The sequence below is a fragment of the Eleutherodactylus coqui genome, chromosome 13 (genome assembly GCF_035609145.1).
Source record: "Eleutherodactylus coqui strain aEleCoq1 chromosome 13, aEleCoq1.hap1, whole genome shotgun sequence".
Taxonomy (NCBI): Eukaryota; Metazoa; Chordata; class Amphibia; order Anura; family Eleutherodactylidae; genus Eleutherodactylus; species Eleutherodactylus coqui.
Window position 1 is genome coordinate 33,968,589 of NC_089849.1, and position 288,358 is coordinate 34,256,946.

At 46.2% G+C, this 288,358-nt stretch overlaps 4 protein-coding genes across 4 annotated transcripts; 2 read left to right on the forward strand and 2 right to left on the reverse strand.

The window, feature by feature from the left end:
- The first annotated feature begins 797 nt into the window (after positions 1-797).
- On the forward strand, positions 798-61,258 carry JUP (junction plakoglobin). The gene is made up of 15 exons (XM_066586415.1): positions 798-926; positions 35,628-35,842; positions 37,303-37,553; positions 37,667-37,905; positions 38,011-38,212; positions 41,536-41,680; positions 45,379-45,482; positions 49,644-49,982; positions 50,214-50,369; positions 52,099-52,218; positions 55,812-55,962; positions 56,057-56,178; positions 56,314-56,353; positions 57,068-57,216; positions 58,721-61,258. Exons 2-14 carry the CDS (start codon positions 35,635-35,637, stop codon positions 57,199-57,201), a joined length of 2,211 nt encoding a protein of 736 aa, XP_066442512.1. The 5' UTR covers positions 798-926; positions 35,628-35,634; the 3' UTR covers positions 57,202-57,216; positions 58,721-61,258.
- Positions 61,259-75,505: 14,247 nt separating this feature from the next.
- Positions 75,506-102,272, reverse strand: RETREG3 (reticulophagy regulator family member 3). The gene is made up of 9 exons (XM_066587604.1): positions 101,771-102,272; positions 91,833-91,939; positions 91,164-91,194; positions 89,111-89,237; positions 87,907-87,991; positions 85,788-85,925; positions 82,648-82,718; positions 81,852-81,984; positions 75,506-78,732 (listed from the first exon to the last, which is right to left on the reverse strand). The coding sequence occupies exons 1-9, from the start codon at positions 102,004-102,006 to the stop codon at positions 78,293-78,295; spliced, it is 1,368 nt and encodes a 455-aa protein (XP_066443701.1). The 5' UTR covers positions 102,007-102,272; the 3' UTR covers positions 75,506-78,292.
- Positions 102,273-102,653: 381 nt separating this feature from the next.
- TUBG1 (tubulin gamma 1) lies at positions 102,654-126,187 on the forward strand. Its single transcript, XM_066588107.1, has 11 exons — positions 102,654-102,815; positions 104,201-104,313; positions 109,299-109,466; positions 109,587-109,655; positions 109,789-109,868; positions 110,978-111,104; positions 113,725-113,811; positions 116,741-116,890; positions 121,894-122,046; positions 123,288-123,449; positions 125,801-126,187. Exons 1-11 carry the CDS (start codon positions 102,767-102,769, stop codon positions 125,996-125,998), a joined length of 1,356 nt encoding a protein of 451 aa, XP_066444204.1. The 5' UTR covers positions 102,654-102,766; the 3' UTR covers positions 125,999-126,187.
- Positions 126,188-133,156: 6,969 nt separating this feature from the next.
- PLEKHH3 (pleckstrin homology, MyTH4 and FERM domain containing H3) lies at positions 133,157-214,278 on the reverse strand. The gene is made up of 13 exons (XM_066587322.1): positions 213,376-214,278; positions 175,858-175,913; positions 160,678-160,766; positions 158,824-159,018; positions 157,358-157,515; positions 156,024-156,147; positions 152,220-152,517; positions 149,932-150,139; positions 146,531-146,667; positions 144,193-144,313; positions 143,200-143,664; positions 141,596-141,787; positions 133,157-139,215 (listed from the first exon to the last, which is right to left on the reverse strand). Exons 1-13 carry the CDS (start codon positions 213,511-213,513, stop codon positions 139,108-139,110), a joined length of 2,289 nt encoding a protein of 762 aa, XP_066443419.1. The 5' UTR covers positions 213,514-214,278; the 3' UTR covers positions 133,157-139,107.
- Positions 214,279-288,358: the final 74,080 nt, after the last annotated feature.

The window sequence follows — 288,358 nt, forward strand, 5'->3', positions numbered from 1 at the left end:
CGGCGGTAATCCACGATCACCAGCAGGCACTTTGTTTTTAACCGCAGTACTGCTCCGGCGTAAATCCCTGGGCATATCCCGCGGCACCCGTGGGTATGAGCCCTTATAGAGGACATAGATGAAAAAAAAAAATTACAAAAATTAAGTAGAATACTACAAACACCTATATAAAAAAAAAAAAAAAAAAAAAGCTACATTTTGGCATAATTCACAGTCAAACCTCCAGATGTGCAAAATCCCTAAAAAGTGTCTGATCCTTAAGGGGTTAAGGAAGGTTTCCGGACTATCAGATGCCCCAACCCAATCCAGTATCGTCTCCCTACACAACCTGCCTGGTCATACACATAGGAGCTATTTGTGAAGATTTAGTCGTAAAGTGAGTGACTGCTAGGTGCCGTAAAGTCACCTTCCTGCTGAAGCAGCCCAGTCTAGACCTCCGACTTGTCTCCGTGTGAGTCTGCGTCTGGCCAGCCCGTTCCATAATGACTAACCCCTGACTCACCGCCTCATTACCTGGCCAGGTGAAACCATCACGTCACCTCAGGGAGGGCCCCTTATAAAATGCACCCAGGCGGTCCTAAGCTTATTATAGGTCCAACCTAATTTGAATGACACGCGTAATATCCAATCATATTCTACCTTCTGAACTTGTAGCCAATCATAAGTGGACAAAGAAGAAGAGCGTGCGGTTTGGCCAATCCAATTTGGAAGGCGAGGAAGGATTGACGAACGCGTCGTCCAATGAGGTAGGAGGGAGGTGCTGTGAGTGGGTGGGGTATGCAGAGGGGCGGCTCCCCATTGGTTGAGAGGGGGTGTCGCTGTCAGCAGGCTGTGTGCTCGGGTTAGTTGTCGGAGGGCTGAGGTCTGGGTGAGTCCGGAGTAGTCTAAGGATAGAGGCGGCTTCTTCCAGCGACTTTCACCGCAGGGTAAGAAGCGGGCTCGTCGTGCTTTCTGTGCGGCGGCTTCTTTCTTTGTCTGTTGGCTGCGGGGAGGGGAGGTGACGAGCTGTGTGCATTACCTGCAAGGTAGGGAGGGCAGAGGCAGTTCACCTTCCAGTATGTGATCTTTGAACTACAACTCCCAGCATGCTTTGCACGTCTTCAATAGTCTTGGCATGCTGGGAGTTGTAGTTTTTTTTCTCGGTTGCAGGTTGCTCTAATTCCTGGCATGGTGGGTGGGTGTACATGGGATATATGTTACATTCTACTTCTATACTCCTATATATGTTAGCACTGGGTGTGGTTATCCGTCCACATATCATGTAAGGTACGGATGCCGTATCTTTGTGCCAGGATTGGGGTGTAATATTACATTAATGGGCTTTACAATATATATTGTGTAAGTTTGCGATATGTTTAAAGGTTTGCAGCATGCCCAAAGCCAGAAATACCCCTTTCTGCTATAACCCGTAACCTTTCCTTATGTACTGTCGTTTATGTACAGATGCAGCAGAGCTGAGTTTGTCCTTGCACTATCTGTCACTGCCTTGTTCATGGGCTGCAGTCCTATATAAAACAAACTCCCTATGCTGTGCTAATAACCCTGCTAGCTCTGCTACATCTGTGTGCTCTTGCGAGTGCCTTAGCGAAGTATCGTCTTCACTGTGGACATCTAGCAGAGCTGAGTTGGTTGTTGGAACTGTGTCTGCGCTTTGACAATCCGTTGAGTTAAGGCTATGTCGTGGGTTACCCTGCAGTCCTATGTAAAGCTACTAATGCATCAGACAAACTCGGCTCTGCTGTCTTTGTAGCATGCCTGCCTTCTTTGTATGACCTCATTGTGGGCCGGCGTTGCTGCCTTTGTGATCGCTGCTTACCTGTACTCCCATTATTCCTGTATTCGGGCCCTTTCACACCGGCGTCTTTGCTTTCTGTCTGGCTGTCGCGTTCGTGGAACAGAAAAACGGAAAGAAGACGTTTGTTGAAGTGTATTGAAACGGAAGAGCTTCCGTTTCAGTTCCGCGGTGTTTTTTTTTGTTTTTTTTTTTAACACTGGAATAGAAGCAGTTTAAAAAAAAAAGTATCTATTTTTCTACATTGTAGACGATGGGAGACTTAAAAAATCTGTTTCCCTTAAATTTTTGTATCGGCATGCCCAAAGGGCAGGAGGTGTGAAAATGGGAGGGGAAGAGAAGTCAAGCCGTAGAAAAACCGTTTTTTTTTTTTTGGTCAGTTTTTTTTTTTTATAAATGCAGATACAAATTTTTTTTTTGTATTTCTTTTCCTGCGCTGTCGCTAGGCGATGAAGCCGGTACCCACATCAATCTGCAATGTCAATTGCGGATGGGCTGTGGGTCGGACGGCTTCCATTGACTTCAATGGAAGCTGTCCATGTGGAGTCCGCACGAAAATAGAACGTGCCGCTTTTTTTTTTTTTTTTAAATCCGCCAGCGGAAACTGCATGCCTGCTCACTCGAGTAGATGGCGAACGGTCTTTTTTTAAAAGTAGTTGTGGAATACCGCAGATCGTCTATGCGGGTGACTATTGTGGATTCCTCAATTGAAATCTGGTCGTATGCAGGCGGCCTCAGGAAAAAAAAAACAGAAGACTGCGCACGAAAGCGTGCGGGAGATATGCTGTCATGTGAAGTGCAAAGTGGCTGCCATACACAGCGAAACCCCGGCTCACACAAGTAAAAGGCTGAGTTACACGTGCGCTCGTGCGAGCCTGCCCTTGGGCTACCAACACGCTTGCTGATAGATTCGGTTGCCCACATGGACACTTGTCCAATATACGGACGGCCTGCCTATTCTAGTTGCCGTCAGATACGGAGAGAATCGTGCAGGCGAGAAGTATTTTTTCCAGTCCGTGAAAAAGCTTGGAAGTGCGTGCCGCCTCGTTGAATAATGCGTCCGTGTCCTTCTTTTAAACATACAACATGGATGGCAATTGGAGGCTTTCTGTTGTATGTTCTGTAGACACTCTGTTCTTGTTACATTGTATCAAGTGATGGATACAATGTATCTTTCTGTGTTGTGCCTATGGGATGGCTGGCAGCCAGCGCCCTCCTCCGCTGTCACAATATTGATTTCCAGGCTGTTATGTCAATATATGGGTGTATACTGCCCCCCTTCACGGTCAGGAACCCGACGCATCCCCTTTTTGTTCTCTGAACTTTGTACTTGATGTTCGGCCCCCGCCCGGATCCCCGCTGCCACTAATGGGAATGTTCTGTAAAGTAACCAGCTTTTATTTGCTGATGGAGCAGACAATGGATGCGTGTGGGGGAAATTCTGCTTTTGTCATCAGTCGGAGGATGATGTAGGTTACTGGATGGCTCCGGGCAGGGGTTTTGTTTGTGTGCTTCTACATATACCCATCGTGGACAAGTGCGGGCACCACGTATAAAGGCTGCGGGTGACCAGTTGGAGGAACATTGGTGTCCCGAGCTTTGGATTTGTTGTAAAGTGGCGATCGGCTGGTTGCTGTGCCAGGATTCTGACCGCAACGTGCTCTTTAAGGTGGTGGTATATGGCGCCCATTCAATCGAACAAGTATCCATGTACTACCGTGTTTCCCTGAAAATAAGACAGTGTCTTATATTTTTTGTTCAAAAAGGTTTAACTTTTTTACATGTATTGCTGCCTGGACACTATTTAAATTGACTTTTTGAATTAACTGTTAGCAGGGCTTAATTTTGGAGTAGGGCTTATATTTCAAGCATCCTCAAAAAGCCTGAAAAATCATTTTGCATCCTCAAAAATTCTGGAAAATCATGCTATGTCTTATTTTCAGGGAAACGGGGTATATAGCAGTGTGTAGTCCTCTAGGTCTAGAGTAGCTCTAAGGGTGGCTTGGCCCACGTTATACGAAGAGAATAGAACCCACTTATTTCGATGGGCTCATTAACACTTCCCTTGTTTTGCGCACGCACTTCATGTAAAAATGCTACATGCTCTACTTTTCTGCACGTTTGCACACCAAAGGTCCCCATAGACGCCTATGGGAAGGCACGATGCGCAATTCTGCTGGGAAAAGGACTCAATAGCTATTCAAATCGGAGCAAAGAATCCCTGCCTGGCGGGTGCAAAAAGTGCAGCAGAATACTCCGATCCACCCGCATAAGAGCCTCAGTCATAGTGCAAACACTTTGCTCTGAGTCACGTGCAGTTGTGCATCCGCCCGTGTGAAGCTGCCCTAAGGGTGTATTTACATGAGCAAGTGCAATATCGGTCAGGAAAATCAAGCTGATATCGCGTGTTTATCAATTTTGTGAAAAACCGCAACAATGTACTTTTACACGCGTGTCAGTCCCATACTTATAGTGAAATAAGCGCGTCGTGCTCACATGCAGATCACATGTGCGTTTTTATTTTTTAAATTCCTGTTACACACCCAAGAATTGACTTAAACCAAATCACCCGAAAAATAAGACGTGCTGCAATTTTTTCGAACTCGCACTCATGTAAATGAACCTGTTGGAAATCATAGGTTCTTTTGACATGCAACTTCTTCCAGTGACTTTCACCTTTGTAAATAGAGCCTTATTAGTGACTTTGGTTACTTGAGTCCCAAACAAGGGACCCCCCCCCCCCCCCCCACCAATCTGACCTCTATATGCACAACCCTTTATATCTCCACGACATTGTTACCATATTTGCACACATTTTTCAATGATCATCTTCTTGAAGGAGCTTCCCTTTAACTGATTCCTGGCTTTCCCTTAGTGCACATACACGGGACGACTGTCATTCAGAGAATGGAAGTGGAGCGTGCCGGAGATCTTCTGGCCGACCGCTTCCATTCACTGCAAACGGGCTGATCGTCACTTGGTTTTTGGACAACCTAAGCCAAGCAACACAGGCAGGTGGGCGTTTTCTCGACTATAGCCCGGAATTGCTGTTTCAGCCATGATTTGGGCCATAATTGCCCCGTGTGAAGGAACCTTTAACTCCCTGCTCCAAGGAAGCCAAGTACCTCCAGTTTAGGGCGCAGTAATAACTAATAGCAGTGAGTTCTTATGGGATTGCTTCACAGGGTGGTGCGCTGTCAGTCTGTACTCTGCTGACAGGTATATGATGAGAACACTCCTCTACTGAAGGAAGTGGGTCTGGCCATAACATGAGATTAGGTGATTGCTACTTGAGCAATTCTTTAATTGGGTTTTATCAAAGGTGAGCTTACACTTTGCAACATTTACCTTATTAAAGCGACCCTCCAGCTAGAGACCCCTCGAGTGTGTATGCAGCCAGGGGCCGAGGGCTTCACAGCACAAGCACAGGGTCTCTCAGTGACTTGCACTGACGTCAGCGGCCCAATGTGATGGCGGTTCTGCAGAAGGAGGCCGTACATACAGTGATAAAGTGGGGATTTGGAGCTCCAGTGTGCCACCCCCCACTACCTCCCACCTTATGTGACTTGAGATGGGCAATTGGCATGGAAGGCACCAAGGATTAAAGTGACCCTAGAGTTTTGGGACTGCAGAGAGATATATTACCTGCCGTTGTTCTTCTCTGCCACCCAGGGGCGTTACTATAAGGGATGCAGACTCACCCGGGCCCAGGAACCTTAGCGGGCCCGTAAGGCCTTTCTTCTCCATATGGGGAGCCCAGTAATATGAATAAAGCATTATATTTGGAAGCCCTCTTATAGACTTTGCATTGGGGCCCAGAAACTTTAAGTTACTCCTCTACTGCCACCTTTTTGATCTGCCAGTTGTGGACCATGTTTTGCGCCATCCAAGATGGCTATAGCAATTTTCTAAGTATCTAATGCACACTTTGTACTGCCGATTGGCTGCTGTATATTGTAGCCACTTCAATGCAGTGTTGCCCCCTGTCTGATGCTTATCAGTCACCATGTTGATGGTAAACATTTGTTTCATGTTCCCATCAATCCTATGATGCGTCAGCACAGTATTAGCTAGAGGCTACACCATTTCTGGTGCTGGAGGAAAAGTTTAATCATCGTTGCCATATAGACCATAAGTATACAGTCAGAAAAAATGAGCTGTGCTCTCCTCTATTATAACCGTGTGGCAGCTGTGTGAATCAGTAACTGTTATAGGAGTGTCTGTGCCCCTCTCTAGGCAGTTTCTTTGTTAGATCCATGTAATAGCATCACACAGGCTGAGACATTGACTAGAAACGTCACACACAAACCCAAGTAGACACGAGCTGGTCAGATTTGAGATCACATGACCTGAAGAGAAAGAGGCCAATAGTTTCAGATAGAGTAGAATAACTGACCGAGGTTCCCTGATTAAAAATGGAGAGCTTTTCCTTGTCAGGTTGTCTCTAGGCCAGCTTTATTGTAAAGGGGTGGGGTCATTCTGAGATGCCCCTTTAAGACATGTTTGATTAATATAGAACCGCTTGATCACTCATATTTTGAGGGACTTCGTGATTTTAGGAACCACATGTTTTAAATAGTATTGCCCCTGGTTTCTGTCTAATTGCGGAGCTCCTATAGGGGGGTCCTGCCTAATCCCCTGGATGTACAGATGCTCCTCTGGTATCATGGGGGTATTGTAGAAACTTATTGCAGAGCTGAAAACGCGTGTGGTTGCTTACAAATGGGAACCAAATGTGCAGCTTGGTTAATGAGGTCATTAGATTTACATTTTTTTTATTCTCTTTCCCTCATGATGTCTCAAATGTGGAACTAATTGTCACCACAAGGATGAGAACATAGAAACTAGTTTGGTTTTCCTGTCGCCGTGTCTGAATTTTTTGCCGGTGCCGGGGATGCAGGGGTTAACACTACTTGATTTTCCGTATCTCATCCATGTGAGAAACTTCAGGGTTACTCCCTATTTAGTCATGGGAAGGTTTCTCACTACAAAGAGTAATTGGACAAGGGCAGGGCCTGGGGCGAGGCTGAGACGCTACCAGGTTATACCAACGCTATAGGAAGCTGAAGGTAGCTGGGCGTTGCTGGCCTGAGGGAGACTCGTCCTGGGTGACAAGCTCGTAATCTCACATATTGCGCTACCTGCGAGCAGAAGCTGAGTAAACACTGACGAGAGTTTCTGTTGACATGTTGGTCGTACCTGCGGGAGTCTGCCAGGACTTACCTGTGAAAGCTAGCTGGCGCTTTCATGGCCGGGTGTGTGAAGTGTATATAGCCAGAGTAGTAAACCCTAAATACTGGTTTACCTGCACTTTTACGTGACTTTCCAGAATAAGCTGCTTTGTGTGTACATGAACACTACTATATTTGGTCGCTGACTTGTATCCTGCATTTATCACGTTTGCCCTTTGCAATCTCTAATTCTCAGTCTTCTTTGAGCTGGTGGGTGGAGACAAGCTGCTAGGAGTCTCCATGCACTACACACTGAGGAGATTCTGCCCCTTAGCCCTCTGTAGCACGCACTCAGAAGTAGCAGTTGAATGAACTGAAACAAGTCAAACTTTACTAAAAGTTCGGTTCGGTACAAACTCAGACATCATGCTGTTTGTCTCGGCTGAACTGGGAAAAGCGTACGAACTCCATGCAGATGTTGACCATGGTCAAATTTAAACCTAGGCCCCCAGCACTGCAAGGCAGCATTGATAACCACTGAGCCACTATGCATCCCATCGGGAACGGGAGCAGAGGAGAGGTGTGAGCGCAGCGTCAAGGTGGGACGTAAGCTCATACGGCAGTCTGCTGGGTACATGTGTGAGCTGCCCTGGGCCATGTCACGGGGGAGCCGGAGCTGAGGGGGATGTGCCCTGCAAGTTTCCTGTCAGTAACGCTGACCAACCCCTTGCCCTGGGAGCTTCCCCTCACTGACAGCAGCCAACACATGTCTCCAACCATACATCTGGTGGAGACATAATGCACCAGTACCTGCATCCTCTTCCTCCTCCCTCTTCCTTCTCCGAAAGAGGATGAGGAAGAAGCATGGTGCTAGCATTGTTGTGTTGCAGTGCTGGGGGTCCTAGGTCCAGATCTGACCCAGGACAACATCTGCACATAGGTTGTATGTTCTTCTCACTGTATGAGGGTAATTCCTAATTATAGATATTCTACATGAAGGGGTCTCACGAGTGTTTATATCCCGCGTGTGAGCATGTAGCAGTATGCATGGTGCTTGCCGACAATCCCAATACGCTATCTTAGCGTGTATGCACACATAATGCATGCTGTGATCTTTTTGTGTGCACACTTTGCACGCTGTGTGAGAGGGGCACAATTGAAAGTAATGTAAAGTGTGATGCATATTGCGCGCACGTAATACATGGGAGAGCGCCCTTTAGGACAGAGGATCTATCATATCTCATAGACCGCCTGCACTCAGGGGGTCAGATTCTGCATGCAGAATTTGACAGCAGCAGCCTCCGCGCCTGCCTGTTTTCACTTTCCCTAATCTGTACAGCTGATGGTCCGCACAGCTCGCCATCGGACATGCGCATTACAGGTTTTTTTCTTTTTAAACTCCTGCCTTTCCTGCGTCATCGCCTAGTGATGACGCAGAATCCGTGACCTCTTCGCAATGTCACTGGGAAGGGCCGTGGATCGGATGGCTGTCATTGACTTCAATGGAAGCTGGCCGCATGGAATCCGCACATAAATGGAGCATGCTGCAACTTTTAATTTTTTTCTCCGCGAGCGAAAACCGCAATTGGTTTTTCTTCATGTGCAGGAAGAATCGCATGAAGCGCTATTTGCTGCGGAATCCGGAGGCAGACGTCTGCTCGGGATTCCGCAATGCAAATCCGCAGTGTGCAGGTGGCCTTAGGCAGTATTATACGCCAGTTCGAAGGGTGTTGGTGAAGGTTCGGTTCAAACTAATTCAGGCGGAACTGAACTTTTTGACAAAATTTGGCAGACCGGCTTAGACGGTTCGATCTGCACTATAAGCCCATAGAGGTGACGGAGCGTATACAGCGGTGCTCCGTTCACATGAAGACTCTAGTGCAGTTCTTGCAATCGCTGAGGGTCTCAGCGGTCAGACCCCCAGCGTGCAAACCTTCCTTCCCTATAGAATTGGGGATAAAAGTTGGATGATGCCCCCTTATGTAATGGCGGGCATATTAGTTTATGGCGGCACACTACTATGGAGACCTGCGTGCTATAAAACCATATTGTCTTGCTGTTATTAGCCGTCCCGTCCGTATACTCCCAGCCTCCGGTTTTGGCAGCCGCGGCCTCCCCAGGCAGTCGCAGTACATTTGCGCTGGCTATTTTTGGCACGGCCGTCCTGCCAGTTGGAATCTTTTTGTTTTGCTTTTCAAACAAATGGAAATTCTTTTCCTGGCAGCTTCTGCTGCGACTGAAATCTGATTTCATTGTGTTCGGTGTGATGCACTTCCTCGCTTTTAACCCTTTACGCTATCTCCGATGATGCCATGTTCACATGCGAAGCACATGGGGCAAAGTTATCGCATTGGCATCTAACTTGACCTATCTGTAAACGGCTTTTTATGGTGCTTTCTTGGGAAACTAGATGGGCACATATCTCTTTCCGTTCCTTCCTCCCCCTCCCTCGGCTTATCCTGAGGTTTATGGTAGCCGGGTTAAAAGGCTAGAATGCTTTTGCTAGTCTTCTGTCAGCGGTCGGACAATGGCTGCAAGGAGCTGCCAGCGGATATTTCAGCCGTATCCTGGAGTATGAGAATTTCCTCTTCTTGTTGTACTGAGCCTAGAAGTCTCTACTGTAAGAGGGTTCAGCCATCTCCGTCCTGAGGTCATGGCGAGAGTGTTCTGTAAAGGACTTGGTTACTGCCCCGTGGAGGCATCTGGCCACCCTCAGCCTTCACAATTGGCAGTCCTATCCACATACGCCAGATTCTAGGATGCCGTTTGGAACCCCTTCACCAAGGCTTCACAAGTCCAGAGTACCAGGAACCAATGTAGGCATTTACTGCCGGTTGCCTAACTTGGCACGGTGAGTATGACAGTTCTGCCTGGCTTGTGACTTCAAGGTTATCCATGGAGAACAGTCTTGAAGAAGCCATATTAACCACTTCAGGATGAGAGATTTATTGTTTTTTTAAATTTTTTTTTTTTTTTCTTTTTAAGTTTCCATTTTTCAGGAGTCATTAATTTTCTTTGTTTTTTTTTCCATGGATAGTTTTTTTTTTTTTCTTTTTTTAATTTAAAATTTTTGACCTAACTGTTTAAAAAAAACCCAAAAAACGTTTTTTTATATATCCTTAGACGTACACAAACTTTTTAGTCCCCGCAGGGGACTTGAACTTTCAATCAATCAGTTCATCGCTTGTACTATATACTGCAATACTCCAGTATTGCAGTTTATAGCTGTTTATGATGTTGCCTTTCAAGCCTTGCCACCTTCTTGCTGACTGTGTAGACGCGCAGTCAGTTTTCACCTCTGCACCTAAACAGTTAAATGCCGCTATCGGAGCTAACTCTGATCATGGCAGTTACCGGTTGCTGCAAGAAATGGCTGATAACTGCCAGGTATGGAGGGAACTTTACTCCTAAGCTCACTCCATACATGCTCCAGGACTGCAAGAGATTTATGGTTTGGTAGTCCTGAAGTGGTTAAACTGGTGATATGCCTGATAGGTGCAGCTCCCACATTGGGGATCCCCACCTATCTTGCGATAGGGTCCTGAGGATGGAAACAGCAGAGCATCCTGTGCTACTGTCTGCGCAACTCCCATTGACTTCTATGGAAACTACAGAAACTGCCTAAGGACTCGTTCACACCAGCATTTTCCCTCCGTTCAGGCTTTTCTTGTCTGTTCCTTTTTTACAAATGCAAAATTTTGAGTGATTTACCGGCCCATGCAAGCTTAAGGTAACCTCTATGTATAGGTAACACAGGATGCGCTGCACAATAGGTATTCACAGCTCGCCTCCTCCACCTCCCTGCACATTTACCTCTGCATAGGTCAGAGCATACCTACAACACTCACATAGAAGTCAATGGGTCCCCTCCTGTGCAATGAGTTTATGACCCATGAGTCTGCCGAAAAGCAGATCTCTAAATGCTGTTGACTGCAGCTCAGGCAGATGGCCGCCCCCATGGTCATGTAATGTAGCTATCTAAGCTTTGGATGTGAGTGGAGCATGCTGGGAGTTGTGCTTTTGGGGAGCTATGGTGCAGGTGCCGCCCTACAGGATGACGTCCGGACGGGGATGATGTGTTTGTCTTGCAAATAATTTTGGAAACTAATCAAACTTAGAGGAGCGCAGGTATTTGCATAGAGCGGGCGGTGGCACATGTTGTCCCGATGCCTGCTTATGCCCACTTGTCACCCACTGCCACTGTGCAGCTCCTGCCGCTCCTTAACATGCTGTCCATAGCAGTGAAACGTCACGTTACCGCAGCGGTGAGCTTAAAATGCGCCGATGTTGCAAAAAGTGGTTCAAATGAGCGACAGCATAAAGTAGACAAAAGCTTCTGAAGACGCGCCAAAGTCCAGATAATTTAGGGATTCACGTAACGGAAATGACGCGGCGAAACTGGCTGCAGAACATCCACAGTATTCTATACCAACAGCGATGAGCGTTCAAGAAATCTCATCACGCAATGTTCAGAAAATCCGCAGTGCGTGTGGACCGGCGGCGCGGATGTTCTATCCACTGCTTCAAATGGGAGGGGGGTGAAAACGGTCAAAATCGCAGCAGAAATTCTGAAGCTTGTGCGCTTACAGTAATGGCGTGTCCGCATGGATGCGATCTGCTGCGGGTTGTCTGAAATCTGCGGATCTACACCAAATGTGGATTTGCTTCATCTGCATAAAATTCACAGCGAACGGACTCCACGTGAGCGTACCCTAATGATCGCTCCACGCGAGCGCAAGTGTCTACGTGCGCCTAAGACCGGGTTCACACCGGACGGATTGGCCGTGGAAATTTTGTGCAGAATTTCTGTGCGGCAGATCTGCTCGTGGCTCCCAATATCGGGATTAGCCAGCCACGTGGACAAGATTTAGCAAAAAGCTCGTACACACAGGGCGGCCAATCCGTCGCGGCATCCGTTTATTTTATTGTGCTCTTTGCAGCCGTAACGCATGTTTGTTTGCGCTCAAAGATGCAGAGATTGAAATGGCTAATTAGTTCCTGCGCAGCTGCGTAGTGTTTCACGTATCTCCGTGCATATTGCACATGCGTTTGTGCGCCCTCCATTGACTTCTGCGGCGGCCTTTGGTGCCCAGATAGTTTTTTGTTACTTGCTTGGGCACAATACAGAAATGTGAACGCGCCCATTGAAATCAAGGGGCTTAATTCTGTGGATTGCGCCCGCAAACCCCTCCGTGTGAAGCTGGCCTTGGTGTATGTCAGCCATGTTTTTGCGTCTGTAGTATGGATGTACGTTGGTCTTACGACGGTACTCCTGACCCGACCTTTTTTTCGCGAGGCAGTATTTTAGTAAGGAACCTGTAGAGAAGTATGAAAAGGAGATTTGCATCTCTTCTGCTTATTGGACTCTTGGTTTTGGCAAAATTTTGTCCTTGTGCTCAGGAGGAGATCCCCGGATTAATCGCTCCGTGGAAACTGCCCCTCGGATGGAAGCGCCATTCTTGGCCGTCGGGGCCGTTCCTCCATATTACTCCTACTTTTCGGATGCTCGGCTCTGTGTAGACTTGCTGCACCCTTCGCTCATTGTTTTGGTTGCTTGTGATGTGGAGGGGGAGGCAGACGCCCCACATCAACCTGTTTTCAGGCTGCATCTGCATTCCTCGCATTCTGACAGCGGGGGCCGGCCTGCCTTTACCCTCCAGTGTCAACAAGCCAAACTGCCCGTCCCACCGGCCCGGATCTTGTATCCTCCGCAGAGGTCTGAATATGGGCTGCTGGTGATATTGGAGGTGCTGGCATCGGCTGATGATGCCCCATGGACCTCCGATTGGCCCACAGCCCTATGGCGCTTAGATATTTATCTTTATTAGTGCCCATATTGTATGTCTGTTACTGACTTGTGTATCGCTGCTCATATAGTATACCCTAGGGTTCTAGCGGTATTGAGGACGGCGACAAAGTAGAAATGGCCATTATTTTACTGCCTTAATCAACCGGTGGACCGCGGAGGCCGGCAGTCCGGACGAGAAGAGCGGAAAAAGAGCCAAGAGCGAGTGGAGCGCCAAGCCTGATGCATCCGGGGAGCGCCAAGCCTGATGCATCCGGGGAGCGCCAAGCCTGATGCATCCGGGGAGCGCCAAGCCTGATGCGTCCGGGGAGCGCCAAGCCTGATGCGTCCGCGGAGCGCCAAGCCTGATGCGTCCGCGGAGCGCCAAGCCTGATGCGTCCGCGGAGCGCCAAGCCTGATGCGTCCGCGGAGCGCCAAGCCTGATGCGTCCGCGGAGCGCCAAGCCTGATGCGTCCGCGGAGCGCCAAGCCTGATGCGTCCGCGGAGCGCCAAGCCTGATGCGTCCGCGGAGCGCCAAGCCTGATGCGTCCGCGGAGCGCCAAGCCGGATGCGTCCGCGGAGCGCCAAGCCGGATGCGTCCGCGGAGCGCCAAGCCGGATGCGTCCGCGGAGCGCCAAGCCGGATGCGTCCGCGGAGCGCCAAGCCGGATGCGTCCGCGGAGCGCCAAGCCGGATGCGTCCGCGGAGCGCCAAGCCGGATGCGTCCGCGGAGCGCCAAGCCGGATGCGTCCGCGGAGCGCCAAGCCGGATGCGTCCGGGGAGCGCCAAGCCGGATGCGTCCGGGGAGCGCCAAGCCGGATGCGTCCGGGGAGCGCCAAGCCGGATGCGTCCGGGGAGCGCCAAGCCGGATGCGTCCGGGGAGCAGCCTTCCATTTAAAGAGTACCTGGACTTTCGCTTCCGCGCGCTCTTGCTCTGTCGGCTGTTTTCGACTCCTTCCGGCAGTTGACGACAGCCCCATATAGTGCAATAGAAGTACTTCATGGAGCCGTCTTCAGCTGCCAGGAGGATAAAAAAAAGGAAGGTGGTCCAAGTGATGTCATTTAAGATGAACGCACCCGTATTTCATGCAAGTGTGTTCCGTTTTTATGAATGGGAAATTCTGGTGTAAGAATTGCGCCGCAATAGGACAGACTTGGAAACTTTTTTTTTTTTACTTGAGCCATTAGTCCATGAAAAAAAAAATCGTACCGTCTGTTAATGGACACGTTGACTTTAATGGGTCCGGGTTTTGTCCATCGTTTATGTGCGTAACCCACAATGCAGCTCAGCTGGGATCGTGAAGCTGGCGGCGGATCTGGGTTAGTGGACACTTGCCAGGAGTAGATCACTCTGCCAATTTTAGACATCATTACCTTTAAAGCAACTTTCTAATATGCTTAGTGCTGCAGTTTCTTGGCATTTTCAAGATCTCAGCTGTCTGGCATTGAATAGAAAAGTTCTTGCCCGGGTGACATCGGTGCAGGCCTGTAGCAAGAGTTATGCAGCCCTGCTCCTGTCAATACGACGACTCGCTGCCAACGCTGATGGGTTTCCATTCCCTGGCAGCAAGCAGATGTGCTGAAAATGGTGCTAACAAGCTTGGACTTATTGTAGTGATCAAAGGGCTCTTCTGATTCGTCGAGGTCGGTCCCTTTTCTGGCTGTCACTCACCAAAGTGCTGATTTTGATATGGATGGTGCTTCGCCGTCGAGGACGGTCATATGGCATTTAGTCAGCGACGTAACTAAAGCTATTGGGCCCCGTTGTCAACTGTAATGGGGCCCTCATCTACTATGTGCCATTGACTTTGATGGAGTCCATCCAGCATTTTACATTATTTGATGGCGCTGCATGCTTCTGGCGCTGATGTGAATGGGACCCTAGTCCCATTTACTTGAATGGGGCCGAGCTGTAATACTAAATTCCGCCTGTGGACAAGAGTGGTGCTGTTCTTGGAGTGAAGCAGCTATGCATCTCCGCTTTCATACAACCCTGTAGCCCAATACTGTTACGTTTTCTTTCGTGCGGTTAGTATTTTTGAGCCCGGTCGCAGGTTTGTGTTGTGACTTGTGCACGTGGTTCATTAGCGATGATGCTGTTTTTAGTGCCCCCGTATGTGACCGCGCCGCAGGCTTGTACCGCACGCTCCTATTTTAATGCCATCAATGCGTCTGTGCCTGACAAATTGTCTCCTAAATTGCGCATATTGACCTCTAGCTGTAATTGCCGTCAATACTCGGACTGATATGAATATATGGATTTTTGGTTTCCGCCATCTCTTCTTCCTACTCGTATTTTTTAAGCTTCTCAAGCGTCAATTAATAGATTTTTGGGAGGCGGCAGCGTCTCCATGTAAATGATGGGAAACTGCGCATTCATCAGAATATCTGTAAACGCGTCTAACCGGAGAGGTCACATTTTCAGGCTTGTTACGTCTAGTGAATCTCAAGCTGGCGGCGAGTCAGAATATATATTATAATCCATCTAGAATGAACACTGTGCTGAGGAATCCATTATATGGCGCAAAAGCGGTAGGAAACTTGTGTTCGCACCTAAATCTGCCTAGATGTACCTCCAGTATAGTAAAAACTGTCACAACCAATTGTATTTGGGCAAAGCCGGTTTCCCAAAAAGTTATACGGCTTTAAAATAAAAAAAAAATTGAATGCTCTCCGTCCAGCGCTGCAGCCCCGGTGCCCACCGCATGGAAGCTGGAAGAAGCGGCGGGTGGTCCCGTTGCATTCATTGTGTGCGTGACCGGTCGGCTACTTGCAGCAGTGACTCTTCTATGACTACTGTAGCCCATGAGGGGCTGCATGGTCATGCATACAATGTTACGGCACGTGACTGCCCTCTACTGCTTCTGGCAGGCACAGGAACTGCAGCGCTGGACGAGGAGCCGCCAGGATAGGAGAGTTTTTAGTTTTTTTACTTCTATGGCCGTAGAACCTCTTTAGTCCCGGAAAACCCCTCTTTATCTTCCAGGAAATTTGGGTGATGAACAATATGGCCGTCCCATCAGGAGAAGCGCTTTTCCTATACCCTCTTCGGACATTAGAGGCCAAAGGTGTTGGTTCGCAGCTTTCCCGGACTCCTGAACGGCAAGCCGGGTAGAGGAGTGGAAAAGCCTTCTGCAGGCTCAGACATGGAATTGCCACATTATTTGAGACCCCTATCTAGGTTGGATCTCTTGGTCTTCAGAACCGCAGTCATTTGTTGTGGCGTCCATCCACAGGTTTTGGGGAAATCATGATTGATTCATGCTGCTTGTGCCGAATTCTGCCCTCCCATCGGCACGGTGCAATAGAAATCTGGGTTCATTTGAGCCCCGTACGGTGCAGAGTGTTAAGGCGGCAGAAATGCAGTCCTAAGCTCTCACTCACAACCTGAAGGTTGCAGGTTCAATCCGTGCATGGTTCAGGTAACTGGCTCAAGGTTGACTCAGCCTTCCATCCTTCTGAGGTCGGTAAAATGAGTACCCAGTTTGTTGGGGGGGGGGGGGTAATCCGTGAAAGTTACCTGAAAGCGCTACGGAATAAGTTGGCGCTATACAAATTACAAGATTTATTTACTTTATCTGACCAGGTAATTTTTTTTCCGCTGCTTGTTGATCCAAGTTTTGTGTTTTGCCCACTAGAGTCTCGTTCTGTTCCTCTTAGACGTAACGGCACTGGAACTGGTCATCTGTTATAACCCATCCGTGTTGAGGAATGACAAGCTGTGCATTCGGATACCTTTGGCGCACCAGCTTGACACTGCACCGCTTGTGCGTCAGAGCGATTCCTGACATCCTTCCTCTGACCCCTTTTTGTCAAGTTATTTCTGTGCACAGGATCCCCTTTCACTGGATGTTTTTCCTTGATCACACCATTCTTGGTATACTCTACACATAGCTGCATAAGAACCCCACATGGTTGGCAGTGACATCCCGACCCCGGCTAGTCTACCACCTATGACCCAACCTCGTTGGGTCCCTTTAGACTGTTTCAAAGCAGAAACCTGAGTGCAGATGTGAAACCACCCTAAATCTTCTAGGTGGCATATACAGCGCCCAGTACTAAAGCAACCATGCCTACCGCCGGTCAGGCTTTGGGACTGAGGCTTTCAATGGAAATGTCTCCTGGTAGGTTGCCACCCGGAATCGGGACTGATTAGAATAATGTATTTCAAGGGTGCAGTTGTCAGACCCCATAATGACTTTGACTTTTTGACATCCCCCGCCCCTCCCGTCACATCGCCATCTATAACCACCCCGCAAGCAATAATGTATAGTTTGCCCAACACAAATGGCTCATTAGCACCTCTGACCTACAGTAGGAAGCCATCCTCGCTGTCCTCTGCCGCCTCGGCCTCTTGAGAATGATTACATAATGCATTTCCTAGCTGTATATAAGTAGTTGTCAGATGCGTTGTGTGCTAATGGATTGGGGATGCTATAAAGGTCTAGCAGGGGCTCTCCATCTCTACCAGGACGCACAACACCAGCGCCCAATTAAATGGCCCTCCTATGCTGAAGTCCGTAGCTCTTCTGCAGATCCTGCAGACCATTAACCTGATTTATGTGCATTTCTTTGCTGCTGGGGGGGCTGTTCTAGTGGGTCTGATGCTTTTGTGCTGAGCTAGTGCATGCTTGCCCCGTCTGCTCTATACGTCCCTCCATGATATAGTCCAGACTCGCAGGGAGATGGTGCCAGCTTGCATCGGAATCTGAGCATATAGCACTGCTTAGGACATTGGTGTGGCACTGGTGCCCTCTGAGGGACGTCCCAACTCATGTTGGCCCCATTTCCTTTGTCTGTTGACTGTTTCCTCCACCCACCACAGGAAAAGGCCCATGTGGTTCAGGTTGGTATGCCAGGAATGCCGTTTCTCCTAGTCCAAACACTGCCTTTTTTTCCCCCCTCTCTCTGTCCTTGGTCGAGCGCACCAAATTGGTCATCAGTTTTGTACTTGCACGGAGTGCACTATCCTACCAAAAGTAATTGCACACCTGAGCAACAATCACAAGTAGTATTTATTTCCATATCGTAATACTTAGTGGGGCTTTTTTTTGGCCCTGATGACATCAGATACTCTCCGTGACGTACATTCTATTAACATCTGATACATTTCAGCTGGTATTACCCTCCATTCATCCTTCAAATATCTTTCATAGAAGATGCATCAGTCTGTCTACGATGGTGCAAGGAGCGTCGTCATTCTACAGTTGAGCATACAAATTGCGCTACTCCTTCTTCAAAATAGATGGAGGTATCTAGGTGTGGTGGAGGCGTGGAGAGCACCTTTTGCCTGAGTGTTGACTAACAGTGAAGAACAGCAGAGGTTCTGTTATGGTTTGGTGGTGACTTAGGCGGCATGGTCTCGGTCTGTTGGTTGTAGTGACAAGAACCATGAACTTAGAGGTATACCTTGACATTCTAGACAATGTGCTGCCGAGAATGTGGCAATACTCTGGGAATGGTCGGCCATACTTCTAACAGGACAACGTGCCTCGTCACAAATCCAACTGTTTAACGTTGATTTGAGGATATGGATGTTACATGATTAGACCGCCTGCACAGAGTCCGACCCGAACCTACTGAACATCTCTGGGACGAACTGGAACGTTGGTCAGGAAATATGAACAGCGTCCATCTTTGAGAGAACTCGCCAAACATTTGCCGGATGAATGGAGGGAAATACCAGCTGGATTTTATCAGACGTTAGTAGAAAGTATGTGATGTTGTTGGGGCCAAAGGAGGCTTCAGTAAGTAGTACAATGTGGAAATAGTATTCTTTTTGGTAGCCTAGTGTATTTGTATTTAAAGACACTAGTAATGACTGTTGTGTGCATGACAACTTGATTTAAAGGGACATTCCACATCTGAACTTTTCATGGCCTTTCCTCAGAATAGGTCATCAATAGTTGATCGGCTGGGTTTGCTTCTCTGGATTCTGGACAACTAGCTGATCGCTGAGCCAATGTGTTGCAGCAAATGCACACCCCCTTTCTTTGTATTGGCCAGACTTGGTATTGCAGATAAAACTCCCATTGATGTGAATGGGAACCTGGTCTGCAATACTATGCTCAGCCACTGCAGTAGGGACAGAGCTGTCTGCTTCCTGCAGAAATCTGTTCAGTGCACCAATCGGCAAGCAGCAGATTGGCAAGGGTCCAAGTGCGATGCCAAACTGGCATCATGTAGACACTCTGGGTGGAGGGGGCGTCGAGTTGAGCCACTCTTTCTCGCCAAGTGTTCATGACATGCATGCAAGATACCCTGTGGCTGTACTAAACTGGACTTGCTTGTGCCCCCTCCCCAACCTGTGGCTCTCCAGCTTCACCTCCCAGCATGCCCTGACAGCCTGCATGCTTGGAATCATTGTTTTGCCACCGGTCGGGACCCCTCCACTATATTGATGTATCTTTGTAATCCCCTCCACCCCCCCCCCCCCCCCCCACCTTCGGCTTCTTGTTTGCTTCCATCAAGTCACTACACAGGTTTCTCTGGACCAGAATACTCCGAACACCGTTTTAATTGTCCCCAGTAACACATTAGAGCATGGGACACTTCATTAACCTGTTCCCTCCCATGGGGCTCCACTAACAGATTGGAGCCATCATTCTAATTAAAATATCTTGCATCCACATGGGCACAATTTAGACTTTGCTCTTGATTTTCAGACTCAAACATCTGTAGCTTGGCATCTGTTTTAGCCGCACTCCACTGCCTTAATCTCTTGCAGCGGGGAAGGTGGTGATTGCACCGTAATTGCTGTTCAGTGAGATGGAAGAATGGCTCTTGTGACCTTATGAGACCCGAACGTACCCATGACTTTATAGGAAATCACAATAGCCCCCCTACGAATGGTGGATGGAGATGTTTGATGAAATTGTATCTGTAACAAAGCGGAAAGAGGGCGCTACATATGGGAATCGGTCCAGGCTGCTTATGTCTTTAGAGCTGCAGAGATTACTTGGATTGCGAACTAGCGTTCTACTAGATGCTACGGGTTTGTGTAGTTGCCAGATATTAAAAACTTGTTAAGGGAGAATATGGTGACAAAGCAACCTACCTTAAAGGGGTGGTCCAGCAGTTCAACAAAACGGGCGCTTTTTGTGCAGCCTGTGGAAACCCATCCTAGGGCAGGTTGAATGCCTCTACCCCCGAAGGAGGTGGGGAAGGCAAGGGAACCTAAAGCCACACATTGTTCCTTTTGAGGTTTACCTTTCAACCTACAGGACGAAACAATATGGGGTTGGGCTCCACCCCAAACACTGCTCCACCCTTTTTGGAGGGGGTTCAGAGATGCTTTCAACTCGTCTTAGGACATGTTCCCCAGATGGCAGCCATTTGATTGGATTCTTTGACAACCCCTTTAATACAAATCCATAAGGACTCGGTATGCCATAGTACAGGACACGTGTGAATGGATCCTTAAAGGGGTTGTCCAGAAACGGCACCACTCTTTTCCATGGACTTGAATGAGGATGAACTGCAATACTATTATAGGAGCATGGAGATTCATCTGTCATCTGCTCACTTTGGCACCTCCTTCATAAGCCATGATTGGAGCACATCCAGACTCATTGTGTTGGTGTTTCTAATCAACTGTTCATTATAACATGAGCAGTCAATGTTAGTTCTGAGTATAGTTGTAGTTTAACTTTACCAGGGTGGGTCATCCGAGTTCTAGATCGGGGAGCCAAAGGGCCAATCCCAAGTGGCACCAATAGGTGGTCAACTTCTACTCTCATGCAATTCGGTGCAGTTTCTCTTTAAGACAAATTGGCTAATCTTGATTTTATTCGCCGTTTCTCTGCCTTGAAATGATGAAAACTTATCAAGAAGAACTAGATTCCTAAAAGCCTGGAGGCAGCGAGCCGCCCCAATTCTGTAGAATTCACACCGAGCACCACAATGCCTTTTGTAGAGTCTGTTCTGGGCTTCATACAATGCCTTATCTAAAGGATACAGGGAATTTCTGTGCGTATTGAGTCATCCTGTTCTTGCTTCACTTTCCTTATTGTCTTAGGACAAAAAAACCCCAGGGCTTGCTTAGCTGCATATACAATGGTAGCCCTGCACGTTGACCCGTGCCTTCCCCAAAGCTTTTTATAGCCAGCTAATTGCTATGAAATCTCAATGCTGACTTTTAACAGTAACGGGAGCTCTTGGCGTGTAGCATCACATGGAAAGATAGTTCCAGTAGGCTAGTTTTATGAGTGCCTAAAGGGCTATAATTCTTCTACCTTTTGTAAAGTATTATCCCCTTGTAACTTTTCTATAAAGAATTTGATAGAACTTTGTAGAATCAAGGGGTGGGCTGGTCTAGTGATATCATCACTAGTACAGTGATGTCACTCAAAGTGACCTATTGAGCCAATCAGCTCGGTTAGAAGAAAAGAAGGTAATCTTCGCCTTACGACTAGGGAGGGTTGCCTTTTTTTCTTTTTACGGGTTGCCTAACTTTTCCGTCCACCTCCACCAGCGTTTTTCAATAGTTAATTACATTGCACTTTAACTAAATCAATTGAATGTTGCAGTTTAGGAGCATGCAAGGCTACAGACTTCTGGAGCCAAGCTAGATCTAGTCGTTTGCTGACGCTACGAAAAATAAAACAAAACGCTTGGTATCAGAGCCAGGTAGTCAACAATTAAAGGAATCTTCGAATTGTAGAGTCCTGGGTTTCTGATTATAGGTGAGTTGAGTGTTAATTAAGAGTCTGTAGCAATTGCCTACAGCATGATGAGTGAACCAATGTGCCAAAAATATGCCAGCCGGGAACATGTAAATATTTGCTTCTGCTCTATAGCTTTTGATGTTTTGATCTATCGGTGATGGAAACTTTTTTAAAATTATATATGCATACACTCAAATGATCAACATGCGCTTCATGATGATGTACGAGTTTGCATCAGTAGGAAGAACTGCTGTTACTCACAGAAGTCATGTCTGGCTTTTAAAGAGTTTCTCCCTTTTTGGAGGATCTAGTACATCCATACACTAAATATACCGTTCTGATTTTCAATGGGTAAGACTTCTTCACCTGAGGGGGCGCTGCAGGGAAAAATACTTGCTGCTGGATTCCACCATAGATTAGGTCTCAAAGTTGACAAAAGTGGACAACCCCTTTAAGGATTCTTGGATATTGACTTTGTGTCGTGAAGATGGAAAACTGAAGTACCTTGCTCTTGAGGTGAACTAGAATTTGTTTTCGTCGTCTGAACCACAATATCATATCTGTTGGCATGACACACAAGTAGAGGTTTTAAAATTCCTTTCCGGTCTACCTTGTCATCCTTCTGGGTATAAGAAGTTGGTTGAGTTTTTATCTACGCGTTGGAAAGGTAACACCATTGTTTGATTTGGACTTAGCCCTTGTTGACATTACTGGATGAGCGTTTCAGGATTTGGAAGTGACACAATGCAGGACTTTGTAAAATTTGTAAGCGCTGTGAAGGAGTACTTTTTCCTGTATGGGAGGCTAGAAGTCCTTAAAACTCACCTGTTACCTGCACACCTTCATATCCGACATCTTAGAAAGAAAAAAGGGCGGTGGGGTGGAGTGACTTCTATTGAGACTGTGGATTAAGGATTTTTTTTCCCATGTAGAGGAGAAATAAGGTGCTGCCTGCTATTTGCCAAATGGGGCGTGGTAATTAGACTGGAGGAAAATTAAAATGCGTGGACTCAAGGCGTAACTCTCATAATCTAAAAAATATTACAGCAAGTAAATTACCTAGTTCTTTATTAAATAGTTAAAAGCAGTCACTGTTGACGCGTTTCGGGGACGCAGCCCGTCGGCAGAGTGCAGAGGATGTACAGAGGATGTCCTGCCGAACTGAAAAGAAATTACTACTCCATACACCTTTTATTGCTCTTTACAGCAGTTTCTGAAGAGGGTGTCCCCGAAATGCGTTAATGCTGGCTATTTTAACTAATGGAGTAATTTACTCCTTGCAATATTCTTGATAAGCGTTGTGTCTTGAGTCCATGCGTTTTAATTCTCCTCTAGTAATTTCAGGCATTTTGTGTTGACCCATGTTGCAAATTTCTCACCAGCCAAGCCAGAAACCTACTGCACCCGGATGAGGGGCAAACACCCCGAAACAGCTGTCTGTGTATGAATTCTGGCTTGGTTTCCTATTCCCGATCGTTGTTTTTACAGACTTGTTACAAAGTCGTACATTGATTTAAAGGAATGCTGCCATCCAATAGGTGGCGCTGCAGAGGTATTGTTCCATCTTCCTCATTTGCATAGACCTCTTGTGTTCATGGCACTTGTTGAACGCGAACATTTTGTAGATCTAGAGTCCAACACTTTACGTTGCATGATCAGAAATGTCAAAGGGGGAGTTGAAGGAAGCTGAAACAAGACGGATACCATCTGAGAACGTCGTTTAAGAAAAGTGGTGACCCGAACGAGACACAGGATATCCTGAAGAGAAGCTCTAATCATAATTTGGGCACTGAGCTTGGCTAATATGTTGTATACGTTTGCCTAGAAACAAATGGTGATTTGGCTTTTAGATCATCCAAGAGTAGGACCTTCTAAGCGGCCCCAGTGGAAGATACTTCGATCTATCTATCTTGGGAATTAAAACTGAAGTGAATGACTGAGGGGGTTAGCCTTTCACTTTAAAAAGTCTGCTACCAAACAATATCATTTCCTGCCTCCCTCAGGAAGGATAATTCTCATTTCCATCTGTCTCTATGGAAACTTGTATCCTAGTTTTGGTTAACTCCAACAATCCCATAACGTACACTTGACCTACTTGCCAAATGAAGTAAAATACTGCCAAGTATAATGCTTTTCTTGTGTAATCATGGATGGGCAGACCATGAGGCCCTTGGAAAAATGGGATCTAGTCCCATTCCTTCAATGGTGTGGCAGGGAGAGCAGGACCATGGGAGTCCTGTTCTCTGATTCGATAAGCGTCTTAGCGGTGAGACCCAAACTGATTAGCAAGTTAACACCTATCCTGTGGCTAGGAGAACTTGCAATTGTGGTAAACCCCTTTTAAAAAACAAAACAAAAAATTAAAAAAATTATTTGTATAGCGCCAACTTATTCTGAAGCGCTTTAAAGTAATTTATTATCCCCCTTTCCCCAACCAAGCGGGTACTCATTTTACCGACCTCTGAGGGATGGAAGGCTGAGTCCACCTTGAGCCGGCTACCTGAACCATGCGGGGATTGAACTTGCAATCTTGCAATTCTGAGCGAGAGCTTAGAACTGCATTTCTGCCTTTAAGCTGGAAGCAGATGGTTCTAGTGATATCTATCTTCAGGTACAGTGATATATCTTCAGGTAAAACGTAAGCCACCCCCTTAAACATTAAAGGGCTGTCCGGCCTCGCCGTTGGTGGGTTTAGACGTCTAAACTCTAATGCATAAGAGGACCTTTACTTCGGGGTGTTAGAAGCTGGAAACTACACTAAAGTGCTCTCTCCCCTCTCACAGCATTTAGATACACAGCATCTGCAGCTTCAACCTCCCCCTCTCTGCCTGTTACTTTATAATTGCAATTTTTGGGGATGGTTTGGGAGGCTGCCGCCTTACTCTGATGGTTGTCTGACTGCTGGATGAATCCGAGTGATGGAAATCTAAATGACACAATCTATAGACCCACTGAATGCGCTTACTTATTGGATGGATTGGCCGAATTATCGGCGTGTCGCCCTTAATCAGTACTGCACTGCCTTGAAAAGAGAAGAACTCTAGACAGTCATGCCACGTCTCTGTCTCTGCCTTCGTAAAGTTTTGCTAATTGACAGACTTGATACTTCAACTTTTTGGAAGGGATTTGCAGGGTTTTTTCCCCCATGTTTTTTTTTTCTTTCCCTCAGACACGATCTTGGAGGTTGTTAAAGAACATGACCTGGATAATAGCGTCTCTTCTCCCACCATGCCCTGCAGATAGGCTCATTCTGTTCCCATTAAGTAGATAATTGTAACAAGCAGCAGTGAGTAGAGGCAGTCAGGGCCTGTTAATCAGAATTAGCTTGACATCTTTGGGGTTTTCAGAATTCCAGCTCATGCCTGGGCTGTCACACATCCACATATTTACCGGAGCTGTCAGCGGAGCTGGGGGACTTGATTCCTTTTCAGTGCTGGTAACTCATCAACTGCTCAAGTCGAGAAGACCAATTTGTCTCTTAGCAGAATGGGGGAAGGGCAGTTCAGACAAAAATGATGAAGAATCCGGGAGCTAGAGAGTCAAATCTATGATTTTAGTGGAAATGTGTGTTTACCGGATGGCTGATTTCTCCCCCCCCCCCCCCCCCCCAACCACTTTTATGCTTAATTAAAGAGAAGCTCTAGACTCATGACATGTCCCTTTTAGTAAATGCTTGCTTCCCCTTGAAATAAGATTTGGGCATCTGTTCTTATAACTGTGTTCTTCCTCCTAGAAATGCATGAATAAATTGACAACTGGGTGTTACATTTGTTGTCAAGGGTGTGTCCCTACAGTCAGGCCTGATTGGACAGTGTCACTATATAGGGATACGCCCCTGATTAGGAACACCCAGTTGTCAGTTAATTTGTTTTCAGGAGGAATAACTAGGAACAATGCCAAGTTTAAAAAAAAAAAAGATGCTCAGGAATTCTTCCTTCACGTGGAATACAATTTACCAAAATGGACATTTCAGCAGGTCCTCTTTAACCCCTTTGCCTCCACCATTTGTACATATACAGTCTAATTGCCAATGCATAGTGGTTAACGCGAGCCTAAATACGATGGGATGACAGCTTCTCAAAGATAGGTGCGAACAAAGGTCCCCAGATTTATCTTGGTGATGAGGCCTCGTTCTACACGCAGGAGTCTTAGAGCAAAACCAAATTTATGCAAATAATCCTAATGTGTCACATTAAGCTGAAAATAAAGCAAATAAAGACCTTTTAAACTTTTTTTACCTATTTTTCTCCTATATAAAATGTAAAATTAAAACCCCTCGCCCTCTTGATACCGTATATAATAGTAATCGTATAATGTCTCTCTTGCAAAAATCATTTTTAAGAATTAATTTTCAAAAATTAACTTTTAGAATGTATTTTGCAAATATGAAATGTTGATGTTACTATTCAAGCATTAAAGCCCTTGGTCATGAAGCGGTTAAAGGAGTTGTGCCAAGTTAGTTGTCCCCTATCCACGGGATAGGGAATAATTTTATGATCGGTGAGACTCACGGCAGGGACCCCCACCAGTCCTGAGAATGGGAGTCTTGTCTGTCTCCAAGTGAATAGAGTGAATGTCGCGCCAGCATGCTGCTACTCCATTCACTTCAGTGACTGTGCCAGAGTTTAGAGGTCAAGTACTTGGGGCACTCTCCGGCGCTGTCATTGAGGTCAGTGGAGCAGCGGTGTGCCTGCACAGCCTCTACTCCAGTCACTTGGGGACCAACCAGACCCCCCCCCCTTCCTTTTCAGGATTGGTGGGGGTCTCAGCAGTTGGACCCCCACCGATCATAAAATATCCTCCACACTGTGCATAAGGGATAACTTTTTGACTTGGCATAACCTTTTTTTAAGTCAAAACACTAGATATTTCCTTATCAGTAATGAATAGAAAAAAACAAGTAGAAGAACTGAACAAACAGACTGTACAGGGTTGGGCTACCAATGGAGTTCTGTCGCACATCGTGCACAAAAAACCTGAAGGAATAGCGCTGCATGCGCACTTTTTACCAGAAACAAAAGTCGGGCAGCTGAACGGAAACCACACAGATCCCATTATAGTCAATGGGTCCGTTCGGTGCTCTTCAGTTCCATCAGAAGACAACCTATTCGGCAGGGGATCTCCGAGTGCAGGTGTGAAAGCAGCCTTAACCATTGTTGGCTCCCATAATAAAATTTGGGTAAAATATTTCATTTTCAAACCCCAAACTCAATGTGTTGGTACACACATCGGGAAGCCGCGAACCAATTGGGGAGTTCCTTGCAGAAGAAAATACACTAGATGCATGAAACGCTGTGCAATTGTGCAGGAAAAAGATCACACATGGAACTCATTAAACTAATTAGCCATTCCAATCAGTGCATTTTTTTTTTCTCTTGCTGCAAATGCACATACCTTGTCCAGATACTTACCGCGATTGACTGTTTTTCACATGCGTTTTGCAGGATGGAAACGCTCCCTTGTAATGGCACCCTCAGGCCAGTGACTGATGAGCCAATGCTGGTTGCCTTTATGCATCCGTAATACAGATGGGTATCCTGACCTGATTGTGGGTCTTCTGACCCGAGCGTCACAGATTCCCATACTCTGAGCTCGGGTCAGGTGGAACACCGCTTCATATTGATGATTATCCATTCAGTCGCATTCAACCTTCGGTCACTCTATGGATCAATGTTCTCTGCGCATTTCTGTCTTTCACCGCTTCTTTCAGTTCAGGGATTGACATGTTGGTGGTGGCCTTGATTGTATCCAGCCATCTTGTTCTTTGTTGTCCTGATCTTTTCTTTCCACTGACTTCGATGGACCTTCATATTATGGACCCATAAATGAGGCCAAGTTGGGCTAGTCTGTCACCATCCGTAAAGTGCTATACCATCATGTTACCCGTAGCTTCTCTACAAGTGAGTTGCGTAGACTTGTTTATGGCCTTTAGATAATTCAGAATCAGTCGAGGTCTAGAATAGAATTGTATTGAGAATGTTTGTTTGGCTCCTGTCCTCGGAGCGGCACCACTGTCTGATTTGGGGCTTCAGTCCTCAAGTTTAATAGCTGAAAATTTATAGCCGAAGTCTCTTTGCACCTTCTTCTTTAGTCTCGTTCTTTTGTCTCTTTTAATGGCCAGGCTTCCGCTGTGTCTCTCACTTGGCTTCAGCAGAGATCAATGCAATTTAATGTGTCCCCTCCAGGGAGTAGCGCCTCGTCTTCTATGTGACAACTTTCAATCATAGCTATAATGAACAGAAAAATGTGACATTCCAGTCCGCGGCCCCCATATGGCCAAGCTATTCTGTAATTCGGGATGGAGTGGTCTAGAAGATATGTTATAGGCAGACATTGAGAAGGACGTTTAGTCTGCCCATTCAGATCAAGCCATATTATAACAACCCTCCAGTTTTGGGACAACATTCAGTCCCGGGACTAGAGGGAGAGGGGTCCCATTTTCAGCCAACCGAGATGGCAGGTTCAATCTTTCAGACTAGAGTTAGACTACCAGTGTACACTACCTGCCTCCTCATTGGTCAGCACTGATCACATGAGCAGCCCTGGCCAATCAGAACAGTGCATAAAGTAGTTAGAAAATTGGGGCAGCCATCTTGAACAACTGAAATGGCGTCTGGCGATCAACCGATGTTAAAATGTTCCCTCTCCAGTCCCGAGAGCAGACTTTTGTCCCAAAACTGGAGGCTTGCTGTAATGGTGGTATGGAGCTGTTGTAGGGTTGAGATTGGACACTAAGACAGACAGTCCAAACAAGTTTTTTGTTTCACTGAGGTCTTCCATACATTGTATGATTTTATTCCCATTTCTCGGTACGTAAGTCTTAGTCTTTGTTCACACTAGCGCTGGGACTTTCCATCTTTGTTCCGATTTTGGAGTAGAGAAGTGGAAGTGTTTCCATTTTTTTCCCCCATCGATCTCAATGGGTTTTCAAAAAGTGGAATGCTTTCCATATGATTTTGTTCTATTTGTTTAATGAAATGGCGCAGTTTGCAGTGCTTTTTTGTTCTGTTGGATGGAGGCAAACAGATTTTTTTTTTCCCCCTTAAACTCTTTGAAAACAATGGGAAATGAATAAGAATTTATTTCTTTAACTTCCATTTCTCTGTTCTAAAAACGGGACAGACGGAAATCCCCAACCTAGTGTGAATAGAGCTTTAAGGGGGGTTTCCAAGGCAAATCAACTACTGGTTAAATCTACGAGCGTGTAAGGACAAGGTAACTTTACTGATTACTTGCATTAACAAATGTGTATGGATCGCTGGATCTCCTGTCCGGTCTTGTAATGCAGCCTGTACTGAAAACCTGAACTTCGTTGGTATCCCGTTCACTGACCTCTTCCTCTGGCCTGAGTATATGGGCATGTCATTAATGATATCACCTACACAGGAGGGTGTGGCGAGATCCAGGTTCTCGGAAACCACCTCTGTGCAAAGGTAATCTGGTGGAGTGGACGGCCTTGCAAGTCAGTATACTGGGAGGATGTGTGGAAACTGATACGGACTGGAAGTCCCCACTGTAAACCATATGTCAGGCACCGAAGAACCCAAAGAGTGCCTCAAAACACTGAAAAGGGTATATGAATGGTTTTACTACATAACAGGCCATAGTGAGGCTCCTTTAAAAGAAAAACAAGATCATATTGGTGTTGGAAATCATCTTCTTTCACCAGCTTCCCCATACACAGGAATGTTTAGCTTGGCTGAATGTTCATGTGTTTAGGGAGGTAAGCTGCAACCAGACAGCTCTGGTGGTGGTGGTTTATCTCTTGGTGAACAAGAGGATTGGGCATTTAATTTCGGTGTCCCCGGTTGAGCTCAACACCCTCTTACACATTAGTCATGTATTGGTCCTTAAGTAGCAAGATGACGTTGATAGTGACTAGTGGTTTGAGCCATTCAACAGACCTCCCACCCCAAGTATGTGCTAGGCCCTTGTCAACTAACTAGACCTCTATATGGCCTTATACCACATGGAGTCCGTCTAAGTAGTGACTGAACAGTACCTCCAGAAGATGTGCCTATTGTAAGAAACTGATGTCCATTTGACTTCTCTTCAACTCGCAGGCCAGTCATCAGATAAACTTTTACCCAAGAATGGATGAGGTTTCCTCCAATCCCCATGCGTTTCACAAGCTTGGCCATAAGGAAAGTTTAAAGTGGCCATAAAATGTGTATGGGAATCTTTTGACTCTACCCTGATAGATGTCAGGGGAAGGGGGTCAGACATGTTTGATTTCAACGTGCCTGATAATTTTGCTTCTGCCTAAGATTATTCTCTACTAGAGGAGTCTTCAGCAGCTTAAAGGGGTTTTCAGGCAAATCCTATTAATGACCTATACTCCATAAGTCATCAATAGTTGATCGCAGGGTACCTACCACTTTAGATACATGGCGATCAACTAATTGCCCAGCCTGTTCTTGGTGCAGCAGTGTTGGGTGTTGTCATTGGGGTTGGCAGCAGAATCATCAGATGGCTTCCCTCCCATTGAAATTAATGGAAAGCTGAAGCCTCCTATTACATTTCTGGCCCTGGGGTTGGACGCAGAACTGTAGTAGGAGGCTTCACCTCTCGTTGACTTTCAATAGGAGCGAAACCCTCAATTGCCTCCGAATCTGATAACCATGTTTGGCCTCTCTGTACTGGCAGGCCCGACGATATCCTGATAGGTCTTCCATACAATTTTCCTGGAAAATCCCTTTGCCATCTAATGTGTATAGACCGCTAACCATTTAATGTGTATGATGGACTCTCGGCAAGATAAGAATTGAGAATGTGAATTTCATTTGCCAAATCCCTTTTTTTTTTCTCAGAGATAAGCCGCTACCAGAAATGCCCAGCAGCAGATTACTCCCCTCTTCCTATTCGGAGTAGAAACACGCACCCAACCAGAGCATGCATGTGTGTTGGGGTGGGGGGTGCAGGAAAGATGACTGTTGGCCAAAGGAGCTTTTGTCTGATGGCCACCCAATGTGTATGGCCAGGCTTATCCTCCTGTCCTGCTGACCTCTAGTCATCAGTTGGCCTCAGCCTTGACCCATTGGAATGAGGGGAGATGCAGTAAATACCTCCTGGGGCACATGTGTATAAAATGTCTTGGTGTTCCTAGTATATTTAATCCCCCTCCTTCATGTCCTTTAAGACCATCACAGTGATTTTTTTTTTCCTTTTCCGTCATCCTTGTTCTCCCCCTTATACTTTTTTAATATGAATTCTGCACCCCTTCTAGTAAGCTGTCAGGCATTTCACATCTGCCCTTGCCTTGAATCGCCTTGTAATTAACCCAGACATTACAGAATTACTAATTGTATAGATGGCAGATGTCACAGTGGTCTAAAAAATGGCTTCAGAAAGTTATTCATCCCTCCCCACCCTCCTCCAGGAACATTCTTGTCAACCCTGGGTGGCTTACAATGCGGTAACAATGTATACAATACATATGCAATGTGGACACCGGCCACTAAATAATTCATGTTGCCATTTGTTTCTAATTTGGGGGATTGGTTATACTTCCGTATGAAGAGAGACGGATCCCCTCTGACTGTCCGGGTCTCCTTCCTCCGATGGGAAGTGAATGTGTCACTTGGTGCATTATTTAGCAGCGTCGCAGAGCATGCCCGGCGGGGCCGGATGATGTGCTTGACAGGCAGACCCTAGTTTTGCCATGGCGGGCGGGGGGGGGGGGGGGGCATCGGACTCCAAGCCATAGTTTGGGGGCTGATTGAATATCCCTGGGCGCACTGTGCCAGTCTCTGAAGAGCATGCTGTACAGGGACGTGTCAGCAGCCATGTGTGAATTTGAAGCGGTTATCTATAAAGGAATGTGATTAATGCAAGATGTGTATGAACCTGTTGGCCCTCCAGTCCTGATAAGGCGGCATTCCTGGTTTGCATCATACTCACAGGGTGGGGGAGGGATTGCAACCCATTGCACCTACCTACCTTAGCTTGCTGGAGTGGTCTCTATGTATGTGCAATGAAATCCTGCTTTTCATGCATGAATACAATGCAAGTGCATTGTAGACTGACACATGAGGCAAAGCAGGGAGAAATAATAACCATACATAACTATAGATACGGTTTTCAGTGACATTGCTGCTATTAAAGGTAGTCCCCATAATCTTATGAAAAATCTGCAACCCTGTCCCCCACCAAGTGCTGGTTCTAATACTGTTGCGCCAACCAGGTAAGACTTATGAATATGAAGACTTTTTTGACTCGAGTGTTACGTTTCCAGATCCTATTTTTCGTTGCATTATTAATGATGGCGGTGTGAATGCTGGGACATTGTGTCCCTTGTTCCGCCAGCTGTAATAGTTCAGCGCATCCAGGTGGCTTTCACGATTTGCGGTACACAGATAAGTGGCCCTCCAACCCTGGCATCAAGTGTGCCCTTGTTTCCCAGAGCCCTGGCAGCAGGTCTGCATTTCTGCATCAAACAAAACCTTGCAGCGGCTCATTGACGGTACATTGTGTCGGCACACACTTCACATTGTGCGGCTGATCAGTGCATTGAGTGGCCCTTTTGTCCTCAGGTCCCGTGGGACGGCAGAGATAAGCCTGTGCCTGGAAAAAGCCCTGGAACTACAGCCCTATGCAGTTTTCTGTCCCTTCCCTGCCTGCCTTTTCTAGGTAAACCAGCTTGGCCGCTTCTCCCCCACCCTGTAACTCCAGAGGAAGCCCTGAGCGGGGACTCTGTGACAGGCTGACATTCCAGATCAGGGTGTGCCGCCCGCTGACGAGCAGCTGGCTTTGTCTCTGCTTGTTTATTGTCTTTCTTATTTTTCTTTTTTCCGCACCCCCATTTGGCACATTCATTTTCTAACAAGGCGTCTCTTCCGCCCCCCCTCCTCCGTTTTTTTTTTTTTGGATGAAGAATAGTTTACGCTGCTTTGCTGTAAGTTTATAGTGAGTGGGGACACTTTGTCTGAAGACCATCCTCGTAGGAGTGGGATTAGGAGTTGTACGCATCGCCTCGTAACCTTTGACTGGGGGGTTGGAAATTGCTTGGGTGGTCGTTTCTTTCCATGGTGTCTTGGTACTGTATCCATGTGAAGAACTGGTCAATAGACCTTGACTATTGCTCTTGATTTGTCAGTGCCATCCTTCACTGATTGCCAACATCTGTGCCACCTTCCTTCACCCAAGCATGTGCGGTCAAGTGGCCTTCAAGGTTTCAGCTCCGCAGATTCAGCAGTCTTGATCAGCAACCTCACATATTGGACTACAATCTCTGACCCAAAAGACTTGTCTGGTCAACTTGGATATCATGGGAAATTAGATGGTCTACTCCAGCGGTCCCCAAATGCAGTCCTCAGGGACCACCAACAGGTCATGTTTTCAGCATATCCTATGGTAGGAACACCTGTGGCAATGTCTGAGGTACTGACAATAATTACATCACCTGTGCAATACTGAGGAAATCCTGAAAACATGACCTGTTGGCGGTCCCTGAGGACTGGAGTTGGGGAACATTGGTCTACTCTAATCTCTGTGGTGGTCCTCTACCTTTTGTACAACTGTATTGTAACTATTTTTGAATATGCCAAATAGATGGTTTTATAGTACAGCTCTTGCAGAATTTGTCAAAGGGTAAAGCTGTTCACACACCTTTTAACATGTTTAGGGAGGTAAGCCGCAGGCAGAAAGCACTGGTGGTGGCGGTTTATCTCCCAGGGACAAAGATTGTGCGTCAAAATTCAATGCTGTATCGTTTGTCGATGGGAACGTTGAACCATGGTGCGAAGCAAGAAATCGCTCATTAGTTGCTTCATTTTGGATCACTGAAATGAAGCAACCAATTGACTGCGTTTACACTGAGCAAAAAGTCGCTTATCTATGAACTGCCTGTTCACGGTCGGTGGACGCAGGTAGCTGGTAGATATCTCTGGCCCGCTCTACCTCCATTCACTGACTATCCCTCCTTTTGTAAAAGCCAGGAGTGATGGTTTTCCTATGTAAAAGTACCCTAAATGTCGGAAGCATCAGTCATGTTGAATTTCAGTTTTGCCAATCTTTTTTTCATCAAGAGAGATAAGCCACCGCCAGAGGTGTCTGACAGCCTCTGGCAACATCTTGCCCCCAGCTCATTAACACATGCATTGTCAGGGGTTGGAAGAGATAGCTGTTTTAGTCTATAGCTATTGAAGATGTATGGCCATTTTTTATTTATAGAATAAGGTCTTTTGGCTTCTGTACAGATTGTCTTAAAGTTGGCCATGCGTGGCGAGATATCTCACCAAGACACATTGTCTTTGAGGAGTCGTCTAGTCTTCCTACACTGGGCTCTTTCCCTCCCTCATTGCTGACAGAACAGTCTTCTATGAGAAAAATGACTGAATAGTTGCTAGCAATTAAAACACCTTAAATAAAACTGATTTAACACTTTGTGCACAAACTGGAGGACATCTAGAAGGTCATCGGCACCCCTGGATGTCCTCCACTGTATGGCCGAATTTCTAAAGAACTTTTTAGAGATTTAAACTGTTCTGCATAACTTCACTTTCATGTTAACCATTGCCAGAAGATATTGGCAGCTGTAGCAAGCTTCAGGGGATCTGCTAACCATCTAATGTCTAGGACCCACCAAAACTGGCTGGATCTTACACAGAACGATCATCATTCAAAAAAGTTGTTGGATCGTGCAAATTTGAACTGTAGCCATCCAATTGTTGGCAGTGTTAACGATTAACGAAATTGTTCGCACGTTGTTGCATGTGAACAGCGATCGCTCAGTCATTGATTTACTAATCCAGACTGAACAATATGCGAATGATTTATCTGCATGTCTAAAGCCCCAATTACACTGAAAGATCGCTCAAACAACCGTTTGGGTGACACTTTTGAGCGATCATCTTTGCATAGTCTATAGTAGCGAAGTAGCTACTAAAGAGCTACGCAGGCGTAGCGGGACGCTATTGGCAAACAATACAGCTGTTTAGCATAAGCAAACAGCTGCATTGTTTTCCTCGCTTACAGCTCGCTGTGAACTACCAACGGGACAGGAGCTGAAAGAATCTTATCAGCACTGCCAACTGTGATAACAGCCTGCAGCACTGATAAGAGTTCATCGCTCAATTCTAGCAAACTAGAATTGAGCGAGGAGCGAATCGTGCACAAAAACTGCATGATGTCCGTGCATTTAGACGCAACGGTTATCGCTCAAAAGATGGCTTTGAGCGAGAATCGTTATCTAAATGGGCCTTAAACGGGCAGTGCGAGCGAACTGTCATCGTTCGCTCATGCGATCAAATTTATCACTCCGTGTCAAAGGAGCCAAGGTCTGACCTTGACAAACGGACTAAGCTGAAAATTTCATGTGCTAGTTAGTTTTTTGTCTTTTTTTTTGTTTGCTCTGGAGTCTTGTCTTCTGCAGTGAACGCTCTGCTAGAATTGATAGCCTTCTTCCACCCCGTGGAAAAGATAAAGGGTGCGATAATGGAATTTTTGGCTTCCTAATTCCTTTAGAGCCCTGAGACTATTCAATTTCTTCCCAATTTCAAAACCCCCTTTAAAAATGCATTTTGCCGAGCATCTGCTGTATCAAACTGAGAATAATCTTCTCCAGCATCTGTTCTTTCGAGACCACTCTTGAGCTGGCGCAACCCAACTGTGTATTTACCCATTAGTGGCATTGCTTAATGACTGGATTGCTATTAACACGACGATGGTGAACATAATCTAGCATGTCTGTGTAACTGTGTCTAACTTCATGTTGCAGTATGACTTCTCTTGCCTTCACGTATGTGAGGAGGAGACCCAAATGGGCGTATGTACCGCTTACCACATTGTGCCCCGAGAATTGCTGCCGCTAAATTCCCATTCCATTACTATATGCCAGCTGTCTCCTGCATAAAACATTTTCACCATGCACGCCAGCTGTAAATGTCTTGTGAGGTTTTTGTTTTTTCCTCTCTAGAACAGCTGAATGTGTCTCCAACGCCAGATTTCTCTGTGAAAGGGGGCAGCGCGTATTACTGTAGCCTAGAAATGCCTACATAGCCCACGTTGTAAATCTGCACGCATTTAAGGGCAATGTCTTACCTTGGCACTACTGTCTGCTTCGTACCTCTCCGTATGGATTTGACGCTGTCTCGTGATTGTTTAGCCACTGGTTACTTCTGCAAACAGATGGTTTCCCGTGGACTCGGTTCGCTCTGTGTGTTACGGGTAAATTAATTGAGCAGACGTAACTGACTCTCGCTGTTTTCTCCGCAGAAGTAGAATGGAGTTAATCGACGTAGCGGAGCGACCTATTAAGGTCACCGAGTGGCAGAAAACTTATACCTACGATTCCGGCATCAACTCCGGAGTGAACACCTCCGCACCATCGCTAAATGGAAGGACCATGCTGGTGGAGGATGATGACCTTGGCTACTCTAAACAGTACACCACCGTGAAGACCACTACGTACACTCAGCAGCCAGGACAAGGTGTGTTCTGTAGGAGGAAATGGCCCAAATGGGCATCCACAATTTCTCACTTTTCCCAAATGGGCATCCACAATTTCTCACCAGTCCTCCCATCTGAGAAAGCCAACTTCTAGATACTGGTACTGTTTACGGGTATTGGTATTGTATTTGCTTGTTGTTGGCATTAGAAGACCCTCTTGGGTTAATCTTAAGGAGCCAGTCTTATGCCAAGATACTGAAGTATCACCCTGGCACCCACTCCTCCCTACACCATATAGGGGAAGTCTACTTTTCATTTATTTGGCCCTCAAGTTGCAGCTTTTTGTCAAGCTGAAGGGTTGTTGATGGCCCTACAAGGCTATTGTTTGTCTTGTTGTTCATGTACTATGTCTCGTCCGTGTGAATTTCCAGGGGGAACTGTAACATTTCCTTTTATTGCAGCTGGCACTGGCAGCCTTAGCATGGCAGTGATTCTGACCTTGGGCAGAGGAATAAAAGGCTTCATTGTTACTCTGCACTTGTCTTCAGCATATTTAAGCAACCTCTTTAGAAGCTGTTTGGATCTTTACGGCAAACTTCCCATGATGCCAACCTTGACTGCAGCCCTAAACCAGTTTTTATAAGTCCAGTATCGTATTCGTCGTGGCTTTTTGAAACTGCATTTATGGCTTCCATTAAGAATGATAGATTTGGTCATGAAAGTTTAAGAATTACCTGGACGCAAGTTTTTAGACCCATTGTATCTACTGTATGGAAACTTGGCCAATCTGTAGTGCTCAGTCTAAGCAGTCCCGGCTTTGCAAGGAGAATTTTAATGGACGGTTTTGTTTTTTTTCAGTAATGTATTGTAAATTTGCCAAGTGCATCTTGTTAGCCATTCTCTTTGTTGCTGTTAATTAACTCTCTGCATCTCTAGTCTGTAACAGTTTTGGGTAATTAGCCAATTGCACTATAAACAGGCTGCCGGGATATGGTTAGGAACAGCTGCTCGAGAGGCCTCTGCCTGGGAAGGCTGTCCATATCTGGGTGGCAAGCCAAGGACTGTGCCGTTGGCTTTGAATTGCTTCTACAAGTCTGTCTTTGCTTGTTGATTGGCCATTAGGATCTATGACTAGGGGTGTCAACCAATGTCTGCAACCTTCTATGTCCTGCGATAAACAGTGCTGTAGACAAGGGTGAAGGACTGAGAAGGTATCAATCCCAAGGTTGGGGCTCTATTTTTTTAGCTTAACCTGTGTTCCTCCAATATTTTTTGCATTATCTATATTTTTTGGGGTCGTATAATCTGGATTGTCACAGGCATCATTACAGTTAGAGAATTTTTGACTTGGGAGGTTTCATGTTTTTTAATTGGTCTATCTCTTGCCATCTCAAGCTCTTGTGGTAACCCCTAACGTACCACCATGCAAGTGGATTCTCGATTTCCTGCTTTTATTCTTTAACTCCTTTTTGAATGTTCTTTCTTATTCTTCCTCACATAGATATGGAGTCCCAGCTTGCCATGACCCGAGCCCAACGTGTTCGTGCGGCAATGTATCCAGAAACTGTGGAAGACTCTGCTTACCTACTGACCACTCAAATCGATGGACAACAGACCAATGTGCAGAAACTTGCCGAGCCCTCACAGATGCTGAAATCTGCTATTGTCCATCTTATCAACTACCAAGATGATGCTGAACTGGCCACCCGTGCTATACCGGAGCTGACCAAACTCCTGAACGATGAGGATCCGGTAAGGTCACATCATGGATAGATGACAAATGTGGTTGGGTGAACTTTTGTGTTGATTCAGGGGCAAAAAGTTGCAGTTCAGGGTCATGAAGTGTCGTCGTTTTGTCACATCAGGTGGTGGTGAACAAGGCCTCTATGATCGTTAACCAACTCTCCAAAAAGGAAGCATCCCGAAGAGCACTGATGCAGTCCCCGCAGATCGTTGCAGCCGTTGTGCGTACCATGCAGAACACAAGTGATATGGAAACTGCCCGTTGTACCACCAGCATTTTGCACAACTTGTCACACCATCGAGAAGGGCTTCTGTCAATTTTCAAGTCCGGAGGAATTCCTGCTCTTGTTCGTATGCTTAGGTAACTCCTCACTAAGCTTATTGTTGGGGGTTGGGCCAAAAGTAGACCATAAAAAGTTTTCTGTAGGCCGGTATCACACTTAACTTTTTTTTTTGTGTGTTTTAGCTCTCCAGTGGAATCGGTGCTATTTTATGCAATCACGACTCTGCACAATCTTCTGCTGTATCAGGAAGGTGCCAAGATGGCCGTACGTTTGGCCGATGGACTGCAGAAAATGGTCCCGCTGCTTAACAAGAATAACCCCAAATTTTTGGCCATTACAACAGATTGCCTGCAGCTCTTGGCATATGGCAATCAGGAGAGCAAGGTGAGTTCACATCACAACGTGACAACCAAGACACTCGAGAGCTCATAGTTTAGTTTTCCATCTTCCTCTTTGAGATTTGACATGTAAGAACTGGTTTGCTCTGTTATCTTGAAGATCAACTAAGTTAATTGCACCTTATGTTCTTAAAGATGGGCAAGGACATAAACATCAGTAGGCTCGTTGTACAGTATGAACTTTTTTTTCTAAATGGAGAAACCTGTTTTAACGCTCTCATACACAAGATTTAGGGCCCTTTGGTGATTTTGGTTACAATGGGGGTCATGCGAACGAAGATTGATGATTAGCACTGTCACTGAACTCAAAGGAATGACAAACTGCCTCCATGTCAGTCTCAAAAAATCCAACCTGGTTGTTTTTTGCAACCATAATCTTGTGGCTGTTGGAAACCTGCAACTCGCATTGACTCCATTGAGTTTACTAGCCGTACAATGCTGCGATGCTGCACAAACCCATCGCGACTAAAATCGCCATGTAGCTTCAGATAGAACTCTGCTGAACTCGCCTACGTTAGTAAGGCAACGTCTTCTCCATCTGAGGACCCACTGGTCATCAGTTGATCATGGCAGGTGCACCAGCTGAAATCCTTGGCACTGAGTTGTTGTGGGAGGGGGGGGGGGGGGGGGGAGCTGCAGTTGGTCGTACGTTTCTCTTGCACGGCCACTGCAGGAGAAATGTGGTATTGCATCGCTTCCATTCAGTTCAAGTCCTCCAGAGTGGAAACTTTGGTCTAATAGAGGTTGGATCTACAAGAGTAAACTCCACTCATGTTCATAAGCACTAGTAGGGTGCAAAGGAAAAGGGGTTATCCTAATGGGACAACTCCTTTTAATAAATGGCTGAGGACCAACTTGCCCTAGAAAGGGAAAATGACATTGATGGTCTATCCTTAAGATAGGTCATCAGTATCAAATTAGTGGGCGTCTGATTGCCTCTCGTAATCAGCTGTGTGAAAGGTCCACGGCACTCGGGCAAGTGCTTCTGCCTCTTCATTGTAGATCGGGCACAGCTCTCTACATTGCTTAGCAGTGATGTCTGGTATTTTATGGTGGCTCCGTGCCATTTACTTGAATGGCGGTGAGCTGTAGGAAGGCTATTTGATCCATGAATGTGACACCAGTCAGAAGAAGCCATAACACTCGCTCGACGAATGATGGATGGATTTGCAGCAAAACCGTCCCCCGCAGATCTGATATGGATGACCTATCTCTAGAGAAAGTCCTGGATATACCCTTTAGAGAGGACCCGTTGTGTGTCTGTGGGGCTGGCTGCATAGCTCTGCAGCCTCGCTCACTCTACCACTGCCTGTTTTCCGAATACTCGACCCCATTTGCCCGTAGGGGCTCTTCTTACATCCAGCTCTTGTAACTGTCAAGGTATCAGATGCGTGGTCTCCTACTCATTGTCAATGGATGATGTCAAGTTACCTCCACCCATTGAGTGGAGACCACCACCCACATGACACACCGCACCAGAAGTCAGATCTAAGAACAGCCTGTATGGGCAAATTGAAGTGAATACGCAGAAAATGCAGGCAGCGGTAGAGCTATTCAGCCAACCATACTGAAATACTCGTGACAGGTCCTCTTTAACTACCACTGGAAAGTTAAGCCACAGAATAATGACCTTGTCTAGTCGCACTAAGCACAATTTATTATAAATGTATTTGTACACTTTTTTTCATTGCTTTTACAAATGGTCAAAAAACCAAGTACATTGATATTTCCGTGCGCTTGCTTTGTCCTTGGATGTCATAAACAGACCTGCACGGTGCAGGTAGTGCTTGCATCAAGCTGCCATCCAAACCACATAATAAAGCATAAAAAGGTTTGAGATCTGTTTCGGGAAGCTCTGCAATGTCAAATGAATTACTGTGAAAAGAAAGGCGCCCGCTCCACCTCCTGCCCAAAAAAGAGTTCCTATTTAGAAACAGAACAAGGTGACAAGGGCAATTTTGGATGGTCGGGTGAATCAATTATCTATAAATATCTACTTGGACCTCATCCTGCATCTTTCTGGATAATGTCCCCAGTGTATCTAGACTGAATTGAACTTTCCACATTCCCAGTTTGTCTTTGCCGTTTATAAACTGCAGGTAGAAAGTTTGATCTTGCAGTAAACATTTGCTGCAAATTAAAGGGGTTGTCTCACGACAGACCATACCTGGACTGCCACCTTGGCCAAGTTCCAGGGCAACAGAGGACATGAGTAGTTGTACACCGAAGCAAGAATGGAAAGTAGTATTTATTTCCATAGGTTAATACTTACTCCTTTGGCTCTAATGACATCGTATACTCTCCTTGGTACTTCCTACTAACATCTGATACACTTTAGCTGATATTTCCCTCAATTCATCCTGCAAATACCTGGCCAGTTCTGTCAAAGAAGATGGGCGCTGTTCTTTCCTGACCCAACGTTCCTGTTCATCCCAAAGACATACAGTAGGGTTCAGGTCAGCCTCCGTGCAGTCCAGTTGAGGAACATCAGTTTCCTCATTCCAACGTAAAACAGCGTGGATTTGTGGCAAGGCACGTTGTCTTGTTGGAAGTATTATTGGCCATTTCCAGAGTACGTTATCTAGAATGTCGTCCAGGTACACCTCTGTGTTCATGGTTTGTTTTCATTACAACCAACCGACCGAGACCATGCCACGTAAGACATCCCCAGACCATAACATAACCTCTGCCGTACTTGACTGTTTTCACAACACTCGGCCAGAAGGCATCCTCCACACCCAGGTACCTCCTTCTGATGTGAAGATGGAGTAGTGCGATTCATCACTCCATAGAACATTCTTCCATTACTAAATGACTATGCTCATTGGTAGGATAGTATATGCACCCCTCTGCTTCTGTTCACTTCAGAGGGACTGCTGGAGATGGCCAAGTCAGCCATGTCTTGTGTTCCATTGAAATGAATGAGGACAGTTGTATGCATTGCATACACATCCTCCACTGCCCGACTCTTTGCAACATGGCTGGGGTTGCATTCCAGGTATGGGCCGTTGTGAGACAACGCCTTTTAAACTTTGGATTTAAAGAGTTTATCAAAGATTAGAAAAAACCTGGCTACTTCCAAAAGCAGTGCCACACCTGTCCTCAGGTTGTGTGTGGTATTGCATCTCCCTTATTCCCTTTGCAATGCCAGACACAACCCATGGACAGGTGTGACGAGGAACACATACATGTTTTTTTAAAAACCTTTGGTAAAGTATAAAGCTGCTGTATGAGGTAAGGGCATTCTATAAAGTGTTGTAGTAACGTTCAGCAGAGGTCTACGTAGACTAAAACCCTACATCTCCACAGCTCATCATCTTGGCCAACGGAGGACCTCAAGGTCTTGTGCAAATCATGAGGAACTACAACTACGAGAAGCTTTTATGGACCACCAGCAGGGTGCTGAAAGTCCTTTCGGTGTGCCCGAGCAACAAGCCAGCCATAGTGGAAGCTGGTAAGTACATGATCACCCAGTTGCAATGGAGGCCCTTTTGAGTGGTAGAACAATTACTTTTTATTCTGCTTTTTTTTTTTTTCCTATTTTGAAACTACAATCCTATCCGTAAAGATAGTTGACTTATCCCGGAGGAACCGTGTGGATACAGCTGCAGATGTTGGGTCTACAGCTTGGGGAAAAAATAACGCCACCTGCAGACAGCCGGGTCTGATCCCGCTCCGAGAATTCTCGCAGCGGGACCCGTCCCGAGCCCCTGCAGTGACCAGTGCGGCGCTCACCTCTCCCGTGGCTCCGGCTCTCTGATGTGCCGGCAGCCAGCTGGCGCATGCGCAGAGCAGAGCCGCAGCACCGGGAGAGACATTTTTGCGCGAGCCTCTGCGAGACCCGCACAGAAATGGAGCATGCCGCAATTTGTTTTCCCCCTTGACATTTCACACAGCAAATCGCAGCCGCTTGCTTAGGATTGTGTTTTGCAATGCAATTCTATGCAGGCGTTCGGGGCGGAAATTGTGTGCAGGGGGCCTATTGCTTTTCTTAATGTTACCACCCAAGTTCAACCATGCTACAGTATGGCCTTTCGTAAAATGCATTGTCCAGAACTACAACACTGCTTTCTATCAAGTAAGGCCTCATGTCCACTAGGAAATTCGGGCCTGCGTGGATTCTCCATGCAGAATCACGCAGCGGGTCCCTCCTTTCCCGTGGACATGAGGCCTGAAAATAAATTTTACTTACCTGTCTGGACGCTGCGAGTTCCCGTCTGTCGCAGCCGCATTGTCTTTCCTTCCACCTGGTGGATGTGCTCAGCACGCCGGCTGAGCACATCCACGACTTTTTTTTTTGCACTCCTGCTCTCCCGCAGCAGAGCAGAAATTCAACTTTGGGTGTACCGCGGATCCGGACGGCTTCCATAGATTTCAATGGAAGCCTGCGGGAGCCGTCCGTGCAGGAAACCCAAAGAAAATGGAGCATGCTGCGGGTGTTTTCCTGCACGTGCAATCCGCGCGGCAGGGAAAATGACATCTGCAAGTATTTACTTACCTGCAGGTGTCCAATGCATCCCTATGGGCGCAGATCACGCGTGCGGGACACCCGCGCGGATTTACTAAATAGAATTGTCCAGTGGACATGAGGCCTAAAGACGCCACAGTTTGTGCATGAGTGATAATAGAGCGGAGCTGCCGTTCCAGGCACAACCCGTAGACACATGGGGCACCATGCATGTCCAGTCCCGTACAGCCCTTGGTTATCATATAGTGACGTCTTCCTATAGTTAATAGTAGGACTTGATGAGTTCCTGAACCTTGGAGGACAGTTTGCCTGCAATCCTAGTTGTATCGTGTGAATTTTTCCCCTTTTCTTCCCGTAATCCTTCGTTTCACTGATTTTTCAGCCGGTGAGTCAGCTGCTTGGCCGTCTGTTCTGAGCCGTCAGACATCCCTTTGTGATGCACTGTGGCATAGCTTGAAGGCACCAAGCGTACAAAAGCTGCTTCCTAACCTGTCGCACTCCTCTGCGTGCAGCGCTTGCTCACAAGGGAACCTTCGGCACATGTACTTCTATCCCCAGGAGTGGAGATCCTAGTAGTCGTGTGTTATGGTGTGGAAGTAATTGCCCTCCGCAGTTGTGGTGCTTTAGTACAGATCACTAGAGTTTGACTCTTCCACATCTGCAACAGTTTTGAGTCTTTTACGTAATCAGACCCATATTCATGATTTGCGCAACCCCACATCGAGGTTGGAGTTCTGTTTTCATCGCATGTGATCCTGCTGCTGATGGTCTATTGATCTAATCAGCTCTCTAATTATTGTTTATTCTATAAAAACTCATTTGATATGCCAGAAATCTTGTGTAGCCAAGGATGGAACTTGTGCCCCTCCGACAGGGATATTAGATCTGTTTGGGAGACTATGGTGGGACAACTTAAAGGGGTTGTCCCGCGCCGAAACGAGTTTTTTTTTTTTAAATTTTTTTTTTATTCAATAGGCCCCCCGTTCGGCGCGAGACAAACCCAAGGGATGGGTTAAAAAAAAAAAAGGTTTAGTACTTACCCGAATCCCCGCGCTGCGGCGACTTCTTACTTACCTTACCAAGATGGCCGCCGGGATCTTCACCCACGATGCACCGCGGGTCTTCTCCCATGGTGCACCGTGGGCTCTGTGCGGTCCATTGCCGATTCCAGCCTCCTGATTGGCTGGAATCGGCACACGTGACGGGGCGGAGCTACGAGGACCAGCTCTCTCCGGCACGAGCGGCCCCATTCACCAGGGAGAAGACCGGACTGCGCAAGCGCGTCTAATCGGGCGATTAGACGCTGAAATTAGACGGCACCATGGCGACGGGGACGCTAGCAACGGAGCAGGTAAGTGAATAACTTCTGTATGGCTCATAATTAATGCACGATGTACATTACAAAGTGCATTAATATGGCCATACAGAAGTGTATAGACCCACTTGCTTTCGCGGGACAACCCCTTTAAATTTTTATATGTCGACCTATGAGGGCTAGTTTTTTGCACAAATTGTAGTTTACAACTTTTGTAGACCTTTTTGGGTACATATAAAATAAATGTATAACTATTTTTTTGGGGTGGGGTTGTAGAATAAAATCCACTATTTATTCTTATTTAACATTTTCAATTTTATAGTGTTCAGTGTGGAGAATAAATATTGTGATAACCTTCTCTGGGTCGGCACAATTCCAGTGATGCAAAGGGGGGAAAAGGTGGAGACTTCAATATCTCTACCTTTTGATGGTTCTTATAGTACACTGCTATACTTCAGTATAGCAGTGTATTATATTGTCTATGCAACTCAGCTAGTGGCTGAGCCTCATAGGCCACCATGCATGGCAGACCTGGAGGCCATCTTCCAGCCCTTAGGTGCCATGGCAATGCATTAGGATGCAGTGATTGCATCATGGGTGTCTGATAGGTGACAGAGGGAGCCTCCTTCCTCTTTCAGCCTTTTAGATGCCGTAGTTGAATTGACCACAGCATGCAAAGGGTTAAATAGTGGGGATTGGAGGTTTCACGGTTACTGCTGTTAGAGCAACTGCAGAGCAGTCACCAGACAGTCCAGTCCTTGTTTCTTATGGCATGGGAGAGCCAAGTTGTTCTAATGCAGCCCTGTAAAAAGGCGCACCAGAATGAAGCCCATTAGTGACCGCCATCGAAAGGCATATGATCAGTCACTTAGATGTTAAAGGGGTATTCCAGGACTTCTACTATTGATGCCCTATCTGCACGTGTCTGCCACTAGGGATCCCCACTGATAGTCCAGCCTTCTGTTAGTGCAGCGGGCCAGATGTCTTCATCTTTGGTCAGGGTCGGAAATGTAATAGCTGACCTTCTTTGCTCCGATTGAACTCGGTGGGTTCAAGGGCTGCTATTACACTTTCAGTTTCTCATTATGGGCAAAGCTGGAAATTTTAATAGGCGGGAGGTATTGCATCCTGAGCAGCTGACTGCCGCTGATCCACTTTTTATGACTTCTCTTGAGAATAGGTCATCAATAGTAAAAATCCTGGAATACCCTCTGAAATGTTCTGTTTCCGAGCCTCTCATCTTAAGTTGTATCTCAGTATATATGTGGCATGCACTTTATGGTTACTTTGGTTCTCCTAGATTGTTTTTAGATGATTACAAATTATCCTTTGTTCAGATGGCTCTTTTAATTGACCTCTTCATTTCTAGGAGGAATGCAGGCTCTGGGGAAACATCTCAGCAGCTCCAGCCCTAGGCTTGTACAGAACTGCTTGTGGACTCTTAGAAACTTGTCTGATGTGGCCACTAAACAGGTAAGGAACTTCAACATCATTTGAAAAGTCTAGGCTAACCTCTAAGGTGCCCATACACTTTCAAGTACTGTTGGACAATCATTTTTCTGGGTGCCCCATACATGAATGTTGGACTGGGCCAAGTATTGGTGCTTGGGGAATTAAGCCACAGTCACAGCTTTGGTGCTGGCTTATCTCCTAGAAAACCAAAGGATTTGACATTGAAATTCAACATCCCTGATCCTTTCCCTAACATCTGCCAGGGAAAGATAAGCTGCCCCAATACACATTAGTGTACTTTTACATGGGGCAACGGTTGGTCACCAAAGCTCCCAACGAATATGAATGGAGGTGAAGCGTGCCAGAGATCTATTCTGGACATCCACCTCCATTCGGAATAAACAGGCTGTCATACATAGATGAACTGCCCATTTAAAGGGGTCTGATAATCACTTGTTTTTTAGGCGAGATGAAGAACCAAATAACGCCAAAAAAGTAAGTGAGTGCTTACACTGGTTGTCAGTCAGCCATAATCGTTCTTTTGAACAATTACTTGGGTAACTGCCCATGTAATAGTATTTTTAGAGAGTTGGCAAGCCCCCCTGCCATTAGTGGGTTTAGGCAACAAAACTGTTCATGGGGGCTTTAAGAATGGTGTCTAGATTAGTGGGTATCATTGGTGTATGGTCAGTTGATGTCTACTTGTTGCCATGTTCGCTTTAGAACGTCATCCAGGTATGACTCAACAACATAGGCCGTTGGGACTCTTGACCCTACACATTATTGGATGATGGTTCCATACTGGGTATTCGAGCCTCCAATACATTTACACTGAAGAAAATCCGACGTTTCATTTGTTGGCGACTCGGAGAATGTCCATACAGGAACCGTATGAGGACATGATGTCTTCAGAGAATTAACAAGTTCCCCTATCCAGCAGAAGGGAAGTGATTTTTCACAGAAACTGATATGTGATAAATGAAGCAATATCGTACGTGAGGAAGTAAGGCGCCAGTAATTACACCAGCCGCTGTATACTTGTTATCAGCCATGTGACCTTTTTTCACCAGGTTTCATAGAAATTTGGTCATTTGACAGACTTGTGTCATGGAAAGTTGTAATAAGCAGATTCATGTCATGTCCAGATTATACTGCATCGCAGCCATATTCATGTGTGCATGCTCACTTATTAGCAGAGGGGCTAATTCTGTTCACGAGAAATTACAAAAGTTTTAAAAAACGCAGTTTTCAATAAATTTAAAGTTCTCTGGAAATAAGATTTTCATTCATTTCCATTTGGTCATTAGGTTATAGCTGAATTAACGATGAATCCCTCTTCCACCCATCATCAGGTCTATCTGTAGGACGTTCATGCCTTTTTAAAGGGGTTGTGCCATGATCTAAAATGCCCTCTATGATCACTGGGGGATCCCTAGTAATCTCTTAAACGGGAGTCTGGTCAGTCCCTAAGCGAATGGGATGGAAGTCATGCATGGATGCCGCTATTCCATTAACTTCAATGTGAGGTTGCAAGAGTGTTGTAGCACTTCAGCAATCTCTGACACAGTCATTGAAGTAAATGGAGCCACAGTGCGCCTACACGACCACCACTCCATTCACTCAGGGACTGACTGGCTCGCTGTTCTTGGAATCAGAGGTTGGACCTCCATCAGAGTTAACCCCTGTTTTGTGAACAAGGGATAACTTGGCACAACACCTTTAAGGTGCCAACATACTTGGAGATAACCTTCAACTGACAACTATTCCTCCCATCCATGCTTTCTCAGCCAAGTGTGTACTTATTTTGAAAGGGGAGAAGGGTTCATCTCCGGTGAGACCAAAGGATCACGCATGTTGAAATCCAATATGCCTGATCCTTCGTCTTCAACATCTGCCCTTCTAGGAGAGTCAGGACACCCTCATACAGATTAATCAGATGGTTCAGCCAACTGTCTCCTAATGTGTATGGGCACCTTTTAAAGTGCAACCACACAGTGGGGAGGGGGGGGGGGGGACTTGTGGGTTAGTTGAGGATTAGTGGCGAGATCCTCAACTAAATTGACGTATTTTACATGCCCATTACAACAGATTATAAAACTCCAATAAGAATCTTCAGCTTGCTTATAATTTGTGTTCGTGTTTTTCTTCACCACCACATGTGGATGGAGTTTTCAAAAACCACATGTACTGTAAACTGCAGCAATTCCACCATGTGTAAATGCTGCTTTAGGCCCCCTGTGCATGCGGGCCCCGGTTCTGCCAGCAGCAGAGTCCGCTTGTACCTATTTTCTCTTTTTATCTGTACTGCGGATAGTCTGCACGGCTCCCCGGCGGACATGCGCAGTACAGATTTTTTTCTTTAACTCGTGCTTTTCCCACGTCATCCCGCGGAATCCGCAACCTTTTGTGCAATTACATTGCGGAAGGGCCGTGGATTGGATGGAGTCCATTGAAGGCAATGGAGGTCGTCCATGCGGAATCCGTGGAAAAATGGAGCATTTTGGAGCACTGGTTTCCACAAGTGTGCAGGAAGAATTAATTTCTGTAGCAAATATCCAGCTCTTGGGGTGGCCTTACAAATTAGATGTAGCTTGACCAAACTGACAAATTTGGCAAGATCCTATAATGTGTATGGGTGGCTTCCTGACTCTTGCCCACTGGTAGATGTCGGAGGAGTTAAGGATTGGACAGTTGGAGTTCAACATACCCAATCCTTGTTCTGTTGGGAAAATAAGCCGCTACCTGAGATATTTGGTAGTGGCTTTCTCTCCTCTGTTCTGTAGACAGGCAAGTGGGTTGGAAGAGAGGTGTTGGCTGAACGCTTGTTTGGCCACCAGCTATCTAGTAGACCTGTGGATAGTCTTGCGGTCAAAAAAAGTGCCCATTTTGAGATGCTGATGCAATTCTGGTAAAATCTCGCCAGTTGTGGAAGGGATGATGGTCTCCCCATGTCCCTGCAGAGCTCATGTTCCTCTGAACTGCTAGTTATCACCTGATTGTATTGGGCTACGGCCAGAACGCTCTTGTAGAATTTGCCCACTTGGACTCTTACAGGGAGATATCGGCAATTAAAGATAATGCAGATGACTGTAGACGATCCCATAAAATACTGGCGTTGATGGCTTCGGCCTCATTTCACTCCTGTAACAATATTACAGGCTGCAATTAAACCAAACATGGGTGTGTAGACCTGAGCGCCTGCACACACCTTACCTGTAAGCCTGCAGAGGTTTGCGGTTTATGAGCGGACCACACCTCGGCATGTGTTGGAACACTCAGCCTTTGTGTCCTCTCCCATTCTGTCACCACTGTAGATCTTAATCTATAACTACATAATCCAGAAGAGCAGAGATCGGTAACATCTCGGATTATCATGGATTGTCTCATTTAGAAATGTAAAATCTAGCATAGTTATATTAACTGAAGCACCTTATTACTTTTCTTGTGTATTTTTAATGCTGAAATCCCCTTTTTTCAAACTGGAAACCATCAGCATGCTGATAACCATTCTGATTCCTGTTCACTTATCTACTTAGAATTTGCAAGGTTCATTAATATGTTTAAAGGGATTGCCCAGTTTAAAATGTATTGAGGGCCTTCAGTCAATAGTAGATTGCTGGTGGCCTGTCACCTAGCACCCTGCCAATTGACTGTTTTCCAGGCTGTTGCACTTGTGTACTGAACTGATTTCTACAGGAAGTAGAAAGCTCCATTCTTACTGCAGTGGCCACGCTTGGTATTGCAAGCCATGTGCCCACTGAAATGAATAGGACGTTGACCTGCAATACCAAGCCTGGCCACTGCAGTAAGAATGGAGCTGTCCGTTTCCTGCAGAAATCAGCCGGACCTACTATTGATGTCCTTTCCCAAGGATGCGATATAGTTTACAACTGGTATCTCCTTTAAAAGGAGTAACTTGTGAATATTTAATTACCTAGGTATGTGTTTGTTTTAATGAGCACTGCAACATTTTGGTGACAGGGTGTTAACCAATAAAGCCTATTCAGGATGGTAACATTTGTGTACACTCTGGGGTATACAATAAGCTTAAGATGTGTCAGTAGGTGGCCACATTGCTGATGGTTTCCAGGTATCACAAGTGGTGAAAAAAAGCAGAACTCTGTGAAGCATCTGGAACATCAACCAGAACTGAGCTTTCTAATAATCGCTTGTCGCTTGCAGGAGGGCCTGGACAATGTGCTGAAGGTCCTGGTGAACCAGCTGAGCTCAGATGATGTCAACGTCCTGACCTGCGCAACCGGCACTCTGTCCAATCTGACTTGCAACAACAGCCGCAACAAAACTCTTGTGACCCAAAGCAACGGGGTGGAATCTCTGATCCACACCATCCTCCGAGCAAGTGACAAGGACGACATTGCCGAACCTGCAGTCTGCGCCCTAAGGCATCTCACCAGCCGTCACTCTGATGCAGAGGTGGCGCAGAACTCTGTGCGACTTCACTATGGCATCCCAGCCATTGTCAAACTGATTGGCCAACCCTTCCAGTGGCCACTGGTCAAGGTAAGATGGCTTTGCTTCTGGAAACTCATCTTTCAAGTCTACCCATCTTAATTCTTACTGCCTGCAGCTATTAGTAGGGGAAGCAGATTTACTTTACAACTCTCATTGAACTCACAGCTCCCCCTAGTGGCGGCTACAGGCAGTAATAATTTTATCTTTTAACTCTACCCCTCTTTCAGGTAATCGATTTGGTTTCCTTTTCTATAATTTCTCATTTATTTGAATTAACAGGCAACCATTGGCTTGATCCGAAACCTGGCTCTGTGTCCTGCCAACTACGCCCCACTTCATGATGCGGGGGTTATTCCTCGTCTGGTGCAGTTGCTGGTTAAAGCTCACCAGGATGCACAGAGACATGCAGCTTCAGGAACCCAGCAGCCGTACACGGTGAGTTCACATAAATGGTCACCATCTGGTTGTATGTAGATGGGTCTTGGTGTAGGAATGGGATGATTTTACAGTGATTATTGATGCGGAAATGCTGCACATTTTGGTGTGGATCCACAGCATTTCTACTAGGTGTGAACGCACCGTAAAGTTGGTTTTCCACTGGATAGGGGATAAATGTCTGATCACTGGGTGTGTGACCGCTGGGACCACCAGCGATCCAAAGATCAGCATGCTCCAAATGAATGGAGTGGTGGTGAGCGCGTTTGACCGCCACTCCATTCACTACTATGGTATGAAGGGAGATCGGACGAGTTCAACTATCTCCTTCTGTCCCATAGAAGTGAATGGAAACTGTGGTTGAGCGTGGGCACTGCTCCATTTACAGAGGCATTTTAGGCTGCACCAATCTTGGGATCGCTGTGGGTCCCAGCAGGCAAACTTCAGCTATCGGACATCTATGAGGGAATAGATTGGAAAGGGGACAACTATTTTTGGTGGGAAAAACACCTTTAAGGCTATGGCAATGAAATTGGTCACCTATACTCACAATGGCAGTATCATTGACTTGAAGGGGTCGTCTGAGTAAAAAGTTTAATGGCCGCGTATGCGATTTTTAAAAAAAAAGGGGGGGGGGGGGGCATTTTATTTTTTTTTCTGGGGGAAACAGCCAAGTGGCCCCAATGAAGATCCTGCTGTCTGCACAGGCCAGACATCAGATGACCGCTGCAGCCAATCGCTGCAACATCCCATTCCAAACTCCTAGAATGAATGGCGTCCAGAATGTGAGCGCTGATGTCAAAAGAATTGGAGGTGGCACTGCGGCCTCTGACTGGCTGCAACGTTCACCTGACTTCCCAACCTGTGCTGACGACAGCCGGTTCTTCACTGGAGCCGCCCCTTCACTGGAGCCGCCCCACTTGAAGGAGAGCCAAATAATGATTCTCTTATGTTTTTACATGGTCAGGCATCTGAAAAATTAATTTTATATTCTAACAACCCTTTTAAAGAGGTTATCCCACCTATCCACAGTATAAAGGATTATAGTATGACTGCAAGGGGTCTGACCGCTGTAGCCCAAAGATCAGAAGAACAGCGCAGCCTTGGGTGAATGGAGCGGCGTTGTGCATGAGTGACCATTCATGGCCCTGGCAGAGAATGGGGCTGTGGTCATAAGTCTAGTCTTGCTTCATTCCCCTGGTTGAGTTGCACCATTCCTGGCATCCTTGTGGGATCATAGACTTGCCATGTCACCTGTGGATGCGGGATACATTTTTTTGGTGGGACAGCCCCTTTTGAAGAGCGCCGCTCAATGATGTCCTGTAGGAGACAAGGTGCCCATATACCATTCTCGTACAAGGCCTGTCTGGGGTGGAAAACTCCAATTTTGCTTCTCCTTATTACTATGGCATCTGCCCTCCCCACTCCTTCTCAATGTGGAACCTTTTTTAGTTTTTTAGCTCAATGTCTTGGTAATTCACGTTCCCTGTCCTTGCTGCAAGGCTTACATTTACACAAACAGAAGCAAAGTCCTTCTCCCATCCCCAAGTACAATCATCCTGAACGTTGTCACTGTCCCATAGATGTGACAACATGAATTTTTCATTTGCAGCCGTTCCCTTGGTCCGGGCTGTGCGCTCTATTTTTTAAAATGCGTGATGCGTTGTGCTAAGTAGAGTGGAAAACTGTCCGGTTAGTCGTCATCGGCTGTCACATGCTATTTCCCCAGGATGGTGTCAGAATGGAGGAGATTGTGGAAGGCTGCACCGGAGCGCTGCATATCCTGGCCCGAGAGCCCATGAACCGCATGGAAATCTACAGGCTCAACACCATCCCCTTGTTTGTACAGGTAAGGGCGTATTACCTCTATGGGGCGCTTCCACCAAGGGGCCACAGATTTAAAGAAGTGGTTTCACGAAGACCACTACTTCTTATGATACTCGCATGGTGTACCCTTCATAGATTCTGCACCGAAACCCACATGTTCTCCACCTCTCATTGGTTTTAATGGGAATTGGCAGTTGAAATACGCAGCCTAAATTGACATTCTGCGGATTTAAAAGGCACATCGCAACTTAGTTTACACTTCGTAACTTTCCTACAGTTTGTAAATAAGATTTCAAGAAATCTGAACTTTCTACATGCGCTTCCGCTGTGGAAAATGGCATTTCTGCCATGTAGGAGTATAGCCTTAGGCCTCCCTCACACAGGCATTTTTGTATAGAATTTAGCACTGCCTTTTCAGCACTGCGCTAAACGCTTTACAGCGGTCCCTTTCTTTTCAATGGGGCTGCTCACACAAGCGTTAAAATGCAGCGTCCCCAACGCTGCGCTCTGACAGCGATGCATGCTCTATCTTTGGCCGTTTTCAGCCCTGCGCCGGCCATTGAAATGAATGGGCAGCGCTTTCAGTGCTGTTGAAAACGTGGCACAACTTAATACCGCGTTTTGACAGCGCTAAACGCAAGCGCTAGCTACACTACCTAAAAAAAATCTAAAAAATAAATCAGTATTCTAGCAGGCGCCGTCCGGGTCCCTGCTGCTACTTTTCGGAGCTCTGGGCAGGCTTCCCAGCACTTGTCATCGCCGACAGCATCTTTTGCTAGTGATGGGGTTTGAAGGCCCTGCCTCCAGCAAGAGATTGCTCTGATGTGTTCCTCGAGCGTAGGCTCAGCCTATCAGAGCCAGCGCTCGATGAACCAATCACAGCCATTCAATGAATGGCTGTGATTCATGCATCCAGCGCTGGCTGTGATTGGCTAAGTTTGCTGGCTCAGCTAATCGGCGCAATCTCTTGCTGGAGGCAGGGTCTTCAAACCCCATCACTAGCAAAAGATGCTCTGTCGGCGATGACAAGTGCCCGGAGCTCTAGAGAGTAGTGGCAGGGACCCAGATGGCGCCTGCTAGAGTTTTTTTTTTTTACGCTTCCTAAAATGTCAAAAATACATGACAACGCTGCTGAAACCGCAGTAAACTGCAAGCGCCTGTGTGAGGGAGGCCTTGGGGTATATAAATATCAGAATAGCAACAGCCCCTATGAGTCGGTCGCAAACTTGAGCTTGCTCTGGCACATCCAGGCTGCCTATGTATTGCAGGGTTGGCTAGTTATCGCTTACCTTAATAGTATCGCCTGCCTGAATAGTAATTCCTCTAATATACGGTTAGCAGAATTGCTGCAGTAGATGTAATCAAATGCCTCATACTACAGAGTGCTATATATCTCCCTCCCTTCTCCCCCCCCCCCCCCCCAAAAAAAAAAAAAAAAATTCAGATACTATGGAATTACAAATTAAGGAATTGCAGGCTATATCCTCATAGGCTTGTCTTCTCTGCGATGTACTTTATGCGGACACACTTACTAATACTGTCCAAAGTTCGGGCAGCTAAGACTGGCCGTATTAAAATGCGCCAATGCTAGATGGTAAATTTGTCAAATTTTAGGTCTGTTTAGTCTTTTTTTATACCACCTATTGGCTTGGCAATACTTACATAGGAGCTCACCAAACCAATACTACTGTGAGAAATGGAGTGCATAGACAGCAGTCGGCTTGAGGAATCCACAGGAAACAAGGAAATCCAGCACCTCTGTGGTTAAAATGTAATTCTCCTTTGCTACATATTTATCCCCTTTGTGACAGTCGATATGACATTTGACGGCCTGTATCAGCGTTCTATGTACGAAGAGATCACGTGGCGATCTCTCTTCATACATACCGGGTGCCGGCTGTTTCTTACAGCCGGCGGCAACAGCTCCAATATGCCGTGCAGCTCATCGGGGCTGTTAACTCTTTAAATGCTGCTGTCAATTCTGACAGCGGCATTTAAATCCCCCGAATGATGTTTGGGGGTCCCTTATGCTCGGCCTGTGGTGGTGCTGTATCTGATTCAACCTCACTGGTATAAAATCAATGAGTGGTTGTTAAAGTCTTTAAAAAAAAAAGAAAAAAAAACTTATAATCCTCCTCCGTTAGTTTATTATACAGTAGAATAGAAATCCCATCAACGGGAGGCGGCGGACATTCCAGCGCTTCATGTAACGTGTTATCCTGATGCCAAATCCCTCATTGTATTAGCCGCCGCACTATGTGCCCTCCTGGTGACCTTGGCCATTAGGCCGTCCTCATGGCTGCTGGAAGCCTCGGTGTTGGTAATAAATGCTGACAAATGTGGCAGCCGTTCTGCAGAGGAAGCTTTGTGCGGCCGCGGTCCCCGGATAGTCCAGAGCTGGCCGCTGCACGCTGTAATTGATTAGCATGGAAGTCCTGAGCTGGAAGCATACCGCCTCATTAATTAGTCATTTGTGCATCTAATTGCTCCATTAACTTGATCCATATTTCCAGGATGTTGATGCGCAGGGTTGCTGTTAAAATAAAGGTTTCTTCAATGAGAGACGGCGGATCAATACAGAGTATAGGATGAGTTTATAGGATTCTTTAGTGGGTATAACCCTTAATGGTGAACCTGCGGCCAACAGAGGGGGAATGGGTAAAAAGTATAGCTGCTGCCCTAGATTTAATTGGTCACTATGGGGAACCTTCACCATTACTCCCAGGTTATGGTATATGCTATATGCGTATATTCTATATGTGTGTAGAAGCAATCATGGAAGGAGATTCCATACTGGAGCCAATGCTAAGGAAGCCTGCTTATGGCGCTCATATAACTTAAATGAAAGTTGGCTGTCAGTCAACCATCTATGGATTATAGAGGCTTCCCAACTCTCCTTCCATGAGAAGATGTTGGATAAAAGACGGATCGGGTATATTGGATTTCAGTATGTCCAATCCATTGTTCCTGCAAGAGTCTGGCAGAAGCTTATTTCCGCTCCCCATTGAATTTAAAGCAACCCTCTGGTCCCAAGGAAAATTATCTCTAGACCAAGGGGTAATGTTCTCCACTACTCTCCCTTTGTGCCGTGGACCCCCCTGAATCAGTCGGCTCCTGAGGACCTTCTTCGGTCTTCCTACATGGCTGCATCGGTCGCCTTGTGTGTGTGCGCTCATCCACTAGTCTAAACGGCCCAGGTGGCGGCAAGTCATCAATACGACATCCCAATAATGCGCCCCTCTCAGGATCTGGTAACTGGGTGAAATCTCTTCTCTGCGTCGTAGAGGCGTCTAGTGGCCAACAAGCTCTACACAAGCGGAAGAGGTCACTACACACAAGGGGCCTCCAAGAGCCTTTTTATAGGCCAAGGGGGTGGGGGTAAACAACTTTTAGGGTCTCGGGTGACAAGACCATTCATCTAAATCACACCACAACTTGAATCGCTTACATGTCGACCTGAGATGGAACCGCATGCCGGGTTTTACAGCAAAACAACAACTTCTAGGTGATGGATTTTTTTTTATTTGAGTGTACGTTTGCAAAGTTGACCTTTTTTCATGAGCGTTGTTTGCCGACTGTTCTCTAATGGTGTGTTTCGGTTTCTGCCCCTTACAGCTCCTGTACTCCCCAGTGGAGAACATTCAGAGAGTGGCGGCAGGAGTGCTTTGTGAGCTGGCACAGGACAAGGAGGCAGCGGAGACCATTGATGCGGAGGGCGCCTCTGCTCCGCTAATGGAGCTCCTGCATTCCCGTAATGAGGGCACAGGTAAGATTGACTCAGTTACCCCCTAAAGTAATTGGAACGCTGGTGACCGCCTGTGGATGTGCATCAGGTAACCGCTGATCTGTTCCATTTCCAGCCACCTATGCCGCCGCTGTCCTGTTCCGTATCTCCGAGGACAAGAACCCTGATTACAGGAAGAGAGTGTCTGTGGAGCTTACTAATGCAATCTTCCGCCAAGACCCCGCCGCCTGGGAAGCGGTGAGTAATCAGCTCCGCTAGATTAGCTAGAGTAACGTTGCTATTTCTGTTCTTACTGTTAGGATTTCTCTGCACGTTCCACATCTGTAAAGCATCTCATCAGGTTTACGCTAACGAATCTCCTCTGTTTTATAGGCTCAAAGCATGATTCCTATTGGAGATCCGTACACAGATGGTAAGTTGGAGAACCTATAGTCCATAGCTGGGCACTTGCTAGCCAGACTTTAAAGTGTTGCAGAGTGGAGTTTGTCATTTTCAACTATTTGTGTGCACTAAGATTTTGGTTGAAGGGGTTGTTCGAGTTATTATAGTTGGGGTCCGTCATGCAGGACCCTAATTAGAGTGACTGCAATAAGCATCTCCTTCTGGAGGACCCTGTATACACATGCATTGGTGCAGTGGTAACTGCAACTTTAAATTTCACTGGCACTGCAGGGAAACTGAATATTTGCTGCTGGGTTACCCCACAGCTTTAGCATGGGGATCTCTGAAATAGGGCACCTCACAATCGGCTTGTTTTCACTGCACTGTGATTGTCATAAACACCCCCTCGCAGTGGCATGGATACAATTGATGGGACCCCATAGCCAAAATTTTAATAGGCCCCCTCCAATATGGTGTCTGGTTTTTGCACCCCAACTCTAGAGGGGCTGCTTATACCTTTCCGTTCCATACTTTTTAAAATGACCCTTGGGCCGTTCAAATTTAGAATTGGCTCATCTAAAAGGGCCATTACCGTACTGACCTCTGCTGGTGACTTGTGATAATGCACAAGCAGAATTTATCTCCATTTCAGTACATTGGTCCCATTTTTAATTATTTTTCTTGCACATTGGTCTACAAGATGCCGCCGTGAATGCCTGTTCACATGATGGTTCTTTCCTTTCAGAAATTGAGTATCGTACCATGTACGTTGACGACAATCAAGCAGACCACATGGCAGAATTAGACCAAGAATTTGGAATGGAAGCCTACAGTGACCATGTGGGAAGAATGCCGTACAACGATAACATTATGTCCTGAAGCCAAAAGCTCAAGGTACGTAGGCAAAGTGTGCCGCTCCCAGCCGGAGTGGTCCAGAGTTCCTTCTCCCTGGTTGCCATTTTTGAATAGAAGTAATTTGATTTGTGCGGGGCATGATGGCTTGGGGGTGTATGATCCGCGCAGGAGGAGGTGCCCACAGACCAGATTATGTTACAAGGGTTGTACCATTACTCATCGCCTGTTCATATGATAGGTGTTAAGTCTGATTGATAATGGTTGCACCGCTCTGCCAACATTCACTTCTATGGGGGCAATGGAAACTGCATAGTGCAACCCCTTGGTGGTTTCCTTATTACTGACCACACCATAGAAATGCCCCCATTATGATTGGCTGAGATGGGAATACCTCTTTATTAGTATAGAAGTAGTATTTAGACACTGTCTAGCCCTGTTATGACTACTGTCTGTAATTAACACTTTGTACCCCTGCTCATTATACACTGACATGCCAAAAGTCATGGGACAGGGACTAATATGTAGGACTCCTTCTAGAATAAGTGCAGCATCTCAACATGGCATTGATTCTACAAGTGGACGGAAGATGTTTGGAAGGATATGGAGCCCTGCCATTTGGATAGCCCTCCACAGCTCTGTAGTATTTGTAGGTGCAGGATTTCAGGTGTGAATGGACCTCTCCACCATATCCCTTGAATGCTCATTTGAGTTTGTCTTGGGCAAACATGCAGGCTTCACCTTTCATAGGAACTCTCCGGAATGCTCCTTGAAACACTTATGAACAATTTGGGCCCAATGGCACAATGCATTATTTTGCTGGAGTAGCCTATCATTGTGGGGGTACATGAAGCCCATGAAGGCTGCAAATGGTCACCAAGCAGTGAAACATAACAGCAGCGGCCAATGATGTGTTTATGCAGACCAGTGTACCCAACCCATGCCAGGAGAACTCACTGCCACCAGCCTGTACAATGCCTAGTTGACAAATCCACCTGTAAGCCAAAAACATTTGGTAATGGTAATTCATCGGACCAGGTGAGGTGCTGTCTGGTGTCGGGTGTTCAGAGGCATATCCCATGGAAGCTAAAGTACCCTGCACTGACGGGATGTGTGGGGGGCCTCCTGCATTGAATGGCTGGGGCAGGCTAGATGGCTGCCCCCGGGGACTATCCTTCTTTGTTTGAACTCTGATCGTTCGCATTGCCTTCCCATGAGCACGCTGGCCAGAGTTCAGCCTCACTCACATGAACTTATACATGTCGGTGTTCCCAAGCCGTCACCTGAGGTAATGCCACTTAACCAATTTACATCCTGCTATCCCATGACTATTAGCACATCGGTATATGTTGAATTCTGTGGTGGTGACATTCTATATCAAATATTTGCCCAAGAAATGGTGCTGTTTGGGCACCACAGTGGATGCGACCTGTAATCTGGAACTGTATGATATATGGAGTGAGGGGTGTCACTGTAATCCCCAAATGACTTTTTTTGCTGCTTTGTAATGTAATCTCATCCCTATTTTTCCTTTTTTGCCCTTCAGCTCCTCACTGTGGAAGAAAACAATCCAGACAGAAGTGCCTACAAAGACCCTGTCCCCGCACCTACCGCACCCCAACGTCTCCCTCTTTAAAGGAAGCTTTTATTTGATACTTTTGCATGGGGTCGTTTTTTTTCTTTTTCCTTTTTTTTTTTTTTTTTACACCTTCTCCGCATACAGGATCTGGCTTTTAGGACGCAGTATGTTAACCCCTTGGGCCTTGAGGTTAACCCACTGCTCTGCTCCATGCTACTTTTTACTCTCATGTTTGCATTGACCTAAAGAGTTTTTGTTTCTAGAGGTTTAGAATATATATATAAATATATAATTTTTTTATAATTTTAATATGCAGAAAGCTTCTCTCCTCGGCTGTTGTGTTGCAGTATATCTCCCACTACTTACCAGCTGTATTACGAGGTGGCTTCATTTGCCTATTTGCCCATCTCTAGTGCTTTATGTCCTCCATAGTGACACTGGTCCCCACACAGCCGTGCACGGTCAATGTCACTACAGCGAGGTGGGGGGTGTCTTTTTGGTAATGGTAATTGGCTTTTTGTGAATAATCCAAATTTGCAGGTTTTACGGTTTTTGTCTACTAGTTTTCAGCTCTTACAGGTCGCCCATTCACCATGTAAAAATGTCTGGGGGTTCATTCACACATAATGGGAAGACTCTGCACCAGAGTCCGGCGTATTCTACACTGCGGATTTTGATATGGATCCGTATCGGATTTCACCCTTTTCAATTGAAGTCTGCTGTGAATCCACATCAAAATCCACACCAGTGGGTAGATTTTGGTGTGGATTTTCCCCTGCGTGTGAACGCGCCCTTAGGTGGAAAACCAATTTCATTTTGGATTCTGTTTTTCTGAATATTTGTTAATCCATACATGTCTACCTGTAAGTGATGGGTCATTTTTTAAATATAATTCATGACCTTTTTAAAGCGAACCCGTCACCAGGTTTTACTCTCTACCACTAACTTGCTCTGGACGGAGCTGGACTGTTCCGGCCAAGTGGGTGCCTTCCTGTAGATACATCTCCTCTGACCTTGAGTAAGGTGCTCCAGATCCACTGAGAAATCTACTGTCTTCCCAGTAGCAAAGGGTTAAACCAATTGTGCAAGCAACAGATTGAGTGGCGGGTGGCGTCCATATCGATCAGGGGATTAGGAGGCGGGTTTACAGTGGAGCATCCATGTTGAAGTGGTACGGGTGCGCCCACTGGGCCATATGAGGCTAATGAACGTACGGCTCAGAACTTTTATGCAGGTATGTTGGGCGTATGATTCATGAAAGGGTCATGCTAAGAAAGCTTTATTACTGATGCTAAAGGATCACAGAGGTAAAACCTGGTAACCGGTTCCCACCATCTCGCCCTTTAAAAATGGATTTCCCTGACCCACGGGGTATGAAAGATCAATCACTTGGAATGCCTTGTCTCTCATGTACCTTCACAATTGGGTTCCAGAGTTATCCATATGCACCATATGCAAATCGACTGAGAAGAGTCATTCTGGAGCGGCCGAGCTAACCACGCCCACTTATGCCTTGATAGACAGCTTGGCACAAGTGAAAGAGAAAAGATGCGGTTAGCTCGGCCGCTCAAGAATCTGCATATGGAACAAGGTCACCTTGGAATCGAATTGGTTTGTGGGCACTTTAGGAAACGAAAGGTCATTAGAAGTTTTTTTTTTTCTTCTCATTCCCCGCCGGTCAGTTTTAGGGGTGCGATGGTGACCTGTTCCCTTTTTAAATTCAACATCATTTCAAACACCTACACACCACGTTGCTTGATGGTTAAGGGGCATCTGATTTTGAAGTTGAGATTTATTTTCAGATTTTTGTGTTTTGGGGATTTTTTTTTTCTTCTCCTTTTTATAAACAAGAAAAAAAAAATAGATGCCAAATACTTTCCATGCTGAAAGACTTCTGCGTACGAGACCCTCCCGGATCCGGACAGTTACCACTAAGTTTTTTTGTTTTGTTTTTTTTGTGCAAGTGCTACTGCTTATATCACCTTGTTGGAGATTATTCAGATTTTAACTTTTTTTTTTCTGAATCTTGATAGTAACGGGAAAAGTATGTATAGTAAATAATAAAAAAATTAACACTTTAAATGTGCAAGTCATATAAACGTCTTGGGGGTTTCCTAATGTCACGTGAAGCCCGACACCCTGCACTTGGATAAAGGGTTGAGTACCGAGGTGGTTGTCTCTGTGTGGGCATAAGGTGCACTTTAAAGCCTTTTTCTTTTTTCTTTTGAGATGCCTGGACTTCTTAAGTCTTCATTCCATCTACAAGCATTGGCGGTGGAGTCCAGAAATGCACATTCTAATAGTAACTCGTGGAAATGTTTTTGACCATGTATATACATTCCCCTCTTCGGTTTCATAATGAATCTGTTTTGGCAATAAATCTAATCTGCTGCTTTGTGTTTTTGACTTTTTTTATGTTTGGGGATCAATGAAACTTGGAATATGCTTCTTTATACTGTAATATTTGTATAGACTCAAAGCAGCTAATAAAACAAAAAAAATCAAGTTGCTGTCATTTATTACACTTATGTTCTATTCTCATGCATATTGCACAGACATGTCACACATTAAACTAATTTACCTTAACCCCTTAAGGACCAGAGACGTCTTGGGGATTGTTTTACCCATGCTGGGGTTTTACTGCCCTATTTTTTTTTTTCCCGCCCCACGTGGACACGCCCTAAGGGCTCCTTCGGACGGATGTTTTTGCGCGCACAAAATACACATGCGCAATAAGCAGAGGATAAAGCCCATTGGTTTCAATGAGTTCATTCACATACCCGTTTTTTTGGACACCTTTTGCCCGTGTGCAAGAACAAAAACTAAAAATAAAACCTGCTCTATTTTTCTGCATATTTGCATAGCGTCGTTATCGAACTCTCTAATGGCGGCCGCACATGAATGCACAAACCTGCTCCTTCACTTTTTTTTTTTCCTCCCTGCATTTTGAGCGCGACATTCTGTTGTGAAGAGTAATTGCACACTGAAGGCCCCTGTTTGCACGGACTTGCATGATTTCACAGGGTTTATGATATCCTCTGGGCCTACCAGGTCGGCTGACCCGCCTACCCAAACATGGCGCTGCTGGGCCCGTGCTGATGTGATCCCAGCGGTGCAATAAAGTACAGTAAAATGTGCCAATATGATCCTGTGCCCTGCATAGCCCACATACACCTCATGATAGTGAGCGTATACATGCTCACGCCAGTGAAAGGATGCCTGGGACGTGTAATATGCTGCGCAATTCCATGAAGGAAAACAAATCTAGACCTTAGGCTGGATTCACACGAACGTATATTGGCTCGGTTTTCACGCCGAGCTGATGTACGTTGTCGTCATCTACAGGCGGGGGGGAGGATGGAAGAGCCAGGAGCAGGAACTGAGCTCCCGCCCCCTCTCTGCCTCCTCTCCACCCCCTTTCCACTATTTGCAATGAAAGGAGGCGGGATGGGGTGGGGCTAAGTTCTGAGAATTAGCCCCACCCCTGTCCTGCCTCTCCCCATTGCAAATAGTGCAGAGGGGCAGAGAGGGGGCTGGAGCTCAGTTCCTGCTCCTGGCTCTTCCAGCCCCCCCCCCCCCCCCCCCTGCAGAGAGACGACGTATATCTGCTGGGCGTGAAAACCGAGCCGATATACGTTCGTGTGAATTCAGCCTTTGTTGTAAAGAGCCGTTTTAGATCAGGGCGGGGTGTTGTGTGCACAAAAAAGTGCAGAAAGTCACGCAGGCATCTGTGCAAATCAACCTTGTTCACTGAGCAAATATGTTGCATTCTTGTGAATTGGTTTATCTGAAGCCATCCGTAGAGTAACTTTGGGGCGCAGGTTCCAAACATGGTATCTATTTTGCTAGACTTGCTCCAGGTTTTGCAATGAGGGATGCCCCATTAAAAATACATACACAATTGATCGGATATAACCGAATCGCATGGAAATGATCGTGCTTTATGCCAAAGCAAACACCTAAAATCCCACATTGTGTATTGGGTACAATAAGACAACCGTAAGCAGACCCAAGTCACGATGCATAGGAAGTGCTACTTGTCCTGATGGCTCTCAAAGACCATCCTGCACTGAAGGCTCCAGCAGTAGGCTACCAGTCGTGCCCTGAAGGCTCCAGCAGTAGGCTACCAGTCGTGCCCTGAAGGCTCCAGCAGTAGGCTACCAGTCGTGCCCTGAAGGCTCCAGCAGTAGGCTACCAGTCGTGCCCTGAAGGCTCCAGCAGTAGGCTACCAGTCGTGCCCTGAAGGCTCCAGCAGTAGGCTACCAGTCGTGCCCTGAAGGCTCCAGCAGTAGGCTACCAGTCGTCCATCTTCGCCTTTCATGTAAATGGGATTTCAAATCAAACCCTTGTTTCATCTGTATAAGGTATAGTACAGCACCGCAAGAGCTGAGAAAAGCTTCATGGCCTTCAAGAGGAACCATGACTGTGGGTTCAGTCAGCGTCATCGAGCCAATCATTGCTGGAGAAAAGGACGTTCATCTTTTCTCCAACATGTTGAAATCCAGGAGGAATCCCTCACTAAACTCACAAAGATTACCTGGGCATCTGAAGTAGTCAAATCTGGACTGTTCCCAAGCAGATTGTGCACCATACTTTTGTTATCAAGAACTTCTCAGGTACCCATATAGCAGCCAAGTCCAGACTGCACCACACAGAACCTTCAACATTAAGAAAGTGTTGGAAATTCCAGTTCATGAGTTTCCAAATTTGAGGACCATCAAAGACTTCTGTCCTTAAACCCTTAGGGCTGCTAGTAGACAAGTACTATCTATTACTGCTGGGCTGAAACAAGGTATAAATGGCAATTAAAGCGAAATTGTGAGCGAATGATCTATAGTTCTATTTGAAGAAATCTCCATCTTTGATCAAGCTTTATATAGACAGCTAGGAGAATGTGCCCCCACCCCAATCAATTAAAAGGTCAATTACATAGTGTGCTTGAAAGCCCTGTCTCCAGAAAGGTGATCAATAGTTGATTGTCAGGAATCCACCGCTTGAGATCCTGCTGATGATTGATTGGAGTGATGCTTGGGGGAGCACTGCTATCGCTTCCATCCCTACCAGGCACAGTGCTATACATTATATAGTGCCTGTGTCTGGTATTGCAGTTTAGGCTGCTGTTACTGAATGGAGGTGGAGCACACCAGAGATATATCTTCTTTCTGCCTGCCTTCATTCAGAGTCAACAGGCAGTTTATAGGTGAATGATTACCTGTTTAAATGGGCCAATAGTCACTTGGTTTTTAGGTGAGCGACTCCAACAAGGTGATCAGTTCTCGCTCAATTTCCTTGTTGAGCCCTGTGTTTTGAATTTTTAAACTAAAGAGTTAACATTAAATACACGTAGTAGATCTCAATGAGTAGTTTTCCAGTTTTTCCAGGCTCTTCAAGCCTCAACATGTTTTCCCCAGGGATTATTGCGTAGTGCGAACCATCTTTCATGCATACATTGATCTGGACTGCGGTCAATGATTGACTTTGCCGTCATCAAGGAGTGACCAAGTAGGTACCTTTTTTTTTTTTTCCTTTTGTTGCAGGGAACCTCTACCAGTAATGACTCTTTTGAGCGATTTACTCAGGCGCCTGTCCTCCCTTGTAATGTACCCTTGGGCCAGCTTCACGCAGGCATATGCGTATTTGCGTGCACGTTGGCATATTTTAATGTACTTTTTGCGCTCCCAAGGCATGTTCATTTGTGAGTGGCAAACAAAGATGCACCAATTAATGGGGTTCAGATGTGTTCTTTTTCCTGTGCAATTGCGCAGCGCTGCATGCATCTCTTGCGTATTGCACATGCATTCGAGCACCCCCACCCCCATTGAATTATGGTGCGCAAATGCGATGAAAAATAGCATGTTCAAATTTATTTTTTTTTTCATGACAAAGGCATGTGCAAAATATCGAAATGTGAATGAACCCATTGAAATCAATGGGTTCTATTCTCTGTGTATTGTGCGCATAAATATACTCGTGTAAAAGAACCCTTAGTCCCATACAATGAAATGAGGGTGAGCTGCTCTCAGGTCATGTGACCAATGAACAAGACCTCACATCCCTGAGAAGAGGGCTAACCCAAGCGCCATGACCGAATCCCAAGTGGTTGATCCCCCACCAATCAACTATTGATGATTTATCCTGAGGATGGGCAATAAGTAGTGTAGTCTTCGAAGACCCCTTTAATAGCTCGATAACTACACCTAGACATGTCTTCTCCTGATGTGACTTGCTATAGCACTTGCAGGGCTTGATCTGACAATGTAGGAAGATGACAGACCACGCTAAATATAGGATTAGATTAAAGCGACTACCTGGTCCTGGACAAACCAAGATGGTCACACCACTTTACTGGCTTCATGACACCCTCCTCTGATGGACTAGTGCTGCTCATGTGATTGAGGAGCAGATAGTCACTGGATCAGTGTTGGTCATCTTGGTTTTCCAGGACTGGACCGTTGTCTAAAGGAGTACATTAGATAAAATCAACATTAAAGTAAAGATGCCCACACACTTTCAATGGGTGTTGGCCAAACACGGTCAGCCAACAGCTAATTCTCCCAACTCCCTCATACACATATATGCTCGGATGAGTTGAGCATTCATGAGTTTTTCACGGGGATCGTTATTTCTCCCAACATTCTATCACGGTAAAGTCAGGAGGCCTCCGAGCACAACAATTGGCTGGGCCCACCAAAATTGGCAAGTCCAGATGATTATTGTCTAAAGTGTATGGAGGCCTTAGACAGATCAAACCCAGTTGTGTATGTTAACACCTAACAGTCGTATTGGAGTAAAATCATTTTTTGAGGGCGTATTCGTTCTCTCAAAAACTAGAGCCAATTCGGAAACACGAATCTCATTTTTAGATTTCACATCCCTAAGTTCCTTCAAACATTGATGAAAACATTTTTGGTTGCGTTAACCCTTTCCAATCCACTGTCTGACCTCTGAAGACATTATGATTTAAGGCTGTACAGTTCTGATGTTGGAAGACGGCCGTCGGGGTTCTCTTACTGTATATTGCCGGCCTCTCTCCTGTCGGAGCCTATCCAACATGTCACCTCATGCAGTACTGGCTTTAGCCAGCATATAGCGCTGTTGTATAACGGCATAAAAAGAGTAAGCCCCCTAGGAAAACCTGGATACGAATTGGATTGGAAAGGGTTAATACATGTACATCCAAATACTGAGAATACCTAAAAAATATCAGCCCTAAAGCCCATCCGTAACAGATGGGTCAACAACCACTGGATGAGGATTTCCATAGGGGAACAGGAAGCTGTTTTCTATGCAACAATTCGGTAAATTGGAGTATTTTCTAGAAGTATCCAGAAAGGATTTGTAGAAATGTGAAAATGTGTGTTTTTGTAGGTAAGTTAGAAACCAGACTCCAACTCCCTTCAAGTTGTTTAATATCATGTTAACCCCAAAATGGCACCCCCTATTGGTAAACAAACTGGTTAGTTCTCACGGTATCGGTATTCTATCATAGTGGAGAAATCGGGCTATAAAATAAGAGCCGTATGTAACCGTCCACCACTGTCCTGAAGACTAATGTGGACCTATGCAGATATGGCGTTGTACCCTCCTATCAAACCATCCTCCTCCACTCTCCATCCTGACTGGTTTATAATTCTTAGCTTCCAGGACCCTCATCTCCCTACTCAAGGCTTGATTGTTGGGATTAAAGGGATTGTACCAACATTGACTTTTTATCAGCTATCCATAAGGCAGGTGAAAGCTATCCAAAAGTCTAGGGTGGGTTCACCGCTGAGACCACCACCACCCACCCCCAGAAAGGAAGTCCCATGTTCCCCTTCCTCCTTACGGCAGGCTCACTGGCACCCCCACAATGAGGAGGAGACTGAATAGAATGGCGTTCTTGCATGCGCGCCATTCATCTTCAATGGGACTGTCGGAGATGGTCAAGCACTTGAGCTCAGCTATTTCCGTCAACCTAATTGAAATTAATGGAGTGGCACTGCACATGCCTGAACACCACTCCATTCAATGTCCTCCTCACTGTGGGGGTGGCAGTGAGCCTCCCGTAAGAAGGAGAGTGGAACATGAAACCTCCTTTCTTAAGATGGGTGGGGGGTCTTAGCAGTGAGACCCCCATCAATCAGATTTTTATCACCTATCCTATGATTAGGTGATAAAAGTCAATTTTATTACAAGCCCTTTAAGGCCACCATAATTCATGCTCTCCACATACTCATTTTATAGCCTTTTAGTTACATCCCGACAAGACGTCCATCCAAGTCACCCTGTGATTTACAAACCACAAGATACTTTGGAGGAATCAAAGACTTTACCATATGCCCTCTGTCACTCATCATTGTTCTACAAAATGAAGTTACCCCCCCATTCACAGAATAGGGGATAACTATCTAATTGGTGGCGGTCTCGCAGCTGGAGGGATCGATGATCATGAGAACAGAGGTCCTGAATAAATAGAATGGAGGTCATGCATGCTCACTGCTGCTCCATTCATTTCAATGGGACTGCCAGAAATTGCTACGTGTAATCCTACTACCTAATGACACAGCTCACCTCCTCCTCCTCCCTGCACATTAGCTACTGCACATGTCACAAGGCATGCCCACAAAACTCTCCTATGATGTGTTTTTGTAGGAGAGGAGTGTTTCGGCGTTGTAGGAACCAATAAGTATATGTTTTGTTGCTTGCTAAATGTGTCTTGTTATTCCCTTCCAGCTGGATGACCCCATTATCTAAAGGTAAAGCAAAGTTCGGTAAGCTTTCAAGATGAGTTAGAGTTTCAATTCACTGTGTACACTCAGAGCTCTCACCCACCCATTCTGTTTTGGGTCCAGTTTAACAAAACCCACCGCATGCCTCCGGTGGACTTGAGGTGGTCGGAACCCGGCCACAAGGCCTTGAGATCTTACTCACCTCCTACTGCAGAGAAGGGAACCAAGACTGATTACCTTGGTGTGTCAGACCAAAGCTCCTCCTCTAGCCCCTCTGTGACACGGACTGTGGCTCCAACCCTGGGGGCAAGGGACATACCCCAATCACTACTTTGGCCATGTGGCCTAAACAGCAAGTTAAGCTGGCCATGCACCTAACATAGCTGACTTCCTCATCGACATGTACTTCTGGCAGCAGTTTATTACATGGCACAACCAAACTGACCGCAGATATTTGGGGTGGAGGGTTGGGAAGTCCAGATATACAGTTGCCAAGACAGGTAAGGTTACATCAAACTTCCTGAACCAAGTATAATTGGACACCTGAGCAAGAATAAAAGTAGTATTTATTTCCATATGTTAATACTTAATGCGGCTCCTTTGGTTTTAGATTGGTCTGAGGACATGGATGTTCCATGATTGGACTGGCTGCATAGAGTTCCAACCTGAATCCTACTGAACATCTTAGAAATGAACTGGAACGTCGGGTCAGGAAATATAAATAGCGTCTATCTTATTTCAAAAAAACTTGTCAGACATTTGCAGGATGAATGGAGGGAAATACCTGCTGAAGTGTATCAGACATTAGTAGAAAGAATGCCATGGAGAGTATCCAATGTCATTAGGGCCAAAGGAGCCCCACTAAGTATTATCACATGGAACTAAAGACTACTTTTGATTCTTGCTCAGGTATATAATTACTTTTGGTAGGATAGTGTACATAAAGAGATCAAAAGCGGCCCACAGAACCTCAATATATGGTTAAATAGTATCACCATAGAGCTCTAATGACTGGGGGACCTATAATGTCCCTAGTTAGATCAGTGAAAGCTCCCCAATCTTTATATAAGCTCCTCCAGAAATTATTATTACGCACAGACAGAAGTTACTGCCATGTGAGCCTCTCTGCGTATGACTGACCGATAGGACACGAATAACTAATTAGCATACAGTGCAATTCATGAAATGAAATTATAGATGCCTTAGCAAACAGTGCTATGCTGGACATATGCCCTCTAGTAAATCCTGTGTACCTACCATGCATTTAATTGTTTCTGCAATTCTATATCTGTCCACTAAGGGGCAGGCTTGCTACATGTTCTGACATCTGCTTGCTGGAAATCAGAGGTCTCACAAGTCTTTATTTTCCATGCAATGGTGCTACAAGAGACATTGAAGAATTATCACAGTTCTGGCCTACAGTCAAGCAACGTCCCCCAGAGGGAGGTCTGCCTATAGTGCGGCTCCTTAAAGGGGTTCAGCAGGAATTTTACTATTGATGATCTATCCTTAGGATAGGTCATCAATAGTTGATTGACGGGGGTCGCCAATTGGGCTGCCCTGTGATCAGCTGATAACCATGCCTGCTGTTAGTGTGCACAGTGCTGTCAACATTGCAGTGGTCTAGTTTGGTACTGCAGATGCGCTCTTGGTGAATTCAATGGGAGCTGTGCCTGCATTACCAAAGCGGACGGCTTTAATACGGACAGCATTATCTGCTTTCAGTACTGTCTGCGCTGATAGTGGACCAGGAAATCATCTGATTGGTGAGGATTCCACTCCGCCATTTCAACTATTGATGACCCATCCTGAGGATAGTTCATAAAGAGTTAAAGTCCCAGACAACCCCTTTAATGCCTAAAGCAGAAGTGGGGGGCAAGTAAGGAACCCCTTTATATTATGCCATATGCAGTCAACCCATTAATTAGTGTATGATGAAAAGTTCTGCAACTTTCTGTTTCCCACCATTTTCAAGATCTCTGTTTGCTGTCAGTGAAAGTACAAATTATTTTTTTATACCAACAGAGTTACGGTGACTTTTACATGGAACAACTATTGTTCAAAGAGTCGCTAGAAATAGTTGTTCGCGTACGAACGCCTGTTTCTATGTGATTTTCATGCTTCAGGTCGCTAAAATGCGCACCTCCCTGCAAAGTTACTGGTGAGTCGTTGAAGGACAGCAATTACCTGTTTACACCAGATGATAATCAAACAGCGACTATTTTTTGGTGAGCTGAAACTGGCGACTAATGAATAACTAACGAGTTTACACACAGCACCTTTCGCTTACACTCCTTTCAGTGACTTCGGTTGATAGTCAATACCCTTTGGCCTCATGTCCGCAGACGTTTTTTCCACCGGTTGTGAGCTACACGGTGAATGGAGTCAATGAAAGTCAATGGACGTTCATTGATCTATGCGCATGGTGTGTGTAGATATGCGTAAGAAATAGATCGCAGCATGCTCTATTTCGCTGCTTACTATGCATCATGAGCCCTATGCTTTTCTATAGGCAGTGTATGCAACGCTTTCCATACGCAAGACCTGCAGCGGTTTACCGCGGTTTATAGAGTGCCCCTTTCACCGTACACTGTTAGTGTTGTCACTACACCCCGGCAGCCGACAGATGATGTGGAAGTAGAATAGTCAAACTACTAACGACCACTTGTCCGTCTGTCTGTGTGTGTGTGTGCGCGCTTCTCATGCTCCGCCCCTGGTGACATCATTGCAGGTCCTACAGTATATATAACACCCAGAGCCTAACCGACAGAAGAAAGAACAAAGTTAGGGATCTTGGAAGGGGAGGACAAAAATAACACAATGAGAATACAACTAAGCCGTTATCATGTCAGACACAACCCAGCGGTCTAGACAGGAGACACTGACCTATCTCAACCACAGCGATCCAGCAGGCTGTAGGACCTACGGTGATGTCACTACTGTGGGGGGAACCAGTCTGGAGTTTGGTAGAAAGTACTGTATACTGGATAAGCCGACAGAAACTACCAGGACCTGTGATGACGTCACCGTAATGCAATTACCTATGTGGGTGGAGCCAGGGATCACATGACCAGGGGCTGATCACTGTATCCAAGAGCTGTGTGCCGTGTGGGAATCAGGATGGATGTAGCAGAGCTGTGTATGCAATGTGTATAGTCAGCATGGATGTATGCAATGTAGCAGAGCTGTGTCCGTGACGCGCACGTCACGTAGCAGAGCTGTGTCCGTGACGCGCACGTCACGTAACAGAGCTGTGTCCGTGACGCGCACGTCACGTAGCAGGGCTGTGTCCGTGACGCGCACGTCACGTAGCAGAGCTGTGTCCGTGACGCGCACGTCACGTAGCAGAGCTGGGTACGTGACGCACACGTCACATTGCACAGCTGGGTCCGTGACGCGCACACCACGTAGCACAGCTGGGTCTGTGACGTGCATGCCACGTAGCACAGCTGGTTCCGTGGTGCGCACGCCACGTAGCACAGCTGGGTCCATGATGCGCACGCCACGTAGCACAGCTGGGTCTGTGCCGGGCATTTCATGTAGCAGAGCTGTTTCTGCGACATGCATGTCATGTAGCAGAGTTACACCACTGAAATCGCCACGATCCCAACAACAGAAGATCCATGTCCCTTACTTAACGTCACTGCGAGGGTCACTTCTCCCACCCAGAGACATCAGATTGAACGCAGTGATGTCCGCAAGGTCATGGCCTCTGCTCCATTCATCTCAATGGGGATTAAAATAGCTGAGTGCTTGTACTCTGCTATCGCTGGTAGTTTCATTGAGAATATGCATCCATCACTCCATTCAATCTCTTTCTTACTGCAGTAGGTCCAGCAAGCATGGACTGAGGATTATAGGAGAAATGTGACCCCCCCCCCCCCATATTCTTGGGATCAAGGGGGGTTTCAGTGTCACCCCCAAATTGGACTTTTATCCACCTACCCTTTGGACAGGTGATAAAAGTTCATTCTGGTCCAACCCTTTAAAGAAACACATGGTGGTAAAGAACCAGCCTAGTAGAAGTGATAATCGATCTCGCGCACGATAGCCACCTGATGGTGCCTTCACAGAGCGGCGAGTCGTTAAAGAAGTTTCTGCGACTCTAAATTGGTTCCAAGTCCCTGAATTGTTGTCTCGTCAGCAAGTATATGGATTTTTGTTTACCGCAGTCAAAGAAAAGAAGAAACTTCTGCGACAACTGTGCTGTGTGTGAATGTAACCTGAGGGGAGCCATACCGGTTAGCGAGCAGTCTACGAAACGCACATTTGGCCAACCGCTCTATCACCCTACAGCCCCATGATCAGTCCAGCCACGCATACTCAATGTAGAGATGGGAGAAGGCCGCTGTTAAGGCTTATTTACACAAACGCATTTGCGCTGCGTATTACACGTGTAAAATCTGCTCGCAGTCCGCAGTGAAGAGAACAATTGATTTCAATGGGTTCGGGTCCGTGCGCTTTCTGCACGCGCATTTAACCCTTTCTAATCCACTGACCTCTGAAGACATTATGATTTAAGGCTGTACAGCTCCAATGTTAGAAGACGTCCGTCTGGGTTCTCTTACTGTATATTGCCAGCCTCTCTGCTGTCGGAGCCTATCCAACGTGTCACCTCATGCAGTACTGGCTTTAGCCAGCAGATAGCGCCGTTGTATAATATCAGAAAGAGTAAGCCCCCTAGGATAACCAGGATACAAATTGGATTGGAAAGGGTTAAGTGGCCATTGAAATCAAAAGGGAGCATGCTTGCATGTCTTGTGCACACGGATGCTCTGCAAAATATGCACTGATGCGTGCAAAACACGCAACGCCCATTGTGCAAACTAGCTCATAAATACACTTCCGCCCGTGTGAAGCCGGCTTTAGCCGCCTCCTCTGGTAACAGCTTAGGCAGTTGACGTCCTCAGGATACGTTCACATGGCGCAATCAGAGGCAGATTTTTCCATAGAATTTGCCTTTACGACTACAGCAGAAATCTACAGCGAAGCCACGCCATTCTGTGGTAGATTGACACGAACATGCCTGTCCATGGGCAATATCCAATGTGATTCCACGTTAAGTCGTCACACGTTACTTCTTCAACGGATCAAATAGCAATTCCGCGCACAGATTTCTGCTGCGGTTCTAGGTGGAAAAATCTGCGTTAGATTTCAGTGTGAACAAACCCTTCCGACTACGGCCGTGCCATCGAGAAGCAAGAGACCACCATCCAAGTTAGCATATACTCCACCCCCCTGGTGGTCTGGTGTGCACGGCGCTCCCGTCCCCATTAGGACTGTTGGCAAGTATAGTGTAAGAGACACATTGATGTAGCATTCCTGGGGTGGCAAGGATCAGGCATGGGAGGGCATCATGGCTAGTGAATTACCCAAACTACACCAACTACTTAGGATAACGTTTTACTGGTGATCGCGGTGGTTGTTCCTAATACATCCTCCCTTGTCAAAGCATTGACTGACAGCGGCATCGGTAGCCCTTCCTATAACAGCTCAGAGCAAACATTACACTATTACAGTCCAGTGTCCATGCCGTGTAGAAGGAACCGCCAACGATTGGGACTGAGCGTGCAATACCATTCCAGGCCACTACATAGTGGATGGAGCTGCGCTAGTGCCAGCAAGCAGCTGATCATCAGCAGGAGTGTCCTGCACTGATTCAATAGGGATTACCTATCCTGTCATCTATAGGATAACCTATAGAACCCCCTATAAGAATGTGTTGCACATGGCAGAGGTTGGTGTAGATGTGCACCAGAATCAGCAATATTTAGTGGAGCAGATTAGCCCCAAAATCTGCGTTTGGTGTGGATTTTGACACAGAACAGCAGCACATTTCACCCTTTCAATTGAAAGCCTGCTGCGGCTCCACATCAAAAACTAGACTAATGTTGCCGATTTTCCACTGTGGAAGACCCGCACGAAAGTCGTAACCTAAATGTACGAGCCCAATGGTGACGCAATGCATAGGAGTCGCGGCAAAAGCAGTTAGCTCCGGCCACCAGGGAGCGTTTAACTGCAAGCGCCGATCCAGTTGATATTAATGACCGCTGCACCTGCAGTTACAAGCGTCGGCCTCTTTTCATACTTACCCGGTCCCCCGTTTCTGCATTGTCCCCCGCTGAAGTCAGTGTATGCACAGCAAGCTTGACTCCTTTCAGGCTTTGCATGCACATTCCCATTCATCTCTATGGGAGTACATGCGCACAGCTTTCTGAAAAGAGACCAGCTAGTGTGCACACAGACTTAAAGTGCATTTACACACACAGATGAGCGCTCAAAATTTGTCAGAAACTGACAGTTTTGAGTGATTTTGCATAGGTACTAATCAGCCCTTTAGTACTTCATTGCACGTATTTAGAGAACAGCAGGCGGTCTGTTCTTTAAATGCATCACTAGTGTTTTCCAGCGGGACAGCGGCTGTTAAAGAATGTTATCCGCGCTGCCCGCAGAGAACTCAGCATCCGTCTTATCTGATCATCCAGAGGGACGAGGATTTCACACGGACCTGAAGTCAGCGATGGACGAAAAGTGCACAATGCTTATAGCTTAAAAGCCATCTTTTGAGTGATGATCGTTGTGTGTAAACGGGCCTTTAGTCAGGGAACACATCAAGAATGGATAACCAGGAAGTTTAAAAAGAAGCTGCCGAGACTCCTCCACCCCCCCATAAGCTATAAGCGCCATAGCTTAGTGCTTCGAGTTGATGATAGGTTTTCTTTAGGGATCGTGCCCAAATTTCTGCAGAACATCCGCAGATTCTACCCCGTTTATTTGTAATGAAATTCAAAAGGACAGGAAATCCGCTGCAGATCCGCACCAAAAGCCAGTGAGAGGTTGGCGCGCCCTAATGAATTTCTTTTGCATATTGACAGCGCAGACCTCGTTGGTTGCGATCGGCTTTCTTGTTTGCTCTAGATGTGATAACTTTCCTCTGCTGCCTCTAACAAAATATTTTAAAAACACTTTGCTCACTCAAGGCAATAAGAGCTCCCCCCCCCCCCCCCCCCTCGGCACACTTTTTACACAGGTGATAGAAGAAAACTTGATGAGCATTCCTATTGGCCACAAGAAATAATATCGACCTCTTCACCCACGGGGAAAGCTATTTTACCAGGTTAGTCTTACATGTTGACCCCCGATAAAATGACGGCATTAACCCTTTCCAATCCACTGTCTCACGTCTAAAGATATCCTGATTGAAGCCTGTACAGCTCCGTCCGTCAGGGTATTCTTACTGTAGATTACTGGGTGTTCTGTCGTCGGGGGCCTCTCCAGCATGCCCTATACTGCAGTACTGGCTCTAGCCAGCAGATGGCGCCATTGTATAATGGCAGAAAGAGAAAGCCCCCTAGGACACCCTGAATCCAAAATTGGATTGCCAAAGGTTAACTTTCATCCCCCAACATACAAGTACAGGGAGGAAGTTGTGTATTTTGTGCTCCTGCGGGTAAATGTAATAAAATTCATGAATTTAAAAAAAAACTAGAGCCTGTAGAGTCACCGTATTTTTAAAGGCATCTCAGTATGAAGTTTACGTCCAGTCAGAAGTTTAATTTTTAGTGGGAGGTTTCAAACTGCGGTTTTTGGAAAAAAACAAAGCGAAAAAACCCAGCCGAAGCGGATTCAAACAATATGTGTGATTATACCCCCCACCAAATTATACAGGTTTTGAAACTGCAGAAATCTTGAAGAGTTTCTGTGCAGCCCCGCTGCGGACATGTCACAAGATTTCCATCCCATGGGCACCCAGCCTGAGTATTGTAGCATGTCAGCTTGTATATCGCCTGCAGCAATTACGCCAAAAACCGCCGTGGCCAAATCCGCACATAAGCAACGTGCATTTGGCGGTGGATCTTGCTGCTCGTAGTGAACTGCGCTCAGTAGTCAAAACAAGAGCTCATGTTCAAAAAGTTAGCCCCGAACCTACCACGAAGCCAACTTACCTCCCTGGGGCGGCGTTAGACTTGCACGGATCATTACCAATAATGTAGACCTGGCATTGTGGGCATAGTGAGACTCGTAAATAAAAACACTCAGTCTGTTCAAGTTCTGTTAATTTTAGAATAGAAATCACAAAACTTCAGTGAAAACAAAAATGTATTCAAAATTAAAAGTGCATTGGTTTTGGGAGAAAAAAAACAAAAAAAAGGAAAATATTTTGTCTCCATCATAAAAGAAATGTTGCACCGAACAATAACACAAGATGAAGCCCCCAAATCCCCAGGAACTGCAGGGTCACTGCGGAGCGCCTCTCAAGATATAAAGTGTAGCTCCACCCAAGCCATCCAAAAACAGAAAAAAAAATATGTAGTCGTCACAGCGGTATCGCTCCACCGAGTTATTAATTATTTCTTCAGGCAACAGAAATGACCGTGGGCTCAAGTGTACCGCCAGCGGATTAGATCTGCGGATGGGACTATACTCGATGGCAGCACCAACCTCTTCTACAACTGCCTTGGGAACAGCACTGTCCCATCCGCCAGCTTCTGGGCAAAGTTATACTATTCGGAGTTGCTCTATGCTAAACCTCAACTACAAGTGTCTGACGGAGCCAAAATAATGTTTTTTAAAGCGCCATTAACTTCCAGGGCGCTGAACTAATATATTATTAAGGTGCCCATACTCTGAAGAGTTGGGACGCAGCTCACTTTACTCTGAGAAGGCAGATGTAGGACAGCAGGATTGGGCATACTGGATTTCAATATGCCTGATCTTTTGCTCTAACTGGAGATATCTGAATTATACGATTCCTGGATCTATGCCTTGAGGAAACACTGAACTAGTCTATTAAAGCAATCCTCTAGGCCTAGCTAAACAAAGATGGCCACACTGCTTTTCTGCTTAGCTGATGAACACTGTATTAGTATACATTAGTAGTCTAAGACACTACATGCTGCTAAAACTGGCCAGTATTGCTCACATGGGCAACACTGGCCAATCAAAGCAGCGTGTGATGTCTTAAGGCTAATGATGCATACTAATGCAGTGTGCACTGAGTAGTCAAAGAAGCAGTGCGGCCATCATTGTTTGTCCAGTACCCAAGGGTCGCTTTAGGGCCTTTTTACATTAGCTGGAGATACTTTTTGAATCACCATTCATTCCCTAAGTCCCCCATGTGAAGGTGCCTGCAATCAACTGATCAGTGGTCAGGCCTGGACCCACTTCTGCACGCCAAGTGAAACGGATGGTGTAGAAGACAGTGTGGTCGAGCCGCGATCGGCACTTGTCATCTGGCTCAAATTGTACTGTGTAAGCCCTACCCATTGGGGTCGGCTCACACAATGGGTTTCTGCAGCAGAATTCGCATCCCGTTCCTTTCAATGGAATCCGTGCCGCAGTCTATATGAGGCAGATTCTCTCTGCCAATCCACGTACGGAAAGAAAAAAAAAAAGAAGTTCAACAGGTCACGTTGTTGCCGATTCTGTGCCGTTTCCACATGGAATCTGTTGGGAATTCCGCACACAGATTTGCTTATAAAGGCCTAAAACTGTGGCCAAATATTTGCATATCTGCAAGTTTCTGCTGATTTCCACCACGTCACCATAGATAGCCATCCAGCCGCTCTGCAGATCCCACCTGCGCCTGATAACATGCACACTCAGATCAGTCTTTGTGTGCCTGTGTCTTTCAAGGGCACTCTTACATGTGACGGCTAGCGGGTACTGCCAACCCAACACTTATCGTTCACCGATTGGAGGCGATGTGCATCGGAGATCTCTTCTAGCTGCTTACCTCCATGCAGTCATTCATAGATGAACTGCCTGTTAAATGGACCGACTCCCTAAACAGGGGACTTAACAAGTAAGGGAGAAAAGCTCTCAGCAGAGCCGCTTGGTCTTCAGCTCATCTAAAAACCAAGCGACTGTGACAAGTGAGCCATTCTCGCTCACTGACCTCGTCAGGTCTCATGTTTACACGGGACGACAGTCGCCCAAATCATTCTTTTGAGTGAATACTTCGGCAACTGCCAGTCAGTGTAAAAGTACCCCATGGGGAATAAATGGCTGCCAGCTACCCATTAGCATCATATCGCCTAGAAGAATAACAGATTGGATACGCCAAAATCCAACATGTGCAAATCTTTCTTTACCGCATGGTGGATAGTGGGTGGTCTGCAAGTCATCCAAGGTGGCCAAAATTGGCAGATTGAGTCTTCTAGCCTTTGAAAGCAGAAGTAGCCATTACCGAGGGGGTTGCCCATGCCACTGCCCCGCCTTACCTTCTTGCAGCAGGTTCAGGACATCTGAATGCTGCATGTGCAGCAAACATATAAACAATAAAGCCCAAAACATCTATATGACCATTTGTTGAACCTCCAAACGAAAGATCTGTTCTGAAGTGGAGCTACACTTTATACGGCCATCACTTTACTCCATTCTCCTCTATACAGAACTTTGTAAATGCCTTGTGAAAGGGACATGAGAACTACCAGGTCAGAGCGCACACGCCGACATGTCCCCAATGCAAATCCAGCAACCGTTAAAAACATCTAACCCCCCAGGAGAGTCTTCTACTGGGGATACCTAGTCTTAGTCTGAGATGGGGTACTGAAGAGAAAGTCTGATCTATTGCACCAGTCCGTTATTCAGCAGGGATTCAGTTGTAAGATACTGCGCCTTCCATTCTAGCTCATCTAATCTACTGGTTCAGACTTCACAGTGATAAAAGTCACAGGCTGGATCATCCTGCATTAAAAGTAATGGAAAACCTCACTTGGGGGAACACTGAAAAAACACAGTCTGAAGATACGGGTCTACAATGAGGGCTCTTTTAAAAAAAAAATTAAGAGATTGTATGTTCACAAGGGACTGGCACCTTCATCAGAAATCACTGTTGGCCACGTGCGCTGGTTGGATCCATCTGGCTCAGCTCAGATTGGTCCAGTAGCTCAAAGTCATCAGCTTCAGCGTCCGTGTCCAGCTCAGAGCTCGAGTTTCTCTGATATGTTTTCTGCCTGGTATTTTCCAAAAAGCCTGAGGCCTGCTGAGTGACGCCCGCCAGCGCCATCTGTATCATCCCTCGGGTGACTAGGTTGGTAAGGTTGTCTTTGAGCTGCTGAGCACCAATTGCAAGTGGCACCTCCGACTCTGAAGACTCCTGCTCATCGTAAAGTTGGTCGCCAGACATATGGGAGTGGCCGCTTGCAATTGGGAGCCCGATGCTGGTGTCATCCTCATCATCTATGCCCGTTGTCTCCGGATTGATAGAAGGAAAGTCAGGGAGATCTCTGGCAAAGGATTCTTCAGGATCACTATGGCGGTCGAGATCTAGAAGTATAAGAAGAAACGCCAATTCATTAGTTATTCTGATTCTTTTTCTTTCAAAGTATTTTTGTTGCTTTTTTGTTAACAATCACTTGTACAATTATTTCAAATATCATCAAAACTTGGATACTACTATGAAAATACAACTTGTGGAGATTAGACTGCGGTATACCTGCATGCATCAACAAATAAACTTCCTTTAAAATCCCGTTTCTTTGACTGTGTTGTAACTTATAGTTAACTTTAGCAACGGGAGATGGGGTGTGTGAGGTAGGAGGGGGGAGGGGAGACGAACAGGGGGAGGCAGGGGATAGTGCCAGGGCACTAGGTTGTGTGCGTTATATTGTTGTAGATACTCATGATCCATCCTAGTCACGCGCAGGAACCTGTGTTTAGCCATCTCGAGAACCCAGGTGTATTACGGGTATCTATCCAAGCAGCCCACGTTCGGTAGAACTGGTCGTATCCTGTCACATCCTCCGTTAGCCTAAGTCTCTCCATACGTTCTATCTCGTCTATCACCCCTACCCATGCGCTTCTGGGTATACCTGAGCTCTGTTTCCAGAATCTCGGAATCACCTGCCTTGTGGCCATGATGAAAAATCTCAATAGGCCTTTTTGGAGCGATGGAGCATCGCCTGAAGGGATGGATAGGAGCGCCAGCTCGGGTGTTAATGCGAGTGGCTCTCTGCTTACTGCCACGTATAGATGTTCCATGTCTTGCCAAATGGGTGTCACCATGGGGCATTCCCACCAAATATGCATCATTGAGCCCACTCCTGCCCGGCAGTGGCAGCATACATTCGGGGATGAGGGGAATAATGCGTGTCGTTTCTCTGGGGTCATATACCATCTTGATAGGATCTTAAAGTTTAGCTCCTGGAGCCTGCTGGAGATAGACATTTTATGTGCGAGTTGGAACGCTCTGCTCCAGAGCTCCTTGGGGATCAACCTGCCCAGAGTCTCCTCCCAAGCTCTTATCCACCGGGGCTGGTGATTCTCCAGACTCTCATCCAGCAACTGATTGTAAAGTATTGAGACTGTGTGTCTGGGGGTTTCCGAGGCACAACATAGTTTCTCAAAGGGAGTATAACTCATGTTCCAACCCTGGGTAGGTTTTATCTTTTTTAGGTAACTACGTATCTGAAGATCCTGCATCCATGAGCCCAGGGGGACCCCTCGTGTTCCTTCCAGGGACACTAGACCCCGTATGCTCCAGGCTCCACCACCTCTCCCACCCTGGCTTCGGCGCCTGTTGGTATGAACCCCAAACTGCGCGCCGATAATGTTGCCGGGAGTTGAGGGTTCCCAACTAATGGGGTGAGGGGCCCCGGGACACCTTCCCCTCCACGCGCCCAACAGTGTTCGTACCATGATTGATGCATCTGCTCTCTCAATTCTGATTCTTTTTGAACAACAGTCTGTAGACCGTCACCGATGTCTATGGCGGAAAAAGTCACAAACGACTTGCGACCAAATTTCAACAGAATTATATCTTCTGCGACTGTCGTGTCCCGTTAGGTCACAAGTGTGACAAGTGTTCCATGTAACATCATAGGCGACACATGTTGCCGTGCAGTCCAAACCAAAGAGTGAATGCACATGGCCGGGTCGGATCCCACTGCTAGAATTATCTCAGCGGGATGCGATCTGTGCCCCCTGCAGTGAACCGCGGCCCACCCCCTCCCGAGTCTTCTCCCTGCTTTGCAATGTGCCGACTGGTGCACAGCCGCAGAGCAGAACTGGCGCGCCAGCGATGACGTTTCTGTGTGGGCCTCTGCAAGGCTCGCACAGGAATAGGTCATGCCGCGATTTGTTTACCACACTAGTTTTCACACGGTCCAATTGAAGCTGTCTGCATAGGATTGCATAAACCAATGCAATCCTAAGGCAGCGGGCACGGGCGGAAATTCTGAGGGAAATCTCGCCGCGGAATTTCCGTCAGTGTGCATTCACCCGAAGACCTATTCAGTCCACACCTATACCTTTCAAAATTGCATACATCTGTGGCATTGACGTCTGGAACAGCATGAAGAGTGTAACTCCCAAGCATTGTGTGTTTAAAGGGTCAAGCCGACAAAAATATATATTTTTCATTCCTGCCTTTCCCCCTCAAATTGCCAGTCACACTCTGGAGGTTTCCTCTGTATATTGCAGCCACTTGCATGCTGTGCAGCCTCCTGTCCGATACTTATTAGACACCATCCTGATGGTGAGATTTTTACTTTCACTTTTTAAATCTATCTCCTGATGCATCAGCACAGCATTTTCTAGAGGCTTTACCATTTCTGCCTGCTGGGGGAACAATTTGATCATTCGCTTGTATAGTCACCTAACAGAGCTACAGACCATAAGTATACAGTCAGGAGGATGAGCTATAATCTACACTATACCTGTGTGACCGGATTGCCTATATGCCCCTCTAAGCAGTTTCTATGGTAGGACTCACACAATAGCATCACTTAAGACTATGAAACAGACTAGAAACGGAACACAAGATCCCAAGTAGAACTGAGCTGGCCAGAATTGAGAACACAGTTAACACTAGCCAACTATGTACACACTAGGCGCTTACTTCAGAATGAATGAAAAAAAAAATACTGTAGTAGCCCTTTAAGGGAGGATGAAGCTGCAAGTGAATTTAGGAATAAAGGTCACAGCCTGTTCGGGTCATCTTTGCCCGCGTTTCACCCTCAATGCCTCTGAACATGACCAGATTGGCAACCTTTAGGCCGCCTGTCCACGGGAGTAGCAACATCCCGTGGCAGATCTCCGCCGTCGGGGAGCAGGAGACAGCTGATGGCTCTCCGCACGGAGCCTATCTGACAGATAGGCTCACTACGGAGAATCGCGGCAAATCGCTATGATTCTTCGCTCATGGACGCCGCAGCTGTGCTTTCTATAGCAACGCTATGGAAAGCTTCAGGCAGCGTGATTCGCCGGTGGAATGACGCCCGTGGACATACAGCCTTCGATAAAATAATGGATATGGGCGTATAATAGGATTTGTTATTTATTTAAGCTAGGCTTCATTTGTGTTTGTCACATGTATGAACAAGTTGATCTGGCAGCAAACAGGTTAAACTAAAACTGTAGGATGTGTCACGGCCCAAGCACTTTACCTTCCGAGCCTTCTGTAAGGGGAGTCTGCCCCCGGGATAAGTTAAATGTCCCATTGTCAGTGTAGGAGACCTCTGCGTCTGAATGTTCAGAATCCGAGATGGTTAGTTCCTTAGCGACTGCAGAATCATCCAGCTAAGGAGAAAGAACACGACCGATAAGACGGCGTCCCGCAGCACAGGAGCAAAATGCGGCAAACTAATACTAGTGCGGTTTATTTTCCTTGCAAAACGGAAGTTAATGGGGGTCCATCGGACGGAGCCGAAGTAGGATGAACCCAGCAGGGTGTTTGGGTTCCATTACGAATGCCAGCCGCGACACGCGAACAGAGGCCAACTTATTTATAGCAGAAAACACAGGAAAAAGTCTGCAAAGAAGGTAAAAAAAAAAAAACAAAAACGTATGTATGTGCAGTATCACTCAAGACTCCGATGATCAGCTGATTGAGTGCCTGCTGGTAGTACCACTATACAAAAAGACTATGGGGTGAAAGCAGCTGCTCCGACCCCTACGTAGTGGCCAGTGCTGGTAATTGCAGATGCAGCTTTCATTTAAAAAAAAAATAAAAAAATCAATGACAGCTACACCTGCAGTTACAAGCACCGGCCACTACACAGGGGTCGGAGCAGCAGCTTCTACTCCGTATCCTTATATGTTGTGGGTCTGACAGCAGGCCGCCGAATCAGCAGATCCCAGCCAGTCCACTATTGGCGACCTGTCCTGTTAAATAGATCTTGGAAAAAGACCCTTAATAAATGGTTAACTAAAGTCCAGGTTGTATTTGGATAAAGCGCTTACCGTAGGACAGAACGCAGCCAGCTCCTCTTCACTGTCACTCCCCTCATTTGGAGGAAGGGCGCGCCCGTGCACTGGTCACAAAAACACAAGGTTACTGTACGACAAAGCAGCTTAAAGAGTGTCCAGAAGTAGAACAAGATGCCTCCATTCTTCCAAGAACAGCACCGTGGGCTTCGTCTGCCATTACATCTCAGCTCTACAGAGGGAATGGAACTGAGCTGCAATACCATATACAACCTACAGACTGGCACGGCACTGTTTTTAGAAGTTAGCAGTCATGTTTTTTAAAGTCTAAGAACTCCTTTCCCCCATCCACAACTGTTGGGGACTAAAGGTCATAGTTCTATAGTCAGGCTTTATGCCAGGGTTCTGCTCCTACATACTGTCAGAATCAGCTGACGTTCCACAGTTAGGCCTCATGTTCACGGGGAAAATCAGGCCCGCTACGGATTCTCCATGTAGAATCTGCAGCGGGTCCCTCCTGCCCCGCGGACATGAGGGCTGAAAATAGGGATAAATCAGAATTAACTTACCTCTCACACGCTCCGGATACTTCCTTCGCTGCGGCGTCATCTTCTCTCGTCGCGGCTGGATCTTCTTTCTTCGGCTCGACGGATGTGCATGATGACGTCGGTGACGTGCCCCGCGCATGCGCCGGGCTGAAGCAAAATGATCCGGCCGCGACTGAGAGAAGATGGCGCCGCGGCGAAGAGAAGAACCGGAGCAGGTGAGTAAAATCTGATTTTTGTCTCCCGCGGATCCGGACGGCTTCCATAGGCTTCAATAGAAGCCCGCGGGAGCCATCCCCGCGGGAGACCCGCATGAAAATGCAGCATGGTCCAGATTTTTTCATGCTCCATTTTTTTTAAAATCACTTTTATTGACGATCCGCGGGTATTTATCTACCCCGCGGGTGGTCAATGCATCCCTATGGGGTGCGGATCCACGGGCAGAAGAAGAGTTAAAATCTTAAGAGTTAAGCTGCGGATTTTAATTCTTATTTTGCCCATGGACATGAGCCCTTAAAGGGCATGTGCCAGGTTACAAAGTTATCTCTATCCACAGGAAAGAAGTTGCCTTTATGACCTTTATGGGGTCCAACTGCTAGAATCCCGCCCAACTGATCTCAAAAACAGGGTCCGCTTGGTCCCCGAATGAATGGAGCGGAGGTTGCGCAATCGCTAGGACCCCCACCGATACCGAGAAGAGGGTCCGGTCAATCTAAGTGAATGGAGCAAAGGCCACGCAGGTAGATCACTATTCCGTTCACTTCAGTGACAGCGCCAGAGATCCAGTGAGACCAACTGGACTCCTGTTCTCCTGATCAGTGGTGGTCTCAGCAGTTGGACCCCACACTGATCATAAACATATCCCCGCCCCCCCCCCCCCCCCCCCATCTACAACATGGAGAACAAGTTTATAACTTGGCACAACCCCTTAATGACGCAACTCTTTTTTTTTTGTCCCCCCACTTTCGTTTTTTCCTCCCCCCCTTAAAAAAAATCATAACTCCTTTATTTATCCATAGACGTCGCTGTCTGAGGGCTTGTTTTTTGCGGAATAAGTTGTATTTTTTAATGGTGCTATTTAATGTACGGAAAAACTTATAAAAAATTCTGAGTAAAAAAAAAAACAAAAAAACACATGACATTCCGCCATCTTTCGGTGCGTCTTGTTTCTACGGCGCACAAACTGCAACAAAAACGCTATAACTATATTCTATGGTCCGGTACGATTACTACCATACCAAACTTGTATAGTTTTTTTTTTTAACTACACTAATTTTTTTCAAAGACATTGCATTTTTTTTCAATTATTTTCTGCCGCCATCTTGTGCGCTCAATAGCTTTTTTTATTTTTCCGTCGACGTAGTTCAGCGAGGGCTCATTTTTTGTGGGAGGTCCTGTATTTTCCGTTAGTACTAATTCGGAATACAAACGACTTTATGATCGCTTTTTGTTGCGTTTTTTCTGGGAGACAGGATGACTCAAAAAGTGCATTTCTGGCGTTATTTATTTATTTATTTTCGGACGACGTTCACCACGCGGAGTAATTAACGCGCTACTTTGATAGATTGGACTCTTACGGACGCGGCGATACAAATATGTATTTTTATTTTAAGATTTAGATTTTTTAATTACACATATAGCAAAAGGGGGGTGATTTAAACTTATTACTTTTACCTTTTTTTTTTTTTTTTTTTTTTTTTTTTTATATAAATACAATTAAAAAAACTTTATTGATCTTTTTTTATTTTACTTTCAAGTCCCCCTGGGGGACTACAATATGCGATGCTTCGATCGCTCCTGCAGCATGACGTAATGCCGTAGCATTACGTCCTACTGCATTCTGACAGGCAGCCTGCGACCTCTCTGCATACATACCCCGACGCTCCAGGAGGTAAATATACGTCCTGGAGCGGGAAGGGGTTAATGCAAGTAGATCCTATTCAACTGCAGTGGGATAAAAACCCATGCAGGATAATGAATGTTCAGTTGAGCGTGTTCGTTACTACTGGGGATTCCACACTGGAAAAGCCACAGATTATCAGATTAGATGCATTGTAATTCAATGGAGCCGATGTGTGTGCGGATCTGCTGGGAAATCTGTGGCAGGCCGAAATGCACACGGCCGGATCCCGCAGCGGAATCAGACCCCATGCCGGCCGGTGACCCCGTACCTGTCCAGATTGGTCTTCTGGGTGCTGCGGATTTGCCGGTGCACATGTGCAGTGCAGATAATGCTTCGCCGTTGAAGCAGATCCGCTGTGATTCCTAAACGGACACTGGAATCGCAGTGGGTCAGACGGCTACCGTTGAATGTCATGGAAGCCGTCAGTGCGAGTCCCACACGATAATAGAGCATGCTGCAAGTCTTTCTCTGAGAGTGGAAATCGCAAGCGATTTCCGCTCATATGCGTGGAAGAATAATTTTACATTGCATTCTATGGACAGACGTTGCTGCGAAATTCGCAGCCAGATGCCCACCGCCGATTCCACAGCAAAAATCTGCCGATGTGCTTGGCCTCAACCTCAAATATCTGCTGCAACCCTGAGACACGTGTGACCCCTGAGACACGTGTGACCCCTGCGTCATATAACCCAACGAGAGTCGGAGAGTCCCCCCATGGTAACACTTACACGGTCTCTCCTTCTGCTTGGACATCATGTATCCACGAACACTAAAGTCCAACCGCTGCAGGGCTGGCTCCAGCTTCTGGTAAACGCGCTGCCCCAGGCGATGGTATATAGCGAGAGGCCAGAGCAGGACGAACAGCACTGTATAAAGGAGGAGACAAGATGCAGCAAGTGAACAGAGGTCTATGGCACCTGCCTAGAAGACGCTTGGAGGAGGGTCGGGTAGAGCGTTCTACACTTCTCATCTACCGCTATAATACCGCTCAGGTAGGTTTCTGCTTGAGGCCGCTCACACAGCCGGTTTTTGCGCTTAGTTCCGGGTTTAAAACACTTCCCTTGATTTCAATGGGGCTTCTTAGACAAAAGTTTGAACGCGGCATTTCTGACTCCACGATTTTTCGAACGCTGTCTGCTCTATTTTAGTGCGTTTCAGCGATTTTAATGCAATGATGTCATGCGTTTTTACAGACGCCGGTGTGAGAGTGGCCTTACAAAGGATCTTTAGGGAAGGCAAACTGATAACAGCCTGCTCAATGCAGAATACAATACAATAGCAGGTCTTGCTGTTGGTTTGGGAACCCACCGGTCAGGGCTCTGGAACGCCTGGGGTACGCAGAAACACTGCTTTACCAAACGAAGATGTTAATGTCTAAGGAACAAAACTTATTTTGGACCTAAGGACACCATTTTTGGGGCATTTCCAGTTCCACTTTTCAAAAGCCATAACTTGTTTTTCTGTCGACATGGCTATAGGAGGGCTTGGTCTCTGTGCAGCAAGCTGTAGTTTTTAGAGAGTGCAGGAAGAGGACCAAAAAAAAAAACAATTCTGCGATGAGCTGTAGTTTTTAAAATTGGTACCATTTTTGGGTATGTATGATTTTTCTGATTACTTACTGCCTTCAGTAGAGGAAGAATGAGCCAAAAAAAAAAAAAAACAAAAAAAAAAAAAAAAAAACACCCCAAAAACACGAGGGGACTTGAATTTGAAATCTCATGTTTGTTCAGATAACACATCACAGGCCATGGCAGACCAAGACACAATTGAGTGTTAGAGGGTCAATGTCGTCAGAGGGTGCACCCTCCCTCTGTGAACTTTGTACATGTAGTGATGAGTATGTAAGGCTCTAACAGCGGAGATCGCAGTGCTCACCAAATCCCACTGTTGCAGCGGGAGGATGGCTGTCAGTCACAGCCACTTTCCGTTGTGGATGGTGTCAGCGTAATTCCTAAGTCTGCACCATCCATGTGCCGTATACAACATTTCACCCCAACCCATTCCTCACAATGATGTATATGTAAGATCATGGTGGGTTGAAGAAAGAAATGCTCACCTCACCTGTCTCCCTATGCCTACTCCTCTCCTTCACAGGTGTCTGTCCGGTCTGAGGGAAGGTAGGGTGTTATGCAGGCAGAGTCTCTGCCAGATAATGAGTGTCGATTAACATGCAGCACGTTGATTAGCGCCTGTTATGGTCGTTCACGTGTGTCCGATCACTACTATTATGGGGATGATCGTTAAGATCGTTGGTTCCCGTACTGGTCGCATTAGTTGGCAGCGCATTCCCTTCTTACATGGAAAGCTGTGCTGCTTAGTTTACTTGATCATCGGCCCATGGAAAAAGGCCTCTTGGCTGAGTTTACTCGGGGCAGAATTGCCGCGGAATTTCCGTGCGTACCTTTTGCCAGCAATCTTAAACCCGAGCAGCAAAGTAGGCGAGATTTGCAAAAATCTCATCCACGCACTGCGGACACGCAGCGATGAAACAGACAGGCAGCGCAGGATTCAAAGCCACGGCATGTCAATTTTATAGCCGTTTCCGCCGTGGGCTCTATCCTCTCTATGGAGAGGGATGGCCGCAGTGGAATAAAAGGCGGCAAAACTGCTTCAAAACCCGCGCCGTACGGGTTTAAAGCCACCTTTCTGCTGCGCAAATCTCACGGAATTTCCGCGTGAACTCGCTATGCTCATTCTGCGAGATTTGCGTGGGATTTATGCCCCATGTGACCGCAGCCTTAGCCTACTGCTTTCCCCATATTGATACAGGAGGGAAGCAGTAGTCAAAGTCATGAAACGGGCTAAAATAAAGGAAAAGGAAGGAAGGAACTGAAAAGATCAACTCACGCAGCAGGTAGGAGAGCACAAGACCAGGAATGTATCCGCCCAGGACAGTGAGGAAAGTCAGGAATCCGCAGACCAGGAGACAGAACTGCAGAGGGAATGGAAACAGGATTAGACTATGTGCACATATGAAGGACGGCGGTCAGCGGCACAAGATCCGGGGGACAGGAGTGCTGCAAGTGCCTGATCTGTAGGGGCATCCAGGGCGGCACAGACTCCATGCAAATAGGGGCAGGACCCGACATAGTATCAATGTGGGATAGAGATGGTCGAGGAGTTTGCCCATGGATGCATCTACCGGCACGGCCGAAAACATGGAACTGTGCAGAAACAGGAGGAAGAGAAGAGGGAAACAAACACTACAGTGTCCTGATCTATAGGAGAACATGGAAGCACTCCAGCAACTCCGGCAGCATAAAATACTTTATTTCCGCACTTCATAAGAGGACGGATGAAAAGAAAAATCTGGCAAAGACACATGTAGGAGCTCCGACGTGCTTGGAACATCCATGCTGGTCTTTATCCATATCCTTACTGAAATGCTGAAAGAAAGACGTCTTCTATGCTGCCCGAGTTGCTTCAAAACTTTGATGTTCTTCTTTGCTTCGCAGCGGCTCTCGGCTTCTGTGCACTTGGTGATATGGAACAGCAGAGCTGGGGGAGCTGATCGCTTCACATCTATAAAACGTCCCAACCACAATTATAACATATATACCCTCTCCACAAAAAAAAAAAAAATGTAGGATCGCTGGGCGACCTAACCCCCAGTGATCAAGAAAATGGCAGTCCTGCTCCGTGAATGAAGTGGCGGTGTGCATGCATGACCACTGCTCCATTCACTTCTATAGGACTGATAAAGAAGGGGTCACTGGGTCAGATTCCGCATGCGGAATCCGACCCGGCCGTGTGCATTCAGCTTTAGTGGAAAAGACCCATACACCACGGGTGCATAGGACCACTGCAGCTAATCCCCAGGTGAAATGATCCGGGGACTGGATGCAGCGGTCACATGACCCTGGTGTCGGTGACATCATCACTGGCTCCCTGCATCTGGAAGTGAAGACCATGGGGCGCAGGGGGGAGAGTATGCCTTCCTTATGTTGGTACAGCAAGATCAGCAAATTTGGGGAAAATAAAGACTGCCCCCACAGAGCTGCTTTAAGCTTTAATTAGGACTAACATGGAAAAAAAAAAAAAAAAGTTTTACCTTGCCAGGATTTTCAGATTTGAAGACCTTAAGGTTCTTTAGAAAGTTTGTCAGAGTGACCCACACTTCAGCAGCATGATGGCACAGCTCGGGCACACTGAGCAGCCTTGGGTGTACAAAGCCCCAACTAGAGGAGATCAAAGGGAATATAGATAAATACGCCAACACAGGCTCATGCCTTCACAGGCTGAGCTTTTCCCCTGCAGTAACCAGATGGGGGATTGTAATTTAAATCATATAGGCACATTACTTTACCATTACTTCAACAGGCCACGTATAGCAGGTCCTGCCACCCCGTAAGGCATTTAACACCGTGGCGACCAGCTAGGTGTGTATTTAAGTCCTGGCTGGCTGGGGTTTAATCCATTAGGCCATGAAAACACGCTCACCTTGGGGATTAATGCCGCAGGGGCTGTGAATATGACAGCTCCCCGCTATTGGAGATAGCCGACAACCTGCAGCTGTCATGAGGGGCCGCGATATGCAACCCCCGGTATCCAATGGCTGACTGCGATCGCATACAAGCAAAAAAACAAAAAGAGTCAAGTTACTCATGGATCGGATCAATGAGGGGAGCTGAAACTACTCATCTCCATCCTCTGCAATGTCCTGGGGCGTTCTGGACCTGACTGCGTTTTGCGCATGCGCACCAGACGTAAAATGTCGGGTGCATGTGCAGAGGGCCGGGGAGCCCAGGAGGTTTAAAATCTCCCTGCTCCCGGCTAGCATGAGTAGCCAAAACAGGGAGATGTCACCGGGGACCGTGGTATGCGGTTCCCGGTCACGTGATCGCCGTTATCCAATGGCGATCATGTAAAGTAAAAAGAAAAAAAGTTTAAGTTTCATCTCCCCTGAAGGATCATATCCGTGAGTGGAGATGAAATTACATACCCAAGGCCCCCGGATTTATCCGCGCACCTTACCACGGCTCTTGCGCACGTCGCCAGATTGGCGGACCTATACGCAAAACTCATGTATTGCCGGGAGAATTTAAAGTCTTCCTGCTCCTAGCTACCAAACGTAGCCGAGAGCCTGGAGATTTAACAATAGGCCGCGGTCATGTGATCGACGTTATCCAATGGATAACAGTGATCATGAGAAAAAATTTTTAAAAAAAAGTTAGAGTTTCACCTTCCGTCACGGATCCGATCCTTCACAGAGCTATTCTTTGTTAATCTAACGTCAGATCTCCAAAATATGGCTCCGTCACTAAGGGGCAGACAGGCTTGGTCACTAAGTGGTTAAGAAGTGTGAAAGCGTAAGGTACAAATAAGCAGCCTGTGTAATTAGATCATTTAGCTCGCTATGCCTGTTTGTGTGCCTCCATACACGGCTGGTATTGTTTATAATGATCCTATTAGTATGGAGAGGATTAGCATTCATTATTGAGCAATGGGGCTGGTAATGTACACTATATCATCAGACCGCCCGCGGCCCGCCGTACACTATATCAGACCGCCCGCGGCCCGCCGTACACTGTGACATCCGACCGCCCGCCGCACACTGTGACATCCGACCGCCCGCCGCACACTGTGACATCCGACCGCCCGCCGCACACTGTGACATCCGACCGCCGGCGGCCCGCCGTACACTGTGACATCCGACCGCCGGCGGCCCGCCGTACACTGTGACATCCGACCGCCGGCGGCCCGCCGTACACTGTGACATCCGACCGCCGGCGGCCCGCCGTACACTGTGACATCCGACCGCCGGCGGCCCGCCGTACACTGTGACATCCGACCGCCGGCGGCCCGCCGTACACTGTGACATCCGACCGCCGGCGGCCCGCCGTACACTGTGACATCCGACCGCCGGCGGCCCGCCGTACACTATGACATCAGACCGCCCGCGGCCCGCCGTACACTATGACATCAGACCGCCCGCGGCCCGCCGTACACTATGACATCAGACCGCCCGCGGCCCGCCGTACACTATATCAGACCGCCCGCGGCCCGCCGTACACTATAACATCAGACCGCCCGCGGCCCGCTGTACAGTATACAGGGAATCACGATCTGTCCGTTAGGGCCGTTTCCCACAATCCCCAGCTCACCTTTCATTGTCCGTATCACTGGATCTTGTAGCTGAAATGTTAGAAAGGTAAAATTAGTTATCAAATAAAGCAATAAAACTGTGGCAATCAGCGCCCCCCCGCCTATGAGCCATGTCTGGCACTGCAGCCCATTCTAATACAAGTGAATGAAGCTGAGGTGCAATACTAAAACAGCCTGTGGACATTTGTGGTGCTGTTTAGGGCGGGGGTGGAAGTGCATTGGGCTCATCCGATTCTCCACAGCTACCGTTTCTGAAGGTGCCCGCACCCCACTGCACTCTTCTTCCAGCTGCAGCAATGATATCCGGGTCATGTGACCACTGCAGTCAACGACTGACTTCATGCAATGCAGGGTGTGGCTGCAGCAGTCACATGACAAAACAAAGATGGCGGCATGGCTTCTCCGACTACCTGATGCACGCTGTGTATTAGTATACAACATTCGTCTAAGACGCCCCACCCGCTGTGAGTGATGGGCGCATGTAGTGTTCAAAGACTAACGATGCGTACTAATGTACATCGGGTAGTCAGAAGCGCGGCGGCCATCTTTGTCTCTCCAGGATCGGAGGGTTGCGCTAAAGATTAGTTCATCAAGAAAAAGCAGGATATTGTAAGACGGTAACATGGTATCTGCAGCTTGACAACACAGAGCCCCACGGCGGCCCTCACCTCCGAGCTCAGGCCAGATCTTGTTCTTCCACTGATCCACACAGATGACGATCATCAGGCCGAATGCCGCCAGGAACACGATTCTGAGCGACGTCAGGGCGAAAAACCTGCCGGAAAAAATGCATTCTTTTTAGAGTTTATTTTTTATAAAATATTACTTCTAAACATTTTTTCCCCGCGGCCAAATTACTTTTCACACGTCCTCCACGATCATTCAGTCCAACTCACCATACATGCGATTACGGAAATGCTACAATCTAGCGCCATTCTCACATGAAGACTTGGGGTAACTGTTCATGCTTCTGAGCCAAAGCCAGAAGTAGATCCTATACATGGGTGTCTGTTCTCATGCCCGTCAATGTGGGGGTTATGGTGGTGGGGGAGGGGTGATATGGGGGGGGGGGGGAGGGAGAGGAAATAACACACAAAGGCCCTCATTGATGTCACTTTTTGTTTTCACCACATCCTGACAACAGGCTTATAAAGATGCGGCACATGCAGAAATGCACCAGAAACGTTATTTTATAGGGGATACAATTATCAGGGTCCTCTTTAACCCTTTCCAATCCAATTTGCATCCTGGTTTTCCTAGGGGGCTTACTCTTTTTCTGCTGTTATACAACGGCGCTATCTGCTGGCTAAAGCCAGTACTGCATGAGGTGACACGTTAGATAGGCTCCGACAGCAGAGAGGCTGGCAATATACAGTAAGAGAACCCTGACGGACGTCTTCCAACATCGGAGCTGTACACCCTTAAATCATAATGTCTTCAAAGGTCAGACAGTGGATTGGAAAGGGTTAACCCCTTCGTGGCTGCTATACGCCTTTTACTGACCTCAGAAAGGGGCTTTAAAAAGGGCCATTTCAGTTATACGATGTTTTTTCCATTTTTTCACCCACTGGATAGGTAAACACTGATAGATCGGTGAGGGGCCGACCGCTGGGACCCCCACTGATCCCAACATTGGGAGGCCCGTGTCCCCAGTATGCCACAGCTGAAGAGGTCTGCAGTGTGGTGGGGGAGTAGAGCCGCTGGTCACACATGCCGCAGCAGGTCCATTCCTCTAAACGGCGCAGACACAAAGCAGAGTGTTGCGCTCAGCTATCTCGGTCTGTGACATAGAAATGAATGGAATGGGGAGGGGTGTGTGTGTGGTAGGGGGGGGGGGGGGGGGTCCCCATTCTCAAGATCTGCGGGGGATCCCAGCAATCTGACCCTAAACAATCTACCAGTTTTCACCCATCCAGTGGGTGGTGAAAAACGTAGCTCCTGAACATCAGATCAGTAGGCATCTTCTGCTCGGGACCCCCGCTGATCATCAGGTGAGCCCTACAGACACTTCAGTGCTTACCAGAGGCAGTGCCGTACATTTCATAGTGGCCGTGCCTGGTATAGCAGATCAATCAGCTGATGTGTGGGGTTCCTATCGGTGGGGGACTACTGCTCTCATAGATGACCAGTCCCGAGGACAGATCATCAATATCTTCTTCCAGGAACCCCCCTTTTAGGACAGTCCATGGAAATACTCAGGAAACCAATTTATTGCTTAGTCAGCTGATTCTATTGCAGAAAACAACAGGAAAGCGGTTTTATCTCCGGGTAGGTTGGCGCGTCCTCAAGTGACACAGTGAAGGCCGGCACAACAGATAAAAGGGAAACTTTCCACGCCAGCAGATTGACGCTGACCGCAGCAGGCCGTATCCAAGAATCTAATGCTTCAGCTTACTCTGCAGCGGAGTGTTAAGGCATTGTCTACATGTGCAGCTCCATAACACCATATGCCAGCCGGGCATGCTTACTGTGCCCAATGCTGGGCAAACCACACAGAAAGGTGACCGGTACTGAGCCACTGACTGTCACCCAACTTTCTCAGATGCCTGAATGGCATACGTTTATAAGTTCTACACGTCCCACCACAATGCAGCTGGACAACCCCCCCAAGAGAGGCGATGGTGGCCAAGCCACGGGCACAAGTTTAGTTTGCCCTATTAACCCTTTCCAATCCAATTTGTATCCCGATTTTCCTAGGGGGCTTACTCTTCTTCTGCTGTTATACAATGGCGCTATCTGCTGGCTAAAGCCAGTACTGCATGAGGTGACATTGGATAAGCTCCGACAGAAGAGAGACTGGCAATATACAGTAAGAGAACCCCGATGGACGTCTTCCAACATTGGAGCTGTACAGCCTTAAATCATAATGTCTTCAAAAGGTCAGACAGTGGATTGGAAAGGGTTAATGGAGTTGAATGACCCCCAGACCCGCTGCTTGAATCCCCACCGATCAGCTGAGCCCCAGGGCTGCAGTCATGACCGGAAGCAGAAAGTGCTGACCCTAGTGCTGAAGCCTGGATTACTACCGCAGCGCAGCCCCCATTACATTCAACCCAACCTGTCAGTTATCAATAGAAAGCAATTCTCTTTGTAAAGTCCCAGAAGGCCCTTTAAAGGATGCGGACTTTTTTTTTAAAATTGTTTTTACAGCATATACGCTGCCGATAACTTTATTCCATGAGTCCGTTCGTTCTATCAGATTTAGATGAACTCCTTTGTTGTCTTATACAGTTTAATGCAATACCATAATATTGATAGCTCTATGAGTCGTGGAGAGTGCGTGCAGTGTCCATGAGGGGGCACTGTGCTAGAATGGGGGACCAACAAGTCTACAAACAGCTCCCCGGATAGCCTGCCCGCTCACTTTGAGACAGTTTACGGAGCTCAAAAAGGTGGTGACAACTTCCCCAAGTGGTGGCGCTACAGGGAAACGGAGCAGTTGGTGTCATTCTGCAAACTTCAGCCAATCACAAGGGCTCCCGACAATTTGGGGGGGGGGGGGGGGGAATGGGTGAAGACACAAGATGCAGCACATTTACGTCCGCCGACAAGCGAGGAGGCCATAAGGACATCCTAACATTTTCTGGTTCGTGGAAGTTCCCAAATGTCCCAGCATTACAAGCACGAGCCCTATAAGGTGTAAATACTTCTGCAGCTACATATACCGCTACTATATCCGCAGGATTACCCCGTCAGAATGGCTGCTCCCGTATGACCCGCAGACGTGGTCGCGCTTAAGCTGCTTTTCAGCTTAAAGGTTTAACGACTACCCTAAAGTGTTCTGCGGCTCCAGGCGCACGGCCACCAGAATACGGGCACTAACACTTGTGTACACCAAGATATAGGTTACCTGTTATCTAGCAGCGAGCCGTCACTTGTATATGGGGGGGGGGGGGGGGGGGCGATACACATGGGAGGGGGCAGCTAGGAAACCACTATATAGTACACTGCTCAAAAAGACAAGGGAAGGAGTCAGCTGAAAACAACCCATTATTAAAAAAATAAAAATAAAAAAAAATAATTTTTCCCCACCCAGAATTTCGGGGTGTGAGCAGAGCGGAGCGTCAGCGGTGGTCTGCCAGTTCTGCAGTTCTCAGGCAAATGCCAGTGGTGTTGCATGGTGCTGGGCTGTGATCACAGGACATCGGGCCTCATGGAGGCCGTTCCTGACTGTTCGGTCAGACATATACAGACAAGGAGCCCCCTAAAGGTCATTTTGTCGGGCTCCGGCAGTGCTGCTCCTGTTCCTCCTTGTACGAAGGAGCAGATACCAGGCCTAATGGTAGGTTGCTGCTCTTCTACGGCCCGTATCCCAATATCTGCCGCACACTCTTGAGGCGTACAGCTCTACTGATCCAAAAGCAGAATCCTAGAATGGTAGTTAGAAGGGACCTCCAGGGTCATCGGGTCCAACCCCCTGCTCAGTGCAGGATCACTAAATCATCCCAGGCAGTCTTTGTTTGAACACTTCCATTGAAGAACTCACCACTTCCCGTGGCAACCTGTTCCACTCATTGATCACCCTCACTGTCTAATATCTAATCTGTGTCTCCTCCCTTTCAGTTTCATCCCATTGCTTCTAGTCTTTCTGGGTGACAAAGCAAACCTTCTTGCAGTGGCACCTATGGATATACCACCCTGAGGACCACCTTCACCATCGCTTATGGAATAACATGGGCACAAATACGCTGGAGGCCTTACGAAACAACTTTGATCTATAGATCGGCTCCTGGTCAAACCCATTTGCAAAAAACAAACAATCAGCGGCACAAAAAAAAAAAAAAAATTATACAAAACCTTGGAAATCTTGCACCGATGAGCTGAATGTAAGATATTCCATAAGAGAAGCGATCAGCCAGCAGGTTAACGAGCTCCGGGTAATTAATTATTCATAGAGCAGATGGGAAGGAACGCCACCTGCGCAGTAGTAACGGATTAACCAATGCTCTGTCAGCAAGGGGTTAAACATCGGCTCAGATGACCAACTGTGACGAAAGGACATCGGCGCGGCGAGAAGAAAAAGATTACGTCCGCCAGACAGAAATTCTTGGAAGAATTAACAGGAATCTCATCTGTCTGCAGACTTACCGGAACATTCCCCAACGGAGAACACCGCCGGTGATCAGATTATATAATGGAAGTGCTGTAAGCGATCACTAGTAAGCAGGTATAGATTATATGTGCCCCCCCCGTACATTATATGACCGCTCACTCACCAAGAAACACATAAAAGCCACTTCATTTATAGTAGAAGGTACGTTTGTCCTTGTAAAACAGCCCTAGCTGCTGCAAAACCTCTTTGAAAGTAGATAGGAGCTTCTTATCCATCATTTATTAACCCCTTGCCACCCCACTAATAAACCATAAAGTCATGCGAACCAGGCAGTTCTTGGCATTTGCCGTAATGGAACATCATAGTGATCGGATGGGCGCCGAAGCCGTGCCGGCACGATCACTGCAAGAACGTGGGTGCAAACAACAGCTGGGATCGGAACTAACTCAGATCCCAGCTGTTAGCCCGTTAGATGCCATTGTCAATATTGACCACAGCATCTGAACCGTTAACAAAGAGGACGGAGCTCCCCAGTCAGGTCGTCGGTCTTCCAGAATGCAACCACAGAAGTCTGTTGGGGTGCCATGGCAACCGGCGGCCTAACACTGGCCTTCATGCCTGAAGTATTGCAGTGTATTATTGAGCGAGCATAGGACTGCATGTTCAAGTTCCATACACAGCAAAAAAATTAATACATTTATTTTTTCACAAAGAGATGACCCCCTCCCCCCAAATTACTTTGCCCTTAAAGTGTTAATAGACCAACAGGAAACGCCTCCATCCCTTATATTAAGAAGTTCTGCAGCAGCTGTAACACATTTGGATCATACACTGAGCAGCAGCTACAGAATCCCTCCATAGCGGGGGAAAAAAAACAACAAACCACAACAAACAGTCTAATGGTTGCCCCCGGCCAGTAGTGACAAGACCGCTCTCCAATTAGAAAGCCTCAGCAGCTGTTTTGTGCAGAAAAATCCCTCTAAGGCTGGGTTCACACACGGCAGATTCCCGACGTGTCGCGGTTTGGCTGCGGCGAAAAACCGCAACATTTTCGCTGGGAGAACCGCGGCGGCTATGAAGCGGCCCGGCTGCTCGCTCTTCTCTTCCCTCTATGGGAGCGCCAGCCGCAGCGGAAAAAAAATAAAAAAAAAAAATAAAAAAACTGACATCCACAGCTTCGGTCGGCAAAGCCGCGCCGCAGCGGCGGTTTCTGCCAGATTAGCCGCAGTGGATTGGCCGTCCCGTGTGAACAAGATTTCTGAGAAATCTCTTCCACTTGGCTGGCTAATCCCGGGATTAGCGGCCGCATGCGGATTTGCCGCGGCGAAATTCCGCACGGAATTTCCGCAGCAAATCCACCCTGTGTGAGCCCAGCCTAAGAGCTCTTTCTCAGGAACCGTAAAAACGTGTAAATGGGCCCACAAATCTATCGTTCGCGCGCCCGTACAGACAGCATGGGCTGGCCCATGTACGCCGAGACCGCAATGCTGTTGCCTCCCCTTCCCTCCCGCCCGTCTAAACATTCTGCGCCAACAGATTAACGGTGACATCACTCGAGAATTTGCTTAAGTAAAAGCGACATAACCAAGCATCAACTAACATCAGCTGGCATGGGGTCAGGATGAAGCCGATCTCCATACACGGTGGGCACTGCCTGGGCGATACAGCGCCTGGGAGCGGAGAGACCGCCAACACTAGCTGGTAACCCTTTAGATGCCACAGACGTATTACCGCAGTACAGGGGGCAAAAAGCAAATACAGTGATCCCTCGTCTATCGTGGGGGTTACGTTCTAGAGACCCCCGCGATACGTGAATATCAGCGAAGTGGCGGCGTTATATTTACACCAACGGATCTGCCGGGTGAACTGCCAAACAATCGCAAAAATGAACAGACAGACCGATGCTGCGATCAGTGAGCCAATCAGAGCCCGGGATACAGAACACGTTTCATCAGCCAATGGTGTGCAGCGTACAATGTCATGTTGGCGAGCGCTGGCGGCGTACTGGATTCCCTGTGTGTACCGCAGAATTCCACAACACAGCGAAAACAGAATTCTATACGGTCCATCTAAAATCCGCAACGCACTGAAGCCGCAATTGTTGAACCGCGCTATAGCGAGGGATCACTGCACAAGTGTAAAAAACACAAAAGGTCCAGAAAAAAATAAATAAAAAAAATTAGTATTACTGCATCTGATCCATCTTGCATGATGAACATTGAGAAAAAATTTTTTTTTATAAAAAAATGCCAGAATTGGGCTTTTTTGGGCCCTCTGCCTCCAAGAAAGAAAAAAAAAAAGACTAAAAAGCAAGTCAGTTGCAATAGAACAGCCCTACGACAAATCAGTCCATCCGCAGAGAAGACAAAGGACCCTTGTCCGGGTTACAGCTCGTCCCGCGGAAACCTCCTCCAAGATCAGCGAAAGCCTTCCCTGCCGCCCCTCTCCGGTGACATTGGGGCTATTCACATTAAATGGGGTTCCATCTTTCAGCTACTGATGACCTAGCCAATAGTAGATGGACGGGGTCTGCCATCATGACCCCCGGGGCGGGTGCACCAGTGTACAGACCAATGTGCTGCCAGAAACCCAACGCCTCATACACCACAGCGAAACCTTCAATTCCGGTGAAGCAGCCCCCACCAGGGACGTAGCCCCCCAGTGTCATTTCCGAGAGGGCTCAACTGTAGCCTATGATGACATGACTAAATCCAGTGTGGCCCCAACTATACCCACATCCGCGTACTGCGAGTGATGCCCCCGCGGTGTGAATAATGTGCAGCATGCCGTTCATCACAATGGGGATTTACTAGAAGTGACCCCCCTGAGGACATCTGGCTGATGTCTGAGGCCTGACCTTACAGGGGTGGTCGCCCGGCCGTCAGCAGGGGGTACAGAAGGCAAATCCACATGGGCGGCCGGAGGGTGAGGCAGCGGGTCACACATCTCCCTCCATGGTCGGAGTACCACACACTGCCAGTCACACTAACGGGCAGCCAGTTGCAGTAGTGCCTTAAGGTGGTCACCGACGTATAGCGATGGCTTCTGACTGCCCATGTAATACAGCCATGTAGCAGTTTACTTCTATGAGGTGGGAGACGAGCGGCCGCCAGTCATGGCCGACACCGCTTATCCGTTTCATCCCTCGTCTTCCCTGAAATAACAATCCCCAACTACCAGCGATTAACAAGGAGCGTGTTGGTTGGCGCTTGTTCAGCGTCCAGCGGCCGATCATCTGCTCTGTGGGGACGAGCGACCGTTACTCCTTGGTGCCCATACGGCAGTCACTGACCGGCCCCCGTTTACACGAAGAGCTGCGCAGCGGAGCATTTTAAGGGCGCCTTTACACTGGCGGGAAAAAAAACAAAACAAAAAAAAAACCACACACGCTTTTCGTGCGACGCGAGAGTGAGTGAAAACGCAGAATTACGAAACTAATGCTTTCCTTCACATTTGCGATGCTTTCACTCCTGCGATGTTGCGAGAAATAGGCGGAACCCGACAGACCTGGGGCTTTCTTTGCCTTACATATTATGTTGCTTCTCACCGGGCGCCATCGCGGTCAAGTTCTAATCTACGTTCTGGCTACAACTTACCCGCTCCGATTTTAATGCGCCACCGGAGTTTCCGTGCGGTATGTCGTCCGGGCGTTACTCAGCCTCCGGGCCCCCAAAATCTTGAGACACCAAACGCGCTGTGACCTTGGCGGCTTTTTTAACCCCTTAATGACCGAGCTAGTTTCTTAGTTTTTTATTGTTATTTTGAAAGTGCCGGAACCTTAGGTCTTTTTGTTTTTCTTGCCGACATTCAATGGCCGGAGGAGTCGCCGCTGTTTGTGTGGCGCGGTGCATCTTTTAAATGGCACCACTTTGGGGTACATGTGATGTATTTATGTATTTTTTAAAAAAAACAAACTCTTTTTGGAGGCAAGAGGGGGGGGGGGGGGGGGGGGAAGAAAAAATTGCGCCTCTTTGCATTTTGTTCTTCTGGCGCTCGCTGTTCAGGAGACGAACGTGACGTTATTCGCAGGGCGGCAGAGCCGACACCAAGTATCATGGAGTGCGTTACTACTGCTGCACACCAATGCGTCGCCGCATTACAAGACCCAGTACATTCTTGTTTTCTCATCCAGAGCGCCGTATAAGGGACTGATATCTGCGGAACAGCCGAGCAGTTTTATTGGCGCCATTTTGGGCCACAGATTAATTTTTTGATTTTTTTTTTTTATTCCGCTTTTTAAAAGCAGCAAAAATCAGCCCCTCTAGAATAGGGGTTTTCATCACTTTTTAGCTCACACGACCTTTCCCCCCTTCGTACCGCGGTCTATACGATTACAGCGACACGAGTTTAGGGCGTTTTAAAAAGGTTTTTTACTTTTTTTTTTACATAATAACTTTTTTTTTTTTTTTTGAGAAATACAAACTGGAATCGGCATCGCTGCGTCCAAAGACCAATAAACTAGACGTCATTTTTCCACCTTTGGCGCGGTGCCCGCTCTTTTATTTTCAGGGAAGAGTTGTACTTTTCATTAATACCATTTTGGGGGGAGATGCAGCTTTTTATTGCATTTTTTAGTCAGGCCAAAAGGATGAAAAATAGCAATTCTGACTAATTTTTGCGCCGCCCGCCGTGACAAACGTTTCTAGTTTCGCGGTGGATCTCTTCTGGCCGTGGAGCTTTATCGCCCCTTCTTGACATTATTTCTTCGGCCCTCCGGCTGCTCTCACACATACATTCAGGGAGCGGCGCGCAAAACCCACACCATTTTACCGCAATTTCTTGCAGAGTTTTTGAATATATATGTTAGAGCATTCTTGACCGTGCCGCATCACTGCGACGGGCGACGGGGCGTGTTAAAGCGCCAAAATTCAGCAGACAGCGCTTGAAAATTGTGGCAATAAAAACACCGTGTTCGAGCGCCGGTCTGCGAGGCCCTATTGAAATCCATGGCGGCGTTGTACAACGGAGTGCAGGACGCCGCGCTATTCGTGTAAAAAGCGGCCTCAAGGAGACGCGAAGTGCGCATTGTATCATTCCGTAACGCCGCCAGCCCCTCACGCACTTTCGCTAACTCTGTTCACCGCGGATTATGCGCAATAATATAGTTATATTATGCCGGCCTCAAAAGGAAACAGTCATCCGTCCCACAGCTGGCGGTGACATCCGGCGGATTTAATCCCCGCTCCACGTTTGTTCCCGCGGCGTATTTTTTTTCTGCAGTGCGACGATACGATTTTTAAAATCCAATAGCGGCTTCCGTAAACGCCGCAGATTCTCCGTGGGAAGAAAACCTGCTGCGTGTGAACATAACTGGCATAAGGACAGTAGAGCCTAATAAAAACTACAACTCCCAGCATGCTTTGCACACCAATGTGGAGATCCAGGTTTGGCACAGGAGCACTACAACTCCCAGCACCACTGCACACACCAGGGCATGCTGGGAGCTGTGGCTGCTGGCCTGCAGGACCCCAATAGATGCAGAACTACAACGCCCAGCAGGAGTTCAGGCATGCTGGGAGTTGTAGTCGCACAGCCGGTAATCCCCGCACTCACCAGAAGGCGGCGTTGAGCAGCAGGTGGAGCAGCGCGCTGTGCCGGGGTCTCTCCCACAGCAGCACGGCCTGCAGGTAGCTGAGCAGCGGCTCGTAGCTCCCCAGCCGCCCCAGCAGCTCCTCCTGCACCGCCCGCACCTGCTCGTCTCTCTCCCGGGCGGCCAGGCTGCGGGATCCGCTCCTCCTCATCCGCAGCCCCGAGCTGCTCTCCTCCTCGTCCTCCGCTCTCTGCGCCATCTTTACTTCCTTCCGCCTGCTCTTCACCAGGTGGTCAACATTGACGTCACTCCGGGGTGCTGACGTCAAAACATAAAAAACACGGTCACACGGAAGGCGGTCACTGGTCTCATGCACAGACGGCAATCGCTAGCCGACACTCTAGGGACCCGCCCCTTCTATAATACCCCCCTTGCTACAATGTTGCCGCCGACGCAAAGCTAGACACGGCGCATGCGTAAACCTGTCATCCGTCAAAGATCATGGCGGCCCTCGCTTGAGAGAGAATCCGCTTTTTTTTTTTTTTTTTTTTTTTTTTTTATTAACCGTGGTAATTTTTCCGTACAGCCTCTGTCCAATCAGGAATGAGGACACGCCCTTACAGTGGGAACGTTTTTCCGTACAGTATCTGTCCAATCAGGAATGAGGATACGCCCTGACAGTGGGAACGTATTTTCCGTGCAGCCTACTGTCCAATCAGGAATGAGGACACGCCCTTAGAGTGGGAACGATTTTTCCGTACAGCCTACTGTCCAATCAGTGATAAGGTTCCCGCCCATCGACTGGTTTTCACGTCAAGAGGCTTCCGAAGCCACTCCCTCCTACTGAGCAAGCTGTGAATCGTTCCGTACAATGACGTCACAGTTGGTTGTCAAAGCAAACATGGCGGCTTCCTTGGTGTATTTCCTGTCGCTTTGTTATTCCGTACAGTGACGTAGGGTTTGCCGTTAGAGAGCCTAGAGCGCGGAAGGCAAGGCGGGAGGAAGGTCTGCGGAGCACCATGCCGCGGGAGATCATCACCCTGCAGCTCGGCCAGTGCGGCAATCAGAGTCAGTATCAGCATATGAGTAGTGCGTGCTGTCCTGTGTGTGCATAGGTCGCCATAGGTGTAGTATGGAGAGGTCGGCATGTCCTGCATGTGTCAGTGACGGGGGACAGCTGGGGTCTGCAATAGGCTGCTGGAGGATTATAAGCTTATTACAGATGGGATGTGACAATGATTACGTTTTATGGTACCGACATACATTTGTCATGGGCGTCCTTGGGGAGGGGAATAAATAACATATATATAATCTTTTAACCCTTTAACTCCCAGCCATTTGTCAAGTTTTCATTTTCTATTTTTTATTTTTTTCCTGTGTTTTTTTTTAATACCATTTAGCTGCGCCCGAAATGCCCCCCCCCCCCCCCCCCCGGGCCGCAGCGCTGACGTCAATGCTTTCTATTTCCTGCGCTGACAGCGGCGCTCCTGAAAATCAGCTGATCAACGGGGATTCCTGATGACTCTTCCGGTCCTGACCATCGATGCGGCCGGACATCCACATTGGTGGTCGGGGCTGGAAGAGTAGTAGATGGCTCTGCTCCCGTTGGAATCAGTGGGAGTGATGCCTCCTGTTACACTTCCAGTTCTGACCACCAATAAGGCGCTGGAAGTGTAATACAAGGCATCACTCCCACTGGTGTATGAGAGCGGGGTCGTCTATTACACATCCGGCCCTGACCGCCATTCTGTACATTCACTGATGGAGGGTCAGCACATCGGCGGGGGTCCCAAGCGGCAGACTCCCTCCAATCCACTATGGATGACCCATCCTGAGGTTATCCATAGTCCAAGCTTGGAATACTCCGATTAAAGGGGTTCCCCCACACAAACAAAGTATCTGCCGCCCAGAGGATGGGACGTAACGTGCTGATCGGTCGGGGGTCTGGCTGCTGGGAGGAGCGCTTGTGCTTGACTATCTGCGGTAGTCCCATAAAAATGAATGTGTGCCTCTACGGTGGGAGACGGTTCAGATTTCGGTCGGGGCATGCATTGGGGGCGCTCCCGATACAGCGTCGTGTGAAAGGAGCAGTCAGCAAAGCTGCCGCAGTACAGCGTCTCTGGCTCTGGGCGGCGACTAGTGTTATAGTCAGCCGCAACTCCCCCTGGCCAGAACAGCTGGGACTTTCTGAAGCCGCCCCTCGCAGGCGATCCGGACTATGCCTCAGCATTAAAAAAATCGTAAAACTCCTGTTTTTGGGAGGCAGATTTTTTAGGTAGTTGGTTTCTGGCGTGTTGCGCCATTTCTTGGTGACGATGGCCGTTAGAGCTGCCATTACACTCCCCATGTAGATTGTCATTTAGCTTTCCCAGATCCCCCAATGGACGACATTATTTGGTGATGACGTTATTTCCGAAAATACAAGACTAACGGTCCCTCTTGTCTCCTGGCAGTCGGGTTTGAGTTCTGGAAGCAGCTGTGTGCGGAGCATGGCATCAGCCCAGAAGGCATTGTGGAGGAGTTTGCGACAGAGGGCACAGACCGGAAGGACGTATTCTTCTATCAGGTAAGTGGCCAGCCTGCAGCTCATGAATATGCAGGACTACTTCTGTAACTGGCTGCTACTAATAAAATGCAAGTTTCTCCTAAACTACTGCACACATACACACAGCAGACATATCACTGTAATCGGTGTGACGGGCACTACCTTATGGTGAGGGCTGCAAACACATGGTGATTAGAGATGAGCGAGCGTACTCGGTTTGGGTGTTTTTGCACACGAGCACCACTTTTTCCGAGTAACTGACTACTCGGACGAAAAGATTCAGGGGGCGCCGGGGGTGAGCGGGGGTTGCAGAGGGGAGGGGGGGAGAGAGAGAAAACTCCCCCCCCCCCCCCCCCTTTCTGCTCCACCACACCGCCCCCCCGAATCTTTTCATCCGAGTAGTCAGTTATTTGGAAAAAGTGGTGCTCGAGTACAAAAACACCCGAACCGAGTACGCTCGCTCATCTCTAATGGTGGTAGATTCACTTTATTCTCCACCATCAGGCACTTTACTCTGATATTACCCCCACTGAAACCTAACTTTTATTCTACAACTTAAGGCCAGCTCATTTGGTTGTATGGACATTTGCAGACGGATTGCACTACTCTCGAGATCCCTAAAGATTGTTTGGATCAAGTGAAGATTATGTCCCCCCCCACCCCAAGGAAATAAACTTCACTTGACTTGTTTTGAAGCAGATCACGAAGAAGAACTCTTCTTCTTGATACAGGCCTAACATTCTAGTAAGACTCTATATGTTGTCAGTGGGCATAAGCTGGAGAAACTAATCGAAATGTTGGATCATTGTGATGGACATCATTCAAGAACAGAGGAGTCGGATAAAAATTGAATAGGCCGAGGCCACCGTCAATCAGGGAGACATAATCTTCACAGAATCTGATGTTCTTCCATTGCTTGTCTATCCAATGACGAGGCTCCTTGCACCATTGTAGATGGACTGATGCATCTTCTTGGAGAGAACCTGACAGCTGTTTACAGGATGAATAGAGGGAAATACCAGCTGAATGTATCAGACGTTAGTAGAAAGTATGCCATAGAGAGTATCCAATGGCATTAGGGCCAAAGGAGCCGCACTAAGTATATACCTACGTATATATAAATAAAGACGACTTAATTCTTGATGAGGTGTCCAACTGCTATTGGTAGGATAGTCTATGACTCCATATCACTGTCGCAGACCAGAAAGTACAGCTGGACAGTCAGTCTTCCTCGTATATCTGATGTGGATGGGGCATACATATTTGATGACTACACAGATGGACGAGCCAGGAAGGAAACCTCAAATAGAATGGGCAGCATAAATAATAGATTCTGGGCGGCGGTCCTCATCCTTATATGAACCTGGCCTCCTACATTGGCCACCGCTGAACTAGCAGGAGTGCAGTGTATATACTTCTTGTATTGCTAATCCAGAACACCTGACCGTCCGGCACTTGTCTTTCCGTGGACCGTTGTTGTCCACTCATGTTGGATAAGTTCTGGTCGTATTGACCAGCTTGTAGCCTGATTGTTCAGATCGCAGAGTTGGTAATCTAAGCGTGATTAGTGATGTCATCAACTGTCTATCGACCAACTTTGGGCTGTGTTCACACTGCTTTTCGTGAACTATTCCAGTTGATGCACCAGGAAAGCTCAAGGTACATACAGTCTGTGTCAGAAACAATTGTTCCCCTACAAGGAGTTGACGTTTTGCTGTAGGACCAATCCTGCAGTTCCATCTCAGGCAGATATACAAATGATGAGAGTTGTGGTGATTAGATGGACGGTCTTGTCACCTGAGGCCCTAAAAGTGGTTCCACCCTTGGCTTATTAAAGGCTCTCGGAGGCTCCTTGGGTGTAGTGACCTTTTCTTCCACTTGTGTGGAGCTTGTTGACCAATAGACGCCTCTACGACGCAGAGAAGAGATGTCACCCCGTTACTGGAGTCTGAGAGGGGCGCATTATTGGGATGTGAGAAGCCGGATGGTCGTATCGATGAATTGTCCCCACTGGGCCGTTCTGACCAGACTGTTAGGAGGTGTTGGGACCAGTGGATGTGTGAGGGCACACAAGGTGACCGGGCTCAGGACCCCCGACAGCCCACCAGTAGAGAGGAGTGTCCAACCAGACTGTTAAGAGGTGTTGGGGCCAGTGGATGTGTGAGGGCTTACAAGGTGACCGGGCTCAGGACCCCCGACAGCCCACCAGTAGAGAGGACTGTCTGACCAGACTGTTAGGGGGTGTTGGTGGGTGTGTGAGGGCACACAAGGTGACCGGGCTCAGGACCCCCGACAGCCCACCAGTAGAGAGGACTGTCTGACCAGACTGTTAGGAGCTGTTGGGACCAGTGGATGTGTGAGGGCACACAAGGTGACCGGGCTCAGGACATCCTCGACAGACCACCAGTAGAGAGGAGCTTCCGACAAACACGAGTAGCTTTAAGTGTTTTGTTCACTATCTGGAGACAGGGGGCGCCATCGTTACAGGCTCCTGTGTCTGTAAAAACCATCTGCAGGCTCTTAGCTGAAGGACATTTGGTCTCACAGCGCGCATTACATGTACTGCGTTTGACACCCACCATCGCTCCGTCTGCAGTGGTGTCATGAACGCCGAAACTGGACGCTACAGAGTGGAACCAGGTTGTCTTTAGTGACGAATCCAGGTTTAGTTTAGGCACTGACGACGGCTGTGTTTGTGTGTGGAGACCTCAGAATGAGCGCCTCAATCCGGCCTTTGCTGTGGAGGGACAATTTTCTCCCCTGCTAACGTTTGTTTACCTCATTATATATGCAGCCAATTGCGCCACCTTGTTAAGTTACCTTCCATTAAGGGCTCCTTCACTTGGGTCTATTTGCACGCGCAATATGCAGAGAATAAAACCTATTGGTTTCAATTGGTTCATTCTCATTTCCTTTTTTTTTTTTTTTTTTTTTAAACATTCCATTGAAAAAAATAGGACCTGCACTATATTTGTGCACATCAAGGGTCGCCATAGAAGTCTATGGAAGGTGTGCAAATGTGCGTTTATTACGCTGCTCAATTCAGTAAAAAGGAGAATAGCCATTTAAATTGGGGCATGGTAGTCTGACGCTCGTAAATAAACTACCCTGCGAGTGCCAAAAAGCCTCATACATAGCGCAAATGTGTTGTGCTAAGGCGTACGTAAAAACAAATCCGCCTGTGAGAAGGAGCCTTTATTGGTCACCTGTTAACAGATTCTTTACAAGTTAGGCCTGTGTCACACAAACAGCAATATGCAGTGAGTAGAACCCATTCATTTCAATCGGTTCATTCATTTAAGCGTATTTCACAAAAGTTACATAGTTATTGAGGAATGTTTGTGTTTCCTGTGAGAGAATCACCAGATATAATTATAAACTTTTTTTTTTTTTTTTCTCCAAATAGCGCCAACATATTCAACGCATTTTTCAAATCAGAAGGTCCATGTACAGACAAAGATAGATATTATATACTGTAGTAAATTACTAAGTTGAGCAATGGGGGTGAGGGTCCTGCTTACAAGAGCTTACAATCTATGAAGGAAGGAGGGGTGAGGGTCCTGCTTACAATCTATGAGGGGCGAGGGTCCTGCTTACAAGAGCTTGCAATCTATGAGGAAATGAGGGGTGAAGGTCCTGCTCACAAGAGCTTGCAATCTATAAGAAAATGAGGGGTGAGGGTCCTGCTCACAAGAGCTTGCAATCTATGAGGGGTGAGGGTCCTGCTCACAAGAGCTTGCAATCTATGAGGGGTGAGGGTCCTGCTCACAAGCGCTTACAATCTATGAAGGAAGGAGGGGTGAGGGTCCTGCTCACCAGCGCTTACAATCTATGAAGGAAGGAGGGGTGAGGGTCCTGCTCACAAGCGCTTACAATCTATGAAGGAAGGAGGGGTGAGGGTCCTGCTCACAAGCGCTTACAATCTATGAAGGAAGGAGGGGTGAGGGTCCTGCTCACAAGCGCTTACAATCTATGAAGGAAGGAGGGGTGAGGGTCCTGCTCACAAGCGCTTACAATCTATGAAGGAAGGAGGGGTGAGGGTCCTGCTCACAAGAGCTTACAATCTATGAAGGAAGGAGGGGTGAGGGTCCTGCTCACAAGAGCTTACAAGCTATGAGGGAAGGAGGGGTGAGGGTCCTGCTCACAAGAGCTTACAATCTATGAAGGAAGGAGGGGAGACACAAGAGGAAGCAGTGCTTGTTCTGTACAACGGAGCATTCATCTTATATAAATTGGGTATTATACATAAAGCTGTATGAGCCGGTCACCAGTCGGTATCTGTGTTTCTACAGATATGAAGTGTATTAACGTGTGTGTGAGGGAGGGGTACTGTTGAATGAAGGGATCAGGTACTGAGGGGGAATTCTAGAAGAGGACTAAATAGAGAAGATTTAGATTAAAGAACATAATATGCCTTCCTGTGGAGAGGTGTTTTTAGGACACTCTTAGAAATATGGATACTGGCGATTACCCTGATTGTCTGGGGTAGCATATTCCTGAGAACTGGTGCATCTTGGGAAAAGTCCTGGCGGTGGAGCTTTGGATTATGGAGAAAGTTGGTGTGGGATCATTAGCAGAATGGAGAGCATGGGTATGGTGGTGGACAGAGATGAGAGAGGGTGGAGGCATCGGGGCAGTGAGTGGCGCAGGTTGGAGGCATCGGGGCAGTGAGTGGCACAGGGCATCAATGTAGCGGTTAGACAAACATTAGAAGGGAGAATTTAGTGAGGGTAAAGACTGATCAACAGTGAATTAAAGTATTCCAGACAAGGATGTCCATAGTAAGGAAAGGGAGATGTTTTTGAGGTGCAGGTGACAAATGGGTGCAAGAGATTAGGTATCGGGAGTAAAAGAGAGACCGGAGTCAAATATGAGAGCGGGTGTGCTGCCTAGTAGTTGTGATGGCACCACACACTGAAATGGAAATCTATAGTAATAGTTACACCTATGTACGAGATAAATGGCCATGGGTGACCATGACTTCCATTGGATGTCCCTGATTGTAGGCTGATGATGAGCACTATATCCCCCGGGCCGTGCTGCTGGATCTGGAGCCAAGAGTTATTCACTCCATATTAAACTCCCCGTATGCCAACCTCTACAACCCAGAGAACATCTACCTGTCTGAACATGGCGGCGGCGCCGGGAACAACTGGGCTAGTGGCTTCTCACAGGTGAGTGTGTGCTCATTGGATTGCCATCTTTTTCTCATGCCATGGTCTGTATCCCAGGGTGCTATACTACAATGTTACATCTCAGTCCCTTATGTATTAATATGTACAACGCTTTACTAGGGTGAGAAAATCCATGAAGATATATTTGACATCATTGACCGAGAAGCTGATGGCAGTGATAGTCTGGAGGTAAGTAGATGTGGAAGTACAGGAAGCTGATGGGGAAGGGGGGGTGGGGGCTGTAGTTGCGATTTCGTCTTTTTCGGGAGGACGTTGTGGCTCGTTGATACATGATGGAACTCTATTGTTTCTTTTGGAACAGGGATTCGTCCTCTGCCACTCCATTGCCGGAGGTACTGGTTCTGGTTTAGGATCTTACCTACTGGAGAGATTGAATGACAGGTAGGTGTTGGCTGTGTGACGTCTTTAGATGTAGCTGGTGCCCTAATATTTGGGGGACGATGGAGTCCGGCACTATGCGTGTTTGAGATCAAGTTTGGCTTTTTATGTCCTTTTAGATTGTATGCTGTCGTCTCGGCTAGTCAGCTGCTGGTGGTAAGGTTTAGGCTGCCTGTCCACGGGCGTTGCGATATCCCGCACGGATCTCCCGCCGCGGGAACCGCCACAAGGGAGCAGGAGCCAGCTGATGGATCTCCGCGGGGAGCTTATCTGACAGATAGGCTCACCACGGAGAATCACGGCAATTCGTAGCATGTTGTGATTTGCTGGCCACAAGCGGAGAATCGCTATGATTTTCCACTCGTGGACAGGGGGGCTGCGGTTTCTATAGCAACGCAATGAAAAGCGTTCACTGCATTCTCCGCGGCCGGATTATCGCCGCGGGGAACGCAGTGAAAATTTGCCTGCGGACAGGAGCCCTAAGGGCAGCAGTATTGGCACCGCTAGCGTGACATGACTATGCAGGCAGTCCTTTACTAAAGGACCGGCTGGGAAATTTCGCAATATTTACAGACAAACTTTCCGCAGCAAATCCGCCCCGTATGAATCTAGCCTAACAAAACTTTTGTTTCCCTCCTTCCTTGCCATAAAACAACATTTCATCATAATTCAACATCATTTTATCTTTAAACTATAGAATAGATAGATTTCAGCCGCTCACTTTGTAAGTAAAGCCCCATTTACACGCAAAGAGGATCACTCAAAATCTATACAAAAGATAGGGAGAATGACAGTTTGAGCCATCATTTTGCATAAGCTACTAACGGGCACTAATGCCCATTAGTAGCTTATTAACCCCTTTTGCATGTAAATGAGCCTCCCTGAGCTGTATGCAGATAACTGCAGGTGGTCTGTTATCTGCATACATCCCCTTTGTTCTGCTGCGGGAAAACAGCTGAGTACAATGTTATCAGTGCTGCCATGGAGAAGCGCAGTGTGCGGTCCCTGCTATCAGCTCTCCTATTAGTGATTGACAACTATCTGTGAATTACGCTGCACACAGAGGTAGTTGTCAATCACTGGTAGTCCTTTTATTGTTTTATTTCTTGCAGATATCCTAAGAAGTTGGTTCAGACTTACTCTGTCTTCCCAAACCAGGATGAGATGAGTGATGTGGTCGTCCAGCCCTACAACTCCCTCCTGACTCTGAAGAGGCTGACACAAAACGCTGACTGTGTGGTAGGTTGATGTGAGCTGGTCGGAGGTGCACAATTAAAGGGGCGTTCCAGGAGCTAAATAAACGCCGTGTTGTACCTGGTGCAGGGCCTATGGGACGGTACAGGCCGTTCAAATAACACCAGCAAGAGAATCCGTGTTCCAGCCATTCTGACCCATTTTACTTGAAGTATCTCTTACCTTCTGCTTGTGAAGTTAGATGATTTGTCATAATAGGTGCAGTTCGGATGTTGTTGTTAGCCGTTCACTACCCTCAGCGACCCCAAAGGCTCCCTCCCGCCATGTTTTTTGTTTTTTCTTCTTTCAGTTGTGTAATATCCATGCCAGTATCCGCTCTGACAGTATCAGCCATCGTGTCCTTTGGTGGCCGGGTCTTTTGCCACTGATCTATCCAAGCATTATAGATGTTTCTAGCGACCCTGCTCGCATTATATGGCCAAAATCCGTGAGTCTGAGTCCGGTCATCTTACCCTCCAGTGATATATTGGGTCTTATACGATTCAGGACTCTTCTGTTTGTTTCTCTCGCCATCCAGGACATACGCAGCAGCTTTCGCCAGCACCACAGCTCCAACGCATCAATCCTCCTATCAGCTTCCTTCGCAGTCCAGCTCTCACATCCATACATGGCTATGGGGAACACGATGGGTTGCACTATCCGGCGTTTAGTTACTATATCGATATCCCTACTTTTCCAGATTTTGTCCGTGTTTAGCATCACGCTTCGCTCCAGTGCTATCCTATGTTTTATCTCTGGCATAGATTCTCGGACCTGGCCACTTTTTGAGCCAAGGAAGATGACGTCTCGCACACATTCTATGGCCTCATTGTCGCTTTAGATATGAATTTGGCCATATTTTGCAGTCCTAATTGTAGTCTTCTTTAAATACAGTTAGTTACTTTCAGTTTTAATCTTACATTTCAGCTGCTTCCGACCGGCTTCTGTTTCTGCAATGTAGTGGATGAAATATATGTAGATATTCTTTTGGTATTCTCAAGCTTTTTCCATGGTCCATCACAGGTTTGTAGTATGGTCGCGGGTGCCGTGTTCTCTCAAGAATCCTGCCTGCGCATCAGGGAGCGCTACTTCGACTACTGATCTCAGTCTTTCCTGTATAATTTTGGGAAGGATCTTGCTTGCATGCAGAATGAAGGCTATTGTTCGGTAGTTGGAGCAATTCTGGGAGTCGCCTTCCTCTGGTAGAGGGATGAAGACAGAACCTTTCCAGTAATGTGGCCATTGTGTGGATGCCCATACTGCCTGGCACAGTGCTGTGATGGTTTTCACTGGTACTGGCAGCAATAGCTCTGCCGGTATGTTATCTATGCCTGGGGCTTTATTTTTGGCTAGTTGTTTCATTGCCATAATGACTTCTGACTCCACAATGGAGGCTCCAAGCCCACGGGCTCCACCTCACGCAATGGTCCAGGTATGTGATTGCAGGCATATAGTTCCTCTGAGTATCCCCTCCACCTATCCTTGATACTCTGTTGGTCATTCAGTTCCCTCCCATTTTTGCTTTTGATTGTGCCATTACGTGCCATGAAAGGTTTTCAGGCCATCTAGACCTGTGAGAATAGGCCTCGCTTATGGCCTTTCATTCCAGCCCATTTCCTTATCTTTTCTTGCTGCTTGATGAATATCGGCATTTGGTTACCGAACTTCGTCTTTGTTGCCGGCCGCCTTTGCCGCTCTTCTTTTATCGGCTTTTCTGATGGTTCGCTCGGACAGCCAATAGCGTTGTGTTTCCCGCTGCCTATAGCTGAGATGCTTCTTGGCTCTTTCCATAACTGGCCTGTATATGGTGCCGTCGTTCCTCTGTATGTGTATGCACTTCAAATCTGTTTTCTCCCCCAGTAGTGTATAATTGGGGGACGTCCACGTGTGCCGTCGGCGTTTGGGTTGCATAAACCATGTGTTTGTTATCCTGAACAGATTTTCTTGGCAGAACTGTACCAGGCGATCACCGGCTTCATTTCTTTCCCCAAGCCCCAATCTTCCTGTGATGGCTGCTTCTGGCTGGCTGCCGACTTTGGAATGGAAGTCGCCCATAATGTAACGATGTCCTCCTTTGGCATTTCTTTTATAGTTTTCTGGACGTCGGCATTAAAGTCTTCGATGATTTCCTCCTTGGCATCCGTTGTTGGGGCATAGACCTGTAACATTGAGATGTTCGCTGGCTTACTACGTATCCGGATGGCAATGATATGGTCACTGATTGTTCTAGAACTTTCTACTGCCTTTGAGGTCCGCTCCATTCCTCTGGATTTCCTCGTGCCCGGCATAGTGCAATGTGAAGTCATTGAACTGAAAATATCCATTACCTGTCCAGTGCAATTTGCTAATTCCAAGAATATCAATGTTTAGTCTCGTCATTCCGCGTTTCACAATGTCCGGTAGACTCGTGCCCCGCACATCCCATGTTACCAGTATGTGAGCTTTGGTACAGCACAGACCTTTCCTTTCATCGTGCGGTGCATCAGCAGCCGGGCTTCCCGAGGGCTTTCCCCGGTTGCGTCATGAGGAAACCCCGACTACCTGTACTCAGACCTCGCTCTTGCAATTCTGCATTTTATACCATGTTGCATCTGTTTGGTTACATTTGTGTCCATTTGCTTTGCAGGTGGTTTTAGATAACACCGCGCTGAACAGGATCGCTACAGACAGACTGCACATCCAGAATCCATCCTTTTCACAAATCAACCAGTTGGTGAGTAGACCTCTCTTTGCTTGGCTTTAACCCTTTAGTGACCACCGATACAGGCCATCAGAAGGCGTATCGGCGGGCTATGTATGCAGAGAGATCGGACGGCGATCTCCCTCCATACATCGCGGGTGCCGGCTGTTTCTTTCAGCCGCCACGCGACAGCTCTGACAAGCCGCGCTCAGAAGCTGAGCCTGCTCCTCACACAGTGGGCGCTCCCTGCCTTTATCAGTTAGCACTCCGTTGCAGTAGAGTTCATGCCAATTATGGCTATTAACCATTTAAATTCTGCTGTCGGTATTCACACCCGATCCACGTCCAGAAGTCCCGAACAGCCCCCTGCAATATGATTGCATGATGCCATTCGGAAGCCTTGTGAAATACCCCAGGACTACTATGAATGTCTGTCTATTAAGGCATGCCTGTGGCAGCTCTTAATAAAATGCCTGTCAAAATACACTATATTGTAACGCTATAGTATTGCAGTATACTGTTTAAGCTATCAAATGATTGGGAGTCCAAGTACCCTTAAGAGACTAAAAAATAATAAATGAAAAAAAGTTTTTGTTTTCTAATAAAAAAAAAAATCCCTCCTGATTTTTATAATAAAAAGAAGAAAAAAAATAATGATTTATACCGCATGTTAAATAACGTCAGGGGGGAAAAAAAGCACAGCGCCAGGATTGTACTTTTTTCCGTCTGCTCGTCTCCAAGAAAAAAAATGGAATAAAAGCAATTAAAAAGTTCTATGTACCCCAAAATGGTACTAATAGAAACCACAAATCATACTGCAAAATAACAAGCCCTAGCACAGCTGGAGAAATAAAAATGTTATGGTGGTCAAAAGATGGCAGCAGGAAAGGGTTTAGGTTTTTTTTTAAGTTTTTTACTTTTTAAAAGTAGCCCAACTAAAAAAAAAACTGGTATGACCGTAATCCTACCGACACACTGAGTAAAGTAATGTCACCCCCCCCCCCCCCACCCTCTGTCCCTAAATGGCACAATTGTGTGTCCCCCCCCCCCCCCCCCCCCCCCCATTTCTAAAACTTGGGGCTAGGAATGTTCAACATCTGGATAGTGAAGTTACATAAAGATTGTGGTATTGGGCAGCTGGTTGTCCCCGGCTTATTGGTTTATTACTATTGGAATGTGAAAGGGGATTGTTTGTACTGTGTGTGATTAGTGTATGAGCTTGGATAGATCGCCTGTTGTATAAGTGTCTGATAAGCAGGGGTCCCCACACTGCGGCCCCCTGTTGGAGTTCTAGTGATCCCCTCGTATCTCTTAGATCAGCAGGGCGAAGCACCGGAGAGCCGGCCATGCACATTTGCAGCATTCTACGCTCTAGTCCACGGGCAGCTATGGAAACTGCTGAGCCAAGCTAAACTATTGTATTGTTCAAGTTCTATCTCAATCAGATAAGTCTGCCGAAAAACCGGTTGGAACAAGAGTTATTAGTAAGATAAAGCATCAGGGGAAAATGCTGCAAAATGGGCCCGGCTTAAAGGGGACTGGTCACCTTAAAAGTGTCCCATTTACTGGGAACAAGTTTTAGAGACAGAAGATATGAGCAGTTTGATGGTTTGGGGGAATAGATTCAGTAGAACGTGTATTATTAATTTATATTCCTGCTCTTTCTCTGTTTAGGAGTCCAGTGGGCGGTCCTATCACAAGTGTGCATACAAAGACGCGAGGAAAGCTGCCAATCAGTGATGGGACCGCCCACTGGAGTCCTAATCAGTGATTGACAGTTATCGCTATATGTGCCCTCGTGCAAGGAAGGCTGTCAATCACTGATAGTACCGCCCACTGGAGTCCTAATCAGTGATTGACAGTTATCGCTATATGTGCCCTCGTGCAAGGAAAGCTGTCAGTCGCTGATAAGACCATCCACTGGAAAACATTCAGTATATCAATCTGCTTGTCTTCTCCAGCTCTATAAAAGCTGCGGGTAGATCAGACTGTAAGTTTAACGGGACAGGTTCCCTTTAATTTCGGACATATTTTACTCTATAATGTCTCGGCAGCCACAGTTCTGATCTGGTAGTCGTTGACTAAACAAGAATTATAGAAATGGGCCATAAAAGACTTTACCGGTTGACAGGTGACAGATCGGCACTGCCAAAACCACACCGTCCGCAGGTCACATGGCTCAGTAATTGGAATACTAACTGAACTTTCATCAAACTACTTACAGGTCATAGAGAATTGTCAGAAGTTTTTATAGGTGGGGGTCCGGGTGCTCGGACACCCCCTGATTGCTAAGCTTCTTTGGCTGTGACTGGAGAGTTGTGTATGAACTCTGATTTTCTTTTGAGCCGGTACACCACTCCGAGGGGAGCTGAAAAGAGGTAAAGTGATCAAATGAGCACTTCTGCTTCTTTGCTTCAATGATTTTTGGGACCCTGAGCACCACTGATCAAACCTTATGACCTGTCAGTAGTTTCATGAGCGTATAGTTACCCTTTAACCCTTTCCAATCCACTGTCTGACGTCTGAAGACATTCTGACTGCAGGCTGTACAGCTCTGATGTTAGAGGACATCCGGCAGGGTATTCTTACTATATATTACTGGCCGCTCTGTTGTTGGGGGTCTCTCAGGCATGTCACATACTGCAGTACTGGCTCTAGCCAGCAGATGGCATCATTGTATAATGACAGAAAGAGAAAGCCCCCTAGGAAACCTTGAATCCAAAATTGGATTGCAAAGGGTTAAGATCTGGAGGATACAGTTAGCATTAGCTAGGACCCTCCTCGATGGCAGTTGTGCAATTCCAACTCGCAGGAAAACTACCACCAAGGCAATCCAATGTCCCACCGCCTTATTACTGGCAAGCAGTACAGTTGGTACTATAGACCTGCAAGATGGCACCACAATAGATACAATAATTCTCTGATATTGACTTATGCGATGTCCTCTGTTTGTGTTCTGCAGGTATCCACCATAATGTCCGCCAGTACTACAACACTCCGCTATCCGGGCTATATGAACAATGATTTGATTGGACTGATCGCATCTCTCATCCCCACCCCACGGCTACACTTCCTGATGACTGGATACACTCCACTGACTACAGACCAGTCGGTAAGTCGGAGGGGAGGAACAGGCTACCAGTCCTGTATGCTGGGGAACATGGTAGTCCTAGTATCTTTTCTTCGGTCACTGCGCACATTCCCATATGGAACATTATGTGTGCGCGCTGAATGGAAAAAAAGGTCACACTCGCAGACAGAGTGCCAACGTCTAGGGGTAACTATGAGGGAATGGGAAGCTGGATGACTATAGAAGGTACCCCCTGGGCTCTGCATTCCCCACATTACCGGTTCTCTTCAGTGGGTTAATCTAGTTTAATATGGTCTGGGACTAGAGATGAGCGAGTATACTCACTAAGGCACATTACTCGAGCGAGTAGTGCCTCAGCCGAGTATCTCCCCGCTCGTCTCTAAAGATTCGGGGGGCGGGGAGAGCGGGGAGGAACGGAGGGGAGATCTCTCTCTCCCTCTCTCCCCCGCTCCCTGCCGCAACTCACCTGTCACCCGCGCCGGCCCCCGAATGTGCCGTAGCGAGTATACTGGCTCATCTCTACCTGGGACGTGTCACACGTTGTCATCAGTGCGGTCTGTGTGCTGTAATTCATATAGGTGCAGCAGAATGTATCTGAGCGTTGTGCACCTTTAGCTCCCATTTAGTCTCTTACCTTTTTTTATTTAGAAGAGACAAACAAATCCCATAGACTGTGATGTATGCTAATTGTCTGGGCTCATATCTGCCAAGATAGGCCAATAGGAACCAACAGGGCAAAGCACAAGTACTGCTAATTGGAATAAATTAAAGTTTATCAAACTTTGCAGTCACCTTTTTTTAGAATAAGCTTTCATGTTGGTACATGAGAATAAAGCCCCATTTACACACAACGATTATCGCTCAAAATTAGTTCAAATGATAGCTTTTTAGTGATAATCGTTGCGTGTAAACGCTTCATCTTTCACTCTTCGGCTGAATAATGATTTTTAGGTGAGCATAGAATCCATCATTCAGCTGAAGAGAAATAGCAGGGATTGCACGCTGTATTCTCCACGGGAGCAGCTGATTACATTGTATTCAGCTGTCAGCCCGTGCGAAGACAATGCAGCTTGAGCGCAAAATCCAGACCAAATGCTGCGATTTTCAAACAGCTGCTCGAGGCTCATTTACATGCAAATGAAGGCCATAAACTGCTAAAAGACACTAGTGTCCATTAGCAGTTTATGCAAAACGACTGCTTATACTGTCAATCTTTCACCCGTATGAAAGATTGTCTTTGCGTGTAAATGAGCCTTAACACTATTTCTAATCATTATATTACCTGTATCCTGCATTTTATCACCATTTTTACCTCTGTAAGCTCTAATTCTCAGTTGTCCCTGAGCCGGTGGATGTAGACTGTTGCTATGATGTCAGCCATACACTACACACATAGAGAAGGAGATCCTGCTCTCCTATCTCTCTGTAGCACACACTCCTAACTAATAAAAGCATAGAAGACATTATACAGCAGTAATGAGCAGTGTAGACGTGATTACAGTAGATGTTAGATAGTAAATACTTACGATTTAGCTGCAGCAGCATCGCTGTGGCAGTCTTTCCCTCTATCTCTCTAGCGGTTGCCTCTCCCTTCCTACTCCATAGACTTCAATGGACAACATGTGACCATACCCCTACTTCTTGTAACCGCTGGAGACAGACTTTACATGACAGCATGCAGTGGACAGCAAATGCTGGTTTGTCAGATGATTGCATCATTTATGCAACAACAAAAAATGCTCGCTCATTGGCATCACACCCCCTCCGCTTAAAGGGGTTGTCCCGCACCGAAACGGGTTTTTTTTCTTTTTCAATAGCCCCCCCGTTCGGCGCGAGACAAACCCGATGCAGGGGTTTAAAAAAAAAACAAAAACGGATAGTACTTACCCGAATCCCCGCGCTCCGGTGACTTCTTACTTACCTTGCGAAGATGGCCGCCGGGATCTTCACCCACGGTGGACCGCAGGTCTTCTCCCATGGTGCACCGTGGGCTCTGTGCGTTCCATTGCCGATTCCAGCCTCCTGATTGGCTGGAATCGGCACACGTGACGGGGTGGAGCTACGAGGAGCAGCTCTCCGGCACGAGCGGCCCCATTCAGAAGGGAGAAGACCGGACTGCGCAAGCGCGTCTAATCGGGCGATTAGACGCTGAAGATTAGACGGCACCATGGAGACGGGGATGCTAGCAACGGAACAGGTAAGTGAATAACTTCTGTATGGCTCATAATTAATGCACGATGTACATTACAAAGTGCATTAATATGGCCATACAGAAGTGTATACCCCCACTTGCTTTCGCGGGACAACCCCTCATAAGCAGGAGGATATGCTGCTGACAGATGCAAAACCTCATGGGAACGAATGATCGGATTACTATACCAGCAATGACCTGCTTTAGGGCAGTAATGAGCGTCGATCGACCTGCTATATTGAAAGTCTGCCCTTCTAAATCCACCCTAACAAATCCAATGGATCCGGGGCTCGTCCATCTAATCCGCTTCTATACAAATATATAGTATTCTGGTGCTGACGACTGACTGTCTAATGTTTATGGCTAAAGTCGGGGAGATGAGGATCCAGCAGATGGCCTTCAACATACTTACCATCTCCAGCTTAGAGTAGCTTTACACCGGATAACTATCGTCCGAATAGTCACTCCATACAGCAAATGTAAGTGATGGTTGTTCTGCGTAAACATAGCCACCAATCAGGTGATGAGTAGAGATGAGCGAGCGTACTCGGAAAAGCACTACTCGCTCGAGTAATTTGCTTTATCCGAGTATCGCTGTGCTCATCCCTGAAGATTCGGGTGCCGGCACGGAGCGGGGAGCTGCAGGGGAGAGCGGGGAGGAACGGAGGGGAGATCTTTCTCTCCCCCTCTCCCGCCCGCTCTCCCCTGCTCCCCGCTGCGACTCACCTGTCAGCCGCAGCGGCACCCGAATCTTCAGGGACGAGCACAGCGATACTCGGATAAAGCAAATTACTCGAGCGAGTAGTGCTTTTCCGAGTACGCTCGCTCATCTCTAGTGATGAGTGATCATTCATTCACTAGTTACTTAATTACAGCTCACTTAAAAATAGTCATTGGTTACTTAATCATCATCTGGAGTAAACAGGTTGTCTTTCAACTTTGCAGGGAGGTGGGACTTGTTTATCATGTTCCTCCCACTGAAAACTGATTGGCTTCTGATTTTTATTTTTTTTTTCTTACCATTTTTTTCCCTCCCACTTATCTCTCATTGGTTCCCGAAAACACATAAATACTCGTTAGCGATCATCCACTCAACAGTCACTGCTGGTCTTCGAAAGAACACTTACTGCTACCATCTCTGGCTAGTTGTGGTCTTCGTAGATACACTCACTGGTGCGGTCTCTCTCTAATTTGGCCTTCGACAGAACACAATGCTGCGGCCTCTCACAGCGGCGAGCGTTCATTCAGACTGTTCGCACATATTTCCGTGGGCTTGGCAACCAATGGACCCATTCATTTGCATGCTCTGCTATAGAGGAGTCGGGAGAGATGGCTGCTCTACTGACAACTCTATGATGTGTATAGTCCTCTGTGTCACAGAGTGCTAAGGCAGCAGAAATTCAGTCCTAAGCTCTCACTCATGACCTGAAGGTTGCTAGTTCAATCCCTGCCTGGTTCAGGTAGCCATCCTTCCGAGGTCAGTAAAATGAGTACCCAGCTCATGGGTGGGGGGGTAATAAATAATTTACCTGAAAGCGCTACAGAACAAATTGGCGCTATACAAGTAACCAGATTTATATTTATCTCCATTTAACTTGCATAAACACAAATATCCGCGGCTCATTTTATATAGAACACATTAGGGACGATGCCTCATGCCTGACCCCTTCGGCTAGTTCCACATTATCTCCCGGCACACGTCATCCATCATCTCCTCCCCACGGCACCATGTGTAATCCATTCAGTCATGCTCTGTATAAATGTGTTTGTGTCCACAAGTCATTAAATCCATATTTTGCTCCCTGCATGCATGAAGGATATTCCTAGGAGAAGCAGATCTAAAAGCCTAATGGACTATAAGCGGGTACATCTGTGTGTCGTGACTATGGATTTTCCACTCTGATAGATTGACCTTGTAGCGTTACTCCTCCATCTTCTTGTGTGCCTAAGTGTTACGTCTGCCTGAAATAAGTGACGGAATATCCCAGAAGACAATGTCTATGTAGTAGACCAGCGGTGTCCTTCCTATCCCCCTAGATCTCTATTACATACTGTAGACTTACATTTATGTATTGTGCGCAGGTCTAATAACTTTATTCATACTTTTAACAGAGTTGAAGAAGAAAGTTGACAGAGCTCTTTATCCGAGAACCTGTCGGCACTCCCGAGCGTGCCAGAGGGCCTACAGCTAGAGATGACGGAGGTAGAGCTGGTTCCAAATTTCATCCGGTTACACTTCCTACAGACGTCGTACCTCGAGTAATTGCCCTTTTAGGTGTGCATGCGGTGTAGGAAACTTTAAAGGGCAATCTCTAGAGGTATGATGTCTGTAGGAACTTAGACCGGATGAGAGTTGGAACCAGATCTCCTCCGTAATCAGCTTAGCATGCTTGGAAGTGCGGACCGGTTCCCTGTATCATACCTCATTTTGTAGTTGGAGGCAATTGGGAATAAGCAAAAATATACAGGTTGTCCACAGAAATACGTTTCCAGGGGCATTGCATGGGGGTATGTGGGTGGTGCATGCTTTTTGCTAGCATTAGGGGGCGCCAAGTTCTATGAAACCCACTTCTTGTATATAGTTGCCATCCTTTGGCATAGGTGTGGGTGTGGCGGTAGTCACTGGGCATTCGGTGGTTAGTAGCCAGACTATACAGAAGAAGGGAGGATAAGAAATGCCGGTAGCTCTCATGTCCGTCCTCTGCTCTGATTACTGTCTGACGCTTCTGTTCTTCGCTGCTCTTCAGGGAATTCATACAATGAAATGGTCTTTTGCTGCTTCCAGTACACTATGCTCTTAGGCCATATATACTATGTAAGGTTTTATCTATAGGTGGCCAGTGTGCGGAAGACCACAGTGCTGGACGTCATGAGGAGACTACTGCAGCCCAAGAACGTCATGGTGTCCACCGGCCGGGACAGGCAGACTAATCACTGTTACATAGCAATACTGAATATTATCCAAGGAGAGGTGGATCCTACTCAGGTGAGTGGAAGGGAACGAGTAGAGCAGCGGCGTGACGGACGTCCGCGCAGCAGCGGCTTGACAGCATGTTGATCGTGCGCATTTGCGAAAGGGCCACGCTAAGTAACTGTAGGGGGGCGAATGTGATGATACATATACGTCGACTCCTGAACTTATCGCACTGAAACTAGCTGTTGTGTCACGTCGGCACGAAAAATCCAGGAACACGGGCTTCGTGAAATATCCTCCAATCGTGCCATTGCATCAGGATGAATGCAGAACGCGTTTCGATTGCACTGAACCTCGTTCACCTCGTCTCCACATTATATCCGGTTTCCTTAAAAACATTACACATTAAAAGCCCTCGATTTTTTTTTTTAACCTTGTTGTACCCTTAGGGATCTTATCGGGTCATTAACTCCTCTCTTCCCATGAAGGAAGCCATGGTGCCGTTTAACCCCTTCCCGCTCCAGGACATACATTTAGGTCCTGGAGCGTCGGGGTATGTATGAAGAGACGTCCCTGGGTGACCTCTCTTCATACAGCGCAGGCGTCAGCTGTTTATTACAGCTGACACTCGCAGGCAATAGCTGTAATCGGCCGATCGCAGCTATTAACCCTTTAAATGGCGCTGTCAATTCTGACAGCAGCATTTAAATCCCCTGAATGGGTCCCGTACGGCCCCTCTGCAGTGAGATCGGGGGAGCCGGGCAGGTGTCATGACAGCCGGGCCCCAGGGCTGCCTTAGGAGACTGCCTATCAAGCCATCCCTGTGGGGTGGTTTGATAGGCTGCCTGTCAAACTGCAGTATGATGTAATGCTATAGCATAACGTCATACTGCAGGAGCGATCAAAGCATTGCATGTTGTAGTCCCCCAGGGGGGCTTAAAAGTACAGTTATAAAAAATCGATAGTTTTTTTTTTTTTTTATTGTAAAACAAAAAAAAGTAATAAGTTTAAATCACCCCCCTTTTTGCCATATCTGTAATTAAAAAATCTAAATTCTAAAATAAAAATACATATCTGGTATCGCCGCGTCTGTAAAAGTCCGATCTATCAAAGTAGCGCATTATTTGCCCCGCACGGTGAACGTCGTCCAAAAAAAAATAAAGACTGCCAGAAATGCACTTTTTCAGTCACCCTGTCTCCCAGAAAAATTATTCTTTAATCACTTGTCTGCCCCCTGTGAATTGAGTCAACAATGGAAAATCCCTTGAAATCTGGTTTGCGCTGCATCATGTTCTTGGTGTATTTTCTTGCAGGTGCACAAGAGTTTGCAGAGAATCAGAGAACGGAAATTAGCCAATTTTATCCCTTGGGGTCCTGCTAGCATTCAAGTAGCCCTTTCAAGGAAGTCTCCATATCTTCCATCTGCGCATCGGGTCAGCGGACTTATGATGGCCAATCATACCAACATCTCATCTGTGAGTAAAGGGTGACACAAAAAAAAGAGACCGCTTCACAGTCCTATAAATATAAGCAGTAGTATATCCCCATTGTAATGACTTATATTAGTATATCTGCTCACTCCTCTGTCACTAGATGGCAGTATGCACCCACCTTTGAGTCTACAAGCACTTACATCTGTCTGCTGGATGGGAGACTGGGAGGGAACGATTCACCTTGTGGAGAGGCCACAAGGGTGTCGGGAGTCTTATATAGGCCGTGCAATGCTCCCTGGGAAAACATGCAAATGAGCGATGAAATGATCCTTCCTGATATTTACGCATGGGGTAGCTATTATTCCAAACGGTGGCGCCGTGGAGGATTATTGCATTACTCATTTCCATGGATTTGAGACTAAAACCTTCCAGCGACGGATAAACATTAGTTTCCGTTCCTTGGACTTGCCCTACAGGACCCTTTAGTTGAATGTAAGCTGGCATTTTTGCCAATTGCTATTATTTGCTCATGTGCTGCAGTTCACGGTCATTGGTGCAGTTCTAGTGAATGAAGCACTAGGTGGCGCCGTTGCTTCGCCATACATTGAGTCAGCGTCTCTTTAACTTCCATCCTTGAAATGTCATTTTCCAAATGCCAAAAATGGCTGTAAAGGCTGAGGGTTGTGTGTGAGTGCTGCAATGCAGATGTAAGCCTCCTCTCCAGAACCAGCAGCCCAGTCCATTGGCTGCAGCGCTGATGTTTCCGCCGCGGACGGCACGGTCGTCTCCAGGCTATATTTAGCCATGTGGCGTATCTAAAAAAAAATAATAATGAATGCATCCTTAGGAGCGATCAGCCGTCTGATGAGTAATGTGAGGACATTACAGTAGAGCTAATCTAGGAGTCCTGGCACAGAAGGAGCTTTGCTTACTGTAGGTAATGAGTAAATGGATGGATCACCTAGAAGCTCAGTTTCTCCTGACCCACCTAGCTTATAAATAGAATACAAGAGCAACAGTGAAGACTGACACAGGCTGAGCCATAGCAGATAACGGTGATAGAACTGCAGCAATTTTTATTTCCAACACCCCTGACTTATAAATGTAGGCATTTCATACTGCTTTCTTATAGCGTATCTTGAGTTTACAAAAAAAAAAAATGAATGCCCACTAGAGATGAGCGAACGTACTCGGATAAGCACTACTCGTCCGAGTAATGTGCCTTATCCGAGTACCGCTGTACTCGTGCTGAAAGATTCGGGGCGCTCCGCTGCTGACAGGTGAGTCGCAGCGGGGAGCGGGGCAGAGCGGGCGGGAGAGAAGGAGAGAAAGATCTCCCCTCCGTTCCTCCCCGCTCTCCCCTGCAGCTCCCCGCTCCGCAGCGCGTCCCGAATCTTTCAGCACGAGTACAGCGGTACTCGGATAAGGCACATTACTCGGACGAGTAGTGCTTATCCGAGTACGTTCGCTCATCTCTAATGCCCACCCCTCTATTGCATGCAGTAACTAGCAGTGTCCCCATTTCCCTCTTACTAGAGAAGCAAAATGCCTAACGACAGGCAGTGGATTGTAAAGCTGTTAGAAGAGAGATCCCTTGTGGAAGGCACATTAAACTTTAGTTTTAGTGGCAAGATGAAACATTTTTAACGCAACTATATTACAAGATTACAGCGGGTGTCTGTCCCCGGGATCTGCGGCAATGTCCGTCCATAAAATGCAGTGTAAAATGATTCTTCCACGCACACGAGTGGGAATCGCTTGCGATATCTGCTTATGCAGGAAGAATCGCAGCATGCTCTATTTTCATGCGGGATTCACACAGACTGCTTCCATTGACCGAAATGTCAGTTTTCGAAATCGCCACGGATCTGCGTCATCGCCGGTGCACACTCTCTGCACTGCGCATGTGCGCCGGTCAGCACATGCGCAGCACAGAGAGGAAGAATCCGGAGAGGTAGGGCGGGGTCACCGTTCGGCACAGGGTTGAACTCCGCTGCGGGATCCGACCCGGCCTATGCTGTGTGAAAAGATAGTGCTTATTTAATTTAAAGGGGCAGGAGAAGGTAGAAGCAGCTTGACGGCCCAGCGGTTAGTATTGTTGCCTTGCAGTGTTGGAGTCCTAAATTCAAATCTGGCCTAGGACAACATCTGCATAGAGTTTTACGAAGTCCAGATTTGAACCTTGGCAGCAATGCTACCATGGTGCTTCAGGAGGACACTACCGCCAGCTTCTGGAGTACACTATAGTGAACCTGTTCTGCTGTGGGAGACCACACCCCTCCCACTAAGCTCTGCCCACATTTTAAAATCTGACAAGCATGGCATTAAAAAAAAAGTTGTGTTTTTTTTACCGCAGAAATTCCGATAATTGATCCCGTGTTTCTTTCTCCCAGCTGTTTGAGAGAACGTGTCGGCAGTACGACAAGCTGAGGAAACGCGAGGCCTTCCTGGAGCAGTTCCGTAAGGAGGACATCTTCAAGGACAACTTTGATGAGCTGGATAACTCCCGAGAGATCGTCCAGCAGCTGGTGGATGAATACCACGCCGCCACCCGCCCGGATTACATCTCATGGGGCACTCAGGATAAGTAGACGGCAGGGGGGACTCTACAATACCGGAGCACAGAAGGTCGGGGATCACTTGTAAGTAAGAATGTCATCCCATCCAAGCGAACTGTCACCAGGGAGCAGCATATTCTGGTTGATGGCGCTCTAGAGCGCCTCTCGGAGGAACCAGATGAAACTGTTGCTTATGCTGCTACATAAAGCGCTTTACACATCCGTGTTTGATTTGTGTGATGAAGTCAGCGAATGCTTTTTCATTGTATATGAAGTAACGACTCGACCATCCGGGCAGACCAGACCACGTTTCATCTTCAGGTATAAACCGTTCATGTGAAGGTAAAGAAGTTCCAAACCTTGATGGATGTTTATGAAGCAGGGTATACGGACACTCACATATAGGAAATTGGTTACACGCAGGTGCAACATGGGAAGTCACTTATCTTGGAAAGGTCTTATGTTGGAGGTGACTGACAGTCTACCACGGTTTCCCGAAAATAAGCTTTTTTTTTTTTTTTTATGTAAGCCCTCCCCCCAAAATAAGCCCTACCTAGATTACATGGAAAAAAAACACCAATACTCACCTAGCCAGCGGCATCTTGGTCCCTTGCGCTGGTCTCTGGCGCTGCGGCAGGCTGTTGTGTCCTCAGCGTTGACACAGCACTCTCTTTCTGGTGACTGTGCTTTGAATACCCCGCCCCCAGCAAGCGAGTGCTGTGATTGGGTCACAAGCGCCGCTGGCTCAGTCAATCAGAGTCGGCTTTTGATCATTTACAGCCATTCAGTGAATGACATCACTGAATAGCTGTGATTGGTTCATCGAGCGCCGGCTCTGATTGGCTGAGCCAGCGGCGCTCGTGATCCAATCACAGCACTCGTTTGCTGGAGGTGGGGTATTTAAAGCCCCGTCACCAGAAAGAGAGTGCTGTATCAACGCTGAGTATTACACAGCAGCCTGCCGCCGTATGAGGGACCCAGACGCCGTAGGCCAGGTGAGTATAAGACACCCCCACCCCAGTGCCTCTTTTGGGGCAAAAATTAATATAATACAGTGTCTTATTTGGGGGGAAACACGGTAGTTTTAAGATTTTCATTGGAAGAGATCACTAATGTGCTGCATCCTGCTACATCAGGGACTGTATACGAGGGGATTCCAAAAGAATGCTGCAAAAATAAAGCTCTTTTATTTAGTTTGTATTGCACCTTGCAGATGTTCTATGTAGGTGCCGTTGGTGAAATGGCCGATGTCAAATCGGTAGTCCAGTTCTGCCCAGATGTATCCCGGGATATCTTCAGTTATCAATTCTACTGTAGCAGAGTTGTATTGTTTTAGGCCGTCTCTTATCACCAACAGCGCCCATATCTAACATCTGTAAGGCGCAATAAAAACTTGAAGAGTTCTATCTTTTCATGTCATTCTGGTTGTTGTGTGTCAGTTCCTATATGAAGAAATCGGCTTTACTTTTGCACCAATCTTTTTGAATCCCCCTGTGTGAGTGCTGCCATCTGGAAAACACCCGCACAAAAACTTTTACTGCATTTTTAGAGTCCGGGTACAGCAACGCCTTTTTTTGCTTTCTATTTCTTTTCATTGTTTATGGTGGGAAAGGGGTTGTCCAAGTTGTTGTTTTTTATGTTAAAACCCCGTTCCCCACATAACCAGCCAACAATATACTCACCTTTCCATGCTGTGTCCCGTGTCACTGCTTCGGGCCTCCTCTCTGACGTCATGCTTACAGGCTGCCCCAGCCTGATCTCGCAGGCTGCTACAGCCAATGACAGAGCTTAGCAATCGATAGCTGAGCTCTGTCATTGGCTGCAGCAGTCTGTGACATCCCATAAAGAAGTGGAACGGCAGCTTGTAAACAAACAACGGGAGCGGAGGACCGAGCAGCGGCGTCTGACTCGGTGGGGAGAGGTGAGTATATGTACGGCGAATGGGGTTTTAACGTAAAAGAACAACTCAGACAATCCCTTTAAAGAGGACCTTTCATGGGATAAAGTCAGCTGGGCGGCTACGTGGCTTGCTGACTATCCCCATTTTTTTTTCTTCACCATACCCCCCTCCATTTACCTGGATGAGCTCTTCTTAAGTGCAGCTCCAGACACTTTCAATATGTCAAGTGGGCGGTCCCCGTTGCTCACTGTCAGTGGGTGACATTGGACTGTCAATCAACTCTGACATCACCCATTGGCAGCGAGTGTTGAGGACCTCCCAGTAGACACATTTAAACCACCAGGTGCTAGATCTAAGAGGAGCCCATACTGGCGAAGGGAGGCGAGTATAGAGAAAAATCGGGTATAGAGTCAGATGGGCCACACCTGCAGAGCCATGTACCAAGCCCCATTGACTCTATCACATGACAAGTCCTCTTTAATGCACTTCAGGAGGATGGTCACATCATTTATTGATGGGTAGTCATAAAGTTATTCCTACAGGAATGCTCTAGACCAGTTCTAGTGATGAAAGCTGAGGCAATGGAGAACATTTGTATTAAAGGGGTTGTCCAGGATCAGAAAAGGTCTGATTTTGTTTTCAAGAGTCTGCAGTACTATTGAAGGCTTTGTTAGTTTTTGTGCGGAGCAGCTCTTTTTAGGTGGAGGTTACGGGCATCAGACCCCCACCGCCCTGATATTGATGTTATTTCTGGAGGAGATGTCATCAGTAGTCCAGTCCTGGAGAACCCCTATAATAAATAGTCTGCACAGATTCTAGGACCTATTTATGTAGTGTCCATATAGTTCTTACCACACTGGAATGGATCCCATTGGAGGAAAGCAAGTCAAGGTTTTGCTCCTTTCTTCAGACGGAATATATATATATAGCAATATATGGAAAAGTAAGTGGAAACTAGGACTGTGTTTGCCCCATACGATGGGTGTAGAACAGTAGAGCTAGACTTATATTGACATTGATCTTTTGTGCATGAAGCCTCGAGGCTCCCGGGTATCCGTCTTGTAGTAGCTGTCGGTCAGTAAAGTGTCCTTTATACTCGAGAAGCATATAGTGCATTATATATATATATTTGTATATACATGTGTGCATTCGCGTTCTGCCTGGAAAGAGCTGTATTTTCACTGTCTTCTCTTCTCACTCTCGGCAATTGTAGAATTATTCTTATTAAATAAGATTCCGATAAATGACTCGTTTGTCTTCCGTCCTATTATCTCATGGTCTGGGAGTTGTTCCAGGGTTGGAGTTGATGCCTGCATCTTTTTGGAAAAGCCACAGCAGTGTTCTGCCTGTTACCCCGTATATAAACAGATGTATTCTATTGATTTACCGTAGTATGAATTCACAGAAGATAATGTATTGCACATGTCTAGAGCGACTAGTACACTATTATCACTGCAAACACCCTGACTCATATATAGCTTTCAGTAATAACTCCTAGAACCCAGCCAAGCACTATTCCATCACAGAGATGTGAGTTTGTATCGCACCTACATAAGTTAGCACAATGGGAAACCCTTTATTACAGTTGGCAGGTGTTATTTAAAGGGGTTTTTCTACTTCCAGCTGTTTTCAGACAGCTCCGTACACTGTGGAGTGGCCCGGGTTGGTATTGCAGGCTGAACCCTAATGAAGTGAATGGGACTCAGCCTGCAGTACCAACGTGGGCCACTGTGCAACGTACGGAGCCACGTATATGGGTGTGCCGTCTGGTGCAAGTTACACATGAGAATCTCGGGCACAACTCTTTTTGTTTTTTATGGATATTCGAATGTGGTCTTTGGCCTTTATTCTATTTATCTCTTTTTATGATTTGGCTCACGCCCTCACATGTTGTCCCCACCCCCCTTCCCGTCTTATAGGGTTAAAAATATGGTATATTTCGTCAATAACGTTTGGACTTTTATCGTATGCGCTGGATCTTCCCTGTTTCTTCTACAGATGTTTTCGAGCCATTGGATCCCATGCGCAACTATGGAAAATCGTGCTGGATGCCCAGCGGAAGAGTTGTGCATAGTGTAGCATTTAAGTCTAAAGCTTTTGTCCACACTTTCATTGGGCACTGTATCTGGTTGTCCTCTTGGGTCCTTACAATATTTTTTTTTTCGCCCAATCTGCTGCCACTTTCATGGTGCGTTCACACGTGGCAGATCTGCAGCAGACCTCACTCCTTCAAGTCAAATGGAGGGTATGATTACACGCAGCGGAAAATGCTACAGCATTTCTGCAGATGACTTCAAAAGTTATCAAGTCTTGGTCCTTGCTTAACTGGCAGCTGGTGGACTCTAGTGAGCACAGCGCCGCTGGGCAGGTGCTGCAGAAGTGACAGTCGGCGCTGCACTCATTCGGGGCCGCTGGGTGCCCAATGCAGGAAGAGCCGAGAGCGCAAAGACTTCGGAAGTGAGAGGGAGCGTGATATCTGCTGAAATCAGCTGTGGAAATGCATTGCATGCGGAAACTCTGCAGGGTCTCAGCTACATGTAAACATACCCCAAAGGGGGGGGAAATCTGCTGCCGATCTGCAGCACATCAGCGCCGTGTGATTGCACGCCGGCCTTCATCTCTGCACTCTCCAGGCTTGCAGCAGGTTGCAGACCGGCTTGTATGATCTGGCTCTCATTACTCCCACTGCCTGCTTCTTGGAAGAGAATTGCTGGCAGCCGTCCTGGAGATCAACAGAAAGTTATATTTGTTCTCCAGCTTTTGTTCCTGAAATATATTCCAGGAAGCCCGCTTGGCAAATTTAGGACACATTCCATGACTATATACTACAGCAGAGGTCTATACGTAGAAAACGTGTTCACTGCACTGCATGAGGACATTAGAGGACTTGGGTTTCTGTCCCATACTTGATGTACAGGCCTTCAACAAGCACACCATCAAGGCTGTTTAGTCCTGTGTTGCAGAGTGCCCACATGTCTATTACATGTATAGACAGTGTTGTCCTTGATGCAGGAAGTCGATGACAGCGGAGGAGGGGGGGGGGTTACCTAAGTGGGAAGTGCATAGCAGGAGGCTAAAGGGTATTTTATTGCTAAATATTGATCCTTGATTCCCAAATGCATTTCTTTTACCATGCAACAACTGTCTTCCATTGTAATCAGTGATCAAGGCATTCTTCATGCTCGCTGAGGGCTAGTTCGAAGACTTTCAGTTCTCCGGCTTTTTGTATTTCATGGACCGCACACGTCCCTGTTATAGCTTATACTGCTGTATGAATCCAGCCTGATGGAAAGTAACTAGGCCCAGCGAGTTTTCTAAGCACAGGTCTAAAGATGTGGTGATCATGGGTGATATATAAAGATCTCTTTACAGTTACCTACAAGAGTTGCGATCATGTATTGGCATGCACAGCCAGCCCCTCCGCTCCAGCATCGCAATGTGTTTTGTTTTTGCATCCAATAAATGCATTGAAATTAATGTTATCTTCATGTGCGAGTTCCATTCAATATCACTATTGGATGGCACGAGCATGTGAAACTCGCCAGTGTAAATGCACCATGACGGAGACACAAAGATCGATAACAAAAAAGTGGGTTTTAATGTAGAGAGGGGGAAGAGTGAAGCAGAGAGACTCGCCTAGATGTGGCTGCAGCTAACAGTGCTTTATGGCTATTGCAGTCACATCTACACTGCTCGGTGCTGTTGTACACTGTCCTCCATAATGATGATACATGTGTGCTACAGAGAAATGTGGAGCAGAAGCTGCAGTTTTCTTCATGTGCAGACTAAAGAAAAAGTCATTGCAGCTAGTCTCCACCTACCAGCTCAAGATAGACTGAGCTGGAACCTGCAGAGGGCAAAATGGTGTAAATGTAGGATATAAGTCATATAATGATCAGATATAATTAGAGATGAGCGAGCGTACTCACTAAGGCAAATTACTCGAACGAGTAGTGCCTTTTGCGAGTACCTGCTCGCTCGTCTCAAAAGATTCGGGTGCCGGCGGGGGTGAGCGGTGAGTTGCGGGAGTGAGCAGGAGGGGGGGGGGGGGGGAGAGAGATATGCTCTCCCCCGCCTGCAACCGAATCTTTTGAGACGAGCGGGCAGGTACTCGCATAAGGCACTACTCGCTCGAGTAATTTGCCTTAGCGAATACGCTCGCTCATCTCTAGATATAATGTTAATCCTCTTGTACACACTGCAGCTTATTCCAAAAAGTCATCTGAAAGTGTGGATATACACTGGCGTCCCAGGTGGTTACATACATGCTTTATTGGCGATAAGTATGGTGACCGGGCAGCCACGGAAGTGTGACAATGTTATGGAGGCTCCTGTGACCCCCTTGTGTGTGCGGCCGGGCATTATCCTGCTGCCTCTTGGAAGTCGCCATGAGAGGAACATATGTGGCTACAGGATGTCCTGAACATATCGCTGAGCTGTCATTGTCCCTCATACCACTACTAGAGGTGACTGACTGTTGCATACGAGGGCCACTAGACCATCACACCAGCAGGGGGCAGTGTGCCGCTCCACAACTAAGGTAGAATTGATGCGCTTGCCCTGAGGTCTCCAGACATGAACACGGCCGTCGTCCGTGCCCAAACTAAGCCTGGATCAACTGCTGAAGACCATCAGGTTCTGCTCTGTAGTATCCAGTTTCGTTGTTCATGTCACCACTGCAAACAGAGGCGACGATCAAAAGCAGTACACATAATGGGCAGCCATGAGACCAAATGTACTTCAGGCAAGTGCCAGGAAATCGTCCCTACAGAGGCCGGGGTGCCAGTAACTTCTAACAGTCTGGTCAGAACGGCCGGTGGTGGCAGTTCATCGATACGACCTTTCAATGATGCGCCCCTCTCAGACTGGTAACGGGGTGACATCCCTTCTCTACGTCGTAGGGGCTTCTAGTGGTCAACAAGCTCTACACAAGCAGAAGAAGAGGTCACTACACACAAGGAGCCTCCGAGAGCCGCATTATAGGCCAAGGAGGGAACCACTTCTAGGGCCTCAGGTGACAAGACCGTTCATCTAATCACCCCACAACTCATTTACATATCTGCTTGAGATGGAACAACAACTTCTTGTAGATTCTTTCTCTATTTTTTCGACAGACAGTACTTTGAATATCACACTTACGGAGATTTGGGGAAATCCGTCCGGAGATTCCTTCACCTACTTTATTCATCCGTTTATGTCAACTCGCTAATTTTACTGTTCTCCATAATTGTATACCAAGGCTCATCGATCACGCTGCCCCTCCAGCAACCAATGGCCCCAACCCCCAAAAATGTGAGAACAAAACTTTATTTCTCAAATATTTTTTTTTTATTAAAAAAGGGCATATTTCCAAAGAACACATATCTTGAAAATGGCAAGTCTTTGAGGTGAAAACTTTTGGCATTTGCACATCCAGCAAGGCAATTGTAAAACGGTGCAAAACAGGGGAAATCACAAAAAAACGGAAACTGCAAAGTAACTCCTGTCAGTTGGTGTACCAACACGGCAGTTATTTCCTGTCCATGAACTTACAGGGGTACAATGGTGACCACCATAACAATATTACGACACATGATTGTCCTCTACATTACACCTCACTAGGCGATTGTGTAGTTGTGTGTCTTATTAGTACAAAGATGGGGGGCGCAGAAATCCCCTCTGTTATACACTTGTGTGACTGGTCCCGAACAGTGTATGCTGCCATTACTTTCACGAATATTGGCTTGTGAGTGACTGATAGGACTGCGTTCATCCTAACCATTGCGGTGGTTTACGGGGAGTGAGAAGCCACTGAACAAGCAAGGTATGAGTGCGGCATTGGAACCGCGCCATGTGAATAAACCCATCATAGCCAATACTCAATAGATTACAACGTAGGATACTGCAGGAAGGTTACAAAAACTGGTTTGGTTAATAACGTAGTTCTGGCAAGCGCAGAATTTTTCGTTCTCCGTCGTCAGTAAGTATTGTATGATAAATGCAATTTATTGGCTATTGTAGGTGGAAGAGGCGCCGCCTGCAGCTTTACAAACATAGACCTAAGAGGACAGAAAAGTAGACTTGGCAAAGAGAACAAAATGCTAATTGGACAACCTCTAGCCCGGTGCACCGCCGCGCCTCCTGGCAAATAATACAGGCGCTAAATCTTGCCTTGATCCACCGATTAGTGGAGGCGGACATGTAGGGATTGACGCCTTACTGGGGATGTAATTGGTTCCTAATGAACATGTTCACACATGGTCATTGCTGGATAATTGTAGATGAGCCGCACCGTTATATGACACAGAAGACTATAAAAGTTCACCGTTCCCTTTGTTAAAACTCTCTAGCGAAAAGCAGTATTTTGGCGGTCCGCTGGCTGCTGAGCACCGGGATTTACATGTAGTTATGGAACTGTAATTGCAATGCAAAACTGCTCTGTGTTATATGCAAATGTAGCAAGGCAACGTACCGGAATAGGGTATGAAGTCAGATCTCCGAGGAAGGGGCGTCCGTGCCAAAGGCCAAACAGAAGCAGTTACTGATTAATAGCGGCAGTCGACTGTAGAATCGGGAAGGCAACCCATCAGTCGTTCTACAAGAAGACGGATCTAAGGCTTTGTTCACATTCTCGCTGCAGATTTCCATTAGATTCCAGGATGAAATGGCGCTGCATGCATTCTGTATAGGAACTGGACATTTTTTGCACTGTTTCCAGACTTTCTCTCTCAATGTGCATGAAGAACTGGAATATATTTTTTTTAAGAAACCATGCCGCTTTTATTGGTGTCTGGTATTGCAGCTCAGCCTCCTCGGTTACAAAAGTGGCGCTGTTTCTTGGGTAAAAAAAAAAAATGACTTGTCTAATCTCAGACTGTCCCTCTTTTGAGGCTGGGAGTGGTGGGGATTTTTAGTGCCTGTCAAAGATTACTTTAAAAAAAGGATTGTCTGGGACTTTTGCTATTGATGATCTTCTTAGCATAGGTCATCAATAGTTGATTGGTGAGAGTCCACGACTCAGGATTCCTGCCAACCAACGGATTGCCAGGCCATGATCAGTGTGAACAGTGCTGGAAGCAGATAGTGCTGTTAACATTCCAGTGGCTCTGTTTGGTACTACAGGCACAGCTCCTATTGAATCCAATGGGAGTTGCACATGCACTACCAAACTGGGCCACTGCAATACAGACAGCGCTGACAACGATGCCAGGAATCAGCTGATCAGTGGAAATCCCAAGCACCAGACTCCTCCCAATCCACTACTGATGACCTATCCTGAGGATGTCATGAATACTAAAAGTCTTAGAGACCTCCTTTAACAGGAATGGTGCAGCTAATTTACACTTAATAGTTTGGGTTCACTTATTTAATTGACCCTTTTTTTTTTTTTAGAAACAAAGCAAAAAAAAAAAAAAAAAAGATACCAGCAAGAAAAGGATGCTTTCGGAGTCAAAGCTCTATCCTTTTTCATTTCCTAGGATCCACGTTAACCCTTTCCAATCCACTGTCTGACCTCCTGAAGACATTATGATTTAAGGCTGTACAGCTCCGATGTTGGAAGACGTCCATCAGGGTTCTCTTACTGTATATTGCCAGCCTCTCTGCTGTCGGAGCCTATCCAACGTGTCACCTCATGCAGTACTGGCTTTAGCCAGCATATAGCGCCGTTGTATAACGACAGAAAAAGAGTAAGCCCCCTAGGAAAACCAGGATACAAATTGGATTGGAAAGGGTTAATGGAACTAAGACCTGATGTACCTTGTTGTATTACACAATGGGCTGGAGCAGGGCACTCATGGAAGTGCGTGATCTCTCTACTGCACCGCTATAGGTCTTTGATCCCATACAGCCGCATACATTGCGCCATGCTCCATCGGACTCTATAGGTAAGAGGTTTCCTTCATTTGGAGCAATGCAACGTGCAGGACCCAACGGATCATTGTGCAACAGCACACAGAGCCCTACGGAGCTCTACAGGACTTCCCATGCTGGTGTGTAGCCTCCATACCATATACATGCTCCTGTTCTACCTGCTTATACTGCAAAAGTGTTAGAGTGCAGATGTATCACAACATTGGGCCTTGTGCTCATGGTGAGTATGAATGAAGGACTGCAAAAGGCATTAAATAGTAGCACTAAACACAACGGGACAGGTTTGTAAAAGAAACAAGAAGAGAAGGACTTTCCCACAGCTGCCACTCGGGTGATCGTTACCCTTATGCTACTTGCCTAAGAGTTATGTTCCATTATCATGGCCAATAGCACGGTCTTTATAACACTTGCCTATATAGAATCGTGACCATCATACTTATTTGCATTACCCAAGAGTAGTTTTGCACAGGACGCCTGTTGAGCGCTTGAGTGCCCAATGGCTGTCAAAGATTATCGCTTACTGAATGGAAGTAGAGCGCGCCGGCGATCTCTTCCAGCCACCCACCTCCATTCAGAGTAAACACGGGCCGATAGTTGTTTGTCATTCATTTTATGTTCCATACAGCCGATGGTGGTTTGTAAAAATCGAGAAGGTGCAGTCAAAAAGACCAACCCAGACCCATATCTCAATGATAGTGTCCTATATTCAAATAACAGTAGCATACTTCAATAAGAATGCATGGATGCTCTACACAATGGTATGGCGTATGGGCTTCTGGGGGCCCCGGAACATGGATTTCAATTCTGTTATAACCCCTCTTTGACATGGAGAGGTAAAACCTAATTGCAGAGTTGAAGAGTAGCATGTGAGAAGCAGAAATCCGCTTTCCGTCTCTCTCCAAGTCCTGGAGGACCACTGCAATGGCTGAAGGAAAGCGTACACAAAGTAGCCTCCTTCTGCTACGGTACATGCATGGAACCATTCAACAGTGCTGTCCGAGGCGGATACTTGCAAAGTGCCAATTCAGTCAGGTGCAATACAAATTACTAGTAAGAGCGCAACTTAATTGGAAGCTAATGCAAATTTCAGCGTGACCCAGTTGGTTGGAATTTGGTGTAATAACATCTTTTGAACCTATGTTCATTCCAGGGACTCTTAATATGGATTGGTACCGATGACGATGGATGATCTGCACCTATTGGAGCAAAAGGTGGCCACTTCGAATACACTTTCCTTCAGTCATAGCAGAGAACCCCAGGACATAGAGAGACGTGGAAAGTGGATTTTTGCTTCTCGCATGCTACTCTTCAGCTTCGCAGTTGGGTTTTACGCTCTCAGTTGGGTTTTACGCTCTCTCTCTTAAAGAGGCCATAACGCAAAACAAGAAATCTATGTTCCAGGGACCGTGCGTCAAGTACGCTATTGTTATTTCAATATAGGACACCAGTATTAAGATATAGCGCTGGTCTGATAGAACGGATTTGGAGAAATGGCTGCAACCAATCTGCGACATGTCTACGTACGCCAAATGTGCCAAATCAATTAAAATATTTTTTATATCTTCCCACAAACGGCATTGCTTTAAAATAATCGTTTCTCTATATATGGATGGGAAGGGTACGGTTACTCCTGGTGGAGGCCGCCAAGGTGTTGTGAATAGACTTATAGGCCATGCAGTGCGCCTCCGGGAAATTTGGTATGCAAATCGGAGATTGGTACAATGCCTCTGCAGTGCCATTTATTAGAAGGCAGCTTACCTATAAGTCAATGTCCGACCTTCTAACAGGCTTCACTCAGACAACTAGAAACCTTCTGCACTCTGACCAGGGACAAAACCCCCAAAACAGTCTGTCTGTGCATGGTTATCTTTTCCTGTTGGAGAGGCCTCTGGCTTATATACTCAGTCGTGTTATAAGGCCCGTTCAGAAGTCAGACATTGACTTGGTAGGCTGTCTTCTAATAGATGACACAGCTGAGGCATTGTACCATCTCCCATTTGTATAGGTGGATGAAACGCTCAAAACTCTACCGGTCAACTGAACCACACTTACGTCCCTGTAGGGTTCTGCATTGGTCACATTCGGCAGAACTCCTGGGGTGTTGCAGCAGTATCATGGCTGATAAAATATGCCCATGTTATGGCTGTCTGAAAGCCACCAGATATTCTTGATGCTGAAAGGAACACTAAAGGCAAAGCTGAAACTTTCTTATAACTAGTGCAGGCCTGAGAAGGCGGTACATGACAAAAGGGGGTTGTCCACTTAACCAAAAAAGAAGTTTCAAGGTATGTCCACACAGGGCAAACTTGGCTGTGGAATGTATGCAGCGCACAATTTGGTGAAGAATTTACCCCTCTCAATGGAATCTGCACCGAATCTGGTGCCTCTTGCAGAGGCATGGCGTTCCATCCAAGGAATACATGAGTTAGGCTTTGGAGTAGGAACAAGCAGTACAGCTGTTTCTTCAAGCAAAGCCTTGTCGTCTCACTCGCTCTGGAATGTGAGTCGGCTCCATCGGTCGTGGTGGGGCGACCCAGAAGGAACATGCCGTTGCAAGGGCCAACCATCCCTTACTTACATGACCGGTAATATATGATGTTTGCACACAAAATTTAAAACTGACCCTATTGGGCGATTTGCTGCAGTCTTGCCTATAGAAACTGAAACTTCTTTTCCATTGAGCAGACACCCCCTTTAAAAGGGCAGTAGGTACTGGACTCTTTCCAGACCTCCATAGATGTCAATGGAGAGGCCTCCTAATCGTTGCGGTGGGTGAAAGTGTGTAAATACCGGATCCCCTTTACTCCAGTAGATGAGGGTCCCATAAGAGCTTTTGGATATATTTTTTTTAAAGAGTTGTTGCACCAAGTGTTGTTTTCTCTAAAAACATAGAAATAACATGAATGACTAAAGTGCTTTTAAAACACGAACTTAGTTTTTCCCTTATAGAAAGCACGCTTTTTGACAAAACTGAGAAAAGACCATGTATAAAGTAGCAAAAAAAAAACAAAAACGGATTACCTTCCTTGGAAAAAAAAAAAAAAGTTTTTTGCCAATAAATATGACGGTGATTATATCCAGGTTGAGATTGGCATATGTGGAGTGGTCTATGAACATGCAAATGGGTGGATTATAAAGAGGGCGCCTTGTGACGGAAGCCGAATGAGGGACAAAGTTTTTGGTTTAAAAATAAAAAAAAGGCCTAGTATTCACTTTCCGGTGAGTCCATCGCCGTGTTGATCATTTTGTGTAGGGATTATAAAGCTGGGTTGCCTCGGGTTGAGTTTATTCAGCCCAGGGGGTATTAGCAAAAAGTCTAACAATTGCTCCAGACTGGATGAGTGTGAGCAGGTAGCGCCGGTGGAACCCTACTAGTGCGACACGGCACAGGTCAGACCAGCTGGCTCGGGTCTTCAGAAAAACTGCTTTCACCGGGATGGAGAGGTCCGCTACTGATACAGGTGAGGTACGTGTTAATAAGCTGAGTGATCTCGTCAACCTGGAAACAGAATGAGAAGATGTTAGTCATGCGATTAAAATATTCGCCCATTACTGGTGAGGGGGCTTAGTGCCAAAACTTAGAGATATGATTCTGCCTTAAGCATATTGTTCCCCCAATAATCATTAAACCTGGACGGTTCTTAACCCTTTGCACTCCAATTTTGGATTCAGGGTTTCCTAGGGGGCTTTCTCTTTCTGCCATTTTACAATGGTGCCATCTGTTGGCTGGAGCCAGTACTGCAGTATGGGACATGCTGGAGAGGCCCCCGCCAACAGAGCGGCCAGTAATATACAGTAAGAATACCCTGCCGGACGTCTTCCGACATTGGAGCTGTACAGCCTTCAATCAGAATGTCTTTAGACGTCAGACAGTGGATTGGAAAGTGTTAAAGGGAACTCATTACTGGATGGTGACACCAATGGCATGTAGGGAACAATATATTAAAGAGTGCAGCCAAGCCTGTAATGTCCCGGTAAAAGTGAAGTTTAATCCTTGCCTCGCTATATGGTTATGAATCCCGAAGAGTCTGGTGGCGGACTCGGAAGTCTCTGCTGCCCGTAGTGCCCTCCAATCCCTGTCCATTCTCCTTATGATTGACCGGTGTTCTGGATGATGGTTCCTAAGTCACTCACGTACCTGCCCAAATTTCATGCAAGCACACTCTCGTGCATGCGCAGATCATCAACTCCTATTGTGGGCAAGTTCCACTGACTCTTCCGCGCATGTGCCAGTCTGTGGTTGTATGGTGCATGCGCAAGATGGGACTGTGGATGATCCTTGACATCCGTCAATCAGAGAAAGAATAGTCAGGGATTGGAAGGCATTGTGGGCAACATAGACGGCTCAGGTCCGCCTACTGGACGGTTCACGATTCATTACTAAACAGCACGTAAGGATTAAACCTCACTTTTACAAGATACCTAGACATAGTTTAGCCACATTCTTTATAACCCCCTAACGCCACAGGGCATAAGTACGTCCTGTAGATGGCGCAGGGTCAGAAGTGAGCCTGCGCTATCCCTTAGCGGGATCTGACTGTTACTAATAGCCTGCCTCCCGCTGCAATACCGGGGGTACAATAGCCCGCCTCCCACTGTTAACCCCCTACGTATGTAAATTGCAGCATGTAAAGGGTTCACAGAGATAGGGCGCTCCCTCCTTGACGTCATTGGACCCCTGCGATGTAAATCGCGATGGGCCAACGGGTTCCCACGGGTATCGTTGTAATCGTACCGACCCACAGAAAAAAAGTATCGTGTCATTTATGTTGTATAATTGACAGTGTAAAAAAATGAATTAAAAACAATGGCAGAATTGATGTGTTTTTTCTCCCTGCTCTCCAAAAAAAAAATTACAATACATTACATGCACTCAAAAATAGTACCAATAAAAACTTTAGTTCCCCACGCAAAAACAAGCCCAAAAATACCAAACACCCATGTGCCTACGGTGACATAATAGTGCAATGGGTACATTCACACATGGTGGATTTGGGGCGGATTTTTCGCAGTGGAAGATCCACACCATTGGTCTGGACTTTGATGCAAATCCGCAGCAGACGTCACCCCTTCAATTGCTGAAATCTGAAGTAACAGAGGAGCAGTGATAGGTTTAAAGGGAACCTGTCGTGTTCCTTATGCTGTCCTGACTGGGGAGTGTAAAGTAGTGACGGACACGATGATTCCAGCGGTCTGGCACTGATAGGGTTATGTGCAGTGGTTTTTAAGAATTGACAGCTTGTTCCTGCAGCTTCTGGCAGGAGAGGAGTCCAGTTTATTCATGAGGGGCCACAAGCCCACCCATCTGCTGTGATTGACACTTTTCCCAATATGTTGTGTAGAGATGAGCGAGCGTACTCGTTTAGGGCGTTTTTGCACTCGAGCACCGCTTTTTCCGAGTAACTGACTACTCGGACGAAAAGATTCGGGGGGCGCGCCGGGGGCGGCGTGGTGGAGCGGGGGGTAGCAGTGGGGAACAGGGGGGGAGCTCTCTCTCTCCCCCCCCCCCACTCCCCTCTGCAACCCCCCGCTTACCCCCGCCGCCCCCCGAATCTTTTCGTCCGAGTAGTCAGTTACTCGGAAAAAGCGGTGCTCGAGTGCAAAAACATCCGAACCGAGTACGCTCGCTCATCTCTAATGTTGTGTAATAGCCCTGCCCACTTGCCATGATTGACAGTTTTCTAACAACGACTCACCAACAAACTGGACTCATCTCACCAGCAGTTGCAGGAAGAACCTGTAAGTTTTTAAAAATTGCTACATGTTACTCAATAAGTGACAGACTGCTGAAATCAGCATGCCTGTCCCTACTTCATGCTGCGTTCAGCAAGGAGATAGTATGAAGTACATGACCGGTTATCTTTCACTGTAGGCCTCACCTTGGAAGTTTCGAAGACCATTTCCTTTTCCCCCACTGACACTTTAAAAGTGGAATTGTCCGAAACGCCAAAGGAGGTTATTTGACTGTACTGAATGTTTTCAAAGGCATCCACTTCTCCCTGCTTGTAGAGGCTGAGACAGGTAGCGCTGATACCCAACCACAGCCGCTGCGAGAAACTCCCAACAGAACTCTACAGGAAAGACAAGCAAGAGGTGAGTGAGGATACTGGTACAGCATGGGTCATCATACGGGACTCTTACATGAGATGCGAGTCTCCCAAACCCACTGATTGTGAGAGGATCAATTATCTAACGTGGATGGGGGTTGACCAAACTCTCCACTGATGGCAGATGTTGGGGGAAAAGATCAGCTATGGCGGTTTTCAACATGTACAAAGATACAAGGGCAGGTAGAGACACCACATCCCAAAAGCATGCAGGTGGGCAAACTGCTATATGGAGGGGCATTGCACAGGTGCGCTATACTGATGAACAACCACTCGCTCACCTACCATATATTGGAGGGTTAGTGGCTGCTTAGTATTACACTTGCATATAGATAAGTTATATAAAAAGTGCCAGTCCCACTGATATATGTGGTGCACCATGCAGGCTTACAATTTATTAATGACGCCCATACGATAAAGCCCGGTGGGCTGCCTTGCACATCAATAGTGACCCAGACTGGTACTAACACTCTGGGCTCTCCCAGCAACTTAAGGCCCCACTGCAGAAATAATGATAAGGACGAGGTATTGGTTAATTTTTTGGCCAAAATACTCGCAACCCATGTTATCTTGCGAGTCCCTACACTAACATTACCGAAATATCACAGAAAAAGGACAAATCAATTAAAAAGAATAACTTCCAGTGGCCATATTTACCGGTATACTGATACAAAGGCAGGTATAGACACATCCCAACAGCTAAATTGCTATATGAGGGAGATAGCATAGGTGAAAAATACAGATGAAACACCACTTGCACGCCTACCATGTATTGAGGGGATTGGCTGCATATAAAGGGTGCCAGTCCCACCTCTATGTTTAGCGCATCATAGAGGCTTACACCCTATTAATGACTTTATCCTATGCGTTTTCATTAATTGTCTATAAGCCTGCATGATGCACTACATGTATCACATGGCCTGGCCCTCTTCGTATGCATTATATGTGCAAGTATAATACTAAGCACTCCCCCCCATCCCCAATATATGGCAGGTATGTGAGGGGTTGTTCATCAGTATTTTGTACCTGTGCAATGCTCCTCCATATAGCAGTTTGCCTGTCTGTGTGCTATGGTCTGGAGGTGGTGTTTCTACCTGCCCTTGTATCTCTATCAGTATATAAGTAAGTATGAGCCCTAAGGATCCTTTAACATGACTTAATGATTGAACAAACAAACATTCCCCCAATAGACCTTGTAAAGGTCCTTCTAAGGTTCTTCTAAGGTTAAGATTTACGAACTTTGCCGCAAGTGCTTCATACCAGCTCAGTTGAGTATTTCTCCTTGACGGTGTCCCCTTACCCCCCCAAAACAAAAGGACTTTAATAGGGAAAGAGTTGGGAAATAACATAAAAAAAAGACCATTTAAAAAACCTACCATATAAAAGTCAATGTCAAATAATGTGGATCCATAACCAGACCATTGTTTAACTATGGACAGATATGTGGCCATGACTTCAGTTCTATCCATGCTCTGTAGAGCCTTCCATTTGTCTACAATAGTAGACATCATATTGGCCCCTTCCTCCTTCATGCGGCCCTTAAACTTCTGACTTTCCTCAGCCTTCTGTTTAATTAAAGAGTTGTTCCACAATCCATTCGGAAGAGCTCCTGAGAAAAGACCTTTGTGAAGGCTGGGACAGGAAGGCTTTGATGTAATGTGAGGTTTACTAGACGCCAAAACCCGAGAATGAAGAACATAGATGGGGAACAACTCCTCTAACCGAGGGAAAGGTGCGTTCGAGGAAAAGTCACCATTGAGGAACTGTAGACGAAGGGCTGCCAAGGACTGCAACGTTTCCTCATTTGTTGGAAGGTAGCCTTGGATTACTGCTTCATGTGCCTACAAGACAAGGGCCACATCATCACAATCACATCTCAAGCAAAACTGGATTCTCAGTCTTTAAAAAACAACGTAATATGTCAATATTACAGTCCCAAGTTCCAAGTCTAACCAAAAGTGTAAACCTAGACTATACCAACCTGGTTTGTACACATTACTAGTATCCCAACAGTGAAAACCTTATTCCGGAGGTTGCCCTACAGTAATAAGGTTGGGAATCACTGCTCTAGTCTAGATAAGCCCACTTGCATACTTTCTCTGTTTTGAAGAACCACCTAGTCAAGGAGAACCGGGACCTATTAGAGCCATCAGATAAAATTACCACTTGCCTTGCGGCATCAGTTCCTAGTAAAACAGCAGACAGTAAATAGTCATCCAGAAAATGGTGCCTCCATTATTACCACTCCAGATTAGTCATATCATGACCTAGTTTCTTTCAAAGACTTCTGTAGCAGTTGACCACAAGGGTAAATATGGATCCGCCACAACAACAGAGGCATGGTTAGAAGATGTGGATCTGTCACATACCTGCTCAAAAAGGAAAGCATATTCTAAGCTGTCTTTTGGGACGTCTTCCGTGTCAATGAAACAGTAAAGCTTGAAGTATAGCCTCCATCGTGTTTCAAACCCCTTCTCTTTACAGGTAAAGCTAAAAAATACCAAATTAGAATTACTAAATATTAAAGAAAAGGAGAACAAAATCTGGTGATATGCAGCGTAATCAGAATTATTTATTACTTTTTCTTACAGTCATATACTTAGTTTATTAATTGCTACGATCGCTGTGGAATATTTTTTTAGCTTGACATAGTAAATCATCAAAAAATGATAGATTGAACACAATAGTTAGGAGCCAGCTTACTCTTGTTTCAAATCTACCTGGTTACCTCAAGGCTCCAGCCCCATTGAAAGTTGTGGGTTGTAAGCTACCCCCGTAGCATGATTTTCGGGGAAGGGCTTGAAATAAAAGATCTTACCTGAAAATCATCCCTAGCTGATGAAAAAAAAAATGATATACTTACCTCTCCACCGCTCAGGCATGTCCTCCGTCTGGCTCCCCTGCACTGCTGTCAAGCTCCTTCAGCAGGCGGGCATTTTTAAATCCCCGCCTCCTGAAAGGGCTGTGCTGATTGGCTGAGTGCTCAGCCAATTACAGGCAGGGCTTAGCCATTTATTATCCAATATCGCTAGTGGGTAACAGCCCTAAAATTTACCTTATTGACTTTTGGTATATAGAAGGCAAACAAATAGGTGATGGAATAATCCTCCATAGTGCCATCTGTGTAGCAGTCTCTCCACCAGGATATACATTACCCCCTCTGGACTCACATTGATGGCCTCTCACCTAGCGTACACCGATGAGGGACAATATCTCTGAACCAGCTGTATGCACATTGATATCCTGAATTGGCTTACATCCCTAGTCATATTGCAAGGCCTGTTAGAGGATTGGCTACTGACTCATAGGGTGGCTGCCATTCCAATAGGTGGTGCTGTAGAACATTATTCCATTACCCATTTGCATAGCTTTTTCCCAGGGAGCATTGCATAATGTATATCAGACTCCCTACACCCTAGTGGTGATCTGCACTACAAGGACGTACATTTCTTCCCCCTCTACCCACCAACCCATAACAGAATATAGAAGCAATGATTCACTTCCATGCATTTTGAGCTGTAATAATCTGAGGGCTTTTTCACACCGGTGGAAAAATTGTTTCGATTCCCGCGATCAGCGAGAACCTGAACGATTATCGTTCAGTCTAAATACATGCACGACTGAACGATGAATAGGAAAGTAATTCGTAGTTCAGTTTCTACATGCATAAAAACTGAACAACGGATCAGCCCATGTAAACAGGCAGTCATTTATTTATGAACAACTGCCTGTTTACTGTGAATGAAGGCAGGCAGGCCGGAACGATCACCAGACCACACTCCACCACCATTCACTAGCAATGATCATTCCTGTATAAAAGCGCAGGAACAATCATCGCTGGGACAAGCTGTTGGGCATGTGCACCTGACAGGTTGTTCCGTGTAAAGGTACTCTTAGTCACAGCATGAGTCCATGCATGAGGCTGATCACTGTGTTTGATCCTGGAACCTTTTCAATTGACGGCATTATTGTAAGTTTGAGGTGATGATAGTGTGTGCCCTCATCATCTCCCACTAGACTACTACAATGTCCTCCTCTGTGGCCTCCCATCCAACACTCTTGCTCCCTCTCCAATCCATCTTCAACCCTGCCAGGCTAAACCTCTCCCCCCATTACCCCTCTGCCAATCCCTTTGCTGTCTGCCCATTGTCCAGAGAATTCACATCAAAATATTAACAGTGACATAAAAGGCCGTCTACAAGCCGTCCGATCTATACATCTCTGACCCAATCTCCCAATACCTCCCCACATGTAATCTCTGGTCTTCAGAAGACCTTCTCTTCTCTAGTCTCTTTAGTCTATTCCTTACACAATATTTCTGCATGCATCCTCCAACTCAGTACTCCAAACAATTAAGATTCTACGCTATCTTCGAAACACTGAAAAGAAACCTGACCACCCACCTCTTCAGAAAACCAACAGTTACCCCACTGTCACCAGACCACCATACAAAGAGCTTCTACCTTCACTGATTGTCTCCTTCCCCCCTTTCCTTGTAGATTCTAAGCTCTCAGGGCAAGGTCCTCTGTCCATCTGTTACACTTTTTGCTCATTGTATTCAGTCTCGACAGACGTCATGGTCTGAACCCTCATGTGGAACAGTTGCAATCTTGCCATTCAATAATGACACATTTTTATCGGATAGATTAGGTCCAACCAACTGTACCCCCCTCAACCCTAAACACCCAACAGTAAAGCTCTGCTTACTTTTCAAACCTGGTGAGGGCATCAGCAACTATAGTGGCTTTGGCCAGAGCTTGCTCGTAATGGTTGTTCTGCTCAAACAGGGCAAACATGTTTCGACTGCGAGTCAGCTTCAGCTTTCTAATCAGCTCTTCCACCAACTGTTTTTAGGAGATAAAATTGAGAGGGTTTCATTACAATGACTCACTGCATGTAAGAAGCCAATGACTAGCCCACGCCAATGTCTAGCCCACGCTCTATCTCCTAAAACACAGACTGTTAAATAAATACACTGCAGACAACAAACCTAAACTGATAACTCACTAACATAATAAAACAAAATGTAAAAAAAATATTACCACATGACCATCTAAACTTTTTCTCTTGGCTTCTGTAAGATCCCCTGCTTAGGTTTGAGGAATAACAATGATTTAGATTGTATTGGGCTTGTACTTGTCACTTCGGTAATGTCAGGAAGCCTTTGGGGTGCAAGATGCTTAGGAATACAACCCATTATTTTGAATGGGTCCATTTACATGTGCAATTTTTCTGTTGCAGCAATGCTGTGAGATAGAAAGATTGCAGCATGTCCCATTTCTAGGCAATTTTGTGTAAGAATCGCCCTTTTATTCCCTATGGGAGCCAAGAAAAAAAAGCGCCGGAATCTGAGTGATTCAGAACGATAATCGTCCCGTGTAAAAGGGCCCTTAGCCCGATGTGGTGTGGTTTGTTATCAAAACAGCGCTGCCCTCCTGTGTATGCATTATGTAACTACTAGAGATGAGCGAGCATACTCACCAAGGACAATTACTCAAACGAGCATTGTCCTTAGCAAGTACCTGCCCGCTCGGAAAAAAAGGTTCGGGTGCCCGTGGGGGGCGGGGAGCGGCGGGGGAGAGCAGGGGGGATTGGAGGGAAGATCTCTCTCTCCCTCTCTCCCCCCTGCTCCACCCTGCTCACTCCCGCAACTCATGCTCACCCGCACCGGCACCCAAACCTTTTCTTCCGAGCAGCCAGGTACTCGCTAAGGATAATGCTCGCTCGAGCAATTGTCCTCAGCGAGTATGCTCGCTCATCTCTAGTAACTACATGTTATGCTTCATACTCACTCATCATCCCCATAGCATCTACAGGGTGACCATGAAAAAGTACCCCGGAGACACTCTCTTATGAAAGCTTTCTACAAGAAAATCTATCTTTGCTGCCCATAGCAACCAATCACAGCGCGTATTACATTTCTTATACTGCGAAGGTAAAATAAAAGCTGCGCTGTGATTGGTTGCTATGGGCAACAAAGACAGATTTTCTTTCAGATAGGTGCCGGGCTACTTTTCCATGGCCCACCCTGTACATTAAACTTCATTGGAATGTTGTTTACCGGGAAATATGTTAATTAGATGCACTAAGAATAATAGAAAAGTCTGCAGAGCCTTTTGAAAAAATCCGCCAGTGTCTACAACTGTAGGCAACACGCAAAGGGACCTCCACGTTGGTTTGCCCTAATTTTGTGTATTTGAAATAGCTGACGCCTTTACATTATAAGGCCTTAGTCAGACGGGCGATTTTTCGCGCAATTTGCGGATCGCATGACGGATGCGCATCCGCAAATCGCGTGACCGGTGCGCGCAAGTCGCCCGCAAATCGCCCGAAAATCTGCTCCTAGCCGCGTTTCATTAGAAACGGGCCGGAGCTGTCCAGCACATTGCATTCAATGGAGACGGCAATACAGCCGTCTCCATTGAAAGCAATGCGCTGCGGGCGAGCCCGGGATGAATTGTCGGTAAGGGCTTAAATATATAAGCCCTTCCCTGCAATCCATCCTAAAATGTGTTAGAATAAAAAAAAAATTGTATACTCACCTTCTCCCGGCAGCCGGAGCTCCGCGTGGCCGTCCTGCAGTGGGTGTGAAGGGGGTGTGAGTCAGACCTGCCCCCTGATTGGCTCAGCGCTGAGCCAATCAGAGGCATGCCTCACTCACACCCATTCATGAATTCATGAATGGATGTGAGTCAGACCTGCCCCTGATTGGCTCAGCGCTGAGAGGCAGCAGTCACTCACCCATTCATGAATTCATGAATGGGTGTGTGAGTGAAACCGGCCTCTGATTGGTCAGCGCTGTGACCAATCAGAGGCAGATCATTCAGCAGGCGGGGATTTTAAAGCCCCGCCGGCTGAATAGTGCCAAGAAGCAGTTCAGGAGAACTGACAGCAGCTGCGGCTGGACTCCGGCTGCAGCGGAAAGGTGAGTATACAATTTTTTTTTATTTTAACACATTTTAGAATGAATTGCAGGGAAGGGTTTATATAGTTAAAGGGGTTGTCCCGAGGCAGCAAGTGGGTCTATACACTTCTGCATGGCCATAATAATGCACTTTGTAATGTACATTGTGCATTAATTATGAGCCATACAGAAGTTATAAAAAGTTTTATACTTACCTGCTCCGTTGCTGGCGTCCTCGTCTCCATGGTGCCGACTAATTTTCGCCCTCCGATGGCCAAATTAGCCGCGCTTGCGCAGTCCGGGTCTTCTCCTCTTCTCTATGGGGCTCCGTGTAGCTCCGTGTAGCTCCGCCCCGTCACGTGCCGATTCCAGCCAATCAGGAGGCTGGAATCGGCAATGGACCGCACAGAAGCCCTGCGGTCCATGAAGACAGAGGATCCCGGCGGCCATCTTCAGCAGGTGAGTATGAAGACGCCGGACCGCCGGGATTCAGGTAAGTGCTGTGCGGGTGGTTTTTTTAACCCCTGCATCGGGGTTGTCTCGCGCCGAACGGGGGGGGGGGGGGTTTAAAAAAAAAAAAACCCGTTTCGGCGCGGGACATCTCCTTTAACCCCTTCCCGACAATTAACCCCGCGCACGCCGGCAGCCCATTGCTTTCAATGGAGCGGCTGTATTGCCGCTCCATTGAATTCAATGGGCAAACATCGTTCTTCTCTGTCACAGCTGTTACAGCTCTGGCAGAGAAGAATGATTTGTCTTCTATATGTTCTCAATGGGGTCAGCGCTGCTGCCGTCGACCCCATTGAGCGCATATAGAGAAGAGAACAGGAATCGCAGATCGCAGATAGGTGCGATCTGCGATTTTTTGTTCTATAATTTATCGGACGAGCGCATAAAAAGTGCTCATGTGTCCGATACCATTGCGAAGCAATGGTTTTATAAAATCGCCGGACGCATGCGCATGCGCAAATCGCGCGAAAAATCGCCCTTCTGACTAAGGCCTAACTGTTATTCCTCATTCCATGGAATAATTTTCCTGAGCGTGGATATTCATATAGATTGCAGTCACTGGCCTGGGACGGACTTTCTACTAGTTCCATTATAAGTGTAATGGATGGCACCGAGCTTCCTTTTATGCACCTCGGCACAAAGCTATTGGAGATAGAGTGCAAGTGTTATAGCAATGACCAGAATTTTAGCTCACCTCTCCAGCTGTAGTATGAGATGTTATTGGAAGTTTACAGATGCCAGATCCCGGGTAGTAGACAGTACATATCAAGTCCTGCCTCTGAACGAGCATGGAGATCTCCTCGTAGGATGGTACGTACTCCCGCTGTTTTGTCTTCTCCAGAGACGATAGGATGAAATCTGCATACTTCTCCATTTCTGTGTTGGGGTAACAGCTTTTCATTCTAGGAAGGGTGAAATAAGAGCAATGTCTCCGTTCAATCAACACTTTCTTTTCAAACAACGAATGTGTCTTTAGTATTGCCCAATGGACAGATTCTCTATTACTTCCAAGTAAGCCAACTTGACCTTGCTAGAGGTCAATGCTTCCTCATGAATTGGTCCATCTGTCATCATACTAAGCCATTGTCGTAAAAAAGGCTAAAATAAGTAATAACGGAGGAAGCATCATAGTTTGGAGATGCTTTGTTGCTTCAGCATCTGGATGCCTTACCGTCAGTGAGAGAACTATGAATTCTAAGGTCTGTCTAATCATTATACAGGAGACTGGAAGGACAGCAGTCCGTGACCTCAAGCTAAAGAGACAATGGGTGATACAAGACAATGACCCAAGCAACCAAGTAAGTCAACCAAAGGTACCTTTTCCTGGGATGAGTATTGCCCAAATTATATTGCTAGAAACAGCGAGTTCAGGTAATAGTTAGGTGCACTGCCGCTGTTGGATCGGAGCTGCACGCTGGGTGAGTGGAATGCCTGTAGGGCTACTGCCTGGTCAGAGGCCAATACGGGAAGTTACTATTACTACTAGAACCGCTATGTGGGATACTATTCCTACTGGGTTCACTATCGGGGTCACTTTTATTACTGGAGCCACTTTGTGGGGTACTATTACAGCTGGGGCCACTATGGGAGACTCTATTATTACTAGGGTCACTTTTACTACTGGGGCCACTATGGGGGACCCTATTATTACTAGGGTCACTATTACTACTGGTGCCATTATGGGAGACTCTATTACTATTGGAGACACAATGGGGCTACTATTACTACTGTGTTGGACACTATTACTTCTGGGTTCACTATCGGGGTCACTATTATTACTGGAGCCACTTTGAGGGGCACTATTACTACTGGGGCCACTATGGGAGACTCTGTTATTACTAGGGTCACTATTACTATTGGGGCCACTATGGAGGACCCTATTATTACTTGGGTCACTATTACTGCTGGGGCCACTATGGGGGACCCTATTATTACTAGGGTCACGATTACTACTGGGGCTACTATGGGGGAGACTATTATTACTAGGGTCACAATTACTACTGGGGCCACTATGGGGGACCTATTATTACTAGGGTCACTATTACTACTGGGGACACTATGCGGGACCTATTATTACTAGGGTCACTATTACTACTGGCGCCACTTTGAGGGTCACTATTACTATTGGAGACACAATGGTGCTACTATTACTACCGGAGCCACTATGTGGAACACTACTACTACTGGGTTCACTATTGGGGGTCACTATTATTACTGGAGTCACTTTGTGGGGCACTATTAATAATGGGGCCCACTATGGGAGACTCTATTATTACTAGGGTCACTATTACTACTGGGGCCACTATGGAGGTCACTATTGCTACTGGAGCCACTATTAGGGTCACTATTACTACTGGAGCCACACTGGGGGAAACTATTATTATGCAGTCTCACAATTACAATGGGCCCATAAGGCTGATGTGGCCCTCGGTGAAAATTAGTCTTGACACCCCTGATCTAGTAAGTCCCCTGCAAAGCACAGCAATGCTGCAACCTCTTCCCACTTCAACATGTGCCTGGACAGGTAGATGAGGACAATGGACAATCATGGTGTAGAGAATGGGGCAGACGCACAGAATATAGTAGATGGAGGGAAACCAGAAAACCAATAAAATAACATCAGTACTAGAAATAAAATATACATAATTCACCATCACAGGTCTTTTTTTATTTCTTGCAACTGTAAGGGCCCGTGCTTTCAGTTCATGTGCTGTTCATGTATTTCATGGACCCAGATAAATGAATAAATTCTATATTGAGTCTCCTTCATTTATTTTCACAATGTAACGGTCGGCTCCTGGCCATTAGCAGCGTGAAATTAACATATCGCCATTCTTAGTCATTCCATTAGTGAGCAAAGCGCTCGGGAGGGGTGCGATTTATCACAGATGATTCACCATATTTGTCATTAACATGTAATGTAGTTGATCCTATGAAATAACTCTGTGTAACGGGAGGTCACCTTGATAGCTTCTAATGTACCTGTGCAAGTGGAACCGGAGGAAGCGAAGGATAGCAGGACTGGGCAGGTAAGTGCAACTCATGCAAGTAAGCAGCTGCCAGTATCGGAGGTTAGATATACTCCCAGGCTCTGGTGGGTCTGTGGTTTGCTTCATAACTTGGCAGTAAACCTCATCTCGAAGTGGCAGTAGGTCTAGACATGTCTGAAGTACCCCCTGCATTAGTGGCACGGGGTCTCGTTCACTCTCCATTTGTTGGAGGGAGTTGAAGATTTTCACCGCTTCATCTCGTAGAGCTGTGTAACCCTTGACGTTATGGGCTGAAAGAAGCAAAAAGTGGAGATCAGGGGTTAAAACACACTAAAGGGCAATGCAGATATGTGATCTGCGCTAGTCTAAACATGTAATATATATAATTATATACAATGCACATGTGTAAAAAGGCATGCTGAAAATAAATACATGAAAAGGGGCACTTAAAAAGAGCTTAATAACCATTCCCTATACATGAGTTTGGCAGGAGGAGACACATAATTGTTTCCACAATTCCTCTCCAACCTCCTCACAACAGACGTTACATATGCTGACCGGCCACTTTATTAAAGACCCCCATCTAGTAACACATTGGAGTTTTTTTTTACAGGAATATTGGCCCATGTGGTCAGGAAGTTTCATGTATCTGCCATTAATTAGATGACAGGAAGGGTTCAGCCATTCTTGCTGCTTGCGCCAAATTCTGAACCTCCCATCAGCACGGTGCAACAGAAATCTGATTCTTGTTACCAAGCAAAGTTTTTACACTGCTGATTGATCCAATTTTACAAGGTCTTGTCCACTAGAGTCTCGCCTTTCTGTTTTTCTTAGCAACGGCGCTTGAACTGGTCATCTACTTTTATTGCCCACCCATACTAAGGAACGAAGAGTTGTGCATTCAGAGACACAGATTGGAGGTGCTGCAGAGTAGACATGGCAGGAGAAGCATCTGCTGTCTGAGAGGAGACGGTGCACCAGGACGGTTCAAGAAAAGGGTCTGAGTAAGAGAGAGGGAGAGGGAGTTAAAGCGGCAAGGGAAAAGGCCTGAGAGTACTGGAGGGGGGAATGGAGAGTAACGCTCCTGACCACAGCCCATGCTGCAGCATAGCCTGGGTGGGTATTAGCGGCGATTACTGCCCAACGGAACCGTAAGTGAGGCTGACCTCAGAAGACAAAATTGGGAGCGCACACCAGAAAGGGTTATTAAAAGTCAGCAGGCCTGCTGTGGGAGACAGAGGTTAGTTGCAGGACACTGAGATGCTGACAAGTTGCTGGTGCTTGAACCTCTTTTACGGACGGGAGTGTTCATAGCAATTGGCTTTCTTAATAGACTGTATCACAGTGTTAACCCCCAAAGGGAAGCTGTGTATTATATATTGTCCTTTGCATTAATCTAAAACAGTACTGATATCGATTGAGTATGGTTGGTACTGTTCACAAGGTATTATAATTGTTAAGGACTGTTCACAAAGTGTTGCCATTCCTATGTTCAGCTAGTGGTTGATAGTGTCTAAGCCTTCAAGAATGAAAACTCAACTGTATACTCATTATTCTTAAATTATTGTTTATTCCTATTTTTGTGTTTTACATAAATACTGTATATCTAGGTTACTCCATCTGCAGCATCGTATCCTGAATCCTGTGTCATTTTACCTACGCTCGCTACAGTTCTACAGTCACAGCATCTTAAGTAAATGCCAGTGATCACCTGGTTGCTGCATGTCTGGCTTTTCTATCCGTCCACTGCAGAGAAAATATAACATTGCAGCCATTCAGATGGTTGACCATATAAAGCATAGACACACCAGATCCACCGGGACAGTTCTCCATTCTGGCTCCTACGCAAGGACCCATAAGGATATATAGCCAGGGGTTGTTCTGATGGAACAAGCCCTTTAATCTTATCTCCTGCCTTTTTGCAAAGCCACTGGATGAAACAGTTCAAAAGTCAAAAATAAGTTTCCCAGAAAAGACGGCACAAACATAGTAAAAATGGATTGCGATAAGGAGCGTGACTGGAGGCGTTCATTTTAATATTTGTGCTACTTTGTCTGGCAGACTAGAAGGAGGGAGTAGAGACAAGGGATCAAAGGACAGAGAATGACTAAGACATTTCCAAACTCCTTGGCGTCTGGGGTCCTTATGGAAAGACAATGATCTCCTTATTCGTCGGAGTGGGAAACCCCCAAGTGACAAGTTGGGTTGCGGTAAATGATGGTTTTGCACATGATGAAATCATAGATTCCCAGTAACATTTCGGTCACCGCAGATGAGCTCGGGATCTGATTTAACATAATGGCAGTTTATGTAGAATTGTGTTTCAAAGAGTTTGCTGTGTTTTACAGTGTACAGTTAATTGCTAGAGAGAAGGGACTATAAAACTCACTGTGCCCATTTGACTTCCATTTTTCCTCTCCGGCTTCCACTCGTAAAGATGTTGTTGAGCCATCAACTAAATTATACGGGGTTTTTTATAAATGATCTTCCCGATTTTAAAAACTCCCATTTAATGACACTCAGATACATAAATCTGATATCAACGGACACAGAAACTCAAAACTCAAAAAGGGGAACAATACAAGGATCTCTCCCATGATCTGTTTATTCCCAGGACTGTGATGGTAACAAGAGGGCATCCGCTACATCTAGAAGAAAGCAGGTTTCATCACCAACATAGAAGGGGGTTCTTTAGTGTAAGAGCAGTGAGACTGTGGAACTCTCTGCCTGAGGACGTGGTGATGGCAAAATCCATAGAGGAGTTTAAGAGGGGACTAGATGTCTTTCTAGAGTGCTATGATATTACAGAATATAGACATTAAATAACCAGCGGGGTTATTGATCTCAAATGTTGATGTAGGGATCATTCTGACTGCCATTATGGAGGCAGGAAGAAATTTTTTGCCCCATAATAAGGGTAAATTGGCTTCTGTCTCATTGGGATTTTTTTTTTTTTACCTTCCTCTGGATCAACAAGAGGGGGTGGAAACAGGCTGAACTAGAGGGACATTTGTCTTTTTCCAGCCTAGCATACTTTGTTTCTATGGTTTTCCATATCAGAGGTGATCAATGTGAGCCCCCTTTGTCATTTGACATACATGGAGCCTGTAGTCAAGTTCCTGCCATACATGTTGTAGCGATGATTGACTGATGCAATGGCTTCTGTGATGTCGTAGATCATGCATGGTGGGTGGTAAGGGGGGCATGTAGACTATCTAGAACACTCTCTCAGAGAAAAAAAATCACAAGGCGTAAGGTCCGTTGAACGTGAAGGCCAAGGAAGAAGTTCACTGTCATCACCTCTTGCATGGCGGATCCATCTGTTTTGTAGTCGCCTATTGAGCTCACTTCTGACTTCATTGTGAAAATGGGGGGGTTACCCCATCCTGTTGGAAGATGAAACCTGAGATTTCCTATTCCAGCTGCAGCAGAAGCCATCTCTGTAGCCTCCAGGTAATTTTCTATTTTATATATTTCTTCTATTTATTATTCTTTATTCACTTCCTATCCTTTACATCACTCACTCCATGCAGAAGTGGGCGCATTCCCTGACCAGCGGGCGCAGCGCTTAGTTGCCAGGTGAGGGCTGCTCTGTATGCTGAAGTGAGGGCATGCTGATTGCAAGGGAGGAGGTTTTCAAACCGAAAACAGCTATGGATCTACAGATCCACGGATTTGGCGGTGGAATTTTCCGCTACATGTAACCATCAGACGGTTTTGATAAATGTGGCCCTGTGAAACATTACATGGACCTTGCTGCAAAGTCAAATAGCAAACACTACTTCACGACACTTACGGGAATGATCGTCGGATCCGTAGGGGAAGGGTAAAAGCGGAGCGTAGAGGGGGTTCTTTGTATGTCGTAGAATTGGGTTCAATTTGTAGATTTCTTCCACAGTTTCTTGATTGCAATGATTCTCCTGAAGAAAGGAGAAGGAACATGCTGTAAGGTTTTCTTTCTCATGGCGCTGACACAATTGTGGTTATCCGCTCGGGTTGCAGAACACACAGAACACATGTAGCCCCATGAAACTTCCTTCTCACTAAACTCAAAATTAGCTTCAGATTTCTCTCAACATCCTGTTTCGACATGTAAAATAGCTGAGATTGGGAGGCAATTTCGGGCAGCGCTAATCTGAAACTGATTCTGGTTAAATTAGGGGATACAACTGGTGGGAACGGAAGACTACACCAATGACTAATGCCGTCATATATAGTTTCCTCTATTCTAGTCGAGGATGGCAAGTCTACCCAACAATGCAATGGTGCTTCATCTCCTCCACCAGGGAGAGCACTGCTGCCTTACATTAGTCTAGGAAAGCCCCATGGACGGGTGGTGGTGGGATTCGGGACATTTAAAGGACCATCGGGACATGGAGCCGCGACTGGAGTTATCTCTGATCCCAGCTGTTGCGGCCAGATGTCAGCTGTTAAAGGCAGCCAACAGCCAATCTGTATACTGCGGGCTCAGCGCCTGACTAAGTGCATACAAACCCGGTGCACAGCCGCTGTGCATGTTCGGTGGATGGCGCCAAAAATTTAAGGGGTTTTTATAAAATAACAACTTACCCACTTTCACAGCATATCCATATGGGTCCCGTATTCCCTTTATGAATGAAGCATTGGTCAAGCATGTGCTCTGTCACTCCATTCATCAATGTGGGACTGCCAAAGATAGCGGAATACAGTGCTTTTCATAAAGAGGAATGGAGCGGTAGCGCACATGCTCATCCACCACTCCCTTCACAAGGGAGACACAAGACCCCAGTTCTCACGATCTTGGGGGTCTGACTGCTAGGATGATTGTCCCTATATCCCCCCCATCTATGAGGTGATAGCTGCTACCAAGCTGCGGCTCTTGCTCCGGTGGACTGAGGCCATTTACTACAGGGAAAGCTGTTCATGCTAATGTTTGACTGTGCCCTTCCATTGATAAGTTAGCTGTTTGGCAGGGGCGTCAGGAGTTGGACCCTGATCAATATGGTGACTATCAAATCCTGAAAATGACTATTGCCTGAACAGTGCATTCCCAATCATGACTTGTGCCAGGGAACTATTTTTCAAGTATTTGGTACAAGGTGGAAGTAGCCAGTAGATAGATAGATGAGGTCTACAGTCAACTCTACTCACTTCGATGTCTTTGATGAGCAGCTGCGTGGGAGTCTCCATTGGGTCTTTGCTGTCTATCACTTTTTGGATGGCACACACCCAGTGCACGGCCTCATTGAGATGTTCTGTGTACAAGCGGTAACAGTGCTTCCTTCCATACACAGTTACATTCCAGTACCCTGAGGACAAGCAGAGCAAGCATTAGCAGGAGCTGAATAATGAATACCCGTCGAAGATGTGAAACCTCATTACGGAGCAAGTTGCATACCAATTATTTGATTATGATCCTATCCAAGAAAAGAAATGTAAAGCACCAGAATCTAAAGATAATAAACTATCTTAATGCCTCCGGTCCCACTCAGTCAGTCCCCAGAACTGCTAAACATAGATTACATCCTTACCTATTTAACTCATGAACTTAAGAAATATACATATCAATTTTAGAGTTATGGCTGTATAGCGGCACATGCAGTGCCCCATGGCTCTATGACATTGTATACCCTCCTACCAAAAGTAATTGGACACCTGAGCAAGAATCAAAAGTAGTATTTATTTTCATGTGTTAATACTTAGTGGGGCTCCTTTGACCCAAATGACATTGTATACTCTCTCTGCATACTTTCTATGTCTGATACACTTCAGCTGGTATTTCCCTCCATTCAACCTGTAAATGTCTGGTGAGTTTTCTCAAAGAAAATAGACGCTGCTCAAATTTCAATATTCCAGTTCATCTCAAAAATGTTCGGTAGGGTCCAGTTCGGGACTCTATGCAAGTCAGTCCAGTTGTTAGCAGCATATTATTGTCAAGGTACACCTCCGTTTTCATGGTTCTTGTCACTACAATCAACGGACCAAGACCATGCCACGTAAACATCACAAGACCACGACATGTCCATCTCATTTGGAGATGGAGTATTATGATTCATGCCTCTATAGAACATTCTTCCATTGCGCAACTGTCCACTGATGATGGTCCTTGCACTATTCTAGATGGCCAATGCAGCTGCTTTGGGAAAATTCACCAGACGTTTGCAGGATGAATTAAGGGAAATACCAACTGAAGTGTATAAGAGGTTAGTAGAAAGTAAGCTACGGAGAGTATCCAATGTCATTAAGGCCAAAGAAGCCCCACTAAGTATTAACATAAGTAAATAAACACTACTTTTAATTCTTGCTCAGGTGACTTATGTTTCTAGGGAAGAGAACTACTGTAATACGGCATCCAGTGGAATTGGCACAAAAAACTTCCTTATGCCACTGCACAAAATTGGAGGCATACAAAAGTACAGTAGGGACTCTCAGAAGATGCCCTACTATGGCTCTGGCTGTATTACGGCCGTATGCATGAAGCCTAATACTGCATAAATTAATAGTAAGCCTTAGTGCTAGATTATAAGCACATTTTTCCACTGTGTCTCGTAGATGACAGAACGTCTTGGTGGTTGCTGTGATTGGTCTACTCTGATCTGATGGCTGCCGTTACTTACCAGTCTCCTTATACGTTTGTTTAGACGGCCACATGACAGAACACAAGCTGGTGAGCACCAAACTTCCCAAACGTTTGTTGGGCTTCTCATTGCTATTGTAGCAGTCAAGGGAATCTGGAGTCAGCACAAACCAATATTTCTTCAGCCTTGACCAGGGCCGCCTGGCTTCACCACACACCTCGCGCTGCAACCACCCTGAAGCAAAAGGCAAGAGAGAAAACGGAACTGGAGTTAGTAGAGATAAATATAGTCTTCTTTCACACTGCGCCATTCTGCCTGCCGCTGGTGGACGCTTCTATCCAGCTAAAAAGACTGACAGAGATGGAAACCATGTGAAGCGGAGACCAAAGAGAGTCCCTCCATCCTACACATTAAGAGCAATGGTTCCATTCAGATATCAGTCCCTTTCTAGTTTTTCCTACATAGAAGACGGAAACCCAAGACAGAGCTGGAAAAAAAACGAAATGTGAAAGAAGCCTAATCCTGCTAACTTCAAAATAGACGGGTATCAATTCATTAAAGGGGTTTTCAAGCCAATTCCTATTGAGGACCTATCTTCCGCTGGGTTCCCTAATGGTGGACTGCAGCCGATCAACTATTGATCCTTGGCTCTGGTGCTGTATTTATGTACTGAGACTGGTTCTGGTGCTGTATTTATGTTAGAAGCTTGGTTCTGGTATTGTATCTATGTAATGAGTTTTGTTCATGCTGTATTTATGTACTGAGCTTGGTTCTGGTGCTGTGTTTATGTTAGGAGCTTGGTTCTGGTATTGTATCTATGTAATAAGCTTGGTTCTGGTGCTGTATTTATGTGCTGAGACTGGTTCTGGTGCTGTATTTATTTTAGGAGCTTGGTTCAGGTATTCAGGAGGTGAACAAGGCATTACGCCGAAACGCGTTCTTGTGATACCATGTACCTGATCATGCAAGCTTAAACGAAAATAAAGCAAAGAAAATTCAACTCACGTGTCTGGATTCCTACACATTTCTCTATCTATATAATAAGCTTGGTTCCGGTGCTGTATTTATGTGCTCAGACTGGTTCTGGTGCTGTATTTATGTTAGGAGCTTGGTTCTGGTATTGTATCTATGTAATAAGCTTGGTTCTGGTGCTGTATTTACGTGCTCAGACTGGTTCTGGTGCTGCATTTATGTTAGGAGCTTGGTTCTGGTGCTGTATTTATTTCAGGAGCTTGGTTCTGGTATTGTATCTATGTAATAAGCTTGGTTCTGGTGCTGTATTTATGTGCTCAGACTGGTTCTGGTGCTGCATTTATGTTAGGAGCTTGGTTCTGGTGCTATGTTTTGCACTGAACTAAGTTCTGGTGCTGTATTTATGGGTATTATTCACACGTAGCAACTATGCAGCCAAAACAGCAATCAGTTCCATTTTTTTAACCTGTTATGCTTATTATTCTTGAGAACTAATGTGATTTTATTTACAATACGCACAATGAACCACAACTTTTCTCATTTATATGATAAGCAATGACTAAGTTTGGCAAAGTCAGCTAACAAAACTTTAGCAGGCTGATTATGTTTACATAGGATTGATCTTGCACAAGACCTGGACGCCACCTGAATGTTTTATATCCACTTTATAATACAATATCACTCATCCTGGCCGCCGGCCAATCCTCCCACAGCTTCCTTTCACTTTTATGTCATCCAACCTTTCCAACTCCCACCATCTCCTCACATGAGTGATATTTCTGCCTTACTCAATTATGAAATACTAAAACTGACAACGGACATAAAAAAATGAAGAATGTTACACGTATTTTTTTTATTATTCTGTTATTTTTTGCGTCGTTGGCATTGGATGGATGAAGCCAGCAGGGACTATTTATTTACCTTTCACAATGACATCCTGGTCGTCCTTGCATGTAACCTTGCTGCTCGGTGTTATGAGGCTGTCTTTTTCCACAGAGGCATGTAATGGCCTGAAATAAGCAAAGACATAATGGGATCAGTTAGCCGGCCACCCACACTTGGTGCAAAGAATATGATAGCAGATAAGAGGCCGCCTACGCCGCTCTTCTCCTATCTCGTATCAGTCAGGATTTATAGCCGAATGTAAGACTTGTCAAGATACTGTAACTACAAACCATACATCCACCTGTTATAAAGAGCATCGCCGTGCCACCCCTCACAGGCGGATGTCACCGTTACCCACAGAGGACCTCTCACCACTCCTGACATGTCTGTTTTAATAAATGTTTCGATTTCTCGTAAAACAATAATTCTGTGTTGTTCATCTATTTTCCTTCCTGAAAATGTAAAAATTGACAACTAGGTGATACCATTTATGGCTGCCTTTAGCAATGTATGACCCGTGTGCTCACACGGGGCCCTGGTCTCCAGCTTGTGGTGGGGGTACCAGCAGATGTAGGGTGCGGGCAATTGCTTTCTTAGGTCCAATTGGCCACAGCGGCATCTTGTGGAGCTATATGAATCATTCTCCTCCTGGCTTAGTCTCCTCCCTCAACCGGAACATCGGGGAGAGGGTACTATTATATGGTGGGGGCACAAAAGGGGGTATGATTCCATTGTGGGAACACAGAATGTTACGAGTTGGGTTCTGGTGCTGTATTTATGTTACGAGTTTGGTTGCGGTGCTGTGTTTATGTTATGAGTTTGGTTCCGGTGCTGTATTTATGTTATGAGTTTGGTTCCGGTGCTGTATTTATGTTATGAGTTTGGTTGCGGTGCTGTATTTATGTTATGAGTTTGGTTCCGGTGCTGTATTTATGTTATGACTTTGGTTCCGGTGCTGTATTTATGTTATGAGTTTGGTTGCGGTGCTGTATTTATGTTATGAGTTTGGTTCCGGTGCTGTATTTATGTTATGACTTTGGTTCCGGTGCTGTATTTATGTTATGAGTTTGGTTGTGGTGCTGTATTTGTGTTATGAGTTTGGTTGTGGTGCTGTATTTCTGTTATGAGTTTGGTTGCAGTGCTGTATTTATGTTATGAGTTTGGTTCCGGTGCTGTATTTATGTTATGAGTTTGGTTCCGATGCTGTATTTATGTTATGAGTTTGGTTCCGGTGCTGTAATTATGTTATGAGTTTGGTTCTGGTGCTGTATTTATGTTATGAGTTTGGTTCTGGTGCTGTATTTATGTTATGAGTTTGGTTGCGGTGCTGTATTTATGTTATGAGTTTGGTTCCAGTGCTGTATTTATGTTATGAGTTTGGTTGCGGTGCTGTATTTATGTTATGAGTTTGGTTCTGGTGCTGTATTTATGTTATGAGTTTGGTTCCGGTGCTGTATTTATTTTTATGAGTTTGGTTCCGGTGCTGTATTTATGTTATGAGTTTGGTTCTGGTGCTGTATTTATGTTACGAGTTTGATTTTGCTACCGTATTTATTCATTGGACTGTATTAGTGTGGGTAGGTAAGCTATTACTGTACCTTGTTTCTTTCTGCACAAACAAAATACAGGCAGCTTATCAGTGCAATATGTATAGAATTTTTTTCTTATGTAGGTTAGGAGCAAAAACAAAAATCTGCACAGGGTGCTATCTAACCTAAGGTCACCCCTGATACCAGTCCCCTTGGGACATGTCCCTACACACTTTTACACTGCAAAGGTCCCTGTTCGCAGGATGACTGCCAGGTCCATTAAGCGCCCAACAGCCGTCCCATGGACTGCCGCCCTACTATCAGTCCTGTGCTCACACAGAAGCGATAGTCGTTGAAGTGAATGAAGACAAAGCGAGTGCGGATCGTTCCGGCCTGCCCGTCTCCATCCACAGTAAACAGGAGTTGCTCCGACAGGTGAGCGTTTTCTTGCCCAGTGCCCTGTTGGCAGGCACGTGTAGACGGGACGACTATCGCCCAAATTGACTGTTTCCAGCAAGAATTTGGGTGGTCATTGTCCCATGTAAAGTACTCTTAAGAAGGGGTGTAGCTAAAGGCTCATGGGCCCAGGTGCAACAGTTTATCTTGGGGACCCCAACTTCTCTTAACCCCTTAATGCAGAGGCGTAACTTGAAGCTCCTGGGCCCCAAGGCAAAACCTGTAACAGGGCCCCCAACTATAATGCTTTATTCATAGTACTGGGCTCCCTACATGGAAAAAAGAGGCCTTATGGTCCCCCTAAGGCTCCTAGGCACCGGGGCAACCGCATCCCCGGCATCACCTATAGTTACGCCAGTGCCCTAAGTATGGATTATAAATTCAGACTGTGTAGGGACAAGACCCATTGATAAAGAGAAATGGTACCGTGGCAAATTTCCAAGACGAATAATACAGGAACATGGTTCTAAAAAAAGATGCTCCAGCTTTGTTATTTCATGGGGAATACAATTACTTGCTAGAACCAACTTGCCAGGAGAGCTGGCGGCAACTGTTTAAGAAATGAATACAGGCATTTTAAGTTAAAAGGATTTTCCTATGAAGGACATTTTCCCCCTATCCACAGGATAGAAGATAAGTGCTGGGACCCACAGCAATCCCAACATTTGTGCATCCAGAGTTCCTCATGTGAATACATGACCAACGCTCCATTCAATTCTACGGGACAGAGGGAGATTGAGGCTGATGTTTATTCACATGCGGAACACAGGGTGCGCAGATGGTGAAATTACTGGGGGTCCAAGAGCACAGACCCCCAGCGATCAGACACTTGTACCCTCTCCCAGCAATCAGGCACTTGTACCCTCTCCCAGCAATCAGACACTTGTACCCTCTCCCAGCAATCAGACACTTGTACCCTCTCCCAGCAATCAGGCACTTGTACCCTCTCCCAGCAATCAGACACTTGTACCCTCTCCCAGCAATCAGGCACTTGTACCCTCTCCCAGCAATCAGGCACTTGTACCCTCTCCCAGCAATCAGGCACTTGTACCCTCTCCCAGCAATCAGGCACTTGTACCCTCTCCCAGCAATCAGGCACTTGTACCCTCTCCCAGCAATCAGACACTTGTACCCTCTCCCAGCAATCAGGCACTTGTACCCTCTCCCAGCAATCAGGCACTTGTACCCTCTCCCAGCAATCAGACACTTGTACCCTCTCCCAGCAATCAGGCACTTGTACCCTCTCCCAGCAATCAGGCACTTGTACCCTCTCCCAGCAATCAGGCACTTGTACCCTCTCCCAGCAATCAGGCACTTGTACCCTCTCCCAGCAATCAGGCACTTGTACCCTCTCCCAGCAATCAGACACTTGTACCCTCTCCCAGCAATCAGGCACTTGTACCCTCTCCCAGCAATCAGACACTTGTACCCCATCCCGTGGATAGGAGATAAATATCATTTGTTGGGAAACCCTTTAATGTTGTCCTGCCACTGCCCAGAAAAAGAGGACCAGCTACAATAAAAAGTCCATTATAAAAAAAAAAAAAACAGCACGTATATGCCCTCCATTTGTCCTCTTACGTCAGCTTCTTGCAATTGATATTCCACAGTTTTTTACTAATATCTATCTGCAGAGAGTTAGCATGTTCTCCCCGTGTTTGTGTGGGTTTCCTCTGGGTACTTCAGTTTCCTCCCACACTCCAAAAGCATACTAATAGGTGAACTTAGATTGTGAGCCCCAATGGGGAACGAACCCAAGTGATGCGCAGTGCTGCAAAATACGTATGCACATATGTCACATCAGCGTTTCATTTTTCTGTTCTGTTGTAAGAGCAGAAAAAGAAAAAAAGGGGAGAGGGACTTGTTATTTGTATAGCACCAACTTATTCCGCAGCGCTTTCAGGTTATTTACTTATTACCCACCCCCACCCCCTCAGCAAGCTGGGTGCTCATTTTACCGACCTCAGAATAAATTACCTGAAAGTGCTGCAGATTAAGTTGGCGCTATACAAAATAACAAAGTAGAGAAGCATGGTGGCTCAGTAATTAGCACTGTTACCTTGCAGTGCTGGGTTCCCATCAGCATTCTTTTATCAGTTATTAACAGTGGTGGCTCTGCAATGAATGTGGCTCAGTGGTTAGCGCTGTTGCCTTGTGCTAGGGGTCCTAGGTTCAAATCTGACTAAGGACGGCGTCTGCATGGAGTTTGTATGTTCTCTTTGTGTTTGTTCTCCTCTTCTAGAGAGGATGGTGACTCAGTTGTTAGCACTGTGGCCTTTGGATGGGGTCACACAGGGCGGAATCCCGACGGAAATTTCGCAGTTTGGCCGCAGCGAAAAACCGTGAGATGTACGTTAGGAAAGCACTGCTTCAAAACCTGCAGCACTTAGCCGAGGGTTTTGGAGCAACGTGGCTGCATGCCTTCCCTCTGCGGCCAGCACTCCCATAGAGGAGAGCGCGGCCACAACGGGAAAAAAAATTGACATGCCGCGGCCGGGGAATCCGCTTTCCAGCGCTGGCTTTTGACAGCTTCGCCGTGACAGATTCGCCCCCCCCATGTGGATGGGATTTTTGACAAATCTCGTCCTCATGGCTAGCTAATCCTGGGCTTAGCGGCCGCAGGCGGATCTGCCGCAGTGAAATTCCAGTTGGAATTTCTGCGGCAAATCCACCCTGTGTGAAGCCAGCCTTACTGTGCTGGAAATCTAGGTTCAAATCTGTCTAAGAACATCATTTATATGGAGTTTTTCAAAGTCCATGCAGATTTGAACATAGGACACCCAGTACTGCAAGGCAACAGTGCTAACTAGAGATGAGCGAGTATACTCACTAAGGCACATTACTCGAGCGAGTAGTGCCTTAGCTGAGTATCTGCCCGCTCGTCTCTAAAGTTTCGGGGGCCGGCACGGGTGACAGGTGAGTTGCGGCGGGGAGCGGGGGGGAGGAAGAGATCTCCCCTCCGTTCCTCCTCGCTCTCCCCCGCCGCTCCCCGCCCCCGCCGGCCCCTGAATCATTAGAGACGAGCGGGGAGATACTCGGCTAAGGCACTACTCGCTCGAGTAATGTGCCTTAGCGAGCATACTCGCTCATCTCTAGTGCTAACTACTGAGCCATATTGATAGTTGAACCACTACCATTAATAACAGATAAAGGAACGCTGATGTGAACCCAGCCTAAATGAGTAAAAAATAAAGACAATTGGCAACAAATATGGCTGCCATCACAATTTCCATCGGGGCTGCTGCAAAGATTTCCTGGCACATCTCCCGAGTTATGTAGTGATTCTGTAGCAGGAAATGCATCATTGCATAATGGGCCAAGATGTTACTAAAGGAACGAGGCGGGAGACTCACACTGATTCATCTGGGTTGGCTTGCTGATGCAATGTTATCCACATCCATCTGAGGAGCGGTCCAATGAATACAGTGCAAAGCGAAGCAGGATGGTCTTAAAGGGAATGTATCGGCTTTATTTTCCTTTATTAACAAAAATCCCATACTGATACATATGTTTTTAAGATTTTTATTTTCTGATGTTTTTCTTTATCATGCAAACCGTTAACTCTAACGAGGGATTTGTATGCCATGTAAAAGCGACTTGTGTGTAAATGATCAACTGATCTGATTGAAATCGGTCTCATCTGCCAGAAAACTGATTTTATGTATGTAAACATTTGTCTGCCATTCACATGGATATCATCCAAGCAGCACCTGATAGATATCCAAAACATACCTTCATTACGGAAAATACGGGGGTTTTACTTTAGGACAATCAAAACAGATGACAACTGGTTCTAACCTGACTCAGTATCTATGTGTGTGAACCATCTGAGTAGTCAGAGTGAAAACTGCAAGATTTCAGGATTCATTTTTCATATAGATTAGAGAAACAATAATCACCAAACTTTTATCCTGAAAACTTGATTTACACAGTAGGTCAGTTTCTGGTGACACCTTTATTTTAAGCCACTTTATAGGGGCTACAACTGGAATGACATCATTCTTCAGAGAAGCCTAGCTATTCAGAGGTGATCAATATGACATCTAAGGTCCTATACACTATTTTGCATTATTGAACTGGATGCTGAATATGCATATATAGTCAGTGTTGGGCTGCTTTCACACGGGTGACAAAATCGCATGATTTTCTCACGATGCGACAGCGCGAGAAATCGCATGTTTGTGAAACCCATGCTTTCCAATGGGTTCCTTCACATTCTCAATGTTTTCTATGATGCTATGTTGCGAGAAAACAAAAATTGCGGCATGCTTAATATTTGAGCGATTAGCGATTTTTTTTTGTAGCCTATGTTTCCCTATGGAGCCTCCTTGTTTATCCATCGTATATCACGAACTAGCAATTTTTGTGAGGTGTGATGTGTTTGTATACCCCTAAAATAAGACCTAGCTGCATTCACAGAAAAAAAAGGAATACTTACCTGGGACCTCCCGCTGCTCTCCAAAGCTCTGATGGGCGTCCTGCAATCCTCGTTCGCCCACAGAAGATCATTTGCTGGTTGTGGGATTCAAAACTACCGCCTCCAAGAGGCGACGGCTCTGATTGGTTCATCCGGTGCTACTCAGCCAATCAATGCAGCGCTCGATGAACCAATGTGAGAGCTGTGATTGGTTGATCCAGCTCTGCATTGATTGGTTCTTCAAATTCTGCTCAGCCAGCTAGGTTGTGGGGGCAGGAATTATGAATTGGCCAATCAATGCCGCGGCTCAGACAATTCATAAATCCCGCCTCCACAATGTGATTAGTGGGGGAGCAGGCAAGACTCTTCAATAGAGCATGGAGAACATGCTGAAGGTGAGAATACTAATTTTTTCTGGTCCGGAACCAAGGTGGTAAATACACAATTTGTGAACAACCCTTAAAATCAGTACCGCGTATCAATTCTGCTCCAGATTCCGCACATACCTGACGCTACGATAGAGTGCTTCCACACTGCTCAATAGCTGGCGTTGCCTCAATTCACGGGTGGTTTAAAGGGATTGTCCAGGACTTTTACCATTGATGACCTATCCTCAGCAGTTGAGGGTCTGCTGATCAGCTGATTGACAGGCCCGCTGGCCGTATGGACAGCACTAGAAGCAGATAGCATTATCTGACTCTAGGGCTGAGTGACTGCATGATTGTGTTTAAACGCACAGATAAACCATTTATTTCTATATTCATAAATAAAAATTGTACATTTCGGGATTAATCCATCGGCTGTATCATATTCTGAATCCTGCATCGCTACGCCTCCACCCGTGACACTGCAGCATTGAATTCAATGAAAGTTCTGTAGTACCAAACCTGGCCACTGCCATGTTGACAGCGCTGTCTGCTTCCAGCACTGTCTGCAATGACAGCCGACCTGGCGATCAGTTGATCTGCGGCAATCTTGAGGGGTGGAGCCCTGCCAATCATCTACTGATGGCCTATCCTGAAGATAGGTCATCAATACTAAAGTCACAGATTACCCTTTAATGGTTTTTAGTACAAATGTATTGCAGCAGGAAACTCTCATGTGTTAAACATATGGAAATTCTTTTGGTTGGGGTGATCACTTGGAGTCCTCAATTAACATTTTGAATGCTTCAGTCTCATGGCCTTGCACTAATTGTTTCAGTCTTTGTCCTTACAAGAGAAGCCCTCCCCCCTTTTTTTTTCCTTTTTCTCTCTCTTCCTCCTTTTTTCACTTTGGCTTTGGCCAGGTTACTGTTTCCCATGTGAGCCTTCTCAGAGCAAAAAGTTGTACTATACTTCAGTGAGTGCTTCTGTTATATCGACGGCGGCAGGACTCATCGCCTCTACTCTTTCTTGCACCCTCGCCCACGGGTGACTTGTTGGATGTTCCATTACTTATTACATTGTACTTGAAGTCTGAAATCGTTATACTGTATTCTATTTCAGGCTTTTGTTCCTTTTTTTGTAAAATCGAAATAAGTGCAAAAAACCCCCCATTTTGGATGCTCACATGGCGGTTCCCTTCCATAACAATTCCATGATATGAAACAAATGCAGCGGCTTTCTAGCATGCACTATAGAAGATAGATTTGCAATCACGGTGATAGAGTTTACAAATAACGTAAGTACTTAGTCTTGGAGGAATACCAGGAGAGTTGGTAAGCAAAGTCTCATGCCAGAGGGCTAAAAGTATATCACAGGATTATGCCTCTAAAAGTGCCATGGGAAATCTTTGCCCAGCGGCTCCTGAGACGTTGCAAGCCCAGCGGGAAGGAATGCTGGGACGCGCCAGTGTGCTAGGTTTAATTTAACCACCTGAAGGAAGGGAGGGAAACCACATAAGCTATGGGCTTGGGCCAATGCCTGCACCCAGACAGTCAGATGAAGGGCATAGGAGATGTGGCGGTAATGCAGACTCAATGTGTGAAGGAGGAGGACAGGAGGAAGGGGGGGGGGGGGGGAGGTTGAATCACCGGGAAAGAGGGAATCATTTGTATAATGATGGTGCTGAGTCAGAAAAATTGGAGGAAGGGAGACAAAAGGTAAAAATAGAGGAGCGGGAGTGCAACATGAGCCTCAGATACAGAGAGAACATTAATAGAAGAGTGAAGGCAAAGAGAAGAATCATGGAAGTTTGGTTATAAGACATATGGAGAAGTCAGGTTGGCGGAATCTAAACCGCTGGCAGCTCTTCCATGTAGTTAATGCTGAATGTGATGTGTTGCAGCAATGTCATCCCATCTGTAATATTAAGAGGAGGTAACGCCTATAACGATCTAACAACATTGGCAGCGGAACAGAGAGAATGACATCTCTCATCTACTGTCCGGATGCTTCACCCCATCGCTGCTCCAATCTAGCTATGAACAGAGCGACTGAGTCACCTCTAACGTTCTGGTTGATACACTGCCTAACAGCCAGCGTCTTCCCAATGGGGTTTAAGGCAACACAACTGTAGCAACCAATATTTATCAGATTCTGGAGATCTTGAGCCCAACTGAGAGCAAAGATCAGACAAGGAGCCTTGTGGGTGCCGGCCCCGGTCATCCTCCAGCTCGTTGTGCCGTATTGGGCTTTATTCACATGAGCGTTTTATCATGGCAATTTTGCTGTGATCAAACGCTGGCCGAAAATCGTGACCATCTGGGGCATTGGATGCCAATGCATCAGTTCAGATGGGTGATTTTCCGGTGCAAAAAACGGACGGTCTGAAAAGATAGTTCTAGACTTATCTTCTGGCCGAAATACGCCAGCCAATCCCATAGACTCCTATGGGAGCCTATGGGAGCTGCTGGAAAAGGGAGGTGGGAGGGAGTTTAGCAGTGGCTCTGGTAAACTCCCTCCCTCTTCCCTTCCTCTTTCCACCCCTTGCCTGCTGTCGGCAAAGAGAGGGGACAAAACAGGGCAGAAGATTAGCATACTAGCTCCCTCTCTGTCCTGCCCTCTCCCATTGCAGGCAGCCGGTTCATCCCGCCCTCTCCCTTAGCCGGCAACAGTCGGAAAGGGAGAGAGAGTTTAGCAGAGCTAAACCCTTCCCCTCCCCCCCTTCCCCCCTAGCGCGGGCGGAAATCGCATGAACGAGAGGCAGCCGAGTCTGCACCGTATATACACTGCAGCCCAGGATACCATCAGGTGGGAGGAGAGAGTTAAACTCCCTCTCCCTTCCCTCCCTCTTTCCGCCCCTTGTCGGCTGTCAGCAAAGGGAGGGGGCGGGGCGGGAGTTGGTGTGCTAATATCCCGCCCCAACAGGCGGCAAGGTGAAGGGAAGGGGGGAAAGGGAGTTTAACAGAGCCGCTGCTAAACGTCCTCCCACCCCCCTTTTCCGGCAGCTCTCAGAGGCTCTCATAGGAGTCTATAGGAGCGGGTGGTGTATTCCAGCCAAAGATAGGTCCAGACCTATCTTTTCAGGCACGCATAAAAACCGGATGCTAATTGTTCAGTCTGATTGCAGCCAACGATCAACGACAATCTTTACTTTTCGATCGTCATTCATTTTATGTAAGCCTTAAAATCATTGTTGGATCGTTCGTCTATCGTTCGGTTTAAGCTGCGCTCGTTCAGTTGTTCTCAGTCACTTATACAGCGAATGTGATCGACTGTACGATTTCTCGTGTGAGCGAGCCAACGATATATCTGCCAGTATAAACAGACTGCACAAGTGTGAACGAGCTGGCGATAACATCACCCACTCATTCAAATGCTAAATTGGCTCATCTAAAAGGGCCCTTAAGTCAACCATTGAATGCCCCACTATTCTAGTGCCAACACTGCGCTGGTCCCTACCATTCTTTGCTGCAGCGATGACATGCCACCCATACCCACGTGACTGCTGCAGCTAATAGCTTGTCTCAGTGTTCTAGTGCCGCACATGCAGGCATTACTGCTGAGGTCAGTGATTTGACTCAGTGGTTACGAGAATCTATAGCACATCATTGCTGCAACAACATAAAGGATTTAACAGGTGAGCAATTAAATTTTTATTTATTTCATCACAATCCAGAATATTAAAAAGAATTAAAGGTCAGATTGCCTGAATCTCAACATAGTCATTCGCAAACTGTGTCGTAATATTGTCAGAGTCAACTAACCTGACAACTGTATGGTTACGTAAGTAAATGCTTAAAGGGATTGTCTGGAACTTTACCTACTGATTATCTGTCCTCACAATAGGTCATCAATAGTTGGAGATCTCAACTAATCTGGTGATTACTGGGCCCACTGGAAACATTTAGCACTGTCCATACTGCAGTGGTCTGGTTTGGTACTGCAGGTCAGCTGATCAGCTGATCAACAGGGATCCAAAGCAGTGGTGGACTCCTACAGCTCAACTATTAATGACCTATACTGGGGATGGGTCATCACTACAAAAAGTCCTAGACAACCCCTTTAAATGGTACACAGAGATGATGGTGTGATCATAGTTGTTCTTGCCATAATAGTGGAGAGAATGCCCTTACACAGACATGTACTTCAGCATGCCAGGGTGCAACATACTAACCATGGACCCAAGTATATAGCACATACAGATGTTCATGCCTACTCCTAACATGGTGAAAAGCCAGCCATAGACTTCTGATAGCTGTTGGCCGAATGCCCATTCAGTCGACAGCTCTACCGACCCCCCACTACACGAGCACCCTTGGCTTGGCCAAGCATAAATGTGTTCTCACTACTGAGAATAGAGTAAAGACCCTTTTACACGGCACAATTAGCGGGCAAATAGTCATAAAATTATCGCTGATTGGATTTTTCATACAAACCTAAAAATCATTGGTCTGCCGCTGAATCGTTTGGCATAATCAGGCATCATACGATTTGCCGAACACAAGGAAATGGCAGGCACCTCTTAGGGCCATTTGTCTCCTATAAGATCAACAGGGTCAAAAGGATCAGGCATGTTGAGATCCAATATGCCTGATCTTTTTTTACCCCATCTGCCATCAGAGATAAATTTGACCAGTTCTGTCGAAATGGATGGGTTTAGCCAGTAATCATTGAATGTGTATGACCAGTCTAATGAAAAGCACAACCCAATACAACGGAGTAGATATGCAAGTCTGTATGGAAGAAGATCACACATACATCTCATTCTTAAAGCGAACTTCTGGTCCCGGGAGAAAATTTTGTTGGTCTTCCCTGCCAATCCAGCACTAACAGGCCAAGATGACAGACATCCAACATGGCTGCCCTAATTTTCTAACTAACGCTCCAGGGTATTGCTCTTAGATTGGCCATTCAGAGAGCAGGTATAGTATATCAATAGCCTAATACTACCAATGCACGATGTTGACAGAGGATTGTCTCAGCCATCTTGGACGACTGAAAATGGGAGCCAGAACTGGTCAATAGAATGGACAACGGCACAGAATGCCAATGACAGATAATATAACTCCTCTCTCCGGACCTTGGACAGAAGTTTCCCCCAAGACCGGAGGGTCGCTTTAACTACCGTAGCTGCGTGGATAGATGCAATTACCTATCTGACACAAGTAAATAAAACTTATCACACTGGTACAGATTCTTTAACCTTACGGATAAGCCAAGTCAGACATTTAGAGCCAACTTGAACAATTCGGCTCAGACATTTTAGAAAAGCAACTTGCTATTAATTAATTTTAAGCTTTCCAGGTAATCCTCCTGTTAGGCTGAGACAAGCTGTCCTCTAAGCGATATCGAAATTTCCTGCTGCATGCCAAGAGAACTAACATTTAATAAGAAATGTAGCCGTATATAATCCTTCCAGATTCCCAGACTCCTTTGCTGCTGATCTGGTGGGAAAGTAGGGAGCCAGTCTAATCAGAGCGAGACCTCAGGCCTAAAAATAAACTTGTTTACGTAAATCCCGCGGCCAAGGAATTTGGAAAATGGTTCGAGAAAGTAGAAGGAGGGAGGGAGGGTTGCGGAGAAAAAAGTTGGGAAAAAGAAAATTGACATTACACGGTTAACTTTAAACTGCACCGAAAATCCTGACATATTACGGTAGTACTGCCGAATGATTCCTTGTATTAGGAAAAACTACAGAAATTAAGAAAAGGAAATTAGAAGGTTACTGCCTACAAGAAACATGATTAGAAGATTGAGAAAAGAGGAAGAGTCATGCAGAGGAGGGGGTCTGGCAGGGCCAGAGCTCTATATTAACCTTGCTGTTATTCTCTCCAGATGGATGTGCATCTTACATTTGCGGACTGGGACAATGCTAAGCCCAGCTGGAGTCGATCCGCGATGTATCAGGGGACTCTCTTTATCGAGCATGCTAAATCCAGAGGGACCGTCTTAAAGGGGACTTCCAGGCAGTTTTTACTGATGACCTATCCTAAGGTTAGGTGATCAGTAGTTGGTCAATTTGGGTCTATCTCTCAGGGCCTGACCAATCAGCTGCTTGGGCGCCAGCTATCAGTGCCACAACACACAGAGCGAAAGGGGATCGCTCCACTTCCTGTACAGCGGCCGCTGTTGGTAATTAAAGGTGCAGTTGTCATTGATTTTATTGGGAGTGCGCCTACAATTTGCAGCAACGGCCACTACACAGGAGTTTTAGTGATCAGCTTTCGCTCTGTACCCTATAAGTCTTGCCGGTGACAATGGGCGCTCAACCAGCCGATCCGATGGGGTTCCTAGCGCCGGCCCCCCGCCGATCAACTATTGCACAGAAATCCCCTTTAATACAGGCAGTGAAATTCCTCCCATCGATATCGTCTCAAGAAAAATTTGTGGCCACTAGAAATAAAAAAAGATTTTGCCAGCAACAAAGTCCGAACCCTGAGCATATATATCCTATTTATTACCCATTATTTATAGCGCCAACATATTCTACAGCGCTCTGGGTCTGATCTCGCTACCATACGCACACTAGAGCTAGTATTGTCACCTTTATCACAATATCCGTCAAGGTAAGAGCGGATGTGGTTTGGGGTTTGGCTTATGACCTATGGTTTTACCTCCATTATTTTACTGACTGAAACTAGTAATTGTGTCCCCCTCAGTGTCTGTAGTAGTAATAGTGCCCCCAGAAGTGGCCCCAATAGTGACAGTGTCTGCAGTAGTAATAGTGCCCCCAGAAGTGGCCCCAAGAGTGACAGTGTCTGCAGTAGTAATAGTCCCCCAGAAGGGGCCCCAATCGGGGGCGTAGCTAAAAGCTCATGGGCCCAGGTGCAAAAGATTATCATGAGGCCCCCGAGTTTCTCTTAACCGCCTAAGGGCTCCTTTCCATGGACGGATTTCCGCCGCGTATTACGCGGCGGAAATCCGCTGCGTTGCCCGCAGCTATTAGGTTCTATTGAACCTTATAGCACAATGCTTACGGTGCGGAATTCCACCGCAGAATTCTGCACCGTAAAATCACCCGGACTCACCCGCGCTCTATTGCGCATGCGTGCCGAAGCGTCATGCGGGACGTGGGACTCCGGATCCGGAGGTAAGTATTGGGGTCTCTGGGGGGCGCCGTGACGGGCTCCGTCGTGGAATTCCGCGTCGGAGCCCGTCACGGCTGTGTGAAGCCGGCCTAACACAGAGGCGTAACTTGAAGCTCCCGGGCCCCAATGCAAAACTTGTAACAGGCCCCCCCAACTATAATGCCTTATTCATAGTACTGGGCTCCCTATATAGAGAAGAGAGACATTATGGACCCCCTAAGGCTCCTTGGCCCGGGTTAACCGCAGACCCTATAGTTACGCTAGTGGCCCCAATAGTAACAGTGTCTGCAGTAGGAATAGTGCCTCCAGTAATGGCCCCTATAGTAACAGTGCCCCCAATAGTGTCCCTTATAGTAACAGTGTCCCCAGAAGTGGCCCCCAGTAGTGTCCATAATAGTAACAGTGCTCCCAGATGTAGTCCCAATAGTAACAGTGCCCACTCCTTGTACCCTACTCATCTTCAACCTGCGGCCAAGCAGCAACCCCACCCCATCCAGTATGTCACTCACTCTGCCTAGCTCTCGCCCAGCCACTGCTGTTATAATCAGAGGCTGTGACCCCTGACCTCTCCTCCCGTTGCTGTGTACAGGACATAGACCCCTGGAGGAGAGGTCAGGGGTCGCAGCCTCTGATTACAACAGTGGCGACCAGACGGAAGCTAGACAGATTGAGTGACATACTGGATGGTGCGGGGTTGCTGCTCGGCCACAGACGCTCTCAGATGACATTTATTTTTTACCGGCCATTAATATGACCAGTAAAAATAATACTGGCACTGACCTTATACTGGATTACTGACCGGACCAGCGAGTCACTGGCCGGAGGGACAACCCTAACTGGGGCCAACTTCATAGAAAGTCAGTTAACCTCACTTAGTTTTTGGAGTGTGAAGCAAAGTCCAAGTGACTGCAGAATACAAGCTTGAGAAATGATCAATCCATAGATCTTTCATTTCTTATATTCTAAGGTAAAATGGGCAACAGATAGATTTTCTTTTGGGCAACAGATAGATTTTCTTTTAGACAACTTTGATAAGAGTGTGGTGCTGCGCTACTTTTCTGTGGCCCACCCTGTAGACAAGTGACACACGGCAGGTGCAAAGGAAGCCAAAAATACTAGATGTAATACCTTCAGTATAAATGTCTTCACTGCTTTGACACAACTACATATTCCAATAAACGTTCAGAATCACACACGTGTGCCGCATGCCAAGAGCTTCCCATGACATATTTCCGCTCTGGTGTTTCCTATTAAATGAGGCACGCGATGATTTTCTAACATTATTTGCAGTCCCAATGGGTATTGCAGATTCTAATACATATTATCCAACATTTCATTCCTTAGTCAGTGTGTGCTCCTACCTTTCCAAGCCGTTGGATGTTCGGATGGGCTGGGCAACGCCGACGTCTGTGGATCCCTAATAAAAAGGCAAAGTGCAATTAAAACAAGTCAATTAAGATGAGTCAGTGTGCGGCAGAACATGTTACGTCGTCATTTAGTCAGGATGAAAACTGCAATAAACATTGGGCATTTTCACAATCTGCCATGACTGACTAACACTAATGACCTGAAATAAACCTTCTCAACTCAACGACATGCAGCAGAAATCCACAGCAGAACCCGAATGTCTAAGGCCGCCTGCAGACCGGCAGGTCGGATCCGGCGGCGAGAATTCTCACCGTGGGACCCGACCCAAGCGCCTGCAGGGACCAGCACGTACTCACCCGCGCCCGCCGGCTGTTTGATGTGCCGACTCTGCGAGTCCCGCACAGAAATAGAGCATGCCGCGATTTCTTTGCCGCGCGATATTTCGCGCGGCCATCTGCATAGGATTGCGTTTGTTAATGCAATCCTATGCAGGCTTGCAGCGGCGGAAATTCTGTGGGAAATCCCGCCGCGGAATTTCCGCTCGTGTGCAGGCGGCCTAAGAGCTCCTTCACGCGGGTGTATTTGCACGGACAAAATTTGTGCCCGCGATACACAGAGAATAGAACCCATTGATTGCAATAGGTTCGTTCAAATTTCAGATTTTGCGTGGTAGTTCAGCGCACAAATTAACCCTCACAGCTCTACTTTTCTATGCATTTGCGCACCAAAGATCTCCTAAGAAGTCAATGGGGCTGCACAAATACACGTGCAATACACAGGGAGATGCATAAAACGCTGCGTAACTCCGCTATAACTATTTAGCCATTTTAAGCGGTGAGTCTGCGTGTAAATGAACATGCCCTGGGGGGCGGAAAGAGTACAGTAAAATATGCCGATACCTGTGTAAAAAAGCATGGGTTGCTCCGCAAAAATGCAGCAGACACGCAAATACGCGTACACTCATGTGAAGGGGGCCTCACTGTGGATTTTGATACGGAGTTGCTGGCACAACTAACGCCTTGTTTTGTATCTAAAGGACCAGACGCACTTTTTAGGGATTTTACCCATGTGGTTGTTTTACTGCCTTTTTTTTTATCATTTAACGACCAAAATTATATCTTTTTCACTGACTTTTTTCCCCTATTATTTTTAGTTTTATTATGGGTAAAAAGCAAAAATAAATCATTTTTTTAAACATTTATAGTTGTTTTTTTAAATTAGTATAATCATGCTAAAATAAAGTAGTTTTAGATTCTTTTAGACCTATTTATATAAAATATGTATGGTTTTGGATCTTTTTTCTTTTTCAGGTATATAATTTTTATCTTATTCTGTAATTTTTTAAACTTATTTATGTAACTATTTTTTTCACCATCTATGTCCCCCATGACGTCATATAAGACCTCTGGAGATCATTTACATGGTCTTTTTTTTCTATTACACACTTTTCCGCTGTAGCCGCATCCATAGGAGCCCCAGCTGCAGGGGAAAACAACCCCTGTAGTGACAATAGTCACTGGCAGAGCTGATCAGGGTCTGCGAGGACCCTGTAGCTCTGTTGTGCCAGGTGATCCCAGTGGTTACGTGACTGCCGACTCGCATAATGGAAGAAACATTTCCACTTTCACTTCTCAGCGCTATGTACCCGGAAAAGTAGTAGGCAGAAACGGTTAAAAACCGCTTCTCCCTTCTCCTCCCGATTCTCGGCTGTGACTAACAGCTGATAATCCGACCTGCTCCTGCTTGATTGCAGAAACAAAGGCTTTAATCCTGCGCCGTATTTCTGCTATTCGATGGGATTAAAGCCCAGGACCAAGCGTCGTAAATTTACAGCGCTTGATCCTTAAGGGCTCATGTCCACGGGGAAAATATGATTTAGGATCCGCAGCGGATTACCTGCACGCGGATCCGCACCCCATAGGGATGCATTGACCACCCGCGGGTACATAAATACCCGCGGATCGTCAATAAAAGGGATTTTAAAAAAAATGGAGCATGAAAAAATCTGGACCATGCTCCATTTTCGTGCGGGTCTCCCGCGGGGACGGCTCCCGCGGGCTTCTATTGAAGCCTATGGAAGCCGTCCGGATCCGCGGGAGACCTAAAATAGGAATTTAAAGAATTTACTCACCCGCAGCGGGCCGGGAAGCTCTTCTCTTCCTCACGGCCGCATCTCCCTTGCTTCGGCTCGGCGGATGTGCCCGGCGCATGCGCGCGGCACGTCGACGATGTGCCGGCGACGTGCCGCCGGCGTCAGGAATTCATCCGCCGGCCGAAAAAGAAGATCCGGCCGTGAGGAAGAGCAGAGCTTCGCCGCCCGCTACGGATAGGTAAATTCTTATTTATTCGTATTTTCAGCGCTCATGTCCACGGAGCAGGAGGGACCCGCTATCCATACCCACACCAATCCCAAGAATGGGGGTCCTGTTTTCCCCGTCCTTCTCACTGCGGCGGCTTGCTGCACTCCCTGCAGTGAGGAGGAGATTGAATGGAGTGAAGGCGACGCATGTGCAGTGCTACTCCATTTATTTTTCAATGGGACTGCCAGAGATGAAGTACAAGACTTGCCTATTTTCCTCAGCCCCATTGAAAGGAACAGAGCGGCGACCGCACATGTGCGCCCATTGCTCCATTCACTGGCAAGAAGTGAGTGTGACAGAACATGCAGAAAGCAAAAAAGTAGGACTTGGTGTAGAGTTGTCTTGTAGAATTCTTCACTATAGTAAAGATACTATAAAGTTTGTAGTATCTTTACTATTGTATCTATATATTGTATGTAGAAGAGCCTTACTACACTACAGCGTTCAGAGAAGGCCTTGGAGCGGCGCTGCACAGAATCTTTAGAAATATAGGGAACCACCGCTCCTGGGGCCTTATCTGATTTACATCTTCATCAGCACTTCGGCCCTATTCAGCAATTCCAGCAACCTGATTTGTTCTGATTCACAATTCCAGCAACCTGATTGGTTCTTTGGGTTGTCTGTTTCACAATTCCAGCAACCTGATTGGTGACTAGGGCCGAAGTGCTGATAAAGATGTAAATATGCTATCTGAATTGAATGCTGTCCAATGGTAAAAGTTGCTCTGTTGGCCTAACCTTACTGCTTTAGTAAGCTGCTCATCCTTACTTATTATATAAGTAGTATCTATAGAATATATAGGTTTTTAGCAGATACATTACAAAGTAAGCTGCTAGGAAACCTACCTGAGGCCCCAAGAGATTTACCAATTTTAATTTTGGCCCCTACGTACTGCCAAGTTGTTCAGGCCTGCCTTTATCACCCATTGGGACCCACAATCTAAATTCCAAATTGAGCTATTAGTATGTTTTTTGGAGTATAGAAAGAAAGCAGACAAACATGGGGAGAACATACAAACTCGATGAAGATGTTGCATTTGAACCCAGGACCCCAGCACTAAAAGGCAATAAACTAAGCAACCACGTTACCTTGAATCCTGGGCTCAAATCCAACCAAGGGCAATTTGTATGTTCTCCCCTAAGATTGCATCCGTCAGTCCAATTTTTTTTTTTTTAACTAGGAGATGCAATCCTAGTATTTAGAGGAAATCCACACAATCAAGAGGAGAACATACAAATTGCCCTTGGTTGGATTTGAGCCCAGGATCCAAGTGCTGCAAGGTAGCATGATGGCTCAGTAGGTTAACTGGCATTCCATGAAATTTACACTATTATGTATGCTTGTGTCTGAGATAGGGAAAGTAACATTGGGACAGGAACTACTGTATTACAAGTGATGAGAATCTCAATCTTTATAGAGCTGCAGGATATGTTGGTGCTTCATAAGCAACATGAAGAAATAAAAAAAGACGTTTTCAAAGCCGGGTCATCCCTTCAACAATTTGTCAAAGGAGGAAATCGCAAGGCCTTGAATTATAGTGGAGGGTGGTTTTTAAAAAGTTTGTTTAGTCTAGAAGTGAAGCCAAGTTCTTAATGTACAGCTTCCTCTGCTCTGCTTGATCCTTCATCTGACGCTTCTGCTAACAAATGTCTATAGACATCCATACAGACCAAATATAGAATCCTTGGTGAAGTATCCCAAAGCCGTCCAAAGGCTCTTTCCTATGTCTCCAGATACACCTTTCTATAAACACATATACATCTTTATATATCTTTAAATGTCCCATGCAATCTACTACGGTATGTACAGAGACTTTAGGGTTGGTGCATAGGTATAGTTCTGTGCTTTATGTGTCTGATGATGGTGTTGCTTTTTGTAGTTCGTGTGGCCCAGCTGCCGTGAAACAAGATGGCACTAAATGGCCAATCTCCCTTGACCAGGATATTTAGAGACAGCTTTCAGGCAGCACACTGGATCTTTGCTTCATGTAAAGGAAAGCTATCCTGTATGTGTCTGATGGTGTGTCATAATGCTTTTGTAAGAGGGGTAAGCAGTACCCCACTCCCCTGTTTCTTACAGTGACTCACAGCCACTTGCTCTAACAAGCGGCCACTTCAGCCATGCTAAACTCTGTCCCCACTGTCAGTCAAGGCAGGGAGAAGCAGAAAAGGAAGAGAGGCAGTGAATTTGAGTGCATGAGAGCGCTACCAAGTGTGGAAGAAACTCTCTTGACATTGCAAGCAGCAATATATATATGAGCCAAAAAAATTGCTGTGCCACTGCTGGAGGAGCAGAGGGACGATTACAGAGTGAGAGGAGCTGCTGCCAGGCAAGCTGAGGAGTAGAGCAGCGCCAGAGGAAGCAGCTGACCATGATAGGTGGCACCTGCAGCACTGTGAGATCTGCTGTCAGTCTCTGGAGCCAAGAGAAAAAGAGTGGCTGCGCTATTACATCAACCTGGTACGGCATCTTTACTGCGACAGAGACCAAGGAGAGTGGTGGTAGAGTCACGCTCCTGACCTTAGACAAGCCTGGGTCAGCAGAAGTGGTGATTCCCACACAACGGAACCGTAAGTGAGGCCGACCTTAACAAGAATTTTAAGTGTGCACATCGATAGGGAGACTGACAGTTAGTCAACAGTGTTACAGAAGACCCAAACTGGGCTGAGGAAATTGGACTGTTTAGTAAACTACTTCTGCTCACATATGGACTGAGATATTGTTACATGGGGCAGGTCACTAACCTCAGGTAACAGCTACTTTGAGTGGGATTTGTATTTCTGCATTGTAGTGTTAACACTTACAGAGAGACTGTTATTGATATTGTTCGTAAGTTACTACTGCTACTATGGATTGTTCACAAAGGGCTGTTATTCCTATGTTTAGCTAGCAGTAGACAGTGCCTAGGCTTTCAAAGGTGAAAGTTCAACCCCATACTCATAATTGTTCAATTCCGGTGACTCCATCTGCTGCATCGTATCCTGAATCCTACGTCGCTGAACCACCAGCCAAGAAACTTGCACATCACTAAAGTTTTGACAATGATGCATTGTGGGTTGTGCTGAGGCACCCATGGAAGCACGCTGGCCTGCTGATAACAGCATCTAGGAGGTGGAATAAATCCAGCGCCAGACCAGAAAGTAATTTCTTGCTAATCCAGCCTAGAGATAATTTTGACATATGATACAGTATGTATGTACCAGTGACCTCAGCGAGCTTTGTGCAGAATATATCATAATCCTATATACATGTAAAGAGGACTGCTGACTGATAGCTTTTATATTGAAGTTGTAATCTATGCAATTTACAAGCACTCTATAATTAAAAGGCGATATATTGAGTGACTCTAGCAATTATCATCTCACCTAATAAAATATGTAATTAGATACTTTACAGTTACTAGATTACCGACTCGTGGTTATGCAGTTATGTGTCAGTATGGAAAATGTCCCTACATACATATTTTAGGAGCCCATCCAAAATATAGGCTTTGACTGAGACATTTAACATCTAAAGGGTGATCAGAGTTAAACTAGAAGTGGTGAGACGTCTTCAGCGAAAAAACCTATGGGGCAAAACCTAAAGGCCGATTTACACGCAACGATTATCGCTCAAAATTCGTTCAAGCGATGGCTTTTGAGCGATATTCGTTGTGTGTAAATCTTACAATCGTTTGCTTTTCTGCCGAATTAGGAATTTCATGCGAGTATGAAATCCATGGTTCGTGATAGCAGGGACCACATGCTGAGTTCTCCATTGGAGCGCTGATAACATTGTTTTTAGCATATCTATAGGAACATGTACAAGGAGCACATTGTACCATATCTATAGGATAGTTTGTGCTGCAATGCGGCAATCATCTTGGGTTTCTGAGGCAAAACTTTATGCCGTACTGTGGTATTTCTTTGGCGTTTCTGGAGTGATATTTCCTGCTGTGTGCGCTAGTATCATTCTGCAATGTGGGAGGCGCAGTATTGTAAGTGGGCTGGTTGGGCATGTGTGCCAGGGGTGCTTTTAATTTCTTGAGCAGTCCTGGCCTCAAAAAGTCCAGAAAAAGACAGCCTTAGGCCCCCTGCACACGGGCAGAAATTCCGCGGCGGGATTTCGCGCAGAATTTCCGCCCGTGGAAGCTGCCATAGGATTGCGTTAGAAAACCCAATCCTAGGCAGACGGCCACGATTTGTCCTCGTGAAATCACACGCAGAAAACAAATTGCGACATGTTCTATTTCTGAGGGTTTTTCGCAGAGGGCCGCACAGAAATGTCACTCCTGGGCCGCCGGCTCCGCTCTGGTCCCTGCAGGGGCGCGGGTCGGGTCCCACTGTGGGAATTCTCGAAACGGGATCCGACCCGGCCGTCTTCAGGCGGCCTTATTGAAAGTTGACTTTAGACTCAATCACTCACCACTAGAGTCAATTGCTTGTAGATTGATTCGCAAATTAAGGCCCATTTACACGGAGCAATGATCACTCAAAGATCGCTCAAACGGCTGTATGAGTGACAGCTTTGAGCGATCATTTTGCATAAACTATTAAGTAGCTACTTAAGAGCAATAAAGTGTGCAAATGAATCCTTAGCTGAATGCAGTTAATAGCCCGAGGCTATTATCTGCGCTCAGATCCTTTGTTCTCCAGCGGGGAAACAATGCTATCAGCACTCCCCGAGAACTGCTGATAAGGCTGAATGACGATTTTTAGTTTGGCCTGAACTTACCGATCAGCTAACAGTGCCCGAAACGTGCACGATGGGCGCACATTTAGGCCCAATGATTATCGCTAAAACGATCGCCTTTCTAGCGATTTTTTTTTTATTATCAACTCCGTGTAAATGGGCCTTTAGCGATTCTTGAGCGATCATCGCTCCGTGTAAATGGGCCTTTACTTATTAGACCCTATTTGCATGTACAAAGATAGCAACACAGTGTATGATGCAATTACAAGTGGATGTGCACATGTTCTGTACAGATGGAGAATGGGAACAAGGAACCCAGGTCTGACGCTGGTTGGCCCACTTTGCCAAAAACAGATGAGTTTGTACAATTTTTTTCAACAAATTATAGAACTTCAACCTTTCAAACTTGATATAAAGGTTTGTAAACTCCACGGGCGACAGATGTGGGTGAAAATAGAATTCTGCACATTTGTTTCATTTTTAAACTAGAGTTACAATATCCATTTTTGCACTTTGAAATTGCATTAGTCTGCAACTTTAGCACGACTACAGGAAGCATCTACCACAGCCCATCTTTCACATAATTATAACCCACCCCTACATTCTCTGTAGTACATGGAGGTCACACAGAGGACCAGATGTGGCATGTATGGCCCCACCTATGCAAGTAATACGAGTGGAGTGCGGCTATCTAGTTTCCAAGTGTCTGTCTACAAGCACTGCAGATAGTGAAGGCTAAGTTTTATATAGCAGCTATAAAAGAATGGGAAAACAAACCTTTATGTAGTATTATGTAAATGATTAGTCGTCACTCTTCAACATTGCTGCTCTTTACAGAATATGTTTTATCATAAAGATTGTGGAAGGTCTGATTGACAGATTTTTGGCTGCCTCCACCGGTCTCCTATTCATACTTGACTCCCACATAAACAACACTGCTGTCTAGTGTTGAGCAAACCAACCCAGTCAAACCCTGTTTTGGGGTCGAACTTTGCTAAAAATTTTGTTAGGCATGAACCCAAACCGAACTTTTAGCAAAGTTTTATCTGAAAAAGGCTCTACTGGTTCGGATCTCACAACACTAATTATGAACACTGGTGTATAACACTGTCTAAGGGCTTATTTAGACGACTGTATATCGGCTCGGTTTTCACGCCGAGCCAATATACGGTGTCCTTGTCTGCTGGGGGGGAAGGATGGAAGAGCCAGGAGCAGGAACTGAGCTCCCGCCCCTTCCCACTATTTGCAATGGGAGGGGTGGGACGGGGGCAGAGCTAAGCGCAGGCACTTAGCTCCGCCCCGTCTCTCCCCCTCCTATTGCAAATAGTGGAGAGAGGCGGAGAAGGGGCGGGAGCTGAGTTCCTGCCCCTGGCTCTTCCATCCTCCCCCCCCCCCCCTGCAGACAAGGACACCATATATCGGCTCGGCTTTTATGGTTCTTAGACTGTATTATACCAGTTTTAGGGTTTTTTGTGAACTTCTGCCTCAGTTCGAACTAATTTGGGCCTAACCAAACGTTTTACAAAAGTTTGTTGAAACGGCCAAACCGAACTTTCCAAAAGTTCGCTTATCACTACTGTTGTCATTAAAACATTAGTAAATCGAGTACACAACAAAAAGATTGCACCAATCATGAGAATCTTATGCCGTGAAATGTGGTAATGATACGGCATGGGAGTAGCGACAAGGGGGATAGGGAAGGGTTAAGGAGAAAAGCAAGCAAGGAGGTGGGTGGAGCTAGGACAGGAAAGGGAAAGGGGGGGGAAGAAGGAAGTGGAGCTCAGTGCAGCGGCGAACAACGAAGAGGAAGGACGCACAAAGAGAAGCACCCACCCACCCGCCCCGAGGCATGGTGAGGAAGGAGGAGCGAATTTTATTTTTATTTTTATTTTTGATCAAGGGAGTGTTTTTTCTCGGAAGTTGTCACAGCTACGTTAGGCCTGGAGTTTTTTCCATGCTGGAGAAGGAGAGTCGAGGAAGGTTAGCAGCCAAGGACCTGGGCTCACGAATTTCCTCGGGACTATTGTGGACTCAAAAGTTGGACGTTTACGGCATGGAAAAGATTTTTTCTCATAAAGGTTTTTTCATAATTAAATAAAGTTTTAGATAAGCGTTTGGTTAATAAAGCTGTGGCCTACCCCACAATTTTACCCAGCAGAAAGTCTGATGGTTATTTTAGATAAGTAAGCGAGCATATAGGCAAGGTTATTTGTCGCTAGTCCTGCAAAGCCTATTGGGAGCTGTAGTTTTGTCACTGGAGGGTTGTCACTAGATATAAAAAAAACAATGTAAAATATCTACATAGGTCGCTTCTTATGGTATTATTGTATCTTGACGCCACCATGAAGCTAGGGGTTTGACAGGGTTTGGATGCAGGCATGCCCCTGTCACACCCCCAGCTTCTGATTGGTGATTTCGCCTGCTGAACAGCGTGCAGTGTGTTTTGCCGTGATTGGACGGCAACGGATTAGTCTAGGTGTTAGGCTGACATTATTTGCTGAGAAGGGGTGCAGGTCATGGAAAAAAATGTTAAGCCTAACCCGAAAACATCCCTGAACCTAACCCTCCTGCCAAGGCAAAACTCACAGCACTGGTATCACAGCGAACACGCTGTTTATTGCTGTAGGTGGACTAACTGTGCAGGGCGCAAGTACATTTCAGTCGGCTCTTTACCGCTGAAATGTTAGGCCACCTGCAGACAGCCGGGTCGGATCCAGCTGCGAGAATTCTCGCAACGGGACCCGACCTGAGCTCCTGCAGAGAGCAGTGCGGAACTCACCAGCTCCTGCAGCTCCAGCTTTCATGTGCCGGCTGCCGGGCAGCCGGCGCATGTGCAGACCGGAGCCAGCGGCCGGGGAGTGACGTTTCTATGCGGGGCTCTGCGAGTCCCGCACAGAATTAGAGCATGCCATGGTTTGTTTTCTGCGCGTGCTTTCGCGCAGACAAACCGCGGCTGTCTGCGTAGGATTGCGTATTCTAATGCAATCCTATGCAGGTGTCCCACAGTGAGGCTAGCGCTGCTACCGGAAGGCCGCTGCCGCAGACCTGGCTGCCGGGAGCAGTGACAGGGAGAAAAAGGCGCAAGGGGGGAAGCTGCTGCAGGGAGCTCGCTGCCGCTGACACAGCCGCCAGGAGCAGTTACAGGGAGAAGAGGCGCAGGGGAGAATCTGCTGCCGGCTGTATAGCAGCGGTGCTATACTCAGGACCTGCTGTAAGGGTGAGAAATATAAGCCTATCAGGAACAGGGAGAGTCAACCCCCTGTCAAGCACCTAGTATCTTGTCACCACCCACACTTCAGGTGGCGTCAAGATACACTAATACTACTTCTTATATTATTTAAGACCCAATTTTATTAGTTTGGGTTCATTATTATTGAATTGTGTCACTAAATTGCCAATGGTGTAGCCATGTGTCGACCAGTAAAGCATGTTCAGCTGGTGAAATGGGTTTTTAACGACTAAAAGGCGTCTACTGAAATTAATGAATGGCCATTGATTTCTGTGAACATTTTGCATTGCTCTGGAAGGAAATTGAGCATTTACACTGCGGCTCCTAGCAATCAGTCAATTATGTAAAGTGGATGTCTGAACCGCCAGCCCCTTTAAATAATCAACCTCTGATGAGATTAATCAATAGTTCTTTATGACTAAAGGGCCCTTTTAGATGAGCAGCATGCTGCACCAGATCATCCAGGAAAGTGCAGTACAGCATAACAGAAATTGAAGGAGTAGAGTTGGTTCTTCACCGTTAGTTTCCGTCATAAGATAGGTTTGTTTGGCCAGGGGATTCCGTTTCCCTGCTTCCATAACGGAGCAGGAGAACATAAACCACAATGCTTATGGGAACTTAGCCTAAACTGAAAGTCTTAAGATTACAAGGGCATTGGTGAAGTGGATACTTTGCATTGCTCTGTGGGATAAAAGATGTTGGTAGAGGACACAGGGGTTTCCTTTACATTGTCCCTCTGCTCCTCAATTCAAAAGTAAGGGTCGCTCTACATGGAACAGCCATCATTAGAAATAGTTCCTGCAGTTAACATATGAGCGACTATTGTTGCTCCGCGAGAGAGAGAGAATACAAGCTGGTCTAGTCCTTGAAACACAGACAACTGGCTGTTCATACCAGACGATAATAATTAATCAACCAGCGACTATTTTTAGGTGAGCCGAAAGGAATCAACTAGTGAACAAATTCTCACTCGTCACCCTGTTGGTGGCCTCGTTTGCACAGAACTGTCACTTCCATTTGCTTTATCAAGCAACTATTTGGACAATAGTTGTCCCATGTGCCTACCGATTGGGCAATGAATTAGTTAATAGCATGTCAAAGGACCTGAGAACTATCATAAAGAGGGAGCACTCAACCATAACTTCTTCCAAACCAGGTGGCTTATCAAAAGTCTGAGACATAAGTAAACACAGTCACACAAGGGGATGGGGGAGGGGGAAGTCTGCAAAATGTATTGTCCTTCAGATGCACTTATCAAGAACTGCCATGACCAGGCATATTCCCTGCGTACAACCACACATTTATACTTTATGACTTTTCCTAAACGAAAACATAAAAGACTTTTGATGTTTCAGCTAAACGTATGGTTATGGAGCGGAGGGGGGTTGGCGACATGTGCTGTGTATGGCCGTCTTAAGGATTTTTTCACATGAGGTTTTGGTTAAGTTTTTCCATTCACTTTTAGATCACAGCCATGAGTAGATCCTACAGGATATTTAGCCAAAAAGCACCCCAAATCACACTTTTGAACAAAGCAACTTACATTGTACCATAATATTTTTTGCCTTGTTTCACGATGTGAATTACTATTTACTGTGGTGTGTCAAAGGTCATGGGACACTAGCTAATTTCGTGTAGGACCCCATTGATTCTACAAGTAGACCGAAGATGTCTGGATAGCCACCCATGGCTCTGTGGTATTTGCAGGTGCAGGATCTAGGGTGCGAACGAACCTCTCCACCACATCCCATAAATGCTTGATTGGGCTCATATCAGGTGAACGTGCTGGCCACTCCATTCCTAGGAGATCTCTATATAATGCTTCATGAACCAGTTCTGGATACCTTGGGGCCAATGGCACTGGGCATTATCCAGCTGTAATTTCCCATCATTGTGGGGGTACATTAAGTCCATGAAGGGCTGCAAATTCTCAACAAGCAGTGAAATGTAGCGGATACCGGTCAATGATGTGTTTATGCGGACCAGTGGACCCAACTCGTGCCATAAGAACACACCCCACACCAGTATCGAACAACCAACAGTCTGCACATTGGCCTGTTGATAGCTGGAGTCCATGGCTTCATGGGATCTGAGCCACATGTGAACTCTACCATCAACCTAGTACCATGACTCTTCGGACCATGTTACATGTCCTCTAGCATCCAGGTGAGGCACTGTTTCTGGTGTTATGGTGTTAATAGAGTCGCTCTGGAAGGTCTTCTACTCCCATATCCCATGGAAGCTAAAGAAAACACTGTACTGACCTGCGGGATATGCATGCCCGGCCTCCTTCATTGAATGTGGATGTGATTTCTACCAGAGTTGCTTGTCTGTTCGCACAGCCATTTCTAGCTTGCTACCACCGGACGTGATCATTAAACGGGTTTTATCAATTAAAAAAAAAAATCAAGACCCAGAAGATTCTTACGACATCTTCTCCTCGCTGATATTCTCCAGCCCACCGGATTAACTCACCGCAAGCCGGACGGATCCTCTTCTTCTTGTTATGGAGCATCCATTCTCTGCATTCTTCTTCCTGCAGGTCAGTGTAGGTCATGTCACTAGTGACATAGCGTTCCCTGTCTAGAAAGGAATGCCGAGCCATTGCCAAGACTGAGCATGTGCGCTGTCTCGCTGCAAGTGTTCATGTATTATATCAGAGAGACAGCGCACATGCTCAGTCTCGGTAATAGCTCGGCACTCCCTGCTAGGCAGTGAACGCTATGTCACTAGTGATGTATTGTACATTGCCCTGCAAGAAGGACAATGCCGGCAATATACACTTTGTCACCAGAAGAAGATTCAGCCAACTTGCGGTGAGGTGACCCGAGGGGGGACGGTAGGAGACAGGAGAAGATTGGCAAGGAGAAGATGCGGTGAGGATTAGGTAAGTATAGATTTTTTTTTCTAATAACAGAACCCTTTACGCACCCGCAAGAGCTTACAATCTCCTTGAGATATGCCCTTGGTTGAATTTGAACCCAGGACCCCAGCACTGCAAGGCAATAATGCTAATAACCACTGAGCCATCATGCTGCCCAGTGACTGCTTTTTGCTGAGATTGTGGGGTATCTACTGTTATAGAAAATTTGCTTTATTGAGCAACGTGCATGTGGTATTACGGTTTGTGGAAGGCTTCATATAGTGTAGCATACTGCTGCCACAATCTGTGCAATGTGTGAATGGAGATCAATTCCAACTGACTAATATTGTACATCTGGTATTTTACTGCAGGGGTAAGAAAACCACATAACGCCCTGGGTGAACCTAGTCTAATAGAATAGCACTGCCAAACCACTAATGAGCAAGTGTGACTCATAGTAATACAGAAGAGCGCGGCGTGATTTGGCGAATTCTTCAGTTTCAGGGTATTGTGTATATATGAACAGGAAGTGATGGGTACAGATGTGTGGATAGGCATGTATAGAATGACTAGTCTCACACCCTGTCCATATGTTCTTGTATTTCATAAGGACCCCAATTTATGAGCGATGCTCTGTAAAAGTGACTCCCGACTCTGGTAGACCCAGCCAATCCCTTCAATTGTCCGATGCAGGGAAACATATGGCCAGATATGGCTTAGAAGAGGGACTCCAGCGGACCACCATGGTTTAGAGAAGCCAGACCAGCGGCGTTCAGCTTGCCATCCAGGTTTCTATTTAAAATGTGATGAAACTGAGCTTTGGGGTGGTATCACACATACATTTTCCTCAAAATTTCTCCTGCCCAAAATGCCATATTTCTGCAATTTTAACACTGACGCTTTTTTACAACACAAAACCCCGTGTCTGGATGTTAGCTGTAAGTCAATAGGGAATTCTAAAAACGCACTAAAAGAGTTTGTAATGTGAAAACCGCCACAATCGACTAAGACCAATGTATGCATAGCAATTACTATTACATTACACAATTTTGAGTGTTCATAGGAATTAGTGTTGAGTATAGATGAGCGAGTATACTCGCTAACGGCAATTGCTCGAGCGAGCATTGCCTTTAGCGAGTATCTCCCCTGCTCGAGACTGCAGGTTCGGGTGCCGCAACGGGCACAGAGCGGGGGAGAGCGGGGGCGGAACAGAGGGGAGATCTCTCTCTCCCTCTCTCCCCCCACTCCCTCCTGCTGACAGCCGCTACTCACCGCTCCCCCGCGCTGGCACCCGAACCTTCAGTCTCGAGCGGGCAGGTACTCACTAAGGGCAATGCTCTCTCGAGCAATTGCCTTTAGGGAGTATACTCGCTCATCTCTAGTGTTCAGCGAACCCAAAGAGTCTAACCCTGTTTTGGGTCTAACTTTGCCAAAAGCTCCGTGCAGCGCAAAACTAACTAAAATCCCTAATCTTTTTCCTTTTTCTTCTTTTTTGAAAGAAGGATAAAGGAGAAAGAATAGAAGAAAAAGCTGAAAGAAAAAGAAGAAAGGAAAATGAAGAAAAAGAAGGAACAAAGAAAAAGAAGTAATAAGAAGAAGATGGAAAATTAAGAAAAAAAAAGAAGGAAAAATAATCTTTTTCCTTCCTTCTCCATGTTGTTTTTCATTAACATTGCCTTAAAACAGCTTAAAAGTACTTGGGTACGTTCCTTGGTCACCTAAGGCTGCCCTGTCCACGAGCGTTTGTTCATTGCGTTACCCGCGGCGATGATCTAGCCACGGGTAACCCAGTGAATAATTTCTATAGCGTTGCTATGGAAAGCGCAGCCGCTGTGTCCACGAGCAGAGAATCATAGCGATTCTCCGCTTGCGGGATCTAAATCGTAGCATGCTGCGATTCTCTGTGGTGAGCCTATGTGTCAGATAGGCTCACCTCAGAGAACTGAGAGCAGCCCCCCCCATCCTCCCCCCGATATTCCACTACGGCCGTGGACAGGGGGCCTTCAAATGTAATATGGGCCTTTATGGCTCTCAGGCAGTGTTATACACCAGTTCTAGGTGCATTGGTGAAGTTCTGATTCAGTTCGAACTAGTTCAGACTGAACAAATCTTTTTGCCAAAATCTGGTGAACCGGCCGAAACGAAGTTTTTAAACTTTTGCTCATCACTAATTGCTCTCGGTGAATGCACAAAAGAGGTGCAAAAAAACTAAATGTGTAAGTGGACTTTTGGGTAGTAAATGTTGCCATTTCATTCCACAAGTGGAGATCTATACTTCCTGGTCTTTTCTAAAGGGGAAACGTAGAGTCTCCGATGTGTTTTATACAGACTGTTCAGCAGTTACGGCCAGTTCTTCACTGAATGAAAAAGATCAAGTTTCCATCTTGTCCGCGTCCGTTCAGGAGAGATGAAGGTGACACTGTCTATATTTAACTTCATATCCCATCTGTCCCGCACCAGGTGTTGTCACCTCAGTCCAACGCTTGGGCAGGGGGCCAAATGGAGGACCTGATTCTAAATTTAATTGGGACCTGGCAGCGGGTATTCAAAAGAAGAGCGCAAATGGTCTTAAAGCTGTAATACTCAGTATTGCAGTATGAAGGTTCCTAAGCTCTACATGCAACTAACAGATGTGAGTAGAAGTGGAAATGGTAACATAGCCAAATTCATATTATGGAGAACGCTGAACATTTATGTTATACATACCGAGTCACAATTTCTGGCTGTTGCTAACTGGCTTGTCTTGCCTAGAAGTGTCATATGATTAGGTCCCTAATGTTTGCTAACTCTGTGGCTCATGATGACACTGGATTGCCCAGTTTTACTGCCATACCTTCAGACAGTACAACCAAGTCCAGCATTGTCTTATAACAAAGAAGCTCAACTCCAGCACACGGGTGCGGCTTCACAAACACTCAAGATGCACATAACTACCTCACTGATTCCTCCTAGCGAATGACAACTAGAAAAAAAAGCAAGCTGCAACTATTTGACTTTATAGTATTGTGTATGTCCACATTTTCCATATACAGTATGGATGGTGGTGTTACTACAAGGAGGGGGGGGGCAAGAGGTTACAGTTGCACAATAAAGGCCCATTTACATGGAGCGATGATCACTCAAACGTTAGTTTGAGTAATCATCTCGTTAGTTTGAGTGATCATCTTTGCTTAACTCTAAGTAGGTAATAGCTACTTAAGAGTTATGCAGGCGGAGCGGGATACCGCCACGATAGCTCGGAGAACAATGCAGCTGTTTTGAATATGTAAACAGCTGCATTGTTCTCTGCTCTTTCAACTGGTGTCCTGCTGAGAACTGCCAGCAGGATTACAGCTGAAAGAATGATATCAGCACTACCCGCTGAGATATCAGAGTGTGGCACTGATAAGGCTCATTTCTAGCTGGCTGGGGGGGAAGGGGAATTTTTTTCCCTTAAAGATGTGTATTTTAGGCTGACAATCATTTTTGCAATAAGGTTTGGTTACAAATTTGGCATTGTTTTGTCTGCTGCAGCTTCTACATATAACTGTATATAGAAACTGCAGTCCAAGTCTCAATAGATCAGTGAGACTGGATTGATGGCTTACTTTTCCTCTGGTCTCTATTCTCCTGAACATTCTTATCCCCCAAGTTTGTCTTTGTTGTGGTTATTAATTACCTGATACAAACATTCAGGAGAGGCGTAATAAGGGCTGAAAACTGTCAGTCCAGCCTTACTGATTGATTTCCTATTGAGATTCAGTCTGCAGGTTGTATATATCGTGATATGCAGAAGCTGCAGAGCAGAAAGACTGCAAAGTCTTTAATCAAACTCTATTTCAAAAAATGCCCATAGCTTTTAGGGAAGGAGGTCGGACAATGGTTTCAATTTTAAAGGGGTTTTCCGGCCATTTACTAATTATGACCTATACTTATCAGTAGTCAGTAAGCAGGGATCTGCTGCTCGGCATCTCCACTGATGAGCTGATTCTCTGGCCTGCTGTCAGGGCAGCACAGCCAGACATCCACATCGGAGATGGAAGTGTAATAGAAGGCTTTGCTCCTATTTATTTCATTTGATTGCGATCAACTATTGATGACCCACTCCGAGCATAGGTCATCAATAGTAAATTCATGGAAAACCCCTTTATGCACTGTCAGTTGTCCCTTTAAAGGGTCCAGCGTTAAAAACCATGCCACACCTGTCTACTAGTTTTTGTGGTATTGCAGTACATTCCTATTCACTTCAATGGAATCAAGCTGCAATACCACACACAACCTGTAGATAGGTATTGCACTGTTTTTGAAGGAAAACAGCTATGCTTTTTTAATTCTAGACAACCCCTTGAAAGCTTGCTTCTGACCATTTTTTATCTTATGGAGAAGCGTATGCAAAAAACAGCAAAAAAAAAAGGAAAATGCCAAACCTACATATGAAAAAAATATGCTGTTTCCACTGCACTTCATATTTCTCTACAGTGACATCACAGAGGAAGATGGCGACATCAGAGGAAGGCGAGAGTGCACGCAAACACAGAATTACAATCACTACTGTACTAATTCCGGAAGTAGGACAAAGCTTGCCAATACATAATTGCCAAGAACACCCGGAAGTCACTTTTTCCTCTGCACTATTGGATCAGGATTTTTTTGAATATACTATCATATGTTCACCCAGCTGTCTGATGAAGGGGTCTGCAAACCTCAAAACACATTACCTGTTGGTTTTAAGGAAACCATCTCCTGTTTTGATTCACACCTCTTGCTCTGCTTTTCTTCTGAGTTGACTCTTACCAACAGGTCTTGCCAAAGCCCTAGCTTTTTAGACAACTCTTCACCAAGGGCCCTTTTACACGGGCAAATTTAATTGTTCAGATTCTCGCGATACTGCAAGAATCAGAACGATCTTTGTTCAGTTTCTGCACGCATAAAAACTAAACGATGATTGGCCCAGTAAACAGGCAGTCGTTCATCTATGAACAACTATCTTGCTATGAATGGAGGCGGAGGGGCCGGAACGATTGCCGGACCGATCACCTCCATTCACTGAGCGAGGATTGTAAAAGCATATGAACAATCATCACTGGGACGACCGGTTGGGTATCTGTGCCCGACAGGTCATCCTGTGTAAGAGGACCCTAAGTCTAACCTGACCACTGGTTGACCGGCGTAGTAGGCTGGCAGTACCTCCTATACATCTGCCATATCACTCCTGCCCGCCAGCGTACCACCTGCACTGTAGTTTCCCTTTCTGGGGCGCTCTGCCCAGATTCTTCCTCTTAAGTCATATTTCCCTAATGATCTACAGCTGGCCGAAGCACGCTCGGAAAACCACCGCTGATGCCACCCTACACATACTTAGGTAGTTACCTTTGAATAATTACCACCATAAGAACTGCTTACCGATGAGTCTGCCAAGACCTGATGGAACTGAGAATATTTAAGGATTCCATTTCCTGGACCAGGAGGTTAGCCCAGGGTAAGCCGAGGTAATTAATGATATCCAGTTTTACATGTGGCTGTGGGTTATTTTCTTGTGCATAGGAGTACATTACTTCCCTCTCGCTGGAGGGACTTGGGAAGACTCGCTGCTCTGTATGCAATGTGGTTTCCACACCGCTGGTGTTTAACTTGCAGGAAGCGACCAGCTCCAATAACTTCAGAAGGGGGGAATTAATGGTGTAATATCACGGCCCAATAATAATAAGGCCAATATTTGCACTGCATCGTCAGCTCTCATACCACTTAGGTGGTCATGTGGCGGAAAACGGGAAGTTCTCCCCAACGGCAGTACTTTCATCTGTTCAATAGGTGAGCTTCTTGTATTTCTTCCAAGAAAGATTCCAGTTTCACCTCAGGGTTGAGGATGCATTTGAGATGCTTCACCTTCAGCTATTGATCTCAGGGTACTTTTATACAGGATAGCTGTTGGACGCTTAGAGGGGTTGTCTAACTTATTTGTGGCAGTGGGGAGAAGCAGTGGTCTTCTGTTTACAAGCGCTGCAGTGGTCACGAGGGTTCTTTACCCACGTGACTGCTGCAGCCAATAGAAGGCCCAACAGGGACATCACTAATGAGGTTCTGTAAACCTGTCATGTGACATCACCAGGCTTTCTGGCTGGGTGACATCACTGCGGCGCCGGACCGTGTTAGGTATATTTATTTTATATGGTTTTGAGCACAGGGGAGCTTCAAACTAAAGGGTGAGACAAACGTATGGAGACACCTGAATAAATGGAAAAAAATGGTGGTTGGGAGCCCATTCCTGTGTGTGGCATATTATTAGGGGAAGGGGGCAAATCTATGGTGGGCGGTGTCCAACATGGTGGCCATTTTGAAAGCCAAGCAACTCCGACAAGTGATCTATTCTTGCTTACTAAAGGTCCTTTTACATGGGCCGATAGTCGTTTGAGCGATAATTGGTACATGGAAATGGGCCTTTAGTTGGAAGAGTCGGCCTTGGGCTCCTTATTACAGATTAATGGGATGTAGGATCTCAAATACAGCCTTGTCTACGCAAACCTTCTTACCCCTTGTCTGAGCGATTTGAAGTCAGCTTGGTTGCTAGGGACATGCTGACAATATATCCTTAGTAACCGGCTTGTCTCAAGTTTAGAGTGTTAAGGCGATTTTGTCATCACTTTATACATTGAATGGTCACTTTTTTAGAGCCCCCCATCTAGTAGCATGTTGGGCCTCTTTTGGCCTTCAGAACTGCAGAAATGTGTTGTAGTATAGATTCCTCTATGTGTTAAAATCGTTCTGAAGAAATATTAGCCCTTGCGGACAGGAAGCTTCTTGCAATCACTACAAAGTAAGTGGAGGTACTGGCATGTTCTAAACACGTTACAGGAAGGGTTCATCGATTCTTGCTGCTTGTGCCAAATTCTGATCCTCCTATCAATACAGTATAACAGAAATCTGGATTCTTCTGACCAGGTGATGTTTCTCCACTGCTCAGTGATCCAATTTTGGGTCTCTTTTGCCTACTAGAGTTTCGCCTTTCTGTTTCTTCTAGACAACTGTGTACAGTTCTGGACACCGGTGCTCAGGAAAGAGGTTGCAGTGCTTGAGGGGGTTCAAAGAAGGGCATCTAAATTAATAAACGGAATGGCAGGACTGGAATACCCGGAGAGGCTATCAAAATTGGGATTATTCACCCTGAAAAAAAGACGGCTAAGGGGCGACCAAATAACTATGTATAAATACATGAGGGGACAATACAAGGCTCTCCCATGATCTGTTTATACCCAGGACTGCGACGGTAACGAGAGGGCATCCGCTACATCTAGAAGAAAGCAGGTTTCATCACCAACACAGAAGGGGGCTCTTTACTGTAAGAGCAGTGAGACTGTGGAACTCTCTGCCGGAGGATGTGGTGATGGCAAAATCAATAGAGGAGTTTAAGAGGGGACTTGATTTCTTTCTAGAGTGCAATGATATTACAGGATATAGACATTAGGTGATCAGCGGGGTTGTTGATTCGGGTCTTGGAGTCAGGTAGGGACTTTCAAACATTGATCCAGGGATTATTCTGACTGCCATTATGGAGTCGTGAAGGAATTTTTCCCCCCAAATGGGGTAAATTGGCTTCTGCCTCATTGAGGTTTTTGCCTTCCTCTGGACCAACAAGGGGGTGTAAACACTGCTGCACAAGAAAACCCCACAAGGTTGGTGGGGTATGAATTCCCTGTCACGGCTAGTCTAGCACCGATGACCAGGCCTTGCTGGAAGTCACTCAGATCGGTGGATTTTCCTATCTAATGTGGATTCACACTGAAACTGATCCACAGAAAACTTGTCCCATGATTTTATGCTGCACTCCGGGGTCACGGGGAGAATGTCCATACAGGGAAGCTCCAATTGTGAAAGGATCGGCGTATCTAATACAGGGGCCATTCAGTGTATATCAGCATCTTTAAGACATTCTTTATAGAGTGATTCAGTGGGTGCCATTATACAGGGTGGTCCACAGAAAGGTACCCCCATCACCTCACTCTAACCTTATGAAAGCTGTCTTTGTTGCCCATAGCAACCAATCACAGCACTGCTTTCATTTTACCTCAGCAGTATATAAAATGAAAGCTGCCCTGGGATTGGTTGCTATGGGCAACAAAGACAGTTTTTATAGGAGTGTAGCGCTGTCCTTTTCTGTGGCCCACCCTGTACGTGTTCAAAGACTCCGAAAACGGATGTTCAAGGTACTGTTCAAAAGCTTCTAATTAGCATATCATGGTTCCTGGCCCCATTGGCCATGGCACCAGGATTTGCAGCAGTGACAACATGGCACCCCTCAGCCAATCCAGCTGGTAGGCACCGTAATAAGCATATAATGTGAACTTTTATACAGTATTTCAAAATCACATACTGAATCCCATTGTAAAGAAAATCTAATAAAAGTCTTTATTAAAGGGATCTCTCTGGTGAACGATTCCCTTTAAGCAGCTTGGTACTGTATTGACAGTAGAGAAGAGGCAGACAACTTGGGACAGTAAGGCCACAGTCACACAGGGCAGATTCCCGACGGAAATGTCACGGTTTGGCCACAGCAAAAAACGTGACATTTCCACCGGGAGAACCGCCGCGGAAAAAGCCGCAGCGGCTTTGAAGTGGCCCGGCCGCTCGCTTGCTCTTCCACTGCGGCCAGCGCTCCCATAGAGGACAGCACGGCCGGTGTGGGAAAAAAAAATAGACATGCTGCGTTCGGCAAATCCGCGCCGCAGCAGCGGCTTCTGCCGGCTTAGCCGCAGCGGATTTGCCGTCCCGTGTGGACGAGATTTCTCAGAAATCTCGTCCACATGGCTGGCTAGTCCCGGGATTAGCGGCCGTATGCGGATTTGCCACAGCGAAATTCCGCACAGAATTTCCACGGCAAATCCACCCCGTGTGAACCCAGCCTAAGGCTCAATGTCCACGGGCGGATCTGATTTGCAGAGGATTCACAAATCAAGCCACCCATAGGGATACATGGGCGTCCGCTAGTGAAATTAAACATGCGAATTTGATTTGCGACCATTTTGATCCAGAAAAAAACATGCAGCCTGCTCCATTTCACTGCGGATCTCGCACCGACGGCTTCCATTGAAGTCAATGGAAGCCGTCCGATCTGCAGCCCGTCCGCAATTGAATTGCGGAGGGGTTGCGGATTCAGCGGGATAGTAGGAGTTTTTTTTAAAAAAAAAAAAGATAAGAAACTCCACTGCACATGTGCGGCGGCGCCCCACCGGGGCTTCTGCACTCATCCGCAGTGAAGAAAATTAAGACCCGGATGAAGACCCGGAAGGGGAAGTAGAACACCTGCAGTGTCCTTGGCCGCGGGCAAAGTCGGATTTAGCTGCAGGCTTCTGCATGCAGAATCCGATCTGCCCGTGGACATGAGGCATTCAGGTGGTTTCACATCTGCCTTGTGGGTTCCGCTTTCCTGGTCCATTCGGGGAGCATGAAAGGGAATCCCTGTGGTCAAACGGCTGAACTCCAAGGTGGATCCAAACAGCACCGGAGGGATCACATTGATATTGGCTCAGCTTCCTGGCTTTAAGATGGGAGAAGAGCGACTGCATGCAGCCCTATTTCTTCAAGGACTTGTGCCGGGTCTACGATGGAACCTCCGAACGGAAGATGATACCCCCCGTACACCATGTTATTTTCCATGTCAGTCTACATTACTAAAGGACTGGTGGGCCTAAGGAACTAATGGGCAATTCTGTCATACCAAGCCAGATTTGTTGAGATGCCAGCAGAATACAGACAACTTGTACCGTTGGCCAATAAAGTCATAAATTCTGTATCTAAGTGATGACATGAACGTGCTATCCCGTGACTAAATAATTTTGGCGTCACTGAGGAGGTTTCTCCGGTAAAACAGGTTGAAGCTCTCTGGATTTTGTTGAAGGATATCTTTAATCATCATCTGCCAAATACATATAGCTTCCAGTGTAAATGTACTGTGGAGTTAAAGGGCTATTAAGCCTAAAGTAGGCAGATTCTAGGACTGCATTTTATAGGAGCTGCTGTTGTTATTAAAGGGGTTTTCCTGGACTTAAAGGGGTTGTCCGGGTGTGATATGATTTCTTAACCCCTTGACGCTTCCGGGCATGCATGTGCGGCCTCTGGCGTCAGGGTTTGTATGGAGCAGAATTGGGAGTCAATCCCGCTACTTACAAGGCAGGTTATGACTGTCTTTGAGAGCTGATACCCGCCCGCAACACATTCTGGTGGTGGCATTTAAATACCCCATTTGGAGTTTAAGGGTCCCAAATGGCTCCCCAGCGATGAGATCGTAAGGTGCCATTTGATTGTCATAACAACCCAGAGCCTTCTGAAGACCTCCAGGGCTGCAATGTATTTCTGCCTACAGGCTTGTGTCCCGTTCTAATAGAATGTCTGCAGAAATATAATATATTGTACTGCTGAAGTATTGCAGTATATGCTATAAGCAAACAAACAATCGCAAGTTCAAGTCCCCTGTTGGAAGTAAAAATAAGTGGAAAATAAAGTTTTATTATTATAAAAAATAAAAGGATATTAAAACCTCATAATAAAAAAAAAACAGAAAAAAGAACAAATTGGTACTGCTGTGTTCATAAAAGTCCAATTTGTCAAAATAATGCATTACTTATTTTGCATAGTGAATGTTGGCAGAAAAAAATACAAATACTAGAATTGCCTTTTTTTGGTCACCCTTTCTTCAAGAAAAAAATGTAATAAAAAGCAATCAAAAAGTTGCCTGTACTCCAAAATAGTATCAATAAAAACTAGAGGACGTTTTGGAACAGCTACCATCTGACCACTGCAGCCAATCAGAGGAGCAGTGGTCAGGTGCTGTTCTCCTGAAATCATGGCACTCAGCATCTGAGTGTTGATGCTAGGAAAATGGTAGCCATTGCAAAACAAAGACCGGGAGGCCTGCAGCACTGTTATCGGGCCTGCTGCCTGTGCAGACAGAGCTACAAGCAGGCAGCTCTGTCCACATTGCTGCAACCTAGGTTGGTAATGCAGCATAACTTACATACCTGGGCCACTGCAATATGGCAGAGCTATCTGTTTCTGTCTGCACTAACAGTGGCCAGCAAACCGCTGATCGTGGGGGATCAACATGCTGGGCTAAGCCAAGTGTGAATGTATATGAAGTTTGGAGGAATAGCTGTTGGCTATTGATCAGTGATCATTTGGCTGGTATTAGTGTATCTTGACGCCACCTGAACAACAGGTGGAGCCAAGATAGAATGTGTTTGACGGGGTTGACGCCCCCTGTTCGTGATTGGCTGCACGGCATTGTCCCCTTTCTCGGCTTCACAGGTCCTGCTTCTGCCACCGTGCAGACTGTAGCTGGCATCCCAGCAGCCTCGCTGTCACTCTCCCTGGTGCACCATTCTATGCTTCACAGCTCTTGCTGCTGGCCCCGCTGTCACCTCCTCAGCCTTGTAGCAGGGAGCTGTGACTCTCCCTGGCAAACCCTTCCTCCCCGTCAGAAGTCGTGCTGTTGTCCGCGCTGGTCAGACCTCCTCCCGACGCTGTCATAGGTCAGTATCCTATGATTTGTGGTAGTAATCAATTGATGGATACAGTAGGGGTGAGGGTCCAGCTCCAATGAGCTTACATACTACAAGTAGTGGGGTGATATAGAAGGTGGAGGGTCTGGAGATGTGCACGGTATGGTGAGGGGGAGAGTGAGGGGTGCTATACACATAGACAATGGTCAAATTGGGCCATATAGTGGCAGAATCGGTATGATTGCAGGGGGCGATGATTGCGGCTGGCAGGGATTGCAGTCGGTAGAACAGGAAGCATGTTATTGGGGGTACAGAGGGGTTGGTTTAGGGCTCATGTCCACGGGGAAAATATGATTTAGGATCCGCAGCGGATTACCTGCACGCGGATCCGCACCCCATAGGGATGCATTGACCACCCGCGGGTACATAAATACCCGCGGATCGTCAATAAAAGGGATTTTAAAAAAAATGGAGCATGAAAAAATCTGGACCATGCTCCATTTTCGTGCGGGTCTCCCGCGGGGACGGCTCCCGCGGGCTTCTATTGAAGCCTATGGAAGCCGTCCGGATCCGCGGGAGACCTAAAATAGGAATTAAAAGCATTTACTCACCCGCAGCGGGCCGGGAAGCTCTTCTCTTCCTCACGGCCGCATCTCCCTTGCTTCGGCTCGGCGGATGTGCCCGGCGCATGCGCGCGGCACGTCGACGACGTGCCGGCGACGTGCCGCCGGCGTCAGGAATTCATCCGCCGGCCGAAAAAGAAGATCCGGCCGTGAGGAAGAGCAGAGCTTCACCGCCCGCTACGGATAGGTAAATTCTTATTTATTCGTATTTTCAGCGCTCATGTCCGCGGGTCAGGAGGGACCCGCTGCAGATTCTACATGTAGAATCCGTAGCGGGCCCGATTTTCCCCGTGGACATGAGGCCTAGGGGATATGGTATGCCTCTCTGAAGAGGTGCGTTCTTAGAGCACACCTAAAGTTTTGTGTATCAGTGATTACCCGGATAGTTTGGGGTACCGCGTTCCAGAGGACTGGTGCTGCTCTGGAGAAGTCTTGAAGGCGGAATGAGAGGTTCGGGTTAAAGGGGCACTTAAAGGGGTTGTCCCACGAAAGCAAGTGGGGTTATACACTTCTGTATGGCCATATTAATGCACTTTGTAATGTACATCGTGCATTAATTATGAGCCATACAGAAGTTATTCACTTACCTGTTCCGTTGCTAGCGTCCCCGTCGCCATGGATCCGTCTAATTTCAGCGTCTAATCGCCCGATTAGACGCGCTTGCGCAGTCCGGTCTTCTCCCTGGTGAATGGGGCCGCTCGTGCCGGAGAGCTGGTCCTCGTAGCTCCGCCCCGTCACGTGTGCCGATTCCAGCCAATCAGGAGGCTGGAATCGGCAATGGACCGCACAGAGCCCACGGTGCACCATGGGAGAAGACCCGCGGTGCATCGTGGGTGAAGATCCCGGCGGCCATCTTGCTAAGGTAAGGAAGAAGTCGCCGCAGCGCGGGGATTCGGGTAAGTACTAAACGTTTTTGTTTTTTTTAAACACATGCATTGGGTTTGTCTCGCGCCGAACGGGGGGGCCTATTGAAAAAAAAAAAAAACGTTTCGGCGCGGGACAACCCCTTTAATGTGAAAAAAATAATTAGCATGTCGATTCTTGACATGGTTTCTGCACAGGAATATCCCCGTTTGAATGAGGCTAGATCCGCATGCAAATCTATGGCAGAATTCCAAGGCTCGGCCTCGAATTTCTGCGGCGGATTATTGTGTGGACTTGCCCGTACACCGAATACTGACATGTTTGTATCATAACATTCAACAATTGCATAAAGACCCTTCCTCATGACACGATTACTGCCATTTGTACATTTCCAAGTAATTGATATGTTGAGTTTTACATGGAAGTGGGCCTTTCCAAGGATGAATGCAAGAACCTGTAAAATTGTTGAATCACACGGATCAGCATGTAAGAAGTAATGAGAAGGCAGAGTCACCGGCCGACAAGTACTTATTACATAGCAACTTCTCTCTGGGACAACTAATAAGACTCAGTCCTCCCCAGCTTGACAGAGATTCTGACAGCTTTATCTCTGAATAGACAGGCCTACTAATCAGGTCTCGTCCAACAGGTTTTCCGCAGCCCGCAGCAATCCAATATTCGAGCCGCTCCTACTCAACAAAACAGTCAGATTCCTCTGTGAAAGTCTCCCGGTTTTCTCAGAATACCACACAAAGTCAAAACCACTTCCTCCCAAAATGACTAAGCTAACTGCGTAGTAAATACAGCGGTGGCATATTGTAGCAGCTCGCCTCTCAAACTACACATTACATTAAATATATGTATATCTAAGAGTGCAGTTGACCAGTAGTGCTGATGAAGACAGGTCACACATAGCTAAGGCCAGCCATGATTGAGTGTACCTATGCTGCCCCTGTGGGTGGGGTGAGTGGTGGCAATATCTCCCCTTACGGCCACCCAAACAGATGACCTTCTTCCTCCATACAGCAGTGTCTTGTGGAGGTATACGAATCATCCTCCTCCTGGTACTGTCTCTTTCCCTTGATGTTCCAAGGTGCCACTATCAGCCCATTAGTGCCCCCGCAACAGAAACGCTTAGTTGTGCTTCTGTATTATTATATTATGAGCTTGGTTCTGGTGCTGTATTTATATTAGGAGCTTGGTCCTGGGGCTGTATTTATGTTATGAACTTGGTTCTGGTATTGTATATGTACTGAGGTTGGTTCTGATGCTATATCTATGTTATGAGCTTGGTTTTGGTATTGGATCTATGTATCAAACTTGATTCTGGTGCGGTGATTATGTTATAAGCTTGGTTATGGCACTGTGTATATGTCATAAGCTTGGTTTTAGTATCGTATTGTATCTATGTATCAAGCCTGGTTCTGGTGCCGTATTTACTCACTGAGCTGTTCTGGTGTGGGTATGCTACTGTCTTGCTGCTTTCTGCACAAGCTGAATACAGGCATAATGCCTGTCAGTGTGTGTGTGTATCTACCTATCTATCTATCTATATATTTTTATTTTTTTTTCCCTTATGATGGAGGAGGGGCTGCCAAAAAAAACCTCAGCGCAGGGTGCCATCTAACCTAAGGCCAGCAATACCCTTAAATTGTGTTCACTTTCAGCCATCCATAAGACCGGATTCACATGAGTGTATGCATATTTGCACACATTTTGCGCATTGGGCACTACGTATTTGCATGCACAACTGTGTTTTTACTGTGCTTTCTGCATTTTTGTACACAAAAAATCCCATATATTGAAATGGCTTATAAGCCTAAGTAGTTTCATATATTCTATTCCCCAGTGCGAATGCACAGAAAAATAGAACATTCTGCATATTTTTTTGCGCAACAGAATTGTGCATGCAAAATTTGCACTTGTGAACAAACCCATTAAAATCAATGAGTCCTTCACTGCGCACGCAGAATTGGCATTTTCAATCCACAAATATGTCTGTGTGAATTCGGCCTTAGAGTGGCAAACGTATCCATTCATCCTATGGCATTTGTATTGTAGATCGAATCATAATGGCAAAAATTGGCAAAAAAGATGTAAAATCTAAACTTCCTTTAATTTAAAGTACAGACTGTTGTGTGCTCCTTGTCAGGATGTCTTGCTTCGGAATACACTTTTTTGTGTCCTGGCTTTTAAAGCCCCCCTCCTACCATAGCTCTGGATTGATTGATCATCTGTACCACATCTGGTCTTTATCTGAGCACCATTCATTGGTACACCTGGATTTACAGATGCAGTATGGGGGAGAGTTTATAAAACAGCTAATGGGAAGCTTGTATAAGGGCATAGGGAATCCCTGCACCTCCGTACTATGGGGATCCAATCTCCTAAAACAATACCCCCATAACACGTTTGATGGAGAAAGTCAGAACCATACAGAAGTACAGAACGGTCCCAAAGACTTCTATGGTCGCATATATTACAGCTCAACACAATGCCCAGCTTGTACAGAAGGTCAAAAATAGTGGCATACATGAGGTCTAAGGCCGCTGCACACATGGGAGTCCACAGCGGAATCCGACCCTGTGCCCGTCCAGCATTCGCGTGTACCTGCTTTCTTTTTGGCCGGCTGTAGTGCGGTGGTCCACACAGCTCGCCATCAGACATGCGCAGTACAGTTTTTTTAACTTAAATCCCTAGCTTTTCCCGCGTCGTTGCAGAAGAGCCGCGGGTGGGGCGGCTTCCATTGACTTCAATGGAAGCTGTCTGTGCGGAAACCACACCAAAATAGAGCATGCTGTGATTTTTCCTCCATAAGCGGAAAATTTGCTATTGATTTCATGCTATGGGTGGCATTTGTGTGGAATCCAGAAGCAGAAACCTGCTCCGCATTCTGCAATGCAAATCCGCCCATGTGCAGCCGGCCTAAGGGTGACCATAAGCTTTAGGCCGCCTACACATGGACGGATTTGCATTTGCTCTACTCCTCGGCGGATTCTGCGCGGATGGCTTCCAGTGAAATCAATCATCATTGCTGAAAGGTCGTGGGATCTGCGTTATTGTAATTATCTGTACTGCGTGTGAACGCCGGCTAGCACATCCACAACACAGATAAGAAGTCTGCGGACAGGTACGCGGGGGTCACCAGCCAGGCACAGGGACGGATTCCGCTGAGGGATCCTGCCTGCGGAATCCAACCCAGTCATGTGCAGACTGCCTTAGATAGCTGTCGGACGAACAAGTTTAATTATCCCTTGTGACTTCCCCAAACGCAGTTGGCTCCACCGAACATGTAAGGGGAGGAAGTCTATATGAGGTTATATCGTGTTTGTTACCATGGAACATGTACTAAGTTATGTGCCTTCAAGAGTGGGCAGAAACAGTAAAGCGAAGACAATAGAGAGTTTGGGCACAAAGGAGAAGGAGGTAAGCTGAGACCGGAATGACAGTTGGGAATATCTCCCAAGAACAACGTTGGGATGCGTCTGCAGTGTATGGTCCTACGGATCGTTGGCTATTGTCAAAAGAATAGAAGAACATTTCTGTGCAAACGGCTAGATTGGAAAAAACGGATTTCTCTTTGTAAAGTATTACAACCGTTACTGGCGCCTCTGTTCCCGCTCCTACTGATATACTCCCAACAAGCGGGGAAAGTAAGTTTCAAGTTCCTTACTGTTAAGAACTGTTGCAGTTACCTAAATCAAAATGATTGATCAGTTATCAGCATGATCCCACGTCCCTTGTATGAAACTTTCTCCCGGACACCCCAGTGCACCCCTTGCAGTAGGCCCCTTTTCCTCAATTGACCACCAATGGACCTGATATGGCCCAAACCTGGGACTAACCTTGATATGGCACCAACACCTGTTAAGCAGGAAGGACCCGCACCAACTTGCTGAGGTAGCCCCGAGTTAGGGGAAGTTGATCCAATGGAGCTTGCAGAGCTGCCCACCACTAGCTCTTCTACAAAGGGAATTATCTGCTGTGGGAACAAAGGATTGGGGCATGTTGAAATCCAACATGTCCCTTCCTCCCCCCCCCCCCCCATCATCTTTTGTTGGGGTTCGGTCAGAATACCCTCAAACACGTTAATACTTTATAATGTATACAGGCGCCTTACCACACAGGACAAAGATTTGTTTCTGTTAAAGCTTGGCAATAACTCATTACAACTCCAAATGATAAATCTACCTAGTTATCCACAGATAGGAAAAGGCAGAGGACAAATTATTACATAACAGGCAGATATGCTATTCAGAAAATCGAGGAAGTTGGGTGCGTTCCCAATGGGCGCTGGAACTGTAGTCAATGGCCGTCAACAGCCCTTAAAGGGGGCTAGTTAATTGAACCAACTCAACTTGGCAAAGGTTTGTGTCCGTATTCTTCAGTTTGCAGAATGTCTTAAATATATGTTGCACCTATCTCCACGTTTATGGTGATTGCAATGAAAAATAAAGTAGGACGAGGCAACAAAATACCATCCGATAAAACTTTTCCTGTTGGGTCTTGCAATAAATGTTCAAAGTGCATCACTGTGTTCCTGCTCATATTAACATGTATCTGTTTACCCACGTGTGCTGCAAGGAGTGGGTTAGAAGTGCAAGGCCAGCAAACCGACAACTCAGAGGCAACAGATGAAGCATGTGGCTCTCATTACTGGAAGCCTCACTGCAGGCCAGATACTGAGGGGCTTTGTTGCTCCTCTGAGAAGCCAGGTGCTGACCGTCCATTGTGAAACGAACGTTGAAGGGTTGCATTGATGAGCAAATTCCCAGATGCAGCCCAGCAGATTTCTTTTCCAGAAAATCCATTCCTTTGAGACAAACGTGTGAAGGAATACTGGTGATGTCCTAACATGTTAAAGCTGGCCATCATTCGGAAGACAGCACTTGAAATACAATGGTTAGTCCATCGGAAAAGGGAAAAACCAAATCTTTTTCCCACGAAGGAAAACCTTTTGATTTTTAGAAACTGACCATGAACAGTATTAACCCCTATATGTACCCTACAAGACCTATATGGTGTCATTATAGAGGTCAGCATCGAGGTGGACTGCTAACAATGGTCATGGGTCCCTTTATAATCATCATACTGTACGTTAGCATGATGACTTTAACCAACAATTATCTGGTTTTTTTCTGACCCTGCATTATGCATGGAAAGCCTCCTGATTATTAAAAAGGCCTAATACTAAAGAGGTTGTCCAGTTATAAAGAACTGATGGCTCATCAATAGTAGTATAATAGTAGATCATTGGGGTCTGCCTCCCAGGACTCCCCTGTTCTCTGGACTGCTGATCTCATGCACTGAGCTGATTTCTACAGGAAGCAGACAGCTCCATTTCTACTGCAGTGGCCAGGTTTAGTATTATAGTCCATTCACTTCAATGGGAACTTTGCCTGTAATACCAAGCATGACCACTGCAGCAGGAACGGAGCTGTCTGTTTCCTCCAGAAATCAGCTCAGCCAGAGAACAGCTGATCGTGGGGTCCCAGGTGCAGATCTCTACTGATCTGCTATTGATGGCTTATCCATCAGATAGGCTATCAATGGTTTACAATTAGACAACCCTTTTATTGCACCAATTAGTTGATCAATGCTCATTACTGGTAGGTTACCTGTCTGTGAAAAAGGGTTGTTAGAAATGTATGGAGTCACGCAATGCGTTCAAACAAAAAGTATCCGTAAGCTATCAACCACCATAGATGCCGTTGTCGGCACTTTTCGTGTAGTGCAAAATGTATACATATTGGCTCTGTCATGCAACATTTCTATTGACTTCCATGGAAAAAATACGAAGATGCCTGCTTCAAAGTACACCAAAAATATAGAATTCAAGTCACACAGCATAAGCCGTCGACTGACTTTACTACTGAAGTTCACAACAAAGATAGAACGCGGGCAGGAAAAAAATCATTAACTCTACCAACCGTGCAACCAGCCGTTCTGCGCACTACGGCGATGGACCGCAGTCTTCCGAAAACCTCTTACAAGAATGTTCAGTGCACTTCTGTGGAGTCTGTTCCCACTGATGACATATGGTAATATTTAAGGAAAGCATCTCCACAGCTAGTAATTTAGGGCACTTTCAAGATGGCCAACTGTAACAAAACTGTTCTACGGTATACAGCAACTCGGTAACCTCGAAACTTTGATTTCGTAATGCATTTTCAGACTGAAGGATCCGACTGACAAAACTAGAATAGTTTTATTATTAAAGACGGAAAGGGGTCAAGTATGTAAGAGGGTTATAGAAGACTTTCACAAATGGCTTCTTGAATATGGGTTGAGACTGATATCGCAGCTCAGCCCCATACAAACCAATGGCTACAATATCAAAAGAGTGGTGGTGTATCTAGAAGAAAGCAGCCATGGTTTTTTTTTTAGATGCTCATTCAACCCCTTTCTGTGCTATTCTGGTCATCCGGGTCAGTCATAACGGGGCGCCCGTCCTACGTTTAATAAAGCTGAGTCACCAGGCCTAACCCGGGCATTCGCTGGGGAGTTCCCAAACTTTCTTGTCTGCAGTAGGCCATGGTTTCTCCCTGGCTAGGACTGCAGGCTCATAAAGCTCCGGCACTGGGTCAAGCCAGATAGGATCAGTGTCAGGAAGTGCAGCCGGCCGCATGGAGTACAGCGGAGCATGTGGGTCACCGTTGTATAATCAGAGTGAGATGCAATATTGCAATAACTTCAATGGTATAATGGCAAGCAACACAAACAGTTGGTTTTGTAATGGTAACAAAATATAGTCGGACTTGGCATAATCCCGGGAGAGGACAACAGAACGTTGGTTCTGTTCCAGATGTTCCTTACTTGTTTCCTGCTTGGCAGCCAGCCAATGCTTAGAATTCAGCACATGCCTTAGGGTCCTTTTACATGGAATGGTCACTCGGACACAGATGCCCAACAGGTCGTTCCAGCGATGATCGTTCATATGCTTTTACACAGGAACAATCATCGTTCGGTGAATGAAGGCGAAGCGGAACAGGGATCATTCCGGCCCGCTCGTCTTCATTCAGAGTAAACAGGCAGTCAGTCATAGATGACTGACTGCCTGTTTACATGGGTCAATCATCGTGCAAGCATAAACCAAACGACGAACAATAGGCATCTAATTATCGTTCGGCGTTCAGTCGATGCTCCCATTTACACTGCACAATAATCATTCAGATTCTCGCTGAATCGCATGTAAAAGGGCCTTTACACTAAGATAGGCCACCTGCACACGGCCGCTGACCTCAGCGTACTCCTCCGCCATATTCTCCTCTGCTGCTGATGTGCCGGCCGGCGCACATCTGCAGAACAGAGGAGGCCGCGCCGTCGCTATGCCAATGATACAGAGGAGGCCGCAGGACGGACAGCTTCCATTGACTTCAATGGAAGCCAGCCATACATAGCCCGCACAAAATCGCAGCATGCTGCGATTCCCCCCCGCCGAGTGGGCGGAAAATCGCAATTGATTTCCGCTCGTGGGCAGGAAATCGCATTTTCTCATAGCATACTATGGGCTGGATTTGCTGCAGAATCCGGACGCGGAATCCCGTTCTGGATTTCGCTATGCAAATCTGCCCGTGTGCAGGGGGCCTTACTCTCCACTGCAATCTGCTCTGCACTTCCACATTATGGACGGCTTCACACAGGCGTATGCGTTTTTGCGTGCGACTCTTTTCAGCACGCATATTGGCTCATTTTACTGTACTTTTTGCGCTTGCGGGGCATGTTAATGTGCGTGCAGCAGATGAACAATAACCAGTTTAAATGTCAGTTCAGTCCAAGGAGTTCCAGATGTGTTCACACAACACCTTGCGCTTGCATTTGCACACCCATCATAGACTTCTATGGGGACCTCTGTAGCGCAAATGCACACAAAAAGTAGAGAATGCGCTTTTTGTTTTGTGCGTGCAAAATGTGTGCGCAAAAAAAAATAATGAAGCTACTGAATTTCAATGGGCACTATATAAATTTGTCCCGCACAAATACACCCGTGTTAGGCCGCCATAGGGGTGGCTTCACACAGGAGTATGTATGTTTGCAAACAACCCATTTGTGCTGTGAACAAGTCTTTTTTGTGTATATCGGCATATTTTACTGTACTTTTTGTGCTCACCGGGCATGTTTTTTTACACATTGAAACACTACTTGCGGAATTGCGCAGCGTTTTGCGTATCCCACTGCGCTGTGGGCACCCCCATAGACTTCTCAGCGGACCTTTAGTGTGAACATGCACACAAAAGTATAGTATGCGGTGTTCTGCTAGCTTCCCTAAAAGCAGAACTATTTTCTGCTGTCTCGCCCCAAGTTCCGCCCCCTCTTAAAGGCACAGTTTCTTTATATCAAATATCCGAATTCCCTTACAGAGCCAAGTCTTATTAGGCCAAGGAGAGATGCGCTGCCGTACAGCTCTAACATCAAAGCGGAGATGCAACTATAGGCATGCACCAAACCACAAGGACGGTATTAGTCATGTTCCTAGGATTGTTGCAACTTACGAAACAGAAAAAAAAAAAAGGTTAAAAATGTCTGGCTTGTCCATTTGCACCGATCTTGTACCAGACAGTTTGTAGTAACGAGTTGACTGAAGCTTATCAGCTAGAACTTCAATGGTGAGCATCGCCCATATGCACATACCCGTCACTCTATGGATTCTCTGATGTCAACCGATGGATTAATGTGGCTTTTAGAGGCAGATAAATCTATCACATAGAGCCAGACGTCCGCTCATGCCCCGCGTTACTGGCCACCGCCAGATCCAAAATCATAGACGGATTACGTTAAACCCTTACTGCCCTGATAACCCCAGCATCACCAGACCTGCAGCAACCCAACTGCAAGGGACCGGTCACACTTACAGTAGGTGAGGTGTTCCAAGGGGACGTCCAAAGATACGACATGCTGCGGTTTCAAAAGAATGGAGTTCATATCTGTGCACCTCACGAAGCACAGATCTTGCACAATTTTGACGCCCCTGTGAAAAAAGGCCTAAGGGAGGCTTCACATGGGCATATGCAGTTTTGCAGACACCTCAGTGCAACGTACTTGCACTATATGCGAGGCTTTTTAGTGATCATATGAGCGTATTTAATAGTACGTTTTGTATACGCAGGGCAGCATTTTTTTTTCCGCACGAGACACTACCATAACTCGATTTTAAAGGCTATTGAGGTCCAGATGAGTTCTTTTTTTTTTCATGGAATTGCGCTGTATTTCACTCATACTATTGTGTATTTTCTGCACATTTGGCACCTTCCATAGACTTATGGGACCCTTGGCGCGCAAATGCAGACAAATATAGAGCAGGGCCTATTTGTGTGTGTGTGAAGAATGTACGCGCAAAAACGGAAAATGTGTGCGAACCCATTGTTATTAATGGGTTTTATTCTCTGTGTATTGTGTGCACAAATATATCGGTGTGAAGCTGCCCTAAAGATGGAGACAATTCTGCACCAAAATTCGCAGCGACATCATTTTTAGGTGTGTCTTGTAGAAATACTCTGCACTTGCGAAAGATCTCCAAAGGGTCCATTTGCAAGCAAAACAAACTATTTCAACTAAGGCCTCATGCACACGGCAGGTCCGGATTCTGCCTGCGGAATCCTGCACGGAATTCGGCCCTGACCGCGGCAGGTGACCCTGCTTACCTGTCGTTTTCTTCGCCGGCATCCGTGCAGACCTGTCTCCTTCCGGCTTCCCTGTACTGTGGATGGCCCGCACGGCTCGCCGTCAGACATGCGCAATACAGATTTTATAAACTTCTACTTTTCCTGCAGGAATCCGCGGCCCACCCACAATATCCATTGGGAAAGGCCGTGGGTCGGATGGCTTCCATTGACTTCAATGGAAGCCGCCAGCGTGGGAACTGCAGGCAAATACAGCATGCTGCGATTTTTTTTATCTGTGAGCGGAAACCGCAATTGGTTTCCGCTCATGTGCATGAAGAATCATTTTTCTATAGCACACTATGGAGGGTTATTGCTGCGGAACCCAGAGCAAAAATCCACCCGTGCGCCTGACACACTTTCAGCAGGTTATGTGATAAATCCCTGTACTCTTGTGCAAGGAGTACATGTAATCCCGATGGTGGACCTGATGGCGACATTAGAATATATACGTCCCAATGACTGGTAGAACGCTCGCTTTTGAGACTTTTCACAGGAAATGTCCAAAGGAAGCAGCGCAGATTTTGTTGCGTTTTTAACTGCGGAGTGCGTTCTGCAAAACAGCTTACCTTTTTTTTTTTTCACACGCAGTCTTTATTTGCAGAATTCCATCTCCCGTATGTTAGAAATACGCAATAACAACTGCGCAAGACATCCTTAATTTCGCCGCAGAAAGCTTTTCAGCTGTGGAATTAAATCTTGCTGTTTTGAAGTAAAGACGTGCGGATTTTATCAAGTGCAGAATTTTAAGTGCCATAGGGATAACATTGTGACGCAGAAATGTCCATGCGGATTCATTTTGTCCCGTGTGAAAGGTCCCTTTTTCTACACCTACAACGATTATTGCCCAGGGCAAAGTAACAAAACTGTAAAATGTAGCAACACTCAACTTGGCAGAACTCCCGGACTGGTTGTCATAGTAACAGCAGTTTAACCTAAATAAAATTTATGTAAATTCCCGCTACGGATGGGCCCTAGCTGCTATATCGGACCAGGATTATACAGTGGACCATATAGGTAACATTTCTTCACGACTATCCCATAAATTAAATGGTTAACAGCAGTGATACAAAGTACTTTATACAATCTTGTCTACTGGATCTCTCATACAAGCCCTATATATGTTCTTTCTAAAAATGTACCTACCCTGTTTCCCTAAAAATAAGCATGATTTTCCAGAATTTTTGAGGATGCAAAATGATTTTTCAGGCTTTTTGAGGATGCTTGAAATATAAGCCCTACTCCAAAATTAAGCCCTGCTAACAGTTAATTTAAAAAGTCAATTTAAATAGTGCCCAGGCAGCTATATATGTAAAAAAGTTAAACCTTTTTGAACAAAAATTAATATAAGACACTGTCTTATTTTCGGGGAAACGCGGTAGAAACCCAATGGATTTCATAGGATTGGAACGTTGCATCGTGTTCACCATCACCGATGCGAATTCTTGCGTCATCGTAAGATAAATCTCCGCGTTCTAAATCTGCATCTATGGCTAAGGCCAAAAATCGAGAAACAAATCTACCAATTAAGCACGCTTCCAGGCCGTTAGACTGTTAAATCATTCATTATAGACCAGCGGCTATTACATGAATTAATAATTCATAGGCAGGATTCAGTCATCGACAATTTGTAAAACCGGCTTTGACAACTTAACTGCAACTTTTAATATTGCTATATTTAATTTCCGAAGGTTTTATGGGTCATTGCCGGTAAAGCATAGGTGATGGCATTACTAATGGTACAATCATGTCTGCAGTAGTGGACACTTACATTTCGGTTGGTCATCTGGACACCAGGACTGCTCATCTCAAATGATTCCTCCTCTTCTTCTTTCTCCCCATACTCCCTGCCCAGGAGGGTAAACCCATGCCTGCAGCAAACCCACCACCAAAAACCTTGTAAAGGCATTCAGAAGTGCCCCCTCCACTTCTTTTTCCCCCCACCCTGAGCTTTTGGCTTAGGTGTTCACATCTGACAACTGAGAATAAAGACTGAAACTGTTTTTAAACAGTCAGGATACAATGTTGCAAAGCAAAAACACAAATGTATCAAAAAAAGGGGAAAGAGCAACACAAACAGTCAATGATGAAAATAAATAGGGGGAGATGCCAAATAGGCTTCGAAAATAAAAACGCTTTATAATCCAAATGGTCACGATCCAGTGTTAGGAATGTTCTGACAATCCAAAAGGTGGGCACACGACCCCCCCTATGAAGAAGATCAGGGTTTGCAACCGGAAGAACAAGACCCTCTTCTGTTCTTTATCTGCCTTAGGTTGGAAGGAGGGGTCTTGGCATCTGGTGGTGCCCACATCTGCAACCATCACAACTGGCAGCAAGGCATGATCTCACCCCGTTAGGTCTTCGCAGTGTTGGATGGACTAGTGATATACTGATAATCCACAGCAGGAATGCACATCTGGAATTAAAAGGCACAGATTGCCCTTTTTAGAAGGGTTATGCCAGCTGCAAAAAAAAAAAAGGCTGAAAAGGGCCAGATGTATCGTAAAGCCAAGTATAGGGCACAGTAGGTTTTTTTTACTTGGGTAGTAGGGTCTCCTTGAGTCGCTCCATTAAAATCCAATGAATTTTTAAAAAATTCTCCGTAATTAGTATTTTATAGAAAGAAATAAGGTCCAAATGAAGACGAGACTGCAGCTGTGTCTGTAACTACTTCCTGATGAACAAGGAGAGAGGAGGAAAAGAGTGGAGGGAGAATAAAAGGGAGGGAGTGGGAGGAGAGAGCTCCAGTATAGGGAGGGGGGAGTCCTGCTCCTCCTGTACATTATACAGGGACACTCACTACCATGTGGAGGGGGATGGGATCCACAGCAGACCAATGTCAGAAAGCCTTCTGCAGCCTGCAACCAATAGCAGTGTGGAGGTGTGCCACCAGGTTGTGCAAAACCCTGGCTGAGTCTCCAGCTTGTTGCATCATGTGCCCCTTGGCAGAACACAGGGGAGGAGGGGGCAGCCAGCTGCAGCAGTGTGATGCCCCTGCAGTTAACCCTCTCCCTAAATGCAGATCAGAAGCAATAAAGTAAAACGATGACTGTACTTATTAGCGGCTGGTTATTATATAGCAGCAATGGAACTACAAATCTCAGCATGTCCTATCAGTGTTATACCGACTCCACAGATGCAAAAGGCATATCCGATATCAGCTTGTGCATGTCCACAGTCATACGTTAGCGGTTATAGTATAGGGCAATTAACATCAAGCCCCTTGTATGGTGGAAGATGCAGAAATACAAGCTTGTAACTAGTGGGGGGCAAACTTTTGAAAAGTTTTGCAAAGAGTTTGCTTCAGTCGAAGTTAGTTCGAACAGAACTGGAAGTTCACTAGGGTTCGCCTGCACATGAACAAGTCGGATCCCGCAGTGGAATCCATCCCTATGTCCAGCAAGGGGACCCCCGCGTACCTGTCCGCAATCTTCTTTATCTGGACTGCGGATGGGACAGCCGGCGCACATATGCAGTACAGAGTATGACGCGCCATCGCAAGGTGATGATGCCGATTCCACGACCTTTACTCCTATTCATAAGTCATGTCATGTGCATGCAACTGCGGTGCATTTGTAACATTTTGCACTATTGATACAACATGCAATTTTCATGCGCATGAAAAACACGTGAAAATTGCCTATGCAGCAAATCGTATTGCATTTGCATTAAAAAAAACCGCACGCTTGCAAGTGCAATATCAGTTCAAGTTTCTTGGACCGATATCACACTCACCCATGTAAATACAGCCTAAGGCCGGCTTCACATTGGCATAAGCAGATTTACGTGCACATTAGTGTTGCATATTTACGCAATCGACTTTGCATTTTTACACACGTGCATATTTTACTGTATTTTTTGCTCCTACATGCCCTGCGGATTTGTGTGTGCAAAACAAACATGCAAGCATGTTCCCATTAATTTCCAAGGCGCGGTCCAGTTTAATTGGTTTAATATGTGCTATTTCCATGCGCAAAACGTACAGAAATAGAACGTGCTGCAGGGATTTTTTGCGCAACCAAAATGTGCAGGAAAACGCTCATTTGAAGAACCCATTGAAATCATTTTTTATTATTCACTGCGTATTGAGCTCACAAATGTTGAACATGTAATACGCGGCGCAAATGCATTTGAGTGAATAAGCCCCAACACTCCGTTTTATACAGGGCTTTTATGGCTCTCAGGGCTCCCGCACATCGGTGTATTTGCGCAGTCAATTTTTGCACGCGCAATGCACATCGTTTAGAACTCAATGATCTCAATGGGTTCATTCTGACAGTTCATGCTATATTTTGTGCGCATTTACGCACCAAAGGTCCCCATATAAGGCTATGGAGGCGCGCTATTGCATACATGCACAGTGTTTTGCGCATACCTGGCAGCTTGAGAGGCTAATTAGCCTTTTAAGGCCTCATGTCCACGACCACATTGGTAAAATGCTGGGGGTCCCTAAACATGGGTGCACTTGCGACCACAAAATCTGAGCGCCGAATGTGCAGCAAATAGAACCCACTGATTTCAATGGCTTTTCCACACGTGTTTTTTCCCGCGCACATTTCGAGCGTGGGAATAATTGGCAACATGCGCAATTGTGCACCAAAGACCAATGTGAGCGGTCCCAGCAGAGCAAAAAAGTACAGTAAAGAACAATGATACGGGCGCTATAGCACGCGATTACGCGGCCTGCATAGCGCATATACGTCATGCAATAGCGAGAGTATACACACTTACGCACATGTACAGGAGCCCTTAGTGTTTTACACCAGTGTTAGGACTACTGCTAAAAGCTCAGTTTATGCTAAACCAAACTTTTTGAAAATTTCAACCTGAAACGGTCCTACTGGTTCTGTTCACTACTCATAGCAATACCTTGTTGACCTGCCAAAAGTCATGGGATAGCAATATGTAAATCGATTTAGTTTCCATAGGAGGTTGGAGCAGAAGACCCACCAGAGTGCCCCTCTTGACACCATGGTACCGGACACAGCGCCTAACCTTAGTTAGCTTCCTAACTGAACTTTAGAGGACTGGCAACATTTGGCATGGTCTGATGAGTCATGGTACCAATTGTTTTGGGCTGATGGTAGGGTTCGTGATTGGCACAGATCCCATGAAGCCATGGACCCCATGGCAACAAGACACTGTACAGGCTGGTGGTGGTTTCATACTGGTGTGGGGTCTGTTCTAATGGCATGGATTGGGCCCACTCGTCCGCATAAACACATCATTGACCGGTTCCCACTAGGTTTCACTGCTTGGTGACCATTTGCAGCCCTTCATGGACTTAATGTACCCCTACCACGATGGGATTTTCCAGCAGGATAATGCACCATGCCATCAGGTCCAGATTTGCTTCAAAGAGCATTCTAATAGTATGGCCTAGATGTTCACCTGACATGAAGGCAATCGAGCATTTATGGAATGTGGTGGAGAGGTCCATTGACACCTGAGATCCTGCACCTACATATACCATTAAGCTGCGGGGGGCTATCCAGACGACATGGTTCAACATCCTTCCAGACATCTTCCGTGCACTTGTAGAATTGATGCCATCTTGAGTTCCTGCACTTTGCGCAGCTAGAGGAGGTTCTACACAATATTAGTTCCTGTCCCATGTTTTGACAAGTCATTGTACTACCAGAATAGCCCCGAGATTGTTTCTATAACAAAGCATGGGAGCCTGGAGGAAATCAGATCCCCTCTTGGCTTTCCAGTGGTCCGTCACCAGGTCCAGCTGTTTATGATCAGCCTTGGCTGGCACAGGCTGGTTCTCATATACCTGGTGTTGCGCTGCAACGCAGGAGGGAAACTGTGGTTCCTACACCGGACAGAAAAGCATTGCATGCAACATTTTTATGTATGGCTATGGACAGAGGCGTAACTTGAAGCTTCTGGGTCCCGATGATAAAATTAGAACAGGACCCCCAACTATAATGCTTTATACATAGTACTGGGCTCCCTATATGCAGAAGAGAGGCCTTATGGGCCCCCTAAGGCTTCTGGGCCCGAGTACAACCGCATCCCCTATAGTTACGCCCCTGGCTATGGATGTCAAGCTGGTGCAAAAGCTGCACCAAAATGTCATCAGTTGTGTCCAGCTCCAGCATGAGTCAACTGGCCAAACAACTGAAGAGCGGGAACCCAACCTAAGGTCTCATGCACACAGGCGCTGGTTTTTTCATGTAGTTTTCTTGCATTTTTTTTGCATTTTGCCATTTTCACATTCGATTGCCATTCGTTTTGCCCCTGTAGTTCATGCATGTAAAAAAAATAACAAAAAAAACCCCAAAACGTATTAATGTGCAGGCTCTGCACTTCCTGCCTCTCTTAACGGCCCCTATATTTACATTTATTAAAAAGAGATCAAAATTGCATCCAGTGACTGCAATCAGTTTTTTTTTTCCCCGTGGAAAATTGGACAAAAATCATATGTGCGGCCATTTTTCTTTACTTGGACCGCCCCAGTGATTACCGCCATTCAAATCAATGTGCTCTATTTCCATCTGATTTCTGACTGCCAGAAGATTGGGCGGAAAAATCATTTTTTCTATAGGTGCATTAAAAAAAACGGATTGGACTCATTTGACGCAATTGTAATCTGCCGCGTCTGTCGCTTTCGGCATTTTTTTTACGTTTATGAAAATCTGATGCGAAATAGATGAAAATCACGTAGGGAAAAAAAAAAACCACACAAACTATTGGCCTGTTTAATATAGTTTGCAATCATCCGTGTGAATATATCTGCGGGTGCATTCACATGGGCGAGAGCAGGTCTTGTCCGACATTCTTGGATGTGACTCGCATCGTACACGAACACCCCATACGTGCGCTGTGCGGGAGACTGCAATCTACATGGTCTATTCTCGTGCCAGAAAATAGAACATGCTGCAATTTTTCTGCCTCGCTGTGAGAGAACAGTCGCCCATGTGAATACATCCATTGCAAATAATGGGTTGTGTTTTTGCGCAAGTTTTGTGCGCAATTTTCTTGCCCGTGTAAAGCCCTCTAAGCTACAGAGGAACCACAACCTGTATTCTGCCATGCAAGGAATACTATATCAGGGAATAGTCCTACTCAAGCCAAGGTGGGCACAACCACTTACCGCAGGGGACTTCGGAGGGTTAATGGGGCGCGGGGGATGGGATTCGGGAATGTAAATGTCACACCTAGTAGGTATTAATCCTGTCCAGCCAGTTAGAGGTGACAAAGGCAATCACACACCTATCTGCTTCCAACAAGTCCAAGGGCTCCTCACAGGGGCGTTTGCGCATTTCGGTCGTGTAATTACGCTGCAACCAAAAAATCCTAAAGGACTACTCTCCTTGGGTGTATTTGCGCACCAGATAATAGAACCCATTGATGTCAGCGGGCTCACTCACATTTCCTTTTTTTGTGCGCACATTTCATGCTCGCAAAAAAAAAAGCGCAGCATGTTCTACTTTTGTATGCATTTGCACATCAAAAGTTCCCATAGAAGTCTATGGGAGGTGCGCCAATTCCGTCTTCACACAGACCATTAAACGATATAGAATTTCTGCTGGTGGAATCGCTGTGGAAATTCCACAATATTTAAGGTATAAGGCATGTGGAGGAGATCTCAGAAATCTCCTTTACACGGTGCATGTCTATTCCTGCTGTGGAATTCAAACTTTGATATACACGGCTGAAATCCCGCAGCAGATCTGCGGCCAAATCCGCACGATTTAGGTATGGATAGCGCCACGGTGGCTTTTCCGCATATTCACTGAGGCAAGCCTGCACCAAATATACGAAATGTGAAGGTACCCTAAGGCCTCCCTCAAACAGGCGTTTGCAAAAACGCTGCGTTTTTCAACGCTGCATTGACTGCGTTTTCAGCAGCGCTGGTATGCATTTTGCCAACATTTTCAGCCAAGGAAACTGAAAAAAAGAAAAAAAAAAGAGCAGCTCTCACCTAGTGGGCGCGTCCGGGTTCCTCCCGCTGCTCTTCGTCATTCCTGCAGGCTTCCGTGCAGTTGTCAGCGCCAACAGAGCATCTCTTGCTGGTAACAGAGATTGAAAACCCCTCCTCCAGCAAGAGATTGCTGTGATTGGTTCATTGAGCGGTGGCCCTGATTCGCTGAGCCAGTGCTCGAGAACCAATCACAGTCATTCATTGAATGGCAGGGACCCGGACGGCACCTGCTGGGTCAGTACTCATTTTTTCACATAGTGTAGATAGGGCGTTTAGTGGTGTCAGAAACACGACACCAAATCCCGTAGTGGAAAAGCCGTGGAATTAATGGTGTCTTGCGGAATAGTTGTTGCGGATTTCTAACATACAGAAGATGTAATTCCACAATTAAGATCTGCAGAATAAAACATTTGCTGCGGATTTTATCTCTTACGTAGAATTTAGACGGATGGGGTGAAATCTGCAACAAAATCTGCTCCAAAATGTGTCAATTTGAAGACTAATTTTTTACCGTACCGTCTGATTGCCCCCTAGATCACATGTACTTGACTCTATGAACAATGGCTGCTCAGACAAGCCCCTACAGGTTTCATAGCGTCTGCCAGGAGGTCTACAGATCACATTAGAAGTCACACTATTCTACTTTTAATGTGATTAAGAGAGTCATCAATTGTTTTACAGACTTAATAGGATCAAGTTCTTAAAGAGCCGGAGTGGCTCCTCAGACGGCACTTTTCTCCCATAAAGCAGAATAGGATTTTCCAGTCCGCCCTCCCGGCTGTCTGCTCTGCACACTAATTGCTATATATCTTTCAAAGGAATCCTTTAACTTTCAAGTCTGGATTTACCCTGCCTATTGATGGGACCCCCGAGACATCTGTAGGATCAACAATAGGATTTTATGGGAATTCCATAATCCAAGCCCAGGCCCCGTTGGATTTGAGATGTGGAAATGGGGCTAACCACTGTAAAGAAACCACAGATACCTCAATATTTGGCAGAGCTCACTGCATACAAATATACTCCGCTGGCAATGTTATAGTCAGCAAAATCCAGCCTGTACATTAGTGTATCAGATATACACGGGGATAACTAGAAGGAGCCTTTTTTTTCACATTAGAATTTTTCCTAGAAATTTGCATAAATCACACAAGAAATGTGCAAAAAACACATTCCTCAACAATTTGTTCTTGTACCATGACGATAGGATGAAAACAAAAAAAAGTTTCCAACAGTTGGAATAAAGAAACAAAAATGCAATAAGAGCTCTTTTTTTACAAAAACACTGAGGATTCAGTGCAGAAATAAGGGCTGCCATGTATCTAAACACGAAAAATATAATAAACTGCAATACTGTAGTATTGCGGTATATTATGGAAGTGATTAAATGATCGCAAGTTCAAGTCACTTAGTGGACTAATAAATAATGTAAAATGTAAGTGAAATAAAATTTTAATAAAAAGGTTTTTAAAAAATTTAAAAGTAATTACAAAAAAAGAAACAAAACTAAAATAAACAAAATGTCGCACTGAGCCTGCATTGACTTCAATGGGACATCTTAGATGAGCGTTCTAGCATGGCGTTTCCTACGCAACACTTTTCGAAGACTGTTGTGTTTTAGCGCGTTTCAGCGATTTGAGTGCACGGGGAAAATAGGGCTAAGATTGAAACCCAGGTTACCGGGAAAGGATTTTAATAATTTTTTTATTTGGGTACTAGACTTTTAACGCAATACCGATAATGCGGATCCTTTGTAATAGCCGACCAGTCCACAGTCGTGAGTCACTCCAGTACGGTTTATCTGTTTTCTTTTTATTAAAATTTGATACTGAAAACATGCATGTCGGCTCCTGGACCCTATGTGAGGTAATCCTGGGACCTCTGGGCTAGCAACACCATCCTAGATTTCCCCAGCCAGATACCATAGCCCACTCACAGTGCCAACCCCAAGAAAGGGTCAGTCTATCAGAGGGGTATGAGGAGTCCCAGTCTAGGGGAGTGCATGCCTGGAGGATGGAAGGCCACATGCGCCACAGTGAGCAGCTGACCATATGAAAGACCCATAAATGAATGCCACCGCCATACCTGGGAGTCATGAGGCTGAAAGGCCTATTGCAGACACTGTATCCTTCTGGGCATTAGGAAAATGTCTGTCCGTTGTAGTGTTCAGGACTGTATCCTGTGCAAGCGATCATAGAAGTAGGATAGGCTCTCCTATGCAGGAAAAGTATATATTCGCATACAAAAGTTTAAAGGGTTGTCTGAGAAAACAGTTTTTTATAAAATCGGGTCTTCCCATGGGAAAAACAAAATAAAGTGCTTATACGTGCCTCTCCCTACTCTTCACAAGTCACCTGCCAGCACACATGGGTCTCCTCAATGACATATTGTCAACAGGCTGAAGCAGTGATTGATCGCTAAGCCCCATCATTGGCTGCAGTAGCCCGTAACATCCCGTACACAGGCTGCTGTAGCTTGTAAACACTACATCACAAGAAGTACCGGGACCGCCGGCCAGGGACTCACAGGGAGCGGCAAGTATAAAATCTTTATTATGTTTTTCCCATGGAGGGCCTATTTTTACAAGAAAACTTTTTTTAATTTTGGACAAACCCTTTAAGTTTTTGTTCCCCCCATCTCGCCTCCGCCTGCTTACTGCTGCGCCATATAACACCATCCTTCTGTTATAGGGACATCATTCTGAACAGCATGTCCTCTCTAGGATTGTCTGTCATAGCCATATGGCACTGGAAGACATGTTGTAGCTGTGTGATGACAGAAAACGGGAGCCCAATGAGGATACAAACAGCGGCCCATTTATAAAGGTAAGTACTTTGTATTACATTTTAGTTTTTTACATTCTGAGAAATGTAAATAGTTTTTTAGTGGTTAGATGCCCCTTTAAGCTGGTCATAGACCCCAGTTGCTTTTGTTCCCTCATTCTCTTGTCTGCAGACCAAATGTCACAGGACAAAATAAGAAAAAAAAGGCAATGTCTGATCCTATTGTTTTCACGCTGGTAAACAGCACTAAATTTGTCTGGCTGCCACTTATCCCTGCGCCAACCATAGAAAGTACATGGAACACAGATTTATGGTAGAGTTGGGGGGGGGGGGGCAGAGCTGTCATCCAACATTTATTTTCTCTGTCAATAAAAATGTCAGACATCACTTAAGAAGACAGAAAAGAAGACAATGGAATGGAGAAGAAAGGTTATTATCTTTAGGTGTTATGCGAAATGACAAAAGCTATTATGATGAGAACTTTGGGACAAGCTGCTCCATTTCACTGTGGACTTGGACCTCAGCTGAGTATTGGTGATGAGCAGGGGTGTAACTATAGGGGATGCAGGGGATACAGTTGCACCCAGGCCCCGGAGCCTTAGGGGGCCCATAAGGCCTCTCTTCTCCATAGAGAGAGCCCAGTACTATGAATAAAGCATTATAGTTGGGGGCCCTGTTACAGGTTTTGCATTGGGGCCCTGGAGCTTCAAGTTACGCCTCTAGTGATGAGGTTCCAATAATGACATGACTGTCATGTACTGGTAATGTGTAATCAGTGTAGCACTGGCTAGATTGGACTGCAGAGTCTAAAGGTCCTTTTACACGTGTCGATTATCACTAAAACAACCGCACAACTGAAGGAACTGCCAAGATTTCTGAATTAAATTACTTGTACAGAAAATGGCTTTTAATCATCTGCATTTCCTGCACAAGTTGTTTGCTCCTCTGGGCGTGTGTTTATGGGATGGTTATCTGACCAGCAGGATTCCATTGTTTCCTCCTGGCAGAGTACATAATGAGTAAACAGTGTACTCATTATATATGCAAGGCAAACAAAAACCCATTGTGCAGCCCAGCAAAAGCCACTCAAATTTCCATTCAAATGGAACGAATTTTGAGCGATCAAACAATGGTTTTTATGCCAGCTAAAAACCTGCGCTAAGCGACAATTGAACAAATAGTGCACAACTGCCCTCGTTTACATGTAACGATTATCACTCACTTGTGGCCGTTTGAACAAATTTTGAGTGATATAATCATTGTATGTAAAAGGGTCTTAAGTGACCCCTTCATCTTCAGCCTTAATCTCTACAAGGAGGACTGGACTATATTGCAGAAAACTCTCCAGGTCAAAGACCCAAAAATTGTCATGGACTATCGCAAGTAGTACTGGGATGTCTGGGATGGGGCCATGGTCCGTCACCAAGAAAAGCAGTCAGGATGCAATAGGCCAGAAAATTGTCCTTTTATAGTGCTGGCATCGTCTCACTAAGAAAGTTCCCATGGAGCATGCTCAGTTTAGTTTGGTGAGGCCATCTTGGTGCTCCATTGTGAAGCCCAGTTCTTCCTTTAGGGAAGCCCCTTACACATCAGCATAACTCCTCTTGGCCAGATGACTTTTCTCTGCTCTTACACATACAGTTTAGGATAACTTTGGAACCTATATGCAGAGATATAAAGGCACATTAGAAAAAGAGACGGCATTAGGAGTGATGGATTTTTCATCTCCCTTCGGCCATTGACGTCAGTGTTAAAAGTGAGATGATGGTGACAGGTTTCCTTTAAAGCGGTTGTCCAGTTGTAAACTACTGATAGCCTATCAGCAGAATAGGTCATTGATAGTAGATCAATGTAGTTCATCTGTTTGCTGGGCCTGTCTACTTGTTCACTAATCTGATTTCTGCAGGAAGCTGACAGCTCCATTCCCACTGCAGTGGCCAGGCTTAGTATTGCAGGCATGAAAGTGAATGGGAACTTGGCCTGCAATACCAAGCCTGGCCACTGCAGGTGGAACAAAGCTGTCTGCTTCCTGCGGAAATCAGCTCCATTGTATGAACACACAGACCCAGAAAATAACTGATAAGCGAGGGTCCCAGGTGACAGACCCCTGCGGATGTATTTGTCTACAACTGAACAACCCCTATAAGTAATGTCTAAATCCTGTTATACAAATTAATGTTTACAATAGGAGTGAAGATCCACATGCATACAATAGAATGTCAAAGGACAAACTGCCAAATGTAGGCAGAGCTATAGTAAATTATACATATGTACTGTAGCACAACAATAGTAACATCCCTCCCAGACACTAAACATTACACAGCCCATATAACTCAGCTCATTAATAACGGGCCAGCTTGCACATTGCTGACACCTATACTCATCCACCCACTAAGTTAACTTGCTACACATTTCATGTCATGCATTAGTTCTGATGGCAGCTGTTGATAATTGCTTCTTCATGTAAAGGACTGCTTGTTACTGTTTTTAGCTGAAGATAATTGGGGCCATTATCACTGAAATGCTATTGAGTCTGTTGTGTTAAAAATGTGCTTCCTCAGACGGCCCTATCACTGCAAATAGTTGTTTTAGGACCCAAAAGTTGGCTTTCAAAGTATCCAGCCCTATTGGTTTGTCCAAGATAAGCAGCACCAGTTGTATTTGGCAGCCACTTCTTTCCTTCTCGCTATTGAAAGAACATGCACATTCGAGAATGGCTATGGGGAAGTTGAGGCAGATGGTTGTTCACTGACCACTATAGTCTGCAGTGGGGGAATTTGTATTAAAGGGCTATGCCAACCAAAGACATGGCATATCGTATGGGATGCTGTACATTTATGGCATGATTTCAGGAGGTAAGCCCTCGTCATCTGCAGGGGGCACTGACAAGAACACCGATCCCCGACGCTATCCCCTTGCACACCATGATTGATGTTGATCGCAGCATGCACTGAGATAACAGAGGGAAGTAACTTTCTCTGTGAGGTCATCAGCCCTCTGCTATGAAATTGCATAGGGCTGATGGGTTTTCATGGCAGCTAGGTCTGTTACATGATCTACCTAGAAACTGCCTAGAGGGGAACACAGACCAGGGGTGTAACTATAGAGGGTGCAGGGGATGCGGTTGCACCCGGGCCCAGGAGCTTTAGAGGGCCCATAAGGCCTCTCTTCTCCATATAGGGAGCCCAATACTATTAATAAAACATTATAATTAGGGGCCCTGCTACACATTTTGCATTAGGGCCCAGGAGCTTTAAGTTATGCCTCTGACACAGACATTCCTGTCTCAGTTACTGATGATGATCAAACAGCTGCTTTCACACAGTATGCTGGATGAGCTGTGATCTCCTCTATTATGACGGTATACTTATGCTCTGTAGCTTATTTAGAAAAATATAGAAGGCGATAATCTGTGCTGGCAAAAATGGTATAGCCTCAGCTAAAGCTGTGCTGATGCATCATGGGATTGATTGAAAAAATAAAAAAAGGATCAGACAAGGGGGCTGCACTGCATAGAAGTTGCTGAAATATAGAGAGGAGACCTCCAGAGTGTGACAGGCAATTAGGTGCGGGGGGCAGGGATGGAAAAATGTGTTTTCGCCTTAGTGGACCATTAGTTAAAGTTATATAATATGCACACCAAAAGAATACCAAAAAAAATAACAGTTGCCAAGCAACCTTATACGGCCATGTTGACTGAAAAATAGAAAAGTTATGGTTTTTAAAAAGTGGAGATGAAAAAAAAAAAAAAAAAAAAAAAAAAAATCACAAAAAATCGTTGAACCTTTAAGTACCAAACTAGCCTTTAAGGGGTTAATATCGTATACAGAATACCGTAAAACTGTGTTTCCAGACTTTACTATAACATCACAAAAATGGCTTTAACATGTTAATAGCCAACGCTAGGTGCCTGTTACTTGAACCCACCCTAGGTAGGTGCTGCCAGTCCTCATAACACTAGGACATGTAGGACATGTAAATAGCTACTTTGACCACCAAGCTTTGCACATTATTTCTGTTACATCATCAGGCTTTAACTTCGCCAACTGCAGAGTAAGAGGAAGTTTGTGGGTATAATTTTTCTACATTTGATCCAGCACTCTGAAAACCACAGACTGGTTTATGAAGGATTCAGAGGCTGTGGGTGTGAGGTTCCTGCTGTTACGAAACCAGGGAACCTGGAGAGCATCCAAGACCTTAATCTGCACGCACCTTTCACCCTGCTTCAGAAACTGATATTTGGACATGTGCCTCCCACATCCAACTTAGGAAAAAGAGCAAAAGACGAGCAGCCTACACTTCCTATCCACAGGTCGCTTTCATTTTGGGTAGATCGACACCAGAGATGTAATTAGGGCCGGGGTGGGAAATATCAAAGTTCTGGTATCTTTTACATAGGATCATGGGAATCCTAATAATCATTATAATATGTTCATGTATCGTTCATCGTTCAGTTTCTGCACGCGTAAAAGCTGGACAATCGCCCTGTATAAACAGGCAGTGGTTCATCTACGAACGACTGCCTGTTTACTGTGAAGGGAGGTGAGCAAACCGGAATGATCTCCAACCCGCTCTTCCTCCATTCACTGAGCAATGATCGTTCCTATCTAAAAGCAGAGGATTGATTATCCCTGGACTGTTGAGCGCATCTGTGGCAGACAATCGTCCCACGTAAAAAGACCCCCAGTCAATGGTAGCCAAAATAATCCATGATCACCATATTGAACATAAACCAATGTGTGCACCTATGAAGATGGGGCAACTGCATTAGAAATGTACAGAGCATGAGATTATGCTTTACATGGTTCACAAGCCCTAATTGCGTAGCCCCTTTAAATAAAGAGTAACTTTTTGCAAATCTAGCTCCATAACCCTCAGCAAGTTCTTTCACTCTGTCAGAAGCACAGAAGTGACGCATGAGAACCATGAAGCACTTCCAAAAAGTCTAAAGTTAGACAAAGACATGAGATTTTTGTGAGTGAATACAGATTATTTTGAAAGGGTATATTGAAAACCTGCAGGATTGTGGATAAGTATTCTCTAACTATTTTGATCAGTTTCTCTCCTGGAGAGAAGTGAAAGGTCCCGCATGCACATGCAGCATCCGAGGAGCGGGCCCACAACCGAGGAGATGGCAGGGTAGATTGAGGCTTTGTCATGGGGCTCTACCATCTCCTTTCCTGGGGGTAGCACGGGACCCGTCCAAGTTACTGCTGGGGGAGTTTCACAGGGTAACCCATGATGCAGTTTACCTTAAGTCCTTGTTGTCACTCGTGACGCCACTGTTCCATCCTCAGCTGTGACTCCAGACGTTGTTAATAAAGAGTGCATACACAGGGATAACTTTTCTGAGCAGAACCAAAGAAACAAAAGCTGGTGGTAGCAGTGAGTGTGTGCGGATATTGTAGAGTGCTGGCGTCATTAAACCAGATCAGGGGGCGATTTGATCTTTCATTTTGCATGCGTGCAGAAGCCTGGGAAATCTGGGTACAAATCCACCTGTATTCTAATGACTCCGCATTTGCAATTCCGCCAGAGTGATTGATCGAGGCTCTGCCGGGACAAGTGTTGCCAAAGGTGAGAGCACTTGGAATAGTCGACAAATCTTTGATAGAGGTGGAATCGATCAGGGTCTCTCCTCTCTCTCATCCCTGACACAGCCTGCTAGGAGTCTACGCGGTCGGTCAGGTGTATTATGGTCCATTTACACTGGCGAATTATCAGGCAATAGCGTTCCTCAAAATCAGCCAACAAACGAGCAAACCTCATTCATTGATTGATCGCCTTGTTCATATGAGCATAAAAATGCTTGCTGAATGGGGGTACATGCCCCGTGGAGAAGATGTACAGCTGGCCTATGGGGATGAACAATTGCATTAGTGATCGCTCGTCCCCATAAGCCTATTCCCAGCCCAAGTAAAACAAAATGAAACGAGCGACCTTCAACATATACGTTGATTGATGCTCATTACATCGGGCCAAGAACTTTGCCCATGTAAACCCAGTATTATGTCTATTTATTAAAGGGGTTATCCAACTTCTGTATTGCCGCAAGAAGCAGGCAGCTCTGAACATTGAACATTGGCCCGGGCTGGTACTGGAGTTCAATTCACTTCAATAGGACTCAGCCTGCAGTACCAACTCAGGCCATTGCACAATGTACGGAGCTGTCTGCTTCCTGCAGCAAAACAACTAGAAGTCGGACAACCCCTTTAATGAATTTGAAGTCATAGTGATAGCCAAATTAGTTCTCACCATTGAACGATCTTCTCAGAAGGAACCAGTAGATGTATATAGTCTACACATTGTGGTATGGGAGTGCGGGGTGTTATTATTACATTGTTAAATTCCTCTTTACAAGGTTATGGTGGGTTTGAAATTTTTTATTTTTCCACTTATTTTTGTGTTCCTTTTCTGGTGTTGGCAAGGCTTTGCCAATGCATTTCCATTTTTGTGTAAAGGGCTATTCCAAGCACATTAATACAATATCCACAAGCTCTATGAAGAGAACAGAGGACTGTGACTTCATATGCTTCGGAACTAGAGATGAGCGAGTATACTCACTAAAGGCAATTGCTCGAGCGAGCATTGCCCCTAGCGAGTATCTCCCCCGCTCGAGACTGAAGGTTCGGGTGCCGGCGGTGGGCAGGGAGCTGCGGGGGAGAGAGGGGAGGAATGGAGGGGAGATGTCTCTCTCCCTCTCTCCCCCCTGCTCCCTCCTGTTCACAGCCGTTACTCACCGCTCCCCCGCGCCGGCACCCGAACCTTCAGTCTTGAGCGGGCAGGTACTCGCTAAAGGCAATGCTCGCTCGAGCAATTGCCTTTAGCGAGTACACTCGCTCATCTCTATTCGAAACACATAAGCGTAGTTTTGGAAGATATATATTTTTAATTCATGAAATTTAAATAAAACCCCTTTTTTTTTTTTTTGCTGGAATCCACAGAAGTGCCAGAGTTGTGTCTCCATTCCTGTGACCCTCATGTTGCAGTCCAAGCCTGACACAAATAGGAGACACAAAAGACAGGGCAAACCAGCCGCTGCTCCCTCTATTGAAGTCTATGGGACTTGCGCAATCAGTATGTTGAGACAAATGACAGCTCTATAGCTACAACTTCCACTTATAAATGAGTGGTATTCAAGCTATGAACACAAGTGAAGTTCTAATTAACATACCTAACTAGCCATCAATTAACCCACAATCACAATGATCTATGACAACGCCCTTAATGTTTCACATCAGTCCCAACTGCCTTCCAGAAACTCATATTACAAGCTATGTTTATTCTAAATCTGCCATAAAAAGGTCTACATTGATTTCTCTGAATGTGTCTTAGTGATGGCAGACAAGAGAGGAACCTGACTAGAAGAATTTGGCACAATATTTACTTAAAGGCTATGTTCATTTTTGCAACCATTTTCTTCATAGACCCATGGCATTCATAATGAAGAAACTTAACTAAAGGTTTTGATTATAAATATTCTATCCATTGGCTACCCATACCCTAAAGATAAGTCATCAATACAGGATATCCCCTTTACACAATGACAACACTGAGCTTCTCTACTTGAGCTCCGTAGAGACCAATGCAACATAGAGCCACTGGACAAGCCTTCTTGTAGGTGCAATGTTGGAGAGCGATGGATGTGATTACAGAGAGAGGAGAAAACCTTCTAATAGATACTACCAGGAGAGGTTTCAAGACATTTCGTCCAATCTAAATCTCATCCAATCAATAGATTTTGTCCATTTGTCTGCCCGGACGAGTTTTTTCTTGGACAAACTTATGAAAGGACAAAAAATCTTGCACCAACTGCCCTCAAACCCCAGGAGCAGGTGGAGGACAACTAAAAGGGATCCTGTTGCCATTTCCTCGGAAAGAAGATGAATGTAGCTATGCTGTGATCCCTAGTAGAAGAGGTAGCCTGCAGGGACTATGAGAGAATTGGGTATGGGCCCTGATATGTTGACTGGGAAAAAAGTTTTTACTGCTTTTGAATACCGTATATACCGGCGTATAAGGCGACGGGGCGTATAAGACGACCCCCCAACTGTCACCTTATACGCCGGTATTCAGTGGAGAAAAAAAAAAAAATTTTATTACTCACCTCCCACGGCGTTCTGTCGCGCTCCGGCAGGATGTCGCTCGCTCCGGCAGGCTGTCGCTCGCTCCTCGTCCCCGCCGCAGCATAGCTTTCTGAATGTGGGGCTTGAAATCCCCGCTTCCAGAAAGCTAATACACACGCCGGCAGCCATGACATCATTGAATGGCTGTGATTGGCTAAAGCACACGTGGCTTCAGCCAATCACACTATTCAATGACATCATTGAATGGGTGTGATTGCTAACACGTGCGCCTTCAGCCAATCACAGCCATTCAATGATGTCATTGAATAGTGTGATTGGCTGAAGCCACGTGTGCTTTAGCCAATCACAGCCATTCAATGCTGTCATGGCTGCCGGCGTGTGTATTAGCTTTCTGGAAGCGGGGATTTCAAGCCCCGCATTCAGAAAGCTATGCTGCGGCGGGGACGGGGAGCGAGCGACAGCCTGCCGGAGCGAGCGACATCCTGCCGGAGCGCGACAGAACGCCGTGGGAGGTGAGTAATAAAATTTTTTTTTTTTACACTTTTTTTTTTTTGTTTTACCGGCGCATAAGACGACCCCCGACTGCAGAGCAGATTTTTCGGGGTTCAAAAGTCGTCTTATACGCCGGTATATACGGTATATGATACCCTTTAATGGCTAACAAAAAGAAATTCGATTCTAGTAAGCTTTCAAGGCTACTTCGGCCTCTTCATCCGGCTATATGAAGTATACTTTGGTATACCAGCCTGATGAAGAGGGCTAATTAGCCTCAAAAGCTTACTTTAAAGGGGTTTTGTCATTAAAAGAAAAATTATCTAAACTTACCTATTCCTTCCCTGTCTGTCTCCTTATCACATCTTCTCCTGGTTGAGCTTCTCCAGTGCCCCAGATCAGCTCACTGCAGGCTGGGCCCAGCTTGTTATAAAGGCTGCTTATCACAAACTCCTTCCTGCTGGGTCAGTGAAGGTCACATCCCTGTGCTGTAGCTTCACTGCCTAGGAAGTAATTGTAATCTATTTCAGAGACAGCTCGCATGAGCAATCTCTGAAGAAGATAGGCAGTCCTCCTGCTGGCCTGTGAGCTGTGACATAACGTACATTGGCAGACTGCCAACCTAATGTAGGTAACCTCACAGGAAGGAGCAGAATCAGGCAAGTATCTCTGGACGGAACCGAACAGCGCCAGACCAACCCCACTGACAATAAGTAATGGGCTCCATTTGGTTTCCGCTCAGTTGCCCGGCTATTGGCTGGAAGGCAAAGCACTGCATGCAGCATGTTTGCTTCTGGTATTTTGAGCCGGCGGTTCAACATAGATGTAAAAGCAGTCTAACATAATTTCTTCAAGTCAGCCATTAAAAGGTATCATATGTACAAAATTATTTTGTTTCTCTTACCAAGAACAACAACGTTTTGTTCTACTGGTACCAAATGTTTTGCTTTTTACTACTTTTGAGGCATTCTTTGCTGTAATTAGCATTTTGGGAAGCTCTATTGTGACTACTGGGGGTGCCAAACCTCAATTAAGTTGTTAAAGTTGCAGTGGATGTGTTGAAAGGTTTGTCTAGGTCTGACATAGAGGTTAAAAATAAAAAGTCACGCAATAGTGTTTCTCATGAAAATAGCAGAAATTTCACAGGAGGAAGTACGAAGAAATGGTGTTGAAAAACCAGAACCGTGGTTAATATTCCTAATGTCAACTGTGAAGAAAGAGACAAGAAAGGGAAGAAGAAGTAGTATTGGTGAGGAAATAGCAGCAGCAAATGAAACACAGAAAAGGTAGCGTGGATAGAACGGCATCCTGTAAAGCAGCAGAGTGCTGTAAAACATGCTTAACCCCTAAAAACGCGGCTATTTTTCTTTTCTCCTCATTTTTGTTTTTACCTTCTCACTTTCAAGGAATCATAACTCACTATTTCTCCATCAGCGTGGCTGTGTGAGGTCTTTTTTTGTGGGACGAGTTGTATTCTTTATTGGTACGATTTAACATACCATATAACGTATTGAAAAAAACCCTTGAAAGTGGAGTGAAATGGAAAAAAAAAACCCTCCACTATTCCGCCATTTTTTTTGGGGGGGGGGGATTCTTGCTTTTATGGCTCACATACTGCGGCAAAAATGAGATGGTCATTATATTGTCAGTATGCTTATGACAGTAGAAAATATATATGTTTTTTGCTGTACTACTTTAAAAAAGAAAATATTTTTGGAAAAAAAATTAATTTTATTTCTGTCGCCATCTTCTGATATTTTTTTTTTTACATTTTCTGTATATATAGTAGTGTGAGGGCTCGTTTTTTTGTGGGACATTCTGTAATTTATATTAATACCATTTTGCGGTACATATGACTATCGCTTTGTGTTAAAATTTTTGGGGGAAATTGCGTGAATTAAGAAAAAAAAATGCACAATTTTGACATTGTGTATTTTATATTTTTCTGACGGAGTTCACAATTCCTAATAAATAATGGGTTACTTTGATAGATCAGACTTTTACGGATGCAGCTATCAATTTTTTAAACATTTTTTTTATTATAAATATGGGAAAAGTTTTTTTATTTTAAACCTTTATTACCTTTTATTTTTTTCTAATAATTAATAAAACTTATTTTTTTACTCATTTTTACACTTTTTTAGTTCCTATATGGGACTCAAACTTAAAATTTCCTGATCACTCATACAATATAATGCAATCACATGGTATTGCATTGCGCTGTGTTTTGGCAGGTATTCTATCCAGCTGTACTACAGGCATACCTTGATAGGCAATCAGTTGTGGCAGCTCTGGGGCCCTTCAGAAGGCCCCAGGCTGCTTTGGCAACAGAACAGCACCTCATAATCTCATCATAGGAGAGCCATTTGAAACAACCGAACATCAACCGGGGCATCTGGGTGTTCATAATGATCACGGCTGTTGCATGCAGGCAAGTGTCAGCTGTCAAAAATAGCCGGAACCTACCATGTATGGCATGGTATAGCTCCATACAAAGCCTACTTACCCAGGATTTAAGTGTATGCCCTGGGGCATGAAGGGGTTAAATTGATATTCTGACACCCAAAAAATCCCACAAATGTCGTTTTCCACAGAACTGGATTTTCACAAAGTAGGCATTGTGAAAGTATGTAACCACTCTTGCCTCAACTTAGGTCATTTTTGGAATCACTTCTTCATAGCTTTATCTACTTGCTGTATGTCTTACAAGTAAAGTATAAAATGCTGGCATGCCCAGAGGCGTAACTTTAAGCTCCTGAGCCCCAATGCAAAATCTGTAACAGGGCCCCAAACTATAATGCTTTATTCATAGTACTGGGCTCCTTATATGGGGAGGAGAGAGGCCTTATGGGCCCCCTAAGGCTCCTGGGCCCGGGTGCAACCGCATCCCCTGCATCCTCTATAGTTACGCCCATGGGCATGCCGTAGAAAGACTAAAACTTCAAAGCAATGCATAAGCCAAAATGAAGCTTTAGACCTTTCTGGGTATTTTTATAGAATGCTCAGTTTGTTTTAGGTAATGTGTGAAATGATCAAACAGCAGGATAAAACCTGAAGACAATGGAGAAAATAAAAGACTCCGTACACATTCCCTAACCCTATTATTATTAGGGTTAATCCGAAATCTAACCCAATTATTATTAGGGTTAACCAGAACCCTAATCCGAAACCTATTATTTTATACTTTGCCAAAACCAATCCCAACCCTGTAATTATTAAGGTTAACCCCAAGCCTAACTATATTATTTTATACTTTGCCAAAACTAACCCTAACCATAACGAAAGGATTGTATGCTTTACTTAGGCATTTTATAGAATGTCTAGCATTTTGGGGTAAAGTATAAACTGATGTTTTCTAAAATACACCAGGTTCCCCTTACCTGCTCATTTGATGCTGTTTGCACTCCGTTTCATTATTTTCAAGTGGTGTTCTATTTCTCTGATGTTCTGCTGTTTGCAATGCCCTGTCAGGCAGGGGGCATATTGCAAGCCTACCATTCTGCCAGTAGTTCACTGTTCTGTACTTCATTTATCTCACTTCTGATGCTACATTGTGTTGTCTCTGGTCCAATCAGCAGGGAAGCAATGTCTAAATGCTCACTCCTCTGCTTTCCCAGGAGGATTGTAGGAAATAGGCATTCAGAGACATTCTGGTCAAATGGTTAGTAACTAGAGATGAGCGAACGTACTCGGTAAGGGTGATTTCGCAATCGAGCACCGCGATTTTCGAGTACTTCACTACTCGGGTGAAAAGTACTCAGGTGCGCTGTGGGGCGGGGGGTTGCAGAGGGGAGTGGGGGGTAGCAGCGGGGAACAGGGGGGAGCCCTCTCTCTCTCCCCCTCTCCCCCCCCCCCCCCACTCCCCGCTGCAACCCCCCGCTCACCCACAGCGCACCCGAGTACTTTTCACCCGAGTAGTGAAGTACTCAAAAATCGCGGTGCTCGATTGCGAAATCGCCCTTACCGAGTAAGTTCGCTCATCTCTATTAGTAACCCTACTATAATGTGCACACACATGCTATAAGAGCAGGAGAAGCAGAGATTGGGAAGACTACAGACATTGGGGTAGACTTAGACCCCATTTACTTTGACATGATCACTCAAAAGGTGCTCAAACAAGAGTGACAATTTTGAGCGATCATCTTTGCATAGTCTATAGTTGCTAAGTAGCTACCTAAGAGCTATGCAGGCGGATCCGGACACTGCCGCTATCAGTCGGGGAATAATACAGCTGTTTTGCATAAGCAAACAGTTGTATTGTTCTCAGTGATTATAGCCGGCAGGACGCAAACTGAAAGAATCTTATCAGTGCTGTTGACTGTGATAACAGCCTGCATAGCTGATAAGAGTTCATGGCTCAATTCAAGAAAACTAGAATTGAGCAAGGAACGACTCATGCACGAAAATGGCACGATGTCCGTGCATTTAGACCCAACGATTCTTGCTCAAAAGACGGCTTTGAGCGAATTTTGAGCGAGAATCGTTGGGTCAAAATGGGCCTTTACTAATTCTTTTAGACAATGCAAACATAAACTAGACAGCCTTAAGATGCACCAGATTTTATCACAGTAGCTTTGCTGAATGATAAATTTGTCGAATATTAAAACGGTCTAAATTTAGACCACCTACTAGATGATTTAGGTTACGCCAAAAATTGTTTCAAAATTTTCGCCAAAATTTGACACACTTTAGGGCAGATTTACTATTCAAAATATGACAGTTTTCTGGAGCAAATTGTGTAAGCAAACGGTCCTACATGCCTTGTACCACATTTACTACGGTGGTCATTTACTATTCAAAATATGCCAGTATACTGGCAGAAATTATGCCAGAAAACTCCATTTCATGTTTTATGCTGCATTTACTTTGTGCTTTTAGACACTTTAGGACAGTTTTTCTGGATTCTCCAAAAAAGGATTGCGGCCTAAATTGCGGCAAAAATTGCAAAAAGTTGACGTGACTTGTCCAAATTTTTTTTTGGCATAAAAAAGTAAACTAATAGGTGGCCTAAACGTAGACTAGACAGTTTGAAAATAGAACAAATTTACTATTCAGCAAAGCTACCGTGATAACGCTAACACATTTTAAGACTGTTTAGTCTAATTTTGCACGGTCTAACCTTTAGACAGTATTAGTGTGAACTGTGTCTGTAGATCTTGTGAGTGCAGGGAGCAGCCTGTGAAGAAAGCCCCTCCCCCACAGCTAAGAAAATGTCCCAGCATCCCAGTTACTACAGAAGCTCAACTCCTAACAGGCAGTGGTTTGCAGAGGAGCTGGAAAGGGGACACTTAGTGGCAGCAACTTCAGCCCTGACTTACAGTGGTAAGATGAACAATTTTTTAAATTAAAGTATATCGCAAGACTGATGAGACACAGACTATTAAGGGAGCAAAAGTTGTCCAAAAAGTTAGTGCTCGTGTAAAGGAGTTGTCCCACTTATATTGAAGTAAATGGGACTCAGCCTGCAGTACCAATCCAGGCCATGGCACAATGTACGGTGCTCTCTGCTTCCTGCATCCAAACAGCTCAGTACATAATGACATTGAACTGGGGGAACAGTTGATCACCAGGGGGTCCTGGGCAGCAGACCCCACCGATTTGTCTATTGATCGCCTCTCCTGAGGATAGGTGATCAGTATTTAGAAGTGGGACAATGCTTTTAAGGCCTTATTCACACAAATAGGTCTGATTTTTGTGTGAAGAATCTTAATTAGGGATGAGCGAGCATACTCGCTAAGGCACTACTCGCTTGAGTAATGTGCCTTAGCCGAGTATCTCCCCGCTCGTCCATAAAGATTCGGGGGCCGCCGCAGCTGACAGGTGAGTTGCGGCGGGGAGCAGGGGAGAGCGGGCGGGAGAGAGGGAGAGAGAGATCTCCCCTCCGTTCCTCCCCCTCTCCTCCGCAGCTCCCCGCCCCGCCCTGGCCCCCGAATCTTTAGGGACGAGCAGGGAGATACTCGGCTAAGGCACATTACTCGAGCGGGTAGTGCCTTAGCGAGTATACTCGCTCATCCCTAATCTTAATGTGTGTTTAGATATATGTGACATCCACATTTGTTAAGCGTGTCCATTTTTTATGTCCATGTCTGATCTGTTTTTATTTTTTTATGGAAAATAACCCAATTTTTTTCTAGAATTGTTTAGCAATGATCAGTAAAAAAAAAGGAGCACACATGGATGTCCTCTCCATTTTCTCTTTGTTTTTTCGCACCCACTGACTTGAATAGACGTCAGACCAGAAGAGGACATACTGCAATTTGCCTGAATAAAAAATGCATGTCTGCCTACCCCCACTGACTATAGTGGGTCAGTGGCTGTCTGTGTGCAGTCCAATGCAAATACAGACAGAACATGGATGTCAAACCACCCATGGGAATAAGTGCTAAGGTGCCCATACACCTTTAACAACTGTCTTATGAATCATCATTTGGCCAACAGCGGTTTCCTCCAGTTCCCCCATACACATGAACATTTGGCTTGGCCGAGCGTTCATGTGCTTAGAGAGGTAAGCGGCAGCCAAGCATCCCTGGTACTGGATTAACTCCCAGGGAACAAAAAGATTGGGAAATTCGATGTCCTCAATCTTTCTTTTGCCCAACCTCATCTATTAGTGAAAAGTTGAATCACTGTCATATACATTAAAGAGTAACCCGTTAGAACCGTTATCTGCTGGTTTGATGACTAAACTATAATGTGTATGGGGGGTCTTTAGTGAGAGCAATAACCCTTCTCCGACACTGGCTGCCTCCTTTCTTGGGCAACTGTCCCTCTCTATTAAGTAGGTTCTCCAGGACCCATTTCACTGAGCTCACCAAGCCAACTCCGCACTCCTTTCGCAACTCTCTCTCCCGACAATGCAGTGTCTCTTGAGGCCGTTTTCACAAGGGCAAGAAAATGGTGTGAAATTTGTGCATTGCGAGACGCACAAATATGAGCCCAATTCTTTTGAATAAAGTCACGTACATGAGCAATGTTTTCCTGCGCCACGTACATGAGCAATGTTTTCCTGCACCACATCACAGTACAATGTGAGGTTTCCCATTGAAAACAATTGGAAACACTTGCTGATACTCCATGCCGGAGGATCGCTATTTTACCAAAGTTATAGGAGGCAATTTTGACATAAAATGTCTCGCATTGCAGTGAAAACACATGTTGGCGAGCGCGATCTTGAGCTGGGTTTCTTGGCCCAGTTTCGTGTTCGCTCGTGTGTAGGTAGCCTAGGGATCAGTACCACTGGAACTGCTCTCCAGCTTGCAGCTCTCTATGATCCCCAGTCCTGCAGATCTCCCACCTGACCTTTGCAGCCAATGGGAAGTCACACAGAACATTCCATAGAGAAATACACAAGCCGCACTAATGTATGATGGCCAGTAGAGATTACCCTTATACCATCCAGATTACATAACTATAGGGACCACAGCAGAGCTCATTACAGCACAAACTTATACCTGGACCCCCTCTCTACACTATTATAGTTCCTGTAACCGAACAAACGGCAATGCAGACTGCGCTATTTAATCCGTAAAAAAATAAAATATCTATAACAGTACAAATCAAACTGAAAGCATTCTGTTTTTTGTTTTTTTTTCGAAAACCCATTGAAATCAATGGGGGAAAAACGGAAACTCAGTTTTTCTGTTCCAAAATGGAACGGACAGACAGAATTCAAACACAGATCCCTAATGCAGATGTAAATGAGCCCTTACACTTATTTCATAATTTGCCTTTGCCCACAACATAGACTGTTGCCAAATACATTGTAGCAAAATTACCTTGAAATTCAGATACTAACACAATTTTTGGCCGCTTGACTGGTAAGTAGTAAATATAGTCAAATATAGTGGAATGTGCATATGATATTTCAGTATAGGATCTTACTGGACTGCAGAATCCAAAACCAGCCCCCTGCTTGCAGGACAGTTTTGCTGTTACAGAATGTATCTGTACAGGACACATAAAACCCCTTGGCAGGCAGCTCCCATAGTGTGCCGCCAGACCAGCACTCTCATCTCTCCATACAGCTTGTCTATAGCTTCATGAAGAGCGAGCTACAAATCTCACTGACCACAGCTGTGGATAGAACGCGATCATCTGCAGAGGCAAATAATGCAGACAATTCAGTGTAGTATGCGCTCACATTATAGGGGCATTCATTTAAACTATACTGCAAAATACAGGGCGGGCCACGGAAAAGTAGCCCAGCACCGCAGTCTTATGAAAGCTGTCTAAGAGTACTTTTCTATGGGATAGAAATGCCGTGGAGTTCCCGCAGCGGAAAACTTTGCAGCAATTCCACAGTATTTTTGCATCCAAACACATTGGTGCAGGTTTTCAACTCAAAATCAACTGCGTATTCATAGCTGATTTGGGCGGATACAGCACTGCCCTTCCATCCCAATTGGTGCAGCCTTTCCCATGGCACCCTCTAGTGAGCTTAGGTGATGCAGAAGTAGCATTACTTTACCAATAGTGCTGCACTCACAAGAGCTTACAATCTATGAAGAAGTGGAGGGGGGTGGGCACAGAAGGTATAGGGGCGCGTTCTGTACAATGGTCAGCCAGCTTTTATTTTAAAAAATGGTAGTACTCATTAGGGACTTGTTATTTGTATAGCACCACCATATTCCGCAGCGCTTTCAGGTAATTTGTTCCTTAAAAATAAATGTGAAATGACAAAAACCTGGCATTTTACCAGGGGTGTGTAGACTTTTTATATTCACCGTAAAACCGCAGTGCGTGGCTGTAAATTTGTTCTTATGGCCGGCTTCACACGATCAAGAAAATCGCATGAGATTTGTGGGTTGTGAGAGGCACACATCTTGCACAATTCTTTTGAATGGCTCATACAGATGAGTGATGTTTTCCTGCATGCGGGTGCATGTTCTATCTCCCTGTGTGCTCTTGCATTGCATCTCCCATTGTTTTCAATGGGGCCGTCGGCAGTGATGGTGCACATGATGCGAGGTCTCCCATTGAAAACCATGGGAGAAACTGTGTTGTCAGCTGCGGCAGAGGATCCCTTCTTGCCCAAAGTGATGTGAGGCTGTTTTGACATAAAAACGCAGCGCATCCATGAGGAATTCACATGAGTTCCACTTCTTTCACCTGCATGGTTTTGCACATAGAGAGTGTTATTGAAAATCAAGAAGGACTTAATGAACATTTGTAGTATGATCTGCATAGTTACAGCGCCACCTATCAGCGACTTTTTTACAAATTTTCTTTTCTTTCATAAATGGCTATCGCATTGTCTGAACTGGCCATTGTCCGAATTTAGTCTCATTTGTAGCAGGAGAACGCCCTCCAGAGACCTCCAAGTTGGGGAACTTTAATTTCCCTAAGCCTGTATAGTAGATATGTGGCTTCTTCTTACAATAGGAATAAAGTTCATACATGTATTACGAAAGTTACAGCCGAAATGCAACCTGAGGGCTTCTTCAGACAACCATATGCGCAATTGTGCACTTTCAACGTAACGCATTTGTGCTGTGCACAATGACAGTTTTGCGCACGTTTCGGTGCATAGTGCTGGACTTTCTACGCACATAAGGCTTGTTCACATGCGCAAGCAAAACACCCCCCCGCCCTGATTTAAAAGGCCTAACGAGGTCCAGATGTGTTCTGTTTTTCACAGAATTGCGCAATGCATTGCGCTCCTCCCATAGACTTCTATGGGGGCAGTTGCTGTGTAATACACAGAATGATAGAGCAGGTCCTATTTTTTGTGCATGCATTTCGTGTACGAACCCATTGATATCAATGGCTGCTATTCGTTGCGTATTGCGTGCGCCTATACGCCCGTGAAAGAGCCCTGATGAATCTGCCTGGTGCAGGCGGTTCTGGACAGAATAGAAGCTATGGCAGGTAATCCGGTGTGCGAGGCTGAATGACTGCGGCTCGGACTGCACCTATAAACCAACATGGCAAGATTCCTGGAACGCTGACTCATGCCGGTGACGCAAGAGCTCAGGCCGCGGTTTACACATGTACGCGGTGATTACAAAATATCTGTCTTATCTTGTCTGCCTCCATTCACCACCCTCCAAGATAATAACCAGGTGCGGCGCGGACGGCTTACAGCGCTCATAAATCCCCGCTGCTCATTCACCTTTAAGAATTGGCTGGCTCTGTGGGATTTTTTGACTGACTCATCAAGGAACAAAGTTCTGTAGGAACTTCCACATTCTGCTTCACCGACCTGAGCCGCCCCGTCCGCATGCAGAGCACATAACGATAGGAGATTCTCAGTGCCAATGAGCGGGAACCCTTTATCAGGAGGTATAAACTAATCAGAAAAACTATGAGGCTGCTTTCACACCTGCGTTAGGGTCAGTTCAGGGTTTCCTTCTCGCTGCTGCATTTTTGGAGAGAAACTGGGAAAAAAAACCTGACAACGGATCCGTTTTTTTCCCCCCAGTGATTTCAGTTTCTCTCTTTTCTCTCTTCCAAAAATGGAGCAGAGAGCTGGAAACCCTGAACTGACCCTAACGCAGCAGATGAGCGTGATACGCGGAGAATACAGCCCATTGATTTCAATGGGTTCATTGTCACATCTTTTCTTTGCACTCATTGTTTTCACAGGGGCAAAAATTAGCACCTGCCCTATCTGGTACACCAAGGAGCCCCATAGAAGTCTATGGGAGGTGCGCAAACATGCACATCTGTGTGTGGGGTCATGTGCTAAACACACAGGGGAGGTGAAACCACCAGCAGCATGCAGACCGGGCAGAATGTATGTTCACACCTACCACACATTGGGGGGCTGCTTAGTATTATGATTTATTGTGGGGTGCAGAGCAGAACAGTAGCTTCACTAATAGGCTGTAAGTGTACGGTGCACTACACGTACCTGTGTGATTGCCACCCTTAGGATGCCGTCTTTGTGTGCAGTTCTAGTACTAAGCCCTCCCCCCCATGTGTGGTAGGTGTGAGTGGTTGGTCATCAGTATTCTGCACCTGGTCAGCCCTTCCATATGTATTCTGCCTGGTCTGCATGCTGCTGGTGGTTTCACCTCCCCTGTGTATAGATCATCGGATCAGTAAGTCTGGTCACCTGCTATGTTCTGTAATAGAGTACCTAGTAAGTTATAAGTAGACTATGTGTAATTTAAAGGGGCGATCCGAGTTGTAGGTTTTCACTAAAACTCGCCTCTCCCGCGCCTCCGCTTTGATGTCACCTTTACAGCTGCCCCAGCCTTTTTATGGGACGCAACAGGCGCTGCAGCCAATGACTGTCTCCGGCAGCCCCGCTGAAAATGAATGCAGTAGCGCCAAATGTGAGCAATCTGTGCTCCATTCAGTCTCCCCCTGAATGCAGTGGGACCGCAATGAGCGGGATGTGGGACCCCTGTTCTCAGGATCGTGGGGGTTGCAACCATGAGACATTGTTAGGTCTAGTGTAGTACAACTCTTTTAAGATGTCCCATCAGGAAAACCCCTCTATATGTGCATATGAACATCATACGAAGGGGGGGTTCCTCATGCAAAGACCCGGAGCCTCCCAATAAATAGATCAATGGAAATACCCCTGAATAGCCACCATGTAAGGGTGGCCAAACACATCAGATGGCTGTCAGCCATCGGTGGAACAGTTTGGCAATCTACTGCTTCATTTATATGGCTAAACAGTTGATTCAGCTAAACAATCTGTACAAACAGGTGACATCACCGCTAGTTGTTAGCTAAGGTGACCAGATTTTCAGAAAGTCAAAGCGGGACATAGGGGTGTGGTCAGGGGCGGGGCTTATCACGACGTATGATTTTTACCTCCGTCGTTAGAAAAAGTACAGACAGGGAACAAATTCTGCAGCATTTCTGATTTTAAAAACCGGTCAAAATACGTACCCTTGCTGCAGATTTTGACTTGAAATTAGCCGCGTACCCGCAGCTGTATCATACAATGCGCTTCCCCTCACCTCCAGTGAAGGGTTTCTGCTGTCAGCGCTTCCCTTCTTCCAGGTTCCCAGCAACCTGTAGTGGGCCTCACCTGACCAGTGGTGCCGCACCTGACCAGACTGCTGGGAATCGGATTCTGGGAAACGCTCACAGCAGGAAGCCTACAGAAGCGGTGAGGGGGAATGCCGCATAGTATGAAATCAGCTGTGGGTACGCATCTTATTTCCAGTCAAAATCCAGAGAAATGGTACAGATTTTGACAGTTTTTTTAGATGCAGAAATTGAAATTGCTGCAGAAATTTCCACTGCAGACATTCTGCAACATTTCAACCCTAAGTCAGCTTAAGGTATGCTGATACGTGTAAAGTGGCTTCAGTAGTAATAGTGTCCCCCACAGTGGCCTCAGTAGTTTTAATAGTGTCCCCTATATCAGCCCCAGTAATAATAGTAACCCCCGCAGTGGCCTTAGCAGTAATAGTGACCCCCCCCCCCACACACACAGTGGCCTCAGTAGTAACAGTGTCCCCTATATCAGCTCCAGTAATAATATAACCCCCACAGTGGCCTCAGTACCAGTAGTAATAGTGACCCCCTACAGTGGCCTCAGTAGTAATAGTGCCCCTTTTATCAGCTCCAGTAATAATAGTAACTCCCACTGTGGCCTCAGTAGTAGTAATAGTGTCCCCTATATCAACCCCAGTAATAAGTGACCCCCACAGTGACCTCAGTAGTAATAGTGACCCACATAGTGGCCTCAATAGTAAGTGACCCCTACAGTGGCTTCAGTAGTAGTAATAGTGTCCCCTATATCAGCTCCAGTAATAATAGTAACCCCCCACAGTGGCCTCAGCAGTAATAGTGACCCCCACAGTAGTAACAGTGTCCCTTATATCAGCTCCAGTAGTAATAGTAACCCCTACAGTGGCCTCAGTGGTAATAGTAACCCCTACAGTGGCCTCAGTGGTAATAGTAACCCCTACAGTGGCCTCGGTGGTAATAGTAACCCCTACAGTGGCCTCAGTGGTAATAGTAACCCCTACAGTGGCCTCAGTAGTAATAGTATCCCCTACAGTGGCCTCAGTAGTAAGTGCCCCCTATATCAGCTTCAGTAATAATAGTAACCCCCACAGTGGCCTCAGTAGTAAGTGTCCCCTATATCAGCTCCAGTAATAATAGTAACCCCCACAGTGGCCTCAGTAGTAATAGTGAGCCCCTACAGTGGCCCCAGTAGTAATAGTGTCCCCCATATCGGCCCCAGTAGTAAGTGTTCCCTATATCAGCCCCAGCAATAATAGTGACCCCCACAGTAGCGTCAGTAGTATTAGCGCTCTCCTATACCAGCCCAAGCAATAATAGTGACCCCTACAGTAGTCCCAATAGTATTAGCGGTCCCCTAAGACCCATATACTTGCCTCCTCCATGTTTTCAAAGCGCCATTACTCCTCTCAGCGCTGCTGCTGGCGGAGGTGTGTGCACCCACAGCAGCGCCTCCTCCCCTCTCCTCTCTTGCAGAACCAAAGAGGAGAGGTCAGGGGAGAAGGGGAGGTAGATCCCAGACGCACACCGCTGTCAGTGTGTGTATCCGGCCACGGCACTGCAGAGTGATTATCATCCAGGGAGCTGTGGCACCCCGGCTGGTAATCAGTATAATGGTGACACGACACCCCGAAAGCGGGACAAATGGCTGTCACAGTGGGGTCCCGGTAGAAAGTGGGACACAGGGTCCCAAAGCGGGACTGTACCACCTAAATCGAAATGTCTGTTCACCTTATGTTAGCGCTCATGCAGAGCATTTGGACAGGCAGATCATCACTAAGTATCACTGACTTCTATCTCAGCGCTTCACATACTGTATGAGTCGGGAGCGTTTACACGCAGCCAGAAGTAAGCGAACCAGTGATGATATTTATGGTAGTTGAAATTGACAAAGTAGAGTCACCCAGGAGATGCCACTGGTGTTAACCCACTGAGGAACAGAGAGAGAGAGAGAGAGTGAACCGCCATCGCAGTGTGGAGTGTATGCCAAACGTGAGTGCCGAATCGGTAGAGAGCAAGAGGCGTTCGTACCGGGCACAGAGCCCTACCGATAACTGGGACTGTAGATTCCTTGGTGACCCCGTGACTTCCTCCCTGTCACCCCACTTTGTGATTTCTACACTGATTGTCCTGCCGGCATGAATTGTATTGTGTTGGACTGTAAATAAGTTTTTCACAAGTAAAGGAGCACTGCCGACCATTCTTGGCTTTGCATTCAAAATCTACTTTGTGAGTGTGGACCAGTTATTACATTATCCGGATTCACTGCAGAGGAAGGAACAGTTACCCTTTTGCAGGTCTTCCCTCAGCTACTTGGATGGGTCCCGTGCTACCCTCAGGGTGGGTGATGGTTGAGCCCTGTGACAAGGCCTAAACTTCACCCCGCTGTCTCCTAGGCTGATGGCCTACTCCTTGGACGCTGCACTAACAAGAAAAACCCTGTACTATGTGTGACCTCTGTGGTCATCCGCAATACAGGTTAATGGCGTACGCAGGGTCACCGTCTGGGCTTACTGCTGGAATCCGCTGCAGCCCTCCCGCATGCGGAGTCGTGTGAGCCCGGCCTTAGGGCTAATGTCCACAAGGGAGGTTTCACCGTATGATACCCAGTGAATGGAGGCAACGAAAGTCAATGGACTTTCGTTCTTCCATGCACACCAGCATGTGGACACAGCGCTTACATACGCAAGAGAAATAAATCGCAGCATGCACTATTTCTCTACGTATGATAAGTAGCCCTTCTATGGGCTCCGTATGAAACGCTGTCCCTACACTGGCATTGCGAGAGGGCAGCATTTCGATACGCATCCCCGTTCTGAACTGAGCGTGGAGTTTGAAAAAAAAAAAAAAAAAATCACACACTGCACATATCCGTGACGTCATATTCCCGGACATGCACAGGACATACTCAGCCCATACGTGGTCTCTCCCGGAAAAGCAAAAGGGCTGTGTAGGTTTAAAGTGGAGCAGGAGACTTGCACAGTTTTACGTATACACTTGTGGAAATGAGCCCTTAGCTTCAGTGGACGATTAACTAATTCTCTCAAAGTAGTTACTGCAGTCATTAAAGGGTTTATGCCAAGATGGCATCCCCTGTTCATATTCCCTATTAGGGCATGAAATGTCAGAGTGTGGCCCCCTGCCCAACACCAGCGATGAGCGATTGGAATAATCGAGTTGGGAGTGATCGGACCGATTCTCCAAAAATAATCGGAATGACCCGAACCCAATTACCATTAAAGTCAACGGAAGTAAAAATCGGGTTCAGTAATTTGGCCTCCAGATGGTCCTAATGCAGCCAAATGCCCCCAAGTTGCATGGGAATACAGTCACAGGTGGTGCTGTTGGTGCCTCTTCAATGAATGTAGCTCAGTGATTAGCACTGTTGCCTTGCAGTGCTGGAGCTCTAGGTGCAATTCTGGCCATGGGTAACATCTATATGGAGTTTTTCAAAGCACCACTGTTGTTCAACATGCATTGCATTTTGCAGCAATTTCCACCAAAAAATCATATCGGGCTGATTCGATCCTGTGAAAATTTGCCCAATTTTACCGCCAGCTAATCACAACCCTCCTCTGTCTGTTTGCTGGGAGTGGGCAATCAGCTGATAAGTACAACCCCTTTAGAGTAAGAGGGTAGTATAGCTAAAGTTTTTTCAGGAATGCTTCATACACCAAAGGAAAAAAAAACATGCTTGTCTAAGACACAAAGTTAAAAAACAAAAAGGAGTGTCTGCCCCCACTCTTCCCAGAACAACGCCACCTTTGTCCATTGGCTGTGTCTGGTATTGCAGCTGAATCTCATTCACCTATACAAAGATGATCTCAGCTATTTTAGATACAGCCAAAGGAAAGAGTTAGGTGGCTTCTGGGAAAATTAGCAGACATTTTTTTCTAATCTTCTTTAAGAAGTGCAGAATTGGTTTTATCAGGGTAATTATTTTGCTTTATTATGGGTTGTGAGTCTGACCTCTTCATTTCCAGTTTTATCAGGCTTGGATGACCCTGTGGCTCTTCAGTCATTCTGTAACTATAAATTACAGAATATCTTGCAATCATTTCATGAGTTTTACCTGCTATAAAACTAGGAAACCACCTTTATTCTCTTAGTTTCCCGTTTCTTGTGTGATGGCATTTCCCACAGAGATACTATGGGGCAGATCTACTATTGAGAGCTCAACAGGTTTAGGCTGGATTCAGACGAACGTATATCGGCTTGGTTTTCATGCCCAGCCGATATACGTTGTCTCTCTCTGCAGGGGGGGAGCCTGGAAGAGCCAGGAGCAGTGCTCTGAGCTCCCGCCCCCTCTCCGCCTCTCTGCACTATTTGCAATGGGGAGGGGCTGGACGGGGGGGGGGGGGTAATTCTCAGAACTTAGCCCCGCCCCACCTCCCTTTATTGCAAATAGTGCAGAGGGGTGGAGAGGAGGCAGAGAGGGGGCGGGAGCTCAGTTCCCGCTCCTGGCTCCCCCACCCCCCCATGCAGATGAGGACACCGTATATCGGCTCGGCGTGAAAACCGAGCCGATATACGGTCATGTGAATCCACCCTCATGATGCAAATTGTGGCACAAAACTGTGGAACATACTTTTATGATGCATTTTAGGCACTTTGGAACACTTTTCTACATGTCCAATGAAGAGGTGTGGCTTTCTGAAAAGGCGGCCGGCATGGCCAAATTGTACCAAAAATTGCACCAAACTTTCGCCAGCAATTTACGGCTTTGAATGAAAATCTGAATGATTGTTGTTCAGTGTTAAAGCATGCACAGACTCAACAAGGAATGATAATTCATTCTCTGATCGTTCAGTTTCTGCACGCCTAAAAACTGAACCACGATCAGCCCTTGTAAACAGGCAGACATTCATCTATGAAGAACTGCCTGTTTACTGTGATTGGAGGCGGGTGCACCAGAACGATCGCCGCTCCGCCTCCATTCACTGAGCAATGATCACTGCTGTGTAAAAGCACAGGAACAATCATTGCTGGTGTAGTGGCCTAGAGTTAGTGGGGCCCTTCCATAATGTTATATGTCTGTCTCGTGCTATTGTCTTGTCAGTGTCTTATGTGTAGTATGCATTTAGATTACGTGTATTGCACCTCTGCAGCACTGAATGGGTTAATGTCTGGGTTATGTCTGGAAAATGTATCACTTTGTGTGTCATGTGACTGTCTAATATGTGTTTGCAAGGATGCTAGAGAGAACAGTCTAGTCTTGCGAGAGTTGGCTCTTGCAAAAGTGAGTGCAGAGCTAGCAAGTGTTCCTGCAAGAGTTAAAGAGTGAGCCACACAGATTGGAGGAAGCTGAGCGATTCCCTTCTGCTTGGCCTGGGACCAGTCTACCCAGGATATGCCAGTGCTACCTTAAAGTATTGAGTGAGAGAGGGACCGCTGCATGGCCAAAGCACAAGACAAGAAGTATGAGTGCTGACTGATAGAGAGTTGCAGAGAGAGAGAGAGTTGCCGGGAGCGGGATCATGCAGATAACTAGGACTGTGGATTGTCCGGAATATCCTGAGAATCCTCCCTGTCACACCACCTTCTCCCATTGAAACTTTTTGCTAAACCGTTTTTAGAAAGTGGACTTTGTTAAAGTTCTAGTAAACGGACACTGCACACCGTTCCCGGTTTTGTCCAGAAAGTTTCCTTGTGTGTGAACTAAGTTTTTTACTTCATCAAGATTCACCGCAGAAGACGGAACGGTGGCGTCACGAGTGACAAAGAGCTTCAAGGTAACGTCTGGTTACTTTTCCCTGTGACCTTCCCCAGCAGTAAATTGGTCGGGTCCTGAGCTACCCCCAGGGAAGGAGATGGTAGAGCCACCGTGACAAAAATCCTTATCTGCTCCGCCATCTCCTCGGCTGTGGGCCCGCTCCTCGGACGCTGCACTGGGAATGACCTGTCGGATATGTGCATCCAACAAGAAGTAAAAGGACTCTTAATTTACACTATCTAAGGCTGTTTTCACACAACTAAATTTTAACTGCGGTTCGTTCTCAAGCGAGTATTTCGCATGCACAATTGGGCTGCGCAAAAAACCCCCACAACATGCTCCATTTTCCTTCGCACTTGCGCAGGCAAAGAGCACATCTGGTACTTATTAGAGAATTTGGCCATGTCAATAGCTGGGAGCATCAGTGTGTTTGTTTTTTTTTTTTTTTTTGTGCGCACAATCTGCGGTCAAGACTTTGACTTGCTCATTCCAAAACTTCAAGTCCGGATTCACATAAGCGTATTCGTACGTATACATATTTACGTGCACAGTTGCGCATACACGTTATATTGGATCACTATCCTCCATAAATAAATAACCAAGTCTAATATTTTGACTAATTTGCCTGATCTTGTTCTCTTTTAGGACTTGTGTGAAAATCTGATGTAGTTTTAGGTTAAATCTAGGCAGAAATATTGAAAATTCTGAAGGGTTCCCAAACTTTTAAGCACCGCTTGAAGCTGGTGGGCTTTGCTCTAGAACTTCAGCTCTTAGTATTGTTAGGCATCTCATTACAGTGTTCTGCCTGTAAAAGTTGCAACATAAATTCCAATTGGCCTGAGGCACTCATAAAATGTCAAGTGGAAAAATAGCCGAAGATGAAATATCAGTTGTTTGCAGAAAAATGTGCGCTCGAATGGCATGCTGGGAAAGTTCCTGCACACTGAACAATAGATGGCAGATTTCCTTTTACCCTGGAGTACAGCTACATGTGCTGCAATGCTCAGCACTTTCATATACTACCTCTTCTACATCCCATGCTGCAGAAAATCACTTTTTTAGGTCTCTTTCACACAAGCGTTTTATCGCTATTTTGCCGCAATAAACGCCGGCCGAAAATCACGACCATCGAAGCGTTGGGTTCCAATGCATTTGTTCAGATGGGCGATTTTCTAGAGCGCAAAATCAGCTGTCCGGGGGCCGGACGGATAGGACTTTTCCTATCTTTTGCTGGAATACACCGGCCATTCCCATAGACTCCTATGGGAGCTGCCGGAAGAGGGAGGTGGGAGGGTTAGCAGTGGCTCACGCTGCGATAGTCCATCCCCTTTCCTTTGCCAGCAGCTCCCATAGGCTTCTATGGGAGATACTATTGCCACTATCAGCCGCTTAGGTCTCTCCTCCTGGCCCATGGAATTCCAGGCTGCGGAGTATATACACTGCAGCCTGGCCATGTGAACGGGTGAGAATACAGGAGATTTAGCCGCAAATTGGTCGTGGCTTTCTCCTGTTCATGCAATTTTTCAGCCCCTATATGGGCAGCCAAAAATCGCAATGCCCGTGTCACAGAGGCCTTATTCTCAATTTTTTCTTCTTCATTCAGCAGGTTGGACACTGTTTAAAGGGATTATCCGTGTTAAAGGCATTGTTCCCATTCCCTCTGCACATAATAAACCAGCCTACTCTCGCCTCTCTGCGGTGCCCTATGACAGGTCTTCCCTCTGACATCATGTTTACAGGTTGCACCGGCCTGTTTACTGATGTCACAGACGCTGCAGCCAATAAAAGAGCTCAATGATTGATCGCTGAGATCTGTTATTGGCTGCAGCGCCGGTGACGTCCCATAAACTGGGCGGGACTGCAGGATGTACATAAACAAAGTGGCGCAGGACCAAGTGGCACCACAGAACACAGCGGGAGAGGTGAGCATATGCTGGTTATGTTATGTTTGTGCATGGGGAATGGGGTATAGAGAAATGTTACAATTGAGACAACCTTTTAAACATTGATAGACTATCTAAAAATAAGCCACCAATGCTTAAAGGGGTCACCCCACCAACTAAATTTATCATCTATCTGCAGAATAATTTCTGTAGCCAAATAAACTGCATTTCTACATCCCCAAAAAACTGTCAAAATTTGTACCATTTGTGCAGATTTTTACTATAAATCAGCTGCGTATCTGCATCTGATTTCATACTATGTGGCGCCCCCCCTCACCTCCTCCGAGGGCTTCCTGCTGTCAGCGCTCCCCGACTTCCAGTTCCCAGCGGCCTCATCTGACCAGTTTTTTTTCTTATGCAGAAATGCTGTTTAATTTCCACTGTGGATATTCTGCAGCATTTCCGCCATGTGCAAACATACCCTAAGTCAGCTTGAGGTATGCTGCCACGTGCAGAGTGCCTCAGTAGTAATAGTGTCCCCTATATCGGCCTCAGTAGTAATAGTGACCTCCAACAGTGGCCTCAGTAGTAATAGTGACCCCCCCCCCCCACAGTGGCCTCAGTAGTAATAGTATCCACTGTATTAGCTCCAGTAGTAATAGTAACCCCCATAGTAGCCCCAGTAGTAGTGACACCCACAGTGGCCTCAGAAGTAATAGTGTCCCAGTAGTACTAGTGACCCACACAGTGGCCTTAATAGTAATACCATTACTACTGGAGCTGATATAGGGGACACTATATCAGCCCCAGTAGTAATAGCGCCCCACCCCCGAGAGGCATATACTTACCTCCTCCTTGTAGTCTAAGCGCAGCTCCTTCTCTTTTCAGTGCTGCTGTGGACTGCAATGGGTGCGCCTGAACGAAGGAGAAGAGGTCAGGGGCGGATGATTCAGGGTACACACACGGTCGTCAGAGGTCACACCCAGGATCAGCGCCGCTGAGTGATTACCGGTCGGAGAGCCACAGCACCCTGGCTGGAAATCGCTATGGTGGTGAGCAGCTGTTGGTGCGTGTGCCAACAGAGAGGGCTCTGCATGCCCTCTCCAGCATGCATGCCATAGGTTTGCCACTACAGTTCTAATGGCTTATAAATGGGCAGCCTATTTTATAAATACCGAAGTTGGAATAACGGAATAAGAACAATATTGCATATCTGACCACTTCACAATAAGGAGCCAAGAGTCATATTTGCTAAATTCCAGAGAAGCCAAACTCATTCTTGTTACTTTTAGTAATGTTTCCCGGACTCTTTTTATAGACATTCTGAATATGTCATAAATAGTTTTTGATTTAGTGTACCAAGCTTCCGGTATACAGGAACAGCATTAAAAATTTAAGGTCTGTAGAAAATGGAATAACAATGGTGCATTCACAAGCTAAACCTCTATTATACAAAACAGAAATAACTTTACCGCATAATCATAAAACTTGTGGGTCACCAAAAAAATGGATATATATGCAGTATAAATATTTTATAGGTATAGATAGGTCAAAGGGGTTGTCGGGGCTTGTTTCAACTGATGACCTATCCTCTCTGGATAGGTAATCTGTAGTTAATTGACAGGGATCTGCCAATAGGGACCCCTGACCATCAGCTGATCATCCGGCTCGCTGTCCAGTGCAGCAGGCCGGACGTTGTCATCAGCAGACGGGAAGAAGTGGCAGCGCCGGATTCACTCCCATTCAAATCAGTGAGAGCTGCACTGCTGCTGTATTTCTTGCACAGGACAGGATGTCCGGTAACAGAGCAGCTCTCCCACTGATTTTCAATGGGAGTGAAGCCGGCGCGACCACTTTCACCCCTGTCCGCTAAAAACAACGCCGGCCAGCTGCACTGGACAATGGGATGGACAATCAGCTGATGGATGGGAGTCCCAAGTGACAGACCACGGTTCATCAACTATTAATGAGCCTAGAAAACCCTTTTAAATAGAGTTGTGGAAGACACCAGTAAGGATGTCCTCTCTTGGGGATGCTGCCACCGATAACAATATGTGCAGGGGTCGGGCAGTCCGACTCTCTGGCCGGGGAAGACAGCGGGGATACTAGATGGTGCACAGTCATGGTGGCTGCTCCCAAAAGCGCCTAAAACACACGATCCATCTCAGCTTCACACAGGGGATAAGCTTTACAATGATACTATAGAGCTTTTAGTAATCTGTTCACGTGACGCCAGTACCTCTTCTGAGTGATTAATCACCCACAACGAATAAATGAGTCAAAGATGGAGTTGCAAAACCGGAGGCACATGATTTTCTTTACTCATATTTTTAACTTTGATTTTCCAATTACAACATACGATAGACAGTCTTCGGTACAACATTTCTCCTTGGTACAGTCCTCATCAGTCTCAGTTATCTGATGGTGAACTTCTTGACCAAACATTCCAGACATGGAGAAAAAAAGACACTCATTCTCCATCCATTACTTGCTACGTCCCTGAACTCACTGCTCTCCAACATGTAGTCAAGCAGGGGAGTGTGTGATTCCATCCGCCAACTCCATAAACAGCTTCCAGCCTCTACGCTCCAGTCGCCAGAGGGGATACTTCCCATAGAGATTGGGAAAAGGCCTGGGGCTCTGCCCAGGCAGAAGCAGCTGAGCCACCTGCGCACATGTCCTCCCCCGCAGACTACATCTCTCTTCTCTTTTTGACTTCTTACTCCGCCCCCCTCTACTGAGCAATCATGTCACAAGGAGCAGGTTAGGAAGACAGACACGCAGACGCCACCAAGAATGGTATCACCAACACAATACATAGATTAACATACACACACTAAGACACAAAGACAATCTCACTGAGGTAGGCAGACCTAAACCAGAGACACCCTAGCTCTGGGCCACCACATATGTGTGACTATATCTTTATAGTGATTTAAGGGAAGATTTCACCTTGAAAATGTAGTCCAATACTGGGGAACATGTTTGCAAGCAGAAGCAACGTAACAGATTGATAGTTTTGTGGCTAGATTTAGTTTAACTTGTAATTTTATTTTCTGAAATTTCCTCTTATTCTCTGTTTAGTAATCCAGTGGGCGGTCCTATCGGTGATTGACAGCTCTTCCCACCTTAGAATGTGTATAGAGAAGACTGTCAATCACTGATAGGACCGCCCACTGGACACTTCATAGAAGACTGTATTAATCTCAGCTCCTCCTGCTCTATAAAAGCTACTGGTACTGTAGATCAGACGGCAAGTTCATTGTGACAGGTTCCCTTTAAGTAGGCATATATGTTTGTACAGGCTGTAGTTTTTGTTCCAAGCTTTGTTTTGTACTTGGAATACTTTCCTAATGTTCCATTATCATCAGGGGATCTAAAAATAAAAAGAGGAGAGACTGTTATCAGACAAAAATAAATCCCCAAGGGGCAGAAGTGCATTTCTAGGAAGTGAAGCTGAACATGGGCTGATAGGAGAGGAATGTGAGGGGGAGTGAATGCGGGGCCCAGCACAATGCTGCAGAATCAGTTAAAAATCACCCCGTCACTAATGATTTGCTCTGCGGCCAAGAAGGTAAATTAACTCCTTTGTGATAAAATATAAATGCATAAAAGTGAATTTGTAAGTTGTATCACAATTAGATCCTAAGGGCCCTCTTATGATTCTTGTTCGAAAAATTGTTGGATCATGGAAAACGGAACGACAATCATTCTCCGTAAACACAACCAGTGATTGACCGGCAAACAAAAAGGAGTTTGCTTACCATATGTTGTTCATTGTATGGTCAATATTGATTTTATCATATGATCAATGTAAGGTGCCTGCAAGTTGACTGATGGAAGCGGCAACACTGCAGTAGAATCATCTCCATAGTAAAGTTCTCTATTCCTCCCTTCTGGGATCCATCGTCACAATTATTAAAAACCAACAAGACTCGCTATGAGCATGTGCAGTGTGCCTGCATCCAACTGAAAAGGACTTGAGGGAGGAGCATTAGGACGAGAGTCCTGTCCAATCAGCATTGCTGGGCGTGGTCTAAGTAGTCCTATGAGCAGCTGAATGATCAAGCCTTCTTCACAGTACGTTTCCCTCATGTCCGTTTCAGTTAGAGGCATACACTATACAGCCTTTAGGCCTTATTCACACGAATGTGTGCAAATTTGCTCCGTGAAAAACGTAAAGTGTGTGTGTGTGTGTGTGTGCGCATTTTTGGTGTGTGTTCACAGTTTTAAGTCTGGTTGCATCCATGCTCACTGCATTATTCATGCAAAAAAAGCGCAAAAAGGCCTAATTGATGTAACTTTTTTCCACTGTTCTCCTAGCAGCATCCATTGTCACAATTTTTTTTATTTTTTTACAGCCCACCTTCAGGGCTCTTTTACACGAGCGTATTTCGGCCGCTACCCATGTAAACCACCGCATCAGTTCAGATGTGCGTATTCCCGATGCGTAAAAATGTCCGTCCGGCAAAGATGGCGCATGCAGAGCTCATTCTGGACAGATGTTTTTACGCCAGCCAGAAAAGATGGTTCTGGAGCTATCTTCAGCCTAAATACGGCAGCCACTGCCATAGACTCCTATGGGAGCCTTTGGCAGCTGCCAGAGAAGGGAGGTGGGAGCGAGTTTAACTACTAAACTCCCTCCCCCTTCTCCCCTCTCCACCCATTGCTAGCTGTCTGCAATGGAAGGGGGCGGGATAATGTGTGAGCTGGTGTGCTAAAGTCCTGCTCCCTTGCCGGCAGCTCCCATAGGCTGGAGAGGGGGAGAGACTTGCTCTGATAAGCTCCCACCACCTCCCCTTGTTGTAAGGTGGCAAAGGGCTAAACTCCCACCCCCTGGCCGACGGTATTCTGAGGCTGCGGCGTATACGCACCACAGCCTTGGCCGTCTGAACGGGCGTTTAAACGGGAGTTGCAGCCATGACTTGATCCCAGCTGCCTCTTGTTCATGCGATTTTTGGTGCTGTGTCCGTGACATGGCCGGCCTAAAATCTTCAGACCCGTGTGAATGAAGCCTCAGTCAGTATCAAGTATGGACTGAATACAGGACAGAAAATGAGGCCTTATGTCCCATTTAGACCGGACGACAGTCTTTTAAACAACTGCATGGGTGCTGATGTCATCACCAAGCTCGTTAGCGCTTGTACAGAGCATTTAGACAGGCAGAGATCACCGCTGGATCGAGGGCTTCTGGCTCAGCGCTTCACCTTCTATGTCAAGCGCTGAGCAGGCAGCATTCACACGGAGCGGGAATCCAGCGATCCAGCAATGTTTTTTTACGCTCGCTGAAAGTCAGCGATAACGAGAAGGAAACGAATGGTAGAGAATGTCTTTTGCATTTGCGAGTATCGCTCAACTGTGTTCGTTTGAGTGGTAATCGCCCCATGTAAATGTCCCTTTAGAGTGCGCTCACATGGCGCTGCTTGGCTGCAAATTTTGCCAAAGATTTTGGTGCAGATCCGCAGCAGATTTCACCCTTTCAATTCAATTCAAGTAGAAGGGATGAAATCGGCTGCAGATCGGCACTGAAGTCTGCAACAAAATCTGCAGCAAATCAGCGACGTGTAAACGCATCCTAAAAAGGGAATTTGACAAGAAATCCATTTACAGACCCATTTTAACCCTTTCCAATCCACTGTCTGACGTCTGAAGACATTATAATTTAAGGCCATACAGCTCCAATGTTGGAAGACGTCCGTCAAGGTTATCTTACTGTATATTGCCAGCCTCTCTGCTGTCGGAGCCTTTTCAACGTGTCACCTCATGCAGTACTGGCTTTAGCCAGCAGATAGTGCCGTTGTATAACAGCAGAAAAAGAGTAAGCCCCCTAGGAAAACCAGGATACGAATTGGATTGGAAAGAGTTAATCTCCAATGCTTTAGGAGTAGTACATTTATATAAGGGCTCGTACACACAAGCGTTAGGCCTCTGTTAGCACTTCTGTCTCTCTGTTCCATTTTTGGAGCAGAGAAATATGATTGAAACTGAATTAACCATTTCCATTTTATCCCCATTGATGGAAAGAGGTTTTCAAAAAAAAAAGGAAACAAGTAAGTGGAAAACTTTCAGTTTACTTTTGTTCCGTTAGATTTCCGGAAGAAACAGCGCTACAGACTGCACTATTTGTTATGTTTCAAAACTAAATCAAGTTATTCATTATGTTTTAATTCTGTTTCTCTGCTCCAAAAATGGAGTGATGGAAAGCCCTAAGGCGGGTGTGAACGAGCCCAAAATGAAATGAAATGTATAAATTGTAAACGCATTCTTAGTATACTTGCTGTGAATTATGGGGACTGCAGGCACTGGCGTCACATATTATCTACCCTGTTTTCCTGAAAATAAGACACAGCATGATTTTCCAAAATTTTTGAGGATGCAAAATGATTTTTCAGGCTTTTTGAGGATGCTTGAAATATAAGCCCTACTCCAAAATTAGGCCCTGCTAACAGTTAATTTAAAAAAAGTCAATTTAATAGTGCCCAGGCAGCTATACATGTAACAAAGTTAAACCTTTTTGAACAAAAATTAATATAAGACACTGTCTTATTTTTGGAGAAACACAGTAGTGCTTGCAGTTAGGACTGCTTCACACGGGCGCATTTGCGTGCGCAAAATTTACTCGCGCAATATGCAGAGCATAAAACTTTCGTACAGATTTCCGTATTGTGTGTTTGTGCGAAAAATGCAGCATGCTCTACTTTTTAGAAGTGTATGTAGTAGTAGAATATTCTTAATTTATGGTGTCCTAATGATTAATTCATTAATCATTGATTAATTACAAGGGGAATTCCATACTCTTCCCTTAATGTAGTCCATTATACGATAAGTAATAGAAGCCGTGTTGCTTCGTAAGCAGTAAATCCCCATCACCGAGCCAAGCCTAGCCTCCACTGTCTGCTGCATGAAACCCTTTAAATGCATGCCTGTGGGTAAATATAGGTACATGGAAGGAGCTGAGTCATTCATAGTGGAGCTGATCTCAGGTTCATTCCACTGCCAAGAGGAGTTCTGCAGCATGTCTTGCGTTGGCCTGGCCTGCTGAGCAGACAGAATCTCAGGGTTTGTTATACCTTGCAGAAGGATATTGGCTGAACCCCGGACGTTACAGGGTTAAACCCGCTAATCACTTACTGCGATGGGAAGGAATTTGCTGGCGCTAGGTCTGATCTGTATTGTTTAAGTTGGCTACTTGTAATGCAATATTAACTGCCAGTGTTTTAAGCAGCTGGCCTTGTATAAATACAGGTTACATCGAGGGCAAGTAAACTTTGTAAACTTTTTTAAAAATGTAAATGAAGTCTAGTTCTCCTTCCTTGGATATGAAGTCAATACTGGCCACAGCCGTTGTCGGCACCCACGCTCGTGGCATCATGAACTTTGCTTTAGGTTACTTTTAGGCCGCTTTCACATCTGCTTGGGCCGGAGGTTCCATTGGATTTCAATGCCTCAGTTCAGATGGGCAATTTTCTGGTGCAAAAACCAGCCGGATAGAAAAGATAGCGCATACGGACTCCTATGGGAGCCTATGAGAGCTGCCGGAAAAGGGAGGTGGGAGGGAGTTTAGCAGCTTCTCTGCTAAATTCCCTCCTCCTCCTCTCTGCCCCTTACCAGCTGTCGGCATAGGGAGGAGGCAGGAGATTAGCACACTAGCTCCCGGCCTGTCCCGCTCCCTAACATTGCAGGCAGCTGGCAAGTCCCGGAGAGGGGGTGGGAGTTTAGCACACTAGCTTCCGCCCCGTCCCGCCCCCTCCCTTTGCTGACAGCCTGCAAGGGGCAGAGAGGGAAAAGGAAGGGGGAGGGAGTTTAGCAAAGCTAAAATCTCTCCCTGCACCCAACGGTATCCTGGTCTGCGTCGTATTTGCGCCACAGCCCCGGCCGTCTGAACGGGTGACAAAACGGGAGATGCAGCCGTGATTTGGTTATGGCTGCCTCTCGTTCATGCGACTTCGGCCGTGACGTGGCTGTGACACGGCCGGTAGAAAATCGCAGCACCCGTGTGAAGGAGCCCTTAGTTTGGTTAAAGGGATTGTCCAGTTTTAAACTATTGGTGGCCTATTATTACGATAAGCTATCAATAGTAGATCAGCAAAGGACTGTCACCCAGCACCCCCACCGATCAATTATTTACCGACCTGGTGCATGAAGTTGATTTCTGCAGGGAGCAGACAGCTCCGTTCCAACTGTAGTGGTGATGCTTGGTATTACAGGCCAAAGTCCTATTCATTTCAATCACAAGCACAGTGGCCCGGTGAACAGCTGATCAGTGTGGGTGTGGGGCAACAAACCCTTCTTGATGTACTACTGATTGCCCATCTTGCAAGTAGGCCATCAATGGTTTACAATTGGGCAACCCTTTGAGGGTGCGGCCAGACGAGCGTAGGCGTATTTACGTTCGCACGAGCGCAACGTATAATCGCCCGAGCGATCGTTTTTCACCGATCACGACCAGAGCTAGAAAGCGTATTTTCGTTTGTTCCTACTTTGCAAACGGTCTTTTCGGCGATCGAATATGCGTTGGCGCGTATTTCGGTCGCATATGTTCCGTTTTTTTCGAATTGCCGTTTTTACGCGCCGTAAAATCGCCCATGTGAATGAATACATTCGAAACCATTGCCTCAGATGGTCACGTATATACGTTTGGTCGCAAAAACGCGCCGTTTATGCGCTCGTCTGCCCGCACCCTTAAGCTTGCATAGTTTCTTTGTTTTCTTTTTAACTGAGGGGAGAAGATTAGGGGCTGATGAGTATTTATTTTCATTGGGGCACATTATATGAAATATCTATTTATTTTACTCATTTTGCATATTCCATGGTCTTCTACACAGATTATCATCACTTACATTAAGTCCTGTCCCCAGGGGGCTCATAAATTTATATTCTCCTATCAGTATGTTTTTTCAGAATTTATTAGCTGTGCACCAAATGCACAAACTCAGCAAGTGAATGAAGGAGTACTAAATTCCTATATGGCATTTATAGGACGTCTACAATCTGCAAACTGGTCCCCAGAATCTGCCACAAGATATTTTTCTCCATAATCCAGTTGCATATGATAGACAATCGTTGACAAGTTGTCTGTCATTTGTAAGCCCACATCACTGTTGAGAGGGGCTCTTGGGACCCCTAGCTTATGGGCCCTGAAGTTGCGACCACAATTGCTACACCACTGCTCAGGGAAGGTGCCAAAACTGTCTGTATACTTACGCATTGACAAATCCTGTCAGTGCCTCAGTTTGCCTGGGGATCACTTTGTGGATGGGGGGCTATTTTGCCCCCCCCCCCCCTAATGCCGTCTTTGCCTGATCTATTTTGTATCAGCATGCCAGTAAGTATGGTAGCTTCTGTGATTTGTGGTATAATAAATCAATAAAAAAATGTATAAAAAAGACAAAAGTATTATAGAGGTGATGATATCCTTATTGGCCAACCAGAAAAATTATATATCCGTGCAGATATAGGTTGTTGAACCAGCCTGACAAAGGGGCCTAAGTTGCTTCAAAAGTTGCAAATATAACTTTTCTGGTTAGCCAATAATATCAGCTCTGTAATACTTTTGTCCTTTGCTTCTATAGGAGAGTATTAAAGAAAGAAAGGGCTAGGCTTGCTGTATGCCCCACAGTGCCATCTAGAGGAGGACCGCATACCACAGACAGAAAACCACAAGGGGGATTTTAATTTCTGAATTCTCTGAAATGCAATCTCACTTGGCAGAATAGGGAAAAGAAATAAAGAAAATTAAATGATACGGTTCCTCTTTTAATTTCATTTTTAGTCTGATGGTCATTAATCATGTATCGTACGATACATGTAAGAAAATACCACATTGAAACAGTAGTTGCCAGTGAGTCAGTGTGTGTAATAATATTCCCTGGTGTAAAGTGGATTTTATAGGGATTTTCCAAGTCTTAAAGAGACGCTGTCATACTTTTACCCCTATAAAATAAGCTAATGGGCTGAAAGTAGGTGACCCACTAAGTCCGGGGGTGTAAGCGTTACACTTATGCCGCCCAGCATTCTCCCGGTGTCAACGCTAAAAGCCACCACTCAATGCATTGAGCGGCGCTGCTGAGTAGCCCTCCAAATAAAATTAGAACGGATGGACTACTTAGCGAGCTGCTCAATGCATTGAGTGGCGGTTTCAAGCGCTGACAGTGGAGGAATGATGAGGGAGGTAAATATTACACGTAGATCCCCGGACTGAGTCACTTACATTAAGCACATAAGCTTAGCTGATGGGTCTAAAAGTGGTGATAGGTCATTAGTTTTTAAAGAGACTATTTAGAGCAGTGGTTCCCAAACATTTTCAGCCATGGATTGATGGATTGATTAATTACAATCCATCAAGCAAAAGTTTCTCATGGAGCCCCAAGAAATGGCAGAACAGAGGGTGTGGTGAGGGCAGGCGTCGGGGGGCGGGGCTTATCCCAACATATGATTTTTACTTCCGTCATTATAAAGAGGACAGGGCCATTAAAAAAAAAAACAGGGAGGAACGCTGGAGTGCTGGATGGGCCATTGATATACATTATATTTAAAATTAGCATGCTGCAGAATTAAATCCCACACCACATGTCAATATCCGCTGCTACAGCTACTGTAAATCCCTCAGTAAATCCACCCCGTGTAGTAATAGTGACCTCCTGTATTGGTGTCCCCAGTAGTAAGTGACCCCTATATTGGCCCCAATAGTAATAGGTGACCCCTATTGCGGCTCCAGTAGTGATGGGGTCCCCCCATTGCCTTCCCCCACCATTGGCTCTTGCTCTACTTCCCGCTGTAGCAGTGTCTGGACAGGCTGTAGTGAGGAAATGAACAAACAGGATCTGTGGTTGGCATAGTGATGCGAATCACCTAACTAGAGCTGGCTACATGCGATTTGTAGCATTGTCTCATTGCAACAAAATCGCCCATGTGGAAGTGTCCTTAATCTCAGCCAATAGCAAAAATATGGTGCGGGATTAAAGCTTCTGCTTCTGCAATCAAGCAGGAGCAGGTCGAGTTGTCAGCTATTAGTCACAGCCAAGTATCCAGAGGAAAAGGGAGACGCGTTTTTTAACTGCTTCTGGCCGCCTGCAGGGACCACCGCGTACTCACCCGCGCCCGGCGGCCCCAGCTCTTTCATGTGCCGGCTGCCATGCGCAGACCGGAGTCGGCAGCTGGGTGAGTGACGTTTCTGTGCGGGGCTCTGCGAGCACCGCACAGAAATAGGACATGCCGCGGTTTGTTTGCCGCGTGAGATTTTGCGTGGCCAAACCGCGGCCGTCTGCATAGGAGTGCGTATTGTAATGCACTCCTATGCAGGCTTTCAGTGGCAGAAATCCTGCGGGAAATCCTGCCGCGGGATTTCCGCCCGTGTGCAGGCGGCCTCTGTCTTTTTTCTTGCAGGCTACATAGGGCTTAATGAGCGCTATGTAGTGGAGGGAGAAAGCAGAAGTCTTACTTCGGCTATTCGACTCAGCAATCACGTCACCGCCAGGTCTTCCCTGTCACAGCAGAGCTGCAGGGTCCTAGTACACCATGATCAGCTCTGTTAGTGACTATTTTCACTACAGCAGGATGTTTTCCCTGTAACTGGGGCTCCTATGGATGCTTCTCCTATGGATGCTCCAGCTACAGTGGAAAAGTATATTTAAAAAAAAAAAGGGCTATGTGAATGACCCCCAGAGGTCTTATATTACGACATGGGGGAGAAAGATGTTAAAAAAAATAGTTACAAAAATGAGTAAAAAGAAAAAATTTACAGAATAAAAGTAAAATCTGTTCTGCGCATGTCCAACTGCAAGCCGTGCGGACCATCCGCAGTACAGAGAAGATAAAAGAAAGGCAGGTACATGTGGATGATGACTGGACACAGGGTCGGATTCCGCTGCAGAAGCCCGCATGCAGAATTCGACCCACCCATGTGCAGCTGGACGAAAATCAGGAGCAGTCAGCCGACTAACGAGCAAACACTTGTTTATCGTCTGATTGTGTCATTTAGGTGAGCATAAAAGTGCTTGCTGGTCGGCTGCATATCTATCCCAATGTAAACGGGGATATATGCAGCCAATCAATGACAGCTATATGGGGACGAATGATCCTGTTATTGATCAGTTGTTCCCATAGGGAAGATAACCTACCACAGTACAAAGTCTTATATCTGGGCACAAAAAATGAAAAAAGCACCTAAAGAATGGGAGGAGTTGGGCTAAGCAGCAGCACATGTGAAAAAGACTTGGGTATACTAATAGATCATAGACTCAACATGAGTCAACAATGTGATGCAGCAGCCAAAAAGACAAACACAATTCTGGGTTGTATTAAGAGAAGCATAGAGTCTAGATCACGTGAGGTCATTATCCTCCTCTACTCTTCCTTAGTCAGACCTCATCTGGAATACTGTGTCCAGTTCTGGGCACCCCACTTTATAAAAAGACATAGACAAACTGGAGCAAGTTCAGAGAAGAGTTATCAAGATGGTGAGCGATCTGCAAATCATGTCCTATGAGGAACGGTTAAAGGATCTGGGACTGTTTAGCTTTCAAAGAAGAAGGCTGAGAGGAGACTTAATAGCAGTCTACAAATATCTGAAGGGCTGTCACAGTGCAGAGGGATCAGCCCTATTCTCATCTGCACAAGGAAAGACTAGAAGCAATGGGATGAAACTGGAAGGGAGGAGACACAGATTAGACATTAAACAGTGAGGGGGATCAATGAGTGGAACATGATGCCACGGGAGGTGGTGAGTTCTCCTTCAATGGAAGTGTTCAAACAGAGGCTTGACAAATATCTGTCTGGGATGATTTAGTGATCCTGCACTGAGCAGGGGGTTGGACCCGATGTCCCAGGAGGTCCCTTCCAGCTCTACCATTCTATGACTACTGACTGTCATGCTCATCGTTCATCAAGGGTCGTTCACATGGGAAGATTATCTGCCTATGTAAAAGAACCATTGTGCTCCTTGTTGCCAACAAGGCTCTGACCATTACCTTCCATTTTAGATAAGACTTCGTTGTAGTCGGCCTTTAAGGCAAGTAAACCTTGTGGTCTGGAAAGGTAGGAGTGTCATTGGAAATTACTGTTGGTTTATGTTTCAGTGTGTTACAAACAACATCTGCTGATGTAGATAATGGGAAGACAAACGATCATGTGGTGAAATGTTGCCGGGACTGATTATTTTGGCTGTGTAAATTGTGGTCTAAATTAACAGCTGGCCACCACAAAATGTGCACATTTACAGTTCTAGATAAGCTGATGGACTGTAAACGCTCACAACATGATTTATAGACCTGGAAATGCCTTTTATTTTACAATTTTTATATTCATGTATGCAAGATGAGCTTGTGTATACTCGGTAAGGCACATTACTCGAGCGAGTAGTGCCTTAGCCGAGTATCTCCCCGCTCGTCTCTAAAGATTCGGCGGCCGGCGGGGGGCCGGGAGCGGTTGGGGGAGAGCGGGGAGGAACGGAGGGGAGATCTCGCTCTCCTTCTCACCCCCCCCCCCCCCCGCCGCAACTCACCTGTCATCCCCGCCGGCCCCCGATTCTTTAGAGACAAGCGGGGAGATACTCGGATAAGGCACTACTCGCTCGAGTAATGTGCCTTACCGAGTATACTCGCTCATCTCTAATTCTCGCCAATCATCTAAAGAGCAGCAACTATCTCTGTGGCTTCATGTCAACATCTTCTTTCCTTTTCGGTGGTGTAAACATAAGCAAGATGTCACCACTCCTTTCCTATGGCAAACAGATTATCTCAAGAGTCACTTTGTCCTTTTCTCCTGTGAGTGAGTGATAGAATAATCACCTATTGGAATGGTAGCCACCCTGAGTCTGTAGACAATCTTCTAATAGGCCTTGCAATATGACTAGGGATGTAAGCGAATGCAGGATATCAATGTACATTTGTTTCGGGGTTGTTGACCCTCATCAGTGTGCAGTAGGGTTCTGGTTGGCTAGATGAAATGTCACTGATGTGAGTCCAGGGGAAAAAATGTTCCTGCTTGTGGAGAGCACCATAAGGCTTTAGGGAGTCTTATATATAACATGCAATGCTCCCTGGGAAAAGGCCATGCAAATGAATCCTGAAATAATATCTGCCACAGCACCATCTATTGCAATGGTAACCATCTTAGAAATCACTATCCAACCTTTTAACCAGAATTCCACTGTACATTGATGAGCAATAACCCTAAAACAATGCTGTCTGTACATGGATATTCTGGTTTGGCTTATATCCCGGATCATATTGCAAGGCCCGGTAAAAGATTGGATATAGCGTAGCTACCATTCCAATAGATGGTGTTGTGGAGGATTATTCCATCACTCATTTACATTTTTCCCAGGGAGATTTATGTAAGGTGTTCACCAGTTGGTTGGATGGGTCCATAGGAACAGTAGATTCATTCTCTTTAAATGCTATCACACTTCGAAGAGTCACATGAATTACATACAGAATGGGAGGAAATGGGCTAAGCAGCAGCACATGTGAAAAAGACTTGGGTATACTACTAGATCACAGACTGAACATGAGCCAACAATGTGATGCAGCAGCCAAAAAGACAAACACAATTCTAGGATGTATTAAGAGAAGCATAGAGTCTAGATCACATGAGGTCATTATCCCCCTCTACTCTTCCTTAATCAGACCTCATCTGGAATACTCAAGTTCAGAGAGGAGGTACCAGGATGGTGAGCGGTCTGCAAATCATGTCCTATGAGGAACGGTTAAAGGATCTGGGAATGTTTAGCTTGCAGAAAAGAAGGCTGAGAGGAGACTTAATAGCGGTCTACAAATATCTGAAGGGCTGTCACAGTGCAGAGGGATCAGCCCTATTCTCATTTGCACAAGGAAAGACTAGATGCAATGGGATGAAACTGAAAGGGAGGTGACAGAGATTAGATATTAGACAGTGAGAGTGATCAATGAGTGGGACAGGTTACCACAGGAGGTGGCGAGTTCTCCTTCCATTGAAGTGTTCAAACAGAGGCTGGACAAATTTATCTGGTATGATTTAGTGAATCCTGCACTGAGCAGGGGGTTGGACCCGATGACCCTGGAGGTCCCTTCTAACTCTACCATTCTATGACTTCTACAAAGCAGCACATTAATGGGTAACTGAACTTAAATTCAGAAGTTGGCAACAATTGTATTACTAGACATGGCAATCTTTTATACCTCCTACAATATAGGTATATCTCATGGGACGGCATGTAGCTGCTCAGAGGGCTCGATACTTATTGCAGAGGTAAAGGTGGCTGTATTAGTGCATACAATTTCCATCACCCTTTTTCCTTCTTGGATCCCTCTCGTCACTCACGGGAGCCCTAATGTTTATCATCTCTCTTGTGCTTCACCACTTCTCAACTGAGACACACTTCCTGCGGGAAAAGATACCACAACCTCACTATGTTAAGAGATGTCCCTTACGTACAGAGATTCCCCATTGTAGGAGCCCTGTAAGCCAACATACAACTAAGTCAAAGTAAAATAGGGAAAACTTTAAAGAAACACTAAACCAAAATACCTGATAGTGTCCCATTTCATGATATCATTTCTTACTAAGTTTACACTAATACTCTATTAAAGATAACCGAAACCAGTGTAGGAGAACAGCCTACCAGTGCAGAATCTACACATTGCTTGGCCTATATAAGAATCTTTGCACCCTTGCCGTAGTATCACCATTCTGAACTCCTGGCATCATGGCGCCCGGGATGTGAGTGTTGATGCCAGAAAAACGAGCTATGATGCGGCAGCCTCTGATTGGCAGGGAGTGGTCAACTGAGACTGGCAAAATGGTGGGCTGCAGTGCTGGATCGCCCAGCTTGAGGATGGGTAAATACCATTTGTTTTATTGCTTTCAGTTATTTCGATAGAATTTTAAAAATTAGTTTTCAACCAGGCAACCCCTTTAAGGCAGCTCAAAGATCCATGAAAATGAGTTAATAAGAGCCCTATACCCAGTAGACCAGGAGTTATTAAGTTAAAGGCCCGTTTTCATGGGTTCACAGTAGTTAGAAAGGCGGGAACGGAGAAACTACTTGCCTTCTGGCTTCCAAGCTTCCTTGCTCTCCCCAATCAACCTACTTCCTTCCCAGAGGGCACCGTCCGTAGGACGACCTCTACTGTACGCAATTCAGGAAAGACTCTTTTTTTTCCTATCCGTCTGCTCTTACTACTCTACTTTCACTTCCTTCCCACTTAGCTCACTTTCCTTGTTCCCGCCCCTGCTTAAAGATACAGCCAATTGACACAATATAACCAAAAAAGTACATCTCTTACCCCTCCTTACAAACCAGCGCGATTTTGAAACAGTTCAGAACTATTCTAAATGTGGCGTACGTCAATATGAGTTCAAGTTAATATCAATAATGCCTAAGTCTTCCATACGTTTTGTATAGAATGAGAACATTGGATATTGGGGTGATGCGCGGTCACTTCCAAATGAATAGATTTCGGTATTTAACCAAAGATCTCCATATTGTTCCTTTTCAGGGTGATAAAAGTAGTTTTCTTTGTCACCATTAGCTAGAAATAAGCCAGAGCTGCGATGTGTTCCCAGAGAAAACAGGTTTTACATAACTGTCTTGTGTGTTGGGTATTTGCATCGGATTGGATCGGATTGCATTGGATTTGTATGACAATGTGTTGTGGTTGTTTCAACAACTGAAATTACTTGTATTATATTGTACTTGCCAGGGTTTTTGCACACAGTGCATTTATAACATATCAATAGTATAAGTCCTACATTTCTGATTGTGGGAGGTCCAACCTGTTGGGAAAATTGGCAGTCCCCAGATTCAGCTACTGAATCTAGGTACAGATTAGGGGTGGAGCTAAAGGTTTTTTAACCCCGGGTGCCAAAGTTCAGCTTGGGCACCCCCTGCAACTTCATTTCATGGCAGGCTCTCGCCCATTGCTTTTAGCAGCATCTCTAGCCTTCTAATTGACTCCTCAATGGAACACAAGCCTTGAGACACATGTTTTGTGTCCCGCCCCTTCCCACCCCCCAAAAATACTGTATATACACATTGGAGATAACATAAGATAACTTTCTGCACATGTTAGGCTCAGATACACTAGAGCCAAGCTGCTGTATCTCTAACAGTGAACTTGGCATATACCAGTTCTGCAGTAATAGCAATTGCAGTGCAGTTACCACCAGTGATCACAGGTGACGCCGCATCTGATTGGCATCATTTACTTTTGGTTTTCACCTCTTCCTGGCCCAGACCACCATGATGACTTTTTCCAACCATCTCTCGTCTCTGTGGAACTTGTAACAGACCTCTTTTGGCTCCATGCTTTCCTACCATATACCACATCTCTAGATATTCACAAACCTCCACCCCACCGCTCCCTTTAATAATGCCAACCAGCTTTAACTTCTAATAAGTAATCTGGTGCAGATTGCTCCCCATGCTGCCATCTCTTACAGACTGCTCTCCTCTCACACAACCTGCTCCCCATTATACCCTTCTCTTATACAGACTGGATGTCTCTTTATTGTTTTGCCATCTGCCTTGCCACACAGAATGCTGCTTAGGTCCCCCCTAATCACACACAATGCTCCCTATATTTCTCCCCCTCCCTCATCACACACGTTCCCCTTATTGTTCTCCCTCTGCTCCCCGGCACACACGATGCCCCCTCATAGTTCTCTCGCTGCCCACACAAGATGCCCCTTATATTTCTCCCCCTCACTGTCATACACCGTACCCCTCATAGTTCTCTCTGCCCACTATCACGATATCCCTTGTAGTTCTCCCTCTCTGCCCCATCATACATAATGCCTCTTATAGTTCTTTCTTTGTCCTCTATCGCACATGTTGCCCATTATATTTCGATTTGCCTTCCTGTCATACATGGTGCCCCTTGTAATTCTCTCTCTGTCCCCTGTTACACAAAGCCCCTTATGTTTCTCTCCCTGGCCTCTGCCACATATGATGCCCCTTATGTTTCTCTTTGTGCCCCTTGTCTGCCTGACCGCACAGTTTAACGCTCCTCGTATTTCATTTGACTATACCATTTCCTATGATTACTATTTTTTAAGACTATCAAACTCCATGTGATTTTACCTCTGACTAACAGGGGGACCCTCCTCTATACTGTCCATATGCTCTAATAGATAATTATGAAGGGCTTTTGTTCTAATTGATAGTCTCATCACAGGGACCCCAACCAATCAGGTGCATTGGTTCCCCAAATCCAACCACGAAATCCAGGTAAAATTTAAATATAGGGATGGCTACATATGTCTGCGACTCTTACCATTCTTTGACAGGACAACCCCTTTAAAGGTTGCTATCCAGGTCTTCTACAGCAACAAGAATAAGGCCCTTGTGGACATACAAACTTTAAGAAATACACTTACAGAGGACGTGAACCTGGAAATGCAACACTTTTATACAACACTACGATGCTGCCTTATTCAGAACAAGGAAAAGAAACTCCAGAGACTTCGACTCAAAGCAGGCCTGTACCCAAACACGGATCAGGAGCACCCCGAGTCTGGCAGGAGGGAACAGAACCCCCAACGGGACACGGACAAAGGTAAAGTCAGCTGTGTTATCAATCTGTCATCTCACAACCCCAGTAAGGTGGAGCTCAGTGTCCTCTCCAGGGGACTTTCATTCTGTCCCACTAAAACACTTGACAAAACAGAACTTTGTAGTGACATGGAGGAATATTTCAGAAGACTAAGACTGAAAGAATTCTTTCATGATAAAGAGGACACAGGCCTTTCAAGCACACAAACACAGGATAAACTTGGGGCCAAAAAGAAGTCTGATTGGACACCCCCTCCTGGCCGGAATCGCACTTTGGACAAATACATAGACTCCTTTAGGCATGCGGTGCAATCCACTATACTGGACAAGCATGGAAGTGAAACATTTAATATCAATATGCAGGAAAGAAGGGCCATCCATGCTCTTAAGAGCAACAAGGAAATCACCATTAAGCCTGCAGATAAGGGTGGTGCTATAGTCCTCATGAACACATCGGACTACAAAAAGGAAGCAAACAGACAGCTGACGGACACCAGATACTACACCAAACTGAATCAAGACCCGACTCAGAAATATGTGAGGGAATTGAGAAGGGTAATCAGAAGCCTGTCTGTGGGCTCCACGAAACTTCTGGACTTTATACCGGAGAACCCCCAAGGTGGGAACATTCTACATGCTTCCAAAACTACACAAAGCTGGCAACCCAGGAAGGCCGATTTATCTCAGGTGTGGGAACCCTCACTGAAGGAATCTCAGGATGGGTGGAAGGCATCCTCAAACCACTGGTGAGAAACACAACCAGCTACCTGCAAGACACCACGGACCTACTGAACAAACTGTCAACCGTAGGTCCCCTCCCCAATGGCACCATCCTGGCCACTATAGATGTGGAATCCTTGTATTCCAACATCCCACACGAGGATGGACTGACTGCCTGCCAGGCGCACCTTGAGGCCAATGGGGTCGCCTCTGATGCAGTGCTACAACTCACAAGATTCATTCTCACACACAATTATTTATCCTTTGGCAAAGAGAAATTCCTGCAAGTCGCAGGGACTGCCATGGGCAGTAAAATGGCACCGCAATATGCCAACCTTTTTATGGCAAAACTGGAGAGGGACTTTCTGGCCTCTTGCCCCAGCAAACCATTGGCCTACTTCCGCTACATTGATGACATCATAATCATCTGGCCCAACACCGAACAAGAACTAACAAAATTCCATGAGATTCAATGCATTCCACCCCACCATAAAACTGACATTAAGCTACTCAGATACAGAAATCAACTTTTTGGACACCACCATAAAGATTTCAAACAACTCAATACAGACATCCCTATACCGAAAACCGATTGATCAGCCCACATACCTCAGATGGGACAGTTTCCATCCTAAACACATCAAAAAGTCCATTGTCTACAGCCAGGCCATCAGATACAACCGGATCTGCTCCAACCCAACAGACAGAGAGGAACATTTGTACCATCTTAAAAGAACATTTTTAAATCAGGGCTACCATCCCACCTCAATTGATGACCAAATCACCAGAGCCACCAGGATACCCAGAAATCAACTACTCCAATACAAGGAGAAGGAAAGAAACAACCGTGTGCCTCTAGTAGTGACCTACAATCCGCAACTAGAGGTACTAAGGAAAACCGCAATAAAACTCCACCATACCCTGCACAAGGATGACCGTCTGAAAACCATATTCCCGGACCCTCCGCTTCTGTGTTACAGGCAACCTCCTAACTTGAGGAACTTTATAATCAGGAGTGCATTACCCTCTGACACACAAAAAGGAACTTATCCCTGTAATGTAAGGAGCTGTAAGACCTGCTCACATGTACTGACTGCGGACAGGATACGGATCCCCAATACACAGCAGGACTATAAGATCCTGGGACATTCACATGTTCCACGTCTGATGTGGTGTACCTGATCCTGTGCAGTAAATGTCCTGTTGGGGGTCTTTATGTTGGAGAAACAGGACAGAAACTGAAAGCCAGGATGAGATCTCATCGCCACACGATTGAACACAGAAAAAGGGAATTACCTGTGGCTGAGCACTTCTCTAACCATGGACATGACATAGGAGATATGAGAGTTTTGATATTGAAGGGTGGTTTCAAGTCACAAAACCACAGAAGAATTTGGGAATATAAATTGATAACAACCTTTGACACGCTGAATACTGGGTTAAATTATTCCCCAGGATTTATGCGTGAATGGGAAGTGTGAGACTTGATTGCACAGATAAGACCCCCATCAACAGTAATTCAGGGACCATAAACTTTCACTCCCTTATCAATGTTTAGCTAAAAATGTTTGTGTATATCTTGTAGCAATTCAAGCCTGCTGACTTTTCCCCCCTCCAACAGTAATTTAGGGACCATAAAACTTTCACTCCGCTATCAGTGCCTAGACAAAAAAAGTTTGTTTGCTGTTGCAGAATTCATTTTAAGTGCGAACCAATCACAACCATATCTGTGCCTTGTCATAAGTATGTATGTTATAAGTGTGTATAAATATGCATGCCTCTTCAGATCCAATCCATTTAAGCCTGAAGAAGAACCCTGCGTCGGTTCGGAAGCTCGCTATTATTACATCATGTATTTTTGTTAGCCATTAAAAGGTATCATATCTACAAGATTACGTGGTTTCTCTTGCTGAGAACAATCACATTTTTATCCAGGAGTTAAACACTGCTGATCTGTCCTTAGGATAGATTATTATAAAATCGGCTCCTGGCATCCCTGCCGATTAGTTTGAAGAGGCCGCGACACTTGAGAGACTGTAGCAAGCTCTTGATTGGCCTGTGATGTTGTTTGCATGGCCTTTCTGCAGCTCAGTCCCGTTGAAGTGTATGGGATCGAGCTGCAATACCAGACAATTCCGCTATGCAGTGTACAGCGCTGTAACTGGTATGCAGTGAAAAAGCCACAGTGCTCACTCAAGCACCATGGCCTCCTTCGTACAGTTTATCAGCGGCTCTGGAAAACCCCTTTAATGATAAAGTAGCCCATAAAAGTGATTTCACAGGATCAGGCAGGATTTGGACAAAAGGGGGATAAATTGGATAAAATAATAAAACACTAAGTACTCACCTGTTAAATACCCCTGCCTTTCTAGCACTGCTCTCTGGAACTCACTGCAAGGCATTTCTTACTTAGTTGCCATGTGGCTTGACATCTACAACACTTAGCCACTAGTGCCATGCAAAAATGTGTACGGTGGAGTACCAATGATGGGGAAAATCAAGGGGATTTAATACATATTCTATATGAATGCTTGAGTGCTAGAAGAAGCCTAATGCCATTTAATGCTCCCTGTAATGTGTCACTGAAATGACATTGGATGTATTGTGATTGCAAATATCATAGCTGCTTCGGTCTGCATCAGTATACCACGCTGTGTTCTGTTCATGGAAGCAACAGGGAAATAAGTTATCTGCAGCCTTGCTTGAACATATACTAAGTGCTAGCACTAAATGGAGAAATTCCAGTAATAACATTGCATTAGGAACAGTGTTGAGTGAACTGAAACATTCAATACCTATTTTGGGTCGAATTTTCAGCACAAACCCTAAAATACTCTTCTTCCTCGTCTTCCTTTTTCTCTTCCTTCTCTTTGCTTCCTTTTTCCTCTTCTTTTTGTGTTGTCTTCTTCATTAATTGTGCATTAAAAACAGCTCAAAAGTTGTTACACTCCTAGGTGACCTAAGAATGTCATAAAAGGCTGTTATGGCTCTTACACAGTGTTCTACACCCGTTTTAGGGGTGTTTGTGAAGTTCCAGTTCGGTTTGAACTAATTCCGACTGAACCAAACTTTTGCCAAAATTTGGTGAACTGTTCGAACTGAACTTTTGAAGAGTTTACTTATGTAAGAGTAACAAACCAAGAAGTCCTGAATCGTATAAGACCGGATATATACGGGAGGGCAAGATGGCCAGACTCAGATTCGCGTATTTTGGCCATGTAATGCGAGCAGAGTCGCTAGAAACCTCTATAATGCTTGGATAGATCAGTGGCAAAAGAAGACCTGGCACCAAAGAACATGATGGCCGATACTGTCAGAGCCAGGGGCGTAACTATAGAGGGTGCAGGGGATGCGGTTGCACCCAGGCCCAGGAGCCTTAGGGAGCCCATAAGGCCTCTCTTCTCCATATAGGGAGCCCAGTACTATGAATAAAGCATTATAGTTGGGGGCCCTGTTACAGGTTTTGCATTGGGGCCCAGAAGCTTCAAGTTATATCTCTGTGCAGCATGGTTTAGGTATGGGTACGGGTACAGATAGAGGGGGGGCCCAGCTCACGTTTTGCATCAGGGCCCCTGAGCCTTTAGTTACGCCCCTCGTCAGAGCGGATACTGGCATGGATATCACACAACTGAAAGAAGCAATGCAAAACTGAAAAACATGGAGGGAGCCTTTTGGGTCAGCGAGGGTCGTGAACGATTAAACGCCTAACCACAAAATTAGATTAGATTACATAACAAGCAATATCCTATCTCATCTAAGTATACAAGTTCTAGTATAGATGGTCCCTTTAAATCCAGAATGCATTAGCACCTTTTGGTAGGAACATAGTGGACATAGTGGTATCTATGAGAATACAAAGAAAAGTCTGATAAAAAGCACTGCAGATAAGAGAAGTGTGATCTGTGCCACTTGTGTTTGGAAGCTAGAATCGGTTCTGAAGAGATATCTGGTTTGGTGTTTGCAGTGTAACCCTTGTGCATTCGATAAACCACTGCTTTATAAGGTTTTGCTCACACTGTCAAACTGCAGGGCACACCCTGCATATGATTAATCTAAAGACCTCAGGATGGACGGAAACATGCTAATAAACGTGTTCCAAGCGCTTTACTAACATCTTCCGTTGAGTTTTTTTACACCCTGAGATAATGCTGCAAATGTATTTCTACAGCTAAGCAAACAATGACTTTGTGGTTACGGGGCCTGATGTGTCAGGGTGTGGTCTACCTGTAAAGTGCGTGGGCTGTGCTAAGTACATTATTTGCTTTAGCTTAAATAGAAAATTGGAATCTAATGACTAGAGATGAGCGAGCACCAAAATGCTCGGGTGCTTGTTACTCGGGACGAAATTTTCGCAATGCTCGAGGGTTCGTTTCGAATAACGAACCCCATTGAAGTCAATGGGCGACCCGAGCATTTTTGTATTTCGCCGATGCTCGCTAAGGTTTCCATGTGTGAAAATCTGGGCAATTCAAGAAAGTGATGGGAACGACACAGCAACGGATAGGGCAGGCGAGGGGCTACATGTTGGGCTGCATCTCAAGTTCACAGGTCCCACTATTAAGCCACAATACCGGCAAGAGTGCCCCCCCCCCCCAACAACTTTTACTTCTGAAAAGCCCTCATTAGCAAGGCATACCTTAGCTAAGCACCACACTACCTCCAACAAAGCACAATCACTGCCTGCATGACACTCTGCTGCCACTTCTCCTGGCTTACATGCTGCCCAACCCCCCTCCCCCCTGCATGACGCAGTGTCCACAGCGCACACCAAACTGTCCCTGCGCAGCCTTCAGCTGCCCTCATGCCACACCACCCTCATGTCTATTTATAAGTGCGTCTGCCATGAGGAGGAACTGCAGGCACACACTGCAGAGGGTTGGCACGGCTAGGCAGCGACCCTCTTTAAAAGTGGTGGGGCGATAGCCCACAATGCTGTACAGAAGCAATGAGAAATATAATCCTGTGCCACCGCCATCAGGAGCTGCACACGTGGGCATAGCAATGGGGAACCTATGTGCCACACACTATTCATTCTGTCAAGGTGTCTGCATGCCCCAGTCAGACTGGTAATATGCACCTTAACAGTAACCGCGTTGGTGGTAATGTGGTGGTGACTGCGGACCTAGTAGCACGGTTTTATTTTGTTGGTTTTCGGAATGGGGCCAGGATTAAGTGGGCCGTGGCAGGGGATGTTTTTGAGGCACTACGTGTCCTCTCCACGTGTCCATGGTTATATGCACCTTAACAGTAACCGCGTTGGTGGGAAATGGCCTCGCCGCCATCATGTCTTTGGGAAGCCTCTGTTTCCACACCCCAGAGACATACCATTAGCAGCGGTATAGGCAGAGCCCATAATTCGTAACATTTCAGCCGTAGCATTAGGACAGGCCCCACTAACATATCACTAGCAGCATTATAGGGGGAGCACAGTATTAGTTCCATTTCAGTAATAGTAGCACTCAAGACAGGCCCCAGTAACAATTCCGAAGCAGCAGTATAGTGGGAGCGCAGTCTTCGTTCCATTTCAGTAATAGTAGCACTCAAGACAGGCCCCAGTAACAATTCCGAAGCAGCAGTATAGCAGGAGCATAGTCTAAGTTCCATTTAAGTAATAGTAGCAGCCTACACAGGCCCCAGGAACAATTCCGAAGCAGCAGTATAGTGGGAGCGCAGTCTTAGTTCCATTTCAGTAGCTGCAGTATAGCCAAGGCCCAAGTTACATTTATGTAGCTAAAGTGTAGGCCAACCCCACACACCTTTCTGTACCATGAGTGCAGGCGAAGAACATAGAAATTGCTATGATTACACTGTAGGTGAGGGCCCAAAAAAATTGGTGTACCAACAGTACTAATGTACCTCAGTAAAAATTGGCCATGCCCAACCAAGATGGCAGGTGAAACCCATTAATCGCTTTGGTTAATGTGGCTTAAGTGGTAACTAGGCCTGGAGGCAGCCCAGTTTAACGAAAAATTGTTTCAAGTTAAAGTTCCAACGCTTTTAAGAGCATTGAAATGTATAAAAAATTTTTAGAAGAATTCTATGAGTGAGCCTTGTGGCCCTAAGAAAAATTGCCCGTTCAGCGTGATTACGTGAGGTTTCAGGAGGAGGAGCAGGAGGAGGAGGAGGAATATTATACACAGATTGATGAAGCAGAAATGTCCCCGTTTTGGATGGTGAGAGAGAACGATGCTTCCATCCGCGGGTGCAGCCTACGTATTGCTTAGGTATCGCTGCTGTCCGCTGGTGGAGAAGAGAAGTCTGGGGAAATCCAGGCTTTGTTCATCTTGATGAGTGTTAGCCTGTCGGCACTGTCGGTTGACAGGCGGGTACGCTTATCTGTGAGGATTCCCCCAGCCGCACTAAACACCCTCTCCGACAAGACGCTAGCCGCAGGACAAGCAAGCACCTCCAGGGCATACAGCGCTAGTTCAGGCCACGTGTCCAGCTTCGACACCCAGTAGTTGTAGGTGGCAGAGGCGTCACGGAGGACGGTCGTGCGATCGGCTACGTACTCCCTCACCATCCTTTTACAGTGCTCCCGCCGACTCAGCCTTGACTGGGGAGCGGTGACACAGTCTTGCTGGGGAGCCATAAAGCTGTCCAGGCCCTTAAAGACTGTTGCACTGCCTGGGCTGTACATGCTGCTCGATCTCCGCACCTCCCCTGCTACCTGGCCCTCGGAACTGCGCCTTCTGCCACTAGCGCTGTCGGATGGGAATTTTACCATCAGCTTGTCCGCCAGGGTCCTGTGGTATAGCAACACTCTCGAACCCCTTTCCTCTTCGGGAATGAGAGTGGGAAGGTTCTCCTTATAGCGTGGGTCGAGCAGTGTGTACACCCAGTAATCCGTAGTGGCCAGAATGCGTGTAACGCGAGGGTCACGAGAAAGGCATCCTAACATGAAGTCAGCCATGTGTGCCAGGGTACCTGTACGCAACACATGGCTGTCTTCACTAGGAAGATCACTTTCAGGATCCTCCTCCTCCTCCTCCTCCTCAGGCCATACACGCTGAAAGGATGACAGGCAAGCAGCAGGGGCACCGTCAGCAGTGGGCCAAGCTGTCTCTTCCCCCTCCTCCTCATGCTCCTCCTCATGCTCCCCCTCCTCCTCCTGAATGCGCTGAGATATAGACAGGAGGGTGCTCTGACTATCCAGCGACATACTGTCTTCCCCCGCCTCCGTTTCCGACCGCAAAGCATCTGCCTTTATGCTTTGCAGGGAACTTCTCAAGATGCATAGCAGAGGAATGGTGACGCTAATGATTGCAGCATCGCCGCTCACCACCTGGGTAGACTGCTCAAAGTTTCCAAGGACCTGGCAGATGTCTGCCAACCAGGCCCACTCTTCAGAAAATAATTGAGGAGGCTGACTCCCATTGCGCCGCCCATGTTGGAGTTGGTATTCCACTATAGCTCTACGCTGCTCATAGAGCCTGGCCAACATGTGGAGCGTAGAGTTCCACCGTGTGGGCACGTCGCACAGCAGTCGGTGCACTGGCAGATTAAAGCGATGTTGCAGGGTGCGCAGGGTGGCAGCGTCCGTGTGGGACTTGCGGAAATGTGCGCAGAGCCGGCGCACCTTTACGAGCAGGTCTGACAAGCGTGGGTAGCTTTTCAGAAAGCGCTGAACCACCAAATTAAAGACGTGGGCCAGGCATGGCACGTACGTGAGGCTGCCGAGCTGCAGAGCCGCCACCAGGTTACGGCCGTTGTCACACACGACCATGCCCGGTTGGAGGCTCAGCGGCGCAAGCCAGCGGTCGGTCTGCTCTGTCAGACCCTGCAGCAGTTCGTGGGCCGTGTGCCTCTTCTCTCCTAAGCTGAGTAGTTTCAGCACGGCCTGCTGACGCTTGCCCACCGCTGTGCTGCCACGCCGCGCGACACCGACTGCTGGCGACGTGCTGCTGCTGCTGACACATCTTGATTGCGAGACAGAGGTTGCGGAGGAGGAGGAGGGTGCTTTAGTGGAGGAAGCATACACCGCCGCAGATACCAGCACCGAGCTGGGGCCCGCAATTCTGGGGGTGGGTAGGACGTGAGCGGTCCCAGGCTCTGACTCTGTCCCAGCCTCCACTAAATTCACCCAATGTGCCGTCAGGGAGATGTAGTGGCCCTGGCTGCCTGTGCTTGTCCACGTGTCCGTTGTTAAGTGGACCTTGGCAGTAACCGCGTTGGTGAGGGCGCGTACAATGTTGCGGGAGACGTGGTCATGCAGGGCTGGGACGGCACATCGGGAAAAGTAGTGGCGACTGGGAACTGAGTAGCGCGGGGCCGCCGCCTCCATCATACTTTTGAAGGACTCTGTTTCCACAACCCTATACGGCAGCATCTCAAGGCTGATAAATTTGGCTATGTGGACGGTTAACGCTTGAGCGTGCGGGTGCATGGCGGCGTACTTGCGCTTGCGCTCCAACAGTTGCGCTAGCGACGGCTGGACGGTGCGCTGACAGACACTGGTGGATGGGGCCGAGGACAGCGGAGGTGAGGATGTGGGTGCAGGCCATGAGACAGTAGTGCCTGTGTCCTGAGAGGGGGGTTGGATCTCAGTGGCAGGTTGGGGCACAGGGGGAGAGGCAGCGGTGCAAACCGGAGGCGGTGAACGGCCTTCGTCCCACCTTGTGGGGTGCTTGGCCATCATATGTCTGTGCATGCTGGTGGTGGTGAGGCTGTTGGTGGTGGCTCCCCGGCTGATCTTGGCGCAACAAAGGTTGCACACCACTGTTCGTCGGTCGTCAGGCGTCTCTGTGAAAAACTGCCAGACCTTAGAGCACCTTGGCCTCTGCAGGGTGGCATGGTGCGAGGGTGCACTTTGGGAAACAGTTGGTGGATTATTCGGTCTGGCCCTGCCTCTACCCCTGGCCACCGCACTGCCTCTTGCAACCTGCCCTGCTGCTGCCCTTGCCTCCCCCTCTGAAGACCTGTCCTGAGTAGGCGTTGCAAACCAGGTGGGGTCAGTCACCTCATCGTCCTGCTGCTCTTCCTCCGAATCCTCTGTGCGCTCCTCCCTCGGACGTACTGCCCTCACTACTACCTGACTGCAAGACAACTGTGTCTCATCGTCATCGTCCTCCTCACCCACAGAAAGGTCTTGAGACAGTTGGCGGAAGTCCCCAGCCTCATCCCCCGGACCCCGGGAACTTTGCAATGGTTGTGCATCAGTGACGATAAACTCCTCTGGTGGGAGAGGAACCACTGCTGCCCAATCTGAGCAGGGGCCCGAGAACAGTTCCTGGGAGTCTTCCCGCTGCTGAGCATGTGTCATTGGAGTGGAGTGAGGAGGCTGGGAGGAAGGAGGAGCAGCAGACAGAGGATTCGGATTTGCAGCAGTGGACGGCGCAGAACTGTGGGTGGACGATAGGTTGCTCGAAGCACTTTCTGCCATCCACGACAGGACCTGCTCACACTGCTCATTTTCTAATAAAGGTCTCCCGCGTGGACCCATGAATTGTGCGATGAATGTCGGGACGCCAGAAACGTGCCTCTCTCCTAATCGCGCAGCAGTCGGCTGCGATACACCTGGATCATGAGCTCAGCCTGTGCCCACACCCTGACTTGGGCCTCCGCGTCCTCGGCCGCGTCCACGTCCTCTAGGCCTACCCCTACCCCTCAGCATGCTGTATTACCAGTGATTTGATTTCCCAGGCAGGAAAGAAATTGGCGCAGGCCTGCAGGCCAAATATACTTTTTTCCCTTTTTTTTTAAAAGGAAAGGCCCACTGCGTCTATTCAATGAATAATAAGTTTAATAACTGTGTTGTGCCCCTGCAAATGTGTCACAGAACTTTAGTGTTGCAGAGTTATTAAAGGGGTTGTCCCGCGGCAGCAAGTGGGTCTATACACTTCTGTATGGCCATATTAATGCACTTTGTAATGTACATTGTGCATTAATTATGAGCCATACAGAAGTTATAAGTTTTTCACTTACCTGCTCCGTTGCTAGCGTCCTCGTTTCCATGGAGCCGACTAATTTTCGCCGTCTAATGGCCAAATTAGCCGCGCTTGCGCAGTCCCGGTCTTCTTCTTTTTTCAATGGGGCTGCTCGTGCTGGATGACGGCTCTGTGTAGCTCCGCCCCGTCACGTGCCGATTCCAGCCAATCAGGAGGCTGGAATCGGCAATGGACCGCACAGAAGCCCTGCGGTCCACCGAGTGAGAAGATCCCCGCGGCCATCTTCATCAGGTAAGTAAGAAGTCACCGGAGCGCGGGGATTCAGGTAAGCGCTCTCCGGTGTTCTTTTTTAACCCCTGCATCGGGGTTGTCTCGCGGCGAACGGGGGGGGGGGGGGGGGGGTTAAAAAAAAACAAAAAAAACCCGTTTCGGCGCGGGACAACCCCTTTAACTAGAGCAGAGCAAGGAATTTCACAGGCAGGAAAGAAAGTGGCGCAAGCCTGCTGTAAAACGTAGCTGGCTGCGTCTGATTTTTTTACGTTCTCCGCGCAGCACACGTACCCAGAGCCCTGAGGAGTGTCAGAGGCAGGCCAAATATACTTTTTTCCCTTTTTTTTTAAAAGGAAAGGCCCACTGCGTCTATTCAATGAATAATAACTGTGTTGTGCCCCTGCAAATGTGTCACAGAACTTTAGTGTTGCAGAGTTATTAACTATGGCAGAGCAGGTATTTCCCAGGCAGGAAAGAAATTGGCGCAAGCCTGCAGGCCAAATATACTTTTTCCCCTTTTTTTTAAAAGGAAAGGCCCACTGCGTCTATTCAATGAATAATAAGTTTAATAACTGTGTTGTGCCCCTGCAAATGTGTCACAGAACTTTAGTGTTGCAGAGTTATTAACTAGAGCAGAGCAAGGAATTTCACAGGCAGGAAAGAAAGTGGCGCAAGCCTGCTGTAAAACGTAGCTGGCTGCGTCTGATTTTTTTACGTTCTCCGCGCAGCACACACGTACCCAGAGCCCTTAGGAGTGTCAGAGGCAGGCCCACTGCGTCTATTCAATGAATAATAACTGTGTTGTGGCCCTGCCTACACAACTCTGTCCCTGTAGTATCAATGCAAGGTGCAATGCTCTGCACAGCCGATTTTGAAAAAAAAAAATATGCAACACAGCTAACAGCAGCCTGCACAGTACTCCACACGGTTAAATGTGGCCCTAGAAAGGACCGTTGGGGTTCTTGAAGCCTACACTCACTCCTAACACTCTCCCTGCCTAACCACCACTTCTGTCCCTAATGCAGGGTGCAATGCTCTGCACAGCCGATTTTGAGAAAAAAAAATATATATCCACTGCTAACAGCAGCCTGCACACAGGTAGATGTGGCCCTAAGAAGGACCGTTGGGGTTCTTGAAGCCTACACTCACTACAAACACTCTCCCTACAGCAACTCCAATACAACTGGACTTTCCCTCAGCTAACTCACAAGGCATCTGAGGCGAGCCGCGGGAGGGGCCGATTTTTATACTCGGGTGACATCTGATCTCCCCAGCCACTCACAGCAGGGGGGTGATATAGGGCTTGAACGTCACAGGGGGAAGTTGTAATGCCTTCCCTGTCTTTCAATTGGCCAGAAAAGCGCGCTAACGTCTCAGAGATGAAAGTGAAAGTAACCCGAACATCGCGTGGTACTCGTTACGAGTAACGAGCATCCTGAACACGCTCATATTCGCCCGAGCATCAAGCTCGGACGAGTACGTTCGCTCATCTCTACTAATGACACTTCTGTATATGGAGCCTTCAGTTAAGTGTCATTATTGGGGGGAGATATGATGGGCAGCTGTGGTCTTTGTCAGTCAAACATTTATTACAAGATTTTTAGTCAAATCTTGCTGAATTTAAAGGCACACTAGAAATGACAGATAACAGAAGCCTAGAGATAATCTTACTGCCTGTCTGTCTGCAGCATCTTCCACATGAAATAGTAGAAATCTTGCAGAGAATATCATGGTTAATTACCTGCTGATCTGCTCCATTTATGGCCGCACACCTGCAATAGGCGCAGGGCTAAACAATCTTTTCTGCCTACTGAGAGGGGAGGCTGAACTGGATGGACATTTGTCTTTTTTCAGCCTATGTAATATAATTTTATTGACCCCATTCACTATATATTACACACGGGAATGTTCAGTTCTGTCTACTTAAACGTTGTGAACAAATAACAAGAAAACCGTTCTTACAGAGGTGAAGCAGGGAGGATTCACGGGGTATTTGTACATCCACAGGTGTAGTTATCTGTAGGAATTCACTCTCCCGGTAACTCTATCTCTCCTGTCAATCATGCACTGGGTTGCTCTGTCAGTGCCCCTTCTCTCTCCAAATCATGTGGTTCCTACACAGCTTTTCCTGGGTCCAAGCTTATGCACGCCTTGTGGCTAGCGGCTATGGGTAGTATCCTTGGAAAGAATAGGCCCAGTGGGAACAGCAAAACACCTTTTGGCTTCCGCCATGTCTCATTCGCTCTCTTCTTTGTCTGTTTGCTTCTCGACTCAACTACTGGTCTGTCCAACTTTCTCTCCAACTCTCCAACCCTCCAACTATAACCAAAACTCAGTCCCTTCTCCTTCTGGCTTTCACATGACTCCCCTTATCACACCAGACAAAACTATACATTTCCAGAGATTCCCAGACATGACCAGACATTGGTAGTATTGTACTTTGATGCCACCGGAAGTTAGGGGTCTGACAGCCCTTAGCAGGCGGGAATCCCCCTGTCAGGCCCCTAGCTGCATGGCACACTGTGGAAGAGTGGGGAATGATGCGAGGGCGATGCTCGACAACAGCGGGGACCACAGAGCACAGGGGGGAGCATGATGGAGCATCGCAGGCTGCACATTACACAGACAGCGCCCTGTCCCCACTGGTGCTGTTAGTGTTTGGAGGCTGGTGTCCTGTGGCGTCTCAGAGCTCCCAACCCCACTGCTGTGACCTGCCCTCACAAGTCCCCTGGTGGCCTTGCATCTCCACTAGCGACGGCCCCACTGTCAGTCCCCGAGGGAGGTTTGGGGGTCTCCGCACACGACCGAGCGCACAGTCTCCCCCCCCCCCCCCCCCGCTGGCCGCCTCCCCTCTGTGCTCCCGGCCGCAAGTGCTAACATGCATACCCTATGCTCCATCGGCCAAAGGAGTGTGCCTGTCTGCATTGGCGCCCCTGGAGCGCAGCAGGGGATGCAGCCGCTGATCGCTACTCCGCTCTCCATGGTCCTCTCGGCAGCAGCGCCCGCGAAAGCTGCTGAAGGGAGTGGAGTTGCAGCCAGCAGGCACCTCCGCTGAAGCTGGGGACAACACGTGACGAGCGCCGCAACATCACAGGCCAGGCCGCCGCTCCCAGCCTTACCAGTGACGGGTCCCCCAGCCAATCAGAAGCTGGGGGCATTACTAAATTTTCTGACAGCTGTATTATGTCACTTCCGGTGGTGACATAATACAACAGTACCCCAGACATTAACGCATTCATGCCTGCAAACACTCAATACACATGAATGATGTATGCAACAGACAATGCACGAGACAAACATAAAACATGGATTCTGAGGTGCTGGAGGGGACCCCAAACTCTGCGCCACTACATTTGTATATTGTCCATTTATTAATTGCATAGGGGCTGTGGGTCGCACGCCTCTGTAGACATCAATGCAGGCTGTTTGCGCAGATTCTGCGGTAAAATAGAGCATGGCTCGATTTTGTTTCCGCTTGCGGAATACGCAATTTGTACCGGTGAGTGTGAAGGAAAATTCGAAAATGTATGTCTTTAAATGCCTGTGTTTTATCATAGATCGTCGCGGCTTTTGCAATCCAAATCCGTCCGTGTGAGACCAGCCTAATTTGGTACTGTAAAATAAAATAAAGAGCAAGTGAAAACTAGACTAGAGCAGGTTTTTGTGTTCTACATTAACGGGAGCCTGTGCGCAGCGCCTGGCACTTTAAACCAACGGCACAGCGTTGGAGCACATGAATCCTTTATTACACAGGGTTTTCTTGAAATCAGCAAGGCGTCCATTACCCATAAAGCCTACTTTTCTTTCAGAGTGCGCTGTATGCTAATTACACGCCTGGAGTCACCTGAGCAGTTCTCATGGCATCTTGAGTCACAGAGTCATTCCTCTGACTTCGCCCCCTCCTCCTTGGCAGATGGCCTCTGGTGTTCCTGCCATCAGTGTGGGCACCACTGAGATCCCATATTAAACTCATCTTTTTAATTTCTGCGCTCCGCCATACATGAGTCACAATGCCGAGGGGTTAGTGATAAGTCCAGCTCTTTTTGGTGAGCTGGATCGGTTGGCTCATCATCAAGTGAAGGCGCTGCCTGTCCGCTCGCTCTTCTACCATGAGACGCCGATGTAGCGGAGAAGAGTCCTGCACACTGTATCTGATTGCTGTCATATGGTTTATGGATATTCCAGAGCATAGGCTGCCACAAAACGGTCTACATCTGCTGATTTAGGCCCCCTTCACGCGACTGTTATGGGCATATTTATACTTCTGCGATGAGGAAAGATAAAGCTCATTAGGGCTACTTCTGATTCCTGCTCCATTAGGCCATAATCATCCATTAGGCCACATTTGTGCATTGGGCGTTGCAAATTTGCATTTTTTACTTATGCACAAAAATACGGTCGTGCGAATCCAGCCTTATAGGAGCAGGAAAACGATACCCACTGGATGAATGGAACCATAATATCACCAAATGGACCGCATTGACTATAATGGGGTCCATTTAATTTTCGCCCAGCATCTTACAGGATGAAATTACTCCATGCAGCGTTATTTCGGTCCGTTTTTTTTTTTCTTTTTTTTAACAGAATTCAGTGATGGAGGTTCTGAACTGAACTCCCAATACGGATGCGAACAGGCCCCTAAAAGCACACAACAGTAATTTAATGGTGAAAATGTGCATCTTTTGCCATGCAGTTCTTGGAACACTATGGCCCAACCACACCGCCTGACTATACGCTGCGTTTTCTTAATCTATGTACCGTATATACGGTAATGTATTTGCATGGTGTGATATGAGCGGTATGTGCTTGTATATCCTCTGCGATATATATGTACTGCTGCTTGCAGATGAGACTATGTCCATCAGATGCTGTCAGTATTGTGCGCTCTGTGTGTCTTGGCCGCACTTCACTCCTAGCGACTTCAAAGGTTGACTGAAAGCAGACAAGCCCATGATGCCAGATGTACCCATTACCCAACTGGTTAGTCTGTTATAAACCTATACTATATGTATTAACTCTTGAGAGGTGCTGATGTGAACACACAGATAGGCACCAGGCAAATCATTTATTGCTATGATGTCACACTGGCTTTACGTTCTATAAGGTGTGTTCAGATGTGGCAGATTTGCTGCGGATTTTGCTCAGTGGAAACGATCAGCATTAAGTCCACACCATTTGGTGCGGATCTGAAGCAGATTTCATACTTTCAATTGAAGGGGTGAAATCTGCTGCGGATCTGCACCAAAATCTGGTGACATTCTAGGGTCGTCTTCATCCATGGCAGAAATGCAGTCAGCCAAACTGAGCACAGACAAACGACGAGGGTTAAGTAGCGAGGAATAAGATGGTTAACGGTGGCTCTGCTGCTCCCCTCCAATATGGGGAATTGTGCTCTATGCCGCTAGGCCACTTGCAAAGTGATAAAAACAACTCAAATAAAATGCTAAAAAATAAATGATATAGGCAGTTGTTTTAACCTGCTGCCCTCAGAGTTAGGTAGGGTAAGATCTTGATTTGTCGTGACACCAGTCCGTATATGGTAGGCACCCATTCCGGAAAAAATAATAAATACTAAAATTGGAGAACTAAACATTAATGGGGGTAGTAGTCCTGGTTCTCATGTAGTGTCGTGTGGTACCTCAGTGCAGTTGTTGTAGGTGGTGGGAAGTACTTAAGGAAGCAGACTTTAGATGAAAGCAACTCCAAAACTTTATTAAGAGAGTGTTCTTCGTCCCCATAGCAGTTACATTATTCTCAATATGTTGTCAGTATTTAGATTATAGATTCCAAGTGCATCATTCACTATAGATTCAGTCAGTGGGCTGTCCCTGGAAAGGGACAGCAACTGCTGACTTGCATCTATTTCTCTCTCCTCCTAATACTCCATCATAAACTTGATTTATTTTCCTTTCTCCTCGGTTCTCTCTCTTTCTCTGAATAACCTTCATTTGTTAGTACTCACACTTGATGTTCTTCTTCCCACTGCACTGGCTAGAGTAGATGGTCACCTTCTTCCTCTCCAGTCTATATCTCAGGCTCCTCTGGACTAGACTCTCTCCAGGCCTCAACTAGACTGGCTAACCCTGCCCACTCTGCACCTTTTATGCCTTTCCCGTCTACCAATCCTGAGCTAAGGGAAAGCTAACTAGCCAATCCCCAATCTAGTTAGGGGTGACTGACAGGTGTTAGAGCATGTTAGGTTGTAGTCTACCAAGTCATGCAGTGGTAGGTAGTAAGAAGGCCAGACATTAACACATTATACACCATTTAAAGTAATACACATAGTTTACACACTTATACATTACCTGAGGCAGTAATAGCAATGCTTTGGGACCCCAACTCTGGGGTACTACAGAAGTGCTGCGGAAATTCGGCAGCCTTTGCAGTAGAAGAGGAGGATTCTGAAATCTTTCACATGATATGGAAATTTTCCCCAATAGATCTGCAACAGGTTTATTTATGCTGCGGAATTCATGGCCCGATATTGCACTTCCCACCATGTGAAATCCCCACAGATGCGAGGCCTTTTCATGTGAAAACAACCTTGCATCACTTTCGGGGATGAAGAGAATCCCCGCAGCGTCTATCATGGCTGCGGCAGAGAATAGCAGAGTTTTCACATTGTTTTCAATGGGGTCGTTGCTGAAAGCAATCTGGGAGATCTCGCAGCTGGATAGAACATGCTGCGATACGTTTCCCACATGGCATCGCATCCGATGCTATGCAGGAAAATATCGCTCATATGTATTACCCCATTCAAAAGAACTGGATTCATATTTGCGCAATTTTCTCACCCGTGTGAAGCCAGCCTTAAGGGGAGCTTCATACGGCATATGCACAGTTGCGCACGTATCAGCGCAACATATTTGCGCCCTAAGAAAGGGTTTTTTTTGTGCAAGCATCAGTGTATTTTACTGTACTTTTTGTGCCGCAGAGCATTTTCATTTGCGCTCGGCAGACAAACATGCCCCAGATAGTCAGAGGGATTGTTGATCCGGGGATCTTCTTACTGACGGACTTGGAGACAGGAAGGAACTTTTCATGGAAGAGTGTTGATCCAGGGATTATTCTGACTGCCATTGTGGAGTCGGGAAGGATTTTTTTCCCCCAAAATGAGATAAATTGGCTCCAACCGCCATTGAGTTTTTTTTTTTGCCTTCCTCTGGATCAACAAGGAAGGGGGATGGGGGGAATAGGCTGAACTGGATGGACATTTTTCTTTTTTGAGCTGAGCATACCATGTTACTATGTTATTTAAATGTTTTTTTAGTCTAAGGCTCGGTTCACATAGGGCGGATTTGCCACGGTTTTGCCGCGCGGAATTTCGCCGTGGCAAATCCGCCCGCGGCCGCTAATCTCAGAATAATTTCTCAGAAATCTCGTTCACATGGGACGGCTAATCCGCTGCGGTAAGTCCGGCTGAAACCGCGGCTGCGGCCGCCACAGACGCGGTTTCAAAAGATGCAGCATGTCTGTTTATTTACTTTCGTCGCGGCCGCGCTCTCCTCTATGGGAGTGCCGTCCGCAACGGAAAAGCGAGCGGCCGGGCCGCTTCAAAGCCACCGCGGCTTTTTCCGCGGCGGTTCTCCCGGTGGAAATCTTGCGGTTTTTGCTGCGGCCAAACCGCGAGATTTCCGACGGGAATACGCCCTGTGTAAAACCCAGCCTAAGGATGTGTACTTTTTCCAGCAGAATTGTGCAGTGTATTGCACATCTCCTTGAGTATTGCGCGCGTTTGCACACCTCCATAGACTTCTATGAGCATGTTGCATTTTTTTGTATGTTCAAAATACAAAAATGTGTACAAACCCATCAATGGTTTTTATTTTCTGTGTATTACGCACACAAATTTTGCACACGCAAATATCCCTGTGTAAAGAAGGCCTTACAGGGTTTTTCCGTTGAAAATACCTATCCTCCGCACAATGGACATCAGCCGATCAACTGTTGATGACCTATCTGGAGTACAGGTCATCCATAGTATTTTTCACTAAAAAACCCTTTAAGTGCAAGACCAGGCTATGAGCATCCTGAGCGCTCGCTCCACCAGCTCCCTAAATGGCACATCAGCTCTCCATAGACATTTATCGCCTCCTGTTGGGCAGTTCTGTGTTTTCTTGGCCCCATATTCAAAGCACTGGTGTAACTGTAGGGGATGCAGGGATACAGTTGCTCCCAGGCCCAGGAGCCTCAAGGGGCCCATAAGGTCACTCCTCTCCATATAGGGAGCCCAGTACTATGAATAAAGCATTATAGTTGGGGCCCTGTTACAGGTTTTGCACAGGGGCCCAGGAGCTTCAAGTTAAACCTCTGCGTTAAGGAGTCAAGAGAAGTTGGGGGGGCCCCAAGATAAACTTTTGCACCCGGGCCCATGAGCCTTTAACTACACCCCTGCTTCAAAGTTTACTTATTTGTGCTACTATAAATACGCGGAAGGGCGAGACCTGTACCTTTTAAAGAACATCATATGCCTCCCTATCTTTGAAGTCACATGAAGGTATGTGACATATGCTTTGA

Bases quoted from the DNA above. Each gene is read 5' to 3' on its own strand.
- JUP (XM_066586415.1), top strand. From the start codon at position 35,635: ATGGAGTTAATCGACGTAGCGGAGCGACCTATTAAGGTCACCGAGTGG. The intron at 45,483-49,643 runs GTAAGGAACTTC...TGTCGCTTGCAG, and splicing joins CTGATGTGGCCACTAAACAG to GAGGGCCTGGACAATGTGCT. The intron at 52,219-55,811 runs GTAAGGGCGTAT...TGCCCCTTACAG, and splicing joins CCATCCCCTTGTTTGTACAG to CTCCTGTACTCCCCAGTGGA.
- RETREG3 (XM_066587604.1), bottom strand. From the start codon at position 102,006: ATGGCGCAGAGAGCGGAGGACGAGGAGGAGAGCAGCTCGGGGCTGCGG. The intron at 91,940-101,770 runs GTGAGTGCGGGG...TTTTTCCGGCAG, and splicing joins CTGCTCAACGCCGCCTTCTG to GTTTTTCGCCCTGACGTCGC. The intron at 82,719-85,787 runs GTAAGTGTTACC...TTTTGTGACCAG, and splicing joins CAAGCAGAAGGAGAGACCGT to TGCACGGGCGCGCCCTTCCT.
- TUBG1 (XM_066588107.1), top strand. From the start codon at position 102,767: ATGCCGCGGGAGATCATCACCCTGCAGCTCGGCCAGTGCGGCAATCAG. The intron at 109,656-109,788 runs GTAAGTAGATGT...CTTTTGGAACAG, and splicing joins ATGGCAGTGATAGTCTGGAG to GGATTCGTCCTCTGCCACTC. The intron at 123,450-125,800 runs GTGAGTAAAGGG...TCTTTCTCCCAG, and splicing joins ATCATACCAACATCTCATCT to CTGTTTGAGAGAACGTGTCG.
- PLEKHH3 (XM_066587322.1), bottom strand. From the start codon at position 213,513: ATGCCTTTACAAGGTTTTTGGTGGTGGGTTTGCTGCAGGCATGGGTTT. The intron at 160,767-175,857 runs GTAGGAGCACAC...TGCTTATTTCAG, and splicing joins ACATCCAACGGCTTGGAAAG to GCCATTACATGCCTCTGTGG. The intron at 152,518-156,023 runs GTAAGTGTCGTG...TGCTTCTTTCAG, and splicing joins CGGATCCGACGATCATTCCC to CCCATAACGTCAAGGGTTAC.